The sequence below is a fragment of the Centrocercus urophasianus genome, unplaced genomic scaffold (assembly GCF_019232065.1).
Source record: "Centrocercus urophasianus isolate 14NV4802_14NV808 unplaced genomic scaffold, USGS_Curo_1.0 seq_28, whole genome shotgun sequence".
Classification (NCBI taxonomy): Eukaryota; Metazoa; Chordata; class Aves; order Galliformes; family Phasianidae; genus Centrocercus; species Centrocercus urophasianus.
In genome coordinates this window covers 3,734,950-4,002,489 of record NW_024884844.1, presented here as the reverse complement: position 1 = coordinate 4,002,489, position 267,540 = coordinate 3,734,950, and the positions used below count along the sequence as shown (strand labels likewise).

The following is a 267,540-nucleotide window of genomic DNA, read 5'->3' as shown; positions in this document are numbered from 1 at the left end:
ATGGACAGCAATATTGCTTCAGTGTGTTTGCTTTCCATCTTCTCTAGAAGGTTTTAATTTTAGTGATGAATGGAAAACAAATAAATAGAAATAGTAGGCAGAAATCCAAGGCCATTCAGACGCAGCTGATACATTGAAATTAATAACTGGGCAGCTGCCAGGAGGAAGAGCTGTGCTCTGGGTTAATTTTTTTAGCAGGCACAGTGATTTGGAAGGCACTGAATTGGCTCTCAGCTCCCTTCTTGGAGAGTTAACTGGTGAAAAAATCCATTATCTGACAGGGCGCTCACATGTGACTGTTGAATTACATGTTCTGCACAGCCTTGCTATTAGTTTTAGACCATGCTTATCAGAAACCAGGTGCCCTATGAACACCAGACTTGGAGGAGCTGGGGATGAAATCTTCCTCAGCAGCTGCCAAGCTCTAATGCTGGAAAATGCCCAGCTTCCCCAGGTGAACTGCAGCAAACCACCTAACCACCTGTTCCCTTGCAAATACACTGCCTCTGTCCTCCCCACACGTCATTGTATCTCCTGCTGTACAGCCACTGACCCAAACTATTTTGAGGCAGCAGCCTCTGCTGTTATGTTTATTCCTAATCACCGTCATTATAACAGCTCTTTAACACAGGGCGATGTGCACAGAGGTGCTTTTCTTAATGTATTTTATGTAAAGAGATGAGGCCCCCTAGCCAGTGTTAAATACCAAGTGAATTATAGAACATTTCACCAAAAAGCCATTTATTGTAATGTTAATGACCTCTGCCACTCACTGCCACTGGAGTGAGTAATGAATTCCCCCATTGAAATATACTATTTGCTGGATGATGGCTTTTTTTCTTTTTTTTTTTTTCTTTAAGTGGATGGAGAGCTGGGTGAGAGGTGCAGCCTTGCTGGAGGAATTCAAGTTGTGGGCTTATTTATTACCAGCCCAGAAGAGCAAATTCCCCTGCCCTAATAACTAAGAACACCTCTTTACATTTTGTTCTTATCACCGGGAGATCTCAATATCTCCATTTTACACACCAGGTGAACCAAGGCAGCAAAGCAGTGAGGAAGTGTGGCCATGTACAAGCAGCAGAGCCAAGGCTGCCAGCCCCTCTGCAGTGCCCTTTCTGCCCGGGTGCTGCCCTTTTCACCACTGCTGGGCTCATAGCTGTCCAGGTTTTGCCTCATGCTCCAACACTGCCCATCATTTGCTCCCACTGCTGTCCCAAAGGCATGCCCAGAAAGCAGGGAACTGAGATTGTCTGCAGGCAGAAATGCAGCACAGGTGGGCTGACCTAGTGGGAGTGGGGCTCAATATGGCTGCGTCTCTTTGGGCTTGCAGCACGCCTGCCTGATGGCAAAGCGTGCCTTGCAGCAGGGGTGCCTTCCTTGACTACGGGGTGACACAGGGCAGGGACAGAGGTGGAGCTGGAGCTGTGAAGGCAGCAGAGCTCTGGTCATTAAATATTGATACAGGCTAACCTGACCTGTGGGATTTAGCTGAATTGCAGTTTTCTGTTGCTGTGATAAATTGGACCAATTTGTCACATGGTTTTGTTTCTTCCTTTCCCTCAGTAAAGCTATACGGGAGCTTTATTGCAACCATTTCAGCAGCACTAAAAAGTCTGGAAAACAAATCCCTCTGTTGGTTATGGATAAGGAACAGTAGCTGCTCTGCCAAAGGTGCCACCTGAAACTGATCTCCAGCACAGACAGGCATGGGCTTGAGGCAATGCCTCTAAGAGCAGGGTTTCCCCTGGCCATTCAGACTGCAATGGAGCACTGAGCAGGACAGGAGGTACACAGGTGGACAATGAAAACGATGAGAAGGGAACGGCCTCAAGTTGTGCCAGGTTGAGGATAAATATTAGGAAAAATATCTTCTCAGAAAGAGTGGTGAGGCAGTGGCACAGGCTGCACAGGGAGGTGATGGAGCCATCATCCATGGAGGCATTTGAGAAATGTGGAGATGTGGCACTGAGAGACGTGGCTAGTGGGCATGGGTTGGACTGGATGATCTTAGAGGTCTCTTCCAGGTTCTATTTCATCTTTCATCACAGCCTCCTGCTGCTGATTTCCACGGTACAAACAGCCGCAGGATATCGTTACCTCAAGCACTGAGAAAGCAGAGCTTTCTCCAAGCAGGGCTATGTATAAATGAACATCCATAAGGAAGGGAGGCAGCTCTTGGTGCGGGGAGCCACAGAGATCATTGCGATAGATCTCTATGGCACCGGGTCATCCTCCAGGTGAAAAACTCTTTAATGAGGAGACCGTTCGCTAAACGATCGATACGGAAGCCTGGATCGGCCACGAGGAGCTCCAGGTGCCGCCGCGCCCTCTGCCAGCCGGGTTCCTCGGACTCAGGACCCAAGCGCAGGGCGCTGCATCTCCCACACACCGTTTCCCTCGGACCGCTGCGCCCCCCGCGCTTCTCCCCTCAGCCGCGGCCCCGCCCCTCCCTCTCCCAGGGGCGCGCGGCGGGCGGGGCCGTTGCGCGGCTGCCGTTATCCGATCCCTGCGCCGCACGCGCTGCCGCGCGCCCGCCGTTGCTGTGGCGACGGGCTAAGCCAGGGCTGAGCCAGGGCCCGGCGCGGCGCTGAGGAGCGGGCGGCGGCGTTGGCGTTGCGAGCCGGGCTCGGCGCTGCCGGGCATGCATAACAAAGGCGAAAGGCGAGGCGCCGCGTGCGGGCTCTGCAGGTGGGTACGGCGGCGGGCCGCGTTCTCCCCGGGGCGCGGGCGGTGGCGGGGCCGCAACAAAGGCGGGCGGCCGCTCCTTTCCCTCTTGGGCCGGGTGCTGCCGCTCGGCGAAGCCGCTTTTCCCATCTCTGTGTGCGCCGCTCTCCGTTGCGTTCCGTCGTCGCTGTGGTTCTGGAGGGCACCGGGAAGAGCCGTGTGCTGGTGTAGGGGTAAGGCTGGGGGTCGGTAATGGCTGCTTTCCTTCGCGGCTCTCGGAACGCTCCGTAGACGGCGATGGAGACTCGGAGCCCTGCGGCGGAGGTTGCGCTGCTTTTCCTGTCCCCTTTTCACAGGTGGAGCAGCAGATGGGAGACCTAAAAAGATTTAAGCTAAAGATTTAAGTTGTATCTGGAGCCTAAACAAGGATCTCGTAGCTCCTCAGGCTTCTGGCTGAGGTACCTTCCTGCACCTCTTGTCATAAAGTCATCTCTTATCCTCACCAGCTGCTCCCACATCTGTCCTGGGCTCTGCCAGGCCGTGGTTTGAGTTGTTTTTGCCAAGGTTTGTGTGTCTTTAGCATGGGAAGAAGGGTGTCTGATGGACACGGGTCTGTGGTTGGAGCGTGCGGGTTTAGAAGCATGGCGTGGGCTCAGCATTGGACGTTGTACGATCAGACAGCAAATGGTGCTGATGAGGGAAATGCAGAACGGTAAGGTAGAACTGCTGTGGCTTTGTCAGCCTCTCTCATGAAAGGGAGAGGGTCTGTCTCTTTGAAAAGACTAACCTTGCGTTCAAGGGCGTACTTCCAATAGCAAAATAAGTGGTGACTGTGACCTGAAAGGTGCCAGCCTGCTTTTGAGAACCTGTCCGCTTGGTTTTGTGGCCCAGGCAGGAGATGGGCAGTGTTTGAGATTGTGTTCCACACAGCGTTTACGGAGCTCTGGGCAGATCGAGTCTTCTGAGATGTTCTGTGAACCCTTATTTCTCAATACTTAACTTTGTAAAAGATCAAATTCTACTCTCACAACAAACACCCTTGAGAAATAAGAGGCCAAGCACTGCAGTGCTGCAGTACCAAGGGGCATTGCTTCCCACTGGCAGACACAATGCGGTGTCACAGTTTGTTTCCTTTCTGGTGTTTTGAAGGAACAGTTCTTGCAGAGAAGAGGGAGCAAGCATAGCTTCAGGCCTCCATTGCTGGGCAGTGGCCAATTACTGTCATATCAGATTAGTTCTGTGGCACATTAGCGCTCATTTATGTTAATACAAATGTAGCATGACTGTTCCATACTATTGATGGAACTGTTGTATTTACAGCCCTATAATATGACTAATTGGAAGGGAGGTTCTGGTTACAAAACCACGGACTTCCAAGGTGATTCCTTCTGCTTCCATAAGGCTAGTTTTGAACCATGAAGAATGAGCTGCTGGAAGACGTAATCCATTTTTTATTTAGCATTGATGCAGTTACCATTTTGGTAAACTCTGGGTCAAATAAAAGAAAATCTTATATCACAAAAGAAAAAAGGAAGAATTTGTGTTTCTTTCTACCTTGCCACAGTCTGGGCTCAGTAACCTGTGCTGCAGTAGGTAAGTCCTTGCCTCTGATAAGAGCCCCTGCCTGCTTGTGCCCTGCAGGAATCTGTCCCTTGAGACCAGCATTAGGTTTTCCCCAGCTGCCACTGCAGTGCATGAGCATGTTCTGTTAGTCCAGAGCAGCTTGGCAGCAGCACTCATGGGTGTTTGTGAGATGAGAAGGCTTAGCATGTGGTCCTTCAGCAGGGCTATAAAGCTGTCTGCAGCTTAGTGGTTTCCTGCTCACCTGTCACATGATGGCATGCGAAGGATGCACCCATTTGTCTGTGGGAATAAACTAGGCTCCTCTGGCCAGAGTTTCTGAGAGTTTCACAGTCCCTGCTTCGTAATGAGCTCAGCTTCCATCTGCTTGGCAGTTCACAGTGGCCCTAACAGCTGGTTCCTGGCAGCCATTAGCACCTTGCAGCACAGGAACATCTTTCACTTTGAGTGTTGGGAGGATGGAGAAGGCTGGCAGCATCAGTGGTCCTAGGAGAAATAATGAGGGGGCACAAAACAGATGCATGGATGGAGAGAAGGAAGGTGGACTGAGAAGGTACGTGACAAGGAGGGGCCATGGAGTGGCAGGTGGGAGGCACTGTGGGACTCACAGGAGGGGGAAGGAGGCAGGGAGCTTGGCGGCTTTTGGGAACAGAGGAAAGGATTCTCCTCTGCTGCCAGCAGATTGTGTTTTACCACTCCCAGCTTTCAGAGCCATTCAGCCAGTCCTGAGCCACTGCAGCATGCTGCAGCACTGGGTGTTTTCAAACCCTCTTTACAGCGACAAAAGATGAGCAGCTCTGGGAACTGTCACAGAGAGCTGGGATCAGTTTCCTTGTCCACAGAGTCCTCCCTTCTCAGGGAGACACCAGCATTGGTTATGTGAGGTGCTGCAATTTGCTACTCAAGGACAGCAAGGACAGTGGAAAACCTACGATTTCAGGCATTAGCTATGGAAAGCTGGGACCCTCGGGATGAGGTAATGAGAATAGCTGGAGAATTAAGCAATTCCCATATTCATAAGATGACAGAGTGCAGTTCCTTGCCAAGGCTGTATTAAATACGCTGAGGGGAAGAGGAGTTCTCTGGCTCTGCTAACAGCTGCTTCAAGGTGAAGGACAAGGGGAAAAGGGGGGAAAAAAAATAAATCTTAAGTTATTTGTTAAGCCGTGGAGCAACTTGAGGACCCCTATGGAATTTCTTAGAATCCCCTCATTTTCTAGAAATAACTTAATTGGGAAATAAGTAGTGCCTGGAAAGACTTCCTTCCAGGAAAGGACTAAAGATGCTTTTGAAATCTGTCTCTATCCCCTCTCCTACAGAGGAAGCCAAAAAGCAGCAGTGCGTTCTTATGAATTGATCATGACTTTGTGTTTTGCAAGTGCTGTTAGCTAGAGAGAGTGTTACGCCCTTGCCTCTGTCGCTGTAAAAAGATACATGTACACAAAAATATTTTTTCTTTGGGATATGAAGCTTCAGCAGATTCCAGTGGCAGTTTATACTCTTGATGCTTTGCTAGTGCCTGCAGGAGCAGCCAGGCACCATGCTGGTTGTAGGTGCAGTCCTAGAGCTGTGCCAGTCAGATGCCGTGCAGCCCGGCAGCCAAGGTCAGTGATGGCAGCATCCTGTCAGAACTCATTTGTTTGTGATAGAGCAGTCTGACTGTTTCTGGAGGCATGGCGAGGAAGGCACTCAGTGACTGAAAGGCAACTGTGTCTTTCACCACAAATGTATGATTCATAAAGCTGTCAGAAGCTCTGCTGGACTCATGGGAGCTTGTTCCCACAGGAAGAAGGGAGTAAAGGACCATCAGACATGAGGAGAGCAGCTCTGTTTAGACCATGCACAGAAGTGATACATGTTTGGTAGGCAGAGCTGCTGTGACAGATTTATCTGCTGACTTTTTAGCCTTGCCTCAAGGAGAACTCGCCTGCCATTCCTCTAATTGAGTCCTTGCTCATCTTGAGGCCCTTGCTTAGTAAACCCACCTTGCACAGAGATCAAGAGGGAAAGCAGCAATTTGAAGTGTGGCGTGGGCAGACTGGTAGCAATGGCAGCCGATGCTGAATTGAAGCAGAGTCCACTGGACTAGCAGGGAATCATTGCCTGGTGAAGCTGATCAGCAGTGGTTTTAGTTCCCCATCCTGCAGTCAGGAGCTCAGAGCCTGCCACAGGCAGCATTTGTTAGGTGCTTGGAGCAACAGACAAGCTTTCCCTTTCCAACATCATTCTCAGCTCAGAACACAAGATGCAGAGGAGGTGGCTTTGGAGCAAGTATGCAATGAGAAGTGTTGCTGAGTGGATTCTGCTGAGAGATTTCTTGATCTTGGTGTTTCTCTACCCTACATACATGTGAATGGACAGCTGAAGTGCTCAATTCCCTTCTGAGTAAGGTAGAGAGAAGATTCTTTAGACAGGACAAGGGCATCTCTGTCCTTGGGCATACCAGGTCAGAGAATCGAAGCTAAATTCAAACCAGTTTTCTGACAGCACTGCATGCTGCTAGAGACAGGAGATTTCACGTTACCTAGAGTCCCGTTTGTAATTAACCAAGTTTTTGTTTTAACCTGCTACATATAATATTGCAGCTGTACTACAGTCGTATTCCTCTTTGCTGTAGGAGACAGCTTCTTGTAAAGGATCGATACAGTTTCACTGCTGCCATTAGTTTAGCCTGGAAAAGCCTCAGGCCTGAGCTGAATGGAGACCTCTCAATTAAAGAAGATCTTGCAGTGCTCCCTCAGGAGGCCTGGTTTGTGGTACTTAACTGTTTTGCACTCGTGTGCCCCGTTTTCTACCGCAGCTTTTGCAACAGCTTTGTTCTCTGTGGGCAATCAGGGTTCAGGTTTCTGCAGTGTAAGATAACTTGTCTGTGAGCCACAGTGTGGCTTCCTGCTTGGAGGGTACAACGTGGTTTTGGAAATCAGTGCCTTATGCTTGGAGAAGCCATACTTGCAGTGGGGAGACCTCACAAGTTGTTAGCACAGCTTTGCTGAAAGCTCTGAGAGCATCACTGAGAACAAACAGCAGCCAGAGTCACAGGTGAAAGAAGAAAGAAAAGCAAATCTGTTTGTGGAAGAGGAAAGAGTAAGCCATGGAAGCTTCTCTTGCTGATAAGCAACCCCGAGCTGATAAGCTTTTGAAGGCTAGGATGTATAGCTTCTTTGAATCTTGGGGCTGGGAAGGACTGACATCCCACTCCAGGCTCTCAGAACCTAGTGTGCAATACCACAGTGCTTCCGCAGCCACCACATCTTTCAGAGATCTTCTGCCCTTTTCTCCAGGTTCTGTCTTACCTGATTGCCATACAGCGATGTCTGCAAGGGTCACAGTCATAGCTCCTATACACTACTGTGCTATTTCTGGTCACATGCAAACAGGGGAAGTAATAACCCTGCAACACCTATCCTGGCTGTCAGTGCGTACCTCAGGCTTTTCATTGCTATAGCAGTAGCATGAAGCAAATCAGTAAGACAGGTAGGCCTGCCCAGAAACAGCCACAGACACTCGCATAGCCTGCAGCCACATCAAATGTCCCTTCCATTCTTATGACAGAGCAGTGTGTATTAGTGTGTAGTGTTTTTTTGGTTTTTTTTTTTTTGTTTGTTTTTTGTTTTTTTTTTTTGGTACCAGATGGCTTAAGAAGCTCCTTGCTCTGTGGTGGGGAAAGGAATTTTTTGTAGCAAGGAAGAGAGGGTATAGCAGTAATGGCTGTGCTCAGCAGTGGGGATGAAAGAGCACAGCTCAGTGGGAGCAGGGAAGAGGCAGGGCAGGGGAGTTAGGGCTGATAATGCTGGTTTTGTATCAGCTTGGGAAGGTCTTGTCATCAGAGTAGGAACCCTGCATACAAGTGCCTGGAACTTTTGAGGTTCAGACCCATCAGGTACCAAGGCAGCATGGGCAACATGACTGCACATGAGAGAAGGGCAAGGAGCAGGGTGCCTCGCTTCTAATGTGGTTGCCTGCTTACCCTGTTGCTGTTTGAAACACACAGTTAGCAGTGGGAGAAAGCAATGCCCTTGGACAGTGCCTCCAGCTTCAGAAGAAGAGTTCTTCCAGCACTGAATTTGGCCTATGGATTTTAATTACTCTCCACTGTGAAAGTAATGAGAGCCAGTGGAGTTGTACTGATTTTATTTCCTTTTAATTTGTTATGATGCTCTGGATGCAGATTAACTTTCCCAGCTCGATACATATTATTGATTCATCTTGCCTTGTGATGTGATTAATTGTTCAAACAAGTTGCCAGTTTCATTGTAGTGTCCCTTGGTAGCTCTGTGCAGTGTCCCCCTTGCTCTGGTAGTAGCCAAAGCCGGGTACCTCTGCTTGCTTCTGGTTGGGTTATTTACATTGGTAAGTAAGGATAAAATCAGTTCTGTAACAGTGTTTCTTTAAATGCAACAGTCCAACTTCCTTTCTGCTCCATTTACTCTGCGTGAAGGTTTGTGGTTTGATGGAGATGAGCCTGCTCCTGGCGTACAGAAGAGAGCCTCACCGAGGGGAATTATCATCATGTTGCAAGGTGGGAGGAAAGCTGCAGGCTGGTGTTCTCTACCAGAGTTCCTCCAACACACAGCTTCCTGCAAAACCCTTTGCAAGGCAGTGGCCAGCACTGGTCCTCACGTGGCAGGCTTGGTTGATGGGCTCCACCAGTTTAACTGAGGGGAGTGCAGTGCTCAGAAGAGGGAATGTTTTCTGTCCACCCTTGGCTAGTAGAGAGCCAAAGGATAAAGGGAGGTATCCTTGTGCTGTGAGTGGAAAGAGGAGTCTGACTGCAGCACTGCATCCCCTTCTGTGCTAGCCCCTTGGCATGGCAGCAGGGGTTCCAGTGCGTCAGGACTTTCAGCAATTTTAGGAAGCTGAGCTCATCATCTTCTGGTTCAAAACACTGCTTTGTAGTAACTGGTTCTTCAGATGTTACTGCCACGTGAGACCAGCGTGTCCCTCACCCAGTCCAAGGGAACCCTGCACTGAATGAGTGACGCCGGTGTTGTATCATCACAGGCCATTGGGTATCGGGGCAGTTGTTGCACTGCTGAGTTTGCAGCAGTTCAGTGGTTATTACCTGATTCTTGATGATGGTTATTGGTGCCTGGGGGCATTCCCTGCAGCAGGAACTGAGCTCAGCCCAGAGTAACTTTGCCTCAATTCAGAGAATCTGAACAGTAATTTTGGCTGCAAAATAATCACCAGCTCCATGGACAGTTCTAATGCACAGGAATGTATGTGCTGACCATGCAGCACTGGGCAAGCCACGATAAAGGAGATGAGATTTAAGTACTGGTTTGTCTTTTCACACAGCTTACTTTAGGGCTTAGAAGTCCATATCCACTTAGAGCAGCCAGGCAATTAACATCAAAACAGTTGAGCTTCATCTTCATTTAGTGTACGTTAGTATGGCTGCAGTAGTTGCAAGGAAGCTTCAGATTTATCTGAGTAGATCTGTTCCTGCCTCCGTTATCTCCATCTTGCAGAACTTGTTTTCAAACATTGCTGTGTATTACTTATCTGTAGCATCATCAAAGCGTCCATTTTCTATCTGTTTCTGTTTTCCTTTGCTTCCAGTGCTATCCTGTGTGCCTATCTGCCAACAGCTGCTCACACTGACCCCTTAACAGTGAGGAGCTGCTGTTACCAGTTTCTTCAGCAAAGCAACAGCTTAGGAAAGCACTTTTGGAAGACTGGAAAATAGCACTAGGCAGGAAAACTGAGGCACAGTGAGAATCTGGCATACATCAGCACCTTAGGGAGACTGGGGCAGTGTCCCATGGACCCTCAGCCACACACCTGTCGTGCATTAGCTCAGCAGTGTCACACTGTCCTTGCACCTGGTAGCATTTCTCCAATATACTCATTTAGGGAGCTCAAAAGCCTTGGGGACCTAGTGATTCAAAGCTAGGCTGCTTTATTCTCTTGTCTATCTGCTTTTTCTTTACTTAGACCGAGAAAGAAAAAACCAGGTGAATGTTTGAACAGGATCAGGCGGCCACCCTTCCCCAGAACTGTCTCTGCTGAAGTGTACTTTTCATATCTTCCTGAAAATAAAATAAAAAATAGGACTGTGTTGGAAATAGTGAAACACTTGCTTCTCTACTTCATTCACAGAATCACTTGAAGGAAATAGTTTATCTTTGAGATTTCTTTGCCATTTTCTGCAGTGGTGGTTTATTTATTCCTTTAATGGTGAAATCCTTTACTCCCAGCTCCAAACTTCAACTCCTCGCAGCATTACCACGTGATTGTATCTCAGGCATGATGTCTTGTCTGGAGAAAACGCAGTCAATGCCTGCTGGTCTCCTCGAGGAAGAAAGCAAAGAAGCCAGGTAGCAATTGTTGTCTCACAAGTTAGGGTGGCAGTGTGAGAAGAAAACTTGCAAGAGTCCAGAAAACTTTCCTTGAAAGTCCATGCCATTCTACTGGAACAGTAGTTCCAGTGTTCAGTTAATTCAAATAATTAGAGTACACTGCTTTCCTTGATACTCAAGCACCTTGAGGAGAGGAAGGGTCTGGTTTCATAGGTGCTGGCAGGTTTGCCTTGTTAACTGCTTTTTACAGATGTCAGAATTGAAAGATAGGGATTGGAGTGTCTCATGGACATGGGGAAATCAAGGGTTGGACCTCGGGCCTCATGTTACCAGATACAACCTTCACTGCATCTCCCACCCTGTACTGCATCCCTCCCACCTAAGTACTACAGTAATTGCTTCATCTGCACACCAGGGTGAGAAATTGCAGTATCCTTTGTGGCTTCTCCAAATTATCTTTGCCCACGTCCACAAAAAGCCCAGGGGTGTAAATCAGTGTGACCTCCCACAGAGAGGAGACAGCTGGAAGAGAAAGTGCTGCCTTCGCTTCCAGGCAAAGGGGGTAGGCTTTAATCTCCCAAGTGATTGATGATGCAGTATTTTTGGAGAGGAGTGGAAAGAGGAGACATTGGTGGTCTTATCTCACAGAGCTAGGTCAAATGTCTCAGGGTGTCAGCTGCTGACATTGGAGTACTTCTACCAAAATATTTCAGCCACTGAGGCCTGAGCAAAATTATTGGCTTCAGCTGAAACAAGAATTGCGCCTGGAAATAAAATCTGACTTGCGGCAATTAGCAGGCATAGAGACCTCTCCCTGTTCATCAGGGTCTTGAGCTAAAGGCCTTCTTGTCTATCTGAATATAATTCAGAGCTGCTGTACCATCACTGAATCACAAATTCTGGTGGGGGACAAAGGAAGGCAGTGCTAACTAGAGCTGAGATCAATACTGCTGCAAGATGGTTGGGAAGAGAGAAAGTTCTGGACTTCTGAGAGGGTCTTCATCTGTGGCTGGTGAAGGGTTTCATGACTGCCTTAGTGGTCCTTATACCAACAGCTGAGAGGCAGGAGGGTGTTCATTGCATTTATCCTGTTCCTCTTTCTTTATTAAATGTAATTCTTCTATTCTGTATACGGAGGAAATAGAGGAAGAGAAACGTGGGGTTGTTTTTTGGTCTAATTACTGTGCCTGATTTTTTTCCTGCTGCTTTTAGACGTTTACTGAAGGTTTTACCACTTACCAGCATAGGTGAAAAAGAGTCCTTGTTTGAACACGTGGTGTAAGAGTGACCATTTAACCATTTTCTTTTCCAGGGCTGCTGCCATGCTTCCCAAATCCAGCTCTGCCATTGCCCAGACAGTGGGCAATTTGATTCCTGCAGTAATGAAAGCCCTTAGCAGCAGCAGACATTATACATTAAGGTCTCTGTACTGTGAATGGCATTGCCTACTTCTTTGCATGACCGGATAATGCATTTTCAAACATACTGACTTGATTTTCTGGTCATTATCTTCAGGTATGCTTAGCGTATGGTAAATATAAAAAATCTAAGGTTGATTTTGGAAAGAATCGTGAAATATAGAACTATTATGTTCTGCAGAAGTTGATGGCTGAGGCAGAATGGTTCGTGTACGGGTAACAATCCGTGGTGTTAGTTGGGTGTCTTCCATTTGAGGAAACCTTTCATAGATGGCAGCTGGATGACCTCAGAGATGGCAACCGGGGCCTCTCGCTTCACACAGAGAAAGCCCTTCAACCTTTAACTAGCCAGTCTTCAATTTTATTTTAGCTAAAGATTTTTAGGCGCTGTGAGGTGCTAAAGAGGATCTTGCTGAGCTCCTATTACATCAGCAGCAGCTGATACATAATGAATTATTCAAGAATAGCCAGTTTCTTCATTAATTTTAATAGCTCAAATTTTCCACCATGTTCGAGACAGTGATGCCAACTGGGATACGATAAGGTAAGCCCATTATATCCTGTGGCCTTTTTCATTGTATCCAGGTTTACTTACCTGAGGCCTTTATTGTTAATGAGATTAGTAGCAAACCGTGTTAATTTGGGGCAGAGGCAACAGAACTCCCCTGTCTCTTATGGCATCCCAAAGCTGTGTCCTTCCATAGGGAAGGTTCCTCTGCACGTACAGAAGTGGACTCAGCTGCTAAATGCTGACCTCTGGAACAGGGGGTAACCCTTCAGACAGATGGCTTAGGCTCTGCGGAAGCCAGTAGGCACTTTGCATCTTTCATATTCGTTCTCCTGAAATTGTTACTAGGTCTCTAATATTTCCCCAGAGTGGGCAGATTGTAGCATTTATGAACCAGTCTATTTAGTAAACGTCTATGTGGATCAGTCTGGTACTGCTGGTACGTATGCAAGTGGCATCTCAGTGCCATGCACAAATCCTGTCCGGGCTGCTGACAAACCTCTGCATGATGTAATAGTGCCACAGCAACCTGAAAGCTAATTTGGTGACTCTTGTAGCCTATCTTGTGTTTCTGTTCAAGCCCAACAACAGAACATGCTTTCTGACACTGAAGCAGTGTTGGCAGTTTCTGTACATCTCTGAGTGTGCAGAAACATTCTTGTCTCTGATCATGGGCTATCGACCTCAAAATCACTCCGCCTTTTGTTTGTTTCCACTCTCCTTGCTGAAAAAGAACCAATCTCATGATGGAGCTAAAGACATAAGAACTTGTTTGTCACTAGTAGAATTTATTTTTTCCATATGGTACTGTGTTGCACAAAGAAGCAAGATTGAACGAGTTCATCCTTTCTGTCCTTCTTGTAAAAACTATGCATTACATAGATCAGGGGATTTCTCCAGCACAGGTCTTGGAAAGCATTTAGCACCTAGGGCCCTTGTCCTTCTCGCGTTTAGGACAGGTGCAGATTTTGTCAGAGAGAAGAAGAATCCACTCCAAACCCATTTCTACAGTTGCTGCACCTGCCCCTGGCTGTTCATATCTTCAGAGAGCTTAAGTTGCTATAAGGATGTGATCAGGTGTAGCCTAGGTGCACTTACAGCGTGTGTAAGGAGGGCAGAAATCTCTGTAGCTCTCCTAAAGTATGTGATAACAAAAGCAGCTAAGATGAACTGCTGGCAGAAGAGGCTGACACAAGCAGTGCTGGCCTCGGTGATGAATTGGTCCATGGATTAGTCCATGAGTACCTAACTTGCCAGTGGTTCATGTTCATGAATATGCTGCTAATAAAGCATTCAAGTATAGTGGCTTATCCACAGACCTGGCACTAAGACTTACTTTGATTGATAGATGAAGGACAGACCTTGCTATAGGAAGGTCATGGTTCTGGGAGTTTTAGTTGTTCGATCTTTGTGGACGGAGCATGAACGAATGGCATCTAATAGTGAGAAATCATGGTGTGTCTCCTCACAGTCTGTGAAATAGCAATATCCATATATTTGTGTTTTAAGACACGGAGAGGATGTCTGCAGATCTCTGTAATTACTGCACCTGCTGGCTCTTCTCATCTGCCTCACACGGAGGTTGGGCTCTGTTCTCCATGTCTTACCCATTTCCACTACTCATCACTGCCCCCACGAGATTATTCTGGGCGTTACAGATCTTCACCATGAAATCAAGCACCTACCTGTAGTCTGCTGTGCTCTAGCTTCTGTTCCCAGCTAACAGGAATGCACTGCTCCTATGTTCTTTTCCAAAGTGACCCAAGTCTAAGGCCTCTAATCTCATGTTTAGTAGTGAAGCAAGATCGTGAATCATCTCAGATCAATTTTACAGAGCTCCCAGGGCAGTTAGTGCTGAGCAGCTGGCTGAGGTAGCTGCTACTCACTCTACATTCACAGCACTGCTGCTGTCTGTTGTTCCACTACAGTGTGGGAATAAGACTATGCTGCTTTTAGGACCAACAGATTTCAGCTGCTTCATGCTATCATTAATCCTGCAGCTTTTTCTTTCCCCCCTTTTTTTTTTTCCCCTTATCAGGTTTGCACAATTCTTAGCTTATCGTTTTAATTTACTACTTTCTGTTTTCCCCAGTGTACCACACCTGCTTTCACTTTCCTAACAAACAAGAACACTATTGTTTTTTTTCCCAAGCCAATGTATTTATTGTGCTCATAGAGTGGCTATTTGAAAACTTAGCAAAAAAAAAAAAAAAAAAAAAAAAAAACCAACCACGGACTTTCAATTATAATTTTGATTTTTCTGCTTAATGCTTCTTTATGACCTGGCACGTGGTTGTTTTCAGCTCTCTGAAAGCAGCATTTTCAGAGTAGTAATGATGGGTAGTTGGTTTGTACTGGGCTGTTTGCACACAGCAAACATAACTGCGTGCAGATCATTGGTAACTAAGCAACCAGTTATGTTTTTAATTCTGTGATCAATTCCTCACTATCTGTCAACATGAAATCTAACACAGCAAGTGCCCATAAGGGATACAACAAGTTTGGGAGTTCAGACCCCATCATCTATAGGAGTGGAGGCCCTGGCTCACTGCTCTGACTGCAGGCTCTGGCAGGCACACAGCTTTTGTCTTTGTGGATGTGAATGTTTAACAGGCTTGATGGCTAAGGTAAGCAGTACCCAGAAGCAGTTAATTACCTGCCCTATTTTTCTGTGATTTAGACAGTGATAGCAAACACTTTTGCACTTTATCTACTAAAGCAAATCCTTACCTTCAAAGGATTTCCTTTGGGTTGTTTGCCACTCAGAAGTCAGAAAGGCCGCTGACGCCAGTCTTGAGTTGCTTTACTCCTACATCCGCCCTGGAAGGTCATCTGGCAGTGCTTGCTGCATGGGCATTTGAAAACTCTTGGTTTTCTGTTCTTTTGTTCCATCATAAACATTTCTTTCTTCTATTTAACCTGGGAAAGTAACACTCCAAATCTGAGGGCTCAGAAAACTCCGTGCCAGGGAGCAGCGAGAGGAACATCCCTGGTGAGGAGGCTGATGTGGGAGCTGGCAGCAAGGCAGGCTTGGGCAAGGGGTGTGATCCTACTGTGCCCACGTGGGATGAGCAGAATAGGCCCCACAACTGTCTCTAAAATGCAAGGAGCATTTCATGGTGCTTAAAAGGAGCTTTGCAGGCTCTATCCAGAATCTCTTCATTTCCCCCTTCTTACTATTGCTGCTTGCTGAAAAGAGCCATATGGATTTTGTACTGAATGTCACATAAATGCTAATACCTAAGTATATTTAGCAGTGGCATATGGGCAATAGTAAATGGAAATGTAGTGCGTTTTTGGTTTAAATGATATAGGCTAGATGCTCCATGTTACAGGAAGCTCCATTCGCCTGGATCCCAGGACCAGACTGTCTGCACCTGACTGCTCTGCCTGACTTTATCAACAGTGCTGTTGCTTGCCAGCCCGTGTAGTATGTCCTGAAGACTTCAGCCCTTGCAAAAATTAAACCCACAACATACATTGCGATTTGGATGGTCCTGCAGGGCAGTCAGCAATGTGACTGTCCTTTAGACAGAGGCACAGATGTGCATGTTAGAATCAGCTATGTGAGCTGGCTCTGAACTGAGTTTGCCTGGCAACTTCCAGGCCAGCTGATGTCTGTACAGTCACTGGTCATGTAAACCTACTAAATGGACTTTGCTCTTTTTCTGTTTTTTTTCAGCGGTTGGATGATTTAATATTAGAACCCCAAGCAAAAAAAAAGAAATCCAAACTGAGCAGAGATGAAAATTTTTCCTGAAACTGTAGATAGTACCCCTTCTAAGATAACACGTGATTTTATCTGCTCTGATTAAAAGGTTAATTAGATTTAGGGCATTTGTACACAGAGGAAAAGTGACAGAATCCTGACAGATTTCTGCAACTTGCTAGGGAGTTTCCTTATAGCAAATCCACTGCAGTCATTACAGTACCCGTTTTTGTCACAGCCTGATGTCTCTTGTTTATAGCCTCGCCTGCAACATTAAATAGCAGCCATAAAGCATTTTGCTACTGGTCCTGCCAGCTGATGAGTCCATTTTAAAACCTGCTCATTGCACTGCATGCATTTCTCTTTGCATGGGGAAGTAGTTAGCTTTGAATGTCACCCAGTCCTATGGAGGCAAGTGGGAAGATGGATTATGCTGGCAGTAATCCATCCATCTGTTCATCTGCCAACACTAATGTTTAGCTTTTCAGGCTCCCAGTTGTCTTAAATAATGCTGACCTACAGGATTCTGGGGTGGGAAAGGTCACATAGCTCGTTTTGTCTTACTTGAAAGTAATTAAACTTTCAGAGGTGTTATAACTACATGCAGAAATTCTTGACAGACAGTATTTGTGAAGCAGAGGTTAAATCATTTTCTGAGGAGCCATGTTGTATGAGACTCTTACCATCATATTGGCTGTAGCATAGGCACCATCTTCTCAGGGCGCTTCTTAAAAAAGGAATTTGTGAAGGCTTCAGATCTGCTTACTGGGAGTGACTGGGTATCTGCATAGACAGTATGTCCTCTCTTTTGATTGATACCACCCAACTGTAGTGTGGTTCTGTCTCTCCTTGCTGTAGAGTGTTCAGCTTTGTGTAGGTGTCAGTACTTGGAGACAACTGCAAAGGCTTCAGACTTCAGTGCTGTGTAGGAGCCAAGTTAGTTATTAGAAGAAATCTGGTTGTTTGCCTGCAGCTCAGCCATGATGCTGCTCCTGGATCAGCTTAGTCCTGCCTTGATAATTTCAATTAGCAGTCAGGGACTTTTGTCAGCTACTATGATCTGTGCCTTATTTCTTTTTTTCCTCCAGTTGCCAAAAAAAAAAAAAAAAAAGATAAGAATACAGCAACCTTCTTGAGATACTTGGAACATTTTGCAGAACGGAAAGAAAGTCACAATGTCTCTTATTGCTGGGGAAATGCAGAGCTCAGAGCTGGTTGGGAGCAGCCAGCTTCAGAGCCTGCAGCAAGGCAGTAGCCTAGGAAGGGCCACAGGGTATCTTGAGACTGGTTCTGTGTCTCCTTTATCCTTAGCACCATGGGGCTCCCATCAACTTCTGGAGTATCAAGTAGTGGAGCACCAAAAAGACAAAGTCCATTAGCAATACTGATAAGTTAAAATATATTTACGTGGTTAGGAGCATCCTTAGAGCATATTTGCTGATATTGATCAGTCATAGAGTTTGTTTTTTAATGGTGATGATATAAAACATTGCCAGTAAACTACTTTTGATGTGATACATGTGTAACAAAGATCTTATTTAAAGGAGATATTATGTTCCTACAGCCTCCCCCATCTCCCAGAGAAAAAAAAAAAATTCCTGACTATGTCACCACACCTCATTAGTGGTGAAACCTTTCTTCCACCTGAGATGCTCACAGACACCCATTTCCTTGTTCCTAGCTGGGGGAAAGATGATGCTACTCTTGTTTCTGTGCATCCTGCCCTGGCCAGCAGCAGGTCAAGCAAGACATTAGGCTTGCTAATTGCTAATCACAGCCTTTCCTGTAGGAAGTACACCAACTGGAGTCTTCTCCAGCCATCAGTGTTCCTAAAGCATCTAATATAGGCAGGCTGACAAAAGGAGCTGGAGGAAAAAAAAACCATTTTCATAGCTAATTGAAGTGGAGGTGAAGGAAAGAGGTGCAAATCCAAGTTGAAAGAGCAGCCTTTGTCTCTGATAGTCAGCTGGGAAAAATAATTTACTGGAGCATTCAAGAATATGAAACAAGCAAATAAATGATGCTGACAGTCTGATCAAAGGGTTGTTATATGAGAGGAAGCCTCTGTCAGTGCTGGCTAGGCCTCAGTGTGCTTAGGAATCTTGCTTAATAAATTTGATGAACAGCCACATGTGATGTAGGAGAAACTGAATTTTGCTCTTGGGATCCGCTCATGTCATAAAGTGCTTTCACACTCCATAGTCCATTAAAATCACATTTATCAAAGGATACAGAAGAGAGTTACAGAGTGATTTTGTCTCCGGGTCCTGATTCACATGAGAGTGAAGGATCTGAACGCACAAGCACTGGAAAAGCTGATACATCACTTGGATCTGATCTACGCAGGGGCAGTTGCTGGCAAGACTGGCAGTGTAATGATATTGCTTTGGATCTGTCATTATGGCATAAATAACAGCTTTCTGGAATAAGTGCCCACCAGGTGATTACTTACCTGGAACGGTACCATGTTAGGAGTAAAAAGTTCTTTAATGCGTTTGTATGTGTTTAGAGCAACTCCTAGACAAAGTACAGCAGAAAACATAGAAACTTTGCTAGGCTAATAAGCATGCTCTAAGATATATTATTTGTATTAAAATCTGGGCCACAAAACAAGCACCTTGCAGTTTGTACGTCCCTCAATGGGCTCAGGTAAATGGTGTGTGCAGAGGAAGAAGTCCACTGAGATTTCATTGTTCTTTTATTATGATGTCAGTAGCCTGGATTAGAAATGTTATTCCCACAGATTGCAAGGCCAAAGAGAGAAGTGGCATTTTAGAAAGCCAGTTTCCATACACCACATCCCTGGAGCACTTGGTGCAAGGTAACAGTGCCCAACTGCATGTGGAGCACAGCCTGTCCTTGCCAGTGGTCACTGCTTCATTACTCAGCTCGGATGAAGGGTAAGAGATCACACTGCACCATGTACTGCAGGGAAAGCTGTGAGGAAGCGCACTGAGCTGAGCCTCTGGAAAGCAGAGCAAAGAAAGCAGGGTTGTATTGGCTTTTCCACACTTGAAACAGCTCTGAAAAGGCAGAAGGTTGCTGGTGGCTATTGTGGCAGCTGAATGAAATTGTCACTTGTGATAAGACCTTTTGAGAGCTAGGGAAACTCTTGGCTCCTTGCCCACTGGCTGGGCTCCAGATGATTTCACTGGAGCCAAGTTTTTGACTCTGTATGTGTAGTAAATTGCCAGGGTGAAGCTGCAGAAATAGTGCCTGCTAATGAAAGGCCTGCAGATATCCTCGTAGTACTGAAGCAGCAGTCCTGCTGCTGGCAGGAGTGATGGTGCTGGCTCTGCACTGCCTTGTTCCTGTAAAAGGGAGGAGGATTCAGAAAGTGCACGGTGCTGCTGAATCCTTTCTGGTTGTCATTCAACTGTCCATTTATAGGCAAACTCACACTTTCGTGCAGAATTTTTTTTGACCCACTTTTTTTCTAGCTTTCCCTGGATTCCCACCAGCCCCAGGGACTATCCATCAATATCACCATAGCAACGAGAAGTCATTAACGGTGTCCTGCCTATCGACAGGGTGTACACAGTGCTGTGCTGGGTGGTGGGCTGTCAACATCAGCTTCTGGGAGAAAGAAGAGAGTTTAGGGCCACTGTGGAGTCAGACCTCTTGATCTCCATCCCCTACCTTCCCCTAGAGGGGTTCTGCATTGCGTGGTGATGGTAAGGGACATATCTCTTCCCTTAGCAAGTCTTAAGCAGTGCGTGCTGCAGGGAACTGCAGCCAAAAAAAGCTGGGGCTGGGTTTACTGCAGAGGTATTGTTAGATGTGCCTCTCTTGGGTTTGTTTGCATGGGGCTGTGGCACTGAGAGATGCTTTACATTGCAAATAAGCAACTTATCCAGCTAGCCTACAGGGAGTTCCAAGCAAAGCAGGAGGCTCAGGGGCCAGGAAGGGGGAATGGCAAGTTAAACTGCAAGGTTAGATAAAAGACATGTCATATAACTCTGCTAAATGGTGAAGGAAGGGGAATTCTCAGCAGATGTAAATTAGCATTGACAAGCTCTACTGATTTACACCCAACTCTGGTCTGGCCCGCTGTTTAATTAGATGAAAAGCATCAGCATCTGAAAGGGAGGGGGTTGTTTAGAGAGGCCCACGGAGAGACTTGGGGATTGAGGAGTTGAAAATGTGCAAACAAGAAGAAAAGAAAGTGACTTTCTTCTTTCTAGTAGATAGGAGGAGAAAAGGCTTGTGATGTTGTGATGTTCTGACGCAGAGGCAGAGCGTGGTCAGCTGCACCAGCTCTCTGTCAGGGCTCTCACTGCCTGGTAAAATGAGCAGCATGCAGCTTTGGACTTCTTAGGACTAATCCCTGGGCTGACACAGTTGATTGGAACAGCCTTCCCAGGTTTTCTTCAGAAGCATTGCTTTGGACATCCACGCTCAGCAGAGTGGGCAGTGTGACTGTCTGTGAACACCCTCGCTGAGGAGGACTGTTGGCACTGCTGCAGTCCAGGTGTTCCCATGCCAAAGCTGCCCCTGCAAGCAGTACTCCAGTGCCTGGCAGCCTTGAGAAGTGACCAAATAAGTCGTAGGACGAGGTCATCTCCCTGACCCTTCACAGTATCTCCTTCTTCCCTCGGACGTAATTCTGAGCTCGCCAGTGGGTCATGCGCTATTGGCTTGAAAGGACTCCACTCATCCACCTTCCACCAGCTTCAGGAGGTGCTGGGCTAGGTCCCAATGCAGATAATGAACTAAAATCAATAGAATTACGTTGGGAGATATTTTTCTGCCAGGCTTCATATTGCCTTGTTGGAAATACCAGTGAAGGAAGCCACTAATGCACTCAAAATTTAAGGTTTAGGGAGCAGAAGCTGATGACGTATACCTTACTAGCAGAATTAATGTGTGATTTCCTTCCTCTGTCATGTGCACGTTAAAGAGCAGACTGGGACTCTAGGTGCAATGTTAGAACAAGAATTAGGAATCCTTTCAGCAACCCTGATGGATCCAACTTTGTAGGACTGGTCTGTGTTCACACCCCATTCCTTCTTGGTTGTGTCTTGGTAGTTTGTCCAGTGTCAGGACTCAGGTCTTATAAATTCTGAGATTAAATAATAGGTTGAATTACGCTGGTAAAAAAGCACCTAATTTTATTTTCCATTTAGTATGACTTGATTTTTTTACTTCTTTCTTGCTGCCGACAAAATTCATCTGTGCCTTGCCTGAACTATTTGCTGCTGTGTCCAAGTGGGAACTGGATGGTGCCAATCTGTACAACAGGCTCCTGTCTAGCTTTGTGCTTCCCAGAACTGGTGGGGGCTGGATGGCTGTTCCTGATTCAGGTTTACCTCCAAGAAGCATGTGCAACTGATGTGGGGATCTTGGAGCCAGACAGGGAGCAGGATTGGAGGCTGCACTCAGTTCAGGCTAATGGTGCTTGCTGTGTGCTGTTCAGCACCAGGATGGATGGTGGACAAGATCTTCTCTGTGTGACCAAAGGCATGGGACTGCTTGGTTCGTGGTGTGTACACAGGGCTGGGAAGTTGATGTGGGTCCCAGATGTCAGCTGAGTCAAGCTGAGCTTTGGCTCTGCCTGATTGTAAACCCCATGGACTCTTCCTCCAGCTGAGGAGGGCAGTGGAGTGGCTAATGGTGTTCCATGAAGTGCAGAATCTGTTGTTCGTATGCACCCTGTAGGGCAACAGGTGCTGTGCGTGATCTGTCCCAGGAATGGGTTTCATTGCAGATAGGACTTTCTTTCTCCTCCTCAGGAGTCATCTAGTGGAGTTCAGAGTGCTGACCCCCTGAAAGCTTGGCAGGTGCTGTGTGATGCTGTCTCCAAGGGTGCCTCACAGCACTTGCTGCCACGTTACTCCAGCTGGGACTCGAGATGTCACGATTGTGTCTGCAAGAGCCTTTACTACAAAAAATGATGTACTCAGCCTTCTTTTGCTACAAGGGGAGTGCTAATCTGTGCAATCCTTCTGCTATATTGTCAGGAGGACTGCTGGAGTGATATCTCCAGGACACAGAGTGGTGCATTGGTGAAACAAAACAAGGTACTCCTTCCCAAAGTGAAGGAAACAACTAGGAGCTCAGGTCACCTTGGAATTACACTATTGAAATCAGTGAGCTGGCCTTTCCTTAGAGGCAGTCTGGAAGTATCCTGTCATCACAGACTTTCTGAAAGAGGAACACAAGGAGAAAACTACTCTGTGTCATAAAGAAGAAGCTGCTCAGACTTAAAGAGCAGCCAGAAAAATTCAGCAAGGGCACTGCTGCCAAGTGCACAGATGTGTGGAACAGTAGGACCCCTCAGGTGAAACCTTTCATGTCAGTCAAGCAAATTTTCCAAACAGCTTAAAAAATTCCACAGAAAGGAAGCCAAGAATGCTTAGGACCTCCAAGTGATTCCTTACAATTTTGTGATCAGTTTTTCCACTACTTTCAGAATATTTAGTAGCTAAAGAGGAGTTCACATAAAGTTATAGTAGTTCCTACATTCTCCATGTGGAAGTGTATGTGCTATAGCTGTATGTTCCTATGATGTACAGCAGATTATAGAGAGGAATTCTTTTTGTCTAGAACACCTGGATGCTATCCGTATACCTTTGGCTGCTGTCAGCCAGTCATGACCTTGGCCAAGACTGGTTCTTTTTCTGGAAACAATGGCAATGGTGGAGATGCTTTAAAGTGACCTGAGTTAAGCAGTGATCACCAATGGGCTGTGTAAACTTGTGTTGAATGCAGTAGAATGGGGGAAGAGGATGGGGAAAGATTTTCTCTATGTTCTCTAGTTTTGAAAGTAGATGGCAGATTTTTCCTCGTGTTAGCGATCCTCATTTGTGTCACGGAGCAAACAATGAAGGCTGTGATGAAACTCTAAACTCAGGGAAAGTCGTACTCAGTTGCTTACCCTAGGAAAGGAAAGAAACCCAGGAAACTGAACCCATTTAGATAATTGCTGTGGTTGTACCTTTGCAGCTACAATTAACAGACACACTGGAAGGCTGGTTGCTGCTTCAGCCGTTAGAAGAGAGAAAAGAAAAAGAACTGCAGTTGTCTAATTGTTGTACTGCATCCACTAGTTCCTGCAGCACAGCTCTGGTTAACTGAACAGCTAAGAAAGCAGACAGTCACAGCACCTTTATTTTTCTTGTTGACCTTTAGCTTGAAAAAGTAGATGCTTACGGCATTCCTTCCCTTGAGACTGCTGGTGTACTGCGAAGCAGCCGAAGTGATGTGCCTGTCAGGGCAGGAGAGAGATCGTGCTGTGTCCGCTGGGTTTGCTGTACTAGAGCACAAGATTCACAGCAGCATTGTACCTTGTTAAAATCCTGTGTACAACTCTTTGAAATGTGCCTTTTGCTTCCCTCCAGCTGGTTGGATTTCTGATACAAAAGGGAGACTGTGCTTTGGTGGTGCAATTTGCAAAACCTATGTCAGAGAAATTAGGATAAGACCTGAAGGCTTATTTAATCACTTATTTCAAGCTTGAATGAGATGGCTTCAGTTACTCCCCTCCTGTGGAAACAGGATTTTGGTGTGATGAGTATGACTCATAAATTAATCTGTTTGGGACTAAAGTGTTGCAAATGTGGAGAGTGGAAAATGTACCAGATTTGCTGAATCTCTCTGATGAAGGCAGGAGACACCTGGCAATAGCAAGTTACTGTTCCCCATTGCGTGGGACAAGCTGCCCAGTTTGACAAGCCTGTCAGGCATATCTCAGAGCAGCAAACCCTGTGAGGCAGCACTGACAAACCTGCTCAGCCCTGCTGGACTCCGTGTCCTCCTTTCCTGAGGCATTGTGAGGCTCTCTGGTCCCCTGTGCTGATGTCCCTGGAGACCTTGGATGTGACCCATCCTCCCCACAGTGCTTTTCACCAGCACTGAACAGCTTATCCTCGTCCCTGCCTGCTTCATCCTCCTGACATTTTCCTGGTTCTTTGCTGGGAAGGTCAGCCAAGCAGAACGGCTCTTGTGTGCTATGGGAAGGAATGATTTATCCTTCAAGCTCTAATCCTCAAGAAGTAAGTTCTCTGTGAGGATTTTGCAAGAAAATGAAGGTGAGTGGCAAGTCTCCAAGCAGGCATTTATCAGAGTAGTGGGGGAGAAGTTGAACACAGTCACATGGTAGAAAATAAGCTGAGCACGCGATGGCTTTAGTCTTACGCTTACTTAAGGCGTGAGGCTTATGACAGCCAGGAGCTGAGCCAGGGAACAGGCAATGTGATCGAACAGCAGTGATGTGCCGTTCCTGCAGCAGCAGTCAACACTAAGCTCTCTTTTGCTATTTGTTTTTTTCCACTGGACTCGAGGATTGCTTGACTTGAAAGGCTTTGGGGTAGGAGAGGACAGCATCAACCCATAGTGCTCAGGTATGTTGGGGAGTAACAAAGAGCTGCCAGGTTACTGCTTGGTTTGACTAGAAGAAAATGGTGCTTTGGAACTGCTGTGTACCTTTAGGATAGGATGAGTTAGGACCCAGAGCTGGAACGCTGTGTGAGAGATCAGCATTTACTTCCTTCCTTGCCTCACACTTAGTGACACTCACTGGTTTCTACACCTGGGGTCACCTGCAGCGCATATCTATAGCTCTGTATGGGCCAGGGGACAAATTCCTTCATTTTGCTGAACTTCCCAATGTTTCTTCAATGTCAGACTGCAGCTGAATATTCTATGCGTACAGCCTGCAAGAATGTGTTGAAAGGTCACCTTTGGCTTATCAGGCATAAGCATATGAACTCAGATGGTTTATTCTGTCTCCATCTCCCCCTATCCTACAGCAGACAGCCCGGGATGTGCTTGTGGTAATGTTATTTTAGAGCTGACTACGTGGACGTGTGGTTTACATTATAGCAGTGTCTCTGACTTGACACACTCCAGTATTTGATCTGAAACTGTAATGCTCTGTGCCCTGAGGCAGGGAGCACAAAGAATAGGGGAAGGAGAGAAAAATGTTTTGTGGTTGCTGTCCCAGTCAGCAGTAGCCCCAGTTGCTCTTGGTGTTTTATGGAGATTTTTGCTTGCAATTTAGAAACAAAACATCCCTTTCTGCACTCAATCCTGTTATTTTTGGCACCTACCTACACGTCAGCAACCTCCACACAGCCTCCTCTGAGCAGACTCTATCTCCTGCTGCCTCCAGCACACCTCTATCTCTGCCTCTGGTCCTCCTCTCTGCTCTGCCTCTGTCACTGTTCTGCCTGCCTTTCTGCCAGCACCAGCTTCTCCTGGCTGCTCCTTCCTCAGAAGCAACTTTTGCCACCCTGCACACATCTCCGTCTGGAAAATCCAGCCCTGATGAAGCAGCAGCAGGCACCCTGATGAAACTGGGCTTTGCTGTCCTTCAGGGTGAAGGGGTGCCCTCTCCTGTCACCGCTCTGTCACACAGAGGCCAGCTCACAGGACACAGGCACCCCTGTGTGGTCTGTGCCACCACCTCAGCAGTTGTCCAGAGCTGCCTGCCTTGCTTCTTCTTTCTTCTCCTGACTGCTTTCCCTCTTGTCTTTTTTTCTTCACTGGCTCACTTTGCACAGGGTGTGTGCAGCCTGGGTAGCCATCTCATGTAGGCTGTAGTTTCTCTTCAGCCTTAACTGTATGGAGCTCACTTCCATGGGCAAAGACTGCTTTATTTTCAGCTCTCACTGCAGCAAGGATTGTTTTCTCTTTCGACTCAATCTGAAAGCAGAGTGCAGAAAGCACTCATCAACACCATCTCACAGGAGCCCCTACACAGCGACTGCCTCTCATGTCATCTCATTCTCTCTTTCTTAACAGATCATGTTATAACCTATGATCACAGAAAGTCCTGATCACGTTTCTCTGCTGTCACCTGTGGGCTCCTCCAGAGCCGTGAAGAAGGGGGAACTCCAGCCCCACCATGAGAAGACTGGGTGAGAAGTGCCTTTGACATCTTGGGGAACAGCCACACCTTAAGAGCTAGTTTTAATTTTTATTTTTAGTAGTTATGAAGGACTGTAATAATATTCTTCATTTCACAGTGATCCACGGGAGCAACTTTGTCTTCTTTCTCTGGGATGATGTTAGAGATAGTTTTATAAACAAGGGGAAAGTATGTCAGTTTGAACCACTCTCAATCAAGGCATGAATTAAGTTGCTAGGGTTAGTAAAATTGACTTCCAGGCAATAAACTGCCTCAGATGATTTAGTCTTCAGGGAGTAATGAGTCTGTACTTTCCCCGTCTGGTCAAGGTGCCTGTGCTGCTCTAGTAGTTGGCAGTGCGCAGAGAATCCAGCCTCATGACAGGCAAGCAGCCTGGGATGTAGCTTATATGATCCTATCTTGCTTTAGCAGAAGGCCTCTTTCTGGGTATTCTAGCTGGTAGCTTCTTGCTTAGCTTGTTACTAGAGACTATTGCCCCACCATCCCAGCTCTATGATGCCCTTATGAATCTCAAGCTAAGCTCATATCCCCTGCTTAATCTTATTTTTCTTTATGTATGACCCTTACCCTCTCATTCCCTCTGCCTCTGGTTGCCAATGGAGGGAACGGGTGGGTCTCAAGCAGACACTGATGTCTTATGTGACTGCTGTCAAGTACATGAAATCCAAATCCCTAAGAGAAATTAGATGTTTCTCCATTAGTTGCCCTTACCCTCTCATTCCCTCTGCCTCCGGTTGCCAATGGAGGGAATGGGTGGGTCTGATTTAGATCGCTCCTTCCATTTCCAAGGATGACTTAAATCTCAGGCTACATCCTGCTGCCTTTAACTGAAATTTTAAGTTTTCATTTTTTTGTATTGCTCTGAACATGTGATTTAATCAGTTATGTTCCCCGAGCTTACGATGCTGAACACAGGACGTAGGAACAATCTTGAAAACCACAATTTCTCTTTTTGAGCTGTAACTTGGGATGATCATTCAGGCCTGCTGCTGAGTGTTCCAGAGGGTACATTTGTGAGGCACCTCTATCTCTGCACTAGAAAGGCTTTGGAAAGACTTGCTTAACAGTCATTAACCTGTGAAGGGTAAATCAAGTCACCACCACTGAGTCTTCTTCTTCCACCTTGCTGCCTGGGCCTTCCTGCAAACCACACCATTATGCCATCCTTTCCCACCCCTTCCCTCTTGCTCAGCTCTCACATTTTTGTCTGCAACCCATTTGAGAAAATGAACTTGTGCTCCCTTGTAAATCTTCCACCTCCTTAGCGCTACTGTGCAAGTAAGCTAGGACTGCAACAAGCACTTCTAAGTATTCCTCACTAGAGATGAGTAGTGTTTTTGTGAGGGAGCTGCTGAGGGTAGCATAAACTTCTCCAAAATTAAAACAGGTAGTGTCAGGTCTCTGCTGGCTTGGCTAGAGGTGAAAAAAATTCCCTGCCCCAAGCCCTACAGTTCATCACCTAGTTATGCTGCTATTTCAACCCAAGCTGTTGGTGTTCAACTTCTGCATTCCCTAGAAGCAGGCCTGCTATTGCATCCTGCGAGCCATCACCAGGCTGCTTCAGTAACTCATCTTTCCTTCCATTCACAGGTCTTCTGCGCATGGCAACTCAACCCATGTGAGAGTCCACTTATGTGAGTACCCAGCAGCACACTTTGCTGTCTGTGGACATTGACTGCCATCTAAGAGACAACACAGCTCCCTCCTCTCCCCTTAGAAGCCACTGTATTAGAGCCTCCATGTGCATTTGCTATGACATACATCAATGTTGATGAGAGACAGGAACACTGCCGGGTGATCTTGAGCTGCCAAAATAATCAGCTCTGTGCGCAACATGGCTTAAAGGAGTTTTCAGTTAGCAGCATGCATCCACTAAAGAACTTAGACACTCCTATTTTTTCTGGGGACTTCCACACTCTACACTCTCGCCACACAGGCAAGGCGCTTTTGGCCAATCCTGTGGAGAAGCGGATGTATCGGAGCGTGGAGAACCTTCACTGGGCAACAGTTGCTGACTCTGGGCTGTATTCTCACTGCCGGAGCCTGGATAACGAGATCATCTTTCGCTATAGAGGCACCCGTCAGTGGTCAGAAGGCTGTGTGGATGTGGCCCCTGTACGGAGCACGTTGGACTCCTTGAGAAATCTTTCTATCCGTCCTAAACAGACATCACAGTCAGCACAGAATGTGCTCCTCCCTCCCTATGTCAAAGTGCCTCAGTGGCTCTTCCCTTCTGCAGAGGACAGAGCCCTACGCGAGGATGCCAAAAAAGAGCTGAAGGAGAAGCTGAGGCTGCACAGCAGTAAAGTGGCAGAGCCCAGCAAGCCAGTGCGTCCACAGGCAGTCCTGACTGACCTGGCAGCACAGGAGTTTTCTGAATGCCAGATGTGCCAGCAGTACAAGAATGGTTGTGCTGTCAGCTGCTGCACAGTTTTGGTGGAACATGCTGCCCTAAGACGTGGCCTCACAGGGAGACAGAGACTCTGTGTCGCACACAGGATCATCAGTCCAGAAGACATCAAACAGGAGGCTCAGAGGAGGCTTCGGCTCCACAGGCAGAATAGCTCCCCTAGCTTGCCCTTCCAGCATGCTGAGGAAAGCCATGAGATGGAGAAATCCAGAACTGCAGAATCCCTGGAACGACTCAGTGGGGAAATAGATGTCAAAGAAACACTGGGGCAGAGCAGGAAAAACCATTGCAAAGGGAGGCTGTACATACCCACCTTTGAGGAATTCAAGCAAATGATAAGTAAGGAGGCAAATTCATCTGCTGGCAGCAGTGAGACAACAAAGTGCTTGAGTGAGGGGCTGCTTACAAACCAGCTCTTGGATGAGAAGAGCAATAGGAACATCTGTCCAGAAGGTTTGGGAACCAAAGCTGTGAATGAAGCTGCCATCACAGCAGAGGATGATGATGATGTGTTCCAAGAAAACCACACCTCTGCTGGGTTTTCGCAATATCCACTCACGTGGGATGGCTTCAGGCTAAGCAGCTCTGAAGTTAAGGACAGAACTGTCCAGATCTCCAGCCTGGATATATCCCCAGTCCCCATTTGCTCTAGCCCTATTCCACGATCACCTTTGCAGGCAGTAGCAATACGCAGAGCTGGGCAGGAGATCTTCAGTGGTGAGCAGCAGAAAGGAGAGACGACACAATTAAATGATGTCCTCCACCTTGCAGGGCAGTCACTGGCTTCTGAAGCCCAGTCCTCTTGCTGTCCATCGCTGCTGTTAGAAGGCACAGACTTGTCAAGCTACGGAGCTAAGCTACAAAAAATGAAGGATGAATTCATAGGTTCAGCCCTGGAACTTATTAAGAAAAGGTAACATGCTCTGTGGTGTCACCTGAAAGTAGTTCCTTTGTTAGCTATCTGGTCTCTCTCCTGATATGTGCATTTAACTCCTGTAGCATAGATATGCTGCTGACAGAAACTTTTGTCTTGAGGTCTCAGTAGTGTGTTGATGTATCTTTAAGCCACTGAGCTTAAAATCCATCTTTGTTTGGGGGTAAGAATAAAAAAGAATTCATTTTGTGCACCTTAGTCCCTTAATCCTGTCCAGGCAGTTATTAGTAGTTTTGGTGCTCAATTTCCCACTCATTTTATTTCTGTAGTAAATCATTGACAGGCCTTTTTTTTTTTTTTTTTCTTCCCTGAAATATTTGTTAAAAGTATAGAACAACAGAGAGAGAAAAAACATTCACACAATCCCTTTGGAAAAAAAGATGTAAAGTCTGTCCTGTCATTGCAGAACATTAATTCAGGTAGTGTGATGTGCAACAAAAAGGGCTTTCACTTACTGTCTTTGTGTAGTGAACTGGCAAACAACTGAGAGTAGGATGACTTCTGTGAGTCTTTTACAACCCTCCAGAGATCAGCAGAGCCAGCAAGTGAAAGTACCTACTGTCCCTCTGCCAACACCAGCACTGTGAGCAAAATAATTGTGTAAAACCTTCCTCCTTCTCAGTTGCTTTATTCCTCTCTCTGGGTAAGATGCTCACAAGAACTGCTTTCTCTGTCCTGGTTTTGGACGCTGCAATCCTGCTACCTTCCTTCCTCCCAAAGAAATGGAAATTTTCCCGTGCAGGGCAAGTGGCACAGCAGGAATCAGCAAAGTTCTGGAAGTTAGGAACACCGGGCAGTGTCACTGTGAGTGCAGGCTGATGGGAAGAGAAGGAGTGCTGGTGGAGTGGCTTGTTTCATAAGTCTGGCTTCTGGACTGGCTTTGCCAAGAATTACATTTGACTGGCTTCCTGGCTGCTTCCAGCATCTGCAGATGCAGTGTTGAAATGCCTGGGCATCAGCCTTGAACACTGGATTTGTATCTGTGGAATGCTAGAGCTCTGAGACTGGACTCTTCAGTGTTAGAGATGATGGTGACTTCTGCACAGGAATGAGAGTCATCTGAAATAGCCTCTATGGAGCTGTAGCTGCTCCTGTAAACGGAACCAGAGTGATGAGCAGAGATACTTTGGCAACTCCGTAATCCAAAGCTTCCTTCAGCTGTCCAGCTTAGCCTTTGTGCTGGAGTATGAAAGCCTGATGAGGAAATAGACCAAAAAAAGCTGTGGTGTGCAACCATTTTCATTGAGTAGGCTATTTTTATCTTTGATGTGAAATGAAATACACAGAATGGCACAAGCTATGAGTAACAGCATAAGAACAGCTGTCTGGGCAGATCAAAGGTTGACTAAGTATCCAGAGCCTCAGGTGCATGCATAGCAAGGTATACAGGAACTGGGTAGTGCACGTGGCCTCTCTGCTTCCAAATACTTTCTGCTCAGGGCTCTTATGATTTCAGGGCAGTTTCTGTGCTTTTAATATCCTGGTAGCCTTTGTCTCTGTGAGCGTATTCAGTCTCCCTAGTTGGGTTTGTTAAAATACATGATATGATTTTGTAATCACCAGAATGGGAATTCATCTGAAAATGTGAATGGCAGTATTAGAAAGATTGTTTCATGTCAGTGAACAACTCTGACCTGTTCATTTTAGATAGTAACAACAGTTAGTGGTAAAGGCTGTTATTTGTTCAGGATAGCAGGAGGGAACTCATCTGTTGGCATTGCCAAGGTAGTGTTTAGTGGGAAACACTAGTTTCCTTTGGCTGGAAAAGTCTCCATTTTCCATCATTTTCACCTGAGACTTAAAGAGCTGAATATTCGTTTATAACCTAAGCTGATTCTCACTGCAGAGGTAGGAGACTTCTTGTCCTTTGCGTCCTATATTGTGATGATTGGGCTACATTTTTTCCGAAGTCTTACATGAAAGATGCTGAAAGCTGGGGATTTGGTCCCATTTTCAGATATAGGGCTCAGCAAGCCTTTGACAGAGATGTTGTGATGGAACGTTACAGAATAAGACAGCTAAAATTCTTTTCTCTTTCTGATGGTTTTGTGATGGTTTTTCTCTTTCTGATGGTAAGTGCTACAGTTTTGCAGATCAGCTTTGTCTGGTAAGTGTCTGGTAAGTAAGTTCCTGTTAATTTATACATTTTTGTTAAAGACTCATTTAATTGGCTGAATGTTTTAGCAGAGAATGTTTGATTTTCAACTTAGGAATTGTAGCAGCTTTCATCCTTTCCTGGGTCACTGGATGCCTTTGACTTAGGTTGTAGTCCTAGATGGGAGGAGGTGTTGAGATCTAGGCAGAAATTCTGTAGGCATTTCTATAGATTGTCCACTTTCTGAACCTTGGAATAAGGATGTGCAAAAAGGAAACATGCCAGAGAGCCCAGAGGGTTCAATACAACGTGTATACAACTATTCTTAAGCTATTGCAAGGGACAGGAGGCAAAAAAGTTTCAGAATGCCAATTTCAGAGCCCTGGCAGCTAGATCCTCATGAGCCACGCCATCGTGCTTACAGCCATTGGTTAGCTGCACCTGGCTGAGCTCCCTCCCTCTCTTAGGAGGGCAGAGCACAAGGAAGGAACAGTACACAGGGAGCATGGTAAGGTGTTGGGAGAACATCGTGAAAGGAGAAAAAAATGAGAAGATTAACAATCCCAGGGGTGTAAAAGAAAGGATTCTCTAAACTCAGTTTACACCACTGTCCAGGTGATGTGAGCAGTGTGAAAAAGCAGCATGTTCAGCTCAGTCTTACAGCGTGAATCAGCAGAGATTATTGCAGTCTGTAAAGAGGAAAGCTGGCAGCAGTGATGGTCCAGCTGGGGAGGTACAGCTGCAGGAGGAAACGTACAGGAAAGGGATGGGAGGGCTGAGAGCAGGGATAGGAAAGAAGCAACATCTAGCTTGGGCTGCAGCTCACCAAACTGCTGTAAAAATTACAAAGGAAAGTGCAGCTTCTTCCTGAGAGCGCAGTGTAAATGGTTGAAGGTGTCACGATCAAGAGAAGATAATATTCCAGTTTTGCTACTAAGCTCAGATACACCCCGTTGCCTCTGCGTGCCTCAGCATACTCCTTTCCTTTTGTATATATAGCTATTCTGAGCAGGAACAAGTTTTGGAAACTTGTTTTTTGGCTGTGGCAGATCCTCATCAAGAGTTTCTTATACCCCCAACCTCTGACATCCCTCCTTCAGGTGTGCCCTGCTCAGCTCTTGGTATTTTACCCAAATCAGTGAAATATCATCGAGATGTTCTGGATGGGAATATGAGGTAGGATATATTTCAAACACAGGTGGTTTCAAAGAATTATTCTAGAATCCAGATCATGGCCACATACAGTGCTGAAGGAGTGATACTGCCACATGGCTGGGGACAGGAGAGAGGAAAGAGACAGGACCAGGCCAGTACCAGGGGACCACAGCACTACTGTGTGCCTGTAGTGTTCTAACACAGATACACAGACTGCTCCAGGGCAGTGTGGGTTTTGGCCTCTCCTTCCTACAGGCCAGGAGGGCCGAAATGGCACTTCCAAATCCACAGAGCAGGGCATTAGCACAGCAAAAGCAAAAGCCAGGAGTCTGCCGTTACACTGTGCCACTGCTGCACACCCACAGCTCAACTCTTTTTAATTTGGTAAATCTGGTGGTGTCAGCTGGGAGCTGGAAGCACTGATGGAGGAAGATGAACAAGCATCAGCTGCAAAGTTGCAGGCCAACTTTTTTGGCCTGACAACAAGAGCCAGTTTGTGTTCTGGGAGATTTGTTCCCTCTTCAGTGATTTCAGTATTGGCTGATGGTTTGTTGTCAGAGCCAACTGTCATTCATCGTAAAGAAAATGCCCATCTGTCTCATGTGTTTGCTTGTAGCTGGCAGTGTTGGAATTGTGCATTAGCAGTATGACCTACCAGCATCAGTTCACAAGTGAAGCATTTAAAAAGAAGCAGATTTTATCATAGAAGATGTTTGTTAAGCATAAAGTACATTCATAACCTTAAATATTTCCAGACACTGGCTTCCACTATGCACAAACATCCATATTCTGTCCTGACAACCCTTCTTAACAGAGTCCAAGCCCTAAGTAACCCCAAAATGAAAACAAAAAAAAAAATTATTCCAAGCAGGCTTCATTATGCATGCAAGAAAAGTGTCTTAGAGCCTGTTAAAAAAAAAAAGGTTACAGGTTGTGTCACAAACTGCAGCCTGTCAACTACTGTGTCAAGTCAGTGGTTTTGCACCAGGCCATGTCTGTATGGAGGGGTGTTATCTACAAGGAGAGGAGCGTGGGGTTGGAACAGGCTGCCTGTATCAGCCAGGCCCTTGTTACCAGCAGGCAGCTGTGACTAAGAGCGCCCCAGAATTGCCAAGTGAGACTCGCAGGCTGCCGGTTGTTTCAGGGCTCCTCAGAGCACCGAAGGTGCTGATCACGAGCTCCCTGAAAGCAGAGGGAATCTTTCCAGTGGTTTCTGTGAGTTTGGGATCATATGAGATGAAGAACAGAGGGAGAGCTCCTTTAATCCTTTAATCTCTTCAAAGTATTGTGACTTCTTGCAGTTGATTTTCTTCCACGTGAGCAATACAGCTTCTCTGTTGACAGCATCTTTTTAAATAGCTGGAAAAATGGATATAGCCTACTTAGAAGGAGGTTTTTCTGGTCCCAGTGGGTAAACCTCACGCTTTATGAACACAAAATAGTGCTGTGAACACCTGAGACTTGATATCCCAGGCTGATGCTGGTATGAGTGCAATTACCCATTTGCACTGCTATAACAGAGCTGTATTTAGAGCCCCTGAAACACAGACACAGAAATCTATGCCAACAAGACTAGATTCCTGCCTGAACTTTCCATGAACTGTTGTGGCTGGGCTGATCAGACTGTGGCTTTCTGCTCGGTCTCATCTGGGTCAGGAATGGCAGGTAAGTTGCAGGCGTGATGTTCATCTGAATTTGCTTCTTTCCCTGCAGCTGCAATGCTGAGACTGCTGCCAAGTCCCCCTCTGAGGGACAGTGTGATCTGAAGGAAGACGATCGCCCACCTCCAGAGGACAGCCAGCAAGCCACAGCAATGTCCATGGCAACAGAGAGCTGGGAGGATAAAACAAGCAATGAGAAATCGAGTGATACTCAACCTGCAGGGAATGTAAGGAAGAGGAATTCACCTCTCATTCTGTATGTTTGTTTTGGACTTTTTCTTGTCGGAAGTGCTGAAAGATCCCTTTGTTGCAGAAGCTGGGCAGCTTGGCATCTGAGATCATATCAACTCCCATGATCAATTTATCAGAAGGACTTCTAGTGCCTATTTTATTACACTTAAGGAAATGGGAGCCAGCTGTATGCCCTTGTCTATCTGCCTCTGAAGGGAGCTCAGCAATAATCCCCCTGTGGCTTTCACCATGCCGCCACCCCTTCATTGCTGCACTGCCCGGGAGATCAGCCAGGTCCTTCTCTTGTCCCCATTTGTCAATCCATTAATGTAGGTGAGGCTTAAAGGCCTGGGCCAGCAGCTCTGAAATATTCACAGATCTGACAGAAGCAAAGTTAGATCCCTGGAGGACTGGTGCAGTTGCCACTTTTAGAGCCTTAGCCAGGGCTATGTTGTTCACTTCTCCATGCTTATTCGACAGCTGTGGCCCAGCCACCACTGAGCCACTGTACTGACAGCTACAGAGCCACAGGGGAGAGGAGTTCTTGCTGTTGGAACCAAGCAAGACAGAGGGACCTGGGTTTTGTGATTATACAATCATAGAACATCCCAAACTGATTGTGTTGAAGAGCTGCATTTCAAACCACACTGCTAATGAATTGCCTTTTTCCTCCTTTGGCATCTGAAATCCAGTGGCTGCAAACCAGGCATTGCTTTGACCGCTGCCTTGCTCCAACCCCGTTTGCCTTTCTTGCAGACCTCCAGTCCCAGCTGCCGCCGATCCAGCTCTGACATCGTCCATGAGAGCACGGATGGTGCCAAGGCCCAGAGGGAGTGCCGACTGCGGCCGCATTTCAGTGACCCCATGCCAACAGACTCAGTGAAGAGGAAGCAGCTGGAGCTGAAGATTGCAGCGGCAGCACGGCAGCATGCACAGAAACGCCGGCAGGAGCGAGACTACGGTACACGCAGTCTGCACTCTGTGGTGGGCCAGATGCTCAGACCTGCTATTCTAGTGTAAATACGGTGCAACTCTACTGACCTGGGGGAGGGAAGCATTCCAGATTTAACCTTGATATGCAAGAAATCAGGATCTATCCTGCTGTGTCTCTGTCCCTGTCTGGCAGATGGCACTGGAGAGAGAGGCCAAACAAGTTCACAGGTAGAGGCAGTGCAGGGAAGACAGGCTTCACCTGGGAGCCAATTACTTCTGATCCCCACTCCCTAACTTTCCAGCAGCACAACAGGAGGGTAGACAGCCAACAGCTCTGCTTTCATCAGATCTCCCCACCGGGGTGGCTGTGCCAATTTGAGTTCCCCAGGTGAGCTCTGTTCAGCTGACAGTGCCTGTAATGATTTGTGTCTGTTCTCAGATCCAGTGGTAGCAAAAGCCAACCTTGGTCATGGCAGCAGCTTTGACGAGACTCGCCGTGCCCCACGTGGCTCCCTCCGTTCCAGACATCACTGGAGCAACATCAGCAGCCTGAGCACCGACAGTGGCATCGTGGGTGTGAACGATGTCCGTGATGACCTGGATCCCAGTGAGGCCACCCGGACCAAGTCTGCAGAGGTGGAGAGGGCAGACAGTGGCATTAGCCAGATGTCAGGCAGGAAGTGGAGGAACAGGGCATCCGAAACACTGAGCTCCCTGCAGGCCTGGGAAGCCCACCGGCCCTGTACCGACTGTGGAGAAAGGGACCTCCCAGTAGAGACAGATATGCAGAACTGCAATCAGAGGCGGGCTGACCTCTGTGAGAAGTGCCGCAAGCGCAGGACGGAGCGCAAGGAATCCGTGCTGGAGTTCGTCAACACGGAGGCCAGCTATGGGGAGGACCTGCGCATCATCAAAGAGGAGTTCTATCTCCCCATGCAGGCAGCTGGGCTGCTGAGTCAGGAGCAGCTCCTTGGCATCTTCAGCAATATTCAGGAGCTCATTGATCTCAATGAAAGCTTCCTGGAAATACTTCAGGAAGAGATCGATCAGGCCTTTGATCAGGTATGATGCCTGTGCGCTGAACTGGGCAGACAGGAATAGGTTTTGTGTTAGTGAGGCAGCACAGCTGGAGTAGGGGGACTGGGAGGTAGGATCATGGGTTCTGGTCATCTCCCTAGTCCGTTGCTCCCTCAGTTATTGTAAACCAGTGATTGCAGGAGATCTGTGCCAAATCACAGCTGCTGGCCTCACTGCTATGGTAATCATAGAATCATAGAATGGCCTGGGTTGAAAAGGACCACAATGATCATCGAGTTTCAACCCCCTGCTATGTGCAGGGTTGCCAACCACCAGACCGGGCTGCCCAGCAGGTCGTCAGCCATTTATCCCATTAAGGACCTAATTGCCCCATTACGATAGTTAGCTTTAAGCCAGATAGATTGAACACTTTTAAGAGTGTGACCACAGGGTCACAGAGCTCAGTTTGGTCTGGCCAGCATAAGAGGACCGAGCTTGCAGGCCATGTGCTCACCCAATCCTGAGCTGGTGTGAGGTTGCAGTTTATTGCAGCTTGCCTCTAGGCTGGTTGCAGGGCCAGACAGCACAGGCTGCTCCCTGCTCTGATAACAACTTGTACCTACTTACAGCTTTGCATACCAGTTGCTTCTACTGATTCACTCTGCTTTGCACAAAGAATTCTCCTATCCCATCAGTGTAGTGGGTAGAGGGCAGAGAAGTATAAATAAGTTGCTAGAAGAGCAGATGCTGTAGAGGACAAATAAACAGCTTCACACCATCCTTTCTTTGAGGAACCAAGCCCCACTCATTGCTTTGTCAGTTTCACCAGGACATTTGTTCTCTAGGAAACACATCCTTCTTCTCCTTCTCTGAAACCCTGCACATCAAACTGAGCGACGTGTCTCAGAAACTGACAGCCTCTCTCACGCACCTGGCACACTGTAGTCAGATATGCACTGCAGTTGTCCTCTGTGCATAATTTCTCGAGACAATGGCTTCTACAGAGCTGTGGATTTCCCTGTTTCTCCTCCATGTTGCCCTTTGCAGTTAGAGCTCAGTACTGCATCAAAAAGCTGCCAGCAGAGAATTGCTCCCTCTCTTGCTGCTGAAATGAGTAGTAATTGCAGAGCGTATCGGCATGCACCTAGACAAAGATAAAAGCATGTGGCACAAGATGCTTATATTTCTGATTAGTCTGGAAATCAAAGAGCAATTTACTATGAAATTTATTTTTCAATTAAGCATCAAAGTAGCCAGTAGGAGTGCAACTGATGGAGATCCTGCTTCCCAGCCAGCCCAGCTGCTCAGAGCAAATGCGGAAGTTGCTAACTGCCATGTCTGTTCCCTGAGTTACATGCCTCCCTGCCCATTTGAGCCTAAACTTTCTCTGTTAATTTATGCACTGCTGCATTTGTCTTATGGCAGACCTGCCAGCAAGAAGGCCCCTTAAAGCCCTCCTGACTAGAAGGCTGACTCTGGCCTTTAGGCCCTGGTCTGTTGAGCTGGCTGAGCCCACAGAGGCAGAGAAGACATTTCTTTACATGTAGAAGAGCACGCAGTTACAGCAGCTTCCCTTCACCTCCCCATGTGCCACTTGCTCTCCGACATGCAGGGACTGCCTTTCCTCCAACAGGGTGAGCCCAGTTGTTTGCTCACCAGATCCTACAGCAGGTTTGTAGTGATAGGACTGAATGCAGGCTCTGTGCTTGTGCTTCTCCTGAGCTAACCCAGCAGGGGCTGTATTGCATGCTTGCAGGGGGACGATGACCTGATGACCGTGTGCATCGGCGAAATATTTCTAGAGTTCGTCAACATGTTGCCAGCCTTTCAGACCTACTGTCTTCAGCAGTCCTCCTCTGTGAACATGCTCAATGCTCTGGAAAAGGAGAAAGAGTTGCTCAGGTGAGAAGAGGGCACCAGGCTGAGGGCAAAGCCTTTGTCAGCTCAACTAGATCAGAGTTTTGATGCTAATGTTCATTTGGGATAAACTGCAATGTCTTGGGGTGAGGAGCTTACTTTATGCTTCAGAATATGTTCAGTCCTCAGTATGCACAGTGAAGCAGCCTGTTGGTGTCCGTCTGTGTATGGTATTTTGTGGTACCAGTGTTTGCCCACTGACCACAGAGCTTAGCTTTCACTAACCAACACCCAGCTAAGAACATTCTCAGTCCCTGCACCAGAGCACCAGTGGTTTGGATTTCCACTGGGAAAAATCACTGAGTGAAGTATGCATGACTTGAATGTTTCCCATTTCTAGCCCCAGCCTGCGGGGTGAGTCATTTCTCTGTGTCCACTGCAACAGCTATAAAATGATGACAGAACCAAATTCTTGTTTAGAGAGCTTTGCAATCGAATGATGAAAGAACCTACAAATTTATGTAACCTGATATAAGCTGATGTATCTGCCTTGGGCCAATGTCAGTGTGTACCAGAGAAAGATCACACCCTCACTGTTTTACAGTGATTAACAGATGACTGCTAAGATACTACATTCTAGCATACCAGGCCCCTTGTCATAGTTCTGCAGCTGAGCGTGGCTGCAGGCATTTTTAATTTTTGAAAAGACAGAACTCACAAGGCTGCTAAAACCAGAGCAGCACTCAGCAGCTGTCAGCATCTCGCTGCTCCTTTGCATTTCGGATTGCAGCATCTGCTGACAAAACAGCCACCATTTCATTCCTTCTTCTTAAATCCCTGCAGAATATTCCTCAACGTGTCCCAGAATGACAACACAGCACTGCGACGGATGAACTTGAGGTCCTTTCTGATGGCCCCCTTGCAAAGGGTCACAAAGTACCCACTGCTGCTCAGCAGAATCATCAAGGCCACCACTGAGTACCACCCAGATCACAGCAGCCTGCGGGAGGCCAAGAGCCGCATCGAGTCCCACCTGGAGCACATCAACATGAAAACCAAGCAGGAAGGAAACACGTGGACCCTCCGCTCCTTTCGCCAAGACAGCAAGAAGAAGAGGGAAGTCATCAACATTGAAATGAGAGAAACTGCCCTCAAAACTGTGGGATGGCTGCGGGAGGAAACACGATTTGTCATGGAGGGGTCTCTGCAGCTGGCCCAGCCCCCTGACGGCCAGTGGGTAAAGAAAGGCAGTAAGACGCTGAAGTTTCAGAACATGCAGGTCCTCCTCCTGGTGAATATGAAACGTGTGTCTGAGTCCAGCCTGGAGTCAGCTGAGCCCGGGCCTGTGAAGGATGCCGTGCTGGTACTCATCAGGGACAAAAATAATGGGAAGTTCCATTTGCTCAGGGAGCCCTTGAGGCTGAGTAATTGCATTGTCTCCACTGATCCTGACTGTGACGACACTTTTGAACTCATTGAAATCAGGAGGGAGGCGTTTGTGTTCCGTGACAGCGACCGGGCACGGACTCACCACTGGTTCCGGCAGATCCGGCGGTACTCGCGGGAGTTGGGCTCCTGGAAGAAGCGTCGGAACGCACTGCCCAACATCATGATCAGCACGCCTCACACCAGGCCCTGAGACCCGTGTGGGCAGCACGCAGTGACACTGGGCTTGGCCAGAGCCACGTGCGAGGACCCTGAGAGCCTGGGTGGCTTGAATTTGCTCTGCTTCGTGGACAACACGGAAAGGAGTCTGATGCATGAACTGCTTACTGAGTGGCACCGGAACCAAGGTTACAGCCTGATCGTGGTCTCCAGCCTCAGGACTCAGAGCCTGTTTGTGGCTGATGTACATACACAGAGGGGCCTGCTGAGGAGCACACCTCTGGAGGAAAATAATGAGTTTAACTTGTTAATATTGCACTGTGGGAGAATGACGTATGATGCTTGCATTTGCATGAATTCTGTTGAAAGCCAGTCTTGATAACATGAGAGAGGTTTCTACCACTGACTATATTTCATTATAGGTAAAGTCAGGGTCAACATTCGGTGCAGTATTATGCAGAAGAGGAGGAAAGTCGGAGAAAATATTTTCCATTGCTACTCCTGAGGACTGTATTTCATTTTTCAATTGTATCTTCAGTCACAGTACTTGTTTTAAAAGGTCTTTCATATTTAATCCGAGTCAAGTAGGAGTCAATTTACTCTGATCCAGCTGCATGCCCACAGCACATGAAAAAGGTCAGATGATAAAAGGGGTTCTTGCTCTCTCCCGTGTGCACCCCAAATACATGTAAAGAGCGTTGGAAGAGCAGTATCCCCCCAGTGGAAGTCTGTATTTAAAGGACTCAGAGACTGAGACGTTACAGTGCATCTCAAATATTTCAGAACTGTATGTAAATATGGCTCTGCTACCACTAATAGTGAACTTAAAATGCAATTATTTAAATGATGTAATCTAGTGTATTTCAAAATTTAACTGAAAGGAACACTTTACATCATCCTGTAGAGAAAACATAAAAGGTTTTAATAATTAATTATGTTTCAATGACTTTAGGTGGGTATTTTTAAAAAGAAATGTTTGGGTTTTCTGGAGTAGACATTTCATTTGATGTGAGTGGCATTTGAGTGAACGATTGCCTGTGTCTCCTGAACGGAATTCAGGGGTAGTCCTAATGGGACTGGGAGAACAGTGCAGCCCTGCTGCCCTAAGAAACGATAACTGGCACAAAACCTTGTGCCTGGGCAGGTCAGGCCCCAGTATGTGAGAAATGAGAGCTGAAACTGGGACCACAAAGCTCCCCTGTAAGGTCCAGCCTCTCTCAGTTCCTCGGCAGAGAAATTACTTGAAGAGGAACAATGGTAAAAGGCAAAAAGGCCCTAACCTTTTCAGCCTGACATTACCACTGACTGTGGCCCTACGATTACACCGTCAGCAAAATGTCACGCTGTGACTAACACGACAAAGGCCATGTTACAGCCCGAGAGGATAAATTAAAGGAGCTTGAATTTTGGTTGGTGAATCTCAGAGAACAGTCCTTAAACGTTCATTCAGATCCCCAAGGTAAGGACAAAGCCAGTCAGCATTATTCGCCATCAACACGATACTTCATATTTGTGTATCTCTCCAGAGATCAGCATCAGCTAGCCCACAGACAAAGGCAGACAGGGCTGTCTCTGCAAGGGTGGGTAGGCTCTGACCCTGTAAGGTCCCCACTGACCCAACCCTTAAGTAGGCCTCCACAGTGTATCCAGGTTTGTCCCTCCTCTGCAGCTGCTGGGGCTCCTTGTTCTGCTCTGGGTGCTGAAAAAGACACCAGCAGTGAAACATGCTTGTTGGCTGCATTTTTTCTTTAGCGCTTTGTTTTGTCCATGAGAAAATAGGAGTATTTGCATCCTCTGGAGACACTGCAAACATGTATCCAAGATGAGGGTGGCAGCAGGCTGCAGTGAGCCATAGCTGGCAAAATGCCTGTCAGGGCAGCAGCACAAGTGAGCTGGCATTCCCTCCAGCTATTTCTAGCTGTTAGACAACAAATTGTTTGTTCCCCAAAACATGCACTGAGCAGCCAGTGAATAGCATGAGGCATTTATTTTAATTTGTTGTTTGTTTTTCAAATAAATTGACACAGAAGCAGAGCAGCTGCTGGATGAAGACTTCTGCGATGCTCTCATGACAGATCCTCATCGAACCGCCTTTGAGCCTCATTCTCATACCATGCAAAAAACAACAGCTTGTTGCACCTTCATTCTCCCTTCCACGATCAGAGCAACGCAGCGTCCTTCTCTTCATTACCTCCCGTGGCAGTTGTGTTAAGAGAAGACAGAAGGGCAGTAAGTGTAATATATTATCCAAATGGCAAGTGGCTTTCACAGCCACACAGACCTGCTGCTGTGTCCTGAGATGCCAATTACTTCCCAGTGTTTTTCCAGTTCACTCCAATTCACACTCAAAACCAGAGGTGAACTGTTGGTGCAGTCATGTATTTAAATCAAGCTATCGCTGGTCCCCTTGGCTGCTCCAAAAGATTAGGGAACAGTAAGGAAATGGAAAAGGTCTAACTTTCACTATCAATGTTGCATCTGGATGATCATTCTGTTTTTCAGGTTCTGGGTTCTTCTAAGTATGATAGGAAATAGGCAGTATTTGCAGCAGCCTGCCTGGCTATTTCCTCTGCACCAGGCACACTCTCCAAAGAAAGCCCATAAATAATTGCCATGTGTTGTTACAAACAGAACGTGTACTTGGTGCTGGAGCCCTGTCCTAAAACAAGGGAACAGTACAAGCTCTTGAGTCTGGGACATCTGCTACGGTTAGGGACAGACTGATTGTGGAACATGCCCCACTAGACAGCTGTGTTTTGAATGTTATCTTTTATGTATCCAGTGTGTGCTCAGCTGCTTGCCTGCTTTTAAATTACAGGTGTTGAAGGGAGCACAGCACTGAGCGGTCTCTTCGGCCCTGCGAACACTCTTGCTGTGGGGTGAGCTTGCACAGGAAGGGTGAGCAGTGCCAGCACATTAACAAGGCAGTAAGTTTCCATAATCCTCAAGTACCTTTCTGAACCTGGATGGTCTCTCTCCTGGGAAGCTGCAGGTCTTTCAGTATCACATGCACACATCTTCCTGGGCAGCCCTAGAGATCAGCCGTGCGGTGTTTTTCCATTAACCTGACAAAATGCTGTCATAACACATGGTACTTGGGAGCAGGCTACAAGCCAAGGAAGTCATTATTTGTTCCAAACTGGCCTCCTTAAGGCTGTACAATACTTTTATGCCTCTCAGAATTCATGACTGACAAAACTAAGATTACTTTTCAAGACTCCTTCCATCTGATCTCGTTGGTGTAAGGAGGACACAAGGGAGAGAGATCCTTCTGGGATAAAGGGGAAAAAAAAGAAGAAAGTTAGATTACTCCCTTAATTCATCACAACTCATAAAGAACCATTAGCAGGAATTTAGTATGAATCTTACTTGTAACTTATCAGGAAAAAAAAGGGGGGGAAGAAATTGTCAGTCTGTATCATCATTTGAGATCAAAAGGCGCCCAGAAAGACAGTGCTTGATTAAGATTTCCCCGTGAGATCAGGACCCAAAGAAGGAGAGAAAATCCACTTCAGGAGTAAGCATGCTGGTGGGAAAGCCTGGGGAAAAAAGAACGACAAACATGAGGAGAAAAGAGTAACAGCTTTAGAAAGCAGAGACTTCTGCTTTAGAGAAAGATCTGTCTTTTAGGCTGCAGGAACTGGTGAACCTCATTCTGTCCCCACCATCCTCAGGGGGACAAGGATTCACATCTTCTGGCATCATGTCACAGACACCTTTTCAAAGTTTATGGACAAAGCATCTTTTTGGGATGTCAGTTTTGCTTCCTCAGTACATGTGCTGAGGATCTTACATTTTCCCCAACAGAAGCAGTTTGGACGTTTGTATACCCATAGTGTGAATGTGCAGCTGAACCAACGTTCAGACGAGAGCATGCTCCCCCTTCTTTCAAGCAAGGGCTTGTTTGGGACACTCACTGTCAGGCAGGGCAGTGCCCCAGCGAGGGCTGCCAGGAGCAAGCCAGAAGTGGCAGTGAACAAAGGAAGAAAAACCTGCCTGGAAATACGTATCTTCAGTAATTTATGCCTGGCCCACAGCAAGCGTACAGGAGATGCTGTGCCGTAAAGGACTGTTCCTTTCAGAGTCAGACAGTGACACCCCTTGAACTGAACAGGCAGGCAGCTCTCTGGACAGCCTCTACATTTTTACAGAGCTGCACCACATGACCGAACAGCAGAGAGCAGACAGTCCTTTGATGAGGGAGGATGGGCTGCCGATGAGCAGCCGAGGTCAGCAGCAGAGCCAGGAATCATCCATGTTTACTTTCTGCTCTTGTTAATTGCCTTGGTGTGTAATGACTTTACTGGCTGAAAAAGGGGAGTGAGGTTCTACAGCACTGAAGGCACTGCTTTGCAGTAAAAGAAGGCATGTTGTTTGCCCATAGAGAAAATCCTCAGCAGTTCCTAACCACTGGAAGCAGTTAATGACTGCAAGAAAATCAGGCAACTTAGCAGATAGCACTACAGCTCAGCAAACACTTAAATCAGGCACCACAGGGTGAGGAAGGAGCCTCCCTCTGTGTGCTGGCACATGGTGTGCAGCGCTGTGCAGTGAACCGGCCTTGGAGCAAGCACCTCTGAAAAGGATTGTTTCAGCTAGAGCGGTTCCTTAATCCAGTCCATTGCACAAAGACGTGTGCTGGCACCAGAAAAGGGCAGTCTGGAGGTGATGATGTGCCCTTCAACGACTGCCAGCTCAAAGAAGGTGCTGGGCTCAGGCTACAGTTTATCAATTCCAGCAGACAGAGCTGGTTAAACAACCACCCTGAAGTCTCCGCTGCATCCTGTGCTATGGTGCTGCTCACCCCTATTTCCTGAATGGTTTCAGGTCAGTACTTTCATTGATCTGCAGGGATTGAACAGGCAGTGCTATTAACAAATAACAGTTAATCAACTATTTGAGTGCCCTTTTTACTGAAGCAAAGAAGCAGCAGAGAAATGACGTCAAGATGGAGGAAAAAAACTGTAAGCAAACACAAAGACAATCCAAGAGAGTGCTCGCTGGAACACATTTCAGGCCAAAGTGGTTCAGAGAACAGCTGTGCTGGCTGTTGAGTCAGACTCTCTGGTGCTCCTGCACTGACTCACTGCCTCCCCTCCCAGCCCGCACACGCTGCAGGGTGTTCAGTACCAAGGAGGAGTTGGTTCAGAGTTCTGTTATGAGCCATCAAGCTTCTGCAGACTTCAGAGCTCTGCTTCTCCTTGGCATTCCTGCTCAGGAACATGATTTAGCAGAGGGTTGTGAGAGTTAGGGTTGTATGGTTAGGCTGTGGTTGGACTCGATGATCTTTAAGGTCTTTTCCAACATGAGTGATTCTGAGATTCCTCACTGACTCACCTACTCCATTACTGCTGGGAAAGGGGAGGGTCAGAGAGGAGAGACCTCCAACTCCATTCTGAGTCTTCCCTTCTTTCCTCTGCTCCCGGCTGTGGGACATAAGTACAGCTTATTTAGCACCAGCATTAAATGCAGATTCACCATCCAGGCCAGGAGATCCTACGAGCTATCTGTCCAGAGGAAGCTGCAGAAAGATGTGTGTAGCCATCTTTTCCTGCTGCTGCTTAGAGAAAACGTTTGCTGTTTGTTTCTTTTTCCCTTCCCCAGACCCAGTTTGGGAAGTGCACTATGCAGACTGCCTCTTGCAAGTAATGCTTTTCCAGAGGAAGTTGCTAAGCTCTCACAGAACCTAGGGACAGGAAAGAACAAGGGTTTGCTAAACCCGAGGGGGAGGTGACGCTGCAGTGTCAGGCACTTGCTCTTCATACAGAACAAAACAATGCCACGACTTGCAGACTTTAGAAGCCCTGAGACTTGCTCTTCCAGTTGTCCCTCTCACAGCTCCTGCATGTCTGCACGTGTGGCACAACACTGCTGTCTCACCAGCTGCAGAAAGCCACAGGAGATGCAGAAGCTGGTGGATCTGGCATCTACTGAGAAACTGTGTAAGTATATATGGGATTCCACATCAGGAAGCAGAGCTGTTCCGTGACCAAGTTCCATCCAGAGCTGCTGGGACACTAAGCCAGCACAAAGCCTTAACACATGTCCTGCAAGAAGAAACCCATCCTGCCAGGTGGCCTCACATCCCAAGCCCACATGCCAAGAACCCTCCAACCTGAGCAGCACCAGCCTGATGCTCAGGAAGCCTCTAATTCCTCTGCTCCCACACATTTCCTGTGTAACCTTGGCCCCAGTCTCAGAGCCCAAGGGCGTTGTTTCATGAGCCTTTGCTTTTGATGGTAGAGCGGCTTAATTCCTTCCTTCCTCCCACCTCCACAGGGTTGAAGTGAGAAAGAAGTGAGAACAAAAACACGCTTTTAAAGCTGGACTCAGTGCCAAGGGCCCCAGGAAGTTATACCCTCATTTTCCTCAGCTGTGATAGGGGCACACTGCTATCTGGCTATGTTATGTGGCAGGATGAGGACAAATGTTAAATATTATGAGACACTCTGAAGATAAACCTTGCTGCATCTTGGACATGGCATTAATAGCCTCCTCCATATCTCTCTATTTTAACTTGTTTAACAAGTCAAAATTAGTTATTTTTTTTAAGTCTATCAAATCTGTGTGCAGCTTGACCAGCACTCTGCTTGCCACTTGTGACTGTGCTCCATTTAACAGCGTACACCCAAAGTGAGCCCACATGCAGATAAAGGCTGAACTACAATGTCAAGTTAAGCTCCCAGGAAGGAAAGACAGGAACACCAGATAATCAGACAACAGGCAGAGTTAGCAAATGGCCAAAGAACAGTTTTTATTGGCCAAAGTAACCAAGAAACCATTTCCTTCCAATAAACAAAATAAAAACATAACTGAAACAATGGGAAACATTTGTCAACTAATTGAAACACTAACTAACCCACGTAAGCTTGATTGTTCATATTCATCCTCTGGAAATATTCCTCCTTCTAAACAAGCTGCTTCTCTCTTGTGCTACTGCACCCCCTGAAGTAAGGAAGTGGAAAGACTCAAAGTCATCGAGGACAAGAGAACAAATGCACTGGGAGGTATGGATCTGTCCATCTGCACAGATGGAAAAGGCTGTTGGTATCTGCAAATATCTCACATGCAAAGTATCTGACACTAATAGTTTCCCTTTTGGGGGGCACACATTTTACTATGTGAACTTTTTAAACCCAGGAAACAATCATGGCCTATACAGATTGTTAAAACTCAAATCCTACCTGCACTTTGTCAGTTAACACTTCTCTATTCATAAACTTTGCTAGTTCAAAAGAAAATAAAAAAGCTACAGAGTTCCTAATGTAAATGACTGTGTTCAAACTCAACATTTACTCATGTCAGTAAATGAGACAGCAGCCAGTAAAAGCAGATAGTTGAGAAAGCCTTGTACACTCTGGTAGCAGGCATGTTGGAGGGGAAAAATGAGGAAGATGCACCCAGGTGTAATGCACTGATTCCAAGGGGAGATAGGCTAACTGGAGCCATTCTAAAAGATCTGGTTAATAAAAGTTATGCAAATCTGTTCAACTTAACTGATGTCGGTGAAAATTAAAAAAAAAAAAAACCAACAAACAACAAAAGCAAAACAACCCAGTGTCTTAGAAAATCCATACTGATGTTTATAGACTGTGCTTTTAAGACGTCACAAGCATCGGCACCAAGCTGCATGCTGTGCACACATCTTTAAAGGGGTGTGAGTAGAAACAGCTGCAGCACACAACTCCCAGAGCACTGAAGTAACACTACAGACCCAGTGAGAATTCTGGCTTGTGGGAGTTACTGACCACCTGCTGTTGTGCACAGAACAGCAACGTGTGTTCTGACAGAGGAATTTAACTGGGAACAGAGGGCCTGCAGCGCTAACCTACACATGATTTTACAAAACATTTTGAGATCTAACACCCATACTACACCTTTTGTAAGAAAATAGAGAGCAGCTATCGGCTGCAGTTCTTCTAAACTACTGTAGGAAGGCTTTGCTAGCATGCCTCCAAACTTGGCAACCATGTGAGGTAATCAACGATGCTGTTAAAATCAGCATCCTTCATTTCTCTCCACCCGCGCCACCCGCTGCCTCCTTATTGAGTCCTCTGATGGACAGGTCATAAACCACTTCCTCAATCTTCTTGACGTCGTATTTCAGGCCGTCGTAACGCTTCCTCAGGGAGTCGTTCTTCAGGTTGAGGAGACGGAAGCCCGAATCCAACTCGTTGATAAAGGTTGAGATGCGCAGCGGGCGAGAATAGTCACCGGCTGTGACACTGTTCACTGCCAGCCTGGCCTGGGAGAAGAGGCACAAATCAGCTGGGAGAACGTCAGAGGAACACACTGCAGCCACTCCCCCTTTCCCATCGAATCCTTTAGCAAACGCAGATCTGTTGACCAGACTCGTGAATCTTCAATCCAGAGCCTCGTTTAACACTTAATGTATCAGTGAGGAACAACCCTGACACACAGACAAGCAGTTGGCTCAAGGTCAGACTCCTTCAAATACAAACCATAATGACACAAACTACTCGGGACAGTTAGAAGAATAACGGCTACTCCTGTGTCAGTTTCAACCCAAACATTTGCATGGATATCTTCCCTACCAGCTCACTGGCCAGAGTTAAGACACCAGAAAGGTAGTCTTCAATGTCCAGGTGGAAGCCCCTCTCCCGATCAGCTTCAACTAAGAAAAAAGCAGAGTGGTGATCAGGTGATGCTGAACATGAGCAGAACCAGCAAGCTGAAATTGCATTTATTTATTGGAGCTAATTTGAAATATCAAATTTACGAAATATTATTACAAAATAAAAAGCATCCTCTTCCTGCATATGATGCAATCACCGCCTCTTCATAGCATTTTGATTTAGCATCTTTTACATCCTCAACCAGACTTGCAATAGGTCGTAATTAATCTAACACAATAACTGAATTTACAGAGAGCAGAGAGGTCTGCAGTCTTTTTGGTGTTTTTTTTTTCCCCTCAAATCCTGTGCTCTGAGACGCAATGGTTCTCTCACAGCATAAAAAAATCTTTTCTTTTTAAGCACCAAACCAAAAGGTGAGAAAAACAAGCAGTCACCCTTGTGTTATTCTTTTGGCAGAGAGGCGGTCTGCATGCACGCTCTTTGCAATGAAGAACTTACTAATGCATAACTACTCTTGTTTACATTCAGTTCTCCAATTCCAAGCTACACCACCTGAAAACTTCACAGGTTTTCTCTCTTCTGTTACAACAAACTTACTCCCAAGTATTTCTGCAACAGCTTCTCGGGTCACCAACGTTTCTGTCTCCAGGTAGACTACAAAGGCTGCCAGAAACACCAACCGCTGAAGCACAAACCTCCAGTGCTCATGAAATCTGTTGATTGACACCAAATCATGATAAAAAATAAGCAACATCCATTATCGAGGAACGAGCATTTCAAATGTCTGCAGTACAGACTGCTTTCTACCGTTACACATCACACTCTGCAAGATTATTTGCTCACCAAACTACACTGAGCTTGAAATCCACTCCTCAGTCCCCCAGAACTACCCCTGTGCTGAACATCAGCACTGCTCTCAGCTCGCTGTTTCTCAGGCTCTCACACCCACCAGACAATCACCTCCTTCCCTCCTGCCTCCCAGCAGCATTTCTGAGCTGGCATTCTTGGTCTATGATTTGTTCTTGCTACACACTGTCCCCTTCTGGCGGCAAATAAAACAAAGGCGGTGACTTCATTTATGATCTGTAGAATCAAACAGCTACTTTGTGGCAGATTTAGAGCTATGTTTTCAGAAATGTCCCTAACCTAACAGCTTAACTGAAATTAATGGAGCAGCGGATGCTTTCACAAACAAGGGATGCACCAACAGAACACCAATTTCTTAAGTTTTCCTTTCTAAGATCTCACACTTGTCTACTGCTCATCAGTTCTCAAGCAGAACCACTGGGCCCATAAGCCTTTAAAATCACTCTTCTAAAGTAATGGTGCCAAATACACTCGCCCCATGCTCAGATCCACCTGTAATACTGATCAGCAGGAAACTTAGTCTTCAGAGATTCCATCTGTGTTCTTACTGTACTGAAGTGTTCCCGAGCCTTCTGACATTTCTTTGGTACTGAAAAAGAAACAGTGCAACATTCAGTGCTCCACAAAGAACAGGGTTTTGAAAACAAAGAGCTGTAAATGCACTAATGCTCCTCTGAAGACACTGCTCACTTTTGTCCAAAACAGCTCACCAACATTCAGGTTGCTCTGAGCAGTCATAGCTACAGCACCAGGCACAGGTAGGTCACAAATACCCCAGAGTTTCGGCTCCTTAGCTTTGAATTTGAGACAAGACACTCCAGTGTTACTTAAGGAACACTGTTAATGGTGACTAATTACTTCTGCCATAGAACTTAAGCTGTGGGTGAAGTCTGCATTTTGTAGAGGATACTGATTGAAGGAAACACCAGGTCATGCAATCACAAAGAAGTAATGGGAGATGCAAAAAGAGAGGAGGGAAGGGATGAACACAGGATCACCATGTTATTCACCTGCAGACTGAACCAAGGAGCAAATAAGGCTGGTGCCCATGCGTGTAACGGGGCTACAAATGTGTAATGATGAGGGACAGATGAGAAGAGATGGGGAAAGGCTAAAAGGGGCATTGAGTACAAGGTCAGACAGACCCCATCTGAGGTAGAAGAGCTGTACTTTTAAAGGCCTGTACGTGCAGTACTGCAGCCTGACACACTCAGCAGCAGCACTGCACTGAATGGTTTTATCATCAGTCACTGCGAAAGAGCTGCAGCCCCACAATGAAAGAGGTCAGCCTGCAGCTCCATGGGAACAGGTTTAGCCAAGAGGTATTTTAAATCCCTGGAGAACAGGGGAAAGCCACTGTGCAGTATAATGTTCTAAGTACCACCAAACAGTACAGAAAATTGCCCTCTATCAAACTTCCAGTTATCACACAGTTCTATGAAGGTAACTCGAGCCACCCCTCGCCTTTCCCTTTGGCATTACAGATTGCCTTGTCTGGTTTAAATCTGCCAAGTGCTTTCATTGGCTCTCTGCTCTCCTCGAGTTCCATCTCTCTACTCCAACTGCTGATAAAGGACTCATTATAACAGATCTTGCAGCAGGGAGCAGCAAGCTGCACTCGTGACGGCACAAGAGAGGGCAGAGCACACAGCACGGCTTCTTTTGGCAGCAGCACCAGCTCAACCGGCAAGGAAATACAGCTGTAGTGACCAACCGCCATTACTTTCACTGCCACCTGTCACCTTCGAGGAGTTGCTAGGGTTAAGAAAGCTCAAATTACAGATACTGATACAGAACGCACGGCTAAACCCCTCGGTGCTACAAAGCCCGGGCTATTCGTCCCCATAACGTCTCCTGCGCTGGCCGGCTTTACTTCCTTTACCACGAACGGCCTCGCACTCACTGTCCTGGAATCCGTTCCCTTGGTGCACCCCCTGCAGCAGCGTCAGCATCTCGCGGGCCGTCTGCTCCAGCGCCTGCACGACCTTCCGGATCTCCTGCGGACACACAGCGCCGCCGCGGCTCAGCGCGCCGCCCGCCGCCCGCCGCCCCCCGGCCCGGCCCCGCGCGCACCTCTCGGATGTCCTGGTCGGCCGTCAGCGCGCCCTGCAGCTCCACGAACATGGCGCTCACTGACATGGCGCCCGCCGCCGGCTCCCGCCTCTGGGGCCTCCGAGCGGCTCCCGTCGCGACAGGCTGCCCCGCGTGGCGCCTGAGCGTCTCCGGGCTGCCCCGCGCGGCGCCTGACGGAGGGAGCCGGGGAGCCCGGACAGGCGAGGAAGAAGCGAAGGCGGGGAGCGGCCGGCGTCACGGCGCGGAGCCGCGAGGGCTCCTCCCCACGCTGCCGCCTTCCGTGCGAAGGCCGCGCTGCGCGGGGACGCGGCCCCGTTGCCGGGAGACGGGGCGCGAGGCGGGGGGGCGAGCAGCGCCCCGTTACTAGGAGACGGCACGGAGCCGCTGAGGAGAAGGCACGCACCTGCGCGCAACCGCCGCCGCGCGACACCGCCGCGAGGTTGGATGACGTGCTTCCGGCTGCGAGCGGGACAGCATGGCGGCGGCGGGAGCTGGGGCGCCGACGTCCTTTTTGTCCCTGGAGCCGCAGCTGCAGCGCACGGTCCAGAAGAAAGTGCGGCGCGTCCGCAAGAACCGGGTGGCCGAGGTGAGTGGGGCTCCGGGAGGGGCGAGCCGAGCCGCGCCGCTCTGTCCCGATCCGTTCGGCGCTGACGCGGCCGTTGTGCCCCGCAGGAGGAGCTGACGCCGGGCGTCGTGTACGTGGGGCACCTCCCGCGCGGGCTGGGCGAGCCGCAGCTCCGGCAGTACTTCGAGCAGTTCGGCACCGTGCGGCGGCTGCGGCTCTCCAGGAGCAAGAAGGTACGTAGAGCATGGCGGGCCGCGGCACCGCGTGGGGGAACTCGGCTGCAATTTCCTGAGCGGGCGGAGGGAGGCTCTCCGCTACTCGCCGTGCCTGAGAAATGAGGGCTTGAGTTGAATTCGAGGGTGAGGGCTTAGGGCCGGCGGTATCAAAACCGCCGCTGGGCGGTCACGGTGGCTGTGAAATGGCGCCCCATTTTTCCCCACCTAGATGTAGGGGTGTGAGAAGCGTGAGCAGAGCGCACTGATTCGCGGTAGAACCTGAAATGTCCCAGGAAGGGCTGTGCTGTCTCACTTGTGGCTTCGTGTTTGTGAATTTACCATCTAGCATTGCTGTATGATAGCAACAGGAAGGTGAGCGTACGTTGCTGAACAGTTTGTTTCATGCGCAGGTATATATTTACAAATTCTGTCTGACCAACGTGGGACTGAACCTGGTGCTTTTTTGAGAACTCACTGAGCTGTGTGAAAATGCTTACATGCAGTTGAAAATGTACATTAACTCTGGGAGCACAAAACATTTTAATTCAGCTCTACAGGCACCAAAACAGCGTTTCAGGTCTCTCTGCTGTTGCTTGCAGACAGGAGGGAGCAAAGGCTACGCCTTCATCGAGTTCGAGTGTGACGATGTGGCCAAGATTGTCGCAGACACAATGAACAATTACCTCTTTTCTGAAAGACTGCTCAAGTGTGAGTATGGACCAAAGCGCACGGTCTGTGATGTGCAGAGCAAATCCCTGTACACGCGTGTTATTTCTCAGGGAGCTGTATGAAGAATCTTGTTTCTGTAATAGTTTTCTTTGTCCCCAGGGTATTTTCTTCTGTGTTGATCACATAGCACAGTGTCAGGGAGGGGTGGGGCTGCTGCAGAACCCGTTCCTTTAATGCAGATTTTTTTTTCATTTAACCTGTTGTAGCTGTGTAGTTAGGCGTTCTTTTGGTTAAAAAGTTAATGAAATTAGCAAGCTTCTCAGGTGTTCTTTCTTAAAGGAATGTGAGCCAGATAGCTGCATCAGTTCTGAAAGTTGGGTCTCTCAGAGTGCTCTTCTGTTCCATTCTTCCACTCCCTGTCTGCTGCGTATTCAGTTACTTTCTGCCTTCTGCGTTCCTACAGTGCTGTAACAGCACTTGCTATGGCTGTGGGTAACATTACAAAGGGGCCCGACTGGCGTTGGTGAGAAGAGCAGCTTTGCTATCAATCACCTGCTGTCGTATGCCTGTGGTACAGGTCAGTTCATGCCTCCTGAAAGGGTGCACGCAAACCTCTTCAAAAACAGCGACCGGATGTTTCAGAAGCCCTCTCAGCCCGCAGTGAAGCGGTACAATAAGGTCCGTTCCCTCGTGGAGAAGGCAAAGATGGCAAAGCGGCTGCTGCGGAAGGAGAACTGCTTGCGGAAGAGGTTGGCCGAAAAGGGGATCAAGTACAACTTCCCTGGATTTGTAAGTCTGGGGTGGTTTTGATGAGGTTTTGATTCGTAGGTCACAGAAGAGCAATAGGGGTTTTTCCTAAGCTCTGGACTGTGTGTAATTTGGGTGATTCCTGTAGCAAAGCTTTTGTAGTTAAAAAGCAAAAAAAAACCAAACCTATAGACTGTTAGGTAAGAGTTTCTTCATATGGGAAATTTGTAGTGATTCACCTTATCTGTTTTGCTTCCCAGGCTGCACAGAGCCTTCCTGTGAGGAGGAAGAAAGTTAAAACAACAAAGGCCAAACAGAACGCTTCTTTGAGTAGCCAGGTAAGAGCAAACAGTGCTGGTGCTGCCCAGCACCCCAACCGTCCACCCTGAGACAGATGGTTCAAGTCTGCAACTGGTTTCTTTCTGCTGATTTCAGTGCCTGGAAACCTGGGCATTGTTTTCCTCTGGGAGGTGTGTGTGGCAAAAGAGGGTCGTTAGGGGTGGATGAACACACTGGAATGGAAGGCAGCGGTTGAATCCCCTCAGTTCTTTGTCCCGTTGGGGTAATTAGCAGCAAAGGCTTCTGCCTACGCATTATTATGAGCAGTTTGCCATCTCCCTCATGCTCTGCAGGTGTGATTTTCCAATATTTTAAAAGTTGATACCAGCTGAAACTAGCAGGATAAAAGGAAGCACCAGGTTATCAGCACTGAGATGTGGGACACCAGCAGTCAAAATCTTTCAAGTATCAGCATTTTTGTTTTGTTTCATTACTGTTTTTTTTTTAAAAAAAAAAAATTATTTAATTTCTTTTTACTTTTCATAATTGGTGTAGGGCTGTGTTTAGAAAGACAGGAAAACTCAGTTGTGAGAAATGACTGAAATGATAAGACTGTAATGTTTCTGCTCTGCTGTGGGCTTGGACGTGGTGTTTTTGTCTGCCATTCGCTAATAACTTCGGTGTGTTTTTTGCCTGACTTTCTCCATCTTAGAATTTTAGTCCTTTGAGTCAGGAAATAAAAAGTTTAGAAAACCAACATTCATAATGGCATAGTGGAAAACATTAATTTAGCTTTGCATTTCACATCTGCTCTTCTGGAGATGACACTCCCAGTCTGAAGAAGGACTGCCTGAAGGCAGTTATAAAAACGAAACGGTTTCCCTAGGACATGGAAGTTGTGAAGGAAGGCTGCACTGAGGTGCCTTGTGGTATTACGAAGGCAGTGATAACTTTCTCTGGCAGATGCTTTGCAGTGAATGATGTCTTTCTGATCTCTTCAGGATCCTACTCCGGTCTGTACGCCTACAGTGCTTGAGCGCCGGAAAGGTCAGCAAGCGGATGATGACACAGATGACAATGAAATAATGATCAAACTGCCCCCTCCGAGTGTTAAGAAAGCTGTGCAGAGACCAAAGAAACAGCCAAGGAAAAAAAACAACCTGAAGAAACAAAAGTAGGCTTAAAATTCTGACAGCCATAGCCGTGTTTTTCCTCTTTCTCAACTCAAAATGATGAGGTGGAGCTTGCCCTGTCTCAGTTTTTCTGATCAGACTGGTTGTCTTTCATGGGCAGGGAAAATATTCACAAATAGTCCCCTCCTGTTAGCTGTTGGGGAGCTCTATCTTCACTGCCTGTGAAGATTTTCTTGACTTTGCACTCATGAGTGCCTGTAGTCATGCCAGAACCTTGTGTTAATTCTGTAATTTGTCCATAGCACACACAGATTTGAAAGGCAATGTTAGGTTATCCATGCTGAGCCTGCTGATGGCATCTGTATTTTATACTTATTAATGATGACTTAAAATACAATTTCTAAGTGTTCTTAGTTGCATTGGCTTTTGTAGTGCTTCTGTTTAACTGAAAGTCTGTGCTGTATGTGAATTCTCACATAATTACACAAATAGAAGGGGAGAGGTTTTTTGTTGTGTTTTTTTCCCTCCTTCAAGAAAGACATTCCCTGCATTTCATCTTGCTGGTGGTCAGTCAGGTTTTCCCAGAGCTGTCTTGGGCAGAAACAGGACACAATGCTGCCCCTGCAAGCCATTGGCTTTCAGTCCTGCTTTCGGCAATGCTGGGAACGTCACCCTTTGCCACAGTGTGGAATGGACAAAGGATTTGAAAAGGCTTCAGGAAGGTGAGAAGAGATGGAGGTAGATGTGATTATAATGACATTCTCTCCGTGACTCAAATCACTTTGCTGTTGGGGAACTGCTGGGGAAGCCACTTGGCTGAGTTTGTCTTTACACCAAACACTCGTCACCTTAGGCACGCAATGGAGTTCCACTGACAGCCTGATGACCACCATCAGCCACTGTTGGCTGTTTTTTGGGGTGGGCACATCTACTTACCAATGTGAAACAGGCTGTGTTTACACCTCAGGCCTCTAGAACATGTAGTTAAGGTTTGGAGCGTGCTTTGAGATTAATTAATGTGACCACCGTGGTTGGCAGAAATGCCAACACGCTTTGAGTGTGTTAGGAACAGATAAGCAGCACTGGAAAAGGTTACTGCAAGACTTCATACAACAGAGCAACAGAAGAGAAATAAAATGTATCTGCCCAGAGTGAACAGTTTTCTTTTAAAATGCATATTTTTAACTTTGTGTTGTGGAAGTCGAGATGGCAGTGAGCAGTGTGATGCAGTCAGTCTTGTGTGGAGCCAGGTCCCTTGAATGCAGCCTGACACAGGAGGGCAGCACTGCAGTTGTGTGGGACACACTGCTCTGGCAAGCAGCGTTAGTTCTGGGAATTGACCTCCCACATTTACAGAGAAACTGATCTAGGCCAAGCCGTTTGGAGTGACCTGCATTGGTGTGCCTGCTGCACCTCTAAGATGACAGGAGAATAAGAATAAGAATGCAGGAGAAATCTGAGATGAATCTTAAATATTCCTGTTCCTTTGGTGCTGCCACCATTAATACTACTTCTGCCAAGGCTCTTCAGTTAAAGCTGCTCTTAAGACAGTGTAACTTACACAGTATAGTTTCACTTTCATTGAGGTCTTAGTAACTCCTTCCCAGCCTTTTAAGCTTGTGCTGCTTTCTCTCTCTTCTGCTGCTCCTCCTGGTGCCAGGTCTTCTGCCCATGCCTGGGAGCCTCTGTGTGCTTGCTGCTTTTTTCCTTGCTGGACCCTGTGGCTTCTTTTCACGCTGCCTGTCATGCTTGTCTGGTTGCATGAGCTTCCAGAGCATTACTCGCATGCTTCTGTGGGTCTCTTGGAAAGGTTTGTGTATCTGAACTAGGACCTTGGTTTCTGCTCTCTTCATATTTGTGTGGCAGTACAAGTCTTGATAGGAAGAAGATAATCCTGAAAACTGTGTTGATAATAAGATCTGCTTCCTGCTATAATTTTCTTTTCTTGTTGGTTTTTGAATTGAGATTGACTTAGATGGTGACTCTTAAAATGAAACAAAAATTGTGCCGTTCGAGTAACAGTCACTAAGCAGGGAGCTCTCAGCAGAAGGGTAAGTTTTCTTGGTGACAGTTTCTGTTTTTAGGCTGCCTGAGTTATTAATATACTGCTGTCCTGGGAGATGTGCATAAGCAGAAATTCAGACACCTGATACTTGCCAAACATATTTTCCATAGCAAATGAACAGACGTGCTGTGTCATGAGTTATGCCTCAGTCCATGCACTGATCTTCATTTTTCAGCTCTCCAGTCGTTGGTTCATTCTTGCACAAACATGAATTTTATGTTTATGCCCTGGATTTAGGGCAGGCAGTGCACTGTTCTTACAGTGATGCAAGGTGTGCTGGGGATTTTGTTTTCAAGGCACAGCTTGCAAGCTCTCTGCCTTTCTGTGATGAGAAACTTTCTGGAGTTGGTACCTAGTACCATTTTCAAGCTTTAGAAATACAGATGCTCTTTAGCAAAGCCTGCTCATTTACACTCATTAAGCTTCCTCTGTTTTGCAGGAAGGGGAATGCAGCTTAGGAGTACACAGTGTTCCCCAGTACATGAAACGTTGAAAGTAAAAGAGGAAAGAAAGGCAGATTTAGCTGAAAAATAGAGGGAAGATAGAAATGATGAAGCCAGTCTGGAGAAAAAGGTGTGTCTGAACTTGGCAGTGTTAGACTGCTAGAAATTGAAGAAATTAAATGGAATTGTTTTTATCACCTGTTAGATGTGGGATAGGCTCCCCGGACCTCACAGTGCATGAGCAGTGTGCTAGGAATGGATGGTCTGGATGGCAGTGCCTGCCTGTAGCCCCAAGCAAGGAGAGCAGGCTGGGCAAGTGACTTGTTCTTGTCAGTAACTACCCTGTTTGCTTGCCTGGCTTTTAAATGTCTGCAGCCCCAAGGAACAAGGTTAAAACCAGTTTGCAAATGGTTCACAGCACAAGGGAAGAATTGTGGCTGTGAGAAGTGGCATCCTGCTCTCCATGCAAAGTACCAGCAGGGCTGGGGGGCTCTGGCATCTTCTCCCTCTCCCAGCTGTCTGTGCTGAGCTGTTTGGTCCACGTTGTGCCTGTGTGATGCAGGAGTCTGGGCAGGGCTGTTTGTGCCGTGTGCTGTGCAAGTCCCTGATCCTGGGCAAGGTATTGCAGGGAGGGTAACAGAAGCGTGTGGGACGCAGTTGCTGTCAGATGTGTTCCAGGAGCTCCTACAGGTCCTTCTCTCACACCAGATTCCCTCATTGTCCAGTAAGCCATTCAAACACATCCTGTTAGGCTGGAAACTCCGTAATCCGAACCCCACGAAACATCCAACTCCAGGCACTGACAGTCTGCACCATTTTGGCTGAGGATGCGTGGAGACCACTCTAAACTGCTTGGAATGGAGAAGGTGGGAATGTGGTGAGAAGGATCATGTGCCACGATTCTGCCTGACGTTGCTAACCCAGGCATGTCCCTCCTGCCTGAGGGCAGCAGCTGTCAGAGCCCAGGAAGCGATTCACTGCAGCGGTGAGAACTGCTGAAGTGAGACATTTTCTCCTGTGTGGGGATGGTGAGGCCTCTTGTTGCTTTACACCCAGCATTAATTAAGCACGTGTCAGGGATGGAGCTGCTTAGCTGTCCTGGGAGCCATGGATTACTTACACAGCTGAGTTCCTGTGGCCAGTAGCTATGTGGATCTCATATGCTGGGAAAGGATATGCTGTGAGGGGGTTCCTGCACAGATCTTGGCTCTAATCAGAGAGGAAAATGCTGGTTTATGGTTTTCTTCAACCCTTGGGCTGCCTTACTGCAAACAGTTCCAGTGTGTGCAGATTCACATTAAAGCTCCAGTGTACTGAATAATGCAGAGGTGAAAATGGGACGTGCAGCCGAAAATAGCTTTGTAAGAGATGGGGAAAAACAAGAACACAGACACTTCTGTCTGTTATTTGAGAGAGGTAACCGATGAAGCAGATAGGGAGCAGGAGCTGTGGAGCACCACCCATATGTGCAAAGCTGGGTGTCAGCACAGCATCTGCTCGCTGGAGCCTTGGAAGTATCTCAGAGGCACAGATGAAAAACAAAATGTTTTTCAGTGAGTTGGAAATGCTCTGTTCCTTCCTTTGCATTTTTCTGGTGCTGGCTGAGATGAGGGCTGGGTGAGCAGGTACCGACCTGGGGCTCAGATTGCTCTACAGTTGGACACTGCTGCCTGTTCCCCTGGTTTGTGTGTGGTTCTGTTTCTTTAAAATGGGCAGTGCCTCTGTCATGGTGCTGTTGTCAGTATGCCCTGCAGAAGGCAGAAGCACCAGGGGAAGTGAGCGTGGTCTGTACCAGGACAGCAGCAGCAGCACAGCTGCTTTGCTGCTGGCAGGGTTTGGATTTCTGTTGGGAGAGCTGGAAGAAACCCAGCGTGACTCCAAATGCCAGGCTGACCCTGCAGGATGGGCAGAGGAAAATGTAAAACAAAGCTATAAAGCATTTCTCTCAGGTTTCCTATGTAAAGTATGATGTTCTGTGGTTTATTAATTGGGTGATATTTCAAGGATACTCTACTGAATTGTTTCCTGAAAGCAAAGGATCCAAGTTTGCAGTTGCTGGAGCTGCAGGGCTCTGCCTGGGCAGGAGGGAGCTGTGCAAATGAAAAGTGCTCAGTTTAAAAGCAGTACACACACTCCTAAGGCAAACCTTACCCTCTGGTGTAATGTCAGTGCAGTCACGTCAGATGAATTGCAGCGCTTGTTTTGGTCCTGAACTCCCGGCTCATCTTTTTTTCCACTGGTTTGTAATTTTACAAGATGAAATCCTGCTGTGTCAGTGCATGATAGACATTCAATCCATTGGTTGTTAAGGGCCATTTGCAGTTGGTGATTTGGAGTCAGTTCTGAGCGGGCTGCCGGTGTGCGTGTGCTGTGCTGTTGTTCAGTGTCAGCCCTCCCACTGAATTTTATAAGAGCATTCATTAATTTCAGTAGAAATCTGCATCTGGGGTGAAGGGTGAGCTAATCTTTAGAAAGGTTCTTAATCCACTTACTTAGCTTCTTGCAAAGCTCAGCGTTTTTCCCTTGTCAAGAGCAAGCTGCATTGCTAACCTTGATATGTCACTTTCCAGTTGGTTTAATATTTGGGTGAGGATAAAAAGGAAATGTTTTTCAAAGATTAAAGAGATCCATGCTGGTAAGGTGTGTGTGTGTGTGATGTGCTTGTATAAAACAGGAGATGTGAGCGTAATTATAAGTGTTTGGATGGTGGAAAAAAAGGTAAAATGAAAACAGCAGATGATGAAACAGAACAAGAACAGGAAGGGAAAAATCCATCTGAATGTGTAAATGGGATGTTATGACGGAAGAGGAAATGGGGCTGAAATGTTGTTGAATGTCAATTTAAATGTAAGACAAAAATAGAATGCCTGTTAGTTTGACCTGTGAACGTCTTTTCCCAGAGGCCTGAGGGCTGCCAGGAAGAGCAGGGGCACACATACACTGCAACACACCCGTGAGACCCACTGCCTATGGCTGTCCAAGGCAGGACACCACTCGCCTCCCAGGCCGCTGCATTCAGTCCATCTCAGGTCAGAAAGGGTTGGAAGCACCAGCTTTCCAGTAGCCAGCACCCAGTTTTTGGGGGGTTTCAGCTTGAGTTACAAAACAAAAAAGCACCACAATTAACGCTGCCTTGATGTTGTGGCCAGGTGACCATCGTCTGCCTCCAGGGGCTGTAGGTCAATGCAGGAGGCCCAGGAGATGTGTGCATGGCTTGTGGGACCTCGTTGTCAATGGGAAATCAAACTCAATTGATACTGTGTGGGGGTGACCTTTATGTGGGATCTTTCTCCTGGCCATTGGATGGCCAAATTACTGTGAGCTTGTAGGCACACGCAGATGTGCCCGCATACACATGCCTCAATGCCATTTGCTCACTTCCCTTTAATCAAAGCCTACTGCTATCAGATTTTCCTTTCTCTTTGGTGACTGAAGCACAGCTTCATGTGCCTTTGCATGGGAGCTAAGTGGGTCAGCTGTTTTGTTAATGGCAATTCTCATGTGGAAAGAGCCTGATGTAGAACGTAAGGCTTGGCAGGAAAGCATCAATTAAAGGTAGCATATTGTCTGAGCTGAAAGTGTTCAAATCTGGAGCTGTGACAACTGTCGTGCAAGGGAAAGAATGAGGAATTGCTACATTAGTAGCTGATCCAGGCAAGGTAGTGCTTTCTCTGTTTCAAGTGTTCTGTCAGGGTACAAGCAAGGAGCTCATTCCCTGTTTCAGAGGTGAGGAGTAAGAGAAGGTGAGTTGCCCAGGGATGTTGCTAGAGCGGATCGACGCCACTTGGAAGCTTGGTCAGCACTTTGCATCAGTCTGTGCTATTTATCTTTGTGCCAGGAGCAGTGCTGCCTTTTCCTTAGCACAGCATGGGTGTGTTCAGGTGAACAGTGCCTGAGGTGTTATTGCCAGGGTTAGGGCAAAGGGAAAGATCCAGAGTTACAAGAATCAGGCAAAGCTGTGCCATCCCTTATCTATGCAAGCAGTGGAGCTGTGACAGCACATAAAAGAAATGTGGCTTTCGGAGTCTGCATGAGCGTATGCTCAACTCTAGGAAAACAACCCAGGGCCAGCCATGCTTTGGCTCCAGTCCTGTGCTCTCATGGGCAGCAAACTATCCTCATGTTACTTGTAAATGAGTGTTTCACCTTGGAGCGCTCAGCCTTCAGATTCCTGTGCAGACATTGTACAAAAGAGCCCTAAAGGAAAAGGGAGGAGCAAGTTGTTCAGGTACAGTGAGTTGTTTTACTGTGGATGCCCCATCCCTGGAGATGCTCAAGGCCATGCTGAATGGACTCTGGGCAGCCTCATCTGATGGGTGGCAACCAGCCCATGCAGAAGCTTGGAACTGGGTAGGCTTTAAGGTCCCTTCCAACCCAACCATTCTGTGATTCTATTAAGTAAGAGCCCCTCTCCCTCCCAGCTCTTCCTTCTGCTTCCCATTAGTTCTGTTTCACTGATGTGTTTTGTTTGAAAGAGCACTGTTTTAAAATAAAAGCTACTTTATATACGTATATTCCTGTATATTAAAAAAAAAACTTTTTGACTTTGCCCCTACTTCCAGCATTCTGGGCTCTAAATGCAGAAATCTCTAAGCTTATGTTTCACCTTCCAAATGAACTGTGTGTATATATATATATTTGCACGTACCTCCTTAGGACAAAACAGAGCTCTTCTCAGCAAGCAGGAAGTGGTGCATTTTGCAGGTGGTTGAGAAAAATCTGTGCTGCTTTGCTGGGAACAGCATAATCTCAGGAGGTGGATATTGCTACGTTTGTGCTGCGCTAGTCCTGTCTGTGCAGGAGATCCATGTGTGAGATGCATGAGTAAATGCTGATCTTTCAGAAATGAGAGCATAGTGAAAGCAAGTACCTTTATTTAGGTATATCTGTTACAAGGGTAATACTACCTGCTGGTAAACTACCAGCTAAAGCCTATGTCAAGCACTCGCGTGTGCTTTTCATAGCTCCTGTGGATGAGATACTGCTGTTTCCTTCACTTAAGTCCTTTTTGCACCCCTGGACGAATGCTCAAGGACTGACAGGAAAAGCATGCCCTTATCTAACAATAACTTTGGAGACATCTTTTTGAGATACTGATTTAGATCTGGTTCTGTCAGGAAAATTCAATCTCTTTCCTTTTGGAGTAGCCCGATGTGCTCCCATGATGGGTTTTTGTTCCAATTTGCTGTCAGCAACGGACACGCGAGTCTTCCATAGATAATGCTAGAACAAATACAATTGAAGCACCGTGGAAGCTGACATTCTGCCAGCCTGAGGGGAGGGCAGGCGGAACTCGGGCACGGTGGGAGCCCTGCAGCGGCCGTGGGTGAGCTCTCACACACGCACGGCTCGGGATCGCTGGGAGCCGCGGGGGCGCGGCACCGATCTGGGAAAAGCGGTCTGACGGAGCCGAGCTAGCGCTGCCTGCGCCTCAACCGCGTACCGAGAGGCGGCCCTGCGCTTAGCGGGCTGTGCAGACGGGCGTGTGAGCCGCGGTAGCCGAGGAGAAGGAGTCGTTTTTCCTCACAGACGAACACCCGCTCGCCGCTGTCCCCGGCGCGGCAGCGAGTCGCTCGGGCTGCGCGGAGCCCGCGGCCACGGCCAGCCCCGGCGCCGCGCTCTGAGGGCGCAGGGCGGGACCGCGCCCACGGGAGCCCCGCAGATCGCGCACTGCGCAGGCGCCGTAGCCGCGGCGACAGGGCAGAGCGGTGGGGCACAGCCCCGTGTAACGGCCGCGGGGGCGGGGCGAGCCCCCTCCCGCCGAAACGGCGCCTGCCGCTCCGGAAGTGGATGCGGCGCCGTGGTGGGGTCGTTCCGACTCCGGCCCTCCACGGCCGCCGCTAGAACGCCGGCCTCGCGCATGCGCGCCGCGCGCACTGATCTCACCGCCGCCCCGCCTTACCATAGAGACCGGTGAGAGGCGCGTTCCCTCCAGCCACCGCCTCGCGCTCTGTGGTAGAGACGCGTGAGGGATGGACGCGCGCTCCCCCTTGCGCATGCGCGCTGCCCGTCCGGGAGCCTTCTAGAGGCGCGGGGCGGTGCCGCACCTGCGCCGTGAGGCAAGGTTGGCGCATGCGCGCCGGCTCCCATTCTTCCCGTGGCAGCGGGGCGGGCGCAGCCATGCAGCGCAGCGGGCGCCGCCGCCGGCACTGAGCCCGCCCGGCCCCCGCCCCGCCGTACCGCCAGGTAACGGCCGTGAGAGGAGTGCGATCGCGAGGGGAGCGGGGCGGCGGTTGCCGGGGCCGGTTCCCTCAGGGGCGCGGGGGAGCTTCGCGCGAGGGCAGCGCCGGGGGGCGCGGAGGGCCGGGGAGCGGGGGGGCGGTCGGGGCTTCTTCCGCCCCTTTTGTGTGCGCGGCGCTTTATTGAATCGAACGCCTTTGGAACGTGGGCTCGGGGCCGGGGATCGGCACGAAGAGCCCCGCCATCGTTAGGCGCATCCCGCGCGGGCGGTCGGAGATGCGGGCTCTGGGCAGGGTCCCTCGCTGCTGTTCGTCGCTGCGCGCGGCCCCGCGCTGCCTGCGCGAGGCGCTGTCCGCGCGCCCCCGGCAGCGCTAGGGGAGGGAAAGGAAGGGAAGGCTGCGCCGCTCCGCGGGCTCCGGGCGGGAGCTGAAGGCCCCGCGCTGTATGCGGCGCTCCCCGGCAGCGCCCCGGCACGGCGGGCTGCGCGCGTCGGTCGGAGCGCTTTGGTGAAGAAGAGAACCCGTAAGAGAAGCGCGTGCCAAGCTGGAGCCGGTAGGGCAGAGGCGCGGTCTCCGCCCCGGTGGTGTGCCAGCGTCTCGTGCAGATGTGCTGGAGTCCATTTTGTTATCGGAGCCTAATAGTCCGTAACGTTTTTCTACCTCTTTTGATGAGTTGTCTCTGTCGTTTGCCTCTGTTGGCGGCGTCCGGTGGGCGCTGGTGTTAGAGGAAGCCGAATGTCGTTGCTTGATGCTCCATAGTACAAGCCCGCCGTTCAAACAGTCGTTCCCAAAGGCATCAGAAGCACAGTTGTTTATACAGGGTCCTGACCTGGGTTTAATGAGGGTTTGCTGGAAAGGTCTGGGATGGATGGGTTTGGGAACTTCCAAAAGTGGAGTTTTTGATAGAGTCAAGGAGTGAACCACGAGCAGGGTGGAACCACAGCACTGCAACGTTCAGGGTATTCCTTATTGCAGCAGCATTGCTGTATGGGATGAGCCTTTGTGCTGCAGCGCTGGGCTTGGCCGAGTCCAGCTCTTGCCTCTTTTCACCGTGGAATCCCATCGGTTAGTGGGACAAGTCTGGAAGTTACCAGAGGGACCGGGTAATGTCTGTGTCACTGTGAGCCTCTATTTCATAGTCGTGCTTTTTATTCTTTAAATGACTGCCAGCACAAATGGGATCTCTTTTCTACAGGGATGTGTGCAGCATTCCTGTGAAATGCTTGCAATTGATTAGACAGGTTCAAAAATGTCTGTGTTCCAAGAAGAACACTCAGTCCTTGCCTCACTTGGCTGGCATCATACGGTGCTGAAAGTGAGACAACTGTGCTTGTGGGCCAGGAGGGGTTTCTCTATTTGTTTAACATTCCCTAGAGGGACACTTGCAGAGAATGTATGTGAACAAGTGAGCTGATCCTCCAACACTTCATCTCTGAAGTCCTGTTAGAACCTTAAATTTGAGCTATAGCTGTAGTTGTTAGGATTGTCAGATGTTTAAAGAACAAAATGGAAATGTTGTATTCCTTTTTCCACAAGTTCCTTAGTTCTGGGGCTGCAGGTTGTCAGAGGGTGGGTGGTGACAGCAGGTCCAGGTGCTGTGGTGAGTTACAAACTGGGGTAAATCTTGTCCTTCACAACCTTTTGAGTTAGTTTGTCATGCTGTACTGCAATAGAAAGTGTGAAACAGGCTGGGCATAAAAATATTCTGATGGATGCAGTAAGGGCATCCACACATCTCCCCACTCCATTGTACAGGCAGATGGCAGAGCATTGTGGCTTTGAAGAGAGCTGCCATTTGGGTGCCTGTCTGGCCTCAGGTTACTTGGTTCAGGCACATGTGTCACTCCGAGCCTCTCATCATCATGGCTGGGCCATGGCTGGGGCTTGCAGTCTTCATAGAATAGTCTGGGAAGAAGAGGACCATAGTGATCATCTAGTTTCAACCCCCTTGCTATGTGCAGGGTCACCGACCTGCCTGGAACCACATCCAGCCTGGCCTTGAATGCCTGCAGGGATGGGGCATCCATAGCCTCATCTGCGCCAAATTGAAGCTCCCTCCTGGATCCTGAAGGGGCCAGGGCACCTTCCAGCAGCTCTTGTCGGTGTGTTAAAAATGCTGACAAGTATCAAAAAATTGTGCAGCTGAGTTAGTAGATGAAACCAATTTGTTTATTGATTTCTTCAAACTCCACTAAATTGTAAACAAAGTCTGCATGTGGGGAAAGGGGTTCATTTCTTCTTTGATGAATGGTTACTGATTGTGGCAGCCTCATGCAGAACAGCCTCAGCTTTAGCACTAACGTTGCTTTTCATTCTCATTGGCCTATGCAGAAGTTTAGAGCATGTTTCTTTATAGCTCTTTCAGTGTTTTGGGTATTGTCTGTTGGGCCAACCTGTTATCAGTCTTTAAAGCTGTCTGAACCACTGAAGTGAGCTAATTAAGAGTTTTTGCACAGCTGGATATCTAAAAACTCAACAAGTTCCGTGGCATTTTGAGCTGTTAAATACCTGGCTCTGTCATAGACATGTTAAAAAGGCATCATCATCAGTAGCCTATTGGAAGTCAGATCTTACAGCGTCTGACCTGCCTGCCCTGCCAGCAGACTGATAAACAGCAGCATTTGTGTTTCACGTCTGGGCTGGGATTTTCTCTCAGCTCTGCCTGCAGGTGCTTTCCATTCCAGGAGCTTTCAGAAATCTGCATTGAACCAAGGGTGGTTTGCTGAAGCAGGGATCTGGTCCAGCTGGAGTTTGGTTCTGACCTGTATTTCAGGGTGATGCTAAGCAGCAGGGAGGGTTCATAGGTGCGCCTGTTCCTCTGCAGGTGGCTTCTTATAGCAGCAGTCGCTGAGCTGTCTCTAGAGCCCAGGACAAAAATGAACTTTGCAAAGTGACTAACTTAGGATCTGCTGGTGCCCCATTCCACAGTGCTGAAGGCTCTCTCTAGGCCTGCTGGAGTGAATGTCTCGCTCAGTTTGAAGTGTGTGTGTGTGTGTGTGTGTGTTCAGAGTACCAGTGCCTTGGAATGATGGTTTTCACAAGCAGGCACTTGAGCACTGGGGCTTCCCTCTCTGTTACTTGCTGCCAGGGTGATTCTGGCTTGGGCTGGCACACAAAAGCCTACCTCTGTGTTCTGTGCCTCCAACCAGTTATGTATTGCTGGGGATAACAGGCTCCTGGAGGATTTGTGGAATATGGCATTTCTACCACAACCCCACTGATCTCTTAGAACTAGATTATCCGGATCTTGTACCCAGCATGTGGTAGTGTGGGGTTTTATTTCCCCATAGTGCTATCTGGCCCTTGGTTCCTACTTCTGCTGCAGACTTTTTTCCCAGTGACTCTGGGAAAGGCAATGAATTTCTGCCCCATTCCTGCCTGCAAAATAGGTTCTTGGTATTTTCCCACCTTTTCTCTCATTTACATTAAGAAATGCTTTTCATCTCCAAGATCATGTAAATTAGTGGTCTGAGCCTATGAGACTTCATTTATTGCAGTGCAGGTAGGGACTGCAGGACTCAGATGTGTTCTGGAAGTCCCTGGTCCTGTGTGAGTGCTCCTGGTGAGCGGGGAATGAATGGGACGCCACTCATTTTTAGTGATGTTTTACTTTCAAACCTTGCACAGCTGCTAAGCTTCACAGTCCAGCAAGGCTTCAGGTGAAAGTGTTGTCTTTCCAGATTTCTCCAGCAGATCTCATTGCTGCTGGAGGACGGAGCGAGGTTTAGAGCCTGGTGCTGGGAAACTGCCCTGCACTTGATTGTGGTAGGAAGGGAGCCAGACACCTCCATTTTAAAGTACTGTAACTGTATGGCTGGATATCATCCAGAGTCAGTGCTAATTTTGAAGAGGGGAAACTAGGGGAGATCTGTATTAGGAAAACAAAGGCTGTTGGAACTCGTGTGTTTTCCTGCCGTGCTCTGGAGGAGTGGCTCCTGCTCAGTGCAGTGGTTTCCGTAGTGCCAGGCACTGGGAGCACGCTGAGGTTGTAAGCCTGCAGGTAGTCTGGGCTTGCTGCAGAGATGTTTTTGGAGATTGATGAGGCCTCGCTGAAATCAGCACCTTTGTGAGCTGTCCCATTGCTGAGGCAGCAGTGCAAACGTTTATGGAGGCACAGAAGAGGGCCTGCTGTCTAAAAGCTTATCTTACGCAGGGCAGTGTAATGCAACTTTCACAGCTGGCATCTGTCCTGGAAGAATTGCAGGGGGGCTGCAGGGTCTTAGCTTAAGCCCTGGAAATCTTTCAGACTTCATTCTGGAAATCTGCCTTGATTTTGCTTGTGGCAGTGAATTTGTGTGCTGGTGTGGGTTGGTTACTGTCTTTTCTTCAAAGACAAAGCCCCTTCATACACTCCAAGCAAGCCTGAAGAACAGCTGGTACATAGCAGGGTCCCAGCAGCCTTCAGCCAGAGGTGGTTCTGCAGGTGAGCCCAGCAGCAGGGCTGCAGAGGAGTTGCCTTAGTGCAGCTGGTGCTGTTGGGTCCAGGGCACCTGGCAGGCACTACAGCAAGGGGAGAGGAGCTGCCCCTTCCGCTGGTGACCAGCTCCTCCTTAGAGGAGCAAGAGTTGTTAGGCTGGAATTCTGAGGATCACTGGATTAGGGGGAGGTTTAAGTACAAGGCAGCACTAATTACTGATTTAAAGCAGTCAGTGATTGTGAAATACCCCCGGGCACCAAATAAACATTATCTCCTACATATGGAGGCAGGTGAAGAGAAGGGAGAGCCCCTCCGTGCCAAGTGCTGGGTGGGCGTCTCCTGCAAACTGCTGCTTTTTGCATATGTAGGGAGGAGCAGGTCCAGTTGGGTGCTTAATGAGTGTCCTGCTTTGTGAGGGCTGATATCAAAGCCCCCTGGGCAGGATGTGGAGAGGGCCATAAGGAGAAAGAGGAGATGGAAGGCTGAAGAGGACCTCCCTTCCTGCAGAGCCTGGGTTTTGAGCTGCCATGCTGATGGGCCCTGTCTGGGCTTTGCAGGGCATGGTTTCCAGGTGCCTCTGCACGCAGCATGCCCAGGGCTCTGGCTGCTGAGACCAGGCACAGCCCTCCTGCAGTGCTCAGCTGCTGAAGCTGATAAAAGCTACCTGAAGAGTTGCTGCATTTGACTGGGGTGGAGATTGGGAGGAGTTGCTCTTTGCTGTGGAAAGTCAAGGTTCAAGACAGTCTGTCTCATGTACCTTGAACTAAATTTAAGCTGAATCTTGCATGCAGTTATGTCCCGAGACCTGTGACGGAGCTTGGTTGGCACTCCTGTGTTGCTGTGTTACTCATACAGCTGCTCTGCTACACCCCACCATGTACAAAACATTGCAGCAGAAAGGGCTGTCTGGTTTGGGAGTTGCTGAGAAGACCAGCTTACAGCTGGAAGCAGGCAGGGGAACCTTCAGGAAAGGCTGGAAAGACCTGTGAGGACAAGGGAGCTTTGCTGGCTATGAGCTCCTGGGTAGCTGTGTTGGGGGCTCAGTGGGAGCTTGTGACCTGCACTGGTGTCAGTGTGTGAAGGTGCCCATATAATTGGAAGGTGCCAACTCAACATGGTGGTAAGAGCAGGGGGGTTGGTCTGGAGTGAGTGGGATTCTGCTATGCACTGGAAAGACTTTGTTGGCTTATGCGATGGCATGAAAGTGGGTGCATCTTGGGTAACGAGTATTTCCTTTTTACTCTTTGAATTGACTTATTCCAATTGCTTTGCTGTGAGTTGTGGCAGCTTTGGTGAAGTTATGGTGATAGGCTGAAGTTACTTAGCTTTGATACTACTGTTCAGGCTGTCAGCTTTCTCCTTTAACTGAGGAGAGCTCCAAGCTGGCATTACACTTAAGCCTCTCTAATGACTTTCTGCTGGATAGCTCTTGATGGAAAATGTAGGTGTTGCTGGCAGGGGCTTTGGTTAAGCGCATAGTTTTCATGGCTTGGTAGTGAAAGAAGGAGCTGTATTTTTGCAGTAGCAGAGCTGGGGTGGTTGGGATGTTCTCCCTTCCCACCTCGCATTATTTAACCTCCATCCTGACATTGTCAATCTTGTTAGAAGCTGCAAGCATAGCTGGAGGACCGTGCTCCAGAGCCTGCGTTCACAGCTCTTCTGAAACATCCATGCACGTGATCTGTGCCACTGAGTTGTTGGTTTCCAAGCCTGTGTGACCCTGCTTCAGGGGAAGAGGTGGTACTTCAAATGTTAGCCTGAAACAGTTGTGTCCTGTAACAATGGCTGCCCACAACCAGTGGTGATGAGATTCTGCAGGAAAAGAAGTGGCCTCCTGGGGCTGAGATTGTGAGTTTGTGTTTCCCAGAGTTTGTTATGTGTGGAGTATCTGCCAGATCCATTTCAGGTGTGTTGAGATGCAGCTGCCGCATTCTCTGCTGCCTGGGAAGTTCATATTTTGGAGTTTGGGTCTTGGTTTTCTCATGAGGTACTTTTTGCTCTTGTGAGGAAAGGGGTGTAATTAGCAGGCTTCCTCATGTATAGAAAAGCTTTTTTTTAAAGGTGCAAATTGAACACCTGTTGGCTGGTAGATGCTAGGCAGCCACCAGCCTTTCCTTTTGACTTACTGCTCAGGTTTGCCTCAGGATTTAAAGGTGTCTGTGGCTCTTTTCTCCTGCATGTGATGAGGCGGTGCCATCGTGTGCAGTGGGTCTTCTGTAGTGTACAGCCCTTGAGTCCATAACATCCATCTGTTCTTCTGTAATGCACTGTAATCTTGGTCCCATGTTTTCCTTCAAGTGTCTTAAAAAAAATTAGGAGCTCTTATTGAAATTTGCTTAAATTAGTTCACTTAAGAGATTGCTCTCTGCTTGTAGGCACAGACTTACATACTCTTAAATGAAAACCACATAGAAGAAAGGCTTGAAAGTTTGGCTGTTTCTTTCTCACGGCCCTGTGGGCACCTAATGGCTTGTTGGATGTGCTGGGACTTGTTGGTGTGAAGTTAATCAGAGATGGCTATTCTGTGGTAAGTCAGTCATTCACACCCTCCTGGATTCTGAATTAATTTTCAGGTGTAAGCAGGTTCCATGTTAAGAGCAGTTAGGGGGCTTTCCTCGCCACACCGACCTAATTTTAACAGAGGTCTCCTGTTGAAAGTGGGCAGCTCGTGGAATCCAGAAGCAGGTCACACAGCTGGCTTGGGATGTTTCAGACAGGCAGTGCGGGATGTGAAGGGCCCTCTGGTGTAAGGAGTGCCTTGAGCAAGGAGCAGCAGGGCCAGCCCATGCTGAAGGGCAGGGATGGGCCGGTATTCAGAGGCACAGATGAGGAGACTCAGTGGAAGACTTCTGTGCTTTTGTGATTGAAGTGGCCCAGTTCTTCCCCTGTGCCATTTTGGGGAGTGGTTTTTCTTTTAATTTTTTGTCAAGATCAGTTTAAAACTATCACTTGTTTGCAGTTGGCTGCCAGAAATTTGTTGTGTTCTGTAAGGATGGGAGAGATCGGAGTATTTCAGTTGGTGCTGAGCTGACACAATGGACAAACTGCAGCTCCAGTAGTAAGGAGAGGTATGGCTTTCTGCTAGTTTGGAACCAGGGTCTCATTTAGAAAGGAAAAAATAAGGGTTGCTCTGACTTTGAGTGCTGATTGAGCTGTTGTTGACAATTACAGAACTGGAAATCGAGGTCTTAGCTATGGTCTGACAGAGAAGCTAGTAATAGAAGACATGATTGTATTTCCTACTTAATAGGTAGATAAATAGGTTTTATGAAACAATAAGACTTTGATATGCTCTCTGGACAGCTCAGGAAGGTGTGCTGATCAGAAGCAAGCAGAAAGTTGTATTCTGGTCGTTTCCCATGGCACTGACAAAGCCCCAGGTGCTGTGCAGATGCAGCTGATGCTTCCTTGCTGCTCCAGAGCGTCAGGTTTTGCTGGTGAGAAGGGATTTCAGTCTAAGGGCATGAAGCAACCCTTCTGGTTGATGGCAGGGCTTGCCAGGCAGTTGGCTCAGGTATGTCCCTGGCTGTACAGAACCAGTTTGGATCACTTTCAGCCAGTGGGGATTTGAGCTGCAGGGCTGGGCAGGGGGAATCCGTACTCTAGGGGCTCTTCCTGGTGAGTAGTGGTGCAGCTGGTGTGGGCAGCCACAGTAGAGCTGCAGGCTCTAGATCCCAAACTCGCTTGTTGCCTCTGGAGCTGTGAGTGGCATTTGTGGGATGCAGCAGTGTGCAAATGTGGCCAGGGAGGATGGAGGGGAGATAATGATCTGATACAGCGTGCTGTACAATTGTGCTTTTACTTCCAGACAAGGGATTCTGTGAGCATCTCATCTGCTTTCAGACCTGCTTTGTTTTTTATTAGCTTCAGCGAAGGCCTTGTTTGCTCAAATGGAAGGTATTTGGAATTGCAGCCCCAGTGCTTCCAATTAGTGAACGTGTGCCTCCTGCTTCCCTCCAATAGTGTATTGAACCAGGTGTCTGCTTCACAGCCTCTTGCCTCATACTGAGCTTGGCTTGCTTTCCTTGTTGTGGTGCAGAAAGCAGAGCAGACGTCAAGTTCTGGCTATTATTAGGCTGGAAACAAAAAGGTATACAGGGTTTTTATCCTCTTCTAACTAAAAGTGCTAACTTGGAAGAGGAAGTGCTTCAGAAGCAGCATGGATGCAATGGGAACCGTGGGCTGGTGGAGGACAGCTGGGAGGTCTGTGCCTGGATGGGATGGTTTGGCTGCAGGTTGGGAAAAACCCTAAAGAAAAAAAGCTTATAATGCGGTCCATGGAGAAGAGAACTTCAGATGTTGGGGAGCATAGCCAAATTGAGATGTGCAACTACTTTCTTTTTAAAAAAGATGCTGTGCCTGTGAATGGCAGCAAAATTTGTCCTGGCCTTTCTTCTCCGTGGCTGTGGTTCTCAGGAAGCCACAGGCCCTGCTGGCTGAGTCCTGCTTATGCTATTGCAGCAGACTGCTTTTTCCTAGGTCTGTGCTTTGGTGTGTCAGGATTCAGCCTGGAAGAAGCTTGAGCATCGGGTATTTGAAAACTGCTTGCTTTAGGTTCCTGGAGCCCAGCATTAGAGCTGAATCCTGCAGGCAGCTGGTGGCACTGACTGCTGGTGGCCTGTGGTACAAACAGGATCCAGATGCCTTCCTGCTTTCACTCCTTAAAACAGATGTGTTTTCCTGATGGCCTGCATAAGGCTTTTGTCTCTTCTTTTGTGGATGAATGGTGGTGGTGGTATTTGGAAGAATATTATTAATTCTTACTTAAGGCCCAGGTTTGCTGTCTGTCACTAAAGCTGCTGCTGGGGATCTGCTGGCTAACTGTTGTGGTGAAGAATAACCAGAGGTTTTTGTCTTGACCTACCTTGTCTGATTCCTTAAAATAGAACAATGCTCATATCCAGCTTATCACAGCTTTGCAGCTGTATGTGAATAACCCATTTTGTGACATGCTTTCAATCTTTTTTTTTCCCTCTGTTCTTAATTTAACCTATAATACTGTTCTTTTTCTTTCAGAATGGACTGCTGAATTGAGAATTATTGCAGACCCAACAGTACAGCACTGCTCATTGCTTCATCTATCACTAGTTATTTAAATTGGACTTTTAATATCCTGCCAGCTGCTGTTCACACACACATGCTGCATTGTTGCCATTCTCAGAATTGCATCTTTGAAACCCAGGCCCTCAGTAACCTTCACTGAATAAAGAAGTGACCTCCTGCGTACATTCATAGAGGGATTTTTTGGACTGTCTGCCCTCTAGCTTTTTTGTTAGTGCTGTGTTTCTGAGACACTATGGAGCCCAGTATGGAGTACTGCTTAGCGCAGGTGCTGCAGAAGGATGTTGGGAAGAGACTTCAGGTTGGTCAGGAATTGATAGATTACTTCTCAGATAAACAGAAGTCAGCTGATCTGGAACATGATCAGACGATGCTGGATAAAATGGTTGATGGACTGGCCACCTCTTGGGTGAATTCCAGCAATTATAAGGTAAGACTTGTCAAATTACAATGAAGATTTTAGTTGTAATTGAATTCCAAGTGATGCTTGATCCAAGTGGAAGTTGTGTACTTCTTAATATGCTGTTCTGTACTTAATATGCTGTTCTGCAAGCTGATCGCTACACTGAGTCAACCATCCTGGTCCCATTTCTTGGGAGCTGATTGCTGATATGATATTAAGGATTGTTTGGTGGCCCTGCTAGGCAGGGGGGTTGGAACTACATGATCCTTGAGGTCCCTTCCAACCCGGGTGATTCTGTGTGATTCTGTGATTCATGGCAGTTACACTTCAGTAAACCAGATTTATTTTGGGTGTTTGTACTCTGTGATATCCTGATTTCTTTGTATATCTTGTTTGTCTGTGGGATGCTTTGATCATCCCATTAATTGACAGTGTGGATGATTTCTTGCCAAATAAAAATGGCGAAAAGCAAGTGTGTGTGTGTGTGTGTGTGTGTATCTACATATATATATATACACCTGGTTTTTATATATATATATATACATATATATATTTATATATATATATATATATACATATATATATATATATATATGTATACATATATATATATATATATATATATACACACACACACACACACACACACACACACATATATACAGCCTTTGCTTTTTTTTGCTTTTTCATACTGTCCTTAATTCTTGCTAAATGTTTTTTGGAGATAATTTAAGTACTGCTGGATCTACTGCAGTTAGCTCAGGAAAGGTAATGAGCGTGTTCTCTTGAATTGAACAACCTTGCATCCACAGTAGTGGGTGAGCAGTGGGATTTAAACTCAGCTGCCTTGTTATCCCTGTCATGCTGCTTCTGATCCCTTGTCTGCAGTTTCCTTACTGAGGAGGGGTTTGCAGCTGTGCTTTGGAAAAGTTGTGTCCTGGTCATTTCCCAGGCATGCTGACAAGGCTGGTAGGATATTTAGGCTGTTGTTACAGGGAAGAGGTTTTGGTATTTTCTGGTAAGTCCAGAAAAATCTGGGAGTAAAACCTCCTACAGACTTGATGGTGAAGCTCATTAACAAGAGTTATACTGGAGCTCTTGCACGTAGAAGTGAGGGAAAGACTGACTGTGTGGGTTGTGAGTACTTTGGAGCAGAACATCCTCAGATTCCTTTAAACTTTTTAATAGAAATTTTGATTGAAAGGTAGCTGTGAGGATGATGCATCTTGGCCAACGTGTTCTGCGGGGCTGCATGTCTGCTTTTCTTGTTTGTCAACAAACTACTGTGTTCAAAGCTGTTTGGCATACAGAACCCAAAAACCCAAAGCCAGTGGATCCATTCTGGCTGAGCACGCGAAGAAATCTGCTGTCATTAACAAAAGTTGTCTGTGCAATTTCCTGAGAGCTTTCATTCCCCTTTTTCTCGCTACCTGCCTTTCTTTCCATGTTTCTTGGTGGAAACTGCTCTTGCCAACACAAACAGAGTAAACTTGACATTGTGTAATGTGACATTTGCTTAGGCTTTATGAACTGATGTGAACTGCAGAACTGCGCAGTACTTTGCACTTTTGGCGTCACACTTAGGTTGTGTTTTTTCTTTTCTCCGTTGAACTACAGCCCACCATGTCCATGGCAGTGTTCATTATCCAGGAGCAAAACAGTGGTACTTCTGTACTGGAGTGATTGCACTCATGTTCTATAGGTGGCATTTGGTTTCATTCAGTAAGTTTTAGTAACCATAACATGGACTTATCTCAAGTTTCTGGAGACTGTTTTCTCAGTAAATGGATGTAATCGAGTATGTGAAGCTTTTAAGTGGGACAAGCAGACTACCTGGAGTTAAGTGATACTTTTTTAATATCCAGCTGATGTTTCATCTCAATGTGCCAATCCCTTTTTTGTTTTAGTGCCTGTATTTATATTCCTGGTAACTTTTCTCCAGGCTGCTGTGAAATGTGACATCTCTGGCACAGTTCAGCTCAGTTTGCTCTGAAGGGAGCTTCAGCTGCTGCTGTGCCTTTACAGGGGGGCTTGAGTTGTCTTTGTCATTGGTTTGAGCTGTGTAAATCATGACCATCGCTGACAGTTTGAGACGTTGGTGTTTTTGTAGGCTGTTTTTATTTAACCTGACAGTATTTTGTGAAGCACTAGACAGGAGATAATGCCATCTTCTCTTTCACTTGAGAATAGCTAAAGCCTGCACTGTGGCATGTGCTGTGGGACTTGTGGTGATACTAGGGGCTTCAGTGTATTGTCTTACCTTCCCAATCCAATAGCAAGGGGTGGATGCTGAAATCAGCAGAAGTCATTGATAGACCACCTTACTTTGAGCTGCTTGCAGCAGTGTATACTCTTGTATACTCTTGTCAAGTAGGTACAGGATCTCCTGATAAATGCATTTGTGGCCAGTGTGACTTCCTCTGTGTCCAGACTGATGAACCAGTGATGTTTTGTGGTGGGATGCAGAGGAATGCATCTAAGATCTTAAAGTGGTGTTTGTGCTTCTGGAAGTGGGCTGAGGGTGTTTGGCAGTAAAAAATGGCAGGGGAGGGTAGTTTGAAGTGAAAATAGGTAAAGAACTTTATGAGATTTGTTGCTTTTTATTCTAATCAAGTAATCATCATTTTGGTGCTGCTGTACTCAGTGCACTTGCCAGGGGGAGGATCCTCTTACCCTTGTATGGGACAATCCCTTTGCTCCAGATCAGCTTGGTCTGAGTCATGCTCTGTACCCAGCAGGTTGGCCTGTAAGAGACATGAGGAGCTGGCTATGGTAACAGAGCCTGGTCGGTGGCTGAAGGTGTTGTCTCTCAGAGGTCTCCCAGGTGAACCCGGCACATAGACAAGTCTGTCAGGATGTGAGCTGTGCCCTGCTCTGGCTGTGTGTGGGACTCCTGATTTGATTCCTCTGCCTCCTGAAGGTTTTCGTTGCTTACAGAGATAACAAAGTGAAACACGTGGTGAAGTATTGCAGGGAAATTTATTTCCACTGACAGAACTCATAATCATGTTAGAGAAGGCAGCCTTCCTTTCTCATCTGTCTGCATATCAGATGTTACAAGAGCGTGCTTCGCCGAGCTGAGGAGAAGGAAAACTTACATAAATTAGCTGGCTTTCTTAAACTCTGCATTGAGTAATGTTTTTGGCTTCTCTAATTGAGGGGTAGAACAGATGGTGCAGGCTTAGTTTAAAGTGGCATCCATTAGAGTTACTTAAGCTGATGAATGGTTGTTCACTGTAGGCATACGTTTGTTCTCTATACCATGTTTATTTTAGAAGAAATTCAGTGGAAAAAGTCCTGATTGAAGGAAGCAATTCTCAAGCGTGGTTATGGACTAAGGTGGTAATTTGGTAGGTGGGCTTTGTTGAATACTTAATGCACAGAGAAAGGAGTCTTTGGCATCTGGGGAAGAAGGAAAGAGTTAAAGGGTTTCCAAACAGCTGTTAGCTGGTGAGTTTGGGGATGCTGAGGGGTATGTGAACATCAGTGAGAGCTGCATTTATTTAATGGTTTCTCTCCAGAAAACCTCTTTACTGTGGAGAGGTAACTCCTAATAAGAAGGAAGATGAACTGGAATTATTCTGACGTCCAACAGACGTGAGAAAATGGGCCACCAAGAGTGGTTTTGAGATCTGTACCTGAATGTATGCATTCATATTGCAGAAATGAAGTCTGACTCCAACTCTTGTGTGGGGAGAAAAGCAAGGGCTAAAAAAATCAATGGGCTTCACCTGTATTTGCAGTATATGGCCCTGATTTTAAGATGCTGGTGTTGGCAAGCTGCTAATAGGTGGGTTATCCTGCCTGAAACCTAGGAAAGAGCAGAGGCTTGGCTCCAGGATATCCATTTTCCTGTAGGCATTGAAGTTATTTCCCTGCAGCTCCCAGGCCAGCTGAAGGGCTGTTTTTCCTCTGTGTGTGTGCAGTATCTGTGGCTGCTTTTTTAACCCTCACTGCTCTGTGTGGCAGCTGTAGCAAATCAGCACTGAGAACTTTCCTATGGATTCATCTTCCCCTCTTCCTAGGTAGCAGTGGCTCTGGATTGTCCTCTAGCACCTGGAATGGCAGGAACTGGACAGTGGGGTGGTAATGTTTTTCTGAGTGGTTTATGTGGCGTGTTTGTGCTCCTGTAAAGCAACAACAGATAAGCCTGTGATCCCAAGTGGTGCAGACAAGAGGATCTTTCAGTTATTCACCAACATGTTATGAAATGGAATATGAATAGTGAGAAGCCACAGAAATCCCTAGGGAGCATGAAGAGCCCCCATGTTGAAATAAATAGGAGAGGAATTTGTTCTTGTAATGGCACAAATTTGGGTAGGGTCAGTCCAAAGGTCTGTGTTGTTTCCTGTCTCTTCTCTCTGGGGCTCACACTGGGTGGTCATTGAGTGCTCTCACTTGTAAATCCATCTGGCTTGTGGATCTGAGCCCCCTCTTCTGGTTTCTGCTGCAGTCCCTTTTCACTTTGGGTGTTAGTGCTGGGATGTGCACTGCAGCAGCTGCCATTCAGGCTGTGTGCTGACCTGCCCTTAGCTTTGGGGTGCTGGGTTGTGAGGGCAGACAGAGCCAGCCCTCCCGGGGTCTCGCCACCATCACAGTTACTAAATCGAGAGGACAAAGCTATTCCTTTAATGCTAGTGTAGTGTGTCAGCTGCAGTGCTGTGGTGCTTGTCACTGGGGCTTTTTCAGAGGTCTGGCATGATTTGCTGTCCCCTGGGAAGCCAGGAGGTATATTAGCTGGCTGCAGCCTGAGGGTCACAGCTGATGCCTGTGTGGAAAAGGCAGATTATTGGGGATTTAGTCCCTTGGTGATAAGGGTGCACTAATGCTATTGTGCTGGGCCTTATTGGGCCCTGTTGTGGAATGTGCTGTGCGGTGCTGGCTGTGTGCTGGGGGAGGAATCTGGGCTGGAACAGGTGCAGGGAAGGGCCAGTGCAGTGCTCAGGGGGCTGGAGAGCGTGGCTGGCCTGAGGAGGCTGAGGGCTTGCTTAGCTTGTGGAGTGAAGGCTGAGAGGGAGTGTGATGGCTGTCTATAAATACACATCAGAGGGGTGGACGTGGGGTGGGGGCGAACGGTTGGAGCTAAAGGGCAAGGTTAGCACAAGAACAGATGGGTATGGACGGGCCAGAGTAAATTTAGGCTGGATGTGAGATGAGGGACTGGAAAACTCTTAAAGAGGAATGGGTGAGAGTAAGACATGTATTTGGTTTTAGGATTGTTCCTGTAATGCTTTGGAGTAGTTTATAAGTAGTGTATGTTTATAAAATACATCATAAAATAACAGGATTGTCCATGACTACAGGGAAAGCCCACTGCAGTCCTTTGTCTCTCTGGTAGAGCAGTATGTGAAACTGCTAACACTTTGGAAAAAGCATGAATATTTTAAAATGTGTGCTGGCTTGGGTACTTAGAAATCCCACAGAGATTTACAGAGACTGTTCATGCTGTGCCTGAGTGCCACTATGGAAATGCCTTTATGGAGGAGAGGCCTGTTAGGTGTGTATGTGATCAGGCTCCCCGGTGTTCCATAGGCACTGTGAGCCCTTGCTTTCCCTGCTACTGGGACTGGTGCCTGGGGGCTGTAACCTGAACTGGAGGTTGGTTGCCAGGGTGGGATTTACTGGCATCCTGATTTTTGGCAAGCTGTGTGATGTGAGCAGGGCCTCTAAAATGGCTCGGTGGAATTATTCTGTCCTTTTGATGCTGAAAGAAATATTTATCAAGGGTGTCCTCACCAACACCAGTTTTCCCTGCCTCTTCGTTTCTCAGCTGAAAGGACCTACCAGCGGTCTGTCTTCTTTGTGAGATGTTCCTCAAATTCTTTTAGAAAGCCATTCTTGTCTCCTGCTTTGAACTTCAGTATGAAGAATTGCGTACTGGTAATCCCACTGACAAGTGGGATCTATCTGCCTCTGTCTGATTTTAGTTCTTTACAAGCAGAGTTGCCTTTGTTAAGCCTCATTTCCTTATATTTTTCTCTATGCAAGTTTGTTATCTGATGCTGTGATTGTCCTGATGTTTGTTGAAATTTATTAAAGAATTTCCAAGTTAGGGGGAGAGTGTAGAGCATATGAATGATAAATGCATGGTACAAATACATTGATGTCTCTTCCTTAATAGTTTAACTGAAAAAGCATTGATGTGTAGTAATGCAAATGGATGCATTTATTTCATCCTGGCACTTAGTTTAAAAAAAAAAAAAAAAAAAAAAAGCTCAGTGTCCATGGCTGTAAGTGCAGTTACATTGGTTCTTGGAGCAGCAGCCCATTGGACTCAGTGGTGTGTAGCAGGGATGCTTTCCCTTTCAGATAAGTGATTCTGGCTTCGCCTTCCTTTGGCAGCAGCTTCCTTTGAGCCTGAAAAGTAAGATTTCCTGCAGGGCACGGGGACCAGCTTGTAGGATTGCAGGATAATTTGCCTCTGTATCTGTGTGCTGTGTGCTCTGGGACCAGACCCCGAAGCACAGGAGGGGAGGTGTGGATCACAGTGCAGACAAGCAGGCTCTATTTTCTCCAGGTGAATGCTGCCACCTACAAATTGTTCATTACTTACTTCCTGGATCAGATCTCATTTTTAACGAGACTGCTCTGTTGTTCCTCATTTGGTACTGTGTTTGCTGCCAAATGTGAAACCTTAAAACAAAGCAGCATTTGAGTATTCACAACCCAGAGCAGAGTCCCAGTTATCAGAGCATGGAAGAAAGCAAGATCATTTCTTGATAATAGCGTGGCTGGCGGCTTAGCTAGAGGAAGAAGTCTGTAGGATCAAGTCCTGAATTTTAAGTGTGAGAATTTTCTTGCCTAAGTGAAAGTAGAGCTTTTTCATCTCCAAAAATAGTTTATTTGAGAGAACTTGGGGAGACAATGTGAAAAGAGGTGGTAGAACCCTGTCCTGTTGTGCCCTTGCTGTAGTGCAGGGTAGGCATGGCATACAGGCTGTGGGCATCTCCTCTGGGAAGTGGGAGCAGTGCAGGGTTAACCTTGATGCTACCACTTTGCTTGGGCTGTGTTTGTGCCTGCCTGAGAGGCTGAGAATTGGCTAACAGCAAACGGAAAACCTGCAGTTGCTTCTATTCAGTGTGTTTTGTTGTTGCACCTTTGAGATGTCTCTGTAGTTACCGTAAATTGTACGTTAGAAATGAGCTCTTACTACTAATTATAGCAGCTCTTTGTTACAGTTGTATTCCACTGGAAGGTAGTGATTCTTGCCTTGTATTCTCATGGCTCCCTCTTTGACTAATAGCAGGTGGCAGTCATGTTGGCTCTGATTGGAAGCCTTACTGCAAGTGGAGTAAGTTATAGTCTGTGCAGTGACATGTAGCAAATACCTGCTTTTAACAGTTAGGTCTTTGCTTATTCAGTGCTTACATTTAGGGATGTTACTTGTTTGGTATGATTTATAGCTAAATTTTAGAGGCTTTTCCTGATGTTTACCTACCACCAGGTTTTATGTAACCTAGTTTTCAAGAATGCAATTCCTGTATTTCTGTTATAAATACAGATGATTCTGAGGCTTTCACGTTGGAATAAAGCACACTGAAGTTTTGGAGAGAATCCTGTTTGCTCACAGTTGATGCAGTTGGTCCCATTGCACCTTACTGCTTATACCCCTCTGTATAAGGGATGTTCTCTGGTATGCAGCATATCTGGACACATTCCTATGTCTGCTTAATTACAGTGGACAGTAAGTCCTTGGGTGGGTGCTGCAGTGTACTTCTGGCTTATTGAAGAAGGCTCTGGAGAAGATATCTGTGTAGCTCATTTAGCTGAGAAATGCAAGGGAATGTAGCAGTGCTGTGCCCTGAGGAACGGAGGGTGCCATGGTGTGCTTCTTGGCGTGTGTGCCTGAGCTGCTTGGCCTCCAAAAGGAATTTCTCTTCTCTGGATGTTGTGTGGAAAGTTATAAGTATGCACAGGCTTTAGAAAGTACCTGCTCTTACAGATTGCAGTGTTTGTTTTTCTTTTCTTTCGTCTGGATAGAGATTCTCTTCCAGGTGTGCATTGGTGGCCTTTCAGGTAGTGTACCATCCACCTCTTCTGCCTTATCTGTCCCTAAAAGTCTTTAGAAAGTGAATGCCTGTGTAATGCTGTGAGCTGTGAATAAGATATCAGTGCTTTTGAAAGCCTCCACAAGCTCCAGCCCCCGTCAGAACCTGAGCTTTCTCACTGGTCTTGAAGAGAACTGCTGCTTTCATGCTGTGCAGGTCCTGTTGTCTCCAGGTGTTTTCGTCTGTCTACTGGAAGCTTCATGAAAATCAGAGAGGTGCTTTTCCCAAGCAGGAGGGCACACGTGAGGAAAAGTGCAGCGGTGCTTCTTTGAAAACCTCTGCTTAAAGGTGGGGGTAGTAGGAAATGTAGTGCAGGTGAATGGGGAAGCAAGAGCAGACATCTCAGAGATGAGAACATCAATGTGTGGGAATACTGGAGTAAGATGAGGGTGTGACGTGAAGGCTCACCCTAGTCAACATACCAGAATAAGAACTTTTTCCCTCTGCAGAAGTAGCAGTGTAAGCGTGGCAGGATCACTGTTTCCCACATACGAGATTAGTTTGTTTAGTGCAAGGCCTGTTACTCCCCAGCCTTGAGTTTGAAAGCCTCTTTCCCAACGTGTCTCATGTGGGGTGGAGGCTTCTTCTGTCCTGACACTGGTGGTGGTCCACGTTGGCATAGCACCAGTGGCTGAAATCCCTATTTGTTCCTCTTGTGCTAACTCTTGAGTTTGTTACTGTTGCTTTTTAATGATTGTGGAAGTGGAGACTAATGTAGTCTCTGAGGACAAGCTGGCTGAAAGGAGAATGGGAAGAGAAATTTAGGTCTGGAATGTTGGAAGAATTGGGTGACTTGGAGGCTGAGGAGCAGAGGGAGTGTGGAGCCCTGGGAGAAAAGGGGCAAGGCTAAGAAGGAAGGCTGGAGGAACTAAGGCTGGGAAGTAGGCAGAGCTCAGCAGGGAAGCTGGCTTTTTGGGGGGCTAGCTGAAGCATGTGTGACTGATGGGCTCAGCACACCAGAGCTGAGGCAGAGCTGCTGTTAGGTGGTGCTTGCAGGGCTGGTCTGTAGCATCTCCTTGTGCCTTCACCCACATAGGCTATGTGCTGAGCTACCCGGCAGCTTTGTTCTTCCAGTGCTGTGAGTTGGGATGGACAAGTACGTGTTCTCCACATCACTGCCTTTTTGATCTAAATGTGTGTGAATTGTTGAGCATTAACGTCTGTTCTTTCTGAGGAAAACTTAGAAAAATGATTCTTATAAAGAGCAATTTCTACAGTAATTTCTGTGACTTGGAAATTTCTTGGAATTGCTTTGTTCACTGTGGTGGGTAGAAATTCAGAGGATTTAAGAAATGTGTTCTTTTGGCAGCTGTAATACCTCTGAGCAGGCAGTTCAGTGTGCCTGGGTGCAGAGTGCATCAGCTGGATGTGTCACTTCTGATCTTCTCCTGAAGGTCCTTGGTGAAAGAATTAAAGCGTTTCTGGGTAAGTGTGCCTTTTGAGGCTGGGCTGGACTTCAGACAACAGAATGGTGTGGTACAGAACTCCTTCTATCAAGAGCCTTCAATCTCCAGCACTTAAGAAATTTCTTAAGACAGAATTGGAGTAGTTCATGGCCTGCAAGGGTTTGGCTGTGCATACGTTCTGCTCCTGTCGCTGGCAGTGGGTACTGATGTTGGGCACTAACACTGAGGCTGTATTTCACTCCTGCAACTACCAAATTTTTTCCTTGATGCACATTACAAAACACCATTCCCCTTAGTTTACTATACATACATTCATTAACTTTTATTATAGCACAGCTTAATTTTGAGAGCTCTACCAGCCGCCTTAGATCATCAGTGAAAGAACTGATCATCGATCAAGTCAAAGCCACACAGTGTTTCTCAAGTGTGCATGCAGTGCTGATGGAAAGATGCTTCATATTCAGCAGGCCTGCTTCTTTGAGAAGGAGGTGAATAGTAGGAAGCAGAGTGGTCTTATCCCAGATGTTTACCCTTCAGTGTGCTGCAGCTGAAGTACTGCTGGCTGATGGTATTTAACAGCTCGTGATGGTATTTAACAGCTCGTTCAGGCATCTTTCATTTCAGGAGGAATTAGTGCATGGGAATTGGGTCAGAAGAGTGTGGTGTAGATGGAAGATCACTTGGAAATGCTTTTGTAGGTGGTGGCTCTGTTATGAGGTCAGAAGAAAGGTGTTTTAATGACTTCTGTCTGAAAAGAAGGCTGCTTGCCATGTCTGCTGGTCATGTTGGGCATGCAGATCTCATGGGTTCCCCAAGCATTTGAGTGACTGTAAAGGAGGGGAACGAGATGAAGGGAACGGAGTTTAAGTTAGAGAGTTGGGATTAGTTGCTGCAATGTGCCTTTGTATTTCCTTTTTAAAACCTGAGTGCAAATCTATCCCAAGGATTTTTCAGGAATGTGTTTTATGGTGATCTCAGGGTTGTTGGTCCTACATCAGCATAATTACTGGATGAGGGACGGAGGTGGTCCTGCTACTGTCATCCTCATTTGGTGCTGCTGCAGCTCCAATACAGTGTTGTGCTCTGGCTGTGCTTTGAAGGAAGTGACACCTACTGAGACCATGTGGGGAGTGGTGTGTGAGGCCGTGTCTCAGATCTGGCTGTCACACAGGCTAAGTGGTGTTGGCAGCTCTGAAGTCTCAGGGAAAGTCCTGTGGGGAATGTGAGGAGGGTGAACGAGCCAGGAGATTGTGCATACTGGGAAGAGGGGAGCTGCTGGTCTGAGAAATGGTGGATTTGTGGCAAAAGATGAGGGTGGATACCTGCCTTCCCCATGGCATATATCCTCTGGGAGAACAGAGCAGGAGGACAGGTTGTCGTGTGCCTCTTTTTAATTGAGGAGGGAAGTAAGCACACAGGGAAGGAGAGCTGAGGGCAGGACTTTGGGATGGTGCTCAGTGGGATGAGAAGTGGGCCAGCAAATGCTCTGGGGAGGGTAGGAAGATTGCTCCAGCCCGTTTATCTTCTGACTTACTGAAAAGCGATCAGCAGCTGTAGGTGAGTGGCATCTGTAAGCTAAGGGGAAAAGGAGGCATTGCTGGGGGCTGCTCTGTGGGGATTAGGCAGGCACTTAGGGTTGTGAGAGCAGCCGTGTGATGATAGAGTGTATGCAGAAAACAGCTCTGCAGCCAGACTTGTCTGAGCAGCAACTGAAAATTCTCAAGAGCTGTCTTCTGTATTCAGGACTGGGACAATGGGAAACTGCTGCTTCATTGACAGCCAGCTCCTGCTGCCTCTGAAGTCAGGAGAAACTCAAAGTGACCCCAGCAGCTGCTTAGCACAGCCCGTGTGCTGCCTGTTTGGAGATGGGACATCACTTTGGGTAAATAGCACAGCTAACACATGAAATGCTTGAAATAACATCTGTGTCTTGAAGTAGTATCTGTTAATAAGGATAATTTGTCTGAATTTTGTTTCTTATGGCTTTTTGTTTCTAGGAGATGCTTCCTTCCACACTAACCTTTAATAAGTAATTGGGGTTATCAAATCCTACTTGCTTCTTTGTTACAGAAGTCGGTGTGTGTGATGGAAGATTAAGATTTTCCCACTCTCTTTTGAAGCTTGCAAGTCTGCGTTTCCTTATTATACTCCTGGTGGTTTTTTGAAGTAAAAACACATTGCTTTTCTTAACAGTGTTTTTTTTTTTTTATGGCCAATTAAATGTGGGCTTATCAGAAATCATCTTTTATGCCAGTTACTATAGCACTGTGAATGTTTGTGAAAGATGATGTTTTCTGTATAAAGCTTGTACAGAATAGAAGATGGGGAAAACTTGTGGCTGTTCTGTGTTCAGCTTTTTGGGGGGGGAGGGAGGACACTGCCATGGGAATTGATATGGGGACAGTGTGAGCCTTCTTGGTGCGTGTGCAGGCTGCATGGAGTACTGCAGCTTTGACACCTGTGGTGCCTGTGGAGCTCAAATCCTTGTTTAGGGAGCTATAAAAGATAATTAGAAAGAAGTGAGACCACTGCTTGCTTGCATTTGCTCTGGAGTAATCCATAGCCTTATCAGAGAGGTATGAAGGTAATGTACACTTCAGAAGTTTGGAAACTGCTGCATGTGGATCTTGGTGGGGTGGAGGATCCTCATGTCTGTTTTTCTGAGGTATATGCAACGGTTGTATTGTTAAAAAAAAATAAATTGCTGTACAGAATTCTTAGTTCTCATCTTCCTTTATTTGATATGAAGATCCTAAATCAGGTTAAGTCCCGATGCTGTTCCAGAAGAAATGCTCTGTTCACAGAACATAATTGGTGTTGGAGCAGAGGGAGCTGGTTGGGATTCCATGAACTGTACTGTGTAGGCTGTCAGATTAACTGACCTAATGAGCCCCTTCTGCCTCTAAAAATCGGATTTTGGTGCAAATAATGGAGGAGTAAAGAGGTCATGGTCTTTTCTGGCTCTGTTCTTTAGTATGGCTTGATGAGAGATAACACTGTTTCAAATGAGTTTTTGTTCCCATGTCCTTGCTGTTTCCTTTGCCCTTCCCAGCAGTGGTGTGAGAAGGCTGTTCCCTTGCTTCCAAACAATGCTGTTTTGACATTCTGTATTCTGTTCTTGGTTATTTTGGAGAAAATTGACAATCTCCTTTGGCTTGAATAGTATCAATATAGGTGTAACTAGCAGGGAGAAGAGTGACTGACTTACTGGGATCGCTAACTGGATTGTCATTTGGAGTTATGCCTTTGATTGCAAAGGGCAGTTGTGCTCTGCAGCAGATGTAAGAGCTGAGGGACTGTGAGGATTGCCCCAGGACCCATGGTATGCCCTCATCCTTGCAGGGTTGGAGGTGCACTGTATTCCTTGCAATCAAGGGCTGAGGCTTAGCAGGGTGGGAGGTGGGTGCTGCCCCCGGGTGAGGCTGAGCCACAGGATCACTGTGCTCACTGATGGGTTCCCTGTGTTTGCAGCTGACACAGTTAGGCTGTATTTGGATATTGTTTTTGTTTGTGTCTGGGTTTTGAACCTCTGTTGTTCAGTGTTCATTTTAGCAACACTTGCATACCTGCAAGATCTTATTTTTCTTTTATCTGGTATCAAAAGATTAAAAAGAAGCTTGAAAAGGAGGATGCTTTCTTCATTTGACTTGCACAGCTACTTTCCTCCTTAATGCAGTGAGGTCTGACTTTCTGCTGAAAGCAGGCTTGTGTCTGCGCTCAGGGAAGAGCCAAGGGGAGGTAAAGTGCTCCTTTTGCAGAGCATCTGTTGGCCTCCCAGTTTTGTTGATGCTCTTTTGTTAGTAAAGAACAGTATGTGGTCTGTGTGCACTAAAGGAAGGACATCGAGCCTCCTCTGTTCATCTTTGCGTAGTTTTCTAGACTTGGTGGGCCTCAGACTGCGATGATGGAGCATGCCTTGTGTAGTGGACTAAGGTGGTATGAACTGCGTCTGCCTGGAGCCCTCAGGCTGAGTGGTGTCTGAGAGCTCAGGCCTTCACCAGAGCTGTTCAGTAATTAAACAAACAAAAACTCCTTGCCTGGTAAGAGGCAAGGCCTCTGCTTCTCCTTGCAAGATCTGATGTGGAAATATTTAATGCACGTTCATTTCCCTGACATATTCTGAAGGAAGTTGGAGATGCACTGTGTTTCTGACTGCCATAGTTAATGATAGGCGAAACCTGGAAGTCTTTGATGCTAGATCAAAAGAAGGAAAATAAAATAGTTTTGGAAGGATGAGATTAATTTATTATTTTTTTTTTCAGTTCTGCTTTTCATCCAAAAGGATCTGGTAGTATTTTCAAACCAGCAAAATGGCTAAACCCATCACTTGAGCATGCAGCTTTTCACTTGGCTTAATGATAGACTTGGCACAAACGTACTTTCTTCTGTCAAGGAGATTGGATTGCTTTAAATATTGATGGGATGGTCTTTAATCACCAGGCACTGATGGGGAGGCTGCATGTAGTCCCAAGCTCACAAATGAAGTAGCAGGACAGTCCTACAGAAAAATGTGGAAATGGGCCAATGTACTTCTGCTCTCTCTGGCCCCAGCTGCTTGCTGGGAAATCAGTGAGGCACAGGCCAGGCAGCTTGTGTGTCAGCCCAGAGCCCAGGAAGATGTGACTTCCAAAGCCAGCAGCATCCTTGTCCTGCAGCCCTGCTGAGGGTGTGTGTTCTGCTCGTGCTCCTGAGCTAGGCAGGAGCTAACAGGCTGCTTTCTCTGACTTTATTCTCTAAGATTTCTCCTCCCCAGTCTTTTTCTGAGCTACAAAACTCAGGTTCTGTTGGTTTGACTGGAAAGCGGTGCAGGATACTTGCCCTGAAGATGTAGAAGCGCTTGCAAATAACATACAGGTTCTTTCTTGGTGTTGCCTACTTTGTGTGGAGATACTTCTTCCCTTTTTTGCTTTGTCAGATGTGTTAGGCTGTGTAGTTCCTGGAGCCTGTCACTGCTGCTCTGCTCACCGTAGAACCCAGAGCTTTCCAGGTTATTATTGAGCCTCACTGGCCTGCTGTGATGAGAATAAGTTCCTGGAGCACAGCAGTGGTGGGAGAGCCTTCCTCCATCTGCATCAAGGAGGCTGTTGGGCTGAGTGATGCTGCAGCAGGGAAGAAACCCCAGGTCATTTCTTACACTCTTTTTATGCATAGTTTCTCTGAAGTTTTAAGTCTAGTCCCAAAAGAATGAAGACCTCTCCATAGGTTTCTGTGGTAAAGACTCTTAGCAGTGTGGAGAAGTCTGGGTGGATCACTTAACCCTTGAGATACAAAAACGTGACTGAAATACTGCAGACTGGGTTTTGTGTGCATCTCTAAAGATTCCAGTTACGGATTAGAGACATCTGTCTGAGTTGCTGGATTGTGATGAACTGAGTGGGAAGTGAATTTCTCCCGGAGTAAATGCTTGCTGGGAAGGCAGTACCCTTACAGGGATTAGCTCTGAGGGGAAAAGGTATTTTCTCTTGCTTAGGTGCACAGGTGTTGGAGCTTAATACCACATGCAGCTGCTTCTCATTCCAGGTTAATGATGCTTTGTTCCCCGAGGTCTTGAGGAGCATGCTTAAAGAAGGGAGAAGTGCATTGGCAGGATTCAAGCACCCGGACTGCTCTGTTGGCCTTGTTCCTAAAACCACCTGTGTGAATTTGCTCAGGAGCCACAGGAAGGGCTTGGCTGCTGCTGAGCTGGTGGCTGTGGCAGTGGTTCCTGGTGGGTGCTGCCTCTGGCACCTTGGGGCTCTTAGGGAACGAGTGGAGGGCGAAGCCTTGCTGTTCCCCACTCGTGCCCTCAACATCTTGCAAACTTAGAATATGGCATAATGAAACTTAGATTGCAACTCTGTTAGTTGGTGAGGACTGCTGACAGCTAGACCTGAAATGAGCTGTGTGGATTTCATTTCAGGTGTATGAAGGAGAGGAGAGTGATGGTGAAGAGCACTCAATACTGAGGAGCCTCCTGTTGACCCTTTGCTTGCAGCCAACCTTATTCTCTGCTGCTGGGCAAAAGCTTTACTGCACTTCAGTTGTGAGGCTGTAAAACAGAGGTGGTGATGATGTATTCCAGGTTTGCACACTATGGGCCTGCACTGCAGCTGAGCTGTGCTGTGTAGACAAAAGAGCCATCCAGCCAGCTTGTTTGTAGGGTCATTAATGATGAATGGAGGGTTTGGTGCCTACCTGTAGAAGAACAACAAACTCTTGAGACCTTTTTAAAATATGTTCTTCATTTGATTTGACACAATTTAGTACAGTGGAATTGGAATGTGCCTAATGAACTAAAACGCTGCAAGCCTGAACTGACTTTTATATTGATTTGGGCAGCCTGGAGACTTCCTAAATGTTTTAAGCTCACTGATAGTGTTGCAGAAAAGAGTTCAGTTAACTGGGAGAGGTTTGGTTTGTGTTAGTCTGGCTTCAGAAGCAGGTCTTGCTGTGGCAAAGCAGCACAACTGGGTTGTATTGCAAAGGAAGTCAGTCTAGAGCATACTGAATATGCTAATGTAGATTTCTTCGTACAGTATCCAGCATGTGTGGTCTGTGAAGTTAGATGCATGGGTGTTCAGAATAGCCAGAAGTGTATTATGACCTATTGTTTGCTGTTAAATAATGAATGTCACAAGTATGAGGAGTTTTATTGGGTCTCAGAGCAGCTCTGTGATGGAATCCAAATGCCTCCTCGTGTCTTGCAGCAAGAAAAAAGTGTTTCTCAGAAGAGCTTCCCTTGGCTGTCCTGCCAAGAAATGTCACAGCACGCATGCTTCTCAGAGCTGGGCCCACAATAGTTCTGTGATGAAGAAAAGTCTGTTCTTTCTGTTTAAGTTGGAGTCACTGGTGTGGAGTTGGTGAAGGAGTCCTGCAGGGAAGGGAAGTAAGAAAGGATGTAGTGTGAGTTTCAGACATGGGGAAAGGCAGTGTAAGGCTCACCTCAGCCTTAATGTCTTCTGTCAGACAGTTGCTCAACCTGTGCTTAGGATACATGATGTCATGATTTCCAAGCCTTCTGAATTACTTGGTATCAGTGTCCTCCTCTTGCTAATTTCCTTTCCAGCTAATCTAAGAGGATTTATCTCTATCCTTCTTTTAGAGGGAAAAGTTGATTGCCACCCTTCTTGAAGTCCATGCTAGCAAAATCTCTTCAGTGTGCTTGTCAGCTGAAGCTGGCAGTTTGTACTTTGTTGTGCAGTGCATGGCAGTGCTTTGTGCTGAGGCATCTCTAACTGTTGGATTTGGTGAGGTTCTGGGATCAAGGCACTTCTACTAGAAAGCTGCTGAATAACCAAAGGGTACAAAGGGCCTCTCCTGCCTGCAGGTAGAGCTGCACAAAGGCAGGGTCCTTGCTGATGCCTTTCTTTAATGGTTTGCATGCCCTTGAAGGTGTGACATCACTGTTGAAAAAAGATCCTCTAGAGAAGTCTTTGTTTTATGCTTTCTGCTCTGGTTTCCATGCTCTCCAGGTTTCTGCTCTAGCTCTATAGCAGTGTCATTAACAAAGGGGAGGTGGGGGGAGATGTGGGATGGAGCTCTAACAGCATCACCGTGGGCAGAGATGCTTCTGATCTCTGGAAAGGCCGCAGCATGTGGCAGGGAAAAGAGCAGGCTGGCAGATGGGGTGAGCACAGCTCCAGTCATACTGAGGAGACAACGTGGTGAAGCTTTCGTGCTGTGGCAGACAAATGGGACACAATGTTGATTTGTCACCCTGAGTGTAGGAACTTGTGCTACAACTGAATGTGATGATGTGAATTAAAGGCATTTTTGTGAAAGATGAGGCAATTGACTTGCACTGAGATCATAACCCTCAGAGACAGAAGGGCCCAAGGCAGTCTGAGTGAAATTCTTGGCTGTACAGCCTGGAAAGCTATATTGATAGAGGCCAGAAAAACATAGCAAGTGCTTGAAAGGAGCAATTGGTGGCTTTTAAGTCTGCTCCAGAAGGTTCTGAGCAACTCCTGTGAGCAGAAAGCTCTCTTGGTTTGGGCTCTCCTGATTAAACTCTGTGGAAAGGGAGAGCTGCAGTGTGATCAGTGGGGCATGTGCTGGGCCGGCTCTTTGCATAGCGCTCGGTGTCACAGCTCCAGGAGCACAGGCAGCGGAGGCTCAAAGTTCAGAATCCCCCAGCCAGTGGGTTATGTTGTACCAGGCTATTTCTACCAGTTGCTATGTGGACTGGCACATGGGTTCCTGGCCCAGGAGGTCCATTAAGATCTTCCCTGATGTTGCTGCTTGCCTCCTGCCAGGCGTAATGCAGTGTGGCTGTTGCTGGGGCTGCTTGGAGCTGCGTCTCCTGTGGAAGGACTGGAGGGTCACCGAAGGATTGGAGCTGAGCCCTGGCTGTGATGCATGCAAGTCTGCTGGCAGCCTCCTGGTTCCTGTCCAGGAAGCAAAACAGCATCTCTCCACATTCTCACAGAGGCATTGTCAACTGGAAGAGCATTATTGGCCTGCGTGTTATTTTGCCTGCATGCTGCCTCATGCAGGCAAAGGAACAATACGATTAGTGCTGGTGTTGATTGGTATTACAGCCTTTCTCAAACCCTTTTAAGAAGGGATTTCAGCTTAAGGTGGAGCAGGGAGTGAGACTACTTTGCCATGATGTTGTTCCTTGTTCTCTCCTGGTACTAATGACACCTGAGGTGCTGGTGCTGCCATATCCTGACTTCTAGGCCAAATTATTTAGTGAACCAGAGGGATTTTGTGGTAAAACAATGCAACTGAATTAATCTGTCTTACAAAGTAAAAAGCTTTCACTCTCTTGGGTTATTTAATGAGTCACTTCATCCAAGAAACCAGCAAGGCACATGTGAGGTCAGCACATAACTGGGCGACTCTTCAAAGAGCATACAGGCTGCCCAGCGGACTCGGGCAGCTTACGATCCAAAAATGTGTTTCTGCAACTGTTTTTCTCCCTCCTAGTAACATTTAGGTAGTCTTAAAGGTCTGAATGAAGTCATCTGCGGGTAAGAAATGTGCAATGACTGCAGATTGTTGTGCCCTTCTGTTTCTGGGGAGAATTATGTGGGTGCAGGCAACCACCTCATGTTCTGGGTTTGTGCCAGTGTGACGGGTCAGAATCAGGCCTGCAGCAGTATGCCCCAGCTTGGAGTCACAGAATAGATGATCATCTAGTTCAACCCCCTGCTAAAGCAAGTTTGCTGGAGTAGGTAACTCCTTATCATTTGGTTGACAAAAAGTCAAAATGTGGCAGAAGAATGCAAGGCCTGTGTCTCTTGCAGCTATTTTCTTTAAAGAAAGAGTTAATGAAGGTATTTGTGCTTTGCTTCCATGGTGCTTTGTGTTTGTGGCATCTTCTTTGATGTATGAATTTGAAGACGAGGAACAGAATGTATATATATGCTCTCAAAACATTTTAAGTCCTTTGAAGGAGAGAGGAGAAATCTCTTTAAATGGTGATGTGAGTGTACAGAGTAGCTCTGCATGTTTTTTTTTTTCTCCCTGCATGTATAGATCTTAGGCTGAACTTTATAACTGGACTGCATGCTGGCACAGCCCCAGCACTGCAGGCAGATGTATATGGAATAGCCAAACAACACTTCTTCCAACATACAGATGAGACTGCTAGATCTCACCATGACAAGTTTATGGTAGTAATAATGCTCTGTAATTCCAGATGAGGATATGAAAGCTCTTGGAAAACATCAGTTTATATTTCCCCCATCCTGCCAGGTTGCTCTTAGCCCTGCATTACAGGAGGAAATAGATGAAGGGCACAGAGACGCAACTGTAGTCGGGTTCCCTCTGTAATCAGTTGATGTCATTCCTTTAGTGTAAGACGTAGCAACTGAGGTGCATGGCTTTTCTTACAGAGCCTCCACTGAAGAAAAAGCTGCTGCTGGATCTCTAAATAAGCAGCAGGAGCAATGTTATCAGGGAAACATTTTGTGTGTGTTGGCTCTATCTTTGAGCATCGCCTTATCTGAACTCCTGTTTCTCTAAGTGCTGTTTCCTAGCCTGACATAGTTGCTATCTGTGAAACTCAACCTCCTATTCTCAGTGCCGCATACTGCAAGGAGCTGGCAGGCAGCAGCCTCCTTCCTGAGCCAGGCTGCTTTGACACAGACTGATAGAGAGGAGCAGTAATTGGAGCCTATCATTGTGTACGGCTTTGAACTTTTTACTTTTATCAGATGTTGTCAAGTTAAACAAAACCTCCTAGGTAAATAAACTAAAAGCGCTGTGCCTTTTCATTACTGTGAGGAATGTACCAGTGCCTGCTGTGGCTGCTGTGAACTTGAGACACACGCACACCCCTGCTCTCGCTGCTTGGTCCGTCTCTTAGGTCATTGGTACCTACAGAAAACTAGAAATTTACGGTTGTTATGGATTGGGTCACGTAGCTGGAGCCTTGGAGGACTACAAAGAGTTGTCTCATCTGCTTCTGTGCCTACAGAAGGATTAAAACACATCCGTTTCACAGTCTGCCAGCAAAGCCTTGGTGTTGGTGACAGAGGAGCTCATTAAATCCATTCGTAAATGGACAGGGCTGCTTCTAACTAGAATACATAAAACTGTTTCAAGTGTTAATGAATGTTTAAAATCACTGGCAGTTGAAGGCCTAGATATTAAGGCTCGAACAAAACAAAGTGCTTAGTATAATTTTGAACAACCTGATCAAAATTTGAGCAGTGGGATGGGAGCATGTTGAACTGGTTGGCCCCTGGAGACCTCCACAATCTGATTTTATTGTTGAGCTCTGCTCTGGCTCCAAGGCTTGAAGAACTGCTGTCTCTTTGGAATTGTGTTGATTCCTTTGCAGGCTTCGGTGCTTTCCCAGAGTGCCAGCATTGTGCACAGGCTGAGCTGAGTGGGTTCCTGTATAGTGCCTGCAGCTTTTGTTCCTCGGAGGTATTTCTGTTTCTTAAGAGTTCCATTTGAAATAATTAATCCAAGAGCTAATGGTTCAGTTAAACATTGAATTAATTCTCTTCTTATATTAATCCACAAGAACTGAGGGACACTTGCTTGTGCATCTCCAGCCTAAGAGTGCTTTTTTCAGTGTGTCATAGACCTTGGAGCACTGACAGGAAGCATTTGCCTCACATGTTTACGTGCATTTCTGGAAGTAAATGTATGTGGCTTGTCCCTAAAATTTTCCAACTGATTTTCCTCTTGTGCTATCAGCTATTTTATCTGGGCATGTTGGTTTCCCTTAGGAAAATGCTGGTTCCTTCAAACAGTGTGGTAGGAAGCATTCCCTCCTCTTCTCTTGCGGCACTTCAGTTTCATTTTGTTCTATAGGAATTCAGTGACTTGTGTGAAATGTCTCACTGGTTTAGCAGCTCTGGAGATTGGAATGCTTCAGCTGCAGGAAGGTGTGTGTCTTCACCAGCATCAGCCCATCCGCGTGCCTCAGCTGGACCCTGACCCAGATATTGCCAGGCTGTTGGCATGGGGAAGGCTTCCAACAGGGCTGCAGTAAGGCAGTCTAACTCTCTTCTGTTGAATAGCTGCCCTGTGGTGATGGTCGTCACCCACTTCAGACTTGGAATATCAGGTGTATAGGATGGTGTGGAATATCACCTGTATGTAACTGGATTTTCTAGGTAGCTTGTTAGAGAAGCTGTAAGTACATAAATGAATTGCAGTGTGTGTAGGTCTGGGTGCACGTTCTGCTCCAGAGCTGTTCTGCAGGCATCTGCTGCTTTGGTGCCCTGGTGAGAAGTCTGCCACTGCCTATGGGTGGCTGGCTCAGCCCCCAACATCTGGGGGCAGGTAGCCTGCTTGAGAAACCTCTTCTGGGTTTCTGACTGCATGCTGTGTGCCAGAGTGGCCCATAGGTGTGCCCTAATGTAGATGCAGTGTGCTCTGCTGTTCTCTCACATAGCTGAGTATCTGTTGGAAGCGATGGAAGGGCTGTCTGTTTGCAGTCTGAGGGAGGAAAACAGATGTTCTGTTCTCGTGTGGGAGCTCAGTGGAGCAATGCTTCAGCTGTTGCTCCAGATCTCACCAGTGACAGCCAGAATGGCAAAGGGACAGATTCAGAGGTCAGTGGGAGTTGAAGAGAGGGAAAGTATTCAGGAAGCAGAAGAATGCTGATTTCCTATGTGTTTGTGGCTGCGGTGTCTGGATCTGGAGCATGTAGAAAGCATTGTCATCAGTTAACATTACTTTCTGAATGAGTGGGGATACTTTTTATTATTATTTTGATTGCTGTTTCCTAGACCAGATATTTCAAATTCTTGAAAGATATCTACTTGCCAGATGTTAAAATAGTAACGACTGTGCCTGAGCCGATGAAGAACTGTACTAAGAGCTGGAACAGACCTGCATGGGTTACAGACCGGTTGGAGCTCTGCTGGTTGAATGCTGAGCCAGGAGCCTTGCTTGCTCCCACCTTTTCCCCCGGCTCCACTGTCCAGTAGAATACTTAGTGCTCTTTCACTTAGCAGTTGGAATGCTATGATGCTAGCAGCACTCTCCAGCAGCCTTTAGCAACAAAAAGTGAAGAAAGGACTCTGGCAGAAGCCAAGGGGGAATTCCAGACAGGAATTTTGTGATAATCAAAGGTGGAATTTAGCAGAATTTAGGTCATTGTCCTTGTGTGATTATGGGCTTCCTTTGTGGTCAACTGATGGATGTTTCAGCTCATCTCTGGGAAGACCTCACACTTGCTGGCAGTGACCCTGCCTTGCAGCCTGGCAGAAAGATTTCAGGGTGCTAAAGAAGCAGCTTCACAGGAGTAAGGCTCCTGCTGAAATGATGCCTTCCTGTGTGGATGACATGCTCCCTCTTGCTTGCTGTGGCTCCTTTCTGTACCTTACATCCGTCTCTTGGGTTATTGTCTATGCAGTTTTTCATTTTGCAGCTAGCAAAGTACCTTGAGTGCTTCTTTTCTCAATTGGAGTTGGCTGCTGTGGGATGATCAGGCTGTTACAGGTTATGGCAGTGTCTGGAGACAGGTGTGTGTAGGTCCTGCTCAGGCATTCTGCTTGCAAGGCTGGGAATTGCTGGGGAAGCTTCAGTTCTTAGGGTCTTTCCAGAGCTTTGCAGAAGTAATGGCTGCTGAAAATGCTATTGCACACTTATAAGTGTTTTTCCCAAACAAGGCAAGAAAAACCGTTACTGGTGTGATCTAGCAATGGACATTAACACCTGGTGCATGGCCTCTGCCCTGTTCATTCTGGTCTATGGGTGCCTCACAGCAGCACCTGCTCAGCCCCCCAGCAGACCCCTGGCTGCTCCTGTGCTGGGCTGCCTTGTTCTTCCAGGTGCTAGCTAACCCCTCACAAGCACTTTGCTTTCACCTACAGTGTGCTCAGCATTTTCTGTTCTGTAGCGTTGCAGGTGGAGTTGGGGTCAGCACTTCTGTGCTAGGAGCTTTGAGCTGCTATAGCTGATGTGGTTCTGTGCGATGCTTCGTGCTGCCTTCAGCACCTGAGAGGTGCCTTGTCTGCAGAGCTGCAGCTCATGCTCTGTCTGATGTATGCGTGATCTCAGTGCTTGCAGGGCCAGCTGCATTTTCCTGGCTGAGGACCTGGCCATGTAATGCTCAGCTGGCAGCAGTTGTGCATGGTGCAGTGGCAGTGTTTGTGATCAAGACACCTAACTACTGAGTTGGGAGGAGCCAGAAGCAGCACCAGTCGGTAGCACAGGTTGTTTTTCTCGGTGATTTCCCACAGCGCTGACTTCGTGGGAAGCTCTGTGGTGTCGTTGAATTTTGCTGTGAGATCGTCACAGCCGGCTGCTGCGTGACCTCCTTACAGCCCCCACACTGACATCACCTGCAGCGGTGGGGGCGGGGCGAAGCTCAGGACAAAGGGCCGCAGCCCTTAAGTGAACGTGGTGGCCGCCGTGCACGCGCACAGCAGGTCGGTCCGCGCGCAGCCGTGTGAGAAACGCGCCGGGCTCACGCGCCGGTGCGAGGTTCCAAAAATTGCGCCGCGCGCGCACGCGGGCGCTACATGTGTTGCTCAGGCGTTAGCAGTGCCACTCTCACCACGCGTTCATCGAGCGGCCGCGCAACCCCAAGATAAGGACGGTTGATGATGATTGTCGCGCGCCCGCCCTAAGCGCGAGCCGACCGCGCCGCGGGTCAGGGTGAGGGGACGCGCGCTCCCGGCGCTGCTTGCACGCCCCATCGGCTCGGGGGCGCGGTCCGCGGGACGTATTCCCGCTGGGCCCCGCTATTCCCCCCTCGCGGCCTCGGTTGAAGGCGTTCTGTGGGCCGGAGGGGCGCTACCCAGTGTGCTCCGCGCCGTCCGCCGGGCGATTTGCATAGGGGGCCGGGCCGCGCGGCGGGAGTGTGGCGGAGAGCGCCCCCTGCCGGCAGCACCCGGCCTCGCCTGGGCGAAGTCGCACTGCCTGAACCGCCCTCCTCAGATCCTGGTTACCTCCTCAAAGCCGCGTTTAATTTCTGCAGGCGAATGGTGAGACGGATGTCAGTGCACGCCATTTCCTGATTACAAGTGTAATAACAATTAATTAAGGTGTTTGTTCCCACGTGCTACGGTCTCTACGCATACAGCGCACGCGCACCCTGTGTACAACAGTGTGGGTTCTGCACCACAGCTCAGTGCTCTCCGCGCTCCTGGAAGCCCTGTGAAGCGAGCCCACGGGGTCTGCTTCCTGCCCAGCCCTCAACCTCATGCTGACACCTGTCCTCTGTTTCCAGGTGGTGCTGCTGGGGATTGACATCATCTCCGCACTGGTGTCCCGCCTGCAGGACCGCTTCAAGGCTCAGATCGGCACAGGTAAGGGCTGGGAGTAATGCTGCCTTTCCCCTCCTGTGGCACAGCTCTGATGTCTCACCCTCCTCTGAAGGGCAGAGGGGCTGTGCGGCTGTGGTGGTTTCCTTCTGAGGGATTTGGATGTTGCTGTTCTCCTTTTGCAGTGCTGCCCAGCTTGCTGGATAGGCTGGGGGATTCCAAGGACTCTGTGCGGGAGCAGGATCAGACCTTGCTGCTGAAAATCATGGAACAGGCTGCTAATCCTCAGGTATGCTTCACAGCCCTTTGTGGTGTGTGAGAGAGGAGCTGCTTGAAGCGGAGCTGTTTGACTATTTCTGTTGTTGGTGTCCTGGTACTCTGTGTAGATGTTAACTTTTCCTTACTTTGTCTTCTATCAGAGTATTCTCCTATGGCAGTCTCTAATGCCCTCGTCTCCCTATGCCTCTGTTATGAATGATTCATGTTATGTGAGAATGCTATTGGATGGCTGGGTGGTCAGGGTCTGCATGGGAGTGTGTGAATGCTGCTTGGATTTATCAAGGAGCAGTCAGTGTAATTGTTCTGGGTGCTGGAAGGCACTTGCTTTGTATAGTGCTGTTATTTTAGTTTGTGGCAAGTTAGTATGAATTCAGCAAAGAACTAGTCATACTTAAAAATGTTTTACTGCTTGTTGTCTTATTCAGCTTGAATGGATGTAAAGTTTGTCATGCAAAAAAGTTACAGTGTATGAAAGAATGAATCTCTCTTCCCTGGCCTCCTGTTTTGTCTCACTTTGTTTTCTGTCTCCCACAGTACGTGTGGGATAGGATGTTAGGAGGATTCAAACACAAGAATTTCCGGACAAGAGAAGGGATCTGTCTCTGCCTTATTGCAACACTCAATGCGTAAGTCAGAACCTCCTGCAACTCTAAGTTACGCTTGCAGACTTGCTCTGTGGTTCACACCGATCCCCTTTTTGTTCTTTATTCCCAGATCTGGAGCTCAGAGTTTAACACTGAGTAAGATAGTGCCGCATATATGTAACTTACTTGGAGATCCGAACAGCCAGGTAAGCTTTTGCTGTGAGTTGCTTCTGAAAGTAGTGTTGAGTGCCATTGTTGGTAGGTGGGGCTCTGTATTCTAGCTGATAAATTAGCTGAAAAATGTGCTGCTGTTGGTGAATGATGTTTATGAAAAGCTCTTGGTTGATTTTGCGTGGGTCAGAGTTGTAATATGCCTACAGTAGAATCAGAAGTTCAATGGAACAGCATCAATCTGCAGATGATATGGAACAGAACAGGAAACCTGTCTAGGAAGAGAATTACTTTTGTACCTTACAGCTGAGTGCATGGGAAGCTGCAGGCATCCCTTCAGGCTCAGTGAAGCATCTGTGTACCTTCAGATAAGAACCAGTTTGGGCAGGGAGGGCAAATGGGACCAGACTGACAGCCTGGCCACATGCGCTGCCAGCACTTGTATGGGGAGATTGTGAACAAGGGGCAGAGAGAAGATAAGTTGTATAGGAAACTTACATCAGCAGTACATACTGTAAGAAGTATCTGGTTGCTTCTATGTGCTTTCTGTCCTGCTTTGGAAGATGCAATTGTCTGTATTTTGTCTGCTAGCTTTGTTACAATTTTAACATCCTAAATTGGGGTTGTCCCAGTTCTGTTACATAGGAGAGAGCTCTCTTGCCAAAGAGAGCTTGTAACCTAATCTGAAATTGGAAATGTGTGAGGCTAGTGAGAGAAGGGGATAAGGAAGCAGAGTTCAGATTAATGTGAGGTAGTGCAGGTACCTGCAGGTTCTGAGTATTTCAGATCTCCATCCAATTTGGGTTGTGGTGTTCATGATCCAAGTTTAGAGTGGGAATGTAGCTGGAGAGAAGCGTGAGGTGACAACTGGGGAATGGGTTTGTAGTGGCTCTGAAGCCTCCCCTTGCTAAAGGGGAGGGCCGAGTGAGAAGCAGCTTCTCCCGTTTTTGCCAACACAGGGAGGATAAGCTGGTTCCTCCGTGAAGGCTTCTAAGGAAGTGTGAGATTCAGGGTGCTCCCTGTTCCTGAGCTGTGGCTGAGCAAGCTGTTACTCAGTGGGGATGCTGAGTTGCTGCTGTGCAGAGGCATTGTGGTCCTGGCATCTGTGAGCTTGTTGCAGAAACCAGAAAGCCGGTGAGGGGACTGAAATGTGTTCCCTCACTGCTGCCTTTCGTGTGCCTGGCACAGCCCAATCTCAGCTTCCAGAACGGAGTGGGAAATGAGACTGATTTAATGACTCATCTCTTGGGGACCTGTTCGACCTCATCTGCGCAAAGTTCGTACCTGAACTGGTCGAACACCAGTCTGTCAGCAGCAGCGTACCGCCTTCTGAACTCTGGGACGTCTGGGCCATTTGCTGGGTCAGTGCTGCCCTCTCTTGGTGAAACATGATGGAGAAACAAAGGTCCCCGTCAAGTGTGGCATTTTCCCCTTTTGTTGTGGGTATCAGAAGCTGTTTTCTTATTGCCCTTTCAGCTTCACACAGCCTTGCAAGCCTTCCAGGATTTCCCTGCTAGGCAGCCTGTGGCCCGGTGTGTTTGGGGCTGTTGCCGCTATGGACAGAGCGGCAGCAGGGCTGCTTGTTGGGCAGTCACAGCCCTTGGCTGCTGTGGCTGGTGTGTGGCCAGTGGTGACTGATTCATGCAGGTATGTGCAGTGTAGTCACTGCTGAGGAGCAGTGTGTCTTCCCTCTGACCGGCTCCAGTGTGCCTCCCTTTCTGTGGAGACACAGTCTGCATGTGCTGGCCTCCCACTTCCTCCTGCCATGCTCAGTATTGAAAGCTGCCCTGTTGGCACCTGGAAGGCTGTGTCCTGTGCTGCAGTGCTGGACTGTGGGGCAGAAAGGCAAAACTAGCAAATGAGGGCTGAAAAACACGAAGGCGGCATTTCAGAACATTCTGGATGGAAATGATGTAGAAAGGGGGAGAGCAGGGTGAAAGAAGAGTGTTAGTCATTCTTCCCTAGGAAGTAGGGTGTGCATGTCTGTCCTTCATTGCCACATAAAGCTAATTTTAGTTTGGACCCACAGAAATACCTTGTATCTAGCCCTGATGCAGTCAGGCCCAGTGCTGTTGTGCTTCCATGCTTTCTTTGTTTCCGTTTGCAGCTCTGCTCCAGCACTGGTGGTTTCAGTGTAGTCAGCAACCAGCCTTAGCTTTGGGAACCTCCTTTGTTGAGTGAGGGTGTGTGGAGGGGAAGGTTAATGTTGGAAGCAAACAGAAGTGCATGGCTTGATGGTATTCCAGGAGACAGAGCAGATTGCTTACCTGTCTGCCTCCCAGAGGAAGGGAGTGTTGGTATGTAAATGTGTCACTGCACTGGGATTTCCAGCAGTCAGTTTTGCAAGTCAGCTTGGAAAATATGTAAAACTACATTTGTTCATACAGCCTTTGCTCCTGTGAGACACTTAGGGTTGCAGTTAAAGCCTGGGACACTCAAAAGTAAGCAATTAGCCATTAGTGATACTGCCGTTCTGTTGTGTTACAGTGAGTTTGATGACTGGCCAGAGAGTTGGGAGTTTTTAGTTCTTGTCTATGTAGTTGGGTTTTTTTTTTTTTTTTTTGCTTCTTTGCCTGTTGTCTGGACTTCAGTGGAAGTATGTGACTAAGGACCAGGAGTACAGCAAGACTACAAGGGCTGTTGTGCCTTCATTCTTGTGTTGCATGTATTTCTATGTATTGTTTTTCTTGTGCTGGGTAATGTCATCTGGGTCAGAGTGAGCTTTACTGCAGGGATACTTTGGGCAGTTTTGATTGGGAAATTGCTTTGTTTGTAGCAGGCCAGCTGAGTACTGAGCCTGAGTCAGTTGTCCACATGGTGTCTTGGGTGACTGATTACCCTTCTGATATACTTTTATCATCTGTGGAAGTTTGGTAAAGTTAGACCTACTGATCCTGCTGCTATCTGAAATGAAAGAATGGAAGCTCTTGTGGATGCTGTGGTTGTGCACATAGTGGCAACTGTTGTTGCTGAGAAATATGCAAATTTCTTTCTCCAAGGTAGGGCAGGGATTTGTTTCTTTAGACTGCACGGATGATTGACTTCTCACATCTCTCTTTCAGGTTCGAGATGCAGCAATAAACAGCCTTGTGGAAATTTACAGACATGTTGGTGAACGTGTAAGGGCTGATCTCAGTAAAAAAGGATTACCCCAATCTCGGTATGTTGAGAATGTCCCTATATTTTAACTGTTTAGGGGTTCTTTTTATTTCCTTTCCTTTCCTTTATGAAGCTTCACATGCTGCATAATTGAACCTCTTCCCAGGGTCAGAGTTTTTCTTCCATCTTACATGCACTTAGTCTCTGACATTCAGGACAGAACAGAATTAAAACCCAGGATGGCATAGATGACAGACTGTACACAGGGGGAGCATTGGGAGAGGTTGTTTCAGAGGCGGGGTGCACACAGATGGAAGGAATGCTGCTGTCTCTTGTTTTCCAGTGGAAACATCTGCTGTAGTGTGGCCTCGGAGTATGATCTCTAGGAAAGAATAATGAGATGCTGTAAAGATCTCATGCTCCGCTGGGCCTGTGATATGCTTAGGAAAGAAATGTCACGGCCAAACGAGTGTTGTGCAAAGTTTGCGTTTCTTCTTATTTTTTTTTCTGCAAATTGTTAAAAATAGGCAAAGTAATTGTGAACTGGAAAGGTATTTTTACAATGAGATCTGCCACATCTTCAGTGTTGTGTTTCCAGTCGTATTTCTTTCATCTCTGCAGTATCCCTCTTCTGTTTTTTATCAGTCATTGCATGTTGTGATTTTTTTAATTTTGCAGTAACTCCCCTCCCCCTTGATGTTTCTGACAGTTTTCTCAATGACCTGAGTTGAAACAAAATTTGTCCTGTAATGTCTTAAAGTAGGAGGTTCCTAAAGATTAAATTCAACTGTTGATTGTGGATTTCTTTCTTTAACTTACAAACAGATTGAATGTAATTTTCACGAAATTTGACGAGGTCCAAAAGTCTGGAAACATGATCCAGAGCTCAAGTGGTGAGTAGAAGTACCTGTATTCTGTTTGGTATCTTCAGTAGTTTTCAATCAGTGAGACATTCAAATGGATGCAAAGCCAATGTTCTGCTAAGAGAAACAAGTCTGAATGATAATTCACAAATGTCCGCATCGCTTTTGCAGAAACCAAAATTGATGTTTAGTTGGTCAGTTCTGCATTCCTAGCAGCACCAAGAAGAATTCTGAGATATGAGGTGTTGCTAACTGTCTTCCTTTTCCTTGACTGTCATTAGGGAAATGGAACTTCTGTTTTCAAGTCTCTGTGCGTGTTACTTTGAATTGTCAATAAAGTAAAAAATAACGGAAGCAGCCTTTTCAGTTTTAATGTTCTACAAAGCACAGGGTGTGCAGATGAACATCAAACACTACTGCGTTAATGTTGCTTGAGAATTGTATTTTGCAGTTTTTAAGTTCATTTATTTTGTATGTGTATGACTGGTAATAGGTCAAAGCTCTCAACAGAGGTTTATTCTGTTTTCTTGTCTGAGACTTGGGTTTTACTTGCTTTTTAAACAAGAGCTTGTTGCTGCTTTTCATGTGCTGCTTACTTTTAGGAATGTTTTTGAGTGAATTTCTGGTTCAAAGGAGGGAATTCATCATTCTGCCAAGAGCAGAGATGAAAAACCTGAGTTCGGTGCTGCAGGTGCCTCTCGGATTTGTGCCTTCTGCAAAGCTGAGAGTAGGAGAGATGATGTCTCCATTCTTTTCCACAGCTGTCTTAGAAGCCAAGAGAGTAGAGATCTGTGCTCTTTTGGGGGGGAAAATTTGTTTCCACTTCCAAGGTGCCCTTCTTCTTGCCATACTCATTTTTAAAGTACAGTAGACTTAATTTCTGCAGGAAATAATAAAATGGATTTATTTGATAATTAAGTAATATTTTGGGTTATTCCAAAATGCGTGATGTTACCTTCTGCATCTGGGAATGATGAAAACCTGTTGCAGGTTCCTTTGTGATGGAATGGGATAAAACACTTCTGTGATTTTGTGTAAAGTAGGAAAGTAGGTCTGTGTAGGTAGATGATGCTTGTGGTTTATGGTATGCTCATCTGTTTATGAGTACAGTTGAGAAGCAAATGCCCTTGTAAAAAGAGGATGCAAATATTTAATCGTTAACAAGCATCTTAATAGGTACAACATGTAGATGTTCTTCCGAGATCCTAGCTTAAACTGAAACAAGCATACACTTTATCCAAATTCTTTGCTTTCCACTTGGGTAGGCTAAGGTAGAATTTCTGCAAACTTCATTTACTCTGTGGAATAGACTGGATTTTCAGAACACAAAAAGTCACTTTGATGCATTGTAGATTGCTGTTCTGTGGAGCTGGAGGAGATAGACTGTGTCTTGTGGTGAGAGGTGTTGCTGTGGTATCATTTTAAACAAATGTGCTGGGATGATGACTGAGGGTGGGATTTTTGTTGGGTTTATTCTCTCAGAGGAGAGAAAAGATTTAGGAGTTGATTGTGGCATTAGCTAAATAAAGTTTACATGGGCTTTTCTAACCCAAATGAAGGTGTTCTTTGTTGAAAATAGTGTGTGTCACAACTGATAAGAGCAACGTTAGTACGAGATAGATGAGATGTGTGTAAAAACTGAACTTCAAGTGAGAGACTGAAGTTCATTGAGATTTGCAGTGCCATTATTAGCTGTGCAGTTATTAGTTATTATGCAGTTATAGTGCAGATATGCATGATCCTGAGTGGTATCAGAGCCATTGCTTGCTAACCATTGGCTTTAGAGGTGGTTCTGGTCTCCAACCTGCTGACCATCCCAGCACATGTGGTGTGATTTGTAGCTGCTGGCACTACTGAAGATGTCAAAAGAAGCAAGGTGGGTTGATAGGGATGATCCCTTATAGACAGCTGATTCTTAGAGTGCCATCTCTCCAGGAAATAAGTAGAGGAGTGTGGGGTGCTTATAGGGTAAGAGCATGACATAGTATGGAAGGATCTCCCTTTGGTCTAACAGGATTTTTTTTTTTTTTTTTGTCTGAGTGAAAAAACTTGTAGTTGCATGAGTTATTAAAGTAGTTCTTATTTGTGATATTAATAATGAGAGCATTAGTTTCTAATACGTATTTTTAATATGCATTTGAGGTAGAGTTCTGTTTTCCGTAGTCCTGTAGGCAAGGTCCTTGCTTCTTCCTTGTCTTCCAAGAGCAACACAAGCATGGCATGCTTGCTCTCATGTCTAACGTGTCAACAACTCTGTCCAACTTCCAGTTTATCTTGAGATTGTGTCAGCTGATGGGCAAGGCTTACCTTCATCAATGGTTTAGTAGGTTTGTTATGACTTAAAGGCAAGTTAAGTTTGTAGGGTTCTTACATCCCTCACGCCTCCTGCTTTTGAACAAAGGTGACATTTTCAGTATCTGTCAGTCATTAGGGAAAATGATAAATATTGCACAACCAAAAGCCTTTGTCAAGAAACAACTTTGTCTAGTTAATCCTTTGTATCTGGCAGAGTACAGTACTGATTATGGATGCCTATGTGATGCCATTGCTGCCATTCCTTTTAGTTTGTAACCCTACCAGGCCTTGCCCATAGCAGCTGTGTGAGCACACTACCAGTATGTGGTAGTTGATATTATAGTGCGGATTGGATGAGTTCGGGCATTATGGTAAGCTGGTTATGTCTGAAAAGCTCATGTAAGTGCCTCTCTGTAGCTAGATTGTGCAATTTCTAGCTCTACACAAGCTGCATGTCTCCCAGAGGTTTGGGAAGGCAGATGGGCAAATGTTTGTGCAGATTTCAGTTCTGTAAGCACCTGTAAGCACAATATGGCATTGCAGAAGAAGCATCTGCTTGCTGTGGATTTTCTGCCTTTGGCTCCCACAAGTTACTTAGGTGGGGCAGGGGCTGGTGCTGCTGGCAGGGATCAGGCCACGGAACAGACCTGTCTGAAAATTAACACATTTCTTCTCAGATTCCCCTCTTAGGGTAAGGGCTTTATGTGGACAGGGTTGAGGCATGCCTCTGAAATGGCAAAACCAGCTAAAGTTGTGTCTGGACTTCCCATATTACTAGCAAAGTGTCAGTCTAACTTTGTGATCTTGTGTATGAGTACACGAAATCTGTACTTCTTGGGTAGGGAAGATGGAATAAAGACAGTAGTGGTGACTGGTGGTTGCCAAACCTGACTTCTTGCAGAGCTGGGCAGGTTGGGATGGCAAGAATTGTTTCTGAAGTGATGAAACATGTCATAATAAGTTGTCAGAGGAGAATTACAATTAAAACCATCTTCTAGCTCTGAGATTTGTTTGTGATAAGCTTTCTGGGCTGCTCCCAGTGATGGGTGGGATGAGTGCTGGTGCTGCTGGTTTAAGATCTCTCTTAACTCATGCTTCCTGAGAGACAAATTCCCAGGTGAACAAAAATTAATTCACCTTTACTAGAAAAGGTCCTTAAAAGAACAGGTCACATCCTGACCCCATGTTTAAGTCTTGCGAATCATTTCTAATCAGAATGAGTTTTGTTACGCATGATTATTTTCAGACATTTATTTACCATATATACCATATATATACCATGAACCATTAGTGCTTCTTTGAGTTTATCTTGAATTTTTTTTTTTTTTGCCAGATCTTGTTTTCACTGTCTGATAATACAGGAATCAAATGAGCAGTGGGGTGGGGGAGGTTTGCACGGTATGCACAGGGTTTCATCAAGGCAGGAAAGCTTTGGTATGCTGAAGTATTGCTTGTTGCTAGGCTACCAGAGGACCTTTCTCTGTCTAGAATATGAAGTTAAAATCCATGTTGGTTTCTGGATGATTCTTAGTGCATCTCTGTTTTGTTATTTGGCATGTAATTAGCCTCTTGAAGCAAAAATTACAGTTTTTCTTCCTTCAAGCTTTCAGCAGGCTAATTATTTTTTGTGTAACTACTATTGCTAATTATGCAGATGCCTTATTCCCCTGGGACAAATACATTTTCAGCATGAAAGACTCAATAATTGCCTGCTAGTCTGCTGCCATCTTCATGTGGCACTGCATGATGATCTGTAATTGGCTGTGATGTGGAGAGGAGCTGCTGGATGTAAACAGTTCCATTTATTGCAGGAAATCCGTGCGGCACAGATTTCCTTGGCCTCATGTCTGGAAGGACCTGAGCATAAAGCTTGCCATTTTTCCGTGGGTTGAGTTATCCTGAGTCTGACCAGGACTCTGGAAGAAGTTCCAGGATGGATTGGGAATGTAGAAAGAGATCTGCTGACAGATGCAGACTGATAGCTTTGGTTTGGGTCACTTCCTATTAGCCACTAATATGTTGTAGTGCGTTTTTGTGCTCTTTCTCATTATGGCATCATAATACAGTGCCTTAACTTCTTCAATTTTATTTTTACCTAAGTGACATGATTTCTGCAAATCCTTTAGTGTGGTGGTGTGCCTCTGTGCTGGCTTAGTCAGTCTGGAGGAGATTAAATTTCCTTGTCTGCGTGGAACTTTGACTCTGCTCAAAAGGTGGTAGTGGTCTTTGGCTGCACGCAGGGAACTCAAAGCAGATCTAAACCCAGAAGTCTGGAGCAGAGATCTCTTCCCTGATACGTTTATGCAGAGTAAGGTGAGGGGAGGATGTGGTTTTAGTAATTGCCTGGTTTTTTGAGAGTTGAAGAGAAATCAGACTTAAACAGTGTTAAAATAGCGAAGGTGATTCCAACTGCCAGAAGTCTTGTGAAGATGAAATACGGAACAATTTCTGTATTTGAGGTACTGTTTAAGGTAAATAAGCTGTCTGCTGAGTTTGTTCCCTGGTTGGTGATGAAGCTGACAGCTTAGAGGCAATTAGCTGAAAATGAATAATTCTGGATTCCCATGTTGTGCTGATAGGAAAGCTAGTCACTGGATACTGTTTTCCTGTTTATTATAAGGAGAAAGCTAACCTACATATGAGGGATGTTGCCACGTGTCTGTGGGTGGGATATGATTTGTCAACATGCATCCCAGCACCAGAATTAGACTGGGAGGGGTGGCTACGATAACACAGGTTTAGATCTGATGCTCTGTGCTGAAGCTTCATGTATTTGTGCCTCACTGTGCAAATTAATTTTCCGTTATGAGTTGTTTTCTTTGAATGTTGTTTTCGCATTGAAATAGAAAACAAAAATGTGTTTAAAAACAAAAAAAGCAAGGAAATGCTCCTTCGCATGCACAGGGGTTGGGAAAGTGATGCTGTGATTTTTGAATCAGGACTGTTAGCTCCTTGTGCGGGATAGAAATGGGCCACGCTGGCTCTGTTTCTTTCCTATTACACAACATTGTAAATAAGCATGTTACTGCCCTCTAGATTTTAAACCCTTACATTTAAAGTGGAGTGATGTGAGCCAACAGGCAGAGGAGGACGAGCAGCGCTCAGCTGAGTGCAGAGCAGGCTTTTATTTTGGAGGAGGGGTGGCAGTCTGCTCGGTCATAGGGAGAAATCGTTTGGGAGGTGGAGAGTTTGCTGGTGGGTAAGTTACAGAGATGTGCACTGCAGGGCTCAGAGCTCTTCCCAGCAGCTTGGGAGCACTGCAGATAATGACTACAGGCAAAGGTAAGTGCTAATGAATGTGCCATGGAGCTGGTGGGTGTCTTTGTTAGCCTCTCAATATTCTCCTGTTAATTTTCTTTGTAATATTTTGAAGAGATTGAGGCAGCTCGCAGTAAAAGTGAAACTTCAACAAATAGCTTGCAAGCATCTGTAGCATGGTGACATTGTGTTCAGGGTAAGCTGCTATAAAATATGATAAATGATTGATCATTTATGATCATATGATTGGCTAGGGTAAAGGAAAAGCATCTGTTCGTAAGGACAGAGAACGCATTGTGATGGGGTGAAGGGGAGCTGTTTTCAGTCTGCTTTGTGATGTTTTCGAGCTGTTGCTAAGGCATTTTGATTGTTGCCTTTTGCAATTATCAGTTGGGAAGTTCATTTAATTTGCAGCTCCTTCATGTAACAGTGAATTGTAGTGCCAAGAGCGTGCTGAATTGAGATACCACCATCTTTATGTGGTTTTGTTTTAGCTGCATTTCTGTGACAGACTGGCTGTGGAAGTCAGAGAGGCAGGAGGGAACCAGGGCAAATGGAAAGGCTCTGGAATGGAGCTTGGGATCTAAGCACTTGTGACAAATTAATTTATAGAGTGAAAATAAGTACTGCATTTATTTTTGGTATATCAGAAGCCTGTGCCTCTTCTCTTTGCTTTGAGAGGAGGTGCTTTCTATTAGCCATCTTTGCAAAAGCTGTGTCTTTTTTCTTCCTTTTTCTCCATTCAGTGTACTGCTGTCCTGTTGAAATGCCTATTGCTCTGTGGAGTCAGCAGATGAAATTTAGGAAGTTTGAGAGGGCCTGAATTGCATGGATGCTGGGTGTGCTGATATTTACCTTCTCAACTGTAGTCACTACAGTCCAGTGTCAATAACAAAAATTAGGATGAATTACCAAAGCTACCATACTTTTCCCATGGAAACTGCGGTAATATCTGATAGAGCTGTGGAGACATTGCTGTGTTCTCTAATATGGACTTTTGTCGCAACTTTTTTCATATGTGTCATATTGGTTTTATCTTTAAAACAAAGCCTGAAGTTTGCAGCTACTGCCTCTCCAGTCTCTGAGCCAGTGTGCTGGTATCTTCTGTGCTGCTTTGCCCTGTACCCCTAGCACTCCTGCTGGAGAATGAGGGATTAAGGCTGGAGCAATATCAACTCCAGTGACACTTTCAGATAAAAGGACTGACTGCATCTCATGATCCTGATCTGTTAGCTTTGACATTTATTATACAAGGGGGCAAATTTGTCAATAGAATGACTCACGTGTGTGCACACATCACTTTGAGTGTAGCACTCATGTAAGCCAGGCTTTCAGTTCTCAATGATTCTCAAAGAGGCAGGAGTACAAATTACTCACATATCCTAAAAGAAGGTTGGCATCAGAAGTGAAGCTGGTTGGACTTGTGTTTGTGTTTTACATGCTTTGGCTTCAGTGCTGTTAGGAAAACACAGGAAAGTATTTCACTGAGCAAAATGATGGTATCGCATGCTTTCTGCTGCCAGGGTAAGGATGACAGTTATCTGATGCAGGTAACTGTGCATGATGTCCATGAATAGTTTAGTCTCCTCAAAAAGCAGCTGAGGATTGTTGCCCTATTCTCTTTTTTTCTCTTCTTTTGCCTTTCATATTTTGATTCTGCAGCTCAGCCTGAATATTGGGTGCTTAAAAGTCGTCTCTTGATAGTTCTTGTAAGCTGATGTGCTGAGCTGTTTTTATATAGAATCACTGTTCCAGTTAGAATTAAATTGCTGTCCTTAATCAGCAGCCTCAGCAGTGGCCATAAGCTGCTTGGAGGAACTGAAATTTCTTGTAACTCTGCGTGACAGCTCATTCATTTGAGATCTGTTTTAGGGTTAAGCATGTAACAAGTAAACTGAGATTGGCTGCTGCAGCCATCAGCTTCTGAAGGGACAGCTTTCATCCCAAGGTAACTGGTGAGCCTACAGGATAGGATTTTAATAGCAGTTAGAGCATGAGACGTGGGTCGCTACCTTGTGGATGGACATGGTGTTTATAATGTACCCACAGCAGCTGATGTTTCCATAAGCTTGAGATTTTAATCATTTATTCCAGTATCTAGACCAAAGAGCACATGCTTGTTTATTAAAGATCTTTGAAGAATGCTTTTGCAAGCCTAAGGGTAGCCTTAAATCTTGTCATTTTACATATTCAAACAATTGATCTTATCTTAGACTAGATTGATTATGCTGTCAAGTGCCTTTCTGAGACATAGGCATACTGGTACAGATAGTGTATCTGACTGGTTCTAACATACAGCTGTAGAGCAAGTCACTGCAGTTACAGCCCTGTAAGTCAGGGGCACCAAGAGGCTATTTTCTCTAAACACAGGCATTGGTTTGTTACTCCAGTATGAAGTACAGTTAACAAGTTGTCTGTACTTGGCCCTGTTCTAGCATTACATTATGTTCCTCCTTCATTATGTTTGCTGCTCAGATATAGTGATGTGAAATAGAGCACAACCCAACTGTAATAAGTGAGCATCCTATTTTTGTAGCGTAGCATTAAGACAGCAAATGCTGTGTAATGACTGGGTTTCTTTTGCCCTCTGAAGGAATTAATTCTGCCTTGCTGCTCTGACAAAGGAATCCTTTTGTTGCATTGTGCAAAGCAGTTTGAATGTTTTCTTTAATTCCTCTAAGCCCAAGACCACGGACAGCCCAGAATAATTTGTATTTGGTTTACATGTACATGCAGCCTGCAGAGAGCTCACTGCAGCCAAGGCCTCGAGAAGGAATGCTGATGACTCTTTCATTGCAGTTGGCCTTCAGAGTGAAGCCAGGTGAACGTCAGTGCACACAATGCACTGTAGAAGAAGAGGTGAACTTTTTCATTCACTATGAATGTCACCTGAATGGCAAAGTCTATAGTGGTTGGATTTCCAGCCCAGCTCCCTTTCCTCACCCACCTTTCTTCAGAGCTGTGATGAACACTTGGCCCTGCTAGGCAGGGGGGTTGGAACTACATGATCCTTGAGGTCCCTTCCAACCCGGGTGATTCTGTGATTCTGTGAACACCAGTGGTGCTCACAAGGAGGTGCCTGGTATAGGTGCAGGTACTAGTATTTGTGTCCAACAAATATGAAACATCCTGGGATTTCTCTGGAGGCCAGGCTGAATGGTGATTTGACAGCATAGAGCATTTATGTACAGGCATGGGAAAGACAAATTCACACTTTTTCCTTTACTCCAGATCTGCTCTTTGGTGTTAATGGAGCTGACCGAGGATTTTAGTGGGAAATGAACAGGGTGCTTTGTAAAATGCTACTTGACTGTGTTGTAGTAGCCTTGTATGTGTGTGGTAGACATGACTGTATCATGACATACATTCCTGTATGAAATGATGCTGACAGTACATTTCCTATCCCACTATATGAGATTCTATATAGCTATTCCTGTAGCTATCCCACTTAATGAGATTGTACTCCATGGCTGTGATGAGGGGAGGGGAAAAGTGCATTCATCTTCTCAAGGAATGAGGCACGTCTTCCATATCCATCTCTCCTGAGTAATGGGTTTCCAGTGTAGCGGGGCTCTGGCTCATAATGAAACCTGACAGTTCTAATTAGGAGCACTTCATGAAGAATGGGTGTGACTTTGTTTTAGATTATTTGATTTCTTCCACTCCCCCCCCCCCCCCCAAAAAAAAAAAAAAAAAAAATATCATTGCTTGTGAATGTGAGAACAGGGCAGTCCAGGAGCCAGAGCTGCAGAGGCAGTGGCTGGGGATGCATCTCTTCCTCTGTAGCTGTGCCAGTGCATTTCAGCTCTGATTTACAGTCCTGCTGTTTGAGCTTTGTGCTGGGCTGAGCTGAGTCTGCAGAGATTTCATATCACATGCAGCTTTTATGATGTGGAGAGACAATCATGCTCTTTTTCACATGAGACCTAAATAAGACCTGATCCTGAACTTCCACAGGCAAAATGTTCATGCACCAGCTCCCTGGAACTTATTCTCCAGCCCACCAACCCCTTAAGCTTCATACTCATCTGGTGCTTTCCTCAAATGTCTGTTTTTTGTAATATGCTGCATCTTGTCTCACTATTCTTGGCATTTTCTAAGAGTCTAAGTTCTTGCTTATGCACATGAACAGTGTGCTCCTTGCTTGCTGTTCCTCTCCACTTTGTTTCCTGACACCTATTTATTATTATGAGTTCTAAAGCAGTTTTGTCCCTATTTTTGTCCAAGCCACTCTTTGTTCATAGCAGGGTGGTAAAAGCAGCTCTACATGTGCTGTTGCCTGACAGATCTGGTAGGACTGAGCTGTGCTAGATGTTGCAGAGCACTTAAAGATAAACATGGAGCCTTCCTTTTGTCCAGCTGGTGTGCTTTAAAAATTAAGTAAAAACCTTAGGATTTTGTTTGAAACTCTTGGTGGGGAAAAGGTCCATGGGGAACAGCTATTTAGCATAAGCAGTGATGGTGCACCATCAGCTGCAGTGGGAATATCCCTGTGGGCCTCCTGAGTGTGGGAGGAAAACAGTTTGGTTCTTTCTGCTAGCTTCCATCCTAAAAGACTGCAGCACACAGCCTTCTAAAGCAGCTCCTTACCTTCCCTGGGAGATGCTTCATACTAGCAGCTGGAGGTGGGCATTTACCTGAGCAGTGTCTGACAGTGCTCTGTGCCACTGATGATCCCATCAGAAGGCAGGCGGTCTCTGCTCCCTTCGCTTGTTGGAAGATGAGATAGTACAAATGGTAATGGAAGTAGATTCTGGCTAGCATCTCATCTCTTAATTTTTGGGGTAGGATATTCATTTTCTGTACCTTTAATCCACATACCACTAACTCCAGAAAACACTGAATTGAAAAGTAAGACCTCTAGCAAGAGATTTTAACTTTTATGCAAGTTCTAGTCGCTTGTGTACTATGGGGACTGCCAGGACAGCTTTATGCTTGCTTTTTTCCATGAGCTGAAAATTTTTTGGTATGTGAATGGTCAGTCACTGTAACAGGTTGCCTAGGGAATCTCTACCCTTGGAGACTTGTAAATTTGGATGAGGCCCTGAGCAGCCTGGTACAGCTCTGAGCCCTCCTTAAAGTGGGAAGTTGAACCGCTTGACCTCCAGAGGTCCTTGTTGACCTGAATTCTGTTTTTTCATTCATTAGGAGACAGGAGTTATGTAAGATCTTCAAAATCATCAGCTGCTTTTGGCTAGGCACCTCCATAGCTGTTTGTGTTAGTAAGCTGCAAAGATTGCTGGTGTCACTTGATACAGCGGGTTCGCCTGTTACTGAACACTGGTTTATCCAAAGTGATAACAGTGCTAAAGGCGGGAGAAGATGTGACCTCTGCCAACAGCACAGCCTGATGTCAGCATAAAACACCTACAAGCCACAAGAGACGCACCTCTAAAAAAGGCAGCGTGCATCAATGCTGTTTAACCTCTGGTAATTTGAAGTTAGAATAGAATTGATGAGAATACTTTATTCTGATTTTATTGATCAGTCATCACGATGACTGTCAAGATGTACATGAGAGTATTTCAATGAAGAATTAAGATGCTGATCACTCTTTGATTTTAATGTGGAAACCCAGAGGTTTGATATTTAGCATGGATATATTCCAGTTGTTTCAGAAGATTTGCTTGTTATGGATGAAGCTATGTTTCATTCTATTAAATCTTCATGTCATACTTAAAAATGTCCTTTTCAGCTCTCCTGAACCTTTATTTTTAATGGCAAGATATTTTGGTGGCTGAACTCTGCAGTTTCCTGTGTAGGAAAAGTGAATGCTTTTTAACTCATTTCTGACGGTCTTCAGTGATGATGTTTACAAAAGAAACCAAAGTAATGTATGTTTTAATGTGATCTGTGACCAAGACAAAAAAAGCAACCCTTCCCAAACAAAGTAATCGTCAGTGGTTCTGTGTGTGAATGGGAAGGGGTTCTCAGAGGTTGGCAGGGATTACTAGGATCCTGTTGGTTTTTTTTTTTAATATTAAAAATAAAAACTAAACAAAAACTAATAAAACATGGGCTATCTGCCAGTGAACTTCCATTCCCTGTGTTCTGCCTTTTGGTGAAAACTTGATTGGTTTTTATCTCCATGTAAGCGGAGGTTGCGTGATAGTAGGGACCCATGAAGCTTTGCATGGGAAAGAAGGCAAAGCAGACAGCTTAAGATGGGGCTACTTACTTAGCTACTGACTTCTTATTAATGCCAGTATGTGAAGGTGATGTTGCCATCTTTGCCAATTAAAACACCTGAACTTGTTTTCAGAGTCTGGAGTGCAAGCAGTGTAAATGTAGTTGTCAGTCACGTGCTGTACTTCATGTGCCTGTTTCTCTGTTTGCTGTTTCTTCTGTGAGTGAAGACGGGCACAGATGGCTGCTAAAAAGAACCAGACGACTTGCCAGCGTGGTGGTGTGCTTGCAGGAGTGAGCCTTGGAATGGCTTGAGGCTGCTTTGATGTCAGTACTTCGGGTTCTTCGTTTAAAGAGTTGGAATTCCTTATTTGTTACTTTATTTTCAATTTGAGGGGGATTTATTTGATGTTTTTCCATTCTGAAAAGGTGCTTGTTGACCTTTTGGTCATCCTTGTTAATGAACTGTTCTTTCTAAATGCAGAGCCTAAATGAGAACAGGACTTGGGTGGAGAGGTTCAAATGTAAGGCATGGCTCACTTCAGCTGTAGAGTCAGGAGGCAAAGATTTTCTTATCCCTTAACAGTCTATATCATTCAGTCTAAATGATGCCAAGAAGAAAACCTCACTTGGGCAGCAGCAGCATGGTTTCGTATTTAGAGCTCAACTGAAGCTTAGCAGGACAAAAGCTATCTGTGCTTACTGTGCTGAGCTTTGTCCTTCAGTTGCCCCTTGCTCAACATTGTGGCTTTGCCTGTGTCTACAGAAGCCCTGGTCCTTTCATTAACAATGGGTTGCCCTTCTATGGGGACTGCATGCTGTGCTTACAGTGCTGCTGCTTCAAAAACTTTCAGGTAGGCTAAAAGTTTTTGTGCCTTGGCTCCATCTTTTGCTGTTTGTGCACATGGAGCAGATACTGATCACAGCTTTGTGCTGCTGCAGCAGTGCAGTCAGCAACCAGCTGCTGTGTAACTGCACTGCTCAGCTTCTGCTTGTGCAAAATAGTAATTATTGCTGCCTGGAAGTAAAGTGCTGGCTGATTGAGGTGGGTGATTCGAGTGTCTCAGGAGACCCAAGTGAGTTACGAGCCTCAAGTGAGCCAGACTCATCCTGCTGTCATGTCCTGGGGGAGGCTCAGAATCAACTCTCTATGAAAACTGATAGCTGGTAAAGCAGCTAGCCCTCTTTTGAGGAATCACAGAATCTCATAAGTTGGAAGGGACCTGTGAGGGTCACTGAATCCAACTCCACACAGGACCATCCAAAATTCAAATGCTACGTCTGATAGGAATGACTGACTACAGGTGAAACCTCATGGGGTCCCAGTGAGCTCTTGGGGCTTTATGCTATGTGCTTGCCAAAGAAGCAACTCAGTCTGGCAGGGCCCCAAGCCAGCATTTTGATTCTCTAGAAGCACTGAAGGTCAACTTATACTTCAAGTGTAGAGTGTGATTTTTCAGGATTTGAGATGATATTTTCCAACAAATGTTAGTCCTTTTTCTTCTGAGTTTGTAAGCAGTGTGCTGTTAGCTGCTTGCTTGCCGCACTGCTCAGTTTTGGGCGCAGCTGTAGATGGATGACAGTGCCCTTGGAGCACTGCCTGTTGTAGCTGGGGTACCAACAGCCTGCTGTTATTGCGTGCTGGCAACAGCTGAATTGGTTGGAGAGCGAGTTACAGATTTTCTTCTTTGACTCAGTCTGACATTTTCTGATCTGCTACTACTGGTATACTCCTGTTTTCCTTCAGTTCACATCTTTACAGTCTATAGTCAGTCACTTATGCAAATTTATTTTAATGTTAATTCTTCATACTGAGACTTCAGATAGTCTAAGCAATGCCTGGAAACAGCTGCTAATAATAAAGACTTGCTAATTTGGTCGTCAGCTCTATCTCCACTTTCACACTTCCTCCATGCTATTGCCACTTCTATCCCTGATAGTGTTTGAGTCATAGAGTTTGAGTGTTATTTCATGTGCCTACTGATAGTCATCCTGCCTGCCACAGTGATTATTAACGCTTAGTTGCATAGACAGCACTGACATGGTTACTCATTCTGCTCTGATCTGCAGGAAAAAAAGCAAATACATGACAGTCTGGAATCCTGACTTTTGCTCTTAAACAATATTGTAACTGAAATATATATTTAACTAAACATTACTTGCTGGTTAAGCTGCTTTTGATCAATAAATGAGTGGAAATAGTGAAGCTCTACTCTCAAACGCTTGTTGCATCTTGTTGAAGCTGTTTATGCTTTGGGACAAACCCACTTGTAGAACTGTGGGCCATTACGAAAACCCATGTTGAATGAACCCAAAAGCTGGAAGTTGAGGAAGGATGCGGTTGGATTAATTTTGCAGCTGACTGCTGTGACTTGAAAATTCATTTTGCCCTCTCCGAGGGAGCAGAAGGAAGGTGTTGCCCTCATCTGGATTCTTGGTGTTGCTGCAGTACAAATAACTACAGTACAGTGAATAAAGCACACAGGTTTGCACACCCAAGTGAGAGGCTACTGTGAAATGAATGGCATACAAGTGACATCTCTTTCCTCATTAGGTTTGAACATATAAAACATATTTCATTTTAAACAACTTACATTCATTTTTTAAAAATTCTCTCCACTTCATATACTCCTTATGGGTGTGTATAGAAGGAACAGTCATGTTCTAAAAGGTCTCCCATATGAATTTTTAAGTATTAATGCTAGAAAGTACACCCAAACCAGCTGAGTCTCAGTGCATCCCCATAATGTTGTTCCTCTAGCCATAGGTTTGCCTCTGAATCAGAAACGTTTATGTTTAAAATAAAATACTTGTTCTGGCATCTCTTGTTCTCTGTAGTGACAGGACAAGGAGTAATGATCTAAAACATGAACACAGGAAGTTCTGTACTAACATGTGGAATAAATTATTCATGGTGACAGTGATGGAGCGCTGGAACAGGTTGCCAGGAGAGGTTGTGGAGTCTCCTTCCATGGAGATATTGAAGGCCCACCTGGATGCCCACCAGGAAACCTGCTTCAGCAGGGGGTTGGACTTGATCTCTTGAGGTCCATTCCAACCCCTGCAATTCTGTGTTGCTGTGTTTCTATTCTTTCTTACCTGGAATGTTAAGTTTAGATATGTCCAGAGGACCTTCCAGTGCCCAAGATGCAAAGTGCCTTTAATAAGCTTGAACTGATGCTTTTTAATACACAGGTGTATTACAGAACATTGTGTACTTGAGTGGGAAGCTGCAGGGAGCTCACTGTGTGAGCTCAACTTATACAGAAAATAATCAGTTTAGCCTCTTGCAAAGCAGAGAAGGTGCTCTTTTGTTTCTCTTGTCTTGTGGGTCATGCGTTTTCTCCTATGTAAGAATGCAGTGTGAGGGGGAGATGATAACACAATAATCTAAAAAGAGAGACTTGGTAAAAAATGGGTCTACAGGAAATGGTACAAATGTGAGGAAACAGTGTCCTCTGTTTTTGTTTTCAATAGGTGTTTGGAGGGTGTTTGGAGAGCTTGCTTGCCTCAGTTCACCCCTGTCATCTCTTGCCCACTGCCTGTAGATACTTACCTGGGGTGACTCTTTGTAGTGAACATTCCCATTCTAGGAGCCATTCTGGAGTTTCCATTATAGAAGTGTCTAAAATTTCAGCCTTGCTTATTTATTTTAGTTTGCTGAATAACTTTGAAAAAGCCTGGAAAACAAAGGAAATCTATCAGTTTTTATTGACAGTCCTAATTAAGATTTATGCCCAAATGTTTTGTAGTTGTTTGCTCACATGCTCTGTTCTCTTACAGTTATTACAATGTTATAAACCTGCTTTATCTTGATTTCTCAGTCCTTCTATCTCTCTCCCAATACCAAGATGCCTCAAAACATTGCAGGTCACAGAAGGGAGGTGGACCTGATGTTTTGGTGACCTGACCAGAGAGTCTTCATGTATTAAACAACACACCACAAGTATCTGAACCAAAACAAGGTTTAAATTGAACCTTGATTCATACTAGGTAGTTATCCTATTGAATTGAACATATGTGCTTAACGGTTTAAAAAAAATGCATGCAAATGACATTCTTGGTAGGATTTTTAGACAATTATACCATACCCAATTATCGCTTGGGTATGATATAAAGGATAACATCACTTTTTTTCCTTAAATGTCAAACTCTGTGAAGAGATTTTATAACAGAGGGTACAAGATCGTGATTTCACTTGCTAGGAAGTGTTTAATTGAATTACTGAACTGAAAATGATTCCTGCATCTTCCTTTCTAAGCATGAAAGGAAGATCTGACAAAATAAGGATGCACATGTGTGTAATTTCTTAGGATGTCTCACGAAGCTTTGCACAGGTAATGAAGTCTGTTTTCCTTTTTTTTTTTTGTTTTTGGCAGTGATTTCCATGTTTTTCCTTCTGTCAACCATCCCTCTTACCCTGTGTGTTAGAAAAACTTAATCTTTGTCTCTCCTTGGTACTTCCCAAAGGCTGTTTCTATCTCTCAAAACTTTAACTCAGGCAACATATATCAGGTATCACATTGAACGTTGTGCTGGTAACCCAATTATTTGCACTGCTTGACGTTCCTCCTCCCCCCTCCCCCCCCCAGCAAGGCCAAAAATACCCACTGTGCTGACAGTAAAAATCACCTAGTTGAGTATTTTGCCTTCATTTTCACTCAGAATCATCACAGAATATCCCGAGTTGGAAGGGATGCGTAAGGATCACTGAATCCAGTATTTTTTGCAAAAAAATCCCCCACCCCACTCAGAATTAGCTAGTGAACTGAAAATATGGATGGATGGTGCCTGATGGGCCAAGTGGAGAGAGTAATCTCCTAAGTTTAATTTCCTCACTCCTTGCACTTGGCAGGAGAAGTTGTCAGGGTGTGGGGTCTGCGTAGGTGTTGCTGGAACGTAGGGTTGTTGCTTGTGGAGCAGGATATGGTGTTGGCTAATCCGTATTTGAGGCTATGTAGTAAAAATCCCTGTAATTTTTGAGCTTTGTGAGTATAAGCTTTAGGGTGGATTGTACATCTTAAAACTGAAACAAGATGGTTCTTACCAACACGTATTTATGGCTTTATTTACTGCTTGACCCAGTACTTTATAAAGCAGAAGCACAGTGGTGTAATGGAGTCTGTAATAGTCTTGACTTTTTTCAGCATGAATAGTGTGCTAAAAAGGGCAAAGCTTGTTTCTAGGACGCAGCTCTTAATATGGAGTACACTTCACTGTTTGCAATTTAGGAAAAAAAAAAAGTAAATGTCATATATAACGGGAAATAGCTCTCTCCAGGACAAACACAGTGCAGGGGGGAAAAAGCTGCTATCTAATGTGTCTGTTTGTATTATTAGTGCAGTGGTCTTTTAGGGTCACAGCTGTATGAAATGGCAGCGGAATCTAAACAATCCAAACTTGCCTAAGGGAGAGAAGCTACCTCGAGCTGTGTTTACAATATGGTTCCTTATATTCAAAAAGTGACATTTTCTTTTTGACTTCATTTCTTTCAAGTCCTATGGGAGACAAGCGTGCCAGTATGAAACTGTAAATCTATATAGATGTAAATCAGTTTTGTTTAGTGTAAGAAAATCCCCATCTCTATAAGACTGGGCTTAAGATTTTCTCTGCATCAGCATAGATCTGGAATTCTTCACAACTGTTCAGATCTGGGATGTTTAGCTTCCTGAATGCAAATAGTTGCTGTTGCCCCCACCTGATGATTTCAGTGATTTTTCTGAAGCAGTGAGGATGGCAGGATGAAATCCAGTACTGCTCACCTGCATTTCATTCCACATCAGCTGCTGCAGGTTGTTAGAGTAGTTTGTGGAAGTGTTACAGTGAAAGAGGATTTGATTTTTTTCCCCCAGCAGTGATGAGAATGGGTAAGGCAGGTTCTGCAGTCAGTGTTCCTTGCTCTGACATGTAAGCCTCTCTGGGTTTTAAGCTCTCGAATTCCACTTGCATCCATGTTTGCTTTGTGCAGACTGTAATGGCTGTATCCAGGGTAATATTTTGCTTGGTTTAGCTTGGTTGTTGCTTGATGCTTGTATTCTTTGTCTGTGGTAAATGTGGATGATTCTGCTTGGCTTAACTTAGCCCTCGAGAAAGAAGGTTAAATTATATTACCTTGTATTTGCTGTAGCTTAAGAGCAGCACAAGGGCTGTTTCTGCAGCTCAGCGGTGTCTTATAACTTGTTAAGCTGCAGTAATTTGATTGTGGGTCTCAGTCCAGAGGCAAATTCATCCTTCATCTTACCCAGCAGATTTTGTCCTTGTACCAGAGGAAATCTGCCTGGTTGTAAAATATTTATGCGTAGCTTCCGCTACCTCTTAGCGAGTTCTGATCTTCAGTCTAAAACAGGTGTCAAAATGAATTTACCAATATTCCTACCTTAGTCCCTTGGTTTTGCTCTTTTTGCTGGTTGGGTGGTCTCAGGATTAGAGTCAAGTGGTAGAGATATGGTAGGGGAGCTGCTGCAATTCAGGTCAGAATAATCAGAACTTGTTTGTCATAACATCGTCCTAGTTCTGATTTTGTAACTTAATCTGTCTCCCATGATACAGAATGGAGCTTTGTGTGAGGAAACTGACTTGTTTCATCAAGGATGTAACAGCTGTGGAACAGCCTTCTACTACACCCAAAATCTATGGGAGGCTACCAAAACTGAAATGATCAGTTGTGAGACATCAAAGTGAATTACTAAGTTCCACTTGGGGATCATCCTTCAATTATGGCAGGAAGTTTGGAACAGTTGTGTGATAGGCTTGCATTTTACCTGGGCACAGAGACCTGAGAAGGTTTGAAAATGGGCACTGAGCCATGAATAGAAAGCGAGTGGTGCCATGGGTAGAGGTGGAATGAGTTGGGCAGGATAACTGATGAGGACACAAGGACTTGAATTTCTTTAGGTGCCCTTTTTATTTTAAAAGAAAGACTTTATGCTTATCTTTATTACAAAATGAAGTCTGATTAGCAGTAATTCTCTTCAGCTATATTGTAAGCTCTCTGAGAAAGATGCTTTCATCTTTGTAGCACATTAGAGTCCCTGCTTGCTTAGGGTTTATCAGTCCCTCTGAAATATGAATATAAATTCAGTAGTCTAACATCATTAATGACAAAAAGGAAAGAAAGTTGCAACTCACCCCCTGTATATTTTTTTCCCCAGTCCACACATGATGGTTTTATTTTCTGTGCCTAATGATATTTGTGTATGGGGAAGGACTGTGAAGGGTAGGAGCTTAATATATCTTTTGTTTATCTTTTATATTTATCTAAAGGAGTTGGAGGGGAGCATGCTTTGGGAAGCAGAAGCCGTGGGGACTGTTAATATTTTATAAGCTCTGACATATTTTCGGCTTTTGAGCCTTTTTCCCTAAGACTGCTTTCCTTAAGGCAGCAGTTTTCTTAAAATGTAGCTTTGAGGGTAAGGAAAGAAGACTTATGAAACTGGTGTCTGGATTTGGAGCTTTACATTTGTAAATGAGGATTTCAGTCTGTGCTTATATTGAAAGCTTGGTTCTCTTTATTTATGAAACTCTTATGTACTCTACTGAAACCTGTATTAAATAGACCACCACTTTGCTTAAAATCTCTGTGCTTTTATCTACAGGCTTCTACTTTTTAAACAAATGTTTTCAAGGCTACAGTTGAAGTCGCTGATTCTCTTGAGTCTGCTTTCACTGTTTTCCTCTACAGTACTTATGGGAAATGTAAAATGGTGATTATTCAGTTGGTGTTTTGTTATTCCCACTGTGTCAAAAAGAGAGTGAACAAAGATGGCTAGATTTATGGCTGCTCTCTGCCATTGTATACCAAAAAAAGGTATTGTGCCTGTGTGTAATATATATATTTACCTCCAGCTCAAAGAGGATGCTTAAGTAAGCTCAGATTGCTATTGAATATGTCTTTGTAGGCATTACAAATGCTGGTGCAGCATGCAAGCTTAGGCATAATGGTTTTAAAGCACTTTTTGTAAGATCCAGTGTGCATGTGGCTTATCCAAGCCAGACTGTGATTGGGAATACACAAGTTGGTTGAGGTGATGGAGTGCCAAGCTACTGGTTGCTGCTACAAATACCCTGGAGCAAGAATCAGCATCAAGGCAGGTCCCTCAGTCCTTTTTCTCGCTGTTGGTTGCGGTCCAGTCCTACAGAGAGCGCAGAGCCAACTCTTCAGCTTCACTAGTGGTTGTCCCTGGAGCTCCTGATGCTGTTGCCAGCCACGTCTGCCATCAGCAGAAGCATCTCAAACCATGTCTGGTAACTGTTTATAGTATAGCCTTCATCATGAAATCCAACTTTGAATCATTTTTAAATAAACCGGAATTCAACTATATACTTCAGTGTTTGCTTACAGGGCCTTCACGGGCTGTAGCAATATGCTGCATTATTATGCATTTCCTCATGTTATAAATTCCTGGGGGTGTGCTGATCATACCTGTTGTACTTAAGTCTTTCTCAAGATGTATGTAGGTTGTAGAAATGCTGTTTTATCGTTCCTTTTATGGTGATTCTTTTGTCTCAACCACCTGTGGTCTTAGACAGTCTAATCTCATGCTTATTGGCCCACTGAGTATTTTAAATGGTTAACTAATTACAATGTATTAATTATGCATCAGGCCAGGCATTCGGGGTGGAAATCATTGACGTGTAATGTGCATAACACCATCCAGCGTCTGCAGCTGCAGTATCTGTTCTTGCATTAGCCTTCAGCCAGGCAGATGAATGCCTCAGGACAGAAGCCTTGGCTCCTCTCGTCTGTGGCTCCGGGGGATGCAGACTGACAGCCTTGGTTTTCTCCTTGGATGTCAATAACTGCTCCCATTGGTGTTTGTCGGCTTGGAGGGGCCTGCTTGGGAAGTTCTGAAACGCCCCAGTGTCTTGTAGAAGGAAACACAGGTCTTGGACAGGGCCAGGCCTGTACCATCAATAGGGCTCTCTGCACACCTTCCTGGGGTAACTTCACCAATCCAGCTATCCTGAGACTTATCACAGAAGGAGGCAAGGCTGCAGTTTGGCATGTTTATGACTAGGTATTTTTGGAAAGCTTACTGTTGCTCTTGCCTCCCCACGCTCCAGTGTGCTCTGGGAAACCCAAGGCAGTAAGATGCTTACGGCCTTTTTCTAATAGTGGTTTGTCCTAAAAATGTCAGGCTACTCTTTCCTACCTAATACATTTCTGTGTATCTGTTGTCAACACTTCACAACTCAAAGTGCTGTGTTACATAAAAGGAGCAGCCCTTCAGGAAGCAATATACAAGAGCAATAGAAAATGCAGTTTTCTTTTGTTGACAATGATGTGAGTTACAGAGCAGTCAGCATCTAGGTGAGCTAAACTGAGTGATGATTAGCAGGCCAGGCTAGGATTTGTGCAGGCTGGAAGAGATGCCTTTTTGTATGACGTCATGGCAACAGATGGTGCTAATAGCTGGAAACCTGACCACGGTCTGTGGGTTGGAGGCACCTGGTCAGCCGGCATGCTGTGCTCACGTCCTTCCTGGCTGAAAAGCATCTGTCCATTTAAAGGCTTCTATTCCTGGTGTGCCTCTTGATTCAGTTTATTCAAATAGAATGTAGATGGTTCAGGTTAAACAAAGCTGCCCTTTGATTCTCTGGTAATCTGCATTTTCAGATGGGATTTGGCAAGTAAAAACCAAGCCCTCACCAGCAGATGTCTCTCTGGGAGCTCAGCTGAGCAGCTCCTGTACAGCATTACTGTGAACCAGCCCTGCAAGATACAGAGAATGCTATGGATTAACTTCAAGTAATGGTTTGAGGACAGCTAAATCAAAACTTGAATACCTTGGGATGTGATTTCTGGTTTTGCTGAGCCATTTGCAGGTGTTCTGTTTGAATATGCACAAACCGATTTTGATGATTACGTTAAAGTAAGCAAACATCTTTAGAACGCTACACTAATCCTTTGTAGGAATGAGAAAAAATGATTTAGGAATAAAGTGTATGTTTAGAAATGGAACTTAATCTGGATTCTGGCAATGCCCTGAAGTTTCCTTGCCCCTGAGAATATCTCAGTGAGTTTTTATTCATGTGTTGAGGTTATACCAAGCACTTCTCACTGCAGTACGGTGTTTGTGCTTTTTAATCATATTTGTTTCACTTCAGGAGGAGCACTGTGCCAGGCTGGCTGCAGGCACAGCAGTCTGTGTGAATGACCAGTAGCTGAAAGATGTCGCTGCCTGTATCTTTTCCTGCCTGACTTCCTAGCAGAACGGGGACTTGCTGTGTGCACTTCTTTGTGAGTGGAAAGGAAGTTAAATACTAAATAAGATCAGAAGTGTGACCTTACCTTTCAACCTGAGCTTCACTGCTTGTGTGTGCATGGGGAGGTGGTTCCAGAGGGAACCCCTTTGCTGCTGCAGAATTTAATTTTTAATGTCTTGTGAACAAAGTCAGAATAATTCACTTCATTTTTTAAATTTATTTGCCTTAGTGTTTTAGGATATTGTTAAGAACACAGAGAAACCCTAACATCAGCACTGGAGCACTGAGGTTTAATATTAGTTAAAATGGAAAGCTTTGTGCTTTATCTGCTGTTTGGAAATTGAGGAACGCTTTCCTGCAGCTATCCCAGTCCTTCAATAAGGCAATTAATGCCTGTGCTTCTGGAAAAGGATATTTCCTGACTCTAAAAATCCCCCTGCTCCATCCTGTATAAATAGCCTTTCTCATTGATTGGTATCTCTGGGGCTCAGGTTATGTGACCCACTTTGTGTTTTTATCTGTGAAGATTATGCTAACGAGGCTGCTGTGAGGAGGTGCATTTTGCTTGCAGCTACTGCTGCTGTATTTAATGGGTGTTTTCCAGGGTCCAGAAGAAAAAAAAGTGAAGGCAGCAAGGAAGGCTGCAGCAGTGGAACATAGAGCTAACTCCCTGTTGTGGAGCATGGGATAGACTCGGAAATAATCGGTGTGGTTGTGGAAGGCTGCATTCAGAGATTGTCATATCTTTGTGTGGGCAGGTTGTGCTCTGAAAGGCCAACCAGCAAGCCCAGCTGACAGGAAGGTTGTGTGTAGGCAGGGCTGATTTGGCTCTTGATGCTGAAACTATATGCAAACATGGGCTTTTGAGTGAGTGCCAATTTGTTGGTTTGTTTGTTGTTTGTTTTTTTTTGCAAGGTGTGTGTTGTGGTTGCGGTCTGGTGGGAGGCTGTTGTGTGGCTGCTTGGAAGGGGCACCGTTGACAGTATTAGGTTCCCAAGGACGTCTTTGAGGAAGGCAAATCTCTCCTTTTGCATTCTGCCTTGTGAGCACATCTGTCTGTCTCACATTTTTTTAATCTTTATGGAGCAAAATCTGTATCTGTGCGCCTCTAACACACGGGTTTGTGATCCTTGTGTAGGTGTCTGTGTGAACTTCACTAAAATAATCACTAGAACTAATTGGTTCTTGCTGTTTTGGTGGCTTCATCTTAACTTTTGGTCCTTTTGTGTATTCTTTGAGCAGAAGGATTTGTGTGTGCTGTTGCTCAGTAGCTTGGCTGTTTTGTTCTATTGTTATTTTTACAATATTTATAGGAATATTAGGAATCCTTCACTGCTTCTTTTTCAGGTCTCCTAAAAGATAACGAGAACTGTCACAGTGCTGAACACTCTGGAAGTTTAACTTAATTCCCATATTCTTTTGTTTAGTTTCCCAAGCAAGATTCTGAAAAATGTTGTGGCTGCTGTATTCTTAGTCACGTTAATGTCCCTGCACTATAGAGAGCGCACTGTGTGACTTGTTAGCCTAAAGGCATAACACTATCAACCTTACGATTTTAAAGACCGTATTCGGAAGCATTAAGTATTATTAAGTATTAGGTCCTTTTAACTTGTCTCTAGTTTTCAAATCTTTAAGGCTTTTTTTCACTCTTCTGCACAGGCATCATGAGTAAAACTTGAGTAAAGTTTTGAGTCGAGTAAAGTAAAACATGAGTAAAATGAAATCCCCTCAGAAAAATCATTTGAATCAGTTGTGAGTTGCACGATTTCAGATTGGTTTTCTATCGAAAGATTTTGTCCAGTTTACCAGGCTGGTACTTGAAAGCAGGTTTTACATTTTGCAGGGGCTGTTGCTTATGTTCTCTGCTAGAACAAAGTTGGTAGTTACTTTCCTTAGTAGGCTGCCTGTGTCTGCCTAGTCTGCTGTGGGATGTCATGTCAGGGTCTATGTACGTTTCCTTGGTTAACTTTATTATACTGGAATTGGTGTAATAAATGCACTAGCAGAAATGTGACTTGTTTATTATTGCCATTAGTATCCAATTGTTTTTCTGCTGAGAGGGATGACAGAAAGCAATACGCTGTGAAATGTCAGTGTCTGCTTGCAGACTGAGCAGAATGTATATCAAAACAATTGCCTGTCTGTATGTGTGATATATTTGGAGCAGAAAGCAATTCCAAATGTTACTTCTGTCAGGAATCTTATTTACCTTTTGATGGCAGTTGACTCATTAGGTTATGAGCACTTTCATTTGCTCATAATAGACAGAATGAGGCAGCAGCTAAAAAGATGAATCTCATTTTCTAGCAACTTTTTGGATTAATGTACAGCCTGCTGATACTAGGAGGATTGTTAAAAATAAAAACCAAACATTTATCCACTGGCCTGGCATGATATCCTTGGATTGGCACTGAGTACCACCTTATCTCAGGTTGATGATCATCGCTGTATTGTGAACATGAGGATGAGGCTGAGTTGCCCAAGGAAGCTGCTTGAAAAACATTGGCTAAATGCAGGTTGGGTTTTGTTGGTTGGGAGGAGGAGTAAGGAGGGACTTGGAAGCATACTGTATAGCCTTTGGTGGCTTTGCATTCTGTGTCCTCTGAATTCAGAGAGGGCCCTTGGGTCTTCAGAAAGTTGAGCTTTAACTGCTAGCAGAGCTTGAGCATGGAATGAAGTGCTTCAGCATCAGCAAGTAGTGCTATCCCTGTGTGTGAGGGAGGGAAGGAAGGAGGGCTCAGCCAGGGCTGGCCTTCACCTGAACCTCAGAGGGAGGCTGCTGTCAGAGACCAGCAGTTGTGGTAAGATGTGATGGCTGATTTCTGTTCGCAGGAGGTACCAGAGTGCTGAGTGGCAATGCTTTTGTACAGCCAGCTGACAGCTGTCTTCAAATGAGTGATTTACAGGTGCAAATGTCTGAGTTTTGATTTTTTTACAGTTACTGTTTTGCATGCTGTTCGATAATATTTTCTGATTAAAAATCAATGTTCTCCTTTGAGCTTGCTGTCAGGAGCTGAGAACCAAGTGGAAAACCTCCAGAGCAGAGCACACAGCGCTTCTCCAGGCCCACTCCACTTAGATGCCAACATAAAGATTTAGCTGCTTACATTTCATGTACAAGTGAAGAGAGAAGGGAGATGTGCTGTCAAAGGAGATGTGTAAAAGTTGCCAGCCCTCTTCTTCTGCACCAAGGCTTGGATTTGGGGCATGTGGTAAATGAGTGCAGTGGGGCGAGGACAGGTGTGGTGCCTTGTGGTCAGGCCTGCAGGCTGTGGCAGGGCATCTTCAGTATGGACAGAGGTGATTTCTATTTTAAAAGCCAGAAAGCATCTCACTTCATCAAGGGGGGAGTCTGAACCCCAGACACTTGGCTTTAAAAGGTCCCAGCTGATGGTTCAGGCAGAGAAAGCTCTGGTCCTTATCTGCTGCAGTTCCTGACCAACTGATGCTCTCTTTGCCCTGTTTTACACCTTGGCCAGGCCATGAAGGGGTTACATTCTAAAATGAATAATGACTAAATTTATTCGTCATGGCCAAATGATGACAGCTGTTGAGATGCTCCTGTTAGCGCTTCCCAGGGGATAAAGCCAGGCTGGATCCTGGTGCAAGCCAGCCCAGCCGGGCAGAGCAGCTCAGCTGCAGCGTGTGCTGCTCATTCCCCTTGCTCCCTTCCTCAAGTGCACTGCAGTTCCCAGGCTGAAATGGATGTTCCTGAGAATCCCACAGAGCTGCTAGAGAGGACTGAGGCCGTAGCTGTTTAAATCCATGTGCGAAGACAGCATGCTTAATGAATACGGGGGGCAGTGATTGATTATGCTCTGGACTGAAAGCCGCGGCTCTCTGCGAAGCACTCTTACATCTGGGCACGCTATGGAAAATATGAAGGAATGTTGAGGAAGCTTATTTGCAGAAGGATATGTACTTGTAAGCATTTCTTTTCTTCTTAAATAATGTAAAGGAGTTGAAAAATTTAAAGCCAGTTGTGTTGTTTCCCTGAGACAGCGGAGTGGTGAGCAGACAAAGGTCTCTTTTATCAGGGCACGGCTGTGGCGGAGAGCGCTGTGTCCCCACTACATGAGCGCCGGGGGGTTCGTAAGGTGGGAAAATATTAATGTTACAGCCTGGTACACATTCTGCTTTGGTGCACCTCTGACAGCATGATGAGTTACACCCATGCTGAATTTGGTACCTCGTGGTTTGCAGATGGACTGAAAAAAAACCAAAAAACCAAAAAACAAAACAAAAAAAACCCCACAACGATCTTAGTTGAAATGATTGCTGTGATCCCTGTCAATGAAGGGGGGAGAAGGCTTTTTCATGGTAATGCATAATTGTTTATTTTTCTCTTATTTTCTGATCTCGTGTTCAGGTTTCTTTCTGTTCTTTGTTTCTCTTTCTGTCCTGCACACGTGCTGCTGGAAGACTTAGTGTGCAGTTCTGAATGTGGCTCTGTTACTCTTCACTGTTCAGATTAGAAAATGCTGTTTGGCTGTTGAACTATTCTGACAACTATATATATATTTTTGTAGGCTAAATGAACAAGAGATGGGATTGTAACCTAAACGTCTCCAAAACTGTGGGCTGGTTGTTTTTTGTATTTCTTTTTTGTGTGTGTTGATTATAGCTAATGCTCAGAGAAGCCTGTTTTACATAGCATTTTAGCAATTAAATAAACTACAGGAGTGCAATCTTTATAATGTTTTTCTGAATTTGCATGTTTTATAAAATAGCAAACCACACCCTCACTCCCTTTTGGAGGGGTTTTAAGAGTACGGGTAGAAGAGGAAGTAAGTTAAATAATAGTGTTTAGATAGCCTGTAATGCAACTGATGGGGAATTGCATTACCAGATAAAAGTGGTTTTGAAGTAATGAAGTACTTTCCGAGAATGACTGACTTTCTCTTGGCTGGTAATATATATTATAAATAATATTTGCTTAATATCTAAATGTAAGCATTTGAAATAAATGTAAATTGGATGAATTTGGCCTGGGTGTATTCAAGGTCTGTATGAGTTTATCATCCTCCCTTAAACCCCTTTCTGTAGGCTTCAGAGATCACACATTTCAGAGTCTTATTTTCATCTACCGTGACATTCTGTGCAACTCTGACCAATAACGTTTTTGAAGTAAAATTCCTGTTTGAACTAGGCTGTATCTTTCAGGGGAAACGAAAAATAAAACAAACAAAGAAAAAACAAACAGCAAAGAAAGCAAAAGAAAAAACAACCTACAGAATTCAGTGTTTTTAATATACTCCTGTAGTGGAACTTGCCAAGTAAGGCGCCTTTTCTACTAGATGGAGAAACAACACTAATAAATCACATCGGAAAGCTACATGCAGTCTTCAGCTGCTGTGTTAACAAATACAGTCAAGCAACTTGCTAAGCATCTGACCAGGGTAAGCAAATTAAGTGGAAGTTCATTGCAGGAGATTAAAAATGTATTTTCCAGTCATTCTCATGGCTTTTCTCTGAGCTCTTTTTAAGAATGTCATATTTTCAATTATGTATGTCAGAACAAACCAGCAAGTGTCAATGGGAAGTAGTACAGTCTCCATGGCTGCCTTAGGGCACTGTGTGATGGATCCCATGTCCTAAATGTAATGGTTGCTCTTCTTCTTAAGTTGACCTCGAATTTCTTGCTGTGACCTTAAATTTCTTAATCATAAAGTTTCTGTGTTCATTTTTGTATTGTTCACTTCTGCCTGAGCAGCAACTGAAATACCTGTTACTGCCCCTGCTTTCCTTTACGAGTTACTCTTTTTTTCCTTTGCCATAATCCAAGGCTTTTTGAATGTTAAAATTAATGGGAAAGCATCTTTGGCCACCTTCCTTAACTTCCTGGATGCTGTCTTGGTATTGTTTCAGTGCTGTGATTGGAGTGTGCCATCCTGCAGAAATGTACAGGTTGCAGATGTAGTTTTTAGATTTTCAGATAAACTGTGACAGCTCTATGTAGCTGTTATGAGCCTTTTTTGGGGGGGGGGGGAAGTAAGGGGAAAAACAATACAGTTTTTTTTTTCTCTCTCTCTTTTTTTTTTTTTTTTTTTTACTTGACTAGAATGTGTCTTTATTGTTACCAGTTTTTCTTACAAGAAGCTCAACGTGTATTGAGTTTTAGTCATTAGTGTCCAATAGGAGCCTGTATTGGTTACCTGATGCTCCCAGGTGCTTTCCTGAGTAGGGATGGATTAAAGCTCCTGCTTGTGGTGTTTGTTGAGTGAAATTTCTCAAAGGAAACAGTGAGATTGGGCCATACCATGAATCACTGGGTTGAGATGGGCATGGATCATATCTCAAATCCCGAATTAAATGTTAGTGTGGAAAAGCTACATGATGAGGGACTGAGGGGCTTTTTCTACACTGAATAAATTATGCACTTCATCTATATCAGCTGTTCAAATGTTTTGTCACCTCTCAACCTAAGGCCATTTTTTAAAGTGGATTAGCTAGTTTGTATAGAACTGCAATATAAGCACTCTTTTGGAATTGAATTGACCTTCACTGAAAATCAAAGTGACTGTAATTCATTTGAAGTTAATTTATGTCCTGTTTGGAAGTAGGGCCTTTGGATGGATACAAAGGATTCTACGTGTTTCAGTTCACCTTAATTTATTTTTTTTTTAATTTTAGATAATCGTTTGCTGTTTCCTTGCTTTGTTGCAGGGAAGCTTTGCTGATAACTTAAAAACATAGAATGGATGTACAGCTTTAGGTTGGGTCTGTGATTAATGGTCCCAAAGGGAAACCTCTGTGGCTTATCAGCAGCATAGGTGTTGCCATGTGATCTTTCCTGGATTAGTCTGTTGTTTGTTCTTGATGTTGTGCAGGCAGTTAGCATGGTGTGAAAGGGCAGCTGGCTCTTCCTGATCTTTTTCCATGCATGGATTTCCTCGTGTCTATTGTTTTTTTTTTTTTTTTTTTTTTTACAGTACAGCTCATGTTAAACTACATGCAACAAATACGTAAATTGGAGATATAGACTGTAGGCAGCTCAAGTATTAGCTCTGGTTTTATCTTTTTGTTGTTGTTTTGTGGTTTCTTCTGTCAGAACACAGTCATTGAAAGGTTTATAAAGTAGTGGCTGCAGTAGTGTAGAAATGGTCTCATTGGCTGGTGGTCATTCCTGAATAACTGGATTGGCATCATAAAGAAGCTGCTTAGAAGGAAACTGGCAGAGCAGATCCAGCTTGTGTTTCAGCAGGCCAGGCAGTGTGTTTGCCATCACATTGGCATGTTCCTTTAGAAATCCCTGATATGGTTGACTATGCTTTTTCTTTTTTTGGCAGATAAAAATTTTGATGATGAAGACTCTGTGGATGGGAACAGACCTTCCTCAGCTAACTCCTCTACATCATCAAAGGCCCCTGCAAACTCACGTAGAGTTGGAATGGGGACTACTCGCAGACTTGGGTCTGCAGCTCTGGGATCCAAGTCCTCAAGTAAGCTGATTACATGGAATATTTGTAGTGTTCATGTTTGAGCTTCTTTCCAGGATTTTCAGGCCATATCATTTTCCCGGTACCCAGAAGCAGTTGTTTCCCATGTGAGATTGTTACTTGTATGTTTGCCTGAATGCAAGTGAGTCTGTAAAATGTACGTGAGTCTGCAAACACTATTCACATCCCTCTAGCATACACTGCCTTTGTGTAAGGTTGGAACTGTGTCGTTGTGCAGTGAGAGCTTTGGGTGAAACGTGTCAGTGATGCATAACTTGAATTTTTGTTTTTATGGCTGTTAGTCTTCAGCTGTACTGATGCAGGCAGCTTACAGCTACGTGATAAAACTTAAGGGCTAAAACATGTTGACTTTAAGACCTTCAGGCATTGCTAGCAGTGAAGGTGAAAGAGAAGAAGGGAGTGATAATTTGCAATGTGATCAATTCTAAATGTCATTACAAAAGATCTAGAGAAATGGAGGAAGTTGTCTTTCATGGTTTCTAATGTGATTAATATTCCAGAGACTGTTTATCTTCCTTATCGTTTGTCTGCTTGTGCAGGTGTCAGAAGATCTGCACCTTCATCTATTATAGATAGGATTAAATCCTTTAAAATAAAATCTCCCATGTAATGAAAGTAAATATTCCCTTTCATCTTTCAGACTATGCCCCTAACTGTTGAGTGACTACTGTAATGACTAGTAGTATGCCCTCTGTGCCTTGGAGCTGAAGGATGCTACAAATGTGCAGTTCGTGCCTGGCACTGAATTTTCCTGCCTCTGTTTTTATTACATTTGCAGTACTCTGAGGTTGTGTGTGGATAGTGAACTTTCTCCTGATTAGGTGCCTTGATAGATAGCTGGTGGTTTCTTAATTGATTCTCTTGATAAGAACATCGAAAAGACTTTTTTGTTGTTTGTCAGCAGGCAAAGAGGGAGCAGGTGCTGTGGATGAAGAAGACTTCATTAAGGCATTTGAAGATGTCCCAACAGTTCAAGTAAGTAGAATTATAAGCTAAAGTACATAACACAGAACAGCAAAAGATAGGTGTAGAGTCCAGTTCTTATCGCTGATAGATCTCCCTTTGCTTGAATGCTGGTGAGTCTTCCTTAAGGGAAAGGTAGGTTGAAGGATGTAGGGGTTGAACTTTAAAATGGTGGTAGATGCCATTAGATTGGTGTAAAGTGCTCAGAAGCGGAGGGAAGGGAGCCAGGAGGTTTGTGATAGAGGCATCATAGGAGAAGATACTGGAGCTGGCACTGGATGGGGCCTGTTGATGTTTTGTGTGATCATACAGCACTGTTCCAGTCCCCAGGAGCCTCTCTGTTTCATTTGTTTTATATGGAAACTGAAAGCAATGGAGGTGATTTGTGCCTCCAGGATCTCTGCTGTTTTGAGTGCTATGATGGAATAGTGCATGCTTGGTGGCAGGTTTAGTCAGGTAGCTGGTGTGTGGGGTGCATCACCTCTCCTCCTTCACAGTTTACCTGCTGGGGCAAGAAAACCACACGAGTGTGCTCATGATTTTTACCAGCTCACCCTTGAACCTAACCTGGGCTGAAGGGTAGGATGGTGACTTAGTTAGCCTTACTCTTTTGATACACTTGTGTATTTTCAGTGAAACTGCTTTCAAACTGACTGGCTTTGTTCTTTTGACAGCTTTCTTCTGTGTTCCAATACAGTGTGTCTGTTTAATTGTATACACGTTTTTAGTACCTGTAGTTTTAATAACCAGTTTAGATTAAGGTCTCATTTCTGTGTGGGAATGAGTTTTCCCTGGTTATGCACAGTGATTGTTGACTAGCTCCATAAAGCATATCCAGTTATCTCTTCCATAAAGCAGGAATTTTAGCATTTTACTGACTGTTTTATTGTAGATGCCAGTTATATATTTGACTTTAACTTTTCTCATTAACTTTTTTGGCTGTATGCAGTACAGAAATACTGCTTAAAATTCTGAAACTGTAGTAAAAGAGTAGATGACAATCCTTTAGTTATTCTCTGATCATGTTATAATTTTTGAAGGAGATTTCTGTAAATATTTTGCATTATGCAAATCCCATGTTACGATTCTACTCTGTTTAAATTTACAGATTTATTCTAGCCGGGATCTTGAGGAATCCATAAACAAAATAAGAGAGATACTATCTGATGATAAACATGACTGGGAACAGAGAGTATCTGCTGTAAGTAGTTAACTTTGTCATGAACTCTATTAATATAAGGTTTTCCTTCACTGAGCTTATCCTATGAAAGAATTTGCTTAGAGAATCTCAGATTAAGACTGAATTGCAGTTTAAGTGGTGAACATTTGTTGTATTTCCCCAAGCTTAGGGGAAACATTTCCTTATGAGACTGAGTTTAAACCATGTCTCTGGATGAAGATGCTATTTTTAATATAAAGGCATCTGGTAAGCCAACATCAGGTTGAACTGGAAGTCATGCAGACAATCTAGATGTAAAGCTAGAATTTGCTAACAGATGCTGAAATGGTGTGATGGAAATATCAAAAATGATATCCAGAATCTCTTAAAACCTCCTGTTGAGGCAGAAAGTCATTTTGCCTGTAGACAGCTCACTTATACTTTTGCAAAATGGAAATAAAAGCAAACAATTCAGAAAATTTAAACAAATTTTGAATAAATGGTTATAAATGTAGGAAATGCATTAGTGGGAAAGTGAGTGTTGTATGCATACCAGGATTGTACTGTTTTCTGAGATGAGCATTTGCATAATACAAATAGATGCATACACTTTTCTATATGGTAGACTTTGATCACTGGTACAGCAGCTATGACATGTCTGTCGAGTCATCTATTACAGGAAAGCATCAGCTTGTGCTGATTCAGCTTCATTTTTCTTTGCTATAGTGAGAGTAGTAAGCTTGAATAGAGGGACTGTATTCATGAGATCACATGGAGATATCCAGAATGAACTCTTTATGAAGAAATTGTGGTCCCATTATCACTAGAAAATATGCTGCTTTAGTAAGGTCAGGGTTGCACTTCTAATAGGCCCATATAATTATTTACTTTAATGAAGTCAGTGAACAAATTCTAGATATAAGTCAGTACAACTCAGATCTGAGTGTAAGTCAAGCGTTTTGAGTTAACCCATCTTTCGAAGATGCTAGCTGGCTATGTGAGGTTCTGTGCTTTTAGAAACTATTGTAAGTAGGTAGATACTAAGAGGAATAAAAATGAACCTTTGACAACTGTTGGCTTAAGAAGTAATGTTTGGGTCATTAACAATACAGTTGTAGAAGCCATATGTAATACTTGTGGATTGCTGTATCAGCTACTGTGTTTATATTACTTTGTATTCTTAGTATGTTAACCTGTGTATGTAAGGTCTGAAATAAAATTGCTTGGTATTCTTTAAGAAGTGGGTTGTACAGAGACCCTGGGAGCAACACACGAGCTCTGAACCTAACTGTCCTTCTGTACATTGCTGATTAACAGTCACTGCTTTGTTTTGTCATGCCAACAGTTGAAAAAGATCCGCTCCTTGCTGTTGGCTGGAGCTGCAGAATATGATAACTTCTTCCAACACTTACGGCTCCTGGATGGAGCATTTAAATTATCTGCTAAAGACCTGCGATCTCAGGTAGTGCGGGAAGCTTGTATCACACTGGGGTAAGTTTACTTTCCAAATATGCTTGAAATGGGTTGTAGGAACATGGAACAGATGATGGATAGAAGACACAAGAATTAACTAATAGATTGAAATTTTGCTATGGCTATTTAAAACCATGTTCATGTAGTTGAAAAAACCCATATTGTTGAGTTTTAAACGTTAGTGATTGAGAGATGCAAAAATGTGTTTTGTTCTAGTTCAGACTGAGCTATATTTTTGATTTTTTTATTCTTAATGAAATGATTTAAGAAAAAGCCTGTAGTGCTTCTAACAGTATTTTTTGTGGAAATTCATGCATATAAATGCAAAACTGATCACTTCAAAGAAACTAACAAGTCTGGAAAAATAGTTCTATTATTACTGTCACACTTGTTTGTTAGTAAATATTTCTCACAGTTCAGTTCAACAAAGAACATGAACTTGAAATGAAAGGAACTATTTCAAAAACAAATTGCTCTGTCCTTTAGAGTTGGAGAGGAGGTGACAGTTGTGAAGAGTGAGATATTATATGTGCTGATGTTATGTTCTGTAGAAATCTGACTTGCTTAATCCTCAACACTCTTAACAGTATGACTTCATTGTGTTTTACAGACATTTATCATCAGTTCTGGGAAACAAGTTTGATCATGGGGCAGAAGCCATTATGCCAACAATTTTTAATCTAATTCCAAATAGTGCCAAAGTCATGGCCACTTCTGGTGTTGTAGCAGTTAGATTAATCATTCGAGTAAGTATCAGTCAAAAGAGAACAACATCTCATTGTTTCCAAATGCTATGATGTTTCTGAGAAAATATGGATGTTAGTGCCATGAAAGTTTGATTAAATGTCAAATCTACTCTTCTGATTGAGCTAGGCTTGTCTGTCTCCAGTTGTAGTAAAGCCTTGTGTAGGTAGATGATGATAAATAAGCCATTCTTACATAGCAGGAAAAAGTGGCAGAAGTGATAAGAAAAATGTTTCTTTATAGAGTGAGGCATTTCTATCCCTCAGAGATGAGCAAATTTTTTTAATTGGCTTTAAATCTTGACTTGCAATACAGACTTAGTATGCTATAAAACTCCTCAGAAATAGAATATGTTGCCTAAAACAGTTAGGTTGCAGAGGTGGCTTCTGCTAGGGAACCTGCGATAGCCTGACAACTCTTAAGCTGTAAACACTGACTGTTCAGATCCTCTTGAAATGACTCCAGCTCTTTGGCAGAAGAAAAAATAAAATCTGTTAAAAGTATTTTTACTGTTAAAATGTATATATTGAAGAATCTGTCTACATTCAGAAGTGTTTCCTTATTTAGCAGTTCGATTTTTAAAAAAAGCATACAGAGCTCAGGTGTCTATTGCAAATTACTTTTCATTCCACAGAACTGTAAAGTTTTCTTCCTGTTTTTGTTCTTTCTTTTGTTCCAGCATACACACATCCCCCGACTAATACCCATCATAACCAGCAATTGTACCTCCAAGTCTGTTGCGGTTAGAAGGTGAGCATTTAGTTTGAAGTTCTGCTGTAGTTTACCAGTAAATAGAATCGTGTATACTTTAGATAAAAATCATACTTGTTTTGATTTGTGGAAAGAGCTGTTACAGACATTGCTCCAGAGAATTCGTCTTATTCTCCCCAGTGAGCTGGGAACAAATTCAAAATCAGCTATTATACATAAGATGCAGCATCACTGAGAGAAAAAGGCAGTTTCTCTGAAAGAAGCATGTTCTTTAATCTCTCTGCTTACCTACAGTGTCACATTAGCTTTTAAAATTATTTTTTTCCACAGACATACTTTAGTTCCCCACTACTAATCTTTGCAGTGATGTATTTTCTTTGAGCCTGTCAGCAGAGATGCTGCTCTGTGGTATTGCTGGGGAATACAAGCTCCCTCTACATTTAAAATCAAGGTGTGGTACACTCTGCCAGCCTCGCTGGGAGACTCTTGCTTGTGCCGTACAGATTGATTCTTTTTTTCTCTAGTTAAATGAAAAGGTCTTTGTAGTTGATGAATTTTGTGAGAAAACTTGAAAAAAATCACATCATACAAATGCCTTCCTTTCTGTAAATGATGAAGAGCGAAGCTGAAAAGAAGCAAGATGCAGAGTTTCCTTGTGAAGCTTGAACTCTTGTGAGTACAGGGTGGTTCTAATTTGTCTCTTAGCCAGTATCTAAGGGTGCCTTTTGGTTTGTTTTACATCTCTCTGTTGAGACCCTCTAGAGAGATGAATCCAGTTACTTTGCAGTTTTTATTGACAGTATTTGTAGAGTTCTTGATGTTTCTGTTGTGGCTCTTCTTGAATTATAATGTCCTGAGAACCATCGTAACAAAAGGTGACTACTGTGCAGAGGCAGGTATGATGAAGTCAGTGTGCCTCTTCACTTTGAGAACTCAACATTTCTCCTGTTTCTTCTCAGGCGCTGTTTTGAATTTTTAGACCTGCTGCTGCAAGAGTGGCAAACCCACTCCCTAGAAAGGTAAGCTCTGAAAAGAGAGAAGTTAATTCTAGCCTATTAATGTCTGAGAGGTGAGGTCTGTAGAAAGAATAGTCTTAGAGGTGAGATTCACATAGTTCTAGTAATAAATATATTTGTGGCAAGGAAAGCATCTGTGTGTGTGCATGTTTGCAATTCATCCATGTAGTTCTGGCAGCCAGAGTTCAGCGAGTCTGTTTCTTATGCCAGCCCTAGAAAACCTGTCTGAACGAGTCTCTGAACTTGATAAATCTTTTTTCCTTTTGCACCTTAAAGTGAGAAGATGAGGTGATGGCTGCTATACATCTAACCCGAGCATCTGAGGCTTGTAAAGTAGTTCAGACTAATGAACAGTAGAAGAAATTGTGGGATACCTATTGGGACCCAATTTCTTTAGCCCTTGGCTGACCAAGACTTCATAAGGGTTGAGAAAAGTATTTTCAGACCCAGGCAGCTTCAACTACCTGACTAAAGATGGACCAATGAAGAATGCTGCTTGCCTTTTTCTACTCAGCAGTGTGAATGAAATTAAACTGACTTAGAAGAGTAGGAGCTACAAAATGCATGGAGTGGAAATGGGAAGAACTCTGTTCAGGGACACTATGGAAAGCCAAGTTAGTTGTTTGTAAAGGTAGTGTGCTGGTCTGGATTGCTGGACCATGTATCTTTCTTATTTCAGACACATATCAGTGTTAGCTGAAACAATAAAGAAGGGAATTCATGATGCAGACTCTGAAGCCAGGATAGAAGCAAGAAAGTAAGTAGAAGCTATTGTTGCCTTTTCTTCTTCCTTTTCTTTATGTTGTGAGTTATGGTATTACATGTTGGAGACTCTGAAAGACAAGTAATGTTCTGGCAACTGAGGCTAGCGCTTCTTCCCTTTCAAAGGGAATAGGTAGTAGAAGATGTCGTATGAAGTGTTTGCAAAAAAGCTATTCTGTTGTTTTTTCTTTTTACCTACGTACAATACTGTGGTATTTGTTATTCTTGAAATAAAAGTCTCTATGCTGGTATGCTGCTAAATATTATCTAAGTAGAGGAATTATTTTTGACAGTGAAACAATATCTTTGTGTGTACAGAGAATGTATAGTTTTTTTTCTGTTGAAGATCCCTTGCATTTGTTACAATGTCTGTATTTAGGATAGTGTGCTCTTATGCTGGGATCGTGATCTTCTGTTCAGAAGACAGCAGGGACATCTTTCTTCAGAAAGAGGATGCTGTTAAATAAGAGATCACTAAACAATATATTTTGTTAATCTAAATGCTATATTGTAAGCAGAGGTGTTTTACAGCAGGACTGTTTAAATCCTTTTGAAAGGGAAAGTTTGCATTACTGGAAAAATACAGCATCCACTGAGGTTTCACAGCGGGTGACTAGTTAAGCTGAAAAGGCAGCAAGGAAAATGGAATAAAACCTTAGAAAACAAACTTAATTCTCTTTTTCCATGTTTCTTAATTAAGCATTACTGTGTGTAAGACAGAAATTTGTTTCCTTTTACTGCTGTGAGAACGCATGTGACTTCTCTGAGAACTGTCTCATACAAACAATTCTTAATTCATTTGAGCTAATGGTCTTGCTCTCAAACTGCCCCTTAGTTGGCCCCTGAAAAGTGCTGAGAGACTTCATCTCCTTTGTGATGAGAATGAATGGTGTTTTAGCATCAGTCAGGAGATGAGGACCGGAGAGGAATTCCTACTTTAAATGCTCTTTTACTTTCAGTATGGTACTGATTGGAAGTGTATTGAAGCATCTTATTCTTTAATTTTCCCAAAAGATAGTCAGCAGCCTTAACTCTACAAAAGATTTCTCTCTGCAGCGATGCATGAGAGCTATTTGTTAAACTTGAGGAAGAAAGCACCTGCTGGTGATTTCCTGAATCAGACCCATGCATGTGTATTCTGCTTTTGGCTTGTTTTTGAACTGTCTGTTGATCAGCTAGTCCTATGCTAACTTCATTCTGGTTATGGTTCTAGTCTCGGTCTGTCACTTATGTATGGTAGACAGCTGGAGGGATATGAGAATTTCCTTTGTGACAAAGCTTTTTTGGTAATTTATGTTGTACAGAGCCCCAGGTGGTAAGTTCCCCTTTTTGTTATTTTTGTTTGTCTTCTGTGAGGCTGTCATTCTTGCAATCTTGTTACTCAGTGGTATGCCTTAAGTGCATGGAGGCTGTGGATGATTGAAATGTCTGGACTAAGCAGCCCACTAAGCAGCCATTAGTGAAAAAGGCTCTGACTGTACCTGTGCTTCACTGACCTTTAAAATGTGACAAGGAAATATTAACAGCATCGTGCCTTGTTCCCAGGTGTTACTGGGGTTTCCACAGTCACTTCAGCAGAGAGGCAGACCATTTGTACCACACCTTGGAGTCCTCCTACCAGAAGGCCCTGCAGTCGCATTTGAAGAACTCTGACAGCATTGTGTCCTTGCCACAGTCGGATCGCTCCTCCTCCAGCTCCCAGGAGAGTCTCAAGTAAGTCACTGGGCATCGTTACTTCTCTCTTGGTTTAAACAACTGCAGAGATAACGTGACTGCTTCCTCAAATTCACAGGAGCTGCTTTGGGTACTCTGTGCTTTGCTTATCTCGTCTGGTTATCGGTGGCCTCAACACTAGATTATACTAAGATCTAGCTTATATTATATTAAAATAAAATGCATTATTCTGATACATGTATGTATTCTTGCTTCTCTTAAAGAGATGATCAACTTCGGCTGCAAATATCTGCAACTGAAGATACCTGAAAAATACCCATGATGTTGATACAACCTTTTAAACCTACAGCCTGTTCTTAATGATCACTTCCCAATTAACATACATAAGTCCTTAGTTCTTTCACAGAGAATTTCATAACGATGCTGTATTTATATTTTTAAAAAGTAAGCTTTGTTAGTCTATTCCTGAATATAAATAACTTCCTGTTAACTCAGTTATGTACTGAGGGAACAGAGAAGCACTGTTACTGCTGACTGTGATATATCAGTTTTGTTTTAATAAATACTTATATTAACTTCCAGCCGTCCACTGTCTGCCAAAAGAAGTCCTACTGGAAGTACTACATCAAGAGGTGAGAATAGGAGCTGAAAATGCGGTGAGATGTTGCTGAGGAATTGTGAAGAAGTAAAATGAGTATTTTGTGTACTATAGTGTGCAAAGGACAACTTTTCTGTTAACTACTCCTTAAAAATGGCACCTTATTATGTAGTTTTTAATCAGCTCTGGGTTGTACACCCATTTTTGTACACTGGCTTCTGATGCAGTGATGCCTTTAAAAGCTTGTATTTTGTTGCTGCTTGCACCTGAAGGAAGGCTAAAATGCTTTAAAAATTGTAGCTAAGGTAAGTTTAGGGGTGAAATAGCTGGAATTGACTCCTACTGATGCTAGTACATGCAGCTAAGTAGTCTACCTAGCATTCACCCTTACACTTTTCTCTCACTTGTTTTCTATGGTTTCAGCACTCATTGGAGGCACTGTATGCACAGAATTCCTACAGTGTTAAATTCCATCTTCTGATTAATCTATTTTTACCAGTAGAATATTTGGGTGTGACCAAGAGTTGCTGATTTTGCTTTATAAGTGCAGCAACAAGGGAATACATAAGAAAAAAATGTTTCCTTATTCAATAGGCATGTTTGTTTTCTTCGTTCATACACCCAACCCAAGCCTGTATGCTTCTGTATTTTCCTGTTGACAAGTACAGACAACCTTCCTGTCTTAAGCATATGCATATAATAACCTAAGTAGTACATCTGAATACAGAGCATAACAGAGACACCTTCTGCCCCTGTCAGCGTACTTTGCTGACACCTTGGATCCAAGGAGAATTTTGTGTGGCGCCTACTTCATTGTGCCCACAAATGCATGCATGCTTGCAGCAGAATAGGCAAATTTTTTGCTTGAGAGGGTAAATAACATGGAATAGGGGGAACAGTGATCCTCATGAGAAGATGCTTTGAGAAGGAAGGTACTTCCAGCAGTGTATAAAGGTTGAAGGACCTTTGTGAGTCTTTTCTAGATGGCAGCTCACAAGCTGGTGATGGGTACTCTGCCTGAGTTTTGTTGTAATGCTGGCCTGGTGGCCTTTTCTTGTCATTTAGGTTTAGTGTCTGATGAAGTTCTTGAAATGTCTTTTCAGTCACTGTGGGGAAACCCACATTACCCTGATAAGACATTCTTTAAGTATTTCAGTGCAATTAGAGAGAGTTAAAAATAGTACGTTAAACTGCTTGCTGTGCTCTTTGAAGCACACAGCTCAAAAAATTAATCTCTTTAATCTGGGTCTCCCACTCCCATCTGCAGCATCTACAGTAAGTACAAAATCTGTGTCAACACCAGGATCTCTGCAGCGATCCCGCAGTGACGTTGATGTGAATGCAGCAGCTAGTGCCAAGTCAAAAGTGACATCTTCTGGAGCATCCACCCCCTTCAGTTCTGCTGCAGCCCTGCCCCCAGGCTCATATGCATCACTAGGTAAACCTATATGTTCTACTGTCACAGTGAGCTTTCTTTCTCTCAGGAATTGCCTAGGTAACTTGATTTGAATGTCAAACTCTGTAACTGGAAGAGCATTTCTCTGAGATGGCTAACAGTTCTTGGGCGTACATGTGTGATCTCTTGCTTTTTGGAATTAAGCAAAAAATTTGCGAAGGAACTGTCTTGGAACAACTTTCCATTTTTGTGAATTGTTTTGATAGTCTCAGCCTTCTTTCTGGGGAAAAGTAGATCTTATTCTGGTTCCATGATGCTGTTGAGGAAAATGCTTAGTGCTTTATTACTTCTGACATTTCCTTCTGTCTCTTTCCCTTCTCTTCTTCCTTCCTTCCTTCCTTTCCTTGATACTTGTTTTCCACTGATTGTTCGGTGCTTTGAGGAGTACATCTTTGAGTTTGATTACCTTATTTTGTAAAAGATACAAAAGCAAAGAAAAGCAGGCCTTCTCATTTCATCACACAGTTGGGATGTAAGATATTGCTGACTCTTCTTGGATTATAGCCACACTGTGCTGTTTTGTTCAAGCACTGTGTATCGCTGTCAGGTACCCACCAGTGTTTCTTACAGCAAAGTTTGCATTTGATCTTTCTCTCCTGGAGATGATGCTGCTAATTTGCTGAAGTAGGAAGTGCAAGGCAGTGACCAACACCAAATAATTCTGCAGATTGCATAGTAATCTAATTCTTGAGGTTTTTATTGATTTTTTGCCTTTGCAAGAAGGAGAAAAATTGGATGCCTAGTGAGTGTCAAAGTCAGTGTTCTTGATTTTAGCTGTGCAGATAGCCTTCATTCCTTCCTTGAGTCAGCTGAAATGTAGTTTTTCCTTAGTGTTGAGCATTTGATCTTATTTCAGATTAAAGAAGGATGGTTTTCATAGATTCCCTTTGTAGATATATTTCTTCTATATCTGAAGTCCTTTATAGTGTCTTTAATGTATTGGTTATATTTGCTTCAGAAGTTCATGTTTTATTCTGATTTATATTGCTAGTTCATATTTAGTTCAAGATTTAGATGCACTGCAGTGAGCACTTAATACAGATCCGTGGAGTTGATTGCTTAAGAATGTGCTTTCAGAACTTAAGGACACAGCCACCCTTTAGGTGCACGGTGTGCTGGCTTCAATGGCAAATATGCTTTTGCACTGATCTATGTCACAAAGAAGAACAGAAAGTGGGGAAGAAAATCTAAAAGCTGGTTTTGTCCTTGAAGCCTGGAAACTGAGTACAGTGTTACTGTTGCTCTTAAGGCACTGAAGGAGAAAACCAGGAAACGCGCTGTGTTTGTTCATGTTATGCAAGCATGGCTGCTCCTAAAGGAGTCTGTTTCCTTTTGAGCCAGCAGGAATATTTGCTATCTTTGCGTCTCCATGAGAGAAATGGTGAGGCAAACAAAGAAAGTGGGGTTTGACAAACATTAGATGTATGTGGGAAGAAAAACTTGTAACCTTTTCTACAGATTCATCAAGCTCTAATTTATTGCTCAAACTTCTTGCATTTGTTTGTGTTAATTTGTTTTCCATACTTCTCTAGCTAATATATAGTGCCCATTTCTGTTGATGTTAATAATTCTTCCCTATTAATCCTTGCCTTATTTTTTTTTAATTTGCTTAAAGATGGTACTACTACTAAAACTGAGGGTAAGCAGTCTCTCTATGTAACTGAGATGTGTCTACAGTCGTACCACTCTACCTGATCTGTTCTCAAAGTGTTACTGATTCTCATCCATGTTCACTGGTGACCTGCATGAAGTGTTGCATGGTTGTCCTGCTCATTTTGATGCCATGGGGTGTTCTTCACTTTCTCTTCAAGCTGCTCCCTGCTAATGGCACTATTCTGGTTTCATGACTGATTTCTAATCACAGAATTGCATGTGTGTCTTCCTATTTACAGCAGCGCTTTTGGTTGATGGTGACCTGAGCACAGATTACAAAAGCAGGGCTTGTGTTTTCTTACTCCATGTTGTGTAAAGGTTTGCTGTGTTTTTCCATCCAAAGCTCAGGTCACAACTGCCAAATGCTTTCAGGAAGAGACTGAGCAGCAAGAGAATTGAATGAGATGATCACATGGCAGAAAAATGAGGACAGTAAACAATGATCTCTAGGGAAGGAGCATTTAGTCACCCTCTTTAAACCTGAGCTCTCTCTCTTTATTGTTAACTGAGATGGCTTACATCTAAAACAGTTGGAGGAAAGTTTTTTCTTTCAAGAACACTGAGCCTGCTAGTTTGGGAAGGCCTGCAGTCTGGTTGGCTGTCTGGCTTTTTGTCGAAGCTTATTCTTCTTCTCAAGCAAAACAAAATCACTGGGAAATTTTTTTTTTTGAGGCAGACAGGGATTGAAAACAAAGCCTTCTACACATAATGAAGACACTTCCTCCCAGCCCAACCAATTTTTTCCTGTTAGAAGTCTCTTTTCAAGGGATCTATTACTGTTTGATGGGACTGTGTCAGTATCCTTGATGAGTGCTTGTATTTGGATGTGGTGTTCTGCGAAGTGCCGCTGTGCTGTTATCACGTATTTTCTTTCCTTCCTATTACTGATGCATCGATTTAATATGTAGTGGGAGAAGTGTCTACCATCTCCAGAACTGGCTCTTAAACTTATGACTGAAAGGTGAACTGGTTCAGAATCATGAACAGTTCTTTATCCTTCATGATCTCTCAGTGATGAGGAATATGAAGTTGGCCTAAATGCTTGTATTGAAGTCAGTGTCAGATTAAATGAAAGTTCCAAGCTGTTTTAATCCTTAGCTTTTTTTAAATTTGCTGATCTTTCTTTTTCATTTCTTTTCTTCTCCATAGTTTTCAAAAATTCTTTTTTTTTTTTTCCCCTAATGTAGAAACACTGAATGTTTTGTGTAAATTTATGAAATAGCCTATGCAATGTACAGATCCTCTCCTGGACTGTAATGGTGTTTGTGGAGGTCTGTTCTGGGAGCTGTCCTCTGGTATGCCCTCACTTTTAGTTTATTAAATGCTCTATTGTCATTATGCAAAATACTTTTTAGATTAGGGTTGTTTTCCTCCAATTTGACTGCACTGGATACAGATGTGGTTTGGTTAAAAAAAAAAAAAAAAAAATCTGTAATAGAAACCCCCCCCACACTCCCGCGGGGGGGGAAGACTCGAGGGGGATAAACTTTCAAAAATTGCTTTTTGTTGCCTTTGTTACCTTAAATACGAGATCTCATCTCTTTTGCTGTAGGATTCTATTTTGGTGAGGGGAGCAGGGATCACAAAGGATTATAGCATTGTGGCACACCACAGCCAGAGCCCTGGACGAGTTTAATCAGTGGTTGAAACTCATTGTGATCTTTGTTTCTCTTTGTCACAGCAAAAAACAGCCTTCAGATGGCAATTTGTTGTGTCCTTCAGATGAGGGTGTGGAGAGGGGCCTTTTGCCTGATCTTGCAGAGTGTAGAGAAGGCAGAACTTTATATTCTTAGAAATGAAAATTAGCAGATCCAAGTGTGATCTTTTTTCTGGAAATAGCTGTGTGGGCAGGAGATGAACTTTGAACAGAAAGCAAAAGTTCCTTTTGCATGTATACCTCTGTTTTGTTGCAGGTTACTAGTATCTACTACAAGAGCAAATCTTTGTTTTCTTTTCCTCTGTATGTTTGTGTGCATGTGCATGTTGTTCAGCATTGTTTAATCTGCAGTCTGGCTCCCATCATGGCTTTTTGTAGCTGCAGTGTAGAAGTTTTGCACCTTCCCCTCAGCTGGGAGCCAGCATTGTGCAAACTTGGCAGTTCCCATCTGCTCTGCCCTTGGTTCTCCTTAGTGTTTTGGTTTTGAGCCAGGCATCTTAAAAGAGGAGCAAGATAAAAGTGGCTTGTGCCACTGGCAAGCTGAGGAGAGTATTGGTTCTTTGGTTTTAAGTAGTGTCACCTCAGTTAGCAAATGCTGCAAAAGTGCTCTTCTGTGTGACAACATATCATGAATCTGTATACGACTTTAATCTGGATAGATCTTCTGCCTGTGTGCTGTGAGTTTGTGTCTTCGTGCAGGGTATGTTTTGATAACCCAGACCCTTTGTGTCTCCAGAATGTCATGAAGAGTTCAGTAGGCAGAAAGCCTGTAAGAGTTAAGCTTTTTCAGTCTTGATGGGGGTTTTACAGCTTGTGCCATCCAAGTTACAGTTGTGCTCTAAATCCTTGTTTTTGTATATGACTAAACAGAAACTTCAGAGAAGTCTCCTCTTGTTTTGTCATGGAACTTTTTCAAGACTGTCCCCAAACTGACAAGTTTATAACTAACAATTGGCAGTTTCCAGACTCAGTGGCACGATTCCTAATAATATTTATTACACTCCAGAAAGAAAATAGTCTGATTTATCATTGCTCTCAAATAATTTGGACTTTAAAAGATTGAGCATCTTGAGCCTTAACAAAGGCTTTGGATAACAGTTTCAAGAAATGACTGTTCTTGTTTTCTTCTCTGCTTTAAAGCTCTTCATTGTCCTCAGCAACAAGGTTTAACTCAAAGATATGACTGAACATGGTAGCTTAAAGTGAAATGCTCAGGTAGTAGATTTTTCTCTTCTCTTGGTTGATCCCTTTGCAAGTGCTGGCATGAGTTGCCTGTGCATACTGGTGTAGAGCAGCACTGTGCTGCTTTTGCTCAGTCAGAAGATCTTATACAAAACCAAGCAATAGCATATACTGATGGTTTATGTAAGGGTAGGGTGTGCATCAGGGAAAATTGTGCTGTGAAGTCAGGTCATGTACTGGTAATGTTGGATTTGTGCTATGTATGGAACCTGTACCTTGCATACTGCAAGAAGGATATACTTTTATAGGTTTACATACAAATCAAATAACTGTGTATTCTTCACAATTGTATCACCACCAAATGACACATGTACACCTGTGGTGGTCTCAGGGGCTCTTTTGGGATTTTTCTCTTTTTCCAAGTTGAGGAAAAAACCCAGGGAATGCATGAACTGATCCATGATGGATACCCTTACCATCCCAGTGCTTCTGCTTATAACTTGTGTGATTGTAGCCATTGTTATTCACAGCACAGAACTGATTAAACTTAGTTGTGGGTCTGTTATATACTATCTGTGATTTCTGGAGTAGTAGAAAAGCAGTTTCTTCTCAAGATGAATCTCATGAAGCCTGTGTTTGTTCTGAGTCATGGGGTGGTGATGCAGTAGTATCCACCCAGGAGGGTTCAGAACAGTGCTGCTGAGCGAAGCTGCTCCTAATCACTAATTACTTTACTTGTTCCTTTGTTGTTGTCTTTTTTTTTTTTTTTTTTTTAAGACCCTGCTAGATTTAGGCATGTGTTAGACATCTCAAAGTTGATTCTGATCCATTAATTGTTGTAAAAATGGCAGTAACTTAAAACAAAAACAAAACAAAAAACAAAACCAACCAAACAAAAAAAGGCCAACAAACAAAAAGCCTACAAATGATTTCTTAACAGAAAACATATATATGGAGTCTTCCAAAATACTTTCTGTACCAGCAGAGTGTCACCTTTGCATGTCAAACTTAGATCAAAGGCTTTTCTAAATGGTAGCACTTTAATGCTTTTTGGAAACTAGTTGGGGCAGACTTTATCTGTTCATTTGCTGTGCTGTTGCTCTCAGATTAAAGTAATTCTTTTAAGAAGAGCAAAAAAATATATGAAATATGAATTGCTGCATCTGCAGTTTGAGCTGAGTATGGAAACAAACCTCTTTGAAAGCAAAGATGTGTTCAGGAGTTGGATTTGTTTGCGTTAAACAACAACAACAACAAAACGTCTGCCGAACTTTTGCTATGTTATTTCTGGTCTTGAAATGTTTTGTCAGCGGTAGAATGATAGGGATTACAGAATCACAGAATCACCCGGGTTGGAAGGGACCTCAAGGATCATGTAGTTCCAACCCCCCTGCCTAGCAGGGCCACCAAACACGCACATAACACACAAACACACACACATTAAATGACACAGTCCTATGTGCAAATGTGGATGCGCATGCAGACTCTTGTTTGCAGATGGAATGCTTAAGGAAATGTAATAGAGACATTTGTGTTGTGTAAATGAACATTTTAACATGTATATTGTACTTGGAAAACTTAACCTTAAAACCTTGATTTTTCCACTCAGGTAGTTACTGATTCATTTTGCATTATTACAAAAGCAAAGTACGTTTTGGATATTGTAAGACTAATTTACGGACTGTGCATGTGTGTGTGGAGATGAGGTACCTTGTGAAATACCCCACGTCCCTCTCCATCTTTGTCTGGTGGATTAGTGTAAATTAATGAAACTTTATAACTTCTCAAGAGACACTTTTTATCCCAATCTTCTCCCTGACACATTCTGGGTCATATCAGGGTTCAAGCCAAAATCTACTAGCCCAGAATGAAGCAATATCTTGCTCATGAGCATTGTTTCAGAAACTGATGAACTTGTAGGCATCTCTCTGCTGACCTTTAGGGATTTCAAAATAAGACTGAGTACTTTCTAATCTTGCTGGTATTTGCATGTTAATTTAGTTTGAGTTTTTGGTTCAGTTTTTTGTTGAAGTCCAAAAAATTGACATCAGAAGCAGATCTTGATTTTTCTTTATGTACTATTTTTGGTTTTCTATTTCCTAAAGATTGGGCAGTCGCTATATTTTGTCTCAATTTTTGTTCTTAGTTAATACTTAATGAAGCAAAAAAATACCCCAATAAACGAACAAACAAACAAACAAAAAAACAAAACAAAAAAACAAAAAATCCCGCCGTGATCTTGTGGATGCAGGAAAACCAGGTAATTGTGATAAGTGTGAGAACAGTAGACTATGCATAGAAGGAAGCATCAGTCCCTTCTGACCCATCCATAGCCCACGCACATCACTGTGCTTGCCAGTGCTGCCTGTTACTGGGTCTTGAATTCCAATTTGTGTTACAGGCTTTCTGCTGGCATTGTGGAAGGATGGATGGTCCATTCCATTACTGGTTCCTTGAACTGCTTGAGTTAAACTTCTTGTTTGCTTTGTACACCAACAGCTGCCAGTTTGTTTGTGTCTTCCTGGTTTTGAGCTACTCATTTTTACTTTCACATTTATAAATAATGATTTGAATATAATCTTTCTTGGCTTGCTTCATCTTGGCTCAGTCCATCTTAGCTGGCTTTAGAATAGCTCTTTAAACCTGCCAGTTTGATTTTAAAATGAGGTGTATTGTAAAGTACATATGCCTTTTTTTTTTTCCCCTGAAAAGAAGTCTAGATTTTGTTCTCAAAGTTTTCTTTGTCACTTTGTCTATCAGAAAGATGCAGCCTGTGTTATGAGTATTTTGAGAGCTCAGGCAAAAGAACAGAGCTCCCATTCTGCTCAGCCTGGGGCTGCGTGCCATTGCCCTGTTCTCCACGTGAATCTTCCCTGGTTTTTGGGTGGGAGGTATATATCTCCTTGTTTGTGTTTCTTTGCTTATGGTGGATACGTGGGGTGGGAGATAAATATCTAATTGGTGGATGCAGTTGTCAAGACTGTTATCTTACCTGTTGTGTTTTTCCTTTTATTATTATGCCTGCAACTTGAAATCATCCTCTGAATGCAGGATAGCCTTGGCGTTGGTCCTGAGAAACAGCTTCAGATTTGGCAGAGAGCAGAGTTGTTGAAAGTGCTGGTGGAGGCTTTCTTTGTGTTACTCTTAATTATCATTTCTTTCCCATTAGCTAGAGACTGATAATTGAACCTTAGCACTGGAAAGAACATTCTGAGGGGAACAGCTCTGCTGCAGGAAGGGGGTGAACTGATGACCTCGTAAGCTGTTCTAGCTCAAATTACTGTGGCTTTTTCATGAGGAAAGGACAGAAAAAGGACCAAGAACACTTTGAGACTTTGTATCCATTCTCTGCCTAAATAAAGGGCAGACCATGGAATGTTTTTTCCACTATGTTCATTGTGTTAAAGGGGAATCACCATTACTAGTAAAGTTACACTGATCTCAGTAAAAATACAAGGGATCAGTAAACAGCGGGGAGCTGTGAACAGGGCTGAAATGAAAGCGTAGCTGGGCAGCATTGGCAGACTCACTGCAGTGCGTGCTGGGTGCACATGGAGAGCAGGACGGAAAGCACCGAGCTGTCCGCAAATCCCAGCGATGGAATTTGTGGCTGCGGCTGCTGTGCCTGTCTGCGAAAGGGGGATCGCCTCATCAGAAAGTAATTACATAGGAGTCGCGGTTAGATAACTGAATTTTCTTATGACCCTTCTTTAGGAAAGAAGGTACTGCAGAACAGAAGCACAGGCACTAGAGATCACTTTTATTTTTTTTTTAATCAAGCCAGCTGATAGCTTTACTGAAAGCAAAAAGAGTTTTGGATGTGTGGACCATCACTGTATATCCCCTCGTTCTTCATCGTGTCTCCCTGTAAAATTTGCCTTCTGAGTCTGGTTAGTTATGTGCATAGCAACGCTGCGAGCCTAGAACAGATGGTGCTTTGAAAATGGCTGTTGCCTTTGGAAGAAACCTGTTAACAGTTTGTCTTTGCATTCCTCCAGGTCGGATTCGTACAAGGAGGCAGAGCTCTGGCAGTGCCACCAGCGTCACCTCAACACCTGCTGATACCCGAGGCCGCAGCCGGGCTAAAGTGGTTTCCCAGTCCCAGCGTAAGAAGTGTTTTATTTCTGGGGGAGGAGAAAAAAACAATTATTAATACTACATTTCTCTTGAATTATGGTAGCATCAGCTGAGAATTGGGCTCACTTTTGGTGAATAATATTTGGACATATAATGTAATGAATCCCCACTTAGCTAGCTTTCAGTGTATGCTCTTACTGACAAAGGGCACCAAATCAGAATGTTTAGTTGCTGTTGTGCAGCAGAACTGCAGGCTTTTGTGACATGCTAGACTAAACTTGTACTGGGTCCCATTGAGATGCCCTCTGTGTCTGTAGCTAATTGCTGTCCGGGTTCTTGCCCTGTCAAGCTTCTCCTGCTTATGTTACAATATTTCTGTATGTGTAATGTGAACTGTCTAAAGTTAATGTGTGCTTTAGCATCAGTTTAGAATAGAATGCTACCTATTTTCTGTATATATGAGGGAGGTGGTTCTATTCTCTTTATTCGCATGATGCATCCATGCTCCCTGACCTCCTTACAAGCTGTGGTTTCTCCCAGGAGCCATGCAAACATTGCTACATATTTGTCATGTGTCTAAAGAGAATTTTGTCATTCAAACTTCAGAAGGAATGGGGGGGGGAGGGAACCTCTCAAGTTGTTTCAAAGCAGGCTCTGCTTTGTTTGTGCCATCATTGCTTTGCTCTATCATGCTGGAGATATGGGAAAGCAGTTTATAGCATTATGATAACACCAGGGATGGCTGAAGAGAGAAGCATTATAACTGGGATGGGGCTGAATGGAAGTCTTTACATTGAAGTCATGAAGCAATTGGGGCTTTGGTATTCTGATCTTAATTCCTATCATTTGAAACTTAAAACTTGATTAAAAGCCATAAATTATCTTAATATATATGTATATTTTTTTACTTTAGTGAGAAATGATCAGATGAGACAAGTTTCAGATATATGTAAGGAAGTGTGGAGTGGTTCAAACATTATGGGTTTAATTTTTTTCATGCAATGTACTTATGAGGCTGTAGGATAGTCACATCTGTACCTGTTGTTGGTCTACTTTGCTGAATCTTGATTCCAGCTTAGCACAACTAGATGTGATCTTTAATCTCCTAATCCAAGCATTACATGAAGTAAATAATGGATTAATGTATAACATGTCCAGAGGAACAAACTTGTATGCCTATGCATTTGTAGCTTTGTTTCAGTTTTACAGCATGGGCTTGGGGTATGATTTAAGCAGAACTTGGGTCTCAGTGTGGGTTGATATTGCTGAGAAGCTGTTAAGCCTTTGGAAATTAAATCACTTGCATTTGCACATTAACTCACTGCGTTCTGCAGGGGCTCTTGGAGTGGCACATTTGTGAATATATCTGTCTGTGTATAGCATAAACTGCATGCTGAACGCTGTACTGTCTTCATGTCTTTTAATCCACTTTTTGCCTGTCCTTTGGTCTGCCCTCATAATCAAGGATCCAGATCAGCTAATCCTGCTGGTGGTAAGAAACATTTTCCCTTTCTTGCTTTCTCATGTTATTTCCTTCAGTTTTTTTAACTGCTAAGCTTTTAGCTTCCTTCATTCTCTCCTGGTTATCAAGGCTTAAAAAGCATTTTCCTAAAATTAGAAAACCAATATGTATGGCAGATGACCTAGATTTCTCGAAGTAATCAAACACAGTAAGCATAAATTGTATATTAAAGCTGGCTCATTGTTATAAGCGTTGCAGAGAAGCTCCTGGAGCTTAAACTTCATGCATATAATTCCTCATATTGCAGTTATTTTGGTGAGACTCCACTGACATCAATGAATGCAGCAGAGTAACTGGTAGGAGCATTGGCTTTCAGGGTGTGGATGTTGTGAGAGAAACTGGCATCTTTCACAACTGCTCTCACTTCTGGGGGGGATATTAGAGTACATAATTTGATTCAAAATGGCTTTATCCAAGAAAGGAGGGGAGCAAGCAAGTTAAAATAATACATGCTTTTATGTTTTTGTCCATAAGACGAGTAAAACTGCATACCTTCTTTAAATTATGAACGCCCTTTATCTCTTAGTTAACTCTTATTAATCGTAACAGAGTTTGGGACTTAAATATTTGAGATGTGTACATTTTAGAAAGCAAGCAACTTGGGTATTTGTACAAAATATGAACTTGCCAGAGAATATTTTTGCAACCTTTTTTTAGATATTTTCCTTCCTATTCTAGCAACAACAAAATGTTGTATGTTAGGGATGATAATATCAATGGCAAATGTTCATTGTGTAATTTATATACCTAAAGAAACAAAAGGGTCTTAAATCCATTAGTTTTCTAGTTCCTTGGTTACCTTGAAGCCAACATTACTTGATTTTCAACAGAAACATGCTACAAAAATAAGATTCCCTGGATAAAAATAATTATATTGTTCAACCTATTGAGTTTGACAGCATGAATATTTTGGACAAATGTCTGTTGCAACTGGAATGTAAATGTTGTAACTAAATCTTGGTCAGCGGACCAGGCATCATGGCTTAGAAAAAATGTAAACTTACCATGAACAATTCAAACTGACAATGAAAAATAAACCCAGCCAACTATTTAACTTGCTAAATATTCTTTTTCCAGCTGAAAAATAACTATTTAGCTATAGTCAGACCCAAGTAAACCGGCATCTCTACAATTGTGACAGGGTTAGTTGGTTTACCCTTCATCATGCTGGTTTGCTGCTGTTGAGGCAGTATTCTTTTTTTGTTGGCAATGTTTTTCTTCCCTGAATTACTGTAGGAATACAATGTCACCACTGTAGCATAATGTGAAGATGGGGCTTGCAGCAGCTTACCTGTGCCAAAAGCTGGTTATCTGCTGCACAGCACTCCACATGAGCTAATTCTTGTTGCTGCTTGTTGAGGCAAAGCAGCCTATGGACCCTATGTTGCTGCTGCAAGGCTGCTCCCAGCATCTCCACAAGCTCACTGAAATTCAGCTTAGGATATTCCTGCACTGCAGTGTCTGTTTTGGTCTTGATCTTGATTGGGTAGCACCATGCATATGTACAGAATTGCTAATGTCAGTGTTTGTTGTCCACGGGCTTTCTTCAGTCATCCTCTTAGAGCCCGTGGGAAGCTGTCCCATTAATTTTGTGTGTGCTTTGGGTCACACTGCTAGAGCTGATCGTTTCAGTTTTGCCATCAGTATTTAAGGTGTTGGAGGTATCGGGTTTTTTGGTTTTGCTTTTTTTATTTTTTTAACTGCTTGTATTCCTCGTTTCTGGTTCTCTTCCAGCTGGTAGTCGGTCTAGTTCTCCGGGTAAGCTGTTAGGAAGCACCTATGGTGGCTTGAGCAGTGGAACATCCAGAGTTCAACCTGTGCCATCATCTTCAGAGAAGCGCAGCAAGATCCCCCGGAGCCAGGGATGCAGTCGAGAGACGAGTCCCAACAGAATAGGACTAGGTAAGAGTAGTCACTGCAGTGACACGTTGGCCAGCGTGCTCAAAGGGTGGGCTTTCCTACTGAACATGAAACATGTATGTGGTTGTTGTCTTTCTTCTGAGTTCCTCAACTGGCAAGTTAATGTTTTATTTCCAGAAATGAACTGTTAGTTATTATGGCTTGTAGGAAAGTAGTTCTAATTTTCCAGGTTGAGGCATAGTTTCAAAATACCCGAAGATGTTTATATCTCCTGTTTGAAATATGACATGAGTGATATTTTTAGGTCAGGCAGCAAAAACAGTTGCCATGAATAACTTTCAAAGCGAAAATACCTCATTTACATGAGTGGCTTAGTCCTAGGACCAGCTGAGCAATTTTACAGTTAGCTGAAATCAAGGGTGCTGAGCATCTTCTGTGATTATTTAACAATTTTTGCAGCTTAAATGTTTGCTTCTTGTCTGGAATGTCTTGGAGCTACTTTTTAGATGGTATTTTAAACTTATGCTTTAATTATTCTGCTTCCAAAGTTCTTGGCTTAGTGACTGCTGTGAAAATAATCCATAATAATATTTATTTTCAAATTTATCAGCAGACTCATTTTTTTATGAACAGGTGGGTAAGCATCGTTGTATGGAAATTTTTGTGTAACTGAATTGAGATTAAAAAAAAAAAAAAGATATGGGCTAAGCAAGTAAATGCTGTTTTCATTTCTGAAATGGAAATGCTTTCAGTAGCTTGAAGTTCATGTAGTTTTAAAGAACTGTTACTATATTTTGTATCTTCAAAAAACTTATTGGTAGATTAAATTGAAATAATGACTTTAGTGCTGGCAGTTGAATTTTTAACTATTACATTAGCAACTGTATTTGAAATGTAAGCTGCATTTCTGTTTAGAGCATTTCTAGAGAAGTGTCTTATTCAAATATACTGAAATGCACTTAAAGCACGTGAGTATACGTGCTGTTAGGGGTCATAAAAAATACTGCATGGTTATTGTGATTATTTTTCCAGTTTTAGTAGTATTCTTAGTCTGATCTATTTTATGACTTCAGTATGAATGCTTTGTGCTCTTCTGTTCATTACTTTCAAAATATGGTGTTTTCCAAATAGAGACAACTGTGCTGTCACTCTGCAAAAGAACATACATTTTGAAAGTAAATGAAGAATGATGGACAGCACCATCAATTATGCTGAAGTTTATCATCGTGTTACGTGGTCTGATTTGAAACGGTGTTTAGCATCTGAATTAACTTTGTAAAATCCTCACTCTTGGGTTGCCTGCTTTCAGGTATATTATGGGAGCCGTGAAATCCTTTGGAAATGTAACATGTCTCTCACTGCTCTGATGTGCTGTCTGTGAACAGTCAGTGTTTGAGAGTGAGAGAACTCTGTCATCTATCAGATGTATGTTTTCTACCCATTCCCAAGTTGATGACTGACCAAAGCCTGTTCTTTCAGGCTCTCATGAGAGCAGTAGTTTAACACTTGTGTTGGCTTTAGCTTTCAGTTGCAGAAATGGTCTCTATCGAATTTTGAATATGATATGAAGGTAACTTTGATGTTTATACCATTATCCCATTGTGTTTATGACTTACAAGTAGCTACAGTTTTTGTTTTTTTGTGTTGCTTCATTCTCTGTCTTTGTGACACATTTTTTTTCACTCACTCATTTCATTAAATGGACTCCCATTCACCTTGATCTTAAGGATGCCAATAAACTTCACACTCTAATTCAAATACTTGAGCTCACATACAGCATCAAATGTGCGTGCAATCCTTTAAGCTCTGTGGGATTATGTTCTTAACCCATGGACTGAAATCTCTCTTAACTTACATAGTCATGTTTGCAGTGCAGAGGGTGTTGAATAATCTTGCAGATCAAGCTGTTAGAAATGGGTGATTTCTGGGTCCTGTTCATAACTCATCCATTGAGTTGACATGTAGTATTTTGTAAGGGCGACTAGAAGTTGCAGTTGTGTGCAAGAGTAAGCATACAATGCAAGTGTGTGTATGGGGTGGGGCTTTACAGAACAGCCACCCACTGGAGTTCATAAGGCCTTTTGGGAAGCAAAGGCAGTGTAAGCTAATAGAGCCTTGCATGTGGATGCCTGTAAGCATCAGTAGCTTGTTGCCAGATTAATTTCATTGCTGATCACAGGTGTCCATCTTGTATTTTTCTTGTTTGCTGGAAGCCTTGGAAATGGATGCTGTTGGATGCTCAGTAGGCTGTGTATCCTGACAGGTGCTGCAGTGTGGGTGTGTGCCGAAGGCCAGCTACCTGCTCCTCCCCTCGAGCCCATCATCAGAGTGGGGATATAGCTTCCATGGTGCCTCCCAGATTCTGAGCTTAGGAGGTGAGGAGTCAGATCTTTGATTGCAAGTTGGATTTGAAAGAAGCAAGAGATGTGAGATAATGTTGTTCTTCAGAAAGTGGTGCAGGTGCAGCTGGTTAACATATAGCATGCAGTTTTTCATCAGTAGTTATGCTGTGTGTATCTATTGGAAAGTCAAAGGCAGCTCTTTGCTTGCCTCTGCTGGGTGTATCCTACTGCTGTGCTTGGCATGGGCTGCTTTGGTGGCATTTACAGACTTTACAGACTTAGAAATCATTAAAAACCACACCTTAATGAAATGTAGGCTTCCAAGTGGTAAATTGATAAGCAGGGGAATGATTGAGTTCTGCTGGTGGAGTTTGGGAATTCTGAAGTTCTCGTCTGTCTTCTGAAAAGTCAGTCAGACTTTGGGTATATGAAAAGTATGTCTAAATGACAGTGCTGCTGGCCCTTGATTTTGGTAGTACCTGAACAAAATACTCTTGAATAATTGATATTCAATCTTCTCTGCACAAAATAGAAAAAAAAACAAAAAAAAAAACACCAACAAATGGTGGGGCAGATGCCTGGGAGTCCACAACAGACTCATCATTTTGTTCTTTTCAATCCATTCTTTTTTTTGTTGTATTTCTCTCTTTAGTAACGTGTAAATCTTTGGACCATTGCTCATGAAATACACTGTTTGCATTTGGGCTTTCTCTGTGTGGTCAATATTGTGGTTTATCTTTGGCTTTGTCTTGTTAGACTGCTTTAATGCAGTTTAAAGTGCTTTGTCTTCGTACTTCATGCTGCTGTGATTATTAGTAATGGAAGGAGGATGTACTATGAACATCAATTAATTTTTTTAATCATTCACAACTCCCTCTCTCTGAAGAGCCTTTGGTGGACTTAGGGTTGCATTATAGAAAAGACTGATAAATCTCTATTGAGAGAAATGACTGCTTGTGCAAACATGATGTGAAGGCTACCATTATCTACATAGAAGCATGAGACCCAAGAATGAGGAACTAGCTTCTAGAGAGCCTGCAGTTTGAAGCAAGTATTTGTGCAGGAGACTTCAGATTGTTACCTCTGTCTGTAGTTCACCTTACGGCTTTGTTCCTGTAAGCCTGACATGGGATCACTGTACTTGTGGACCCTAATTTCAAACTCTTTATTTTTCTGCCTTATTTATTACAAGACCATCTAATTCACATAGGCTTTTTAGACATGCACTGATCAAATCAGCTTGGTCACTATCTCATCTTGTATTGTCTGACATCAAAGTTCAAGCATCAGAACCATTAATTCATCTAAAAGATTTTAGTTGGGGTTAACGAATTTGGAAGGGATATGACAAACCAAGAATGTGACAGTGTATTAAAGCTTATATTTTAAATTTTAAAGCTTAGATATGAAAGTTTCTATTGTACACTGTACTGTTTTGCTTGAAAGGATACTAACACACCCAAGGCATGAATGACCATTCAGAATCAGACATTATTTTCTGGCAAGGTTTTTCTCGTATATCTAAATCTCCTCATCAAAAAGAGGAGCTGCATAAATGTGTGATCTGCTTTCTTGGTGAGCTCACAGAAGCTCTTAAGTTCTTCAAAATAAATTTATGGCAATTAGTTGCCATTTTTTGCATCCAAAAATGTGTTATTCTGTACTGGGCATAGAGCTTTTTTTTAATAACATGTTGCTATCATCTTTCATATCAATGGTAAAGAATTTGCACAGGAGTTAATTGTTCTTAAAAAACTAAAATTCAAATCCATAATATTAAGTAACTTTTCAGAAAGCACTATAGTTCTGTTTCTCCTCCATGGACAAAATTTCCAATGAAGTAAAGTGGGATTGCTTGTTACAAAGAAAGCCGCTGCATCTTCTGTCTTCTGTTGTGCATTTGGCCCAATGAAGGCTGCATATGATGAGTTGCTTTGACATGGCTGATAGATGGAAATCTGTTAGGGGAAACGGAACGCTTTATAGCTGCCAGACCACAGATAAGTCTCCTTGATGCAAGGCTTTGTCAAAGTAAAGATTGTAGCTAAAGACTCTCCTTATGTGTGCATATGTCTCATCCATAAATGTAAGGCTTTGGAAATGTTGAGGATCAAAAGTTAGACAGCTGTTGTTTTGAAAAATGAAAATAAAAATGAAACGATTGCTATCTTGAAATTCAAACCACTTTCAAAGCTGTCTTTCAGGTATTTAGGTCTGAATGATTTTTCCCAGTATCATTTGTTAGAGAAAATTCCTTCAGTATGTACCGGTTTTTTTTTTCTTAGGTTATTTGTTCAGGACAAAGTTATCCTTGTAAAAACGAAATCTATTCAAAGTTACTATACTGGTATTGAGACAGACTTTTAAAACACTTTAATCTGATTAAAAATGCTGCTTCTTTGTTCCAGAAGGATGTTTATCTTTTAATTAAGGAAAAAATCTTTCATGAGAGTTTTTTGTAGCTTCATCTGTTTTGCATGCTTTGTAATTGTAGAGCTTCCCTAAATGATTGAAGATGTCCTACTCCACTTGAATGACAAAACTTGGATTGCTTAAGAAACGAGGATACTATCAGCCAGACATTTAATACTGATGAAATTTCACTTCACAAACGCAGCTCAGCACGTAGCATAGTTGGTTTGTAAGAGCCTGAGCTGGCTGCTAAAACTGATGATTACTAATGCAATAATTACCTTAACTAACAGAAATGTGACTTGACTTTGAGCTTTTCTGTCCTCATTAAACTTGTTCACCTTCTCTGAAACTCTCCATGCTGCATGCTAGCACGGAGCAGTCGTATCCCCCGACCCAGCATGAGTCAGGGGTGCAGCCGTGATACCAGCCGTGAGAGCAGTCGAGATACAAGCCCTGCTCGGGGCTTTCCTCCACTTGGTGAGTACTTTGTAGGCATTGGAGTTTTAAGGATCAATTTTTTCCCCTTTTTACCTTGTTCTGATTGCCCCTTCAAGATCAAGGCACTGCCAGGTGAAATGAGCTTGTTTCCTATCTTCTGTTAGATTCCTGACACGCTCCCTATTTCCAACCCTGTTTCCCTTCTGTTTTCTTTTGCATGCTTCAATTCTGGTTCTCAGCATTTCACTATTAGTATGAAAATAGTGTAGCCTGAATTTTGTTATTTTTCAGTTTCATTAAATCAGCTTGTGTGGGGCTGCCGTGCTTTACAGCACTGATGCGAATTTATGGGAGAGTAAGCTTGCGTTTTCTAGGTCACAGTGAAGTAGTCAGTACCACTGTAGTCTGTTGTTGATTAAATCTATCCATGATCTGATTTTCTTGCAAGTAGGTGCAATGTCATTTCTATTATAAATCCTGCAACGAAGAGAGTGTTCTTTTTGTACTGGTTTTATTCAACACTCTTAATCATAAGTAGCATGCGCAATTTCAGAGAAGACTTTCAAGCAGACAGAAATAAAAAGGCTAAAGTTTTAAAGGAGCATCACTATCATACAGCTTGGGTGCATGGTATATGAATAGGAAATCTCATTACACTTACCACATGCAGGATGTTCTTCTGCACGAGGCTAAAAACAGGATAGTTAATGTTTCTGATCAAATATCATGTCATATGTATTCAACCAACTACATTGTTTGTTGTATGAAAAATTTGTCATCTCAGACATAATTAAGCATAGCTTATCTCCAGCCCCGTTTCCCATATATAGTAATTTAACAGTTGTGCATGTGTAGAAGTGAGAAGGAAGATCTTATATACTTAGGGCTGAATAATTTTATTTCGAGATCTGTTTTGCACGTAAGTGACAAAATATAACTGTAAGAAATACTAAGTAAAATGTAATATTTTGGACTTAATTCTGCATCACATCAATTGGTAAGAAAAGGTTATTTAAAAAAGAAAGGATAAATGGGCAAAATATTCCTGTTTGGTTCTCCTAGTTAATACATTGTACTTTGCATAAACTGTTAAACCTACATAGCTGTTGTCAATATTGATTCGTTTACTCATGCTGACTTCCAATGCTGTCAGAGGAGAGAGTGCAATTGTCTTCGTATCATTGCCAAAATTTCTATTGATTTTGGTGATGCAGAGTAGAATCTTCAACAAGGTTTTGGGTTCAGAAATTCATTATTTAATTCATTTATGAAATATAATCTATCTGTAATATCTCAAATTTACTGAGGAATGGCTGGAGTTCAATTTAGCATTCAGATATTTTAGATAATTCAAAGAGGCTTTTTATCGGTTAAATGAAGCTGGTTTGATATCAGAGCCATAAAGGAATGGTAAATATCCAACTGTAGCTTGTTTTTATAGTTAACTGTGTAGCTTCAGTTTTGTAGGAGGCTGTTTTCTCCAGCCAAAATGTTTTGAGCATGCTGCATGTCAAGGCTAACTTGTTTGTATTCTGTCTTTTTGCTGTTTCTTCTATTATTACATTGAGATGCTGTCTTGAGCCTTTGATCTAAAAAATTAAATGCAGCATTCCAGTACCACAGTTGGTGTGAATTCTCTGCACCACCACCAAGTCTGACTTGTGCACTGAATATGAAATTTCAATTACATATATGTATTACAGTGGTTTCAACAAATCTCATAGTGGGGAGGAGAAGTGTTTCATTTTAGTGAAGCTTAATTCATTTCTGGGGATGCAGTTGTTATACAGTCAAGAAAGGGAAAATGGAAGATGGGGGGAAATGGTAGTGGTAGTGTGTAATGGAAGTGTAATGGCAACCTAATATAGTTGCTATTCTGTTATCCCTTTTCTTGTATTTTCACTGAATGCTGTAAGCTGGAACACAGCTTAAGTTCACAAACTTCATTCTGTAGCTTGTAACTCATTTGAAAGTAAGCTCTGCGTGTGTGTATATATAGCAATTTAAGCCAAGATGGTTCCATTACTGTATTTTTAGAATCCAGTTAATCTTACATTAATCCCTAAATAGCGTAGTCCATTTTTACTCATGAAGATTAACTTTGTATTAGTGAATTTTACTTTAGCTATATGTAAACGGCAGGATTCCTGCATTTAGCAGTATTAATGATCAGTGTCAGCACTGGCATCCTGGCCTTGCAAGTTGCTTATTTTCAAAGCTTCCATGCAGATGTGTGTGTTGTCTTTCTTTCCAAGTTAGGAGGCTTGAGTGAGCTGAAGGGAAATGGTTTTAAACTGGAAGAGGGTAGACTTAGAGTAGGTATTAGAAAGAAATTCTTTACTGTGAGAGTGGTGAGACACCGGAACAGGCTGCCCAGCGAGGTTGTGAATGCCCCCTTCCTGGAAGCGTTGATGATATGATTTATTTAAAACCATTATTCAAGATAAGTGATTTTTGTTATTTCTATTGCTGTTTTGTCTTGAGCCTTGATCTGGCAATGAAATCTATAGAGACACCTATGAGGCATCTATGGATGGCTCAGAAGAAAACATTTGCAAGCTCAGAATTTTAGTTGAGGGTTCAGACCATGGTCCTGTATTGATCCTGCAAATCTGTCATGGCTTGCTTATGGCATCAGCGGGATTGTTCTCCTGAATAAATGCAGGTGTCCTACGTATTTAAAGACCACATTGCATATTGTGTGGAGCTTCAGCCAACTTGTCACAACTGGGAGGAAATTTGAACTTTTTCTCATTTTGCACACTTTTTTATATTACTAGCATTTGTTTATTAATGCTTAAGTGGAGACAATTTTTCTATTGCTCACACAAACACACAACTGACAAAGATATTGGATAGTGATTTATCTTTTTTCAATTTCTTGACAGTATTAGTTATGATGTTGCATCAACAAGGCCTTTGGTGAGTCTGGTGACAAATTGCTCACACAGACGATCAGTGTTTGCTTTTTAAGTTAGGTGAACGTATCATTGCTGCACATGGGAAAATCCTCTTCAGAAAAGTTAAATTTCTGTAATTCAGAAATGTCTGGGCTGGCTTCCCATTTGCCTTCATGAAGAACTAACTCACCTTTATGCTGAATCCGGTAACTGAAAATCTGTCCAAAGGCATTTTGTGATTCATGTGCTGCTGACAGCTGAGAATTGGAATGGAAGCTATATTTGGCGTCAGCTCTTCTGCTACTGTCTGTTCTGTTGCTATTAACAATTTGTTTGTATACATATGGTACAGTCCTAGATAAGTGTATGTGCATATTCACATTACACGTGAATTAGATTAAAAAGCACGTATACAAAGTTTGTTTGAGCAAAAGACTTTTGGTAGTAGCAACAGCTCCAGTATGTGTGTTTATTTGAAGAAAATTACGTCAAAACCAAAAGAGCTATAAGCAGTTGTTGGCTGATCTCCCTGTATGACTCCTTGTACTCTTTCAACTTGTGGTTATTCGTTCTTTTTGTGAGCATTGTTTTTTGTTTTTTGCATAGGCTAGAATGTTTTGGAAAAAGACCTGCAAGCACAGTTTGTAACCATTTTTCATGGCTTCCCATTGGGGTTTAGATCAGACACATCTAAATCCTGCTCTATGGTTATGTGCTCCACGTTGTCATGATGGTCATCTTCCAGATCTGTGATTCTGGAATGGAACTGACGCACACTGGTTTTCTTTGCTGAAACTGCACTGGGTTTGCAACTGTTACAAATGAGTTTTGTCATGCATCATGTTTATGGTCATGAGGGAAGGGGAGGAGAAGCTACAGATGGAGATGACTCTGTGGGGCTTGCACTGTATCTGTTGTGCATTCATATACAACGTCATTTCCTGTCACTATGAAACACGTTTACTGGTAATGTTCACATGCATCCCCTTCGGATTGTGGCATTTTCTGTCTTGGGTTAAATGTGTGTTAATCCTGTGGGTGTTGCCATTCCTTCTACTTGCAGCTTCTCGACGTCATTCCAGGTCCACTAGTGCTCTCTCCACTGCTGATTCTGTTGGGCAGTCAGGTGAACAAGCGCTAACTGCATGAATCTGCTTCTTATATGTAGTCTTGTTTTACACCATTTTAACATTTGCTGTCACGTGCATCAGCCAGCACTTGGCATGTGCTTCTCACCGCTGCGAGGCTTTTTGTTCTGTTTTGTTCAACATGGCTTTTTCTTTTTGAAAATTTCATTTATTGAATGTTTTTATTTTATGTACTTCAGGAACGTTGTGAGCAGTGTTTGAACAAAGGGTGATCCAGGGCTTTCTCAGTTCTCTTGTAAATTGGATCAGTTGGATCAGCTAGATCCTGAACAATGCAGAGTCCTTGCAATTCATGCCTGTTTCCTCTTCAGCACTGTAGCAGTTTCCAGTGTTTAGGACAGGATCCCAGTGGGTCTCATTCCATTTATTACTAAGTTTTTCAGACTCCTGTCTGTTAATGAAAGTGCGCTTTGGGATCCTGTCTGATATTCACAAAAGCAGCAAGAATTAAGCATCTGATGAGTTTTCAGAATGAACATTGGAGCATAACACGTGCTAATTCATCCTTCATATTCTACTGAAGACCTTATGCAAAGCACGTGGAAGTTGTTGGAAAAATAATTCCTTTAATTTCAGTGGGTTTTGCATAGTAGAAAATAGTGAGGAAAACCTTCAGATTCCAGTTGCCTTCTCCTCTCCTATGCTGGATTTGCAGTTGTGGAATTCCTGCAACTCCCTTTGAGAACAGGATATTTCACTAGGAGTCTTAAGCAAAAACGAATGAGTGCTGCTAGTGTTAGGTCAGCAGAAACTCAAATGTGGGTACGAAGATGATGTAGAAGATGAATTAGAGCTTCAGTGTTTGATTGGAGGCTAAAACTGCATAAGGAATTAGTGACACTAAAGGTTAGTTAACGAAGTTTCTTCAGATAGGCAGTGAAAAATGTTCTGTTCCTCTTAAGTGCAGTTAAATTGCTGTCACTTAAATTAAACTCAAAACGTTTCCCCTACCGAGCTACTGCAGAAATGATGCAAGCAGGTTTGATTCTGGCATGTTTCAAAGCAGCAGTTTGAATTCGTATTGAAAAAAATTGTCAAGAACAAAAAGGGCCCTCAAATCTAATTGAGATCTAAGCTTAAGCTTTTTTCCTTCAACTTTGCGTGATAGTCAATTCATGCTTTGCTCCAGTGGCTTGGTACAAAGCATAATGAGACTATATGTGCTTATCTTGATTCTAAAGAAAGCCAAAGAAGTAGCAAAATCAAGGAATTTTTCACCAAGCAACAACTGTAATTAAAATAGCCAGAAGGAAAAGTGAGTTTGACCAGAGAGAGCACCTACTGTTCAGCTTATTTATTGACAGTAACATTGAGCTTGTCTCTAAGGGTTATTCTTGGAGCCAAATACATTCCCAGTCCTATGGCAGAGAGATGCCGAGCTTCCTTCTAAGATCAAACGTGTGCATTGAGGTGTGGCAGCAGTGTGGGAAAAGCCCACCTTGATGTGGATGTTATGGGTTTAATAGTGACTGCAAGAAGCGTTTTAAAGATTTCCTGACAGCTGTTGGGGATGGAGTAAAAGACAGCATGCCACCTTGTGCTTACTCAATTTGATTAAAAAGCCCTGTTTTGTTTTGTTGTTTTTCCTTTTTATGCTGGGTATTTAAACTGACCTACAGTTGAATTACTTTGTCATTTTGTTCTTCATTTTTTTTTTTAAATAAAAACAAAGCTATCTTCCCTTTTCTAATGTAATACTAAATTAACATGAAAACGTGTAACAGTGATATTATATGATATTGTGCCATTTGAAAGCTATAAAGCCAAATTCTGATCTCAGTAAGACTTGAATAACATTGTCAAATTAGTAGATTGAAATGCAGCTGAGTCCAGAACTTGTCTCAACATTTACAGCCCTTGTGTTGTACCAGGTCTCATTTCCACTTAGAAAAATATTCATCTTTTGTACATCTTCTAGTATGTATCTCTGTAACAGTGACTTCAAATTCAGTCTGACTCAATGGTTTATCATCTTCTGTGCTTCCACTAAGAGTAAACAGATCTTTCCATTTTAGGGATCAAGTGTGGTTTCAGCTACATGTTTGAAATGATTCTTCAACCCGAGTGCATTAAAAAAGGGGATAGTAATAACTCATACAACTTTTATTTCTTTGTGAAATATCATTTGATTACTTTTTGGCAGTAGTTCTAAGATGTTTGTTTTTGTTTTTTTCCTCTTGTAATGTGTTTTGTAGAAATTGTGCTTTTGTTGTAAATCAGAAATGTCTCGTCTGGTTGCATAACTGAGAAAGAGCAAGTTGTGGTAACACTTCTGAAATAAATGCTAATCTTCATCTTTTTTTCTCAAAAATATTTTAGGTTTTAAAAAGTTGTCTTTATTCTCCTCTCTGTATCTTAATCCTTGCTCTGAAGTGCTCAGGTAAAGCTTTAAAATTAGGATGACAGACGGGCAGGCTTCAGACCCTGATTTCAGTTACGCAGGGCAGTGTGAGCAAATTCCCTAAAAGAGATTTCAGTGCAATAGGCTTCTAAAGAGAAAAGCAACAAAACTTTGTGATAAGCAGAGTTTTTAAAAATAAATAAATACAGTAAAGCAGAGTTTTTAAAAATAAATAAATACAGTAAACTGCTAAATGTAACGTTCAATTTGTGCAAATCCATGACGGAAACACATATTTCAATAATCAGTCTTTTTCCTTCATTAAATTAAATATAGATGAACTGCTGAAAGATATGGATCAGCTGATGATCTGTTTGTGCAGCTTCATTTGTGCACCTCTGAAATGCTGGTAGAGCTCTTATTGGCACATGTGGTGTAAGATATGTCCCAGAGGGATCTTTCCCAGCCATTCTGGAGCAAAGACAGCCCCAGGTGGAAACAAAAACTTGAAATGTTGAAACCAGGCTCTTTCTGGTTATTGACTGGAGCCAGGATTGCAGAAATAGATCTCTGATCTGGAGGGGCTGCGCTGCTGGAGCCTGGCCTGTGGCTCCGGTTGCTGATTCTGCTGTATCACTGCTAGTGATAGCTTTCCAAATATGACTTTTGCTCAGAGAAATTCGTTCTGCAATGTTTTTATCAGACTCTGGGCAAATGATGAAGTAAGCTAGTGATTATTGTGGATGTAAGTGGCATTTGGGACTTAATCCTGTTATTTTGGATGTGTTGAGAGCTTTGCCATCAAGTCATAGGGAGACATGATATTGTATGATCCCACCCCCAAGAAAGATTTGTTTTATCATAAAACTTTTGAATTTCATTTCAGTTCAGTGTACTTTTAAGCTGCTTCTCAAGAGCAACAATAAAACAGAGCTGGAGTAACTTCACAAACAAGTAATAAACCTTATTTTTGTTCTTTGAGGCGTAGGGAGATGTTCTGGTTAATCAAGCCTTGCAACATAAGAGAGCTAATGTACTGCTGCTGATGATCTCACGTACTTGCCTGAGAACAAGCTTACAAGATGAGTGCTCTGCTATTAACATGCAACTCTGACACTGGGCACAGCTCTGTTTCTCAGAAGTTAATGAGAAATCTTCAGTTGAATCCTGAGAGAGCCAGACTGGGACCTGCATGTCTGCCTCTGACATTAAAATAAAACCCCAAATAATTTCTATTAAAAATAAACACAAATTAGATACCCTTCTTCCCATCTTAAAACCAAAACCCAGCAAAAACAAAAAAGACATGCCCCGAGGATCTGAAATCGTCTTGGGGACCCGACAAACAATAGTTTATTTCTTAATGTCATGACAAACTCTTGTAGAGTTGTGGATGAAAGAGTCTTTGAAAAAGCACTGAGAGTTCCCAGATCCTTTGGGGAGGACTGTTCAGACACCTGATTAGGATTCCAAGTGAATGTGAATTTACTTAACAATCCCTTTCAATGTTGTCTTTTGTGCAGACCGGTTTGGACTCGGACAGTCAGGCAGGATGCCTGCTTCTGTGAATGCCATGCGAGTCCTAAGCACAAGCACAGACCTGGAGGCCGCTGTGGCTGATGCACTGGTAAGGGGAAAAATACAAAATGCTTCCGACACCGGAAAGTGGCTTAAAGTTACCTGTACGTACGTTCTCCTCTTTCTAAGTAGCTTTGTTCTGATTGTGCTGAGTGTCTGATGCTGTAGAGTTGGTTACCTTGTGTTGTGCTGTGCATGAGTATACGAGCAGCAACGTTTTTTCCTCATTCCATGTTAGTTCTCCACAGTTAGACTAATGAGGCTCGATACTGGAGCCGCAGGAGAAGCTGAATGAGCTGATTGTCTTCTGATTTGCTGTCGGAAGCTGTTTGCTGCACTGTATGGGTGCTCACCACCTGTGGTGTGAGGGAATTCCATTGAGTCCATTAACTGTCTGAGAAAGATGGGATTCCATTTGTCTGGGAAAGAACTGAGAACTCTGTCATGTCCTGCTCTGTTGTTTACACCTAGCTAGGTATTTGGATCAGCTCTAAGCTTGGCTTTTCTGTAATTGATATCATTTCATGCAGTTAAACTGAAGTGTTTGTATAACATACGGCCATTATTTTCTAAATATTAAGTGCATTTCTGAGTAAATTTGTCATTATTAAAAATGTATTGTCCTATATAATGTTACAGCAATATAAAATCTCTTGGGTAGAATACAGAAGATGTTTTTTGCTCTTCAGAAGCTGAGTGCTGTCATAAACTTTTGGATTTACTTTGGGGCTTCAGGAGACAGTGGGTGTTTAAGAGGCAGGAACATTTACACTGAAGTATTATTTGGGTGAACCTTAGGTCTTCCTCACCTCTAGACATAAGCTGAGATGAGGATTTCCTGATATATCTGAAGCAGATATCTGTTTGTTTGTCTTGGAGAACAAATAATGTCCCCGGAGTTTGTGAAAGGTTTGGGTTTTTTTTTCCATTTTTCCTAGTTTACTTTCTCTAATATTGGCTAACATCATTCTTCTTTTTGCAATCATCATGTAGCTTACCTCACCTCCATTTCTAGAGTATTATTAGAGTACTCCTAGAAAAATGGTTTTTGTTGTTGTTTTTTTTTTTTAATAAATAATTTCTTTTGAATCATACTGAGTTAGGACAGTATATAATGGCGCTGTTGTATTTAGTGGGCATTTTCATTACTAAATTCAGCAGATCATGAGGCAGTTTTTGCTCCCGGCTCCTCAAATTTGCCACCATAGTAGTTCACAGCATAGTTATAGGTGATAGTTTGCCTTTGTAAATGAATCATGCTGTATCCCTGAATGTGAGCAGTGAACACTTGGTTACTTGACGGAGGTGGAGAGGGTAGCAGTGGTGTTCCAGTTCACTGTTGATCAGTTAAGATTTCTTGGTGTGACTTCAGCTTGGACTTCTAAGTTCACTTCTAAGTATTTCACTGTTTTAAACTAAGTAACTTTATGCTGGAATATTAAAATCTTATTTAAAGAGTTAAGCATTTAAAAGGGAAGTCTGTGAGTCTAGGTGGAAAGCATTTTAGCTACCTTGATACGTGTAAGATGATCAATCTGAATTCGTATGACTTTAATGGATGTCATGTGATCTTGTTGTCCCTTCTTTCTCACCTCCTCTGTTCTTTTTTTTTTTTTTTTTTTTTTTTTAGTTGCTTCCTCTTGACAAGCAATTTACAAACTCTGTTTGGGCTCATTTTGAAAGATTAGTGTGATGCCAGCTTTTACACAGCAACCTTGTTCTCAAACAAGTGTTCTTTTTCCTGTAGTAAGAATTTAAAAAAAAAAAAAAAAAAAAAAAGCTGCTATAGAGATGTCTTTAGCCAAGTTTAAACAAAACTCAGTGGGTCATTCTGTAACCTTTGCTCCATGCATATAATTCTCATTGGATCCACTGCTTCTGTCTGAGAGCTGAACTTGGCCTAAGAACACAGTCTATACTTTGAATCAGTGCTTGGATCTGTCAGGAAAGCTCAAAGGGTGATGGAATCTTTGGTGTGAAGGCCTTGAAGTCGTGGGCGCCAGCTTGTCTTTTAAAGAAGTTAAGCTTCAAAAAAAAAAAAAAAAAGAATCAACTACGTGTTGAAAGAAAACCTGGTTAAGTGAAGTTGGATTAAATGTGTTGTACTGTAGATAGTGGTTTCCTGACATCAGAATCTCTTTAAGACTTGAGAAATCAAAAGCTACTGAGAATGTGCGGAGAAAAATCACTACCCAAAACTGGTATCTTCCAGAAACAGCATTTCTGAGATGCAGGCAGAGGCGCTGCATTCGTAGATGTCATCAAAAGCAAAACAGGTGATTTCGCTTCCAAGGTCTGTAATAGAAAGTGCAAGATATACAAGTTCAGCTGATAGGAAATAAAGCCAGGTATTATTATACCCACTTTTGCTTTGCATAAACTGTTGTGTTTTTTTAATTTGCTAAGATGCATTTGCTATACATTTGTGTTGCAAAAACAAAAACCCCACATAAGCTTCTGACATAATTCTCTATGCTTTTTCCCACCCTTCAATATTTTCCTGCCTCTACAGCTGTTAGGAGACTCCAGGAGCAAGGTACTAGTGCTTTCTTGACTTTTTATTTCTACTTTCAACTTTCCCTACCCTATTGCTAACACCCATAATACCGCACTTGAGTTAATTTCTTCACTTCAAAGAAAATCTCTATTGGCTTCACAAGTCTGAGAACTGCAGGAGTGGACTCTGGAAGGAATTCTGTATCAAATATTTTAGAATTTAGGCAATCTTTTCTGACATTGTCTTATTTTGTTCTGTTAAAATTCATTTAAAAGTTTATTTTGTAGTACACAATTTGTAGAGCTATCAAAATTATTGAAATATCCTTTTTGTAAGGACTGAGGTTGTCAAGGATGTGCTCCACTTGTCCCATGCTATGGAAATTAGTGGGATTTGATTACTCATCACCTTTAGGAACCTCTCTAAATAAATAAATGTAAAAAAGTCAGCTCAAAGTAACAGACTGTTCTGTATCCCAGTGCATTTCTAGAGTTAGTCCATCATCAATATAAAAATGTCTGTACGTGCCAGCACAGATTCCTACAGTTCTTTCTTCCTTATCTTTGTTTTTTCTTGAAATAGAGGCTATTTCATCACAGAACATGTAACAATGGAACTGACTATTATTTACAATAAAACTTACGATTTCATTGTTATAGCTAATATAGCTAATTCCACTGGGCATAAGTATTGAGCTTTCATGCTGGGAAAAGCAGGTCCTGCTCTCCCTGGCCACTCATGCTCATTGAAATCAATGAGATCTGTCTTTCTCTGCTGAGAGAGACAAGCAGGCAGTGCTTAGTGATGTCTTTTAAAAACATGTCACTATAACAGTAGCATTAGTCTTCCTTGATTAATGATTATGGGTAGAACATTTTTCTTTTAGAAGTGATGTCACTGTATATAATTTATTCAGTCTCAGTTTCCCCTTTCCCAGAAAAAGCCAGTGAGAAGAAGATATGAACCCTATGGGATGTACTCCGACGATGACGCTAACAGTGATGCATCAAGCGCTTGCTCAGAGCGCTCCTATGGTTCCAGGAATGGAGGCATTCCTCACTATCTGCGGCAGACAGAAGATGTGGCTGAGGTGCTGAACCACTGTGCCAGCTCCAACTGGTCTGAAAGGAAGGAGGGCCTCATAGGTCTCCAGAACTTACTGAAAAGCCAGCGGACACTGAGGTGACTCTCATAGCTCTGTAGTGTTGGTCGTGCATGGGCGACGGCTCTTGTCAGAAGTCAGTAATATGTACTTCCCTCACGTACACAGATAGTACTTTTCACAGCTGTGGAAGCTTTGTCTCCACAATGTGGGACTTAATTACTTTCAGAAGAGATTCTGCTGTCATCGCTATTGTTTGTGTGAAACTTTTAGTAATAACATAGATAGTACTCAAGCATACCATCTTGTTGCAGCACAGTGAGATTTCCCACAGTGATGGTAATGAAAATGCATTCCATGGGTGGTACCATTTTCACATTAGTCTATTTGAACCTTCAGTACTTTTTTTCTCTGCATCTTAGAAGCAAATACTGACTGCGTTTACTATAAAAACTCAGGGTGTGTGTGTTTCAAAAAGATGAGATCAAATGATGTGCCCTGTGTTGGGTATACTTTGACTCGTAGTGAAGGCTGTGTTAAGCATAATTACTCATGACTCTTTCTAGCACATCAAGTATAATTATTTGTAACTCTTCAAAAATATCAAAAGCCTGAGTGTCCTATAAATGGTGTAATTTGTAGGATAGAGGGAGGTTTAATAAGGCAATGAAGTAGATGTGCCAACTCTGAGATTGTGTGCTAGGAGAGAGATGTTTTCCCTTTGTTGAAAGCCAAATAAACTCTTCCAACACCCTTGACATGTCACACATAAGACCAGATCTTAGAATTACACAACAATCATGGGGAAGCTTCACATGGCCACGTGTGACATTAACTATAGAGTAGATCACATTCACTGACTCCTGTGCCGCAGGCTTTTTGTTATTGTTTTATAGTGATGTATTTGGAAATAAGTTGTTCCTTCTGACTCCTTTGAAAGTAGCATTTACTAATAGCCATGACATTTTTATTTTCATGTTATGAATATTATGAAGTTGAATTATGGCTAGATATATAAGTCAGTTGTTGTATAGGTTTAGTTCCTACCTGCTTGTATTTGTGTAGCTGTTTTGCTTTTAAAAGGTCTTTATACTGACTGAAAGCGTTTGTCAGTCCTCATTAACAGTCTGGATAAATATGTACTGACAGCTAGCCTGCGAAGGTCATCCTCTTGCCATCATAAAAATACTCAGCATTTCACATGGTATGTTGCAATCCTGAGGTGGGAAGTGCTACAGGTTTTTAATATGGTGGAGTCCCTAGGTCAGCAGTGGCTTTTTATGTAGTCCATTTACAAGTATTTTAAAAGATTCTTCCCATGTGAATGATGTCATTTTTTCTTTATTTTAGCAAATTTTCTGAGAAAACTCTGACACCTATCATACTTGTATGAAAAGTTGGGGTGAGATTTTGATTTTCCCACAGGTGTGCAAGGATTATCATCATAGCTTGGAATGCTGTGGGCGAATGTTTCAAGTCGGGAAGTGCTGAGAAGATTGGGGTGACAGACTATTTGCCCCCATAGTAACTTTTAGTAGAGGTGCTGCTGTTTTCATTCCTTCTGGTTGCAGTATATGAACATTACTGATGTCAGTAGTCTCTTGAGCTAGCAAGTTTCCTTGGCTCTGGTTCTGAATAGTTTATAAACCTTACCCAGAAAGTACACCCTTGCAGAGGTTGTTTTTTTGTTTTTTGTTTTTTTTTAATTGGCACTGGTTTTAGTTCTTCAGATTATATTTCTTTTCAGCTTGCTTTTGGTCTGCTCACACCTTAGTTCAGGGATGTTCTGGTGCCAGTACTAGTGATCAGATTTCTTCATCCTGCTCGTACAGTATCATGAAAAACATAAAGCCATTAGTATAAGAGGAAAGCCTGTCTTCTAGTGAAATCTGGTATCTTCTGTTCAGGCATAACAAGTTTAATATAAAGCAGTAATGTTAATATGTTTTCTTTAGTGTTCTGAATGGAAAGACGTCTAATCTTACAGCAGTGGTGAATTACATGTCCAGAAAGATGTGCATGCAAAGTCATACAGAACTTAATATTCCTCATTGTTTCCTACAACTTCATGTGGCTGGGCTCCCCAGTAAGGTTGTCTGAATGACACGGGACCAACAAATCTGATAAGGAAATGGCCTTCCACTGCTTGTCAGTTTGTTTCTTGCACTGTCACCTTGGCACAGCAAGGTTCTGGAAAAACAGATTGGCTACTGTGCGGTTTCCACATAACCCTTGCACACAAATAAATTTAATTAGAGTAACAAATGGAGCATTATTCAGAAAACAGCAATCTGCATTAAGTCAAGACAGTGTTTTGAGACATTGCATTCTCACCCTGAATGAAGCTGCCAGCTTTCTTTGGCATCGTTACAAGTACTTTTTTCTCTATATCCAACTCATAGGCAGACTGTTGTCTTTGTGCTGTTTTAAACAGATCTATTGAAAAAAATCTCACATATCTTTGCAAGCTAACATAAAGCAGTTATAGACTACTGGCAAATTCTGGCTGTATATATGACTGCAATGTAGAATTTACATCTTTATGGAAAAGGGGGGTACCTGTAATCGTGATCTAAATGGCTGTTGCCCTAGCAATTGATGTGCATTTTAGTAGTTGCTCTGGCTTCATAGTAATTGTGGAAAAATATCTAATTGCATCCATAGTATGCAGGAAGTGTTAATCACTCTGTTTGCATTAGCATGATAAACAAACAAAACTTTTACACTCTTTGACACTTTAAAGCAAAGCTAGAACTTGTGTTTTTCAATATACTGGAAATTAAGAGCTTTGGCACCATGAACTGGAATGCCAGTCAAGGCTTTGCCTAGAGATATGTAGGAGTTTTCAGAAGTGTGACTTAAGAATGTTTAAAAGAAAGCTGATCTCTTTCAGGTGGCACTGTTTTAGTTTTGTTTTTTTTTTTTGTCAACAGGAGATGTAGCATTAATATTGTTTTTTATTGTGCATTCTAGCCGAGTGGAATTAAAAAGGCTGTGTGAAATATTTACTCGCATGTTTGCTGACCCTCACAGCAAGGTAAGATCACAAAGACTGTGTCATTCTCTTGAATTACCATGTATCTACATTTGTGTATTTTTCAGAGGAGAATGTTTTGTATTTCTACCCCTGCCATCTGCTGGGGAAAGCTGGCATTTATAAACCTCAAATCTGTTTTACTGTGAAAGTATGGATGCCAGCCTGTCTGCTGATGCTAGGAGCTGGTTACCTTGTGCTTCCCAAGCAACTGAATGCCTTCTGGCTGTCAACTCCTCAAGTAATTGTAGTCTGGACCAGCTGGCCAACAGGTCACATATAGTGTGACAGTTCCTACCCGTAAGGTGTTAACCTTTTGACTCTCAAAAATTCAGTCCCTTGTAGGAAAGGCATAGATACAGTTATCTGCTTGCAAATATTTCCAGTGTATAAATAAGGCGATGGCTTATTACGTGCTTAACCAAAGTATGTTCTCCATGACAGTGATTCTCTCTTTTTCACTGCTTCTATAGAATTATTGCCAAAAACTGATCATTTTGAAATGCAAATTACAATCACAAAATTGCTACAGTATAACTGAAGTCAGACATTAGTCCTTTATTGCAAAATCAGGGATTTTTCTACCCACCACCCCTGCTGTTACTAAACACTGCTTGGGCTAGCAGATAGGACCAGAGTCTCAGAGATTAGAATAAGCTGGGGGAAGCGAGGAAAAAACTTGTCATGAGCTGAATCTGATGCAAGGTATAATGTTTTAAATAACTCTAGTGAGAAGGTATTTTGTATTGAGAAAATGTAAACTTGGAATGAATGTATCTTTAATGTTGACAAACTGCATTTGAACAATCATGTTTGATCACTGTGTGCTAACAAGTTGTTTGTTTTGTTGCATGGCCTGCTTTGCTGTGGAATTCACAACAGAGAGTAAGTGTATTCTGTTCCTCTTCCTTCATTTGTTTCATGTGGTATTTTAATACTGCACATTATATATGTCTGTCTGATTTTTATTTTCAAAGCAGTGAGGTCACTAAAATCATCCATTCATGAAACTGTCTGTAACAATAATTATGAAACCCAGGTTTTTAAAACTTTCCACTTTGATTAGTTTTTATTTGAAGCACAGCCTTCCTCCTTGTGATGCTTGTTTTGCTTATAGGTCTTCAGCATGTTTCTGGAAACCCTGGTTGATTTCATCATCATTCACAAAGATGACTTGCAGGATTGGCTTTTTGTTCTCCTGACACAGTTGCTGAAGAAAATGGGAGCAGATTTGCTGGGGTCTGTGCAGGCAAAAGTTCAGAAAGCTCTGGATGTCACCAGGTAAAGTACTTAAATGGCAACACTGTGCAGGTTTTTACAGGATGACGGGAAGGCACATGGTGGATGTTTTAGAAACCCAGTGGCACCATGTATTTTTAAGGCCTCAATCCTGAGGAACACCAGCATAAATGAGAACAAAACTATGTCACAGTACCTAAAGCATAATGTTTCAAGTGTATAACTGATCAGTTATGCTATTTTGCATGTGTTTGGACGTCAGTTTTCATTTTTATTGAAAACAATTACTTTACGTGTTCATTAAACAAATGATACTTTAACACAAAATTCATAACATCTTAAATGTGTTTGACAGATAATGTCAGAGATAACACCTTGAATGCAACTGCTCTTTGCACACCAATTCTGTACTCCCTGTCCTCATCTAAGGACCTTCAACACTGGACATAGTTACAATGAAGTTCAGCTTGCCATGGAAAAGAGTAACTTAAAAGCAAACAAACGTAGTAGTAGTAGTTATCCAGGAGAAAATAGGATAGAGAAGAGAAATGAAAGCCAGATATGGACTCTGTGGGAAAGAGAAACCAGTTTCCTATTAGAGATGAGGCAAAAAGAAAAAAAAACACAGCCTGAAATGAAGATGGCCAGGTATGCCAAAAACTGGTGAAGTGTACAGAAGGCAGAGTAACAGTGTACAGTGGATATTGACTTAGCAGTGTTTAGCCTGTAGTGAAACAATACTCAACTGATTCTTAAACTTGGAATTTTCTGAATGGTTGATGATAAACTTTAGAACAAAAGTGTGGTAGATGCTGAACTTGGCTATGTACCTTCTTATGTATATAGTTAATTCAGTCTTGGGAATGTGTGTTGCATCACATTTTTGGCTTGGTTTTCTTTGGACAGGGATTCTTTTCCATTTGATCAACAATTTAACATTTTGATGAGGTTTATTGTGGATCAGACGCAAACACCAAACCTCAAGGTCAGTATCAAACCTTTTCAATGAGGCGTAAGCATGGTCATCTTAGTTTACCTTCTGAGGTATAATGAAAACACAATTTGTGACAAGATGACTAATTGCCAGCACCTGATGCTATTAAGAATGATATCAGCAGCTTTGATTAAATTTTTGCAATAATTTGCATATCTTGTTAAAGAAGAAAAATAGTTTCCAGAAGCCTGACTCCTATTTCCTCAGATGACTTTTGTTGATACTGAGGTTGTCTGTATTTTTTTTTTAAATATCCAAAGCTATAGAGACAGCCATGGTGAGGTTTAGAAGAGTTGTTTTGTGTTTTTTTTGTGTGGGTTTTTTTTTTTTTTTTTTTTTACCTCAGCAGAGGTTGGCTATCAGTACACTACTGAAAAACCCACTCTCTAGTTCTCTATATTAATAAATCTAAATTTAAAAAAATAAGGCTTTCTGACTTGTCACAAATCAGTGTTGGGCTTTAGGCACACTAAAAAGTATTAAAGTTTAAACATTGAAAATTCTTCCTCATCCTGATCTTGATGGGAAGAAACCTGCCTGTGCAGGACAGCAGGGACCAGGGTCCCTCTGTACAGTGACAGGGGTGAAAATGCTTGTTGCACAGAACCCATAGAGTCCATGTAGAATTTGGAGAAGATGCAGAGCTTTCTGTTAATAAATCCTTTTAAGAGGGTACTGCTGTGCAGATTGTTTTTCAGGAGGCTGCTGTTTCAAGCCTATGGGAACACCATGAACTCTGGAAATCAGATGAAACTGCAGCACTTTAAAATGTTCCATACTGTTGGAAACAGTGTGGTGGAGTCCTCATGTGCTCACACTAATGCACAAGCAGGCATGTGCATATTTTGAGCCTATTCTGATGGACCATTCCAGACCAAATTTTTCTTGTGTAGGAAGTTGTTTGGTTTTGATAACTGACATAGAGATGCAGCAGGGAAGTGGTTTTTTTTCCCAGTGTGACACAAGTCTTGTCAATCTGTAGCAATATCTGTTTATGATAGGATAATTCTATTTTTGCTAGCTTGTGGGATTTTAACTGATGCCCTTTCACTTCTCAGGTGAAGGTAGCTATCCTGAAATATATTGAGTCCTTGGCAAGACAGATGGATCCGACGGACTTTGTGAACTCTAGTGAGACGAGACTTGCTGTGTCTAGAATTATAACTTGGACAACAGAACCAAAGAGCTCAGATGTGAGAAAGGTAATCCAAATAATGAAGTATTTGCAGTCCTTATTCTTCCAAAAAAGGAAAAGCAAATAAAAACAACAACAAAGAACCCCCCACAAGTTAACTGATCCCAGAGGTAATTAAAAATTCATCAGTTAGATTTTTACGTACCTTAACTTCCAAACTGAACTGCCTATTCAGGAGACTTAGCCATGTAACTTTAGCTGCTATTACTGTGCAGAAAGGGAAGAGAGTTTGAAAATAGGCATTTTATTGAGCAGTCTGAAAATATCTGTAGGTTCTTGTTTATTTTCTTGCTTTGCAGACTCAAATGAAATCTGCACAATTTTTGTCTTGCAATATTGTTAAAGAAAGTAAACAAATCAGTAAGCTGCCAAGGGCTCTTGGCTTTTTTCTTTTAAAAAATGCATGTTTTTCTCAACCTGGAAAAATAATGGCACATTTAGGTCAGACCCAGATAATGCAGTTAACTTCTTCCTTTTCTTGCTATGGATGCAAATGCCAAGTAAGCTAAAATGGAGCAGATAGTGATACTCATCTCTCCCAAGAGAAAAGTGAAACTTTGTTTTGTGCACCTGGTGTCTGTAACACAGTTAAAAATTACCTCCAATTCCCAGCCCAGATGTAGGAATAGAATTATAGAATCACCAATATTGGAAAAGACCTACAAGATCATCTAGTCCAACCATCCACCTATCACCAATAGTTCTCACTAAACCATGTCCCTCAACACGAAATCCAAACATTCCTTGAACACCTCCAGGGTTGGTGAGTCCACCACCTCCCTGGGCAGCCCATTCCAGTGCCTGACCACTCTTTCAGAAAAGTAGTATTTCTTAACGTCCAGCAGAAATCTCCCCTGGCAATTCCAGTAAGAGTTGTAGGCTTTGAAATGTTTTTGAGTGTAATTTAAAAAAAATCCCAAACAACTTTAATGGTATCAGAATATAAAAACTGTATGAAGTTTTTTTGCTCTACGTGCACTTAGTACTGATTTAATGCTAGAATAGTACTATTTTATATCTTTGGAAATAAAATTATTTTTGTTGATTATTCAATTCTAATGAAATGATGACTGAGTATCAAAGATGCTGAAGCTGCAATATTATCTCATAGCTCACCCAAGAATTCAGAAAAGGTTTTTGAGTGCAAGCTGTTTGCTTTCTGGTACACTTGACTGTATGTCTCATCTGCTTTTAGAAGACTTTTTGCAGGGTTTACTTGCACTAGCATGACTGAAATTTGTTTCAAGATAGTCCAGTTCAGAAAATAAAGTGGCATTAAGTCCTAGAATTAAATCTGGAATGTGTATTTCTATTATGATACTTTTGCATATGAAGTCAGGATTAAAAGGGAAAAGACTGCTTTTGTTACAGTTCAAGTAAGACCCAAGCAGCTTACTGTGGTAGTTGCAGGCAAGAGGGAGCTGTAAACTAACTAGAGTGATACTTTGGAAAGTAAACTTCTGCATATTGCTCAGTGGAAGAAATATTCCACCATTAGGGGTCATCAGTGCTACATGAAAAATTGAGTGAAGAGCGTCTCTGTAGCAGCTGAAATTTTGGATGTCAGCTGGGAATCTGTGGGATGTGTGGCATGTGTATTCACAGTGCAGTGACTGTCCTTCTGTCTGCCTCAAAGACCTGCAGCAAGCTCCACCTGAGTGGGACCTGGGCAAGTGCCTTGGAAGTGATAAGAGGCGACCAAATCTAAATTCTCTTTATTAAATCTGCGTGTGACTTAGATTTGTCTTTGCCTCTAGCTTTTTAATTATAGTGCAGTTAAGCTAACTTAGGGTACTAGAAAGGAATGCACAGGTGAGCTTTATTACATCATACAGTTGCTGTACTATGATTTTATTAAGAGCATAGTGCAAACTACAGGCTTTAGAAGAAACAATGCGGCAAAGGATTTATAAGCGATCATTGGCCATAATCTCTGTCATGACTATAGTTAACACACTAATAAATTCATTATGCAGAAACGATCTGGATTATCAAGGACCAGCCTAGACAGGTGAAACGTTCTGAAGAACATTAAAAAAAAAAAGTCCTCCACTTTTGAAGACTATACCTGGAGCAAGAAGTACCACTTTTTATAACAAGAAGATTCATTTAGGAATGGATCATAACATTTTTTTCCTTGTGGAAGGTATCGCTACAGAAAACTTTAAAGGTTTGAAGTTCTCAAAATGCAGAGCAGGCTGTGCAATTGAAACTCTTGTCGAAATATAACCTTGGAGGGAGCAGTTGAGTTTATGGAGTAGGAGGGACAATTCAGACTCCAAATGATTAGGTGCTGCAAGGGGTGTGTAACAAATGTAAAAGAAGGCACTTTTTCAGTCAAATCTAGCTTTGAGATAATCCTTGAACTTGACTCAACTCTTCCAAGTGCTCAGGAGCAGTTGTGTGTGTGTGATGATCATGGAGGTCCCAACCCCATAGTGTTAAGGCACTGGAGAAAATTAGAGCAAAAAGTGGCATCTGGTCCGAAGACCTTTTTTAACTGAACAGTACATATTCTATTAATAAAACCTTGCATATTCTTATGATGACTACTTAAGCACACTTGATGAGCCAACTTAACCTGTCTGACTTGAACTCCAGGTCATGTTTTATAGCAAGTGAAATTGTAAAGAAACAAAGTTAGAGGAAATGCTGTTGTGCAGAAGTCAGCTTGTTTATGGAACAATAACCTCTGTTATCACACAAAAAAACTATGATGTACTTTGTGGAAAGCAGCGTTAATATTGACCAAAAGTCACTATCCACTCTCAGGGTAGAAAGCATTTAAGCTGTTGACAGTAGCAATGAATATATGGTCAAAATTACTGTCAGGCATTATGTTTAAAATGAGGTGATCTGCAATGTGCTACGGGTAAGTATTTGTTTTGTTTTAAAGATTGTTAATACTTCTGGATGTTTACCTTGCATTAAAGTTAAGATTTACTTCCTGCAAACAGTAGTAGAAGAAAGGTGAAATATGTTTGTCCTTTGTGCTGAACAAAAAGTAGAAGCAGCTCATGCTGCATTGCATGGGAAACTGAGTTGCAGGTCAACTGTTGCTCTTCTCTGCATATTCAGCTGAATCCTGCTTTTTCCCCAAGCAAGGATACACCACTGGGTATGACATAGAGAAAAACAACTCAAAATGGTGATGTTGATAGTGATGGATGGTCTGAGGACATTGTCAGGAGCCACCACTCATGTTGCTGGTAAAGTTATTGTACATTCTTTACGTAGGTGAAATTCTGAGTTGGAGTAACGTTACTGGACTTTGTGTGGGAAAATACTTTGTTCTTGGAGAAGAGCCCATCAGTTTAAGAATGGAAATTAGATTGAGGCCTCTAATTGGACTCTAGCTGAGTAATTGAGGGATTGTTTCTGAGTTATACCAGAGGATGCAGAAGACTTTAGAGAAGAAGCTGCAGGTCAACAAATTATTCATATGCTCAAACAGCCAATGAAGATAAAATTTATTTCTTTAACTAGTAGTCCTCAATATCATTTCTCAAGAAATATTGGTATTATCGCTTTAAAAAGGAAATGATGTCTAAAACATGAAGAAAGTTTTAGATAGCATAGATAATTTAGATGCTGCTGTGGTGTCTGTACCAGGACCAGCAATAGATTGGCAAACACTGCTAAGGGAGTGAAATTGGACTCCTTTGCAGCTTGATGTCATGAAGCTTCTAAAACCTCTGCTGGAGCTGTAATCTTTTAGTGGTGTCAAGCAGTTCTGAGACAGAAGTTTGTGTGAAAGCATGCCCAGAGCCTCCCATTGAGCTCAAATGGCATCATTTGCCCTTAATGTTGGGCAGCAAATACAGCTGGCTGTGGCCTCTTACAGTAATAGTGACACAAAGGGCATTTGCAGGAACGCTTTTGAATGGCAAATCATTTCAGTATTCCCCAGTGGGCTGGGCCTTGCCTTTCTTGTTTGGAGAGCTCTCCAAAATTCTTGCAATATTCTTACAGCGTGTAATGTTTCACTGACCCCCACGAGTAGCTGATTTACCAGAGAGAATGAGACCTTAAGCTTATGGAGGGTCTGTGCCCATATGCAGAGTTCAGCCTTTTTGCCAAAGGATGGTCCTAAAGAAGTCAAATTAGATCTCAGTGCAAAAAGGAGCTTTGTTCAGGCATTTTAATAGTTGGTGTTAGGAAAAATAGAGTCATGCATTGTAAGTGCCACTTGGTGGACTTCAGTGTTTACTTGACTTAATGCTGTTAGAACAGAAAGATCTTGGTGTCCTAACTGTGTTTCCAAAACAGTAGCCCTCATTTCGTTTGTTTTGAATTTGATGCTACAAAGCTATGAGAACCCAAATATTTTTAGTGTACTTAGTGTAAGGCAAATTGTTTTTCCAAGCATCAGTTGCCAGAAGATCATCACGTGCTTTGTTGGAAACATGGTATCAGAGGTAGGTTTCCTTAAAGTGAATCTCTTGGATTTTTACAGCTTCTTTAGCATCCTTTGAGCTGGAAGCAGTTTTAGTATGAGTAGTTATCTTTTCTCAGTTTGCTTCAAACAATAAGAACTTACTGTCTGATAATAGGAGATAAGAAATTGCTTCATAGGATGTGTATACTCATGCTTATATTATGTGTTTGGGCATAACATGTTTGTGTAGATGCCACGTATATAGAAATATATGCACACCTGCGTGGTTATAAGCGACAGGCCTGTTTGGAAAACCAGGATTTGAAACTTCTTGCAGCTTAAAGGGCGGGTTTTTGTTGCAAACAGAACTTCAGAAACTTTTCTTCCTCCTTTACTTGTATCTGGGAATTTCCCCCTCAGAGTTCAGCTTTGCATCATGCTAGATTTACTTTAACAGTTTCTCTCGCCTGTTTCTGCTGTAAATGCCGCATTGTATGGAGCAGAGATAATCAGGGTAGCCTTCAAAAGCCTGACTTCTGGGATAGCACCTGGGTTTGCAGAAGTAATGAATAGTCTTTGCTATGACCAGGTGACAATAGAGAATATAAGAAATCTTTATCTATTATAGATCTGTAATAGGAATGTGATGATTCAGTGCTGTGCAGTTTTATCTAGCATCTGTTTGAGATGTCTTTGACACATGTAATGCAACCATCCATGACTTGCAAAAACTTCTCATATATAAAATACTGTATAAAACAGTAGCAATGTGGACTTAGTCTGTATATGAATTCTATATGTAAATCTGATTAAAAACAATTTCTTCCTTTTTAGGATGCAGATATAAAGAGCATATTCTAATATAAATCATGGGAAAATTGAGTTATGTACAAATTGATGAAGCCATTGTGTCACAGTACTGTATTAGTGATGTGGATGTCTATATTCATCTGATTATAGTCTCACAAAAGAACAAGGAGGAGGTTTGGTTTGGCAGATAGCTTGTTTGTCTAGTGCCAGCTAACACTTAACTGTCTGCTGGAAAATACAGAGAATAACACTTGTTTAGAGGCTGTAAACACTCTCCGTGGATGTGAATTAACTCAGCATCAGCTCTGCTCATCGGAGAATCAAAACGTTGTCCTGTGCCAGTGCGTGCTAATGCAAGCTGCTTAATGTGTCACTGATGCCTCCCCATCTCTGTGGATCTGTACTGGATCTGCAGTATAATTCCAAGGGATGTGAGAGAGTGTTTCTCTGTTCCAGTCTGCCTTAAGTTATTAATGCGTTTGCCTTAGACTGGATGGTGAAATGAATAGTGCGTGTAGAGTGTAATTATAATTGTCAGAAGTTGGCTTTGGGACTTCCCCAGGCCAATCTCATCATTGTCATGGTTTTATGATTTTTGGTCATCATTCCACACCAGTATTCCAAAAGGCATCTGTAGCTAATGATGGTCTATTAGACAACAACCAGACTGGAGTCAGGAGCTTGCAAGTTCTCAGCTGTTTCTTCCTCTCTTCCTTCTTCCTGAGAGATGCATCCACAAGGATGGGTGTGGGCAGATGCCAGATCCCATGTCACCTTGGTGCCATCTCAGTCCGGTGTTTTGCTGGGGCTCTGTACCTCAAGTTGTTGTGGAGGTCATCAGGAAGCTGCCAAAACAAAGCCTCGCAGCAGCACTGAGGGATGATATGTATGGATGAGAGTTGTGGCTGAATTTAATTTTTCAGTGCTGCCCTCTGCTGAAAGGAATGCTTTTTTGGTTGAATCAAATATTAATGCTTTTTGCATTTTCAAGTAAGGCAAGCCACTGATTAAACTCATCTGCAAAAAGATAGCATGTGTACTGTTCAGATGGTTTAGTTGAAAACTGTGCCTTCTCTTAATAATACCACCTTTCCTGTTTGTCAAACCCAGACCATGCATAGTTGGGTAGGTGAGGATTTGCCAGCTAGGACAACTACAGCTTCCTCAGGGCCCGGTGAAGGAAACTTGGAAGAAAAATGTAAACAGGTAGACTAAAAGCTGTGTGCACTAATCACACTAATCTTGTTTGCAGTTGCCACTGTCTAGCTGTGTAAAGAGGCCTTGACTGGGGGCCTAAAAAAGTGTCTGCGTGTGAAATAATTTTTGGCTTTCTGCTTTTCTGTTAACCCCTGTTTTTGTGTCTCTGAAACAGAGTTAGGGGTTCTCTCCATTTATGGAGGTCACAATGTAGTGAGCTCATCACCACTATAGGTTTTGAATAACTTGAAAACTGTTTTTAGGTAGTTCAGGCAGGTAGCTGCTTATTCTGCTTGGTAGTTACAGACCAGCTGCAGCAGCAATCACCAGGCACTGGTATTAAGTTTAGGGCACTGACTATTTTCCCTTAACATTTCTCCAGTTAGTTAGTCTGATGTTTTTTGCTTAATAAGCCCAAATTACTTCAGAGTCTTTAATGTTTCAACTGATTTGCGGAGGTTACTAGATTCTGATAAACAAATCAAAAAACCACCCCCATCAAGTTGCTAAAGCACTTGTGTCCATTGAGCAGCTGGCGGTTAGGCAGCATGACTTCTGCATTGGCATAAGTATGAGATGTGGGGAGCTGTTGCCAGCTGGTGGAACCTGATCCCCTGCTGCATTGTTCTAAGGAAAATAACAAAGTTACATAAGCAGCCCTTCGCAAATGATTCGGCAAGCTGACGTGGAGCCAGACCCCCTCACTAGCAGACAGGCTCTGAATTGACTGGAGTTTCTCTAGCTCAAGCTAGCAGAGAACTGCCTGGTTAAGATTAGGTCATCTATAGAGTCTATGTTATTTGTCACTGATAGGAGATGGATTAGCATTCCACATTAATGGGATGGGGATACAAAGGCAGAGGAAAATTGTTCTAATTATGTATCATCAGGCACACGTGCTGCATGGAGGATGCTGTGTTCAGAAATTTGTTATTGACTGTTTTTCTCTACCTATTTAGTAATGTAATGAAACAAGCACCAAGATTTTTGGAAATAACCAATGGTTATAAAAACGTTCTATAATCTGTCACAGGCTGAAAATCCACAGATTTTAAAGCTCAAAAGAATTAGTTAGGGAAAAAAACCAAAACTTTGACTAAGTATATACTGGATGAGGGCTACTTAAAAGCAACACAGCCAAGATTAACCCACGTAACTCTAGTGCTGTTTTTGAGAGCTTTGCTGGAGCATCACTCAGGCTGTAAGTAATACTTGGCTTTTTTTCAAATAATGTAGACTGTAGGTCTGCTTTCTTTTGGGCCTCATAAGAGTACCAGCATTGTGAGCGGCTGCTCAATCCTCCATTCAAAGCCCAGTGACCTACTTGCGGGCAATAACAAAGCTGCTGAAGAGCACAGTGTACACAAAATACTGGCAGACTAGCAAACATTTCTAAAAACAAACTGTAGTCTGTGCAAAGAGGGAGTGTGGACAGAGATCTGCTTTCATTAAAGCCAGCGCAGAAAACTAAAATGAAACTGAAGTGATTTCAGGGAGCTAGTACTTCTTCCAGATACTCCTGCAGTAAAGCAGCTGAGCTATCAGTATTCAGCTGTAAGTTTTAGGTAATGCTCTGCTTTAAAGTAAAGCCTCAGGGTGTCACATAGTCCCAGACGGAGCTTTGGTGAAGTTTTTGCTCAGAGATGAGATGTGGCTACACCTCTGGCATATGACAAGAAAGATAACTTCAGAAATAACGTGTGTTGGAGTGCACATACTTTTGTGCCTTTTTTGCTGTTTTTACACAGGAGTTTTCCAAGGATGGTCTTTTTTTAACCCATCGATGAGAGATGTGTGGAACCAAAGGTATCTTGAATCCTTTCCTGCCTCACTGTACCTTGGGCAGCACCCGACTGCTAGAATATCTCCAGATATTCTAGTTTTTGAGCAATCTTTAAACCTGGGAACCTTCTTGATCAGTTTTCCTGTTTTTCTGATCCTTGTGAACATGTGATCTGCTTGTTCTGACACAGAAGATCTGCATGTCCATTTCCTAACAGTCCAGGATGTGCATGGCATTCACAACTGGGAATGTACTTTGGCATGATTTGTCACTTTGCATTTGGTTCAACATGCTGATCTGAGATTTTGTTTGTAGTAATATTTTCATTACAGAAACTTGTTGGATCAAAACTTGACAGAAATACAGATGCCAGTTGGATACCTTGCAAACTTCATGACAGAGTTGCCCAAAACTCAGGCCAAAGGACAGTTGAGTCTGGAGCTAAGAAAGCCATGGGGAAAAAATTATCTCCCAACTTCTCATCCTTAGAATTAAGTGTGAAGTGAATGATGACATGCTGTGTTTCTGTTCAAGTCAATGGGATTTTGGTAGAATGCAGCATGACCTGTATGAAACGAAGAGTCTGAAGACCTGTTCATTGCAGTCCATGGAAAGAAAGCCCATTGGGTGTTGTGTGCCTCAATTTCTTTGTTGGCTATATGAAAAGGATATTAATAAACTTTGAAATCTACAGGTGGAAAATGTTTTCTTATAAGTAAAGCTGTGTTATTGCAAGTTGACCAGATGAGTAAAAGGATCAGTGTAGCTCAAACTGCAATTTGCATACTGAAACAATGAGGTACTTTGATGCTTCTCCACCCTGAAAGGGTTTCTGTGTACCCAGGTTCATCATCTGATAATGGATTCCACTTCAGAGGGAACTGCAGATACACTTAATTATCACAACTTTATAGATGCATTATTTACTAAAAGCTCCTTTTCCTTTGAGTTGATGAGAACAATGAATGTACAGTTATTACCACAATAGTGAATTATATTTTTGCCCTCTTTAAAATTATTTTTCATTCTTAGGAAGTCTTGGAAAATTCCCAAAATGAAAGACAGAAGTGTCTGCTCTTCCTAAGCATGTATGCTGTTCCAAAATAAAAACTCACATAGCTTCATTTCTTTGTTAATCTAAGCTAGTGCTTTTGTATCCAGATAAGTATTCTGGAGATCGGTATGACAACGACACTGGCTGGAGAAGATGGTGCTGCAAATCATCAGGAGTTCTTCACTGTTGCTTTATTTTGACTGTTCTTGGAATGAGTTTTTATGTTGTATCTTCGTATCTTTTCAATATAGTGTACATTTACTAATGGAGTTAGTGGAGAACTTACTCTGGCAGCCAGTCTTCTAGGTAGATAGGTTAAAACATTTTCCAGTGAAATGGTCAGTTGTTTTGTTTTACTTAGTGAATTCAGGGAATCTGGTTGGGTTTAACCTGTACAAGGATTAGGGAAAGATTCTTCTCACCATCCTGATAGGTCTTCCAGTTGAGCCAGAAGCTTGAGCTGCTCAACAGTCACAGCAGTGAAACATGAAGTGAGAAAGCAGGATCAGGGATTGTCTGATGAAACGAATTTATTGGATCCTTAAGAGGAGGAGAGGTTGTGTGGGAAAGGGACTAGTCTCTTTTTCACTTCAAGGTAGCAAGTATGGGAATGACAAATTGCAGTCCCAGATTCTTTGTTATCTGAACTCTTGGTTTTTGGTTCTTGAAATTTTTTGCAGTAACTTTTCAATGGAAATACATGCTGGATGGGAGATTGTTTAGATTTTCTCACTTGCTGTGGGATAGTACACCTGAGCACACTGTACAGATCTGAGAAATGGCATAATGGTGTGTTGTAAGCTTGAAGCTAAGAAGGTGTAACTCTAACAGTAATTCCTTGTGACGCACTGCAAGGTATGTGTTAGAAGCTGAACATGGGAATCTTCTGAAGTGGGTGTTGTATAATTTGCCATAAGAATTGTTACCAACAAATTGTGTACTTGAAATAGAAACTAACATTGTTTTCTTCTTTTCAGGCAGCACAAATAGTCCTGATTTCTCTCTTTGAACTGAACACTCCCGAGTTTACCATGTTACTTGGTGCCTTGCCAAAAACTTTCCAGGATGGTGCTACCAAGCTCCTGCACAACCACCTCAAGAACTCCAGTAACACCAGTGTGGTGAGAGGCCCATGTTCTTGCAAACAGCAGAACCTCAAAGACTGCAGCTCGTTGAAAAGCTATTGCAGATGTCCAGTAGCATGCACTATCAGTAGCTGTTGTCTTGAAACAGTGTATCAGCAGAGGTTTCTGTTCGATGTTACTTTAATGAGTCTGTTAAAACAAATAATTCAGTTATTTTTAATATAGTGCTTGCATATATAATTTGAGAGAATGTTAATGGAGATGTAGTTTGCTTCCAAACATTTTTTTTCCCCTCAGCAACAACGAGTTTTTAGGGGTGTGGGTTTTTTGCCTTTTTTTTTTTTCTGTGCACGGAAATCTTGTGAAGTTTGCTGGAATTTGAACCTTCTCATCTTTGCCCTTCCATAGCAATGGTAGACCTTTGTGTAAACTCGAATTGCAGCATTAGGCTTCCAAGGGGAAGGACTGGATTCTCTAGTCCCTTCCACCTCGTTTATCTTCCTCTCTGTGGAGTGAGTCAGATTTGGGAATGGTTTCTACTCATTTTTCCTGTGGTATGAATTATTATGCAGGCCAGTGGAAAAATAAGTTAATTGATTGTGCTTGTTAAGATCGTAAGCCATCAGAATGCTTTAGACAATGTGTAAAATAGCTGCATAATTAAGTTGCTAAATTGACAGAGTAATGGTCTGCGTGCTCTGGAGCTGAAAAAATAGTGTTTGAGAAACTGGGTAGTTTGGTGAATTGATAAACCATTTTCCTGGCAGTATTTGCAGGCCATACATGCTGCAAAGTTAAAACTGCTGGTTCTATGAATAGTAGAGAGGTACATGTGTGCTTCTTCATCCTCTGAGCACAGTATCATTAAGAATACATTACTGACTACATGAACCATGGCTGCAGATTTTTGGGTCAAGAGCAAGAGTGAAAACTATGCCAAGCTTGTCTAGCACAAAGGCAGTGTTTGAAGCTGTTGCTGTTGTTGTGTCCTCCTGTTCTTGTGTTGCAACATGTTGCTAATCCCTGTTTTCCTGTTTGTATGCCAGGGTTCCCCCAGCAATACTCTTGGTAGGACTCCTTCTCGGCACTCCAGCAGCAGAACCAGCCCCTTGACTTCACCTACCAACTGTTCCCATGGTGGGCTGTCTCCAAGGTAATGTGGCAGGTTAATTAAACCACTTAAAGGATTTCAACACTGAGCATGCATAATGCAAAATATGACTCACTTTAAAAACAAACTAGAGATCAGAAGTTTACAGTAAACTGTTCCAAAGGAGCAGGCTTCAAACATGATAGTACATGGTTGGTGATTGACCTCATGTTGATCTGCGTAATCTCAATGTCTGTTCTTATATTAATTCTTTCATAACCAGGCCTTCTCCAGAATCACATTTGTGGATTTAATAAAGGTAATACTAAATGGCAGCATTAGTGATGAGGTGTTGTGTAGGTTACAAATACCACAAAGAATGTAAGACTTTCAAGTCAAGGGTTTCAGTTGTCTGTTTTTTGGGTGTGCTGTTATGTTCAGTAATTTATTTGACTGTTGCAGTGCTTGCACTGCAGAGAAAAATGCTGAACTTCCCCTGTTCCTCTTTTATGCTTTGTGAGGATGCAAAATACAGGTTGTGACTGTATTTCAGTGCTGAGCACCTCACAAATCTCCTCCCTCCTTGGTTACCAGTAGAACAGCATCCTGATCCTTTGGGCAGTATGTCTGTTGCAATCAGGTATCTTACTGAAGCTGCAGGTGCTACCCTAGAATATATTAGTCCTCTCCAAAACCTTCTATTCTGTGTACATGAACTTCTGTGTGCTGAAATTTTTTTTTTTTTTTTGTACAAGAAAAACTTAGAGCAGAGATGATATGCATGTATACAGTGTGCTCTGGGACCTTAGAAATATGGGAAGTATTAGATTGTTACCTGGTCATGCTTTGATGATTCATGCTGGGAAAGCTTAAATGCCCTGCCTCATTATGAGAAGTCACTTTGCTGTGGCTGAAGCAGAAGCAAAAGGAAACATACTGTGCAAGGATGGCAATTCACAGTCCAGTTTAGTAATTTACACTGAAATCTGTTAATCAGCCTTGTCATGACTTGCTAGACAGTATCCGTGGGGGATGCTTAGCACTTCCATGTGTCAGAAAAACACAGGTTGTTTGCTTTTAATGAAGTAGTTAGACTATTCCAGCAGTGTATGGGGACCACATAAAGTTTCCTGAGGAAATCCTGAGTATCTGAATAAATCTTTGTAATCCTAAATCTGATGTAATCCAAAACCAGACTGAAAGTTTGCAAGTCAAGGTCAAGTTGCCTATTATGAGGCTTTTCAACAATGGTTCCATTAAGAAATTAAGTGATAGAGTTTCAGGGGAATGGTTCCAACAGTGTTGCTTCCTTTTCTACTAACTTGAGTATTGTTGCTCTCCTGATTGATATTTGTCACTGGAATTACAAACAGATTATATCTCCTGATGGTTACGTTGAAACTTTGCGAGTCACACTTGCATGTGGCATCTTTTTTGTAAATTTATGATCTTTTGCCATGCTTTTTGGGCTTTGCCACTGTAACACGACTTGTTTTTCCTCTTCACTCACTGCTATTCTGTTTAGCTTTATGTGTTTATTACGTCTTGATGTCAGGTTATACATATCAAGATGCAGATTAAAGCTTCCATCATCTACTCAATTTAATGTTGCTCTTTCCAAGCTTTTGGGGGTTAGCAACTGGAGAGTTTATTACATGGACTATGTTCTGAAGGAATGGTTAGAGAGGACATTTAATTCTAGAACATTCTGCCATTAAGTTGTGAAGACCAAAATTGTTACTGGTATTCTGATCCAGGAATGTCCTTTTAAAATCAATAATTCCTTTGATTTTCCATGGAATTCTTGAAGTTGTTGACCCTAAAGTTTAGGTGCCTTTTCAATTAATCTGTCTTGATTCGTTGCTGGATTTAGGTAAGACTATGTAATAATTACTGTTCAGTGGTGGGTGAAGGTGCAAGCTGCTTTAAAAGCCATTTAAACTAATCAGTTATCCACCTTTTTTGTAACCTATGGGCAATAGCAATAGCTGCAGATTTTTACCACCTGTAGAAGAGGCGGTGGCAAGTGTTACAAATCAGTGGCAGTAGTGCATCACTGTGTCTGATGCAGCACACTTTGAGGTCATGACTTACTGAACAAAGGGGAACTCAGTTCTGTTTTTGGAAATTGTATGGTTGTTCTTTAAGAAGAAAAGGCTTTGGAAGATGTGCAGACTAACATGTTGTGAGTAGGGTACGTTGTGGTATACCAATATGATGTTGGTGTAGATGATTCTATGTCATCTTTCCATTATAAGTACTTGTGGTTTGCAATTCAGCTTACAGTGTAGAATGCGACTTTTATGTCTACAAACTTGAAGAACTAGCAGACCCAAGTCATTCTGGTAGCGATCTAAAAGGATGAAGTTATCACTGTTTCACTGTAGAGCCCTTCTTTGAACCAGGTTTTGATCATACCTTCTGCTGGACCCATTCCCAAAGTGTAGCAAGGTTGTCTGTGTGGTGCACTGTTGCCTGCTTGCCCTGTCCGTGCCTCTGCCTTTTATAGGAAACTTGAGTGCAGTCGAGTCGAGAGATTATCTCCAGTTCTTAGTGCCAGTATTGGCTTGAAGGTTTTATTTTCCTTTGAATTTTCTCTTGATACACAGATTGGAAGAGTCGTATTTAGAGCCATGCGTATTTTGGGGGCATGGATATCTAATCTTCCATGTAGAAAGGATAGTTTGGATTGCCTAGAAATATAAATATATATGTATATTAGTGTCTTCAGAAGCATAGCATGGGGCTTTGGACAGAGCCCTTCCTTATGCTTTCATTTGCTCCATCCTGTTCTGCTTTTGTGATGACTAGAATACATCCACTGCATCTGTGAGTTGTTTCTGCAATTGTACCTACTTTTGTTGTCCAGATAGCTTTTTGGGAGGGAAGTTACAGAGCAAGAGAGATCTTTCTGGAGAAGAAAAGAAAGGAAGGCAATTGGGAAAACTGAAACGATAGGGAAAAAAAACATTTCTGAGTAAGAATAATGACTGTTTCCTGGGCAATGCACAGATGAATGGCTTGTGTTTGTGTTGGATGGAGAAAATTGCAGGTTTAGAGATGTAGTACAGCAAGAGGAAAAATACTAAGCTAAGAATTCCTCCAGTGTGTGAATGCTATTTTGAATAAAAAACCGTCCTCTGTGAGCTCAGATGCCACATACAGGTTGTGAATTTTCACTGACAATCCATTAGGAATATTTGAAGGAATTATATCAAATGGATAAGTTTGCCTCTATTAGCAGCCCAGAAACTTGTGCATAGTTGGGGAAAAAAAATGCCGATAGCTTTATTTGGCCTTGAAAGCTTTATATGCTTGCTTTTTCACTGAAAATAAAAAAAATACCGTTAAAATAAACTTTAATGACATCTATATTAAATTGAGCGAGGCAGGACATGGAAAAAGAATTAAACCACCCACCTTATACAATAAAGACAAGCCTGCATTATTCAGTAGCCCATTGGCAGGTAGGTGTGATCTTGAGCTGTGAGATTTTTGTTCAGCGTTCTGAATGTCTGGTGCGTTTCTGTAGTAGTTGAATGTAATAGCTATGGTTTTGATTGCTGGTTAACACGTGAATTTGTCATCACACTTCAGATGAGTTTTCAACTGGCATTGCTGCTGTTTGTGCTGAAGCAACTCTCAACCTGTTGGCCACATCTGATCTTGTAGCATCTTTCACTTGTGTATACTCATGTGACTCTCTGAGACAAGTATGCTTAATTTTAGTAGAAACAAACTGGCACGCTGAATATTCCACGAGCTCAAACATTTGTATTGTTTAGAAGATGATTTTGATAATTCCAGTGACAGAAAGGGAACAAGGCAAAAGTAAAAACTAAACACATTCAGACAGATTTGGTTGCCTTGACCAAAGGTGCAGTGCCAGATGGTAACTAAGAGGCCCCTGTAAAGGTTTCAAGAGAAATACGAACTGAGTTTGAGGCTGGGTTTTCATTCAGTCTTTCCAGGTTGTTTGCAGAGACAAAACAAGCCCCTGGTTTACCTGACTCATGTGTGCTCTGGACTGATTTTCATTTATTTCATGAAGTTCAGTTTCAGCTCTCTTATCTTTCAGGAAATTCTGTTGCTTGCAAATACCTGCATAGAATTTGGATACAGATGTTTGGTCAGGGATTGTTCACTTGAAGCATTTTAAGTGTTGTTTATAGAGACTATATCTATTTGTGCGATTTAAGAGAGACTATTTTTGTGTGAGCCGTATCTTTATGGTAGAAAAAAGTGAAAATAAAGGCCAAAGCAATGACTTAAGGGGCTCAGTGGAGTATTCTTGTTTAATTTCGTTCCTATTAATTTTCTTTCTCTCTTCAAGGCAGCATGACAGCACTATGCCACTCAGATTATAGTTTCTTTTTTTTCTCCCTCTCCTTTCTCTGTTTTTCTCTTTCGTTTCTCTGATCACTGCAGTCGGTTCTGGGGTTGGAGTGCAGATGGGCTGTCGAAGCACCCCCCTCCCCTTTCTCAGCCTAACTCCATCCCCACCGCTCCTTCCCACAAGACTTTCAGACGCTCTTATTCTCCCAGGTAACAAGCTACCTGTTAAACCAACTTGTCTGAGATGTCACAGTACTATTTACCTTTCATACTTTATAATTTGTTCAAGCATGGGAAATGATTTCCAAAAGCTTCGATTGAAAAAGAAATTGGGATGATGTTAGTTCTCAGACTGGGGAGATGAATCAGCCACTGCTCTCTTTGTGAGGGAGATGTGGCACGCCAGTGGAAAAACAAAGTGAATTCTTCCAAATTAATTTCTCCCTGCTGGGTTTCCTGAATGCAGAACACAATTGTTGAGCACTTTCTGTATGCACTTGTTGTGACAGTGATTTCCCATCTGCAGTAGTATCTGGCGGCCAGTGAGGGTGGTGTGTATGTGATTCACCAGCTGTTTGTGTGAGGATCGTGGAACATCTTAGAACTGTGTAGTATTGAAATTAACTGTATTATGTGTCCTTCCCGCAAGATTTAAGGGATTGGCAGTTAATTTTGGTCGCTATTCCTCCTCTTGTACACTCACATTTTATTTCTATCTGTTTGTAGATATTGAACCTGTGTACGAAACTAAAACTGCATACTTGTTTTGATCAAAAACCAAATTTAATTTGCCAGATGTCTGTTAGATTACTCGGATTATTATGAAGTTTAAGCCCTATCAGCAGGCTTTCTGTGGATGTGATTTATTTGGACTTAAGTGTGAGTCTCACTTGAAGAAGGGCGAAAGAAGTTCCTAACTGGAAGCCGTTGAGGCAAAACCAAACGAATAGTTCTTGGAAACCTGAAAATCTGGGAGTCTGTGACAACTGAGATAGAAAATAGAATCACACATTCTGCATCCCTGTGAACAGCAGAGGATGTAAAGCATGAAATCAATATTCAGGTTCTAGGACCATCTGAGAAATCTGTGGAAGAGGTTAATGTTAATTTGGACTGGGGTATGGGGGTTATGCTAGTTGAGAACAATGTTTTCCTCCTTTCATTAGTCAGCATTGAGCTTGGGAATAATTCCAGCCCAGAGCATGAAAGTGCAAGAAACCCTGTGTACTGCTTGAGGATGCTCAACTGTTACTTACTCACACATAGTTTGGATTGGAAAATGAATAAAAGTTCATGAAAATAAAATCTTTATGACAGACTGCAAAACAGCCAAATTTTATTTTGATAAGCTTGTGGAGGGCTGTATTGTTTCAGTGCGACGGAAGATGGAAAATAATGCTGTGACATCCCTGAACACTGCTCATCTCTACTCTTATTTCATCCTGTGACTTTCCTCTAGTTTTCTTGATTGGTTGCTTTTTTTTTGTGCTGTTTTTTTTTTTTTTCCCCCCAAAGGGGGGTTTAGGTTCATTTTATTTTCTCCATCACGTTGTCTGTGAATTATTCCAGCACACATACTGTCAGTAGATATGTGTGTTTACATGTAACGTTTTGTCACAACCATAATGTGATTTCTTACACGGGCTTACTCTTGACATATGAAATCACTGGATTCTCCAGATTTTAGTAAAAGGTGGTTTTGTGTTTTGAAAAACACCTCAGTTTTAGTGGTTCTTTGTTCATAAATAGCTGCAATCATTTTGCACTGTAGAATATGTGCATTGATGTGTTCTTTGGGAGCAGCATTGGTCAAAATTCATTCCTGAGGAAAGAAACAGAGATTTGGGCAGATTTAATGTCAGTATATCTGGGACTGTTTGTCGATTTATTTTTTTTTTTTTTAATCTTAATTTTCTTTCTCCATGGATTTCATTGTGTGACCTTTGGTAAGTCATTTCATCTCTTAGTGTGAGTACGCTGTTACGATCAATATATACTGTCTAGTAATGGCTCTTCCATTGCTCACTTGAAGAAGCTTGTAAGATGTATGGATTAATCATGCTTGAACACACGACTGATACTTTCAAGATGGTACGGAGCAAAGCTTGTCTTTTCTATTACTGATACTTACAAAGAATTTTAAAACTGCTTTTACTTTTCTGGGGAGTCTGGAAAGCAATGATGTCATTCAGTTATCTGGAAGATCCTAAATATTCTTTCTTTTATAGGTTTATGCACAGCTTTTGTTTCCTGGTTTAGGTCTGTTGTTTCAGTGGTGACTTCTTTTTAGCCAGGCCTGGCTGGATGGACACCATTTAAAGTCAGGGAGCAATGCTTTGTTTTCTTTGCCAGAGTGCATTGTGCTGGTGCTTGTGTGCCTGCAGGGTGATAGCGTTGCTTGGAGCCAGGGATTATGGCAATTTTCAGTGTGTTGTCCAAATCTTTTGGGATTAACACAAGTTTTATCCTTTGTCTGAAGTTCTCAAGGAACTTCAGACAGAGAAGTGGTAGTTCCAGATAACAAACATCCTACTTTTAGTTGTACTGAAAATAATGACTGTGTACCCAGGATTCAAAAGAGATTTTCTATTATTACTGTATCAGTTTTCTTACCACCTCACAAGTGATTGTTCTTTTGTAGGAAAGCAACACTACTCTTTGTTCAGCCATCTTCCTCCAAGGCCATCCTGTCATCCTTCACAAATTGTTAAGAAATAGAAATTGATAATTGAAGGGAGCTGCTGCTTACCACTTATTGACTAACAACTTGATGTAAATATCTTAAATTCCTTTGAGTTTTTTGCTTCTGGCTTTGCTAAGATCTGAGACTCCCCCAGAGAAATTCCTCTCAGTTACTGGGGTCTCTTCTTTAAATCTGTCTTGGAAAGCTGTCATGCAGATTGAACTTCTGTCTGGATAGGGCAAAATCTTGCCAATACTGTCTTTTAATTTCCTTAAGGCATTCAGGACCTTCTTGCCCTCGCTACATCTTTTTATCTTTTTTTTTTCCCTCTATCATCTGCCCTTGCCTGCTGGTCATTTTTCTCATAGTACTTAATTTTGGATAACTCTTAAGCTTTATACTCCTGAAGAATTTCTGAAAAACAGACTCACCGCAACAAAGCATTTGATTTGAGTGAGAGAATTCTCAAATTAAGGCTCATTACTGAAATGCATCTTATTTTTTTCAAGGCTTCTTGCAAGTGGTTTTGTTTTTACTACTTTATAAACGAAAACTGGAATATGATAGACAAAGCTTTATGTCAAGATACATTTTCATTTCTGTTTAAATCTACTGCATTTCAGTTCATGGACAGAATATATTTTACATATTATGGAGCTTAAATTTTGTTGATTTCACATCCACTAGCTGTCAGAACCCTTTGAGTTCTCATAGTGATTATTTTTCTTTTGTATGAACACCATTACCTTTATGGGGGCAGGATATTTTGTTGATAGAAGCTACCACATTCACTGCTTTGGAATGTTATAAACACTGGACCTGATTTCTCCTCAATTGCGGCAATATCGTACCACTTCATTCAGTTGAGCTCCTCCTCTCAGACTGGGATAAATCTAGGAGACTCAGACCTGAAGTCTGCTTTGAATTCCATTCATGTTTCGTTAAAAGTCTCTGTTAGAAATGATACACCAAATCATCTGTTTCCAACTTGATGTATATTTGTTAAGTCAAAAGTTGATCCCAATTTTGTGTGTAACATTTCATATACGTTTCGTCTTTAGTATGCTGGATTATGACACGGAGAACCTAAATTCTGATGAAATCTACAGCTCTCTTCGTGGAGTCACAGAAGCAATTGAAAAGTTTAGTTTTCGTAGTCAAGAGGACCTGAATGAACCAATCAAACGTGATGGGAAGAAAGACTGTGACATGGTAAGTGTTTGGTTTGATTAATACTTGGAGATATGTGAAACTTTTATGGTTTTCAAGCCTGGCTTTGGAATGTTAACTAACGTACAAAATCCAGTTGCTTTTGGTAACTGGATTTTTCCTGTAACTGTTTTATTCTCAATTGTTTCTAACGCTTCAACATTTGAACCTCTCACAACAAGAAAGACACTGAGGTCCTAGAGGTTGTTGTGACATGTGAGATGCCATTTGTTTTAATGAAGTACGTGAAATTCAAAATCTGTGAATTAAGCAGTATTTTTGTTTCCTGTGTGGATAAACAAGTGTAGACTGTTAGTCTCAGAAGCTAGAATTCTTGGTAATCTGATGTTTTTCTTTGGGACTCTGCTGTTGTCTATTTCACATTAGTGTTCTAAGCATCATTTGTGAGAACGATGTTGCTTTTCCTTCCTTCCTTTGACTTATTAGCAGATTGGTCCTGTTCCTTGTTTGATTTTTTTCTTAGCCTTTGCAGTTTTAGAAATATTTCTGTTTAGAAATGTTAGCATAGCTTTTTGCCCTATGATCATGAGATACTTTTGTTACCTAAATTAAGAGGCGGTCTAAGTATTATGTGTATATAAAGAATTCTACACAAAATTAATGGATGTGATCCTGTTGATGGGTGAACTCAAATTCTGTGGAAGTTGTAGCCTTGGAGTGGTCTTATGCCTTTTCTGTATTTGATCTCCAGGTGTCTCGAGATGGTGGCCTTGCAGTACCTACCAGTGATGTCCGAGGAGGCAGTGATACTGTAGAAGGAGGAAGGATGGCTCTAGATAACAAAACCTCCCTACTTAACACACAGCCACCCCGCGCCTTTTCAGGGCCACGAGCTCGAGAGTATAACCCCTATCCTTATTCCGACACAATTAACACTTATGACAAGACTGCCCTCAAGGAAGCAGTTTTTGATGATGACATGGATCAGCTTCGGGATGGTTTGTATTAGCGTATCTTTAAAAACTGTTGGCAGCTTGTTCTGTTCCTGATATCTTTGTATTTGTGCAGTACTGAGATACATGCCTGTCCACGTATATGTTGTGTATTACTTTGCAAGTGAGTCAAGGCTTGGCATGAAATATTTTCTGTTCTGATGTGTGACATGAGAACTTGATTTATGGATATGGAGAGAAGGCTCTGCTGCAATTTTAATTTTTTTTGTTATTGTTCTCTCTTACTTTCTCCTTTGGAGTTTTCCTCAAACTAGTCCCTTAAAGTCTAAATTAAATATATCTTCAAGGGACATTTATTTAGGGATGTTCTACGCTAAAACCTAAATGACTCATTAGCTTGTTATTGAATGTTTCACTTCATTTAAATGATGCTGCACCCCTTAGTTTATTCCTTTGCATTATATTGATGACTCACAGTACTTTGATCTAAAAGTCACGCATGTGATTGCTGGTTTTGGGTGTGTGTCTGGGACAAACTGGTGATTCTCCTCTTGTACAAGTAATTATTGGAATTGGATAAAATCCAGTCATCATCTCTTCTTCGTTTGTTAGCCATGTGCAGATTCATGAGCAGCATTAGGAACTTAGGTGAAATTAGGGCTATTCTGGTCCTCTATCCCTCTTGACAGAGTCCACTTGGGATTTGATGCCTTTTTGGGGGTGGTCTTTTTTTTTCTGTGCACTTGTTCTATGGAAGGTTTGTAATATGGACATATTTGACCTTTTCCCCCATTTCCCCAAGTGACTCGCTTCCATTTGTCCTAGAAGTACCCATTGACCATTCAGATTTGGTGGCTGACCTTCTGAAAGAGCTCTCTAATCACAACGAGCGGGTGGAGGAGCGGAAAGGAGCTCTCCTGGAGCTGCTGAAAATCACAAGGGAGGATAATCTTGGAGTTTGGGAGGAGCATTTCAAAACCATTCTGCTCTTGCTCCTGGAAACGCTTGGAGACAAAGATGTGAGATAGAGATTTTTCTTAACTCTCTTGTAGCATTGCTTTATTTAGGGTGATAGGTTCTGCAAATTAATTCAACTGAAATTTGTTACATTTCTATGGCATCTCATCAGTGATGCTGCGCTGCTTGTTTTCTTTTTTTCTGTTAAGGTTATTGATTCTGCTTTCATTATTAATGTACTCCATGACGAATTTCAAGGTTCTCTGTAGTGTCTGTTCTCCGCTCCCGTCTGAGTGTCTAGTAACAACTAGGAAATTGAACTAGAATCAGAAATAAAGTTATTTTCTAAGGCAGTCTGTATGGCTGATATTTCCTCACAATCATTTTTCTTAGAATCAACATGAGTTTTGGTAGTCCTACATGTTTAATCATAGCATCATCATGTATGTAGGAAGATTTGGTGACTTTAAGTACAGGTAAGTTTGCTAATCTGTGAGTTTTGCAGATGGATAACAAAGGGCATAATTTGAAGGCTGAGTATAGAGTAAAGTATTCCTCTGCTGAAATGATAGATCTATTTGGAATGGCTACTGACCAAAAACTGAAGGTAACAGTTGTATAAGTAAAGCAAGTGTTATAAATCCCTTCTCCTAAGGATCTTTTGATATATAAAGGATTAACACACAGGTCAGTAGTGACTACAAAAATTGACTGTTCTTGAAAGTAATTTCCAGAGGCGCTGCAGTAAATCAATGCTGCTTCTTAATAGTACATGAGAAACAGCTTTTGCATGAATGGAGCTCAATCTGATATCTGCAGAGCTAAGCAGAATGGGAAGAACAAATCAAATACAATCTGAATGTCTTTATAATTTCGTGTGCAGTTATGCTGTTTTGGTTATGAATTTATACTTAATTGCCAGAAGAGTATGGAATTTAAAAATGTAGAATCATTCTGATTCTGTCAGTAGGAACAGTCATTTTACATAAATGTTTCTGCAACAGAAAGCAAGCAGACCAATTCTTGTTTTCAGCCATTGATCACACTGCTTGATCCACTGGAGCTGGTAGAGCTACGTAAGATTTCTACTGCTTAGGGAGCCATGAGAATTTGCTTCAAAATGCAATTTCATTGAGAAATTACATTCTCTAACAACAATTTCTCTTGACATAGCATTCAATACGAGCGTTGGCACTGCGAGTCCTTAGAGAAATCCTACGGAATCAGCCAGCAAGGTTCAAAAACTACGCAGAGTTGACCATCATGAAGACACTGGAAGCACACAAGGATTCCCACAAGGAGGTGAGTGAGCCTTTTGGCACTGCTACTGGGAAAATAATATTGAAGAAATGTGAGATTTAACAAACAAGCATGCTGACCCATCTTGACAGTAGAAAAGAACAATATGAAATCACCTAAGTGCTGAAGTGTATACTTGCTGAAGCAAGAAGAAAAATGTTGAGACCAACAGACTCATTTTTAGTGTATTTGGAACTATCTGGAGTTGTAGGCCGTCCATTGGTTTTCCAGGGCTTGGTTGGTTGCACTGGGAGAGGTAGGAGGGTGCATTTTTCCTAATTTATTGGAGCTCATTAAGGGCACTGTGGTCCCTCAATCTGTGCAGGGAAGGTTGGGAAATGTATTGAAGAACATTAAGGCTGTACTCCAGCAGAGCTGTGTGAAAATTATGAACTTGAGCCACATTTGAGAATTTGAACTGTGGAATAACAGATGAAAATGGACAAAGAGGGCATGCTGCTAGAAAGAAGCTGAGGCAGTGAGGAGGAAGCCAAGGGAAGAGTGAAATGCATTTTCCTATTGCGAGAGAACTCATGCAAAATTAGAAGTATTCTGGACTAAAAAATACAGGGACGTGATGGTTATATTGGAAGTAGATCAAAGTACATTAAAGGTCAGTCTTTGCAAATTGGCTTCCAGGATAGGTCTTTTCTATCTTACACGTGTTGCAAGTTTGAACCAAACCCTGAAAAACAGCACGTGAATTTCTGTCCGTTTCTGCAATGACTTATTTACCAAACTTCTTCCTTTGAAATTTAAAGCTCTTCATCTTCCCTGCAAAAGGCTTGCCCTAAACTAGCAATGCTAACTATCTCTGTTTTTGGCCATGGAAAAGATCACTGTATAGATCAGGCTGCTTCCAGATCATTGCATAACTGACACAAAGCTGCATTAGGTGTGCACAGCAAAACTGTACTGTTCAAAAATCAAAACAAAACCAAATACACCCCCACAAGGAAGAAGGAACCTAACAGGCTGGATATCCCTTAAATACAAAGGCAGAAAATGTTTAATCCTTAAGTGAACGAAGACTGCCACAATCTGCCTGTCCTCCTCGATGTAGAGCTTTTACCCTTCTGTCGTTCTCAGTTCAGAGTAATAAGAAGCAGTTGTAAATTGATTTCCTGATAAAATAGTCAGACAAAACATTGTGTTCTGAAGGAGTGCCTTTTATTGGCAAGTTTTCCTGGTTACATACTTCTCATCTCACCTTGACTCAGTGCCCTTTTTTTTTCCCCACAAAATCTTCCAAACTCACAGCACCTTTCAGATGGTCTCTGATGTTTTTTAATGCCCTTCAGAGCTCTCTGTCCTTGTGTGACTGACAGTTTTTACTGAAATCAGGTGTAATGTTGACAGCATAACTTTTCATGTCTCTGTACTCCCCCACACAATGTACTTCATGTTTGTAGTATGGACAGGTTTTTTTTTTTAAGATTTGCATGTGAGATGCCTTCTGAGGAAGAGCAGAGAAGGATCAGCTTTTGTAACAGAAAGTAAAACTCAAGCCAGGAATGAAGAGTTATGAGTTCTGGCACTTCTTTATAGAAGAGTAAGTGTGAGCTGTATTGCTCTCAGCAAGTAGCTGCTGTTCTGCACATAGCATTCCTTTGATTTTTTTTTTTTTTTTTCCCCAGTGGTTTTGCATAGCACTGTTATCATTAAAAAAGATCACATTTACAACTGCTCCAGTGAGACCTTTGGGTTATGGCTGTCGTAGCAGGACACTGCAGGTGTAGTTCCATTTTTCTATCTCTAAGCAGTTGTTTGTACAGCTGTATTAAGTATAGGTACTGGTGGTGTAATAGGAGAGAGCAGCCCAAAGAACGGGTGTTTGGTGTTACCTGGCATGTGCTGATATTAAAAAAAAAAAAAAAAAAAAAGAAAAAAGAAAAAAAAAACACTCTAGAAATAAACCAAGTACATGATATTTGTATCCCACCCTCTTTATCCACTGAGTTTGAGGATGTTGCCATTGCAACATAGTATTTTTAAGTCTATGTATGTCTATTTTCTCATCCCTGTGTAAATGGGGTTCTCAGAGCCAAAATGGAACTCATGAAAGCTGGCAATTCTCTGTCAGTTTCAGGACCTGAAGTTAAGAAAAGTTTTTCAGTCTTTTCTTGTGTGTCTTCATGAACATACACCTGTGAAAATGCTGTAGGTATTTTTTACCTGTAGCTGGGATTTCTTGATTCCATTATGTCTGTCAAAAAAACAAACAAAAAAAAACCAAAAAAAAAAAACAAAAACCAACTAAGTCCATTTGGGTATGGCTCAGTTGGTCAAACTCATAGTCCTGAGCCATTATGTCACAGATTCCCATCCAACAGAGGTTCTCCAGCTCCCACTCAGTGCTGACTTTGCAGCACTGCTATCTCCTGGGGTTGTGGAGGAGCTGCCCTTTGACTTGATCCCACTCAGTGAGAGACTAAGTGAAAATTCACCAGTTTGGAAGGCTTTTTAGAATAGCTGAAGAAAGAATGGAAAGATCTTAGTCATCTGTCTTATAGTTTTACTTTTCACTGAAACTGAGTGATACTAAGAGCAGTGGATATACTCTCCTTAGACTCCATAAAATAAAATCTTCATACTGTAAAAATGATTTGGAGGAAAGCTGCTATATAGTAAAGTTAGGAATGTGCTAATTCCTGAGCAACGTAATGCCCTGACAGGACGTCTCACTAGGGTTTGTTTCTGCCTTTGCATTAGAAAACAAAACTGGTTTCTGGTTAGAAATCATTTCAGACAGGCTGCATGAATCAGCAGAAAATTACTGTTTGGAGAGATCTCTACCTACTTCACTTTTGCTTACCTGAGTTTCCCCTTCAGCACAGGAACTGTTAATTGCCTGTATGTTATTGCTGCCATTTTCTGTAATGTTTGGGTAATGGGCAATCAGTGTAAAATGACCAAGCAAAGAAAGAGGAGTTTGGAAAGGAGCACAGTGCAGGACCATTAACCTCAGATGGCTCCAAGAAGTCATTGCACTTAGAGGCAGTTCTTTGAAAATCAGTAAGAAAGTTAATTTGACTTCACAAATGCAATATTACTTGTGTTCAGCATGGCTATCATCACTTTCAGAACCCAACAGGCACCTAGGGAACCTGCTTTAGCTGGAGGTTTGGACATAAATGATCTCCATGGGACCCCTTCAGCCCCTACAATCCTGTGAAATACCGTATCTTCCTCCATTTGAGTGCCAGTATCTAGCTAAAAGAGTGTCTGAAACAAAAGGGGCTGTGGTTTTATTATAGCTGGAAGCATCGATGTTATGTTAGCATGGTTGGATGTATTTGGATGCCTGAATGTGTTTTGCCAAATCAAGCTGAAGCCTTTCAATGCTTGAATCTTTGCTGTGGCGAGAACTCTTCGGCCTTCTGTTGTTGAAGGCAAAGTGTAGCATCAATGAAGCAGCACAACTAAGGGACACCAGAGAAGAAAATTTGGTATGAGTGGATGCTGAGAGTTGTCGTGTGGGTGCAAGTAAAAATCAGCAAAGCACTGACCTCGGTGCAGGTCCAAAATTAACATAACCCTGGGCTACAGACTAGGAGACTCTGACTTGGGATTCATGTTTAGTTTGCACTTTTTAATGCTAGCCTCTTTTTACTCTGTTTGTTGTATAATAGTCTGCACAGTACTGTTAATTAAATGGGATGATGAGAAAAGTCAAGCCTGCTTCAGTCAGAACTGTAAATATTTACGGGAGTTGACATGTAAATGCCTTTCACTTACTTTTAGAGCATTAGAATGTAATTGAAGTTGTGGATGGTATTAAATCTTGTTGATTTTTATCACTCTTTGTTTGGAGTTACTTGGAAAAGAGCTGTCTTTCTGTTGCCAATTGGTTAATATTAACTCATTTGTTCCAGTGTACTTACTCACCCATAACTAAGGAGAGATGCTGTGTGCTGACCCAGTACCATTGATATGACATTGCTACAGATTCATAGCAGCAAAATGAGCATAAGTTCTTATTCTTTACTGTAGTAAAGTAGAAATCTTGTTAAAATGTTAAGGAACATCTTCGCCATTGCTAATCATTGGACAGCTCATGCTTTGCTTTGTTTCTGCTGCTCTCTTTTTCTCTGCAGCAAAACCTGTAGACATAGCTGGTTGGTACTTTCTCAGTTTAAGGAAAAGACTTTGAGCCATGTATGAGGTACCTAACTTTGGTCTTTTACTATCCAGGAAATCCACAGGCATAATTAGGATGTAACACTCCTTGTTGTAATGATCTAAAGGAAGGTGAAAAGAGCAAATCACGGCTATCCATTAACTTTAATTGTTACTGGCTTGAGGTGCTTTTAGACTGACCCTTGACATTTATAAGATTATTTGCAAATGTCCTCCAGTGATGATACACTCTGTGTCACTTTCAGTACAACATAGCCTACTAGAGAAAAATGCACAGTGATCAGTCTTTAAGGTTAGTTAACTGGTAGCCCATGCTGGAAGCTGCCGAGCACTGCAGTTGGGCAGTTGATGTTTTATTGTATACGTTTCTGTGCTTGCTCTAATTCCCGACACGTGAAATATTTAGCACCCAGGAGAAGCAATCTAATCTACTTCACCTCCTCTCAATCCCTTAATTTTTTTCATCTGCTTAGCGCTCCCCATTGCTGAGTCCACTTCCTGCTTTGAAACTCAGTGCTTAATTGTTTGTTCCTGTCTGGATTAGACTGTATACCCTTCAGGGATGGGAGTTTGCCTGGCTAGGCAGCGGTAAGCCTCCATTCCCTCCAAGTTACATTGTGCAGGCTTTAAGTAACCACCTCTAAATGCCAAAAGTTGGTTCTAAAAACAAAGTTGTGTGCTTTGTAAGCCCAAAAGCAAAACCTTGTTTTTCTGCCTAGTAACTAATTCTGGTGCTTTACTTGTTTCACAGTGGAGTAAAAAGCCTCTTAAGGTTTTTGAGTGTTTTATCTTTTTCTCTTAAAAACAACAACAAAAACATGCACTCCTTAATTCCATGTGTTTTATAGAGGTGGTGCAGCTAGTATTTGTACTCCAGCTTGCAGTGTAATATGTACTCCCATACAGCTCTCATCTAGGTATATGGGTGCTGCTCTACTCAGATCTCAACGTGTTACACTGATGCCCTGCATAGCCTATGAAGCGGGCATGTTATTTGTTCAATGAGCCCACTAGGAAACAGCTTATGTTATGCCAGCAGAAGTGAGGCTCAATCTAGTCTCTAGTGTGTAGAGCAAAAGGTAAGCCTTTGGAAAGGAGAAAAACCTGCTTCTTTAAGGCAAAATGCTATCGTTTAGATCTGCATTCCTGGTCTACCTGCCTTGTGTTGAATGGCATCAAACTATCCAGTTCCAGACATGGTTTGCTTTAAGCTTTTACTAGAGGTAAAGTCATGTTTGTGACATACCTTACACACAGCTTAGTGTCAGTATTTTTAAAGCACTGCAGGCTCTCCCTGGTCTTACAGATCTTGCGTCATAGGCACCCTTTTGAACTTCTTTCTTCCAGCTGTTATCATCATTTGAACACTCCAGTAGTTTTCTTCTGTGTTTTTGAAATAATTGAACATAATTGCATTAGGTTAGACAAAAACTCTGCTCCATATCCTACTTTAGACAGTGACTAGCAAGCATGCAGTGATTTTTTCATCAAAGACTTCCTCCCTCCCTGTCACAGAATCACAAAATGGCCAGAGTTGGAAGGGATCTCAGGGATCATGAATCTCCAACCCCCCTGGCCCAAGCTGAAAGTTCTGTCTGCTTACCTTTAATGGCTCTTCAGTGACCTTATAATTTTTTTTTAATCTATTATCTGCATCCTTCTATGACAGTGAGCTCCTCAATCTGAGCATGTAGTGAACAGCACTTTTTTTTCCCCACATTTAAAGAGTGTGCATTTTATGGATATAGTGATTGTGGTGTCTGCTGGTAGCTTGAACCTAGTGGGGCCATTCCTATTGCTTCCGCAGTGTCTTATCTTCCAATCTTCCCCCCAAAGATGGGAAGAGCTGTTGTTTGATGTTTGCTCATTTCTTCCACTCTTTTTTAAGTTTGTTTTACTCTGGTCAGATTAAAACCCTGATTTAAAAAGATATTTGACTTTTTATATTGTACGTTATGTATAATTTGCAAGACATGGTTGTTATGCCTCACGGCAAAATATCTTCACTAAACTCAGCTATAATTGCATATCCTCTATGCCAAACAACCTGGCAGTTCATAGCTTTTGATAATGCGTTTCCCTCACTGCAGGAATGTTGCTGCCTTTCTTTGGCATTACTGGGGATGCAGCTCTGGCAGGGCTGTGCAAGTATTCAGAGACAAGCTTTCCCTCATGGGTTGCACAGTTGGTCCGGATGGCTAAATGCTTTACTCTGCCAAAGCCAGAATCAAAGACCTTCAGGGCAGGACTGCTATTTGCATTGCAGAGTGGTGGCGTTTGGACTTTCTATGTCAGTGGAGATGGAGGAAAGGGCTTGTCCTCTGGGTTCTCCCACAGCTGGTACTGCCCTGCACCTTCATCTGCACCCTGTTTCCTGCTGTTCCTTTGCATGGCAGCTAGTTACCTGCAGAGCTTCTGAATCAAGCAAGCATGTAAGCACACGCTTGAGTCCCATTGACGTCAGTAAGATTCAAGCATGTTATTGAAGCCAAATATACGCTTAAGGGGTATGTGAAGTGTGGCTTGGATGCAGATGCTGTCTGCCAGATGTGCTCTTGAAAGACTTGGAAATGTCTCTGGTGTTGTCACGTTTACAAGCTAGTATCAGCAGGAAGCCTTCTGGACATGAGTAATTTGCCCTTCTGTATTCAAAGGATGCGCACTGCATGGAGAAGTGATGTGAAATACCCAACTGCTGTGCAAACACAGCCAGATGCGTGCTAGAAATGGCCAGCTTTGTTGAAAGGAGGACTTGTGAAGGTGCAAGACTACTTATGTCTATACAGTTTTTCTAGCCTACCCTATGATGTGCAAAATACACGGGACCTTCTTTGTACTTTGACTCCTGGCTCATTTTGTGAAGAATTGCAGCTGTATTTCAAGCCTTGGTGCTTGAAATAATAATAAGCTTTTAAAACAAAGGTTTTTGTCTCATGCACTCTCCTCATAACTGTGCCAGTAGTTGTAGAGCTCTGTCTCAGAGTTACTCACTGAAATTTTTACCTAATCCAAATTTACTGAAGTGTATTAGGTGAAGTCCGTCTGTAAGTATATACTACATACATACATACTATGTAAGTACACTAAGATGCTATTACTTGTAAAATCACAGAATCACAGAATGGCCAGGGTTGGTAGGGACCTCAAGGATCATGAATCTCCAACCCCCTGCCACATGCAGGGCCACCAACCCTCACATTTGGTACTAGACCAGGCTGTCCAGGGCCCCATCCAATCTGGCCTTGAACACCTCCAGGGATGAGGCATCCACAACCTCTCTGGACCCACGAGGATCTGAAGAAGGAAAGAAAAAAAAAAAAAAGAAAAAAAAAATTTTTTTAGTAATTTGTGATAATGTGTGTAATGTATGTCTAAGTTTTCCTTTTACAAAAAGCATTTGGAGTTGCTAAAAGGCAAAATTCCAAGTGGCCAGTGTCTGGTCAGTTACAAAGCTTTTAATAAATATATATCTGTATGTTTATTTAGCTAAAATGACTTGCCTGTGAATGTCGTTGGGCTGATTATGAGGTATTCATACCCTCTGTAATTGCACTGTTATTTGTAGAGAGCTTGATGTCAGCAGTATTTCAGTGCTAGGAGAGACATCATCAAAAGTTGCAGTGCCAAGAAGTGAATTTCTTTGAAGAAACCTTCTTACATTCCACGGAGACCTTTTGAGAGCCCCTGACTGCAGCCATTCTGGCAATTCAGTGCACAGTACCAAACCTTGGCATTAGGTTTCCTTGAGTATTTGGGTATTTCTCTCTTCCCCTCCCTCTCAAAAAATAGTACTTCCTCCTAAGCTAGCTAGCATGGAAAAATGTTAACTTTCATGCTTCTCATGTGTGAAATTGAAAAGGGAATTAGCAAAGAAATATCTGGAAGAGCTAAACAAGCATTCTGTTCTGCTTGGTTACTCATTCACAGATCGTGCAGGATGAAATCTTTTGAATGCTGACCACATTGTGGATTGCCATTTTTGGAATGTGTTTTAACACTGTTTAATTGCTGAGAAAGGCCTGAGATAGATGAGTGTGTGGACAACTTCAGCAATCAGAGTCTCAGATTGGCTCCTGCCTGTGCCTTGCCTAAATACAATGTTTGTACCACGTGAACCATCTAAAATCACTTTTATTGTTGGATGTTCCTCAGGTGCACAAGTAACCTTTGGCCATACCTGTTTCAGGGAAGCAGCTGTCAACACGAGTAGAGGATCAGTCACTGTGTTGTAGCCATGATGAGTTAAAGCTGTAGGTGAAGCAGGTTTTGTAGATGGGGATAATCTCTTCTGTTAAATCAGTAGTCTATCTGAGCTGGTCATTCTTCATTGCTTCTGTCTTGAAATCAATTAGTCCTTTCTGAAAAATGTTTTGTAGTCCAGGCAGAGAGAAATTGTTGTCCTAGTGAGGACTAGGATAAACTTCCAAATACTCCTGCTACATACGTTATCCACATTAGTTCCTTTCAAAAGTTCATCTTTTGGGGCTTTGATAGAGCTGTATCTGTTTATGAGTTGCCTGAGTCAAAGAGAAACCCCCAAGTTTGATTCCATTTTGTGTGGAAGAAGGGGTTGAAGAGAATTCAGTAGTCACGGCTTCAGTCTAAGTGATTGACCTGTGGCTTCACTTGTTTTGGTGTCTTTTTTTTTTTCCTTATTGTCTGGGACACATTTTCCTTGAGTTTGTTGCCTGGCAATTGGCACATACACTTGAAGAAAGAAAACTTGTTTCCCATCCTGTGATTTTATTTTTTTTTTTTTTAATCCAATTACTGCAGAATGTAAAATAAACTCTCATAGGAGAAGAAAATCAGGTCCTTCCTCTTTCCTCTAACTGTCCTATCCACTGGGGAATAGTGTGAAATCTGTGGATTTCCCTTTCCTGGGTGAAGGGTAGTACTGAGTTTAGGACCTCTCTCATCCTGTGTGTCTGCTTTACTGTGTGAAGTAGCTACTAAAGGTGGGTGCTGCCACTGTTTCCACTTGTTCTTCCTCTCATGTTTTATAGTGTCCCAGCACTGCCTTCATGTATTAAATATGCTCAGAGCACTGTTGCCTGGTTATAGATTATCCTGAATCTTGCTTGGCTCCATAGCCTGGATTTGAGCACAGCAGTGCTTAGCTGGGACTTGGCAGGACACACGTGTGCAGGCTTGGTTTTCTTAGCTTGGACACCCAAGCATTCAGCAAGGCAGATGCATATTAAAAAGCACAACGTCACTCATTGTAGTATTAAGCAATTGTATTTCGTATTAAGTTTAAGCTGATGGGTTTATGTTCCCTGACAGTGGCTAGAGTGCTGACCTAACAGGGCAGCAGTGCCTGTCTGTCTTGGGTGGTGGATGACTCTCAAACTTTGACATGGTTACTTCAGGCAGGAGGAACTGTGTACCACTGTCTGGCTGGAACAAACATGTCTCTGGAGGTAAAGAACGTGAATTCTTATACTTGATCTCCTCTCAGACGAGCCTCTTGCTGTTTTATTAATAAACATCCCCAAGTATTTCCTGGCATTCATTCCTAATATGCACAGGTGTTTTTGGCTGTGCAGCCTCATTAATGCAAGGTTTTGCTCTGCTTTCCTTTCAGGTCGTCAGAGCCGCTGAGGAAGCTGCTTCTACCCTGGCAGGCTCCATCCATCCTGAGCAATGCATCAAGGTGCTTTGCCCCATCATTCAGACAGCAGATTATCCAATTAATTTAGCTGCCATCAAGATGCAGACAAAGGTCATTGAGAGGATTTCCAAGGAATCATTGCATCAACTCCTTCCTGATATTATTCCTGGATTGTTACAGGTATAGAATCTCACATCACAAATGCTCGTTGAGCACAAACGAACACTGAGATGTTCTGTACTTTGAGTGTACTTTGCGCATGAATTTGGAGCACAGCAGGACAGACAGGAAGGACTATTTTCTCTCTGAAATTAAGACTAAATGCTCAGTCTCTTTCATAACCCTGGGTGGGGAGCTGTGTTTTTGCCAGCACTAAGACTTGATCTTACATTGTGAATTTATCTTTCAGTGCTGGCCGTAGTGGGGTTGTATTCAGTCCCCTTGCACAAGCAGCTGGCAGGACTAAGCTTTTGGAGTGAGACAAAGCATGATGAAAATAACAAAGGAGTGAACCAGTGTGTTTACTGGGGGGGAGGGGATTGTGGCAAGAACAAATTGGTGCTTGTGAAAGAGTTCATACCTGTAGGCGAGTAAAACTTCAGTGGAGAATTAGGATAAAGAAGCATCCTTTTTGTGAGCAGAAGGACAAGGGCAAAGTCAGGATTTTCCCCGATGCATCCTAGTGTTTGTCCAGCTTTGTCACATAAGCTTTTGCAGTTCTTTTCTTAAACTCTGGGAATCAGGCAATTCTGTATTGATGTGAACTTTTGTTTTAAGAAGTTTTTAGCCATTGTTGTTGGTGACAACAACCTAGACAAGGGAGCTTCAATGCAGTGGAAGTGCTTGGGAACATCATGCCTTTAAAAGCACAAAAAGATATATTTGCTTTATTAAATGGCTTCTGTGTCTTTGTGATTTTTCACCTTGGGGCTGCCAGTGTTATTTCCTTGAATGAGGAATCATAATGATCAAAGGAATCTACTTCTCATATTTAGAAAGTATGTAGGGATATGTACTGTGGCTGTTTATCTTGGTGAGGGTAACAGCAGTGGTGAACAGGCAAGGTGTGTCCAACAGTGCTTATGCGAATACAAGTGTACAGCTCAGCACCCCACAGCAGGATGCCCATGGCCCATGTGAACAGATAGGGATCTCAGTACATAAAACAGTCTTGGCTGTGCTTCTGTCGAGCACCTGGGTTTGGGTGCAAATTGCAGTGCAGAGCTCTTAGAGGGGTTTGGTGGGGAGTGCTTGCAGTTCCTCAGTCTCAGTTGTTGTTCTTTTGGGTCCCATGCTGCAGGGGGAGCAGCCCATAGGCGTCTCCTACTGGTGAGAGACAAAGCCCAACCTGGCAGGCCCTCGTATGCATGGAGATGGGTGTAGCTGTCACAGTGATCTGAGGCTAGCAGAGTCACAGCACTCCTGCTCCTTCCACAAAGACATGCCCTAGCCACATACCAGGGCTGCTGTGGGATGAGGCACTGTCCACATCTCCTGTTGAAGCAGGCCCTGATTGTTTAGAGAAAGGAATGCACCGTTAATGGAGGAGAGCAAGAAGAGGCCTGGCTGTGTTAGCGGTGGTTAGGCTGCCTGGTGAGGGTAAAGATGGGACACTGATATGCCTGCAGTAGAGGCCTTGCTGTGCTGTAGAAAATGAGGCATCCCAACAAATAGCTGGTGTGCTGACAAAGATAGTTTTTGTGTGTGACTCTGGCCTTTAACTTCACAGCTGCATCCAGACCAACTCCTGCTCTTTGGGATGTAGTGCTCTTTGAGTTTGCAGGCTGTAATGTCAGACTGCATTTTGGCCTTGCAGCTAGAACATTAGCCCTGCTAGTGAGCAGCCCCAGCCCTGTAGCATCACTCCTCATGGCTTTCCCAGCAAAAGAATAATCCATAATGATGATGACTTCTGCAATTTTGAGTGCTTGAGTACAGTTATTCTATCCAAATGCTTATCTGGATAGAACATCTATTCACCAAACAATGTTTTGTTTTTCATATTCTAAATGATATAACCATTAGGCCATTTTGCTGAAAATTTCATCTGTCTTTTGCTCACCTATTTCCTTTAGGTGGTTGGGTTTGGGTCAGGAAAGACTTACCTGTGGGCACACTAAGAGCACTGTGTCCAAGATGTCCTGATGATCACATGACATAAGGTCATCTGAACTGGACACGGGAATGTGCATAACTGATAGAATCTGCCTGATTGGAAACTGTTCTTCCTTAATGACATAAAACCTAAGACATTAATAACTTATAAATTCATAGCCTAATATGAGGACATTACAGAAAGGATATTATATAGAATAAATAGAATGTGCTGGATACGCTGTATTCTCTTGCTCTTTGAGTGTTCATATTGCCAGAGCCTTTCTATTAATCTGGTAGCCTAAACTACTCTTCAGTGTATTGATTGGTAAGGATGTTGGTGTGTGCTGTTTGTGACCATTTTTCTTGTTTCCTAGGGTTATGATAATACCGAGAGCAGTGTCCGTAAAGCTAGTGTATTTTGTCTGGTGGCAATTTATTCAGTAATTGGTGAAGAACTGAAACCTCATCTCGCACAACTCACAGGAAGCAAGGTATGGGAGTATAATGCCTTTGGTACTATGACAACAGCCAATGCATTCATGCTAGCTCTGGGTCAAATTCCCTGTACTGTGTTAAACCCTAATGTGTTAGACTAACTGGTCCTTCCAACACCACTAGAGCAACAGATCTTGTCCAGCAATGTGAGCATTTCGGACCCTGCAGAGCAATTTTTGAAGGGGATTCAGGGATTGATTTCTTGATGCATTTGATCCTGTGCAACTGCAAGCTGCTACTGAGCTGGTCATTCCCATGACAGTCATGCTTTCCTTAGCTCTTCTGCACTGCATTGTTAGGTGAAAATGCAGTCAGTTGCATCAGCTGGCTTCACTTGTTTAAAAAAAAAAAAAAAAACAAATCTGGAATATTAAATTGTTTGTAGCTCACTCTATGGCTTGACAGTTAATCTAATGTGAAGAGTGGTGAGAATACATGGTTGGGATGGGTGGGAGAGCAAGACTGCTCCTTTCAGCAGCAGGTCATAATTAGGGCTGATAGAAAAGCAGGTGGAGCTTTGCTCTTAATAGCATTGCAGATGTGTCCTTTTCTTCTTGGACACCGGCAAATTTGAATGACTTTTCAAACACTTTTCTACCCATGCTTATGTTAGAAGCAAAACTTGAATTCTAACCTGATGCTGCAGATGAAGTCAGACTTCAGTTCAGCTCTGTCCTTCAGACAAAAGCTGGCATTCAGGAAGCTGTCACAAGGCTTCTCCCGATTAAAGTCATAATACCTGAGATTTCTTTGCCATTTTAAGATCAATTCTGCATTGTTGTCTCTGAATGTGAAAAGCTACTTAGTTCAGAGGGCTTCGTCTGGATGTTTTGAACCAGTGGTTTCTTTAATGGGTAGGAAGCGTGGTTTAGGCTGAAACAGAACTGAGATTTAAGACACTTGGACTTTATTTCTGGGTTGTGTCCTTAAGTTACTTTCACCTCCCATTTGCTCTGGAAAAAGAGCTGTGAATGCTGAGACTTACCTCATTTATGTTTGGGTGGTTGGGAGATTCCTCTATAAAACATTGTAGGGGCTTTATAATCCCAGTATCCTGGGTGCCATGGATATACTCCACCACATAACTAACTGTAAACATGTGAGTAATTCTTCCGAGTTTATGCAGGCTGCCTACGTGTTTAAAGTTAAATACGTGCATGAGTCATTATTTCAGGATCTGGGCCTAAGGTGGTAAGGCAGAATAAGAAAGCAAACCCTTGCAAAGGAAGTGCGTAGTCATAACAGCTGCAGTTTCACTAGAGGAACCAAGTAGTGAAGATACTTAAATATCATTAAAAATGAATGTTTTGTGAAAAACAAAGCCCATCTCGCCTCTCTTCTCCAAGCATAGTGAGTTCAGGCTGTTTCCTAGGAGGGACCACAGCTCTTGGATTACCGCAGTGTGAGCGAATTCGTACCTGTCTGCAGCCCCACTGACCTTTGTGGGAATCCTGCTCACCAAGAACAATCTGCAGAGCTGAGGGCTGTGAATTGATGACTGCTGAAGTGAAACACAACTGTTTTTTTACATACAGTTTAAATATTATTAAATTAAAACTAAGTTGGACCAGGCTTCCTCTCCTGGTTCTGCATGTTCTGAAATGCCTGGTGCTGACTTGCTCTAACAGTGCTCACTGAATCTGTAGTTAAGACTCACAGTCAGTTTTTGTCCATCTGTTTTTCCTGGCATCTTCTCCTGATGTTTGTTGTTTCTTTCAGATGAAGCTACTAAACTTGTACATAAAGAGGGCCCAAACTACCAACAGCAACAGCAGCTCCTCTTCAGATGTTTCAACGCACAGTTAATGGAGATATGTGGACATATGTGTAGACTTAGAAGCAATCAACGGTGCCTCTCAGAGACCTTTCTGCTACTCTTCACTGGCGCACTTCATCAGCTAAAGGAGGCCATGCAGATATTTATTGCAATCAGTATTCTAGTCCCTTAAAGCTTTCATGTAAAACCTTACTGGTATTGAATGTAAAGGAAGCAAGGTCTGTGTTGCAGTCTTCATTAAAAGTGAACAACAGAAAGCCATACTTAAACATATTGTATAGCCTGCTGAAATCTTGGAAATATGTTTAGGTTAGCATTCCAAAAGAGTCAAAAAACCTGGATATGCGTAAAAGTTAAACAAATCTTGGTTTAGTTCATACCCAGTTTTGGTTTCTGTGCGCTAGTTACTGCTCTTTCCCTGTGGCCGCAGCCTTTCTGGCTAGGATCTCCTCTTACAAGTCCTGTGGTCCTGTTTTGTACTTCCTATCGCAGCTTGCCTAATGTGCAGGGTTCTCCACGAGGAGGTCTTTGCTGATGTGGCTGTGGTTCCAGCCTCTAATGCTTTAATACTGAGATATCAAGTGAGTAATGAAAAAGTAGGTTCTTTTTAAATATCTGAGTTTTCTGTATATAGTTCTTCTGACAGACCTCTGATGGCTGATCTCTCTAACTGCTCTCCAGCCAGCTGTGCTTTGTAGAGCAACTGGGCTCTCGCTACCTTCGTTGACTGTAAATATTTCCCCTCTTCCAACCCATTTGGCTCTTTCATGTGCTCGAGACTCTTCAGGTTACTTGTTACTCCCCAAAGGGAACCTCAGATGCTGTTCTGAGACTGGTGCCTGCGTTTGGACATGAGCACAGTGGGTGTTGGATTGGGCTTGGGTGCATCCTTGGGTGGACAGTCAGAGCTGCCAAGGCTGTATTGCAGTGCTGCCTTGTGAGGCTGGCTGAGTTCTTCCTGAAGTCTGTAGCGTCAAAGGATTGATCTGCCACTTTAACCGGGACCCATTGATGTTGGTGGTAAATGGCTTTATCCACACAAATCCAGTGTGCTTTGGGCAGACTGTTCATCCAAGAGGACAGAAAGGGAATCTGAAGCTGGACAAAACAACCCTGTGGAAGCTAAGGGTTGGCTGGGATAGTGCTGCTCACCTGCTGCTGTTCCTGTCTTGTGCCCGAAGAGCCTGCAGTGCTGTCTTCTGCCTTTAGAAGCCTCCTTCTTCCCACGCACAACCCTGCTGGGTGCTTTGCATTTTGGAGGGATGTGCTAGACTGTGACACAGACCAGGTAAGAGCCAAACCAGCAGCAGCAGGTACCCCAAAGCACCGTCCTGCTCCAAGCTTCTGTTGGCAGTGGCTGAGTGCCTGCGGCCTGTGACTGGGGGGAGCAGGAGGATGCTTGTGCTGCGTTTGGCCCTAGGCTGGATCCTGGCTGACAGACAGGCCCACCCCAACCTGCCATGGATGAGAACTGGGTTTTTTCCCCCAGTGACAGTGATTGCAGGAGGGTGATGGACCTGCAGTGTGTGTTCCCAGGCTGCTCTCAGTGCCTTGGTCTCTCTGCAGCCCCCTTCATTTCCCCTTTGAGGAGCTGAAGGGACACCTTGGTAGCAGACTCAGTGGCAGCATGCGAGCATTGCCAGAACTGCAGCAGGGAAGCACAGTAAAGAGGATAAAGCCTTGCGGCCCTCCCTCTCCATCAGTTTGCGCTCCTGTAGCTCAGCCCCAGCAATGAGGAGTTGTGCTGGAAGGTGCTGACTGGTGCAGCTCCAGAAGGGCTGAGGTTTGTGGGGCTTTCCCAGCCTCTCACCTGGCTGCCGTGGGAGCAGAGGTGACCTGCTCCTGAGGTCATTGGGATGAGTTCAGGCTTGGGCTGGCTGCAGGGCTGATCCCTTATGCTCCCCAGTGCTGTGGCAGGAGGGGAAACCCGTGGTCTGGTAGTGGGATTCCTCCAGGCCCTCTCTGCTGGCTCAGAAGAGCCATCCTTGCTTGGGAGAGGATTGGCTGCTCCATGGTTGGTGTCTCCCTGTCCGTGGACCATTCCTTTTCAACACCTTTCAGTATGCTTGTTAGAGTTTTGTGTGTTTTTTTTTTTTGTTTTTTTTTTTGTTGTTGTTGTTTTTAATTTTTTTGAATGATTCAAATTATTTTAGTTTAATGTGAATTTATTTTCCCTTTTGGGGAAATGTTCAGCCAACTCGTTGGCAGCAGTTAGCTGTCTTGTTTGAATTTTAGTAGTGAGTTTGGGTTTTTTTTCCTTTTTTTTTTTTTTTTTTTCCCAATTTTTACTCTAACTGCTTACTATTTATGCCTCTCTTTCTCCCCATCTCAGTTCACCATCTTCTGTTCCAGTCCTGGGGTACAGCAGTCAGCATAGCTGACCACATGGCGCTTAGTTCCTCCCAGCTGTGATGGAGCTTTTTGGGGTTTTTGTTTTGTTTTGTTTAGGTTTTTTTTGAATGGCACACTGTAGCAAACCTCCAGGAATTGAATTCCTTCTCAAATGATTTTGTGTTTTATAAAGTCCTGTTAGTATGCACTGAGAGTGAACGCACTGTAATGTCCCTGAACTGACCCTGGCGCCTGTGCTGACACTAAAGAAGGAGTTAACAGCTCGTCCTATGGGAATAGGTGTGAAATCTGCTGTGCTCTGTGGCTGCAGAGGTGAACACCTGTTTCTCAGATACCATTGGCACACGTGGGGCTGCAGAATAGTAGAACCAGGCCTTACTTTCGTAATCAGATGCCGTTCTGTTTGTCAACAGATGCTCATTGTGTTCCTTTCTTTCATTACGTGAGTCAGTCGAGGACTGTTCATCCTTTGAGTACTCTAGAAGTATGTTATACCTGTATACAGTAGGGGGCATTCTGCTTAGGTATTTATAAAACATTGCGTATAATGTACATAGTAGGGTCGTTTAGTATGTTGAACATGATCTTTTTTTTCCTTTGAAGTACTCAAAGGGCTAGCTCTGAATGTCACCTCTCTGATCTCAGCATTCTGACTTCAAACAGCTGTACAATCGTTTTGTTCTCTCTTCAGCAAGCATAAAGGTCTCTCTGGCTACAGACCGCAGTGTCCACGCATGTTTGCAGAGAACGATCTGCATGCGGGCAGTGCCTCACCGCACCGGTGAAGCTTGTGTTCACCCTCTCCCAGCAGTAGCCATCTACTGCAGCTGCCTTTTTTTCCTTGCTGCCCATTATGCAGGGCTTCAACTTTTCATACTTTAAAAAAAAAAAAAAAAGTGTTTTTCTTTTTTCCTTGCCCACCATGCTTTAAGTCTGAATGGGAGAGAACTCTCAGCAGACAGCGAGCGGCTCCTGGCTGCAAGGTTGCAGAAATATCTCAGATGCGGATGTGTTTTTCTGCCATTGGCTGCGCCGGTGCTCCGTGGGCATGGGCGAATATGGATCCATCTGCCCCCTGGTCTGCGTACCGTAGTTCTCATGTAGTGCAGAATTATTGAGGCATGTGGCTTTCTTAAGGTACACTATGTGTGCTTGCCTGGATTACAATACGAGACTGTTTTTTTATCGCTTACTACTAGCTTTCCAATAACCTCTATAAGTAACCTAACTCACATCTTTGTCATCCGAACCTTTTCTCCCCACCCCTTTATTTATCAAGCATAATATTACATGCTAAGGGACAGGAAAATAGACCTTTGTAGAATACAGCAGAACAATGTTGCTAACAATGTTTGAAATGGGAATTAAAACCTCTCTAAAAACGCCAGCCTTGAGAAATGACTTTGTTGGCACCGTGTTCATGCGCATGTATTTTTTTCTGTTTTTTTCCGCTTTTGTCATGTTTCATCCATATCTGTATTTATATCTTGTTTGTTTCACTTTTGAGTGTATCATGGCAATTGTACAGATGTTTTTTGTTAACATTTACGTGATAGAATTTGCTAAAAAAAAAAAAAAATAAATAAAATAAAACCTTTTGAGTTTGCCCTAGAGCAAGTAGAACTTGGGTTTGTTTTCAGGAGAGGAGCATTAATGGAGGTGCGTTGTCCAGCACATCTCCCACTCCAGCAGCCTTTGCTTGTAAAAGTTTTGCGCTCTGTGAACCTTTTGCTTCTCAAGGATTCGCTCTCTATGTTGAAAAATACACTGAACCTTTTGGCAAAGGGCTGCTGCTGCCTCGTGCAGATGGACCTCCTGTGTTGTGTGCAGGAACAGGGACCGGACTGCAGCTCTGGGAGTGGGGACTTGGCACATCTTGGAGATGGAGCTCTGTCCTGATGGAGCAGCCATGGGACTGCATGGCCAGGCATCTGTGGCTCTTAGAAAGGGGACAGATGACAGAGCGCTCCTGTCTGTGTCTTGTAAAGCTCTGGATGTGGGCTTAATTTTGCCATAGAGTTGTGGGGGCTTTGGAAAAGCTCTGAAGGCTGAGGCATCACAAATGTTTGAGATGAGCAGCCTGGACAGTTGGATGTCACTAACAATGCTTAAAGGGTCAGTCCTTGGAAAACCCTCTTGGGAGGGCTTAGCAGGGGACCACCCTGCAGATGCAGAGCATCTGTGTACCACGCCTGGCTTCCACTGGCTCCTTGATCTGTCACTCAGAGTGAATGCTAAGATGGAGCCGTGGCTCTGTGAGATGCAGCTGCAGCAAGTGAGGAGCCCAACTGGAGCGTCCTGCAGCAAGGAGCAGAAGAACATAATCTCACTTTGCTTCTTGGTTCCTGTCCTTGACTCCTGCACATGCCAAAGCGTGTTGTGGAGGAGGACGGCAGCGCTTTGACAATGGGATGTTTGTTCACCAAACATTCTCAGAGAATCTCTTGCAGCTCTCATGTGCAAAGCGCCCTGTAGCCCTAAACTACTTGACTGCTTCACAGATGGGGGATGAGGGTTGACTGCTGCTGGGGGTGCTCATGCTGGGGGTGCTCATGCTGGGGGTGCTCGTGCGCTGCAAAGTTGCTGCTGTCAGTGAAAAGGCTGAGAGTGTGATCCTGGCATATCTCGCCCTGCCCTGCAGGCTCTGTCAGCTGGTCTCCCTGCAGCCTGGCACCATGCAACCATATCCCTGCTATAGGGGATATACCGAGGAGCTGCTAAGCACATCTGGACTAAGGGCCCCATCTTCATTTTCTCCAGTTAAAGAATAAGATGTTTGGGCTTAAAGCTGCTGGGAAAGCATACCAAGAGTGAACCCATCTCCTTGGGCCGGGAGCTCAGTGCCACATGTGAGCAAGACAAGGAGCAGCAGGAAGGAACTGCTCAGGAGCAGGAGAAGGAAAAACATCGCCTGGGAGCAGCCAAGGGAGTGTGAGGGCAGCGAGAACCAGAATGAGCTGACATGGGACCGGGGGGATTACGGGGTGTAGAGAGGGGTAACGAGTAATTAATGAGGAGAGGGATGAAATTAATAACAGCTCAAAAATGGCTGAGATAATGAACTCCTCTTTAAATCCACCTTTAACAAGAAAGCCAAGGGAAAGGATTTAGATCAATTAAGAAGTAAAGAAAATCTTGTAAAAACAGCTATTATCACAAGCTAGTGGGAGAACAGCTGGAACATCTTGCTGGGAAGAGGCAGCAGCGGGCTGAGACCTATATCTATGGGGTCCTCGGGGGGAAGTTCCCTGTGCTGAGAGCTGCATGCTCCTTGCCCCAGCCACCATTGGGATGGTCTCTTCTAGAAGCAGTCCTCTGTCCCAGTGATCCAGTTACACCCTGATCCCTCCTCTGTTCCTGAAGAAGCACAGCCCTTGGTCACTGTGCTCCTTTCTGGGGAGAGCCCTGGTAAGGCCCAGTCTCCTGCCCCTGTCCTGCAGGGCACTCCAGTGCAGCATCTCCTCTGCTTTGTCCATGCCTGGCATCAGCTGAGCCTGCTGCATTGATGCTCAGTACTGGAAGGGTTACGCAGCAGCCCTGCTGTTGGGGCAGTTTCTTGCTGTTGTTCTATAAATAGGAGCTGCTTTCTTAATCTGCTCCCACTGCTCTCCACTCCCCACCAGTTTTTTCCTGCTTTTTCCTGCAGGGAGGTACCTGCAGCCCCAGGCAGCTTTTGGCCCTGCTGTGCCCTAAACGCAGCTGGAAGGGCCCATTCATGGCACTTGTTTGTCAACACTTCCACAACCACCCCTATTTAAAATGGATAGCCAAAAACGGAGGAGGGAGCCACCCTGGTGGCTTCCATGACCCCAGAATCCTGCTTTGTATCTTCCTGGTGCTTGTTGTGCTACAGGTTAGCTTCTAGCAAATGCCTCCAATTTCTGGTGCTGATCCAAACTTCTTTTCTTTATAATCTTGTTGTTCTGGGTTCTCCTTTTTTCAGTGAAAATTCACTCTCCTGCCACTCGCTTTCCAGAGCTGCTATACCCTCAGCTTACTGATGTAAAGCATTCTCCAAAAAATCCCATCTGATATTTTCAGTTTCTGATGTGACGTGGCCTACCTTGATGTAGGCATCTTCCCCCTCAGACGGATGCTGCTGCCTTGCCAAGGTAAGGCCGTGAGCCTCTGCTCCCAGCTGCAGTGTCAGGGAAGGCAATCTCCTCCTGGCACTTTGCTACGTGTTTCACTCAGTCCCAGCAACACTTGCTGATAGGGTTCGCCTGCCATCCCTATGCAGCCATGCTGAGCACCCATTTCATGCCTTAGGGAGGTCTGCAGGACCTTGGCTACTTTGCAGAGATCCCAGTTGACCTGTTCCCACCAAATATTTGTTGCAGGTGCATATTTTATACCTGGTTGCAGAGGCTGCCACTTTAGAAAACTGCAGCAGATTGGGGATGTGGTGGTGGGGACACCGGGAATGTTGTCTCGGTAGTATTTTGTCCAGCATATGAGTTTTCACTCCATTTGCTTTGGAATTCTGTAATCTGCACCATTTGGGCTAGTGCTAAATATTAACTGAGATTTGCACTTAATAACTTGACAGCATCGCGTTGGAGCCCAGCACACATCTCCCAGCCCTGCTGAAGGTTTAAAGATGCTGAGGCACATAAGCACTGTGGTTCCAAGTTTGTGCCAGAGCCCTCCAGCATTCCTACATTCCACCTGTGCTTGGCTGGGACATACCCAGGTACCATCCAGCTTTGGTTTAAGCCACCCAAAAATCTTTGTTTCCATGGTTAATACAACCAGGGGCAGTTTGCTGATTTGAACACAGAACGAAAAACCTCAGCAGAAATCAAAGCCCTGGAGGGGACTGGTATGTACAGGAATGTCATTAACAACTAATCCCCTCTAATCCAAGATGAACATTATCACACGAGGGCACGAAATGTAATTAGATGTAAACAGTGCTATCTCCAGAGCATGGAGTAAATATTAACCGATCCATCTTCCCAAGGGGCTGGCCCAGCTCCTGGGTTGGGCAGGTGGGGAAACCATGTGGGCAAGAAAGCTCTATCAAAAGAGACAAGTAAGCAAGGTAAAAGACACTGACGTTGTGCTGCCACAAAGACTTGTGGACGCAGCACAGGGGGCGCCCATAGTAGACGTGGTGGAACCTGAGCCTGCTCCCCTCCCCATAGCAGAGGGCTATGTGCTCAGTGCAGGCTCACACATGGGGCCCAGTGCTGCCCAGAGCCATTCAGGGATGGATGCTCTGTCACCAAGGAGGCAACAAGGCCTTTGTGCCCCTGTGCTCCCCAGGCCCTCTGCAGCTGTGCTGTGCCTGTAGGGAGATGGAACATGTGCTCAGACATGGCATTCTGCTAAGGCATGTTTAAATGATGTTCTGCCATCTCTTTGATTCTGATTCCTTAGGGCTCATTTCCTAATGGTGCCATCAGGCCTTGCAAGCTGCTGTCAGGCGATGCCTTTCTGCTATTGAGGTGGTGTCTGTGTTGTGCCACAGAAGCCTGATTGCAGCTGTAGGGATGTGGCATGGAGACCGTCTGACCAAACATGAGCACACCACAGGGCACAGCTTTGGCCTTTCAGGCAGCTCGCCTGATGCCCTGTTTCCAGCTATACAGTGCTACCAGCGAGCTGTTGTACCATGTGGGAATTGATCAACATCTCTGCCAAGTGCCATCAAAATGCTCCTTCCCTACCCCCAGGGCCCACTGCCACTAGCTCCTGGGCTCCTTCCCTCCACCTCCAGAGCTGAGGCTGCAGAGATCCAATCACACATTGAAAAATTCCATAGCACCTTCTGACTGCAGTGAATATCACATTCAATGCCACTGTAAGTCTCTTGCATTATCTAGTTCTATGTCTTCCAACACATTTTGTTTTAATTTCCAGCAGAGATGGGGATCCCTAAGAAGTCAGATCTGCAGCCTGCTGGCCAGCTCGGTGCAGTCACCTTCCACAGAACCCCAAAGAGACTCTCAGAGTTGCTGAGTGAAGTTCACTGTAGTTTGATGGCAAGGGATCACAGCTGTGATTGCTGCTCTAAATCACTACAGGTGGTACAGCAGCACCCCCTGGGCTGGGTCTGGCATTAGCACGCCTGTGACTGGGCAGGAGGACTGGAGGGAAAGCTCACAGCAGTCCTGGCAATGGATGTTCAAAAGGTGTTCCTGATAACTTCACTTGGTAGTGATCTGAAACAGGCGTATAAACACAGGTTTGGATGATAGTGGCTGGCTAGAAAGCACCAGGAGCAGGGGATAGGGTACACAAGACAAGCATGACTTAGTGGTGCGCTTATCAGCAAATTGTCGAGGTCATAGCGCACCTACATGCAGATTTTCAGGGTGGAATAGGCAAAGAAAGAAAGGATGGCCTGCAGCAAAAGACAGCCTACTGCTAGGCTGAGACAAGCCTGAGATCATGGAGGGTGATAGATAAGGGCTGGAATGGAGCCTTAGGGCATTCAGGGAGGAAAGGGCAGTGAGCTGGATCCAATGGCCTACAGCATAAGACAGGATGGGGAGATGAAAGAGGACAGCTGGTGTCAGCCCCAGCCTTCCAGAGCACATCAGGGTGAGCAGAGCATGTCAGCCACAGGAGTCAGGGTGAGGAGTGCGTAGCCACGTCCCTTGTGCTGTGTCATTGTGAGGGATCCTGAGCAGCCCATGGTTGATAAACACTTGTACTGACTGTATGTGGGTAGAGAGAACGTGAGCGAAAGCAGGCTTGCTTTTAAAATAAAACCCCTCTCCTCCTCCAAAGTCTTATCTTGAGATATACTTCTATCATTGTTACCCAACAGACAAGTGTTTCCTATGCAGATTGCCCTAGGAGTGTGGCTGATGCTCTCTGCCCCTATGCATCTCCTGCTTTCCTGCCTGGCTGTATCTGATCTTCCTCTACTGCAAACTAGGAGACTTGGTATCACTCATGCATCTTCCACTTAGGCCATCTTTGGATCTTCTGTAAACGTAATGATTTAGACTTTTCTAAGTACTTTTCTAAGTACTGGTGATGATCACCTCTCAGCTGATGGCTCTGCAGCATAAGTCTGTGTGTTAGCATGCAGCATTGCTCCTATGCTCTAGTATTTTCCCCAGCACTCAGACCAGCAGTGAAGTCTCTTATAAAAGTACATTGCATCAGTGCTATGACTCTGGGCGGTTGGAATTACAATCTCATTTTAAAAATGCTTTTGGTTAAACCTGATTTGTTGTCCTGTGATTCAAAACCGATTTCTCTGCCTCTGCTATAGCATCATTTAAGTCCTACATCAGCTATTCCCATCTAGCTTCCTCCTATTCCTCTTTTGTAAATATTATTGCAATGTATTTTCTTCTGGAATTCCCCACAGGTTCTGTGTCATCCAGAACGCAATCACCAGCAATGCAGGGCGCTCATCGGCACATCGCTGCATAACTCTGCAAGATCAAAAAGGTGCAATCTTACTCTCTTCTAAGGGTAGAAGGTACTCGAAGCCCAGACTTAAAAACCATTCGAGTATTTGAAGAAAAAAACCATGGGTGATACAGACGCAACCAAAATGCTGGGCACTCCGAAAAAGTGGAGAACAGCTATGAAAACTGGACACAAATCTGACCTTTCGACACTGCCAAATACGTACTGTCACTTGGGGTTTGTTCTATTTATTCATGAGAAAGATGACGGCACTCTCTCACGTAATAATCTCCATGACTGCTGCTGCTCACACCAGGTGTTCTGGACAGGACCGCCTGCAGGCTGGGGCAGCTCCCAGCTCACTGTCACCACCTCTTCTGTTTGTGTTATGGTGAGTTCCTTCTCCAAGAGATGTTTATAAACTGACATCAAGTGTCTTAACCTTGTTTTGATAAATGAAAGCAGATGTTTGGAAGGATTGATCTGATTATCTCCACTGTTTATAGACAGTGGGATCTCAGTAGCACGGTGCAGCGAGTCCAGAACGCAGCACCCTGCTCTAAACAGATGCTTAAAAAGTGTAGGTTTGCCTTTCTTTAAATCTGGGTGAGATGATCTTATCCTCCCATCTCACACCAGTATTTTTTCACATCTCTGATTATTCACTCCACCTGCAATGGTGCAGTCTTTAGAACTACACATTTCTTTTACAGTGGGCAACCTGAACCTATGGCACACTTGAATGTACTTTGCTGCGATCATAGAGCTACGCAGCTGACACCATACAGACAGACATCTAAGAAGTGGCTTACTGTTTCCCAGCCAGGGACAGCCTGGAACAAATCCATGGTGTGTTTCAGTGTCAGAGGAGGTCCGTGTCCTGTAATGAACCACCAAAATTGTTTTATGGGCCAAGTTATGTTATATGACCACATACAGAGGAGGTTGGGTAGTCACCTGTTCTAGAGGATGGGAGAATATCAGGTGGTTTGTGCACTAGATGTCTCTTCTTAATCTCAGTTAATTGATCACCAATTCAGCTGAGGTGTTTAATAGGTCTGGAGAAGCTGATGGCACATCTGTCTCATTTTTGCCTTTCCTTCCTCAAGCTCAACCTAAATGTTGGTTAATTGACACTTATTGATTAAAGCAGAACACAGGAAAACGTCCTCTGAAATTCTAGGCTTGCCTTTACTGTGAAATAAGGGTACACTTAAGCTCAAAGTCAGTGGTTCCTGCTTGGCACACCCTGCCTTGGTTACATCCTCAGTGTGCCACGATGGAGTTATCAGTACTGAACACTGCGCAGCTGAACTGCTGCTGCCCTGCCTAACTACGCCATGGGGGGGTTCAGCAGCAAGGCAGGGTTTTTCACTATGAAAACAAATACTAAACCTTGGTTTGGGGCAGATCTGAGCTTGGATTGCTTGCATCATCTTATCTGAGCGTACTTGTTGTGGTTCATGCCCTCAAACTGCCATCCCACCCCGATCCTGGAAGTCCTCATGAACACCAGAGGGGAACCTCAGCAATCAGGTGATGTGTATATTGAAGTCATCTGGAATCGATGCTGATTTAACTTAACTGATTTGAGAATAACAGAACCTTAACCCATAAGCACGCCCGCCCCAGGTTCTGTGGGAACAAGTTAAATTGGTTGCATCTTAGTCAAGCTAATTTCTGCTGATCTCATCAGGGTTACTGCATGGCCAAGATCCACAGTGTGTAATATCACATGAACTTCATACAAATGTATTAACCTTCCCCACAGCGTTTGCAGAGATGAGATCTGACACCTTGGGCAGACTGGTGTCTGGGATGTTGGAACGAGAAAGGAACTGAGCGAGCCGATGCACAGACCCAGGAGGTGCCACTGCTTGGACTTCAGAATCACTGTGCAAACAAAGAGTCTTAAAATGAGTTTACAAAAAATAAAGGAATAACATGTTGTTAGAATAACTGTGTAAATTACTGTCATTGCAAAACTGCTCTTATGGGTGGGTACACCAGCTGGGAATAATCACAGTCGGACTACACATAGGTACGACATGAAAACCACACTTCCTCTTCCAGTTTATCTTCTTGGTTATAAATTTCTTTCATGAATCATCTAATTAGAGTATTTCTGTATAGAAAACCTCATTTAATGGAAGAGCGCTTTGAAGTGAGGGTCAAATATAATAATAATAATAATAATGATGCTCATTATTTGCTTGTATTTCGAGTTTTTACAGGTTATAGTATTTGTGAAGGACTGGTGGTCATGTGAACTGTGAGTTATGATTCTGTTATGGCACAAAGTGTCTCCCAGTAGCCCCACAGAGGACGTTTTAAGTACATGGAGGGTCTTAATACTTTTCTTTCAAGGAACCAAAACTGTCTGTAAAATGTTTTTGTGGAGATGAAAGGCTCAGTAACGTACTTTTCCAGGCTTAATGCTGCCCTACAACAGACACATGCCCTGGGGTGGAGCATTTCAGATCCTTCCACATGCTCAACTTTGTCTAATTATTGTCCTGGAACTATTTCATATTTGAGGAGTTTACTTTGGAGAGGATGTGTCTGCTTGTTGCTGTTGCTTTGCCAGGTTGAAATTATAATAATGCCTCTCCTCCAGAGTTAAAAATAACCACTTCTCAGATGCTTTCTGCTTACAAGTCTCAATGGGGCAGGAAAGCACATGCAGTAGAGCAAGACCTTTCACAATGAGTCTCCTCAAAAGCTAGGAAGCTACAGAGAGCCCATGTGCCTGGCCATTGGTGGTGTGCTGAACCTGGATATTGCCTTCAGTGGGAACGGGGCAGTAGGGCACATGCAGTAAAACTTGCCTGGAGTACAGTATCCCTTGCGGCTGGGTTTCACACACTTGCTGAAATGTTGGTGGGAAGGAACCTCTGCGTGTCTCTGTCCCAACCTGCACCTTGAAACAAGGCTGGGGTCTGCACTGGATTGAGTCCATTGTGGCTCTGTCTCGTTGAATCTTGAATACCTCCATGAATGAAGATGCCACCACATATCTGGTCACCCATCCCAGTGTTGCACTTACCAGTGAACTGCTGTCAGCTGCTTAAGGTAATCTTAATGCTTTCAAGGTAATCCATGGGTCCTTCTCCACAGGTCCAGCTCCTCAGCCAGCTGCTTCCCAGCCCAAACATGGGGCCCATCCAACCCACATCTCTGCTCAACTCCAGGATCTTTCTGTCCTCCTGACATTGTCCAAGTCCTGCTCAGTCCCGCTGGTGTTCACCCCGCCAACCACCTCATCTGCTGTTGTCTGCACATTTGCAGAGGGTGCTTCTGCCTCTTGTGGGTTCCACCACTAGACATCTCCTGGCACCATTTCCTGCACTTTCACACACTCTTCTCTCTGGCAAAGCTGTTTTAAGTGGTCCCTGCTGCAGGCTTCCTCCCTTTCCCTCCCCACTTGTGCTGACACAGCTGTTTGGGGGCAGGCTGGCAAACCAGATTGGTGGGCGGATGTGGGATACATGCAGCCCTCACAGATATTTTTGTCCCAGCTGCAGATACTGGGGGTTTTTTGCTGTGAAGCAGAATGACTCTGACAGTAAAGCTGTAAGCAGAGCCAGGCTGCTGTCTGCCCTAGGTGAAGGCGATTCACACCCCTGCATGGCATCAGGCAGTGACATCCCCTTGCCTTGCCAGCACAGCTCCTGCATCTGCTGGGATGGAGAGAGTGCCAGGGCTGGTAACTGCAGCCTGCAGCTCACAATGACAAAGCCAATGCCAATAAGATGTATAATGAGCGTTTAAAAAGCACTTATTTGTCATCTAATCATCTATCATCCTCATTGTGCAAATATTTCTGTTTCCACAACAAAATGACTTGAAGAGAAATGTTCACCAGGAAGAACAAATTTTTGATCCCGTTGATAAAATCAGGACAGTCAAAATGATGAATGTGACACTGATGAAAGCTTGCAAACAAGCTTTAATTTCTGTGGCAAAGAAAAAGCCAACCACCACCTCATGGGTTCATCAGTGCTCGGTTGTGCCTGGAAATTCAGTGTCAGCTGGAAATTTGATGGTGACCTCTGATAAGTGAGAAAACAGTGAGGGTTTTAATGAATGACTTGAATAAGAAATAAGTCACTCTGTGCGGTATTAATTCTGATATTTGTTTTGCTATTAAGTTCAGTTAGTGGCATTTTCATTGTGTCGTGACGTTTGTGTTGACAAAGCATCAGGGCACATGAGCACCTCTGGGTGTTGGGCATCACCTTGGACACGTGAGGTAGAACAGGGAGGTGGCTGTCATAGCAAGGAGCTGGGAAGCCTTTTGTGACACTGTCATAAAGATAGAAAAGGATCCTGCTGAGCATTTTGCTCTCCCCTGTAACACATGCCACAGGACTTCATGCATTCTCTCTTCTTTGAGCCAGAATGTATTTTTTTTAGGGAGGGAAGTCTAGTTTGTTTAGGTCTAGAAAATGGGCATGGGGAAAGGGGCCTTTAGTCACTGACTTTGGCAAAGGTGTTTGTACGTTTGATAACCTTCCCTGCTAAACTATGCAGTCTGATCTTAGCCTCAGTTTCTTAATGTGCAATGTTTATTCCTTGGCTCTTATATCTTTGCTGTGAGGTTTAGAAGCACGGGTTATGAAATGATGATTTCCCATGCGAGTATTTACAGACAGTGGTTGAGTCACCTGTTAATTTTTGGCTGGATAAAACCAAACTGAGCTCCTTGTTTCTTTCCATGTTTTCAAGACCAAATTCATTCTCAGTGAATGAATAAGGCCCTTCACAACCCAGTGTCCTACATTTGCACTTCTGGTGGTAGCCACTGTCCCAGACTGCAGGCCTGGAAGTGCTGATCCGTAGAAGTCAATGGGAACCCACCTGGGATGGTGGGCTACCAGGAAAAGCCAGCACCTGCCACTGAAAGCTGTCCCAAACTCAAAGGCATGGTGATGATTTTGCCAGCTTTTAGAATGAAAATGGCCATGTAGAAGCTGTTGTTTACTCAAGGCATACAGCCACAGGTAATCCTTACCTTTCTGCAGAGTGGAGGGAAATGACTTCTTTCTCTACTGATGCCCTACTTTGCTCATCTCAATGACTGCTAAAATTTTTGTGTGTAACATTGCAGCTGTTAGAACTGCAGGTTTTCACTCTTTTCTAGTTTCTGGTGCCTTCAGTGTTTTCCAGGAAAAGCAGACCAAGCTACCCAGCCACAGTGCTGACACTTGTCTTGGTTATCTTGCAGAGTGTAGACGTCGCTCCTCCAGGAGTACCCAGAGGAGAAGATGGAAACCTAGGAGCTGACGTACAGAAGCAACACAAAAGGGATCATGCTATTTCTTTCCTTCAGGAGTACGTAGCACTTGGGTGTCTACCCAACAAGCCTCCCCAGGTCTCTGCTGATCACAGCTCCCTGCAGATCATCCAGTCAGACTGTAACACTAAGGCCTGATCTGGTGGATCAGATGCGGGCAAGAAGATGTGGGCCAGATTTTCCTTCTTACTTTCCCTTGGCAGACACAGGACTGGATTAACTCTTGCCCCATTCCTCAATTCCGTAGCATTGCCTTCCAGGCTCTTCGCCAGAGACAAAACTATTAAGGATGCACACAAACAAAGGTTTGGTCATACAGAGATCCCCAGGACAATGAGGGGAGAGAGAATGCTCTTCCTCTTGAAGTATGATATTATATTAGAACACACAGACTGGTGCAGAAGCAGATGCTTTGGCCCATACAATAGGAGAGAGTTGGAGTAATCCCTGAATAAATAACCTTGACTAATGCCATAATGAGCTAATTGCAGCTTTTGGAAGCTTTTCAGTACAGGGTAATGTTCAACCTTGATCCTTGAACTCAGTTTATTTTCGGCTTCATGAAAACAAAATTGCTCACCTGACGTAGGATCTCGAGTTAGATTTTCAGAAGCAATTTAAATACTTGTGGTAGAATCCGCAAAGAGAATTGGATGCTTTGTTTCCTTTTTATTTGGTGGGAGAGAAGTGCCCAATTGCTTTTGCAGTTCTGAGCCCTGCAGGGTTATGACACTCCCGTGCTCACATCCCTTCAGTCTCCTGGCTAAAAGGAAACTGTTGGTTTTTTTTCTTTTCCTTTTTTGCAGAGGGGAAAAAAGGTGCAGAATGTGCGTCTTCACTTCAGTCGCGTCAGTGCAAAGTCTTGTCTCAAAGTGCTGAGAAACTGACCTAGTGAAGCAGATAGAGGGCATGCGTGTTTTCTGCTCAGTGCTCAGCTGTGGGGACTGTAAAGACCAATGAAGCAGTAGAACAAACTTTTGGGTGGAAGAACAATAGCACCCTGATATGAAAGTACATATATTGATGCTTGAAGGGTGGGTTTTGCTTGATTTTATATATTTTTTTTTAATCAGAGGCTATGTGCTTAGAGATCTAGCTCCTCTTTATGTCATCTTGATCTAACTGTTATGGCTGTGAGATTTCACTGGGTTAGAGCTGTGGCAATGAAAGTGGAAGAAAGTGCTGCGTGCTCCATAGAGGAGCAGAGACATGGGCAGCAGTGTGGTAGATTTGGAGGGAGTACCTGATCACAGGATCAGGAAGGCTGGAAAACACCTCTAAAATCATGCAGTCCAACCCATCCCCACCACGCCCGCTGCCCACATCCCTCAGTGCCTCCACGGCTTTTGATCACCTCCAAAGATGGTGCAGACAGTGCCTCCGCCACCTCCCCGGGCAGTCTGCGCCAGCACATCACCACTCTTTCAGAGAAAAAACGTTTCCTAACACCCAACCTGACCCTCCTCCGGCACAACTTGAGGCCATTCCCTCTCGTCCCATCGCTGTTACGCGGGAGCAGAGGCTGACCCCCCTCGCCACAACCTCCTTCTAGGAGGTTGATGCCGTACGAACACTTATCCTAACGCTGGCCTCCAGTGGCTACAAACCACCGTTTGCACAAAAGCCGTCCCAGGGCAGGCAGCACCGCCCCATCCGCACGGAACCACCTGCGCCCCGCGGCGGCGGCGCGGCTGTGCGGGGCGGGCCGGGGGAGGTCCCGGTGCTCCGCAGCGCAGCCAACCCGCGCCCGCCGGGGTTGGGCCATAAAAGCGCCGGGAGCCGTCGGGGCTGCGACTGGAGCTGGTGGAAGGTGGTGGTGGTGGCAGTAGGTTGTGAGCCTCGGGGTGGGCAGCCCGGCTGGGACACTTCTCGTCCCCGCTCCCAGCGACCGCGCCGGGCTCCCCCCCTCCCCGCTGTCCCCAAGATGCTGTTTTGGCACACGCAGCCGGAGCACTACAACCAGCACTCGACCGGCAGCTATCTGCGGTGAGTCCCCGCGGGGTAACGCACAGGGATCGGCCCGGGGGAGCCCTTCTCGCTGGGAGCCGCGGGCTCCTTTTTCCCGTCCTTCTCTATCAGCCGGGTCTCGGCGGTGCCGCGGCTGCTGCCTGCCCCGCTCGGCGTGGAGCTGCCTCCTCCTTTGGGGGTGATGGGCGAGCAGCTCGCAATTTCACTTTCTCGACTCGCCTGAACCAGCTTTTTCCTGCCTCTGCACAGTCGCGTTTAATTAAGTGTTCCTAATTTAAGCTCTAAAGGACTGCGAAACAATAGTCTGCAACATGTGTAGCGCAAACCCGTGTTTCCTCCCCCCAAGAAGACAACAAAGCAGGCAACTTTAGGAGTTTCCTTTCTGCTGGGTGCTTATGAATTGTTTTTTTATGAATATCTATGGCCGGAGTCTCAGAGGGCGGCGATGGCTGCGGTTGTGCTGAGTTGTGGCACCCTGTGTGCACCTCCAAGGCTGCTGCAGGAGCACACTGAGTCGAGGCAGCACCAGGTTGGACAGCAAGAGAGGGTTCTGCCCCAGAGGGCAGTGGGCATAGGATAGGCTGCCCAGGGTGGTGGGCACAGCGCTGAGCTGCTGGAGCTCAGAGAGTGCTGGAACACCGCTCTCAGGCATAAGGTTTGGTTATTGGTTGGCCTTGTGTGGAGCCAGGAGTTGGACTTGATGTTCCTTGTGGATTCCTTCTATTGCGGGGTTCTCTGTGGGTTTGCGGCATCACAGTGTTGCAGGATCATCCTGTCTGGGTCAGGCTTGACCATGCCATTCAGCATACTGAATGAATGTTTGTTGCTGTAGCTATGAGGGTTCTTGAGCTGGGGCTCAAAGCCCTCAACTCACATTGGTTGGAATGTTAACTGATGGCTTCAGATGCTTTGGGGAAGGTCAGCTGGGTTAAACACCCAGTTCTCCTGGAGAGTTGTAATTGTGACCAATTCCTGGGAGCCTGTTGAGACGTGCGCTTCTAGAGAGAGCCCTCTGCTCTGGGCTGTGCTTCCCAGAGCTGCCTGTGCCCACAGACTGGCTGAGACTGCACCAAGCAAGCCGAAGTTGTGCAGACCCCTTCCCATGGATCATACTTCTGTACAGTCAAAGCCTTTGCAACAGCTGTGTAAGTTCTGATGTACCGCAGCATTGTGTGTATTTGTAATGACAGTAAGACAGTGCTGCAGAGTAACCCTGTAGATCTTCATTGTCACGGGAACCCTGCATGTATCTCACTCTGAGCCCTGCCTCAGACACCTTTCTCCCTTTCCCGGTACATTGTCCAATCCTTGGTTAATGGCAGAACCCCAGTGCTTCAGCATAGAGGTGAACATCAGGAGAGTTTGAGGATCTCACCCACCTGCTTTTCTCAAGACTTGGTTTGCAGCCTTGAGCTAAGAGTTGAGCAAATAGTGCCATGTCTTTTATACTTACACCTTAGAGCTTCTTTCAGCCCCTTGTTCGCATCTTCTTTCTGTGTTGCGAGTGCTTCTGGCAAGGTGAAATGTTTCATAGGGGGTTGATCCAAAGCTGTGGTATCTGTTCAGACATCTTCTGAGGCATTTCTCTCACTTAATTACCATGGTAAATCATCATCACTGAGAGGAAAAAACCCTCTCAATGGCTGCAGTTGGGTAAGAGCAAGCAGTGGTTACCTCAGTGATGCCAGCAAGTGGGGCTGGGTGCCTTGGAGTTGGTGGTAGTGCAGAGGGGTGCAGCTAGGGGGGAGAATGGAAACAGAGGGGTTTTCCTTTGTCCCCGCTGATAAGCAGAGTGGCACGGTTTGCTCTCTGATTTTGTTTCTCAACAGGAGCCCCGTGTGTGAGCTGGGTTCTTCAGCTCTGTTGCAAACTGCTGCCCCATTTCACTGGTGACCTGGGCAGCCTTCAAGGTTGTGGGTGTTAGGATTGAGTGCAAGGTGGATCATTAACAGAACAGGCCAGGAAAATTTGTAATGGCCTTTCCATAGGGAGCATGCCTGTATGCACGGGCATGCTCCTGAACAGTTCTTATTAGAGCTGCTTGTGTGTGGGAATTCCAGGGAAACAGAACTCCATGCAGCCTCTACTGGGAATCTTGGATCTTCATGCATATAGAGGGAATGGACTGGGGGGGGGGAGGGGAAGGAAAATCTGATTACTTACACTGAATTGTCTCTGTGTTCAGCATAATCTTTCTAATTGGGAAGGATACGGTGTGTTAAGTAGGTGGACACAACAACCAGAGAAGTTAGAGGTGTGGGAAAGGCTAATGTGGCTCACCAGCATTAGATGTGTGAAGATAAGGATGCTGGTTCCTGGCATCTCTTTGTGCTAATGGTTCTGTTGTGCTCTCAGCATTGCTGACATCAGTTCCGCTTGGGGTTAGCGTGGGCCGGGAGCAGTCTGGCTGCGAGTCAGCATGCAGGTCAGTGCAAACGTCTTGTAAAGGAGCGAGATCTGGGACTGCACCCAGCTCCTTGTGAAGCTGCTGCTGAGCACCTGTGTGCTTTCATGAAAGCAGAAGTTGCCTTGTCATGTTATGGAGGCTAAATTTATTCTTATCTGTCACAACTCAGTGTTCCTCCGGAGATCATCTCCATTATCTCAGAGCATACAATCAAATCCAGATTGAGAGCAGAATATTCCACAGAGTCTTTGTAAATAAATGTGTGTGAATTGTGTGTTTCAGAGATGTCCTTGCGCTGCCGATCTTCAAGCAGGAGGAACCACAGCTGTCTCCTGAGAATGAAGCCAAACTGCCTCCCTTTCAGTACGTCCTCTGCACAGCCACATCCCCTGCTGTGAAGCTGCACGAAGAAACCCTGACCTACCTCAACCAAGGTAGGGTTTGTACTGCGTGGAGGAGGGCACATACCCTGGGAATGATTCATGAGAGAGAGATTGAATTCCATACTGGTGCATCACTGGGAGGGCAGTGGGAAGGGGGAAAGGGGATGGAGGAAAGGACAATGTGGCGTGTAAGAGTAAAAAATTAAAGATTCCTCAACTGATACAAAATGATGAAGTACCGTTGATTAATTGTTGACTTAAAACATCATGCAGAGTTTCATGTAGCCAGGTACTGGCTTGATCTCCAGCAGTCTGAAATACGGCCTCCTACCTGCGTCTTAAAAGGCCAGGTGAATTCATCAGGTGGGCAAGCTTTGGACTCAGGGAGGGACCTTGACATTCCAGGCCCTTGAGAGCTACTGGAGGGCATCATTGCTGCAGTGGATGAGATAGCAAGTACCTGTGGGTTTCTCAGTGCTCTCAGCAGAGGATGGTGTTGCTCCCGCTGGCTGCGTGATGTGGCTGTGATCTGCTGAGTCCCTGACTTGATGAGTTTATGGGGTTCATAGTAGCAAGGTCCTCCATAACGGCCCTCATAGCATAATTTTTATGCGAGGCCCTGAGTTTCCCTGGACGTTTTTTTCCTTTGTCAGAATTTGTGCATACGCATCTGTGGTTGGAGATTGGCTGTCTCTTTGTAGTACCTCCTGCATATGGGTCCCAGAGGGATAAGACATCTCCAGGCACAGACTATGCAAAAACATACTACACTTAATTTCTGCTAGTTTGATAACAAGGGCATTACAATAGCATCAGTCTGAGGGCTGTTTGCCCTTTGTTACTGGTGTCCCCTCTAGCTTCTGAGCACTGCCCCAGCTACTCAAGCTCTGTGCATTGAATGTGAAGCTCACTTCAGTGTCTCTGTCTGGATTTCTTTCAGTGTTTGTGCAAAACAGAGCCCCGACCCCCTCTTTCCTCCCTCCTCCCCCCACCACGGGCTCTGACACCCTCCGGGTATGTCTGGCTGTTGGATCTGTTTTGCTGGTAGGCCCAGAGAGCCCTTCTAGAAAGTGCTGCAGGCTTTACCCAAGAAGCTCAGATGCCATGTAGATTGGAGGTTGCTTAAGATTTGTGACTGTATTCCTGGTTTATCCATTCAAATACAGCAAAATCCCAGCAGGTGACATGGGGCATATCAAGGGTGAGATGAGCATAGACTGTGTTCTGCTTACTGTCATGAATATTTGTCTCCTGCTCCGTCTTGACACAGTACTGACTTAATTCCTTGACAGGCCACCAGATGTCAGGTATCTTCTGCACCCGTCTTCCATCTCCCAAGGGGGCAGTTGGGGATGTGCCCTGGGGAGTGAGGCTGGACAGTTTAGAGGAACAAGGCAGGGGTGAGACTGGACGAAGCCATGCAGTAGGCAAGAACTGGGAAGGGGTTTGGGGAAGAACTGTAATGCTGTTGCTTTGCCATGAAAGATGGAAAGAGCATCTTTTCTTATGGGATCTTCAAGATAATTAGTTGTAAAAGATGCTACATCTCCTTCCTTCTAAGTTAAACAGCTCATTGCCTTCTATTCTTGACAGAAACTTCACATCTTCCTGCCACCTTCTTAGCAGCATTCTTACCTCACTTTAAGTTCCTAAGCAATTTTTTTTGCACATTACACTGTGCTCTTCTTAGTTTCTTTAAGATCCTCTTGACATTCAGTTGAAATTCAAGGCTATGCAGTATGCCTGCCTTAAAAGCCGTTCTGCCATACTTGGCAAGTTGCTTCAGAATCAACACCAGCAGCTGCACTCCTGTTCCCAGCATTGATTCCTTTTTGGTAGGAAGGGCAGGCCTTGGCCCTAACCTCCTCTTTCTCTGTGCTTTGTCATTTAAACTGAAATCCCTTGCCTGTGCTAGTTAGGAAAAAGGGATTGTAGGGATATGACCTGCTGTGAGGAGCTGGTGTAGTCAGTGAGGTTGGTTGTGTATACAATAAGAGGATACTAAGCACACATTTCCATCAGCTGTGGTCAGAACCAACAGGTATTTCTCTGATGTGATATTAGTGGGGATGTTGCTTGGGGTTAAAAAGTTATGAGGATTTGTCTTGCAATAGATTTTTATGCTTAGGAATACCTACGTAAAAGAAGATTTATTTTCTATTAACATCTGTGTTAAGAACTTGTTCTTTTTCTGTCGAGCTCATGAATAAAAAGTAACAGCAGAAATGAAAATTCTTGAGGCAGAAGAGAAACACTTCCGTGGAAACTACTTTTTTTTTTTTTTTTTTTTTTTGAACTGAATAGTTTCCCAGAGGATACCTACTGTGCAGTTGTTTTCCTCTCACTCCTCCAAAGTCAGAGGAGAGTGCTGTAACTCCTCACGGGTTGAAACCTGTTCAACAGAAGCCAGGGAATCCCACCCAGGTGCTGCCATGCAGTTCTGAATTGCTCTTAGTACAAGCTGAGGTAAGACTAACACAAAGTTCATCATCAGACTAGAAGAACTATGCTGTGTGAGCCTGAGGTGGGACATGGAGGGAACCTCGGGGCAGCTCAGGTCTTGGTAGCTGTAGCACAGCAGAAGAGCTGACTGACTTCAGCATGCTGTGACCGTGGTGCCATTCCAGAAAGCAGCACAGACCATTCCTTACACCTTATTGCCTTACACTGACATAAGAAAAGGGACACTTCTTGCACCTTACCCTCTTTCTGTGCTTATCGTGGTCTGGCTAAATACTGTTACACAAAACTTCCTTCTTGCGTGTATGCTTGAGTTTTGGGTCAGATGACCTTAGCAAATGGCTAACTTCATTAATGTGTCCTTCTACCCTGTCTATGCTGAGAGCTTCAGTCACAGCTGGCTCCTAGTAACAGAGATACAAAGAAAAAGTGGCTGTCCCAGTTCCAACAAACCCGTTCACCTCCAGTGCAGTGACATATCCAGACTATGAAGACTGGTTTGGGGGTTTTTGGTTGCTTTGCTATTTGGCTGACTGACTCTTGCAATGTGTTATCCAAAAATGCTTCCCTGGCTGGGGCTCTTCACTCCTCAGTAGCAGACCTTCTGTCACTGTGCAGCAGCTATTCTCCCTGCCTTGGGATGCTCCCTCAGGACCAGTTCAGTGTTGGAGAATGGCCGGCTCAGTAGATAGCCTGTGTACAGAGATAGGAAGAATAAAGGTCTGGTCTTACAGAGCATGATGGCTTCTGCTGAGCCATGGGTGGCCATGGGGAGTTGGTCAGTGGCACTGTGGAGGTAGAGGACTTTAGCCCTAGCTCCCCACAGAGACGAGGGAAAAATCCAAGTGGAGTCCTGATCTGCAGAGGCTGTTCTTAGCAAGGCTGAGGGCGCAAAGGGGAAGGTCGTGTGAAGTTGACTTGGGGATGTTCACCAGTGGCAGGCTCCCAAGCTTGTCTGCTCTGGTCTGAAACCACAAATGCTCACTGGCCACAGCTCTAGAACTAGCCAGTAAATCAAGCATCTAGAGTCAAATCTTCAGCTCGCTTTCCAAAGACTGACTCATTACACTTGTCTTTCCCGATCTCTTCCCTTCTGTGTCCCACATTCCTTGAGAAATTGGAGCCAGAGCCCTGTTAGTCTCAATTCAACGTGATCTTAGTTTGGTAATCCTTAAGGCAGTCCGTATGGTCAGAGATCTTTACTGGACTGCATTAGAATTACTCATCTGACAGCTGTAATATAGACATGTTACCATGGTGCCTTAAAACCACTTCCCCTTTGGTCCATGAAGCTGGTAAAGGTGTGTCCTCACACAAGAAGCTGCTGCTGGCACTGTTCCCTTGGTCAGGGAGCACTTCATCACCTAACGTTTTTTTGGAACTAGCCTGCCTTTTAGCACTATTGCAATGTCTCTTGTGGATAGGGATTTTTCAGACAAACAATCAACCAGCAACCATATTACAAACTACTGCTTTAGCAAGCGGTCTTGGTGCAGTTGCATGTTCCATGGTCTGCAGTCATATGGGGTGTGGTTTGAGCAGAGCTGGTTGAAACTAGTTTCAGACATGGACAGAAACGGGAGTAATGAAGGTGGTTCCAGAAACTGTACCAGGAGGAATGCAGAGGAAACAAGCACTCTACAGCAGATCTGAATGCTAATAAATGTGAGGAAATAAAATCATTAAAAAAAAAAAAATTAAAAAAGGGCACACTCACACACAAAAAAGCCCAACAAACGACACAAAGCAAAGCTCATTGCTCAAGGGACTTGGCTTGTAGTGCCAGAACCACATGTGGAGCATGAGCTGTTCCAGTCGTGATTTTGTTTCATGACCAGTGTTGGGTTGGCTCAGAGCCAGAGATCTAAATTGCTCGGAATAGAGGGTGGGTCCGGGCTGATGGCAGGAGTCACTGAGACCCAGCTGTGTGCCAGACCCAGCCCTGTCCCTTAGCAGTGCTTGAGAGTAGCAGGCCATCACCTGCCTGTGAAGTTTTCCTGCTCTCCAGGTCTGTGGTTTATGACTTGTGGTCCTCAGCCATGTGAGGATTTTCACATGCAGCCGGTTGGGGTTAGGAAGGCTGGCCACCTCTGCTTCGCAGGGTCTTCCAAGAGTTAGTTAGTTTTATTGCCAGTCCTAGACAGTTTGGAAAACAAACAAGCCAAAAACCCAAACCATGAGAGAAAACCACGAACATCCGAGAAGACCTGTGATGTTATTGGGAGCATAGCTGTTGTGGTGCATAAGCAACAGATGCCTCACGAAGCTAAACATGGTCTGAGTTGGGTTCTGTCACGCACAAACAAAAGCTCCAGATATTGGGTCCCCAGGAGTGGATCCAGGTCCAAGATGTGTTTGTGTAAACTTGTACACTTGAAACTGCTGTTGTAGATTTTTTGGCTGTTGTCCTGCTTCAGCTCACTAGAGACATGTTGTGGTTTCCCTTCCAAGGAAAGGCGTGGAAAGCGCAGAGGACAAATGGAAGGTGGTTGCTTGGGTAGATGTCATTGCTTACAACAAAACCTTTGCCTCCCTTAAAAATTTAAAGTTCATACAGTTGGCTAATCTTCTACAGGCAAGGAACTCAGTTTTAAATACTGAGATTTACAGTAAATGAAAAAAGCTGTTTTCTGTTGACGTTAACTCATACGTAATTGGGTTTTTATGGGGTCACAACTGTCGGAATGTTTGTAGTTTTCCTGGAACAGTTCTTTATTTGCCTAAATGAAGTGTAGAGAAGGCTGATTGACCAGCTCTGACTGGGTGTGCTTCTGGTTTAATTATAGCTCTGCTTGTGGGGAGACTTTTGCTTTGTCCCATCAGAAGAACCAACTCTCCCTATAAATTGCTGCTGCCGCTGGCCAGCTCCCGGGTGTTTCACACTGCTGGTGGCCTGTCCCTTGTGAACATGCACTCTACCTTTGCCTGAGTGTCACTGAGGCCGTGAATATCAGGTGCTTCCAGGTGACTGCCCACCTGTGCATCCATCATCCCTATGGCACACAATGTGACATGCCGTTCTGGTCCTCTCCTCCTTTCCTGGCTTTGGGTAGCTTCAAGAAGTGCCTGTCAAAGGCTGTCTTTTCTATTTCTGAGGATGTTTTTTTCTTTTTGGTTCTTGTGCTGCACTCCTTTGTTTTTGGAGAAGGCATTTGTCTCCTACCTTTCTCTGAAGACAGCTCTGATGTCTCAGCTGAAGCCGTTATTCGTGCTAGCAATGATTTCCCCATATGCTTGGCAGCTCTGTCTTTGCTTGGCAGCCCGGGATAAACAACCCTGTCTCCAAACCACACTATCCCTAAACTCACTATGAATCTTGCTTCAGATGACAGGGCACCTCTGCATAAGTAGAGCATCTGACTTCTGTTGCCCTTAGGAAGCTAGAATCTCAGTTGTCTTTTAACCAAGAGCCTGTTTTCTATTCGTTTGGTAATACTGCTGTTAACATCTGGATGAAATTCAAATGGGATTGTGAACTTGCTGGATCGTAGCCTGTGCACAACTCCTACTGGAAGCCCCTAGACTGCATTTTGTTCTCCCACTTCCATAAATCTTCAATATCTGTGAAGGAAGGAAGTGCTCAGAAATAGCTGTGAGTATAGTGAAAATTCAGAATATCTACAAGATTTTTTTTTCCTTCCCTGTCATTTTTTCTTTTTTTTTTAAAACTTTTCTCCATTATCCATATCTCCTTTGAGATTTCTGTAATTTTGAGAGAAACTTTTGCCTAAGTTTCTACATTTGGACTGTATCAATGAACTTGTCAATCTGAGGTGACATTTCAATTTTCCACTCACTTTTTCCCAACTTGCAGTATCCTTCCTATAAGACATATGTTAACAGTAAGAATCTTACAGAAGAGAGTCCTTTTGACAAGGTTAACTGTTTCTATGGGAATTATATATGATACCTTATCTCTAAGGAGGCTGGAAAAAAAAACCAAAAACATTTTTGCCTCCAACCAAGCATTTATTTTATGCTTCTGAAACTATACAGCATGTACTTGAGCAGTAAGATTTCTCTCGTCTTGGCTTGCTGTTGTATTTCTGAGCTGTACTTGCTGTGATGGGGCATTTGTCAGTTGGAGTAGCCAGGTGCACGAGTGGGGCTTCCTTTCTCTAGCACATTTCTCCACATTACTGCAGAAATGTGGTGGAGGGGCTGATTTCCCTGAGGGCTGATTGGGGTCAGCAGTCACATTCGGCCCTTCTGCATCCCTCTTCAGCACCCTCACCAGGGACCATTCTTCTTAGTTATCTGAAGCTCAAGTAAATATTACACACCAAGCTAGTCTTGCAGAGCTATAAAACCTGTTGTCCAAATTGACTCAGTACAGGTTGAAACCAGAAAAAGCCTGCCTGTTTTAATTACACAGAGGGGGCTAAGCTTTTCTGAGCTAGTCAGATGTGACCCAGATAGTCCTGGGTGTACATGCTAGAGAGCTGGAAGTACAGGAAGAAATTATTTTCTCAAGTCAGATTTATTTTTTCCCTCTTTTCCATTAGAAGTCCATAATTTCTTCAGTGATTGATTTGTTTTAAAAATCAAAACTTATACCATGTCTTCAATTAGGTGAGATTATAGAATCACGGAATTGTAGGGATTGGAAGAGACCTCTGGGGACAATCAAGTCCAGCTCCCCTGCTAAAGCAGGTTTCCTGCAGATTAGTTGGTGGGGTTCAGCAGAGTAGACAAGGTGTGTGCAAGAGAAGAACAAGTGCACACAGTGACAGTAGCAACTGAGAGTGTTTCTGAGTGTATTAGCTGTTTTTGTATCCTTGATTCGAAGCTAGGCTGTAGCCTTGGAGGAGTTACATATACGTCCCACTCATCTGAGTGGAAAGCACTGTAAATGAAGAGTGTTTATTTTATGCCTGTTAGCTATGAAGTGTCACCACTGTAAAATGAACTATCCTCAGAAGTCTGGGAAGATGAGTGTTCAGCCAAATGTTCATATAGTAAATGAGCACTGGAGTTTTCTTCCAGCAAACTTTGCTCTGAGGCATGTGTTTGGCTTTCCACAAGAAAGAGGCAGAAAAAGAGAAAGAAGGGGACAAAGAAACCCCCCCCCCCAGAGCTCTGAGGAGATTGTAAAAGGAGGAGAAGCTCAGGAAGAGGCATGATGACAGTGCAGCTCTATGGCATGGTGGAGGAACTGGTCATGGAATTGGTCCATTAGGTTCCTCTGGTGGTAATGGCAAGTAGGGCAGCTATTTTTGATATTGCACTCAGATGGGTAGCGAACTCCATTGGAAGTGGCTCCAAACAGTGGGACCAAGATAGCTTTGCTGCAAAGAGAAACAGTCAGGAAATAAGTGGAAGGATGCTTGAGACTGCAGATACTGAAGTAAGGCATGTGTGCAGCGTGGTTGGTATAACCACATTCAGAGAGAGAGACTGCAAACGAGGAGTTTATGACCGTTGGTCTGACTGGACAGCTTGATATGGATGCAGCCTGAACACTGCATACCAGCTGCTGGGAAGCTGTGGCCAGGGAAGGGTTGACTGTCTTCGCCCTGCCCCATCCCTGGCCACTTATAACTGGCTGCTCTTGAAGATGAGATGTGGGACATGATGGATTTGGTGTGTCAGGATGACTCTTATGTTCCTTTTGCTTTGCCTGGCCCACAGTTGGTCCTCCTCTGCAGGATTTCCATGCTCCTAGCGTAGCGGGAGCTTTCAGGGTGGCCTATTGTGTAGCAGCTGAATTCACAATATCCTCTGGATAAACATCTCCTAGAGCATCTTGTCAAAGGAGGATGCAATAAGCAACTGCAGAATATCCAGCGCCATTTGTGGCCTGGAAAGGGAGGATTCCGCCCTTGCTCCTTATCTTGAGAATGTCTGCACATGGGACACTTTGGCAGGTGTTATGCTAAGCTATACTTTTGCTTTTGCCTGTCTAAAAAGGTGTGGGCAATCAAGCATGCAAGTTGAGATGCCAGCTCTGTCACTCTTGCCTGTTTATTCTGTGGACCCATTAATCTTGTCAGATAAATGTGTGTGTGTGTGCCTGATGGCCTAAATAGTTGCATTTGGTTGCTTCAAAGGTGATTCTCCTGCCTGCTGGATGTGCCTTGGGCGGGGGGTAAAAGCTGTTTCTTTTTTCCTCCCCCCTCCTTCTGCATGCTGCATTCATCTGTCAGCATTCCTTTGCCTTTATCTTTGCGCTATTTAGGATGTCCATATAAAGTTGCTAAATGGAATTTTTATTGGCCAGCTTGGCTTAATAATCAAACAGTTTCCAGGCTGGTTCTGTCCAGTGCTGTGTGGATCCATTCTGTGAAAGAGAACTCGCAATTATTATTATTTTTTTCTTGTCTACTGACTTCTATCACAGATATTGCTCAGTGTAAGGTTAGGTTTTAATTAATTGCTGGAAAGGCAAGCAGACAACTTGGCTAGATTAAGTAAACTCAGATTGGTCTGGAACAGCAGCAGCCTAATAGAAAGTGAGTGTATCATATTGATGCATTGTGCAGAAAACCACAGAATGCATAGTGGAAGTGGCCCTGGAAACGTAACACCAAAACACTCAAAAATGAAAGCTGGATATTGTGATTGTGTAGCATATAAACATAAAACAAAATGTAACTTTTGAGTTTAGGATAATCTTTTGAAATCAGAAGCTCTCAAGAGTTACTGGTGACGGGAACTGAGATGGCTTGTGCCTTCTGAGTATGTGAAAGCATTTCTTTCTTGAACCAAATTTTTCATCAGCTATATGAAATTGTTGACTTTCAGTTATTTTGTCCCCAAAATAAGTGGCCATACCTGCATTTAATATGCATTAATGGCCAAAGACAGTAAAAATGAAGAGAGTAAACAGTCTATAAATCCTCTTTAGGGTAGGCTCAATGGCTTTATGAATCACCAAGCAGGAGCTCTGTGGACTTGGGTGGTTACTATTTTGCTGGATATTACTCTTGTTTGTAAAGCAGAGTTGCTCAAACCCTAGCCTAGGAGGTGATTGCATAAATTTGCTGTTGCTCAGGGACTGTCTGCTCAAAATACAAATTGCACTGTATCATCACCCGCCCAGGTTTTTATTGGTGCCCCAAAAGCTTCCAATGAAGCTGGGAGACAAATTGCATCTCAGGAATTTAATGTGGTTATTCAAATATTTATTGCCATTCTGTTCCCTGCCTGAGGTAGGGAAGAAGGCTTGTGGCAAGCTCTGCGCAAGGAGCACCGGGTTGTGCATTGGCATCAGCTCTTCTGCGGATTTGGTGTTCAAAATGCTTTCTTCACACTGGATAGTGGTAAAAACACTGATAGCTGGCTTCAGGTGCCCTTGTTTGTGTGTGTACCATACTGCAGCATAACCTGAGACCAGGTAGGTTGACAGCTGTGAGGCTGTTGTGAGCCCTTGCTGCCTTGCTGCAGGTATGGTTGGTGTTGAGAGCATGACAGGGAGAAGGTTTCAGCAGGTTGAATCTGCCACCGCTGCTCTCCATTGCCACAGATGTTTCCATAGGGTTTTTCCTTCCCTCTAAGCCCAGCATATGATAAAACTTCATCAGTTGAGGAGAAGCTACTGCCCTGGTCAAGGTCAGGCTGTTTGATCCTATATATCATCTCAAAGTCTCAGCATCAGACATTCAGCAACTCTATCTGGCTTTATTACCAAGCACTGACTTGTAGCTATCTAGTATAGCCTATATTAATGAAGAAACAGAAAGACAGTACTGGTGAACTCACTGTATTTCAGCTGTATGTTTTGGGCTTCGCCAGTTGCAGCCTATCATGGGAACTGGGAATAGGGTTTGTTTTAGTAACGCTTGCAACTGTATTTCTCTACAGGTTTAGATACTGGAGTAACAACAATTTAGTTAGAACATTGACAGCCCATGCGTGATAGAGCTGGACAGTCACTGGTATTGGATTCTGTGTGCCAGAGCCTTGAGCTACTTCTTAGCTTTTGGCTCTTCAGTGCCAATGGGAATATGAGGAATTAGGACCAAATTCTCACTGAGAGTTCCACAGAGGGAAATAAATTGCAATTGAATTTTGGCTGAAAGCCATCTTGTTTTGATAGCTGCTCTGTGTAGTAACTGGAGTTGAACACTTGGAGGCTGAAGGGAAAGTAGAATAAAATACTATTCTGAATGAGGCATATCATGGCATGAACTGAGTACCGTGTCTTACATCAGATGACCCATATATCTTTCATCAAAGTATTTTACTTCTTATTTGACTTTCCATTTATCATCAACTCTGTCTCCACAACAGTTTTCTGTTTTACCAGTGGGCACAATATGTTTCTGACTCTATCCAAGCAGAATCCCTCCCATCAGGATGAGGTGTATGGTGCAAGTTATCTGCTGGGTTGCAGGATGGCTCCTGTCCCACACAGCTGCTTGGAAGATGCATGTTGCACACTTCTCAAGTGCTTGATATCAGTTTGAAAGGAACATGATGTCTCAGTGTTTTTATGCAGATTAATTTATTTCATCTCATAGGAAATGCAAACCGGGCTGCCAAAAGAGTGGGGTATATATAAGCATGTAAAGGTGTCACAAACTAAGGCCTGCAATACTTGCTGAATGGAAATGCTTGTGGCTTAGCCATTGCTTCCCTCTGTAGCACAGGTCATGTCACTTCTGTGTCCCTGTAACAACATCTGAGTACAGTCACAAACATATTCTACTGTCTCACAGAAGCTTATAGTCTCAAATTCTAAACTAATTTTCTGTAATGATTAGACTGATATTTGCTTGGGAGTGAATTGCAAATGCAAGAGATGCTTGGCTGTGTAAATTCATTTCAGATGATGAACTGCATCACTCTGATTTTGTGAACCTGAGCCTGACTTTTTATATATTATAACAGTGGTATTGGTTATGTGGAGAGCTATTGTACATCTCTCATAAAACTGCCAAGTGAATAATAATAACCTGTATGAGTGGTAACACTAGAGACTCTCTTGTGTAAGGGAGACCTCCATTTCAACACTGTAATTTACAACATCCAGTTTTGTTGTCCAGTGATCTCTAAAGGGAGGTCACTCTTCCTAATTCAGTTTACTTATGTGCAGAGAGATGGGTTAAGATCTGTGTGTGTTTCCAGTGCTTAATTTGGCACTTCAAATGGTTTATTCTTCCCCTTCTGCATCCCTTAAGCCACATGCTGGATTCAAGGGTCACTTCCTGTTTGCAGAACCTCTACTGACATCAGTAGGAGTGCTGTGCAAACATTTGGGGCTCCAATATGGCCCCTCTTGTCCTCCACCCCCTGCCCCAGCCATCTATCTCTGCTCTGGTGATAGGGTCTGTGCTCACAAGGGCAAATGGGAGAGCCAGAATTCCCAAAAAGGAACCTGACTGAAATGCAGTGCCCTTTTGACATGTAAGTCTTCTATTTCTAGGGCCAGAAGTGTAGCATTCTTCTCTCTGCTGGTAGCAACTGCTCAGAGGGAGATCTATCTGCTTTGCAGTTTTCTGCAGGGCTGGTTCAGAGGAGAAGCTGGTTGAACCAGAAGAACCAAACTGCTCTCCCTCTTGGTGCCTGCCTTGTTGTAACTGCGCATTTTTTCAGTAAAAGGGAGGATATCACGTTGAGCAAGAAAAACTAGGTACTGAGGATATGTTATATGTTCCTGCCCTGCCTCATTACCAGCTATAGGTTTGTTGTGCAGTTGGTCTGATACTATAAGCTTTTGTAATGCCTTTACCATTTGTGCATAAGGTTTTGGGACGCCAGTCTTCTTGGTCTACTGTCAGCCTTGGAGAGTGATGGTATTTCATGAACCAGCTATAGGAACTCTACTGAACTGAGTTTGTTATGCTAAGGAGTGTGGGGAGAGGGGGTCTAACTCCCTTCCAGTGGGGATTTCAAAGGGATCGGTCCTTGCACTACTGTACTATGCAGAGTTGCTTTCACACATGTCTGAAGGAGGATTTGTGCACTGGGCAGCCACATCTGAGGCCATATGGAACAAATCTTGTCTTTCTGGGTCACTGAAACGCATTGCAACCCTGACCTTGCTGTCCTTAGCAGAACAGTGACTAGACCTGTTGTGCCGCAGCTCTTCACACAACTTTGCTTCAGTAGAAGGGGCAGATGAAGGCAACACCACTGTAGAGGGAAAACAGGTCTCAAGCACTGTGGTGGCTTTGTGGAGGGTGACTAGAAGGCTGTAACAGGCCTGGGAGAGTGCAGTTGGTGCCCGAGTGCTTTGAGCAGCCAACAGACAAACCTTCCCCTCAGATTTCTGCGGTGCTTTAGTTCCTACTCTATTACTGGGGCAAATGCATTATGTTAACAAAAATGAGCTTTCCCTGATCAAACGTATGCTTTATTAGCCACGTAAATGCCAGCATGACTCTCTCATTGCTACAACATATTAAACACCTTGGAAATGTTTCCTTAAACTCTAGGTCAGTCTTATGAAATCCGTCTACTTGAGAATAGGAAATTGGGAGAGTTTCAAGATTTAAACACAAAATATGTAAAGGTAAGGAGAAACATAGATTTCTTTTCTTCCTGCTACTACATACAGCCTCTAATGAAGGGCCTGACCTTGCTCACACTGAGACAATGGAAGATACTTTGCCATTGTTTTTAATGGGAGCAGGGCTGATGGAGTTATTCTGAGTGCTGGAGTTTCACGGGACTATGCAGCTTGGCTTTACAAGGCTTCAGGGGAACTTCTGTTCTGTTTGTGATCATGACCCCAGAGTTTCACTGTGAATATTGGGTTCGGGGGAATCCCAAAGTTCAGAGGTGAACATGGTCAAAACCGCAGGCCTTTTTCCCTTCTTACCCCGAGCAGCACACCTGTGTTGTTCAATTCCATGTCATGCAGAAGACCCTGGCTTTTTTTTTCACACCGTTGTGCCACACAGATTCTGCATAGCTCCAATATACATCAGTAATGAGCGTTATTTTGAAACATATAGAACTTGGTTGTTTCTGTTCAAATTCAGAAAGTTGGCTCCAGATCTTGTTTCTGGATCCAACCTTCAAGCTTTCCTCTCCCAAATTCTTGGCTGTTCTGCCTCAGGATTTCTTACAAGAACTGGGGACTAATTGCAAAATTTGGATTCCAATCTGGACTTCAATTGTCCAAGTTTAGGCAGGTCCACACTTGGCTTTTGGCCCATTTCAGGAAGCATATGAATTTGGATTCCAATTTTGCAGGCATTCCCACTGTGGCTTGCTTGCTTCGTAGCTTGGGTTTGATTTGGGCCTTTCTCAGGTTCACTGGCAAAATTTACTCACTCATTTGATATGCAGGGCCCCAGTAGGAGCAGGGAATTGAGAAACTGGGAGGTAAGGGGCCATTATCTCATGCTAGTGTAGAACTCTGAGTGTCCAAAAGGATTTATCATTTAGGGATACCTTGGACTTGTCTGCCCTGGGAATTGCCCTTATTCCAGCCTTTTGTCTCCAGTTGTTGACGAGGACGAACCATTGCAGGCCAGAGAAGAACCTTCCCCTACTGCAGGAGATTTCCTATTCTGCACTCCTTTACTGCACTGGGCAAATTCATTATCAACAACTGGTGGTTAATGGCTGGAATCAAGTTTATTTCCCACTGACAGGATATCTGGGCATTTTAGCTCTACCAGTGCAGAGATAAGTGGACTGGCTTTCAGATGTGGGATATACAGGGGATGGGGCATGTTACTGACACCTTAAATGCAACTCCCATGTGAGCCATTTTGGATGTGGAGGCAATATAGTGATGTTTACATGGCGTGGCACCTAACATTAGGTGGACACTGCTATAGTGCTTCCAGACCAAAGCCTAGAGAGCTGTGTAGGGCTGTGTTATCCAGTGCAGATGTGCCCTGTGAGGGGGAAATTATGTTGCTTTCTTGTTCCAGGGGTCTCTTAGGAATGTGGGAAACATGAAAATGGGTCTCTTAGGGGAAACCTCTGCTCTCATTGTGAATGGGGGTTAAAAACACGTAGAAGTAACAGATCAGCTTCTACTCCTACACTGGAATACCAAAGTCATCTCAAGAGAAGGGCCTCTAGATCATGTTGTTCACCTTGCCATCTTTTCTTAACAGAGTATAATTCGTGTCGTTTTCCATGACCGACGCCTGCAATACACAGAGCATCAGCAGCTGGAGGGCTGGAGGTGGAGTCGGCCTGGGGACCGCATCCTTGATATAGGTGAGACTATTTCATTTTGGTTCTTTTGCAGAGTTGGGAAGTGAGGTGCTGAATGCTATACCACGTGTTTTCATATGTGGTTTTGTTGTTTGTTTGTTTGTTTGTTTTAAATATACTCCTCTCTTAGGAAATCTGTATACTTTGGGTGGGAAATAGGTCAAGGACTGCAGGTCACAAATAGATACATCGTGGATGGCTTGGCTTTTCACATGCATCTCATAACTGTATAGGAACGCTTTCCCTTCTTCAGTGTAATATTTTTAAAATTTTAGGGGTTTTCTTCTACAGATATTCCGCTGTCAGTTGGAATCTTGGATCCCAGGGCCAGCCCCACACAGTTGAACACTGTTGAATTTCTGTGGGATCCATCCAAGAGAGCCTCAGCATTCATTCAGGTAAGGGAGAAGTGATAGTCCTATTGTAAATACAGCGATGAGGTATCTTACAAAGACCTGGAGGGTTAAGATAGCCAGCACACGAAGAAGAGAGAAAGGTGCTAATGATAGGATACTTTCTAGTTACTTGTTAGTTTTGAAGTAGTATCTGCTCTAGCTGGGCTATTTGGAAGAAAGGGAAAAAAAGAAATCCACATTGATGTTGCTTTCCAAGCATGGAGGAAGCTGTTCACAGCCTGTTAGTTTTGTTTGCTGTCCTTGTTCATGAGTATTTCTCATCTGAAATGCAAACCATCTGTTTTTAATCTGTATGTGGGATTTACTTAAGTCAAAGATGCTTTTCCTGGTGCCCTGTTTCCCTCTAGGATTCTTATTCTTCTATTCTTTTTTTTTACTTGAGGAACAGAAATGAAAGTATTTTGAACCCTTCTGTCTCTTAGTTTCTGAAGAGGAGTCAAAACCTCATGTTCAGGCAACCCTGCAAGTTCAGGAAGTCTAAAACTCATTTTTTTTACAGCTTTGAACACTCTCCAGAGATGAGCACAACTTTTGTTTTCCCAGGTGCATTGTATCAGCACAGAATTTACTCCACGGAAACATGGAGGAGAGAAAGGGGTGCCTTTCCGGGTGCAAATCGACACTTTTAAGCAGAATGAAAATGGTGAATACACAGAACATTTGCATTCTGCCAGCTGCCAGATCAAGGTGTTCAAGGTAAGAGGTAATTTTGGCTTTGTCATCAACTAGATTAAAGAAAAGTTAACAGTTAAATTTGGTTTGTAAACCATGAAGGAATAGTGCCAATAGCACAGTAAAAAAACAGAGACTTTCAACTGGATACGCTTAAAATCTTAAACAGAACTCTTGCACACAAAACAACGTAAGCCCAGAACTACACAGCAATTCTAGTTAAATTCAAATAACCTGAGTGTCATGCCTACTCTGGTGCCAGTCCACTGTGCCTTGAACAGTATGCACATGGAGATCTAGGCTGTGCAGCTGTCTTAAATAATACTGAATGAAAACCAAGATCTCAAACCTTGACTGGTTGAAATGAAAGCCCATCAGACATGTGTTGGTGCACAAAACAAATCTCTGTGTAATACAGTTGAGTAGTGTCTAGAAGCCTTTTTCTAGTTCTTGTCCTGAAGGTGATGTATAGGTAGGTATCTCTGCTATAGCAGGGAGACTGGGACTAGATGTTCTTAAAGGTTCCTTCCAACCCAAACCATTCTGTGATTCTGTGATTCTGTATATCGTCAGTGATACAAACATAGTCCAGATTCTAAGGAATATAGATGATACCGTTTTAAGTCATTTTGAGTCAACATATTATGCTGACGATTTTCAGGATATATCCACTGTGTTTGAATGTCTCCACGCAATAAAGAAAGCATGGGCATCGACAGTTTCTTTGATTCAATCTTCCATAAACAATGAGAGCATAACTTGGAGATCTTAAATACCCTTTGCTTTTCGCCACACAATTCCTCTCATTGCTACTTGGAGGAGAGAAAGATGATTGTGTACATCTCCAGAGCTCCTAAATGGACATGGCAAACATGGAGCCACTTAATAACAAGATTTTTGTAGACCCTGCTTGAAGGGTCTGCTGCTCTACTTCTTCTCCTACAAGCAATGCCTTTCCTGTTCCTGAAGAGGTGGTGCAAAAGCAGTTGAGGTTGAACTTAGAGGGTTCGTGATCTGAAATAGTTATCAAATCTCAAGATCGCGGTCAATTTATTTTGGAATTGCAGTAGGAGTTAATTGGGAGGGGGAGGTGTTATAGAAACAGTTGAGATGTTAGATTAATTTTTCTGTCTGGAAAATGCAGATCTGGTCTTGCTCCGTATGTGGAGCCCCCATAAATCTTAAGGAGTCTTCTGTGAACAGATCAGAAAAAATCTGTTGGCTTCTGTTTCCAAACTTGTAATACTTGGCATAAGGCAAAGCTTGTGCTTGTGCTTATAGCCTAAAGGAGCAGACAGAAAACAGAAGACTGACAGGGAAAAAATGGAGAAGAAGACCACCCAAGAAAAGGAGAAGTATCAGCCTTCCTATGAGACAACTATTCTCACAGAGGTAAAATGTTTTAAACATATGTTGTACCACTTCAGCATATTGGGAAACAGATTTCAGAGCAAATGCAGTGTAACTGAGCCTTGGAGATTCTTGTGGGAACTGTTACACCAAGATCTGACGGAACCAGAGAGCTTGGTGAAATTATAAACTTCAGCAGTGTTATAAAAGATGTCAAACTTTCCTATGTTTCAGGGTATAAAACAGCCCTTTACAGCCTGTGTTTAAAAGAAACATTTTCTCTATCCTCTGCCATGCTTCTGGGCACTTGTAATGGCACACAGATGCCAACTGTATTGAGGTATTTTCTTCAGAACTGCCTGGCACAGGCTTGTGTTGGATGTGGGGCCACTGAACACATGAATAGCCTAACTGATTAAATTATCAATCTGCTTCTCTGCGATTGTTCCTTGGAGGCTACTGTCACATACCAGCTCTTAGAAGATTCTGGCTCGCTCTCTAGGAATATCTGAATGTCTTATGTTCTGTGGATGTGACTCTTCCAGTATAGATTAACGTGTTAACCCCTGTCCCCTCATTGCAAAGATGTATGTATAAGCTCATCCCAGGCTGCAGAATTACTAAGCAAAAGGGCTCTAAACAGTATTTTAAAAGCACTGTTCCATCTCTCTATGGGAATGTTTTGTAGTTTGATTTAATTCTTTTTATTATTATTATTATTATTATTATTATTATTATTTTGAAGTAGCTTGCTGGACTTCTGAAATTGAGGATTTTTTTCTTAATTTAAGTAAACTTCCAGTGGGATCCAGCCCCTCCCACTCAATTTTCCTCAAGTTGCCAGAAGCGACCAGGGTGTTTTCTAACTCACCATGGTGATTGTTAATGAGGCTCTTGTGTACAGACTTAATTCTACTGAGTTGGCAGATCCTAAACTCTTGCTATTAGCTCTGATACACTTTGACATATTGCACAGGGAAATGTGGGTTGCTAAAGAGTTAAATATTTGCTAGTGCTGTATGTGGAGATAATAAAACTCCAAAACTCCAGCTTGTCTTCTTTTTATCGTTACAAACAAGGATCCTGCAGAGCATTTTCTTGAGCTCTTGATGGCAGGGGCTTCTAAAGGGCTAGATTTCTCCTACTGATTACTGTGGCATAAATACAGAGCAGAGTCACCAGCTCTAGCTGGTTGCTTTGGCTTTATGATGAAGTATAGAATTTGTCCTGAGTTTGTGAAGGCTTTTAGTAGCTTTGTGTCTGTTTTATCTTAAACTTTTTCCTGTGTATTAAGCATTTATATCTCGAGCTTTTCAACTGATAGCCAAAGGTTTTAACAGGCTGGTTCAAATTCTGCTTTTTCGCTGGTATAAACCTGAAGCAATGCCACTGGAGTGTATTTGTCACTCTTGCCTGGATTTAATTAGGGATGCATAATTGAGACCAGTGGTATTTCTGTATCATTGCTGCTTTCAGTCTGAGTTGACTTACTGGCGTTGCTCTGACTTACAGCTGTGCACACTTTGGCCCAGTGTTATTTGGGGACAGGCTTTGTGAAATGGGAGAAATGTGGAATGCACAACTGGAATCAATCTGGCCCCCTGACAGCCTGCTTGGAGTGCAGCGTAGGATCCATGGCCCGTCTCCTCCTCCCAGCAGGAGCGATGAGCTGAAGTTAGTGGTGTGGCAACAGCATGAATGTGGTATGAGAGGAGAATCAAATCCTTTATTTCCAACCTCATGAAAGTATCCCCGCTGCCTTTCTTCCAACAGTGCTCTCCTTGGCCAGATCTGCCTTATCAAATGAACAGTGCTCCATCTCCAAGCTACAACAGTTCTCCAAACAGCTTCAACCTTGGAGATGGGTATGTAACAAATAAATGCTTTATCTTTTCTGTTGATATGGTAGCCTTTGGGTATGTTTCATGTATCCAGGCATTTCATATCCTGGAAGAGTTCAAGAGGCACTTTAGCTTCCGAGCACCCTTCCTAGAAAGGGAGAGAGATTTTTCACGAAGATTTTAAGACCTTGCAGGCAAAAGTTCCCCGTAATGCAGAGGCCTGTTTATGATGTGTATGCCCACTGCTTGTGTGGTGGCTGGGAAGCGAACATCAGAGAACCACCGGGGCAATTCCTGCCGTGAATTTCCTCTCTTACTTTTCTGTGGAGATCAGGAAACACACTACGCACTGTTCCAGCAATTCCTACTATCTTCCAACAATAGTGTGAGGGGCATTCAGCATCTCTTCAGAGCTGGTATTACTCCCTTTTTATCTTTAGATGGTGTGCTGCATTCCCAATTGAATGGGATTTCAAGAAGCTGTATGGAGGAACAAAACAACCTGAATTCTAAGAAACCATTCAAGGATGAAGGATAAAAAGGAGACGTTTCGTTATTCATTATATTCATATTATTCTATATTCATATTATTATATTCATATATTTCATTAATACTGCCATCAAAAATATGCAAGATTATTGTTGATGGCTGAAATACACAGAAATGAACCTCATTATCTCTGAGTCATCTCTGCAACACATTTTCCCTTAGTACTTTGGTGTAGCCCTTTCCATTCCTCCTCCAGGACTCTTCAACCTTGTTAGATTCCTACATGAGTTGTTAATTAATTGATGTCGTGCCACAGATTTTCAATGAGCAACTTCAACCTATGGATAAAGATGAGCACTGAAATGGCAGAAAGCAGTGTTAGCAGAGAGAACTCTTGAGCATTTTTTAGCCAGTGGTAGATTATTAATCCTATGGGAAAATGCTCGGATTGGATATTAGGAAAAATTTCTTCTCTGAAAGAGTGGTGAAGTATTGGAACAGCTGTTGGAGTTGTTGTCCCTGGAGGTGTTCAAGAAAAGGGTAGATGTGGCACTGAGGGTTTAGTGGGCATGGGTGATGGGTTGATGGCTGGACTAGATGATCTTAATGGCCTTTTTTAACCTTTATGATTCTATGAAAATCGTATAAATAGTTTGAGAAATATTAGAAATGTGTTTTTGTCTAATACAGTTAACTTGCAGCTTACTGTGTTTAAAATAACACCAGGACTGAATTAGAAGGCCCTTTATTATTCAAATTTAGTAAGAATTGCTATTAGACAATGTTAGAGGGTTTCTTGCTCATAGAATGGTTGAGTTCAGCCTTGCTGGTGTGTCACAACTTGCATAATTAGATGGCAGCACATTATTTAGTCACTTGTATGGAATACCTTGAATGAGATGGCTGAACTGATGTTTTTCTCTCAGTGTTGAGTAGGAGCTCAACTGAGCAACAGAAAGCTCAAGCAGATATTCAGTCAGTTCTTTTTTGTCCTTGGTCTGGATTTTGGGCACCTTTTTAAAAATCTGATAGAGGTTAAAGCCAAGTTGGTATGTAACTTGTAACAGTTGAACCAAATAGAGGAGGGGGAGGAGGTTGGGCACTGCAATGCAAAATTTAAAATAATGTTTTTGTTTTTTTTTTCTCTTCCAACTTCATACAATTTTTTTTAGCAACAGTTCTCCAACCCACCAAGTGGAGCTCCTGCCTCCCAGCAATGATGTAAGTATTTGAGATCATGTTAATGTGGTGCTTTTCTTTTTTAGGACACTGGTGAACACAGTTCATTTCAAGACCTTCTTATTCTTTTTGCAATGTAGCATCTCCTTCCTTCTGCTTCTATTCAAGATGCCCAGCAGTGGCTTCATCGTAATAGGTTCTCTCCATTCTGTAGACTCTTCTCAAGTTTTTCGGGTGAGTTTAAATAATCTAATTATTTTGTCTTTATTCTCTCTTAAAAGTCCAGCTCATGCTCCCTATCAATAGCACCTGCTGCTGGCCGGTGTTGGTGGATTCATTGATGTGATCCAATATACTTGTTCTTTTGTTCTTAAATTGCTTAGCATTTGGTAAAACATACATTGTAGAAATAGAAGTTGGAAGGGACTTCTTTAGCTTGAAGGAAGTCCAGTTAGATCAAATGGCTTAGGGCCATGTGTAGTTGCATTCCTGGTATCTCCAAGGCTGGGCAATCCATGATTTAGACTAGATATCAGGAAGAAATTCTGTACTGTGAGGGTTGGTGAGACACTGGAACAGGTTGCCCAGTGAGGCTGTGGATGCCCCCTCCCTGGAAGCATTCAAGGCCAGGCTGGATGGGGCTGTGAGCAGCCTGGTCTAGAGGGAGGTGTCCCTGCCTATAGCAGGGGGTTGGAACTAGATGATCTTAAAAGTCCCTTCCAACTTAAACCATTCCATGATTCTGTGATCTGTATAATCTCTTCAAGTACTTGATTAATCTCATAGTGAAAAAAATTCCCTTTTACCTGATCTGTATTTTTTCCGTCTTCCGACTTCCATTTGCTGTCTCACGCCCTGTCAGTCTGGCTTCATCTTCGCCGTACCCTTCCATTAGGTAGTTGTACACAGCAGTAAGATGGTGGAATGGGGTAGTATTAAAGACAGTGAAGCCTTGAGAGGCCTTTCTCTGAAGCAGTCTGGTGAATGTAGCAGTAAAAAAAAATTGAAACATTTAATGAAGCTTGGTTCTGTATTGGCTTGAATATCTTCCTGTGGACCACTGCTCTTTTGATGGCTTCTTGCACTCTATTTCTCAGTGATTGATCTGTAGCGTACAACTGTCTGAATCTGCAGCCTCTCCAATCTGTCTAGTTTAACTTTGTGGATTCCCTTCCCTCTCCTGTTGCCCATACATGCAATTTGGAAGCTAAGATTTGCTTAACTTCTGAAAAAAAAATCAATTTGAAATATGTAGGTGCTGACTTACTGAAGATGTCCAAAGAAGATTTTGTTCAAATCTGTGGGCCTGCTGATGGAATTCGGCTGTTTAATGCCATCAAAGGAAGGTTTGTACTTCTTCCTTCCTACTTTCCTTGTTATGGCAGCACCAATTGATATATTTCTGTTGTTAATTATAAGTTTATCCTTGAGCTGTAGCACTTAGACCTCCATTTAACACCTCAAAAGATAGTTTTAAAGGCTGGAGATGACAATGGTATTCAAATCCAAGCAGAGATCAGAAATGCTATCAAACTCTCACCTGAGTTAAAAATGAAGCAATATAATATGGATCTCCAGTGGTTTATTTGCTATCAGCTGATAGTTTGCATCGACTTCATAGGCGACGCAGCCTATAATACTCCATCTGGCATATCTGTCACATGTAACAAACGAACAAAAAAATAAATCAAATGACTCTAAAATTTAATTTAAATGGCAACAACATCTTAAATTCTTCATCTGGTCAGAATTTAAATCAGTATAGAAGGGTTTGATGAACTGCTTTGCAAATGATGAATACTGTTTATTCTTATCCATCCCTGAAGGAGGTTAAGGTGCTCTGCAGTCTGACACCACCTCCCAGAGGGCCTTTACCAGACCTCCTGCATCGTTTAGCCACCAGAATCAAGGCTATTCTTCTTAGTTGGTTATTTATGCACAGTCTGGATGATTCTATCTTTCATTGTTTGGGGCTGAGTGGAACAATTTTAGATCTTAGTAACTCATTGCTATCTTTTAATAATCCATAGAAATGTAAGGCCCAAGATGACAATTTATGTCTGTCAAGAACCAGAGCAAAACAGATCCCATCTCCACCAAAAACGAGAGAATGGAGATGGCAGTCTTTGTGGTAAGCTTTTATGTATAGATTTTGTTTTCTGAAAAGACTGCTTTCTGCCTGAGCTCTGTTGCATGGTACAGTTTGGGTTCCTATGTGTTTAAAGAGGCCCCATTTATCCCAGTTTTGATACTGTTAAGTTATGACATCTAATAAAATAATACTTCTATGAAACATCTCATAATGTAGTTTTCTACTTATCAGAAGCTTAAAATATCAAAAATTTAAAAGTAGATTATCCAACAATACTAACATCCCTGTAAGATAGTTATTTTTTTGTGCCCTATGATACATGTTTTCATTAGTCCCTATGATTTTCTCTGGACAAATTTGACATGGGTCTTATTTGCCTGATGAACCCAAATATTAAGTATTCTACAATTCATCAAGTGGCTTATTTTGATCATCTTTGAATATACTAGGCTTGCTTACTTGCTGTCAGGATTTGAACGTTGATCTTAAACCCATTTGGTTGTTGATATTGAACATCTTGGTGTTACCTGTAATTACTACTCTATAATTACTCTATAATTACTCTATAATTACTTTAACTTGTTGCAGTATATCATGCAATCTTCTTGGAAGAGCTGACCACCTTGGAATTAATGGAGAAGATTGCAAACTTGTACAGCATTTCTCCACAGCAGATAAATCGAATCTATCGTCAGGGACCCACAGGGATCCATGTATTAGTGAGCAATGAGGTAAGGGTTTAAAGCAAACTTTCAGAGCTGTAACAGCTGTCTGACTTCTTGAAGTAAGAATGAGCTTTTAAATTATGGAATGAATTTTGGAGGAAACTTTGCAAGATCATCAATCCCAGAAAGTTAAAACAAGTAACTTATATCATTCATGCATAACTTTGACTTGGGTGTGATTTTAAAGTTTTTGTGTTACAGAACATGCATTTCCTTTTCATTTTGGCTGCTTAAACAAATTCCTAAATGAAGATCTGAAGTGAGATCCTTTAGAAATGAATAGGAAAGTTTTCTGGAGAAGACAAGTTTGCAAATCTTTAGGGCAATTAATCTTACATCTTGGCCAGTCATTAGAGCCAAGTAATGACCGACTGACTACTGGGTCAGAGTTAGCGCTGTGTAAATGCGCACTATGATTTCATGAACCTCTGCTAACTGCTTGTGTCCCATTATATGATGGCTTAAATTAGTCCATTCCATTAACTTGTAGGTTAATAGCGAGTTGCCCTTCTTCCTCTTTTTCCCCCCCTTAAATGACTTGCTTATTAATGCACCAGAATCACTTAGGGAGCTTCATATGTAAGAAACATTTTTAAAACAAATGAAGCAGAGCATAGGTCTCAACAGGAGCCTGAAATGAAGGATGTAATGCTTATTCCTGAAGGCTCCTTGCTATTTCAGCCTGATTAAATCTGAAACCTTAATGCTTTATGGACGTGAAGTGCTTGAAGGCAACGTTAGGTAGGGGAATTGCCTGAACTAGCTTGGGTATAAGACTCTAACTATTTACTTAAGTCAATTATTAACAATGCCTATTGCTTTATTTTTGTGAGGTTTTTTTTTTTTTTCCTTGTTCTGGTAGTGTAGTGGCAAGAGTGAGGTGCTGTATGAATGTACTTCATGCATCATTAGATGCAGGCACACAGACTGGCCAGTGAAGTTTGATTTGCAGGAGCAGGTGAAGAGGGTGTTTATTGTGAGAGCTTGCAGCTGGAAAATGCTCTACTCTATATACTGAATATTGTTCAGTAGTTAGGAGAAAGATTTTGAATAAAGCTGGATTTTCTGGCTGATCTTAGAGAGGTTCTGATCACCTCCATTAACCACTGAGTCACAGCATTTCTAGCTACTGTCTGGTCAGAATAACTGGTTGGACACTTCTGAAATGATTTCATATTAGCAACATTTCTTTACTCAGCAAGGAGCATATTTCTCAGGGCTGGACATCTCTAGGTATTATCCCAGAGCCTAATGTAAACACAACTGAGTTTTATGGTTCTGCTGAATGTGTGCATGTGTACACACACCTGTGTGTATTACACTTGCTGGCTTTTAGGAGAGGGCTGTCTTCAGGCTGAAATGTTGTAGCATCATGTAAAGATCATGTTCCTTAGCAGACTTAATAGATTTGCTGGAGTGTTGAAAGAAATTACAGCAGCAGGAGCTGCAAATAGGATGGGTAGAATGCTGAACCAGCCAGATCAGTTCCAAGCAAGGCACCTCAATGAAAGTTTCTCTTAAGCACACTAGCAGCTGCAAGGACCTCATGTAATCACTCATGTACTTCTAATAATCTATGGACAGGATTACTGAGAAATATATAGACACCATGTTTTGTTCAGTAATTTTTCCTTAAAGTTAGTATCGACACTGAAAGAAACTTGAATTGAATGGCTAAAAATATTTTTTCTTCTCCCTTCAGATGGTGCAAAACTTCCAGGATGAATCTTGTTTCGTTATCAGCACATTAAAAGGTAACTATTGGTGCTCTTATTCCATGTTTCTGAAGATATTTTTTCTGTTCAGTGGAACTAAACTTTTTCACAAACTCAGTGCTGGTGTCCTGAAGAGGAAACTAATGTAATTTTTGAAGGAGGTCAAGAAGTTGCATCAGTTTACTGATAGACTGATATGTATTTTCCTTTGTTACACTGTTACAAGATTTCCATAATTCCACCAACACCTCTGACATAAATGAGCAGAAAGTCTTAAAGCAAAGAGGAATGCTAGTATGTTATTGTTCTTTTTTTTAAATGTAAATGATGTAAATGCTTTGACCTAGATGTTCAGCATTGAATGTCGTGAATGGATTGTGGAACAAGAATGCAAGCTAGTAAAAACTAAGAAAATCTGGAGTTATTCATCCGTGTTGTTTTCTAAAATCGATGAAAAAATACTTTGCATTTCCTTTGTTACAGCTGAAAGCAATGATGGCTACCACATCATTTTAAAATGACCCTGCTGCACAGAAAGACTTTGACAGCCTAAAATTTAGTGCCTCACTGAGATTGCTACAACCTAGACTGGAAACATGAAGAACCTTCTGGATAAAATGCTCCTATGAACTAAGAATTACCAAACAGCTTAAGGAAAACCTTACTTTTGCAGATATTCTTTTTTTCTTTTTTTTTTTTCTTTGTTTTGAACCTGAAGTTGAGAACACTCTCAAAGCTTGTACATGTTTCTTCCTCCCTCCCTTCCTCTACGGTCCTAAAAACTGAGGTTTCTGCATATTGCTTAGAAACATCTGCCTTGTACTAAAGGGAAAGATAAACAAAAAAACATTCTCTAGACCCCTCGTGGTTGGGTGAATTGATTTATTTACAGTTCTGAATGTGGCTTGTTTTAGTTTTGTTTTTATTTTGTCTTTCACCACACACCCCATTGCAGATGAGCATAGGCTCCCTGGGGATCCTCTTTTACTCTTTGAGGTGGAAGGCTTGGGGCTTAATCCTGCATCAGACTGAGCAATGCAGAGAATAGAATTGATTCCCAGTCCCTGCTCAGAGAGTCAATCCTGGAAGCTTGCAATTAGCTGCTTTCCACCTGTAGATATGCTTAAAGTCCAGAGACCTTGGTCTGACCTGATGGAGCTTCTTTAACACCCATCCAACAGAACAGCTTTGCAGGGTTCAAGGGGGAATATATAACCTGAGGCGAGCAGTTCAGTACTGTATTCTATCTTGAGCTTTAAAATAGTCTCCTTGAATTGAGTGTATGAGGATTTACCAAGGAAATGTTTTGAATGTTGAAAGCTACAGAGCTGTTGACAAATTCATACCATGGTTTATTCCACGCTACAAAACATTAATTAACTGCTATCTTTAACTGTAACTGGGAATTAGATTTTTTGATCCTAGTGAGTAGTTAGGAGGAGAAAATTAGTACAGTATGTAAAACAGTGTTTAGATTGAGTGTGGGTAATGGATCATCTTAGTTGCTGCTTCTTGTATTCTTGTTTTTTCACTCGTCTCCTGTTTCAAATATTCTCAACTATTCTCAACCCCACCCTCTCGTGGTCTTTTGGGAAACCATCCAGGCTCCATGTAGCTAAAAAAAGTGGCTTCCACTGATGTCCAAAGGCAAACTGAATCACACCCTTCTTGCATGGAGGGAGTCTTTTGGTTTTTTGGCTGGTAATTAATAAGCTGTCTCCCAAACCAAATGGCCATCTAGCATCAAACTGATCCACTTGAATCTTTCATTTCACCTGGGTTGCAAGCTGAAATACCAGAAACTTTCCTGGCATGGAATTTTTTTTTATTTTTTATTTTTTTTTAATGAGAAATAATCAGTTGAAAAACGCTAAATAAAATGTTCTAGCGTTTTGAAATGGAAATATTTAATTAAATCCATTTGACCCTTAATGCAGCATGGGTTTCAGCTACTGTTGCAGACCTCAGAAATTACCATTCAAGTGCCTTGAGCGCCATGTCTCCCTTGGGTTGAGCTCTTTGGCTGGATGTCAGATCCCATGATGTGCTTACTGCGGGTTCATCAAAGGGAGAATGCGTCACGAAGGCTGGAGGGGTGCCCGGGAGCTCAGCCTTCTGGGAGAGAGGGGGACGAGCAGCCTGTGAATTACAGCTCCCAGCTGACACTGGAGGAATTCGAACAGACACGGATGGATATTTTTTTCTGACAGAATTCAAATTTTCCCTACAGAAATAAAGAGCAAAATACTGAGAAAAGCAACAGTTTTTTCATTAAAAACATCAAGTTTTGTGCAAAAACAACCATCCATCCCTACCAGTTTCTTTACACCAAAAATAATACTAGAATAGAAAACTATGTTACAATGGGAAAAGCTTCAGCCAACTTCTCTAATTGCATGCTTAGGCACGATCTTGCACAACTGGCTGTCCTGATGCTCCATGAATTGTAGCATTTATCTGAAGTGACTCTCAGGCTTTGGGACATGGCAATTCCACCCCTTGAAGTATGTAAAGGAACTTGAGGCTGCTTTGTTAAGGACCAGGCAGTGTAGGTGAGAAGATTGCAAGTGGGTTCATGGAGTGAGGTGTGGCCAAACAGTGGCTGGGGGAGTCTTTGGGGGAAGAAATGCCCTTTTGGAAGCTGGAAAACATCATCTTTCTGAGAGAAAGCTGAGGCCGCATGAAACTTGACCCTTGCGTTGAAGTGAAACTGCAGCTGCAGGGGAGCCCATGTGTGACCAAAACTTTTATTTCTGATGAAACACTGGAACAGGCTTCTTAGAGAGGTGGTTGTTTCCCTATCCCTGTGAGTGGACGTTTGGACAATACTCTCAATAACACACTTTAACTTTTGACTAGCCTGCAGTGGGCAAGCAGTTGGATTAGGTGATCTTCGAAGGTCCTTTTCAAGTCTACTCCTTCTGTCTTTCTTCTATTCCTTTCTGTCTTCTCACCCTGATTGGGCAGTTCTTGCTGGCCTTTGTGTCACTTAAGCAGGCAGGAGTTTTGTCCCAAGGTGAGCCACAGTGGAAGGTGGACCCCTCCCCTCTCAGCTACCCTCCCAGCTCAAAACTCCCCTAAAGAGGGAGGGTAGTTTCGTTTCTTCCAGTATGCACTTGCTGCCAAGTGATGTAGGCACTGCAGAGCTACATCTGTGTTTCCTTCATCTATCCCTTTTCTGTCACTGCTCTGAGGAAAGTACATAAATGATAGAAGTTGTGGTTATTGACTGGACTAAATGATGTTGTAGATGTTCCTTATTCTGTCACCAGGCGCTGCAGCCTGCTCTGCATGCCACGACATACATGCCATTGTGTACCAGGGCTGTTACCTCGTTTTTTTTATGGAAGATGCTTCAGAAGATTGGCTATGTTTTTTCATGCTTTCTTGTAATATTGGCCCAGTACTGTATATCTGGCATAGCTGCTTGTGTATACAACTCAGAGAGGTGAATCTGACCTGATGAGAGCAATTTAAAAGGCTCGTTGGAGTTGGTAGGAAGAGTGTAGTCAGTAGCTGATTCACTTGCACGTGATGGCCCTGAAATTCTGGGGACATGGCAATACTGAAACACAGCAGTGCAAAGGAAGGACAGAGACAGCGTTTCTCTCAAAGTTAGGAACTAAGGACTGTTCACTTATGTTTGAAGAGCATAACTTGTTCTTAGTTATTTTAGAAACAAGTCTTGCTACAAGGAAGTATATGCAGAAGTCCTAATGCTATTTCAGTAGCACTTGATTAGTTCTGAATGCAAATAACTCTGTTAGGGCTTCGTTACATTTAGATTCTTTAAATCAAATAATTTTATACTGATGTAAGGACAAATTTGACAATATATCTTCTTGTCCTTTCCATACTGTAAGAAGGTATTCCAGAGTAAACAATTACATAGAATAGGAATACTGTCTTACTAGGTGGGCTCTACTGTTTTTATCTATGTTAGCTTATTTGTTAAGCTATGTAACTAATGTGTATGTAAGGCTTATGCTTACTTGACAGAGTTGAACCTAGTCCTTGCTGAGCTTTTGTCCCAACAGAAACTTGGAGGCTTGTATTCCTGTAGCATACACACCGATAAAGATCTAGACACCACTAGCTCGGTCATTTAGAAGAATGACAAGTTACTTCCACTTGTTGCATCTCTGGGTGTTAAGAAAACCTTCTCTTCAAGAATAAAAGCACAAATAATTAATCTGGGCTAAATGTCTAAATTCGACATAGTCTAAAGGTATGGGAGATAAGTTGCTTTCCTTGCGATTAATGGGGTTTTGCATTTACACTGCTCTTAAGTGCAGTCTTTTTTATTTTTTTTCAGTCCCTAATTCTTTGTTCAAAAGTAGGAATTGAAACCTCCCGCTCAAAGTAATTTAAGTGAGACTTTCTTAGCTCAGGAGACGCGTATCAGCTCTGGGTGGTACAAGTTTTAACAAGTAGTGTGATGTCCCAGCCTGTCCATTTCTCAGTGGGCTCTCCTTTAACATAAGCCTATGAGTAAAAGTGGGCCTGCTGGGGATGAAAGGATAGAAGAATAGCTGAATTGAATAAAATATTAAAAATAATTCAATTTAGAAAATACTGAAGTTTCATCAGCTTGGTGTGAAATGTACTGAACTGAACTTTCAGGATTTGCAGGTGGTAAAAAGATCCTTGCAGTTGAGATGTTCTGAACAGCACTCTCCTTATAGTGTAACATATACATATTTATGCATATAGACATATACACATACATGCTGTATTGTTTCACACATATCTGTCCTGAGTACTTGTGTCCTTTAAGTGGTACTCTACTTTGTTTAACTGCAATTCAATGTAAAGAGCTCTCGTTGATCAAGCTTTGAAGTCCAGTCATTTTTGGGTAGAAAAAGTCTACAATAGAAGCTCTGGGTGATTTGGGCGTGGAACACTTGGAGTTATGTAAATTTTATAAATTTCTGCAATATAAATTCCAAGCCTTGGTGAAGATGAGTACGTTCTTGAGCTAACACTGCAGCTTTATATTACAGCTTCTGAAAATTAGTTAAGGATAAATTGTTGGCCCAATGCTTTTAAGTTAGTAAGAGTTACTCCCTCAGCAGAACAGCTAGCTGTACAGTGACTTTCCTACCTTGATGTTATATTGCTTAAGCATTGGCTGTATTTCTAGCAACTGCCTGGTGGATGACTGGGACAGTTCTTTTTGTCTCTGTTCTCATTTTTTGACTGTTCTCAGAAAAATAGTTGTATTCAGACTGTGGCTTGCCTTTCTCCTTCAGTTATGAAATGGTTTTGCCCTATGCTAGTAGTGCACCTATTTTCTTAAGATTATAACCTGCTTGACAGCACAGGGTACTGCTCCAAGTGGGGAGTGTGCATTTGGTGTCAATCATTGCTCCTGTGGGTGAATACCAGAAGGCAGACTGGAGATGTATTTCAGTATCTTTGCCTCTGTTTAAAAATAGGTTAAGCTGGTACCTAATTTTCTGTGCATTTCTGATTTGTACCTTTTTTTTTTTTTTCTTTGCCATCCCTCAAAATACTTCTGCTCTGTGTGGGGAGAGCAGGTAAGCAGCTGGTGTGCCTATTTTTTTTCTTTAAGTAGCCTGCTGTTTTCCCAGTTTGCTTGGCGCAAGTGTTTGTCTTTCATAGGGCTATGGGAGTTACTTCTTGTCACTGACAATGCAGCCATTGGAGATGGGCGATGCTGACCCCAAAGTTGGCATGATGGGTGAGGGCGAATAGAGGAGGATGGGTTGGAGGCTGAGGCGTACCAGTTGTGAGTAAATACTGCCACACTTTTTGTCTTATAGTTTGTTTGGTTTTTTTGTACATGAATTAAAAAAAAAAAAAAGCATATTTTGCACTGGCTATTGTACTGTTGTGCAGAAGAAATCTGTATCTAGAATCTGTGCTCCAGTCAAAATGCAAATAAACCTGTTTGTAAGAAGCCTGTGTTTTGTTTCTGCTTTGCTTGGTGTGGATGTGTGCGGGAGAGCCATGCGTTGCAGCCACGTGGTGCTGAGTGCCCTCTCAAGATCAACAGGAGAGAAGTCTGAACAGTGCTGGGGAAAGAGGGTTGACCATAGCAAAATGTTCTGCAGCCATCTCTTCTTGTTGGGACTGGCTTCATTTCTCAGCGATACAATGCAGAAACAAGATCGTGTATAATCTGTGAGGCCTGCTTGATGCAGACACTGGGAGGGAAGCATATAAGAAAAAGACCTCCTTGGGAACACGCCTAGAAGCTGTGGTTATGACTGGACGGGAGCTGAAAAGAGCTGGTCGTGGGTGAGGAGAGCTATGGTCCAAGAGTAGAGCTCCTAAGCCAAAGCTGTGGCTTAATCTCATATAAATCCTCAACAGCAAGCAAACATTTCAAAATTAATTTTCCAATTTATAAAACAATGCAGTCTTTCAGTTGAAAGTGTTAGTCCCAACTATGGAGCAGGCAGAGGAATAACATTCCTCATTCTCATTCTTCGAAAGGAGCTGAATGTTTCCAGGCTTACCTGCACGGGAAATACTTGATTCTGCAATGATTTCTGCATCTATTTTTAGTATATTACAGCAAGGACTGTAAGAAGAGAGGTGCTAGAAATCTTACATTGGATGGCCTTGAACACATGCAATGCTGGGAGGAGTTTCTTCATGAAAGAGATATCAAAGTCTATCATCTTCCCCAAGGAAAAATTTCTGGATGATTGGCACTACTTTGGGAATTAAGATCTCCATGACATCACCCAGTAGTTTAACTCACGGGAGAAAAATCAGGGAAAATTTGAGTAAAAAACATGAGGCTGTGTTGGCAGTAGAGGCTCAGCGTGAAACCATAGAGGCTGCATACATTAAGGAGAGCGCTAAGGACAGGGACAGTGACCCTCCCCACCTCCCTGGGTGGCCTGTGCCAGTATATCACTGGATGGACTGGAGCTGAAGCCCACATTAAAAAAATGGTCCCCAGCCCATCCACTATGGCAAATTCAAGCAAATCCACCACTATTAGTTGACAGCGACTAAGGCAGTGAAGCAACTTAGCTTTCACTCATAACACAGCATGAATCATTTTTAGTGCCACGGGGACAAAGTGGAAATCCACTGTTGACTCACTGCAGTCATCTGGCTGGTAGCACATGACTTTGTTAAGCAACCTGCGAGGAAAATAGGCATTGCCCCTCTTGTGTAGCCTCTAAGGCAGAGTGATGCCAATTTGCAGAGCAGCCATGGAGAGCCACTCATACCAGGAGGTGGATGTGATGAGCACCACCAAGTAACGTTAATCAATGACCTTTTGGGCTCTCACAGAGGCAGGTGATGTTCCTCTCTTGCTTTTTCTCAGTGAGAAAGTTCTTAAAGGTAATAGTTAAATGTAATGCCTCTGAGCCCCAGTGGTGCAAAGATGAGGATCAGGAGCTGAAAACAAGGATATGGCCTGAAGAGATGTATGTGTTCTTCAGGGCTTAGTAGCTCAACCACCTGTGTCCACCAGGTCCCCTGGGAAAGGTCCCTCAACAGGAAGGAGGGGTTGTCAGGGGCCTTTCTGAACTTGCATTTAACATAAAACACTGACGTGGTAGAACTCAGACCCAAAGCAGCCAACTTGTGATGAAGTCCTGATGGGTTGCCACCCATCCCAGTTGAATGAATATACGAATACGTATGTGGGGGTGAGTTCAGGTGTGAAATAAAAGGTCATAAAGTACATACGTTGAAATAAGAAATGAAATCTTATTTGGCACTCATTAAGCAGAGAATGGTAAGACCTTAAACTTCATGTGCATCACTGAGTTAATAATTGACCTGAATATACAGATCCATTGTGACTGTACATGTGTTGTCTGCAGTGTCTATTTAGGGTGTGTCCCTGTGCATAAGGCAATTTTTAACTTGATTCTTTTTGTGGAGATTTATAGCTGAAGCCAGGAGAGGCCATTAAGTAAAAAATTAACAGGGTATTT

At 43.6% G+C, this 267,540-nt stretch overlaps 5 protein-coding genes and 1 non-coding gene across 13 annotated transcripts; 4 read left to right on the top strand and 2 right to left on the bottom strand.

The window, feature by feature from the left end:
* Positions 1-25,968: 25,968 nt before the first annotated feature.
* LOC122164764 lies at positions 25,969-40,846 on the top strand. The gene is made up of 7 exons (XM_042827017.1): positions 25,969-26,042; positions 27,644-29,376; positions 34,361-34,535; positions 35,296-35,500; positions 35,912-36,534; positions 38,246-38,391; positions 39,190-40,846. Exons 2-7 carry the CDS (start codon positions 27,806-27,808, stop codon positions 39,983-39,985), a joined length of 3,516 nt encoding a protein of 1,171 aa, XP_042682951.1. The 5' UTR covers positions 25,969-26,042; positions 27,644-27,805; the 3' UTR covers positions 39,986-40,846.
* A 5,834-nt stretch (positions 40,847-46,680) lies between these two features.
* Positions 46,681-51,572, bottom strand: TSN (translin). 2 transcript variants are annotated; one of them, XM_042827379.1, is made up of 6 exons: positions 51,489-51,572; positions 51,298-51,412; positions 49,908-50,004; positions 49,146-49,261; positions 48,507-48,586; positions 46,681-48,196 (listed from the first exon to the last, which is right to left on the bottom strand). In XM_042827379.1, exons 1-6 carry the CDS (start codon positions 51,552-51,554, stop codon positions 47,960-47,962), a joined length of 711 nt encoding a protein of 236 aa, XP_042683313.1. In that variant the 5' UTR covers positions 51,555-51,572; the 3' UTR covers positions 46,681-47,959. The 2 variants fall into 2 exon arrangements, with proteins under 2 accessions (XP_042683313.1, XP_042683314.1); XM_042827380.1 differs by having other exon boundaries at positions 51,319-51,412.
* Positions 51,573-51,951: 379 nt separating this feature from the next.
* On the top strand, positions 51,952-55,515 carry NIFK (nucleolar protein interacting with the FHA domain of MKI67). Its single transcript, XM_042827376.1, is given in 7 exon segments — positions 51,952-52,074; positions 52,161-52,286; positions 52,868-52,976; positions 53,515-53,726; positions 53,945-54,022; positions 54,965-55,109; positions 55,112-55,515. Coding segments are annotated over 7 exon segments (825 nt in total). The 5' UTR covers positions 51,952-51,963; the 3' UTR covers positions 55,156-55,515.
* Positions 55,516-63,757: 8,242 nt separating this feature from the next.
* CLASP1 (cytoplasmic linker associated protein 1) lies at positions 63,758-217,054 on the top strand. Of its 7 annotated transcripts, none has more exons than XM_042827031.1 (38): positions 63,758-63,790; positions 73,217-73,691; positions 97,745-97,823; positions 97,964-98,067; positions 98,592-98,683; positions 98,772-98,847; positions 101,875-101,972; positions 102,737-102,804; positions 131,949-132,101; positions 133,024-133,094; positions 134,191-134,283; positions 135,587-135,732; positions 136,325-136,460; positions 137,138-137,208; positions 138,129-138,188; positions 138,865-138,942; positions 140,493-140,660; positions 141,204-141,253; positions 142,487-142,657; positions 151,166-151,273; positions 154,501-154,668; positions 167,734-167,837; positions 170,301-170,324; positions 171,223-171,467; positions 174,361-174,424; positions 175,304-175,306; positions 175,539-175,702; positions 176,567-176,645; positions 177,713-177,856; positions 188,049-188,192; positions 189,203-189,309; positions 197,326-197,476; positions 198,186-198,432; positions 199,213-199,406; positions 200,518-200,646; positions 210,371-210,577; positions 212,869-212,985; positions 214,709-217,054. In XM_042827031.1, exons 2-38 carry the CDS (start codon positions 73,497-73,499, stop codon positions 214,793-214,795), a joined length of 4,395 nt encoding a protein of 1,464 aa, XP_042682965.1. In that variant the 5' UTR covers positions 63,758-63,790; positions 73,217-73,496; the 3' UTR covers positions 214,796-217,054. The 7 variants fall into 7 exon arrangements, with proteins under 7 accessions (XP_042682965.1, XP_042682964.1, XP_042682962.1 ...); XM_042827030.1 differs by having other exon boundaries at positions 133,021-133,094; positions 199,216-199,406; XM_042827028.1 differs by having other exon boundaries at positions 133,021-133,094.
* LOC122164967 lies at positions 96,996-97,113 on the bottom strand. The gene has a single exon (XR_006170356.1). It is a non-coding gene; the product is annotated as a U4atac minor spliceosomal RNA (small nuclear RNA).
* A 14,539-nt stretch (positions 217,055-231,593) lies between the features above and the next one.
* Positions 231,594-265,532, top strand: TFCP2L1 (transcription factor CP2 like 1). The gene is made up of 15 exons (XM_042827358.1): positions 231,594-231,774; positions 234,446-234,597; positions 247,386-247,462; positions 249,027-249,132; positions 249,421-249,527; positions 250,089-250,241; positions 251,499-251,609; positions 253,341-253,432; positions 255,071-255,119; positions 255,218-255,311; positions 256,333-256,423; positions 257,108-257,208; positions 257,758-257,900; positions 259,597-259,648; positions 260,093-265,532. Exons 1-15 carry the CDS (start codon positions 231,713-231,715, stop codon positions 260,128-260,130), a joined length of 1,428 nt encoding a protein of 475 aa, XP_042683292.1. The 5' UTR covers positions 231,594-231,712; the 3' UTR covers positions 260,131-265,532.
* Positions 265,533-267,540: the final 2,008 nt, after the last annotated feature.

Excerpts from the sequence above, each read along its gene's own strand:
- TSN (XM_042827379.1), bottom strand. The coding sequence starts at position 51,554 with ATGTCAGTGAGCGCCATGTTCGTGGAGCTGCAGGGCGCGCTGACGGCC. Across the intron at positions 50,005-51,297 it reads TGAGTGCGAGGCCGTTCGTG|TACCAAAGAAATGTCAGAAG; the intron begins GTAAAGGAAGTA and ends TTTCTTTTTCAG. Across the intron at positions 48,197-48,506 it reads TAACTCTGGCCAGTGAGCTG|GCCAGGCTGGCAGTGAACAG; the intron begins GTAGGGAAGATA and ends CTCTTCTCCCAG.
- CLASP1 (XM_042827028.1), top strand. The coding sequence starts at position 73,497 with ATGGAGCCCAGTATGGAGTACTGCTTAGCGCAGGTGCTGCAGAAGGAT. Across the intron at positions 98,684-98,771 it reads CTTATTGCAACACTCAATGC|ATCTGGAGCTCAGAGTTTAA; the intron begins GTAAGTCAGAAC and ends CTTTATTCCCAG. Across the intron at positions 141,254-142,486 it reads TGGAAGTACTACATCAAGAG|CATCTACAGTAAGTACAAAA; the intron begins GTGAGAATAGGA and ends TCCCATCTGCAG.
- LOC122164764 (XM_042827017.1), top strand. The coding sequence starts at position 27,806 with ATGACATACATCAATGTTGATGAGAGACAGGAACACTGCCGGGTGATC. Across the intron at positions 29,377-34,360 it reads CTGGAACTTATTAAGAAAAG|CTGCAATGCTGAGACTGCTG; the intron begins GTAACATGCTCT and ends CTTTCCCTGCAG. Across the intron at positions 34,536-35,295 it reads ATACTCAACCTGCAGGGAAT|ACCTCCAGTCCCAGCTGCCG; the intron begins GTAAGGAAGAGG and ends CCTTTCTTGCAG.
- TFCP2L1 (XM_042827358.1), top strand. The coding sequence starts at position 231,713 with ATGCTGTTTTGGCACACGCAGCCGGAGCACTACAACCAGCACTCGACC. Across the intron at positions 249,528-250,088 it reads GAGCCTCAGCATTCATTCAG|GTGCATTGTATCAGCACAGA; the intron begins GTAAGGGAGAAG and ends TTGTTTTCCCAG. Across the intron at positions 255,120-255,217 it reads TCCTGCCTCCCAGCAATGAT|CATCTCCTTCCTTCTGCTTC; the intron begins GTAAGTATTTGA and ends TTTGCAATGTAG.